The sequence below is a fragment of the Cuculus canorus genome, chromosome 4, assembly GCF_017976375.1.
Source record: "Cuculus canorus isolate bCucCan1 chromosome 4, bCucCan1.pri, whole genome shotgun sequence".
Taxonomy (NCBI): domain Eukaryota; kingdom Metazoa; phylum Chordata; class Aves; order Cuculiformes; family Cuculidae; genus Cuculus; species Cuculus canorus.
Window position 1 is genome coordinate 67,309,436 of NC_071404.1, and position 286,850 is coordinate 67,596,285.

General features: G+C 42.7%; 7 protein-coding genes and 1 long non-coding RNA gene across 14 annotated transcripts; 5 read left to right on the forward strand and 3 right to left on the reverse strand.

The window, feature by feature from the left end:
- Positions 1-734: 734 nt before the first annotated feature.
- LOC104066445 (uncharacterized) lies at positions 735-6,402 on the forward strand. Its single transcript, XM_009569042.2, has 7 exons — positions 735-779; positions 1,708-1,960; positions 2,670-2,729; positions 3,359-3,490; positions 4,719-4,865; positions 5,720-5,780; positions 5,966-6,402. Exons 2-7 carry the CDS (start codon positions 1,796-1,798, stop codon positions 6,067-6,069), a joined length of 669 nt encoding a protein of 222 aa, XP_009567337.2. The 5' UTR covers positions 735-779; positions 1,708-1,795; the 3' UTR covers positions 6,070-6,402.
- A 5,386-nt stretch (positions 6,403-11,788) lies between these two features.
- On the forward strand, positions 11,789-18,019 carry LOC128852115 (uncharacterized). The gene is made up of 3 exons (XR_008449742.1): positions 11,789-11,889; positions 12,016-12,079; positions 17,270-18,019. It is a non-coding gene; the product is annotated as an uncharacterized LOC128852115 (long non-coding RNA).
- A 2,776-nt stretch (positions 18,020-20,795) lies between these two features.
- RAB33B (RAB33B, member RAS oncogene family) lies at positions 20,796-31,181 on the reverse strand. Its single transcript, XM_054065908.1, has 2 exons — positions 30,841-31,181; positions 20,796-22,284 (listed from the first exon to the last, which is right to left on the reverse strand). Exons 1-2 carry the CDS (start codon positions 31,078-31,080, stop codon positions 21,841-21,843), a joined length of 684 nt encoding a protein of 227 aa, XP_053921883.1. The 5' UTR covers positions 31,081-31,181; the 3' UTR covers positions 20,796-21,840.
- Positions 31,182-45,042: 13,861 nt separating this feature from the next.
- NAA15 (N-alpha-acetyltransferase 15, NatA auxiliary subunit) lies at positions 45,043-84,810 on the reverse strand. 2 transcript variants are annotated; one of them, XM_054065191.1, is made up of 21 exons: positions 84,514-84,810; positions 72,312-72,396; positions 71,323-71,427; positions 70,466-70,623; positions 67,796-67,930; positions 67,470-67,623; positions 64,969-65,088; positions 64,225-64,320; positions 63,981-64,087; positions 63,495-63,567; positions 60,884-61,053; positions 60,041-60,193; positions 57,733-57,861; positions 55,229-55,442; positions 53,872-54,065; positions 53,536-53,571; positions 51,667-51,775; positions 50,771-50,869; positions 49,911-50,054; positions 48,730-48,827; positions 45,043-45,356 (listed from the first exon to the last, which is right to left on the reverse strand). In XM_054065191.1, the coding sequence occupies exons 1-21, from the start codon at positions 84,565-84,567 to the stop codon at positions 45,156-45,158; spliced, it is 2,634 nt and encodes an 877-aa protein (XP_053921166.1). In that variant the 5' UTR covers positions 84,568-84,810; the 3' UTR covers positions 45,043-45,155. The 2 variants fall into 2 exon arrangements, with proteins under 2 accessions (XP_053921166.1, XP_009567336.2); XM_009569041.2 differs by lacking the exon at positions 53,536-53,571 and having other exon boundaries at positions 84,514-84,809.
- A 2,089-nt stretch (positions 84,811-86,899) lies between these two features.
- Positions 86,900-90,781, forward strand: NDUFC1 (NADH:ubiquinone oxidoreductase subunit C1). Its single transcript, XM_054066353.1, has 4 exons — positions 86,900-87,044; positions 88,886-88,989; positions 89,836-89,922; positions 90,629-90,781. Exons 1-3 carry the CDS (start codon positions 86,984-86,986, stop codon positions 89,917-89,919), a joined length of 249 nt encoding a protein of 82 aa, XP_053922328.1. The 5' UTR covers positions 86,900-86,983; the 3' UTR covers positions 89,920-89,922; positions 90,629-90,781.
- Positions 90,782-92,317: 1,536 nt separating this feature from the next.
- MGARP (mitochondria localized glutamic acid rich protein) lies at positions 92,318-125,345 on the forward strand. Of its 3 annotated transcripts, none has more exons than XR_008449588.1 (7): positions 92,318-92,508; positions 94,109-94,212; positions 95,241-95,325; positions 99,825-100,058; positions 112,582-112,740; positions 113,444-113,572; positions 116,403-125,345. XR_008449588.1 is itself a non-coding variant. In XM_054064798.1 (7 exons), exons 1-6 carry the CDS (start codon positions 92,424-92,426, stop codon positions 113,488-113,490), a joined length of 714 nt encoding a protein of 237 aa, XP_053920773.1. In that variant the 5' UTR covers positions 92,318-92,423; the 3' UTR covers positions 113,491-113,492; positions 116,403-125,345. The 3 variants fall into 3 exon arrangements, 2 of the variants coding, with proteins under 2 accessions (XP_053920773.1, XP_053920774.1); XM_054064798.1 differs by having other exon boundaries at positions 113,444-113,492; XM_054064799.1 differs by lacking the exon at positions 116,403-125,345 and having other exon boundaries at positions 113,444-116,396.
- Positions 125,346-128,345: 3,000 nt separating this feature from the next.
- ELF2 (E74 like ETS transcription factor 2) lies at positions 128,346-165,739 on the forward strand. 4 transcript variants are annotated; one of them, XM_054064559.1, is made up of 9 exons: positions 128,346-128,466; positions 138,943-139,138; positions 140,131-140,296; positions 157,714-157,827; positions 158,793-158,966; positions 160,879-160,965; positions 162,685-162,877; positions 163,262-163,615; positions 164,033-165,739. In XM_054064559.1, the coding sequence occupies exons 2-9, from the start codon at positions 139,067-139,069 to the stop codon at positions 164,658-164,660; spliced, it is 1,788 nt and encodes a 595-aa protein (XP_053920534.1). In that variant the 5' UTR covers positions 128,346-128,466; positions 138,943-139,066; the 3' UTR covers positions 164,661-165,739. The 4 variants fall into 4 exon arrangements, with proteins under 4 accessions (XP_053920534.1, XP_053920537.1, XP_053920536.1 ...); XM_054064561.1 differs by lacking the exons at positions 128,346-128,466; positions 138,943-139,138 and adding an exon at positions 144,599-144,700 and having other exon boundaries at positions 140,253-140,296; positions 164,033-165,738; XM_054064562.1 differs by lacking the exons at positions 128,346-128,466; positions 140,131-140,296 and having other exon boundaries at positions 139,021-139,138; positions 164,033-165,738.
- A 6,017-nt stretch (positions 165,740-171,756) lies between these two features.
- On the reverse strand, positions 171,757-182,532 carry NOCT (nocturnin). The gene is made up of 3 exons (XM_054064564.1): positions 182,303-182,532; positions 174,931-175,200; positions 171,757-173,903 (listed from the first exon to the last, which is right to left on the reverse strand). Exons 1-3 carry the CDS (start codon positions 182,406-182,408, stop codon positions 173,068-173,070), a joined length of 1,212 nt encoding a protein of 403 aa, XP_053920539.1. The 5' UTR covers positions 182,409-182,532; the 3' UTR covers positions 171,757-173,067.
- Between the last annotated feature and the right edge of the window lie 104,318 nt (positions 182,533-286,850).

Below are 286,850 nucleotides of genomic sequence, written 5' to 3' on the forward strand. Positions count from 1 at the left end.
TGCTTGGGGAGGATGGAGGGGATGTTGTGCTTTCTCCCTCTCTGCAGGGGTGGGGAAGTGTTTGACCCTTGCATCGCCCACTGAGCCTTTCCAGTCCTGAAGCTGAAAGGATGAGTGCTTTTCCCTCTCTGCAAGAGTGGAGAAGGGAGTTGTTTGGCCTCTCTGTTTTCCCCTGAGCCTTCCCAGTCCTGAAGCTGAAAAGATGAGTGCTTGGGGTGGATGGGGGGGTTACCATGCTCTCCCTCCCTTCAAGGGTAGAGAAAGGGTTTGTTTGACCTCCGCGACCCCCACTGACCCTTCCCAGTCGTGAAGCTGAAAGGATGAGTGCTTGGGGTGGATGGGGGGATGCTGCGCTCTCCCCTTCCTGCAAGAGCGGAAGAAGGGAAAAGTTTGACCCTTCCATTGACCACTGAGCCTTTCCAGTGCTGAAGCTGAACGGATGAGTGCCTGGAGTGGATGGGGGGATGCTCTTCCCTCTCTGAACGGGCAGAGAAAGGGTTTGTTTGACCTCTGCATCGCCCAGTGCTCCCCCCAGTCCTGAAGCCGAAAGGATGAGCGCTCGCTCCGTCTTTGCCTCCTCCTCAGGCGCTCGCGTGGGCGCTCGCGGCTCCTTCCCCGAGCATCCTCGCACCTGGCTGCGCGCATCCCGCCTCCTCCAGCTTTCCCCAACCCCTTCGGTTTCTTTTCATTCGGAACTCCTTTTTTTTTTTCCTCCTTCCCTCCCTCCCCGCGGAGGCGGAGCTCTGTCGGTCCCTTCCCGGAGCCGGGGAGCGGCGCCGGTGAGTGCCGGGGGATCGGGGCAGGGAGGTTGGGGACCAGGGTGGGTCACCGCGGGGCTTCCAGCGGCTGTAGCAGCTCCCGGGGGCGCTCTTGGGCTCATTTGTCCCGGTCACTGCCGGGGGAGCAGTTTCCTAGTGAGGTGCGGGGTTTACCTTCTAAAAGAACGAAGGCGAGCGAACCCCAGCGCCTTTCGGGATAGAGAAACCCCAATGGACAAAGGTGAGCAGGGGGGGTCTGGAGCAAAGACCGCACAACGCAACCCAGAAGTATCTGGAATGGTGCCCTGTGCACCTGCTGAGCAGCAGGAGTTTCTCCAAGGACCACTCACCTTTGCTCACCTTCACCGCTGCCGGTCAGAAAGAGATGAACTCTGTACCCCCTCGGGAACGTGTCATCCGGCCCTACCACAGCTCCCTGTGCTCCAACCCTTGCCGTCAGTGCTGGCTGACTGCTGATGCTCCTCTCCCTTCTTTCTCCTGCCTAAGAAAAGGTCTTCTCCCCTTAACTGGAGGGCCATAACATTCCTTCCCAGCCTCCAACCTTTGTCAGGTGGTGATTACTGACTGCTGATGCTCCTATCCCTTCTTTCTCTCTTATTGCTCTCTACAACTACCTGAAAGGAGGTTGTGGAGAGGAGGGAGCTGGCCTCTTCTCCCAAGTGACAGGGGACAGGACTAGAGGGAATGGCCTGAAGCTCCATCAGGGGAGGTTCAGGTTGGATATCAGAAAAAAATTCTTCACAGTAAGAGTCATTGGGCACTGGCAGAGGCTGCCCAGGGAGGTGGTCGAGTCGCCTTCCCTGGAGGTGTTTAAGGAACGGGTGGATGAAGTGCTGAGGGACATGGTTTAGGGAGTGTTAGGAATGGTTGGACTCGATGATCCAGTGGGTCCTTTCCAACCTGGTGATTCTGTGATTCTCCTGCCTAGGAAAAGCTCTTCTCCCTTTCACTGGAGGGCGACAGGACTGCTTTCCAGTCTCCACCCGCGAGGAGATTTATGTGGAAATCAAAGCAGAATGGATCGCTATCGGTATTTCATCTTCAACCAGAGGAATATGGTGGTGCTAGGTCTGCTCCAGATAGCCTTCAGCACGATGTGTGTCGTCAGCGGGTTCATAGATGGCATTTTCAGAATGGAGTCTCATCTCAGCAAAACCAGAGCTCCAGTTTGGTCCGGAATGGTAAAATTACACTCTTTTCTATGCTTTGTTTTGTGGTTTGGTCTTTTTCTTGCTGCTATCTACTAGTACTTAGATTGAGGGTGGGAGGGAGATCAGGACTCCTTGCCAGCCCTTCTCTGGTTTCCTGCTTTGAACCCAGATAGTAAAAATTTCCTTTTTATGGTATAGGCAGGAGAGAGTGAGCAGAATTTTCTCTGCAGGAGCTAAATGAAATACATTTCTACTGGGTAATGGGCGCCTTCACTCCGTGGCGCTCATTGCCCCGATGCTGCTGTTCGTACCTCAGTGAGTTACACCACATGGGAGTTGTGTTGAAGCGTTCTCTTTCATCCCAAGGCTGCCTATCTCCTTCCAGTAATAACTGCCTTCCATCTACGAGATGCGTGAGGACTTAGAAAAGCAGTGCACATGTTCAGCAGTTAAAATAGATGTATTTCATCAGTTTTATTATCTGGCCAGAGCCGTAAAGCCAGTCAGAGGGTTGCTGCCATGGGGGTAGCGAGTAGGCAAGATGCATTTTACGTAGTATCCTGCCCGAGGAGCTGCCGCGAAGGAAAACAGAGGAAATCAGCATTTCTCTTTCCACTTCTGACCCAGCAGTTTCTCTGATCCAAGTCTTGAAAATGAGGGCCTTTCATCTGCTCTGTACTAGTTTATCTGCCAAATCTTATTCTTGTCTTCCAGTTACCAACACTTTTGTGTTCTGCAGGTGATGGGAGTCCCAGGAGTCCTGGCTTTGTTTTCCTCTCAGAGGAAGAATCCAGTTCTTGTAAGCCTGGGGAGAGGGTGATGGTGCACAGGACTGGGGCAAAATGTTGTCAGGGCAATCAAAAATGGTTTTGGTTGGGAATGAGCTAGCTAGTCCTTCTGCAGGACTGAGAGCTTATTTCCTTGCTGCTACATCCCTAAGCAAAAAGAACATGCAGTGTTACCTCTCTTTCTGGTACAGGATAAAGCACTGGCTATAAGAACAAGCGAAAATCTGTAAAAATGCTTGGTTTTGAAAGCATCTCTTCTGGTGTGCCTCCCTGTTTTTAAGGAAAACCGGAAAACATAAATTATCTTGCTTTTCCTAGGCAGGTCTCTCCAGCCAAATAAACTCCAAGGAGGGATATTATTTATAAGTAAGAGATCTCCAAGAACAAAGTCTTACATGTGTAGTTAAGATTTGAGACTCCATTGTATCTCAGAAATTCAGTATCTTGGAAACCTTTACTTCTCTGTGTTTGGATTCCGAGTGGCCGTTGCTACTGGGTACTTTTTAGTCTTATGGGAGGTCAAAGGCTGGTAGCTACAATGCTTTGAGTACATTTGGTCTGTATTAGTGTGTGTTGATTTGTCAGAGGATAGTTTTAATTCCTGCTCCCCTTCTTTTTCTCCTTTGACTTCTCTGTACAGGTGAACATATTGATAGTTGCTTCCATAATCTCTTGTGTTGCCATCCTCATCGTAATAGTTTATAGCTCCCTCACACTGAACTATGGTGAAGAGGAGGAGCTGAGCTCTGCCCCAGTCCACGTTATCCATACAGTAAGTATCAATATTATGCTTATTGCTGGGAAATATGATTGTCTTAATCTGCAAACATTACTAGGCATTACTTGGAAACAGAACCAGACTTACAGTGTGCTGAAATGAGAGTTTGAAGCAATGCCTGCAGCAGGGCACTTGTTTAAAAAGAACCACGTGAGTCTACAGTTAAGTATCAGGTCAAAAATCACAAAACCTACGGAGGGCTCCTGCCGCTGGCGGCTGCTGCTGCAGCATGGTCAGTATCAGGGCGGTGCAAACTAAAGCCCAGCTCACCTGGGTATCCATCTGAGTTGTGGTGAGGTCTGAGAAGCAGCTACAGAAGAGCTAAAGCTTGTCCCTGGAGGTGCACGCGCTGGGTATGTGGCTGAACACCCTACGGTGCCGTTGCTGAGTTCAAAATGGTTTGGTATGTTCCAGAAAAAAAAACAAACAAGGTGCTGGTGATGAAAAGGGGCTCTTACTGGCCCTAAGCCTGGCCTGGTTTGAAACAGCAATTTCTAGGCTCGAATCCAGCCTGCACCTCAGGTGATAAAGTTACTGTGGGTACGGGTCAGCTTTAAAACTGGGTACTTTTTCAAGTATTATTTCCCCTACACTAAAGCTGAAAAGAAGGAATAAGTTACCCCTTTTGTACCCCAAACCTGGTAGAAGTGGTGGCTCCCTGTGAGGGTGAAAGCATTCCCAGTAGATGAAGCTGTTCGTTAGTTTATTGCAGGATGAATCAAAATGTCAGGCTGCTAAGGTGCAGTATAGCGAGAAGACATTTCTCGTCTTCGGTGAGCAGCTTTCTTTGAGTTTCTACCCATTGTGGAGCTATTTCTGAGCCTGATGCTGTTGCATAGAATCATGGAATGGTTTGGGTCAGTAAGGACCTTAAAGATCAGCCAGTTCCAACTGGACACCTCCCACTGGATCAGGCTGCTCAAAGCCTCATCCAAGCTGGTGTTGAACTTAAAATGCAACTGGTGTTTCAGCTTAAAACTATTCCCTGTGTTCTATCACTGAACTCCCTCATAGGTGTCTTTCAGAAGCCTTGAATACTGCTCTTTTCCTTTTTGAGGTTCACACTTGGCTTGCTCTTTAGAGCACGAGAAGAAAAGCTTTAAACAACACTAACTCTGAATCAATCTGCTATCATGCAATCGCAGCATTCATACAGTAATTAGGATATTTTTGTTGGAGAACTTCTTGAATGTGTCTTTAACGTTTCCTTTTCTGCTGGCAGAGGTTCGTACTCAACAAGGTAGTCAAGGGTGCTAACATAGCCATGTTAGCTGCATCTGTCTGCAGTGCTTTTGTTGTGCTGGCGATGGCTTACTTGGGATGCCGGAGTCTTCCACGCTGCTCGTGCTACGACAGCGTAACAGGGATGGTGAGTGTGGAGCGCAGGGCACCCATTTGTTTGTACTGAAGAGTGTGGAGCACAGGGCACCCATTTGCTTGTACTGAATGCGAATGGGAGAGGAAGAAACTGGAGAGAAGACGTCTTTTTCTTCTCTAAACTTTACCTCAGCTCTATCCCAGTCATCCAAGGCTAATTCTAAAAAACTAAGTGGATGATGGAAGGATTTTTTACTTTTTGTATTTTTCCTTTCACTGCCTCAGTTTTATTTACAGCCTTGTGTAAGACCTAGCATAAGTTATCTTCATTTTTCGAAGGTGTTAGTGCTCAAGCTACAGTGTTCCCATTTCCTATGAATTCTGGCTCTCCTTCTCAGAAATTTTCCTTCTTCTCTCACCCTTAGATCAAGAATTGCTCCTGGTACAAAGACCTACTGGTACTTAAGCACCAGGATGCTTTATCCATAGAACCACAAAATCAATAGTAAAAATATTCCCTCTACTGTTCGTGAAGTCCAGGGGAGATGAAACACCACATTTTACTGCTAATTTATGAGGACTTCACATCAAGTTATGGGATACATGCTCTGTGTCTCTGCTAACTGAGCTCAGTAAATACCAGCTACTTCTCTCCTGGAGTAATTCTGATGCTGTATTAAAGCACATAAGTCCGACCATCTACTTTGATAGGGAGCGAGTGGGCAAAGGTTACAAGGCAGCTGTTCTTGACTAGAGATACAAAATCTGTAACGTGAGGCTGCTCTAAAAATGTATGCTAAATCTTATTAGAAGGAGTGGACTACACTGAATTTTAAAATGAGTTCCTGTTTATCTTTTTGATCAAACTCGCAGATGAGTTTTTTGCTGTCATTGTTTCATTCATAGGAATGGCTGCAACCTAGTGAGGACCAAAATCAGGCTGTGGAAATGGTCTGCGCTGTACAAAGTGAGTACCTCTTCCCATCCGTGAATTTGGATATTCACCAGAGATGTGGAAGGAACATCCCAAATAAACTTTACATTCCGGGCCAAAATCCTGACAGCCAAAATACTCAGACCCAAAAGGGACTTAGGATTTTGTGCAAACATCTATATCAGATCTAATGGTTTCTTGTTTCCTTCACCACACAGGTCCTGGAGGGAAAATTTTTGACTTCCCAGATCGGTTTCCAACGCAGGACTTAGACACAGAGGAAGATGCATCCAAACCTCCACCATATATCAGAATGGCTTGAAAATGTGATTGAACGTTTGAAAGCTACTAGTCACAAAATGCAGTGAGACAGATGTAAGAAGTTCTTCATCTCTAAAGATGGTTGTGCACTTTTCCTCGGCCTTTTAAGAAACACACACAGAAAGAAAGAACTATTGGATTCCCAACATTTTGCAAAGATGACAGTGCAAAAGGGAAGATCTGCAGATGGTTTTGGACATTCAGACTTTGCACAGTTAAAATACCTCATTGCCTCTGGAAAGCGTGAGCATATTTTTTTTCCTCCATCTTTTGTACTTAAATCATGTTTTATTCCCTTAGATGTCATCACACGGTTTGTCTAGCAGTGCTAGCTTAAGGCATTCACATATTAAATACAACTAATTTTTAAAAGAAATTTGTTGTGGAGTATTTCCCCCTGCCAACTGCTCTCTGTATTTCTCCCCTTCACCCACCGAATTCTTTGGATGATATGATAGTGAGTGAAGGACAATGAAGGACCCTCTTGAGCTTTGGAGTGCTTTTCCTCTTCCTCTTGGCAGGGATGGGGGCAGGTGAAGTTTACGATACAAAGCCTTGCCAATACCATTCAGGTACCTCTGTCAAAATCTGGATTCCATGGGGGTATGTGTGAAGGTGCAATTAGTTTTAGTCCTAACTTGTAATGCTAGAGAGTGGTGGGAAACCAAGTTGCAGTATCTCCTCTTACAGAGTAATTTACTTACTGTGAAATCAGTTCAGGTTTTCCTGTTTCTACTTTGGAGACTGAAAGTTTAAAAAATGCTTATTTTGGGACACATTCTGCTAAAATTTATTACAGATCTAGACCAAAGTCCTCTGTTGGATGTTTTCTAGAGGACATCTTGGTCCTCTAGACAGAGTAACTACATCTTCCAGCAAACTTCCCTGAACTCCTGAGGTGCATGAAACTCCTGCATGTACTTTATGGTTCACTTTCAGATAGGTGTAGAGGTGCCTGCTGAGCAAATGTCTTGCCTGCAAACCTTGAGTGCAGAGTGGTAGATTACTTATCCCATGGAGTGGATTAACACAGCACGTTCATTTGAAGAGGGCTTGGAAAGTAAGTTCCCATCTTGAGAAAGTGCTGTGAGTGGTAGGAAAAGTCATGCCTGCAATGAAGCATGTCACTGTGGGAATTATCTCAGATAATATTTATCTTCTTGCAGTGTGTAAGATGCCTTTTGCATTTTTTTTTCCTAGAGACTGAAGTCTTTTTCTTCAGTAGTAAAGAGACTCAGACACCTAAATGAAAACCTTCCCCTGATGAAAGGACTGTGCAGCAAAATACGAGACAGTCATAGTCATGGAATGATTTGGGTTGGGAGGGATCTTAAAGATCTTCTACTTCCAAGTCCCCTGCCATGGGCAGGGACATCTCCCACCGGATCAGGCTGCTCAAAGCCCCATCCAGCCTGGCCTTGAACACCTTCAGGGACGGGGCAGCCACCACTTCTCTGGGCAACCTGTGCCAGTGCCTCACCACCCTCACAGTAAAACATTTCTTCTCATCTAAATCACCCCTCTTTCAGCTTAAAACTGTTACCCTTCGTCCTATCACTGTGCTCTGTTCTTGGAGTTCATGACTGTCACGTGTGCATTTAAAATGCCTTTGGTTTCACAATAGCTCGGCAAAGCTACATCATAAATAATAGCAATACAGCATGCAATTAATTTTAGCATATGCAAGTTAGCAAGTCCTGTCTCCCCGGCCCCCTGGGGTTGGCGGAGTGAAGGGACGGACAGTTAGTTTCTATTAAGCTATTTGTGAAACTAACTAAACATCTTCAAATTTTGAAGAGTTTATATTCGCAGATGTTTCACACCTTTAGCTGTAATCTCAAACAGAAAAACACCCTTAATTGCATATGGAAATCGTAGGGGGCTCCAGCATCTGTTTGTACACAAGGTGCCTACCAGGTGCTTCCCCTACTGACCATTAAACCATTAAACCATTAACCATTAAAATTGATAATGACTGGGACTATAAAGGAAGGTACTCAGGTCATAAGAGCAGACCTAACCTCCTCCTCCCTCCAGAGCTCTTGTCTGGTCACATATCACTCCCTGTGTGTCCGGGAAACTGCTCTGATCCCTCAGGGCTGCAGGTCCTTCTCAGGCAACTGGAAGTTTGCCTACATGCCAAGAGCAGCAAAATTCTGTCTGGATTTGGCTCTACACACCTTTTATGTATTTGCCTACACCAACCAAAACACAGGTGGTGTCATTGTGTGTGTCCATTTAGAGGTATCCAACTTCTAAATCACTGAAACTAGCCTGGGAAGTGCTGCTTGTCTTTGTAAAACTGATCCACCATACAGCCTTTACTGCCATACGTTGGATTTAGAGATCTTTGTACCAAAAAAAGCACTGCCCCAGAGAAGACGTGCTCTATTCTTAGAGCTGCTTTATGGCTTTTTGCTAGCTGCTTCCAGTTGAAATGTAGGCAGAAAACCAACAACACTCAATTTTACTTGCACTACTAAAATGCATTCATTTCAAGCCATTTCATCCTGTAGTTTAATCCTGCTTAAGGGGTTGTTATCAGGCTGCGTATACAGAAATCTGTTCGAAGCCAAGAGAAGAGTCATTGTCAGGTGCATCTGCTTGTTCGTTTGCATTAAACTATGGTTCTGGAGCTGCCTGTGACTGAGCTGCCCACGTCACCGCCCAGGAGAGACGTAGCGCAGTCGTTGCGGCTGCCGAGCTGGCCAACACTACGCTGCGGAAGGCCAGAGATGAAGTAGTGGCCGCAAAAGTCTGCTGGCACCTTCATGCTGAGTGCCATCCTCTTTTAGCTACATTAGATCTCTCCTGGGGAAAGAAAGCACAACACTGTAAGCAGCAACTCAGCTTTGTTCGCTCTAGCAAGGCTTAAATAAAATTAAACTTTGTAAGTAGATAGGTTTCACCTGCAATGCAATAATTATAAGAAAAATTGGGATTGAACAGACCTCGGATAAGAAGGGTTTAATCTGAAGTTTTCAGTCTTTATATTCCTGAGGTTTTCCTACTTGCTTTGGTATGAGCTGGAGCAAAAATAGTTAATTAAAAAATTCAAAAATGGTAGCGCCAGAACCACTAACTATAGAATCCACTTTCTACTTAAACCTGACTACATTTGACTGCCTTTTTACATTGTTGGCCTTTAATACAGTAATCTACAACATCGTAATTCAAAAAGAGATGCTGTGCCTTTCCCCCCGCTATAGTACCTGACAGCAAGCATCAAAGCACTAAGCATGACTGGTTTCCTCATCCTTGGATGCTTCTGCCACAACTCCAAACAGTTTGATGAAATGTTGGAGTATTTTTTTCTCCTTGATTAACATAAACTGCTGTTCTTGTACATTAAAAGAAAGTAACGTTCCCTGACAGGTTATTGTCATTGCTAATATCTATGGCAGCGTGGCTTTGATTCTGCTTTAGTCTAAAACGTATTTTGCTTTTGAAGGGAGAAACTTGCTAGAAGTAGTTTGTTGCTGTAAAGCACTGTTCAGCCACTGCGTCGTTTCTGGGTGGAAACTACAGTTCCATCCAGAAATACTATTCTGTAACGAGTCATTACAGTATAGGATGGTTGGATTCAATGACCCAAGAGGTCTTTTCCAACCTGGTGATTCTGTGATTCTATGATATATTGAACTGTTGGCTGAACAGAACAACTTGATTTTCATAGAATCGCAGAATCATTTGGTGGGAAAAGACCTTTGAGATGGAGTCCAACTGTATCTGTCCACTACTAAACCCTATCCCTGAGCACCTTGCCTACCCGTCTTTTAAAACACATCCACGGATGGTGACTCACTCACTTCCCAGGGCAGCCTCACACCCCTTCAGTGAAGAAGTTTTTCCTAATACCTGATCTGAACATCCCTTGGTGCAACTTGAGGCCATTTCCTCTTATCTTTTCACTTGTTACTTGGGAGAAGAGCCCAGCACCCACCTCACTACATCCTCCCTTCAGGCAGTTGTAGACAGTGACAAGGTCTCCCCTCAGCCTCCTTTTCTATAGGCTGAACAACCCCAGTTCCTTCATCAGCTCCTCAGAACCCTCGTGCTCCATCCCTCATTTTATTGCAAGCATGCAGAGAATAAACATCATTAGTCCATGTTCAAATGAAGGACCATTTCCATCAGCTTGGAATGATAACTCCTGAAATGAGGAGTTACTGGCGAGGGTATGAAATCAGCAGCTGTCCCGTGCAGGGCTGGTGCAAACGCAGCTAAAGCAGGTCAGGCTTTCCTGGCTCGGCTCTGGTGCACAAGGTGAGTACTTGGCCTTTTCCTCCCAGCCAGCTTTGAAAGCATCCAGTCAGCGGTGTTTAGGGACCAGCAAACCTCTGCGTGTGTGGCAGATACTATTTGGGCTACAGGAAATACCCTTAACAGCATATATAGAAATACAAGTGTGTAAAAGAGAAACACGCTTTATGATATCGCTAAAGTAAAAATGTATATAATTGATTCAGTCGCAGCTATAAAACCCTTGATAGTCATATTTCTTTGTCCTAATCAGCTTTTTGTGGTCTTTCCCAGCATCACTGTTACAATACCAGTGCCTAAGATTACTTGGAGACACACAATTTCAGCACTTCTTCTCTACAAAAGGAGAGTTTCTAGAAAAGAAACAGCTATAATACGGAAATTGGGGGGAACTGTCTACCAGTTTAATGTCACACCCTCTAATTGGTTAGCATCGCTGAAAATATATTCCTGATCACAGCATCCAGAGCTATATTTAGTAGCCTCTTCCACATGCCACATGCTGGTTACGGTGCCTTCCCAGAGCCTGCCAGTATCTCCAGGAACATTTCATGGTTTGCGTCACCCCCAGCTTTTGCCTGTAGAAGTCAGATGGATTTTTTTTCATTTATTATGCAAAACATATCCATAGCACCTGTGGTAGAAATGGAGACATTCGTTCCTCACGGACTTTTCCTCATTGGCAAGATCCCAGGAACAAAGCCAACATCCCTGGGTCCTTCCCCTTGGCTGCTGGAGCGACGTACAGTTGCACACGTCCTTCTGTGCCGAGGGTTGGGCGTGGCAGTGGGTACACCTCAGCACAGTGTCTGCACAATAGTGCAAATGAAGCCCAGGGGGGGAAACTAAGAATTCCAAGTTCCACCTGGGATTAGATCCTGTTCTGCAGAGAAACATCCTGCAAAACACACAGGTGCTGCAGCTTATTTACAAGCACTTGAGGCTTCTACCGCTAAAGAAATGCAAATCACACAGCATTTTGTAGAGGAATAAGAGATGCAAAGATGCCTCGGAGCTCCTTGAGGCCAAAAACTCCAGTTTTTTTCTGGGGTGTACTAGAAACTTCTTCCTCTGCCTGTCCAACCCGAGCAGCCTGCAAGCAGGGCATAAACACCTTGCTTTTGATGTGGGTTACAGACCCCGGTTATGTGGTCCTGCAGGACTGAACCATACGGACAACAAGCATTTCACACCCATCTTGCCTTACTATTATTTGTATCAAAGACATTTATATCCGAAAATGTTTTTCTGTCTTGAATAAGCTCAGGAAAATGTTGCCTTACTCCCTGATGCCCAGGGCAAGACACACAAAATCCCTGGGCTGTAAAAACCGAAAGCAGGCTCTCTAATTAGCAGGGCACCATCAGTAGCAGGCAGCAGTTAATCAGAGGGCGTAATCAGAAGGTTAATCAGGGAAGCTGGTTCTGCAGGTTAACATTCAACTAAGGGCAAAGTGGTTGCTGCAGCTGTTTCCTCCACAGAAGGGGCTAGAAGGTGCTGGGGGAGGAGAGGAAGAGAAGGGATCTTCATCACCATGAGGATCAGAGAACAGTTTCAGGTACATTTTTGACAACTGGCTTGTTTAGGTTTTTTTTTTTCGTAACTTCACTTCTAGTCTTGTAACCCAGCGCTTCACATCGCACCCTCTGATGGGAATGATTGATAGCTTTTTTTTTTTTTCCAGCCACACTGAGTAATACGAATGCTTTCAAACTGATGTGACACGCGCTGGACACTGTTTGCTGCCAGTACGTGAGTTTAGTCTCACTGCTCCTCACCCCTCAGGCAGTTCGCAAGCTCTAGATCCTACGGCTGGTGCAGTTCCTCCCATGTGCTGCTGGGCTGTTGGTCCTCAGGGTCAGGGCAGTGGAATGCAGTCAGCTTTGCAGGACACAAATCTCTTTCCCCTTTGCTGGCAAAAGGCAGTGAGAAGGCAGAGCATTAAAAAAAAAGTAAAAATGCAGGTTTGTGTGCTCCCTGGAGGTATTCAAGGCCAGGCTGGTTGGGGCTTTGAGCAGCCTGGTCCAGTGGGAGGTGTCCCTGCCCATGGCACAGGGGTTGCAACAGGATGATCTTTAAGGTCCCTTCCAACCCAAACGTTCTACGATTCTTTGATTAACTGGCTCAAAATATTTTGAGTGGGGATTGACTCCAGGAAAAGAGAGTTCTTGATTTTTAAAGAAAATGCATCGGGCATTTACTACACAATGGTACTGGTTGACACCAAAAGAATTATCTGGCTTGCTATATCAAGACTTTCTCCCCAGAGCCTTTGCTCTCACGCAGCAGTTTCTTGCATCAGCCTCCTGGGCTGGCTGCTGGAAACATACTCCTAGCTGCCAGGTAAGGAGGAGAGCCCAGAAAGGTTGGGAGTAGTAGTAATCAATCAAAATACAGAATTAGTCTGAAAACAGAAAGTGCTATCGGTCTGCAGCTGAAACGAGGAAGGTTTTCTTTTCTTTTTTTCCTGATAGTCAGCAGAAAACCCACCTAATGTAACCAGAGCACAGCACACACATTTTGCAGTCAGTCTGCATGATTTCTTGATACTTCCAGGTTCCTTCCAACCCAAGATATTCGATCATTCTCCAGCACTAACAGTGTACAGGCATGGGGAAATGTCCTTGGACTTAACTCTGGCTTGAGAAGGGAGAGTCTGTCAAAGCAAGCAGCATCTCCCAGCCTTCCCTGGAAGCTTTTCTGTAAAGACAGCAACTGCTTTGTCCTGCCCTTCTTTGGGGAGAGCTAATTGAAACACGCTGTAAAGCCGCATAGTTTCACTTACACTTTGTTTAATATGTCTGTTGCAATAACGTAGGGGGTTTTGGTAGTTACAGCTTTGATGCCACCAGAATTATTCTGTGTTCTCTTTAATTGACATGACATTTATACATAGTCTTCAGAAAACAAAATAACCAACAACTTCAGTGTATATTTCATGATGTATGGTCTGGTTTCTGTCCACTATCTGTTTTTAAATACACTCGTCACATTTTTTTTTATTCAATGTTGGTTACTGTATGTATAGTGTTTATACTCAGCCAGCGAATCTCCTTGTCCTGCCTTGCTGGCACCAGCCAGGCTTTGCGTGTTGGGCTGCACCCGGGGTGGTTTAGGAGCCTTTTGGGCAGCTCCTTCTGGTCAGGGGCGTTTAGAAGCTTTTTTTGGAGCTGCCACCTAGCAGAAAAAGTGGCAGGAGTCCTAGAATCATAGAATGTCCTGAGTTGGAAGGGACGGACAAAGATCATTGAGTCCAACTCCTGTCCCTGCAGAGGATTCCAATATTCATGTGTCTGAGGGCATTGGCCAAATGCTTCTGGAATATTGTCAGGCTTGGCACCATGAGTGCTTCCCTGGGAAGGTGTTCCAGTGCTCCACCACCCTGTGGATGAAGAACCTTTTTCTAACGTCCAACCTAACGCTGGCACATCTTCCTGACATTCCCTCAGCTCCTATTATTGCTCAGGAGAGAGATCAGCGCCTTCTCCTCCTCCTCCCCTCACGAGGAAGCTGTAGACAGCAACGAGGTCTCCCCTCAGCCTCCTCTTCTCCAGGCTGAACAGACCAAGTGACTTTAGCTGCTCCTCATTTGGCTTCCCCTCTAACCCCTTCACCAACCCTATGGCCTCCTCTGGACACCTTCCAGTAGCTTTATATCCTTTTTATACTGTGGTGGATTTTGATGCCAAAATACACATGCTTATCATCATACTGCTATTTTTATATATGAATATACATATTTTCTGGGCATCATTTTATACCTATAAAACATATATCATATATTTATTGCCCTACATAGAAATGAAAACCAGCTGTTTAATGAGAGCTGAAACTTTTAAAACTAATTGTTTATCTTCAGTCCCAACTTGAGAAAAGCACAACCCTCGCAAGGCTTGGCAGACAATCCCAAGGTCTGCCAGCACTGTGCTTTTCAACAGCAGCACCAGTGACTCAGCTGTCAGCTCGATATTGAAGTTAGTACTTTGTGGTAGTCATGAGGGTGAGTAATCACATACAGGAACTTGAAAACTCCCTCTGATTAGCGAATGTTACTATTTTATCTGCAGCTGAATCTTTATTTGCTGAAGTCAGGAGCCCTTCGTTGTCTCTGATTTGTGAGTGGGTTAAAAGTATCTTGAAGTAAATGGAAAAGCTGTTGCGTGTATTTTAGAGTCAGTTTAATCTTATTCTTATCATGTATCCTTCTTGGAATAAGCAAAGCGGGGGGGACAGAGGACTACGAAGGACAAGAACACCACGTCCTCACAGCAGTTTGCGTTTTCCTGCAGAGGGGTGGGTGTGCGGAGTGTCAGGGTGACCGGGGTTCTACCTGAGAGCAGCCAAGAACATCAATCCACACCTTCACCTTATTTCAGTGCCCCTAAACAGAGCCTGTTCATCCTGCTGTGGGGAGGGATGTCAGCCTTGGCAGGACGGGCATAGGCAGATGAGGCAGGGCAGAGGGATGTCCTCTGGATGGGCGGGTGCTGGAGAGCATGGTCAAAGCCCCCCAGAATCCCCCCATCCAGAGGCTTAGGAAGAAGGGTAAGTGCAGGGTCAGCACATAACACATGTTCCTCTGCTCTACCACCAACCGCTTGTAGCTTCGAGCTCCTCTCCCACTCATTTAGAAACAGGCAAAACCAAATTCTCTTCCCTTCGCGTGTACAAATTTTTCCTAAACCTTCATAAAATCCTAGTAGTCGCACCATCCCATGGCCAGGGCTTCCAGTGGCGCGTAAAAGACAATGTAATTGTTCTTGAACTTGTCCTCTGCCAGCTTCCTTCAGCAGCACTAAGTTTCAGTTAATTTTTTTCCCCCCTTGATGAAGGCTGCACATTACCTGCAGCCACACAGGGAGGGAGGAAAACAAGAGAGCTGAAGGAAAGCCTCTCTAGCTCCAGGGGTTTGCAGGCTAAGGGACAACCAAAAGTCAGGTGGGGCACTTGGAATAATGGTCTTGAAACACAGCCTCTGCTCTACAATACGTGATTCAGATACACAGTATGATGTTTTTTAAAAGTAGATAACTAAAAATATTCATTAAGAGGGAATTTAACGTATTGCCTCACAAGAGAGCCTTTTTCTGCCTGTGACCTTTTCAAAGAGGCAATGCAAACAGTGAAAAATATCATAAAAAAAGGAAGTACTGAGGTAAGATCACGGTCTCATGACTCTTACTTTTCATATGCTCACACTCGCATCATTTTCTTCTTCCCTTTTCGTTAATATCCCTCTGTGTATGAACACGTGCATGTGTGTGCGTGCATATGTGTGTATATGAGAAATATAGAAAGTAATCACACAAGCTCCATTAGCTCCACATTATTGTGATTTATGATTGTGATTTTGTGTGCTTGTGTCCATATCTGTGCAGCACTTCTCTGTTTTTCAGGGGTTTGGCAGCACCTGAAACAGAAAGTCTATTTAAAAAGGAGCTTTTAAGCTGTTAGAAGGACAATGCTTATGGGTACTCTGTATATGCCTCCAGAAAAATATTAATCATAGGATAATAGAATGGTTTGGATTGGAAAGAAACTTAAAGCTCATCCAGTTCCACCCCCTGCCATGGGCAGGGACACATCCCACTGGAGCAGGTTGCTCAAAGCCCCGTCCAGCCTGGCCTTGAACACCTCCAGGGATGGGGCAGCCACAGCTTCCCTGGGAACCTGTGCCAGGGACTCACCACCCTCATCATGAAGAATTCCCTCCTTATGTCTAGTCTAAATCTAAGTCTTAATATCAGTAAAAAGAAAAAAGCCTCACCGTTATCTTCCAAAATGAAGATCTGACTATCTAATGTACTGCTTTTATTCTCAAACACAGAGGCAGGGCTGCTGCTTTCAGCTCGCAGTGGTATGAAGGCAGTTACTTGTTCTAAACCGGGAGCTGATGTGAACCGACTCTACGGAGAGCTGGATTATGATGGGCAGACAAAAGCAGAGAGAGAGCCCCCTTGAGCTCTTCAGTGTTGTCAAATATAGTTGTTTTTCCTTGATTCTCTGGGAGCAAGTAGCTGCGTGAAGATTCTGGAGGGGGTTTTGTTGTTTTGAAATGTGCAAGCCCAGGCTGTTTTCAAACTCCATCTCTTAATGGAAATACAGACTGTGAGACCCAAGTGCACCCTACAGGTTTCAAAATCAGATGCAAGCAAACAGCTATTTGAAATACGCACCCTCTCACCTTTTCTTTTTTAAGATGGCCCATTTATTTCAAAGCTAGTGTTATTACAATTAATTCTGGTGAAGAGAGAAAAGGCTACTTCTTTTTCAGTGTTTGATACTGGCAATATCAGCTGTCATACATCTGATGGTAAAGTGAGTTGCAAGTTTTGCTACCCCTCAAAAAACCCACAAACCCAAAGGAGGAGAAGGAGGGTGCAGCACAGCTGTTAAACACCATGTGCTCGTCTGCTGGGTCACCTTCTGAGCTGAGGGGAGTACAGCCCAAGCCTGAACCGCGTCTGCTGGTACCAGTACAGTCAAACAGGATGTGCACTACTCAGCCTGCTTCCCTTGAGACTCTGACTGACATTCTTGCTCTTGGTTGCAGCGATACACCACACCTCTGGCACAGGTTCCCCAGGGAATTTGTGGCTGCCCCATCCCTGGAAGTGTTCAAGGCCAGGTTGGATGTGGTATTGGACAGCCTGATCCAGTGGGATGTGTCCCTGCCCATGGCAGGGGAGTTGGAACTGGACGATCTTTAAGGTCCCTTCCAATCCAAACTATTCTATAATGAGCATCCCTATACTGTAGTCCCCACGCCTCACTCACCCCCTATCAATTCCAGGTTGTTTTTCAGGGGTGAGAACCACAGGACAGGGAGAGGATTAGGAGTCTCTTGACATGATCATTGGTATCGCTGGGAAACGTGCTTTTCATTCATTTAAAATGATTAGCTAAGTATTGTATTATTCTGGGTTCTCATTAACCAGAGGTGACTCAGCAAAGGCAGAAAACAATACATGCAGATACTTGCACGGAGCAGGATTATGGGCCTCAGCGAGTGTCCTTGAATGGCCAGCAGCTTTTACATGCCCTCCTTTGGGCTCTGGAAATATCTTTCTGAAGTACAAGGAGGTGCCTTCAGCCAGTGCTTCAATAGGTGTCAGCCTCGGTGATGCTGGTGTTGCAGCTGGGAGGCTGTGCAGAGCCCAGGGAGTCCCAGAAATTCAGTGGAAAGCAGCAGCAATTCTCTCCCTCTCAATGTCACTTCACAGCCCTCACTGATGATGCCATTCAGCTGGATGAAAAAGAGGCCTCCGGTGTCAACAGAGTGGAATAAACACCCCGTCAAAAGCAAACCAGCAATTTTTTATTGTCGAGTCCAAGAATAATGCCAATTTCTAATGTTATTTGCAACTTTAGATTTATGATTATATGTCAGGTTTTGTCGATTTGTCTAGAAAACCAGACTGCCATTTAAAAAGTAACATTACTATTACTTTAAAATAACTCGTGGCTCTATTTTTTCATCTGCATGCGTTTTTTGCATGCATGGGAGACAAAGAAAAACCAGCAGGTTTGCGTCCAAGAGTGACCAAAGCCATAGGCAGGCATTACACTGAGCAGGTTTGTCTTTGTGCAGAGCTGCGCTGCCTAAGGGAGAACAGTTACTAGTGGTTTTTCTGCTGTTCATCTTTACCGACTCCAGGTTGGAAAGCCCCAGAGTCACCAGTAAGGATGGCAAAGGTCAGAGGTAAGGCTGCCTCTCCCTTAATCCTGGTATGAACTCTCATATTACTCCCTTCCCTCAAAGTCGGAGCTTACCTGATTTTTAGATCATTAAGCTATATTTTAGAAATCAAGTAAGATAAAAGTGAAAGACACTACTTTCCTTAGGGCTCTTTATCTATTCTCACCACATCTGGAAAGCTGTCTCGTAAAATCATTGGTTTATGAAGCCACAAAAATTACAAGGGTGAAGCTATTTAATTTTTCAAATTCCTTAATGACTATGTACTTTAGACCTTTTATTGGATCAGTCATTTTTTGCTTTGCAGAGATTACAGCATACACTAAAACGCCATGTATTTTGACGGTTCTTAGCTACAGCGTCACAAAGGATGCATGAGATGAGACATGAAAAATACCCAAGAAAACCCTAAGGCACAGCAAGTATGTATACACATGAATATGAGGACACATCTAGAGTTTGTATGTCGGCCTCTTGCCTTGCTATGTAGAAAGTCACTTCCTTCCTAAGCAGCTTGATGAAATAGCTCGTGTCAATCTAGGACGAGTGCTCACAACCATGTCACGCCATTGGTGATCCCTCCTGGGCAGGCCCAGGCTCCAAAAGCACAAGGTATACACATTTAATAAACACATTCTTAAGAGCCCATGTGAGCTGTGCAATCGCGTTTATAGATGCAAAACATCTCCAAGAGGTGTTTTACCTTTTTCTTTTTAAATACTCTAGGAAGTGTGGACTTGGAAGAGGAACATTACTAGGACAGTAGTGAAATGGTATAGAACACAAATCATTTGAGAATTTATTTGTGGGGAAAAGGGCTATGATAATTACCAAAATCCAGCTTGATTGCAATTGAAGTCTTGCTGCACGTGTGCACATGCATACACACACGGCAACATGCAAGCCTGTCTTTTGACATAACAAAAAAGTCCCACCTGCCTGTAAAGTTGAGAGCTTTTATTTCTGAACGTGAGTCTGACGCTAAGAGAAGAATAGCAGAGAAAACCCCTTTAGGATCCCAAAGTACAAGGCTCAGTCATTCCAAGTTTTATAATTCTTGTATCACTTCCCATTCTTCTGGAATCTGAAATAAATTCTGAACGTGCCTCTGAATCATCAGATTTAGATGTTCCAAAACAACTCGGCACCGTGCAAGGAAGCACTGACTAGTCCAAGTATTGTGACAGTGTTTCACAAAACAGTCACCCACACATAGAGAAACTATAAACTTTTTTTCCTCCCCTATAGCTTTTTAATGTATTTCACCATAAGAAACGAGCTCATCTTAGTATAATTACTGAAAACAAGTGATAACAGTTAGTGGCAAAGCCAGTTTATTAGGTTTCTGGGATTGTGTCTTGCCCTCCCCCAAACACATACAAAATAACCTCAATTTGGTGAAGTGAAAATACATATACAAAGTATTTAGCACTCTTAACATCAATTTTGTGGGCAAAACGTTACCACTGAAAGCCAGGAAGCATACCAAACCCTGCGTTAACGACCACACTACTGTTATGGCAAAACTGTTAAAACATGCTTTGTGCCGAAGACAAAACTACATACTTAGACATCATTGCCACACAATTTTAATGACGTGAGGGCCCTTATTTACAGGTTGTGAATAACTCAAATAAAGCTTAACAGATTTGCAGATGTCTGATATCAAATATAACAGTAACATTGCAGCTATATAATTTCCTTACCTCAACCTCCCAACCTGACTGACTTTGGAATTCTTCATTCTTTTTCATTAAGACAAACACACAAACAAAAACCCCAACATTTGCTGACATACTTATTAGAGAAATAGTTAAGATGGATCCTTTTTGAGAAAAAGTATCGAGGATGTGAGTGAAAAACATATTGTCCAAGAGGACTATAAACCATATTTATTTACAATAGCGTACATGTAAATTTAAGATCAATCCTTTTCTTAAAAAAACATTAAGGACACTAGTGTTAAAAAGCCGATTGTTTCTGAAAGGACTGTAAACGAAATTCTAGTTACGTAAGGTTCAGAGTGAATGCAGAAGTTCCCTTTTACAAATGGTTTCTAAACAAAATCACTGTCACAGTTGTAGCAGCTTTATACAGGAAAAAAAACTACCTTTTGTTAAGGTTCTTTTTAAACATCTTGAACATATTAGACCACATGAATGCTCTTTCTACAACTAGGAGAAAGTCAACGCATTTTTCTTTTGTCAGTAATACCTGCAACAGAATTACATGGTATTAATTGTAATAATTGTAATAGCATTAGTTATCTTGTTTCAACAATTTGTTTCTAAAGCACTCACTAGAGTGGCAGCTATTGAAGTCATTCATCCCTTTAGTTTCCAGTCAGCATCACACGCTACACAATGCAAATCCTTCATTTTAACTTCAATCCCTTTAAATGCTAAATCACAAAACATGGTGTGACACAGAATATGAATGAAGTCATAGATTGCATTCTACAGCTTACATTTCGCTTTATGCAACTATAAGCAGCCTAGCACCATTTTTATTATGAAACTCGACCTTCAGATAGAACTGAAATAGCACGGTTGCAATTATGTGAACACAGAAGAAGGTGATTCTAGAGGAGTAATTTCCCTCCTTTGACCCACCATTAACAGACAAATGCCAAGAAGGATGCCCAACACACAGCCGTGACATAACACAAGCAGGTTTTAGCTCAAAAGTCTGTATCAGGTGATATATTTGGCAGATTTCTACCATGTTTCAAGATAGAACTTATTTTGTATTCTGAAGTGTTTTAATCAAGTCCTGTATTCCCAATATTCTGTCCTAAGCATTTCCATCCCTAAAATACATTAGCAAGTTGGTCATAAAAAGCTTTTTCAAGACATTTGAAAAGTATTAATCATCATGAAAATCCTCTGAAACACCTGTCTTTGAAAACCAGCACACTTTTGCCAGCTTCAGTCAATCTTTTATTTACTTAAGTGTTTTTACTTATCCTAGGACACTCAACTCCAATACAGCATCTACGGAATTAAGTCCTCATTGAAGTGTCAAGAAGGTCAGAGAAGTTTAGGACTGTTGTAGTCGCATATTAACCCCAAATCCTGTTCTACAGTACTTTCCATAAGAAGGAATGCATAGCTTAGTTTTACATGCTAATTATCAAAAATTAATGAAGTTTAAGTATCAAATAACTGTCTAGAGGTAGGGACAAGTTCTTACCATCGCCATGAAGAAACAAAGTTTACAGTGGAATGACAGGCCAAAATCTAGTAGTTTACACCTACACTGATAGCCCAAACTTCATCTGACGGTCCTGGGTTTGGTTGTTAAAATAAAAAGGTATTTGCTTAGCAATTCACTAGCAGTCACCAAGAACTCCTTCATGTACCAAAAATCTCCCCATGTGCTGACCCAAAAAAAAAAAAAAAATCAAGCTATGTGGCTGTCACAAAACACCTTTTCTCCTATATTAACTCCAATGCAAATAGCAACCAAATATGTTAGTAAACCGGCTGACTATTTATAACCTTACCACAAGTGACAAAAACAATCTCAGGCAGCAAGAGCTCAAGTAGAATTGCTTTGTCAAAACTTCACTTGAAAGTTAACTTTCCTGTATATTTATAGTGAAACTTCAGTAATTCAGAGAGTACAATTACAAAGTGCAAGAACATGAGACGGCCACATTTACACCAGGAAAAAAAAAAAAAAAAACAAAAACACATTAAAGTGCCAAAAAGATTCACTATAATTGCTACCAAAACCTGGAACCTTGCCAAGATCATAATTTTGAAGCATTTGCAAACAAGACAAGGTGATAGCTGATAATAGTATGATTTAACACCAGCAGGTCATGGCAGGTTTTGTTTCAGGCTTTATATGTATTTCATACCGATCTGGGGGTTGACTAAGCATTAATGGCTTGTGACTTTTAAGCTTGTGAGCCAGTGTCATGAATATGGCCTCCACGTGGTCATTGTCATTGGGGTTTTTGGCAGAGGTTTCAAACAATGGCATACTGTGAGTATCAGCAAACTTCTGGGCCAAGTCCGTAGGTACCTGTATAGCACTCCTCAGGTCACATTTATTTCCAACAAGAATCCGTGGGATATCGTTGGCAAGAAGGTGTTGTTTGCACTCCTCTATCCATGACGGCAGACTGTGAAAACTGGCAATGTTTGTCATATCATATACGAAGACAACAGCATGTACGTTCCTGTAATAGTGCTGCACCATGCTCTTTCTGAAGCGCTCCTGGCCTGCCGTATCCCATAGCTGGATCTGAAAAGGGAAAGACAATGAGAGAAAACTAATGTTTTCTTGCTCGTATTGGAAAATAATACAAGTCAACTGTTGCTAGGGAAGTCACACGATCACAGAAATCCATTTTTCTGAATTAATCATACTGAAAAGTTCACACTGAGGAAAACTGTTGCTTTTACCAAATTTCAGAAACTTCTGCTTTCAAGACTGGTTGCAGTTGAAGTCAGGAAGAAATTAAGATGCAACTTGATTACTAATGCAGATTTCTGAAAGTTTACTGGAGCACATTTTGTGAGATTTATAATTAAAAAAAAAACCCGAATTCTTGGCAATAGCGCTTTTATTTGAAAAAAAAAAAAACCCAAACCAAAAAACAAACAACATGTATTTCATACCACAGCTCTCGCCTGACATCAATCATTTGGCAATCATTTTTTATTGCCAAAAATCACCTTCCCCAAAGTTTTGTTCTTAGCATGAGCTTAACTGCCTATTGTGGTACTAGATAAAAGTAGGAAGAAATCAATTCATGCATGGATAACATCAATAAAAAAATAGGACAAAGAAATCTCTGCAGTGTATCTATTAGAATCAAACCCTCCTGCGATGAACCCTTAACTTATGCTCAATTAGTGCTTAAACTAGCACCATAGCATAATACTATTGTTTCCAGAAAGGCATCATTCTATCCAAAACAGACAGAATACATTTGGTTGAAGCCTAGACAGTGTAACAGACAAAAAACAACATTCAGAAGAATTGTAATGCTTTTAAATTTCGCAGGTCCAGATAACAACAAAACAAAACACACCTTGAAGCACAAGCAGATATAAACAACTGCTAATAAAAAAATGAAAATGCATCAATCATCATGGTATAATGGAAGCATGGAGTCCACAAACGCACAGAGCACACTATAGAATTGTGCACTTACAGGACACAGTAATGTTTTATCAAATTTGCTCTCCAGGAGGCGTGGGAATGCAGTATCGAGCAATCCGAGCCCGCTCACCCACAAAGCAGTACACTGTTAGTGTGAGGCTCTATTGCACACACCCTAGTGACAGTGTTAACACTGAGAGACAACATTCTGTTTCTTGGGTCAAAGCTGAGTCCCAGTTTCCCCTCTGTCCTGCAGAGCTGCTCCCTGACAGCTGAGGCAGTGTGATACTTCAGCTTTTCACTTTCGAGCAGGAAATGTCAGAAAGAAATGTTTCTTCCTCCCTGGGAATGGAGGGTTTTTTCAGATTCAGAATTCAAGGAATATTAAATGTTCTGTGAATGATGAAAGTAAATGTAAAATTCAATCTGTTGCTGTGAAAGGTACAGCCGATATCTTCCCCCGATGAAAGTTTTCTCCATTAGCATAGTTCTGCATTCCTTTGATACAAATACTTCAGTAAAACTTATTTAGAAATCGCAAGTGTTGCAATGTTTACCATTCTTACCAGCGACTTTGATATTAAAAAGAGGAAACCCAAGGGCCTTGTTTACCGTTCTTACCAGTGACTTTGATATGAAAAACAGGAGACCTGAGTGCCAGGGAAACTTGCTGATAGCCAGAAGCTAAGATGCATCACTGATAGAGAGTAGGATTTTAGTATCACATAAAACTAGTTGTTGGAAGCTGGAACAGTAGAAATAAGGTGAAACCGAACAGAAGCAGATGCAGGGTCTTGATAACAGTGACTAATAATAAAGACATTTCATATAAGTGCAGGATTCATCAGTTTGGAAATTATTAAAAAGGATGACAATCTAGATACACAAGTCAATCACACGACTCACTATGAATCAGTAGGGTGATAGAGTGAAGGAAACAAAAGTGATGTCTCAGGATGGTGTGACTTTCTCTGCAATATTATGTTCAACACTGGTCACCCATTCTCGATAAAAACTCAGACTGGCGCAAGTGGAGCAGTTACTGGTTTGATCAGGGGAACTGAGCATTTACACAAGAACCCCAGAACAGCTTGCCTGCCGTAACCTAGCCCAGTTATTTACAGTTTCTGATCCACAGACTTACAAAGATCCATGTACTGCTTCTAAAAGGGTTCTGGAGATTATGAAGAAAAGCAAGGCAAGTCGCCCCAGCCTCTGATCACAGAAAATGGCGATCAGTTGCAATCCACCTCATTTTAGAGCAAATACCTGCTTTTTGCCTAAGGTATTACACTCCAAACACAGCTGACTACATCTCCGTGGTCTGTTAAGGAAGTCAGACGATCAGATTAAAGAGAGGCGCCAAAGTTTGGGGAAGATTCATTCATGTGCCCAGGTGAGAAATAATTCTAATTCTATGCACTTATAAAACATTTTTATAAAATAAGGAAACTCACAGAAAATTTTCATTAGTTTGGAATTTAAGAAATTAAAGAGAGAACAAAGAATCATAGACTGAGGTAATCCTCGTGCTCAGACAACATAATGTAAAGGAATCACAATGCATCATCTTGGAAAATGCCACATCAAATTAGTTTAAAGAGGAAGCTCATTTTCACAGGCAGCTGGGAGCTTAATGCTTCCATCCCCACCTCATTCAGAAAGCAGAAATCAGTCATGCACAGATCCGCAAGTGCATTGCCAGGCTTGCGTAGAGAAGGGGAAAGGTTTGCATATCATCCAAATTAAGCTTCAGCTCCTCCTAAATTTTATTTACATGCAGCTTTCAAGCTCAAAGGGTATGATCTCAGATTTAAGCATGTTAATGCTCTAGGCATGGAATCATTTGCACTGAAAAGCAGATCCTTCCCCAAGATTGAAAATTTCACACTTCAGAAGTTTCTGTTTTCCTCTTACCAGGTGAGCTTGAGGAGACCATTCCATTTCTGGCCCCCTAAAAATACGTACTCTACTGGAAAACAACACTGAAAGTGTTCATATTAATAGATGTGCACAGATGAATTAACATTCCTGTTTCATTATTAGTTCAATAACATCCATCTTTAAGAAAGCACGTTTTTTATAGCAGCCCTTTAAAACGTGTGATTTGAAAATTTGTTTTAACAGCATAAATCAGGTAATGAAACTGTGGACAGAATCACTTTGTCACAGTCCTGAGGAAAGACAAATGGTACTTAAAGATATCAACTCAGCTATCACCCTCACCTCTCACCATCTGACTTCTTTCAATGGTTCCAGAGAGGCTCTTTTCTAAACAAGGCCTATTTTAGCACGCACGGTTGGTAACACGCTGCTAAAAACATAACTGGCCTTTAATAAAGATAAAATGGTAAACTATGTCTCCTTTAATGGTGGGCGAAAAAAAACTGAAGAGCTCAAAGGTGTAGAACATGTTTGGAATTACTTCATTGAATTTAATTCACATCCCTTACTCTTTTAATGTAGGTCAGTAAAGAGTGACATCACTGCTTTCTTCGATTTTCAATGCTCAGATCAATTTAGAAACAGGAAAATTTATAATGAAAAAAAAATCATTTGTTGAAAATGTTAATTTATTCATTACACTTAGGTATCGGTGTTTCACACGAACCTGTACAAGCTACAAAGGAATATAACGATCCCTATGTCTTGGAATTCTGCACAATTCCTGTGTGGGAGACCCTGAGCGAGAAGAACTGTGCTTGTGTTCCTGTCAATGACACAGCATTTTTCCAGCTGTGAGGGAAATGCTCGGTACTGTAGCTGCACAAGAATGACCATCCAGCTGGCTGGGGGAAGGGAGGAGAGAGGAAGAGAAGACATTCTTTTATAAGCTCCTTGAATGCAAGAGGAAAAACTCCTCTGCTCAGCAAGCCCTTCAGGGCACAGCAAGAACAGTAGTGATTTGGCTCATCTGAGCTTCCCTCTTTCCTGGTTCAACAGGCATTGCTGGAGCTCAATGCTGCAAGCAAGAAAGGTGAAGATGAGCGAGAGGAGGTGGCAAAGCCCAAGAACGGGTGCACACTTGATGATACACGCCCCTAAGAGCTACAGTCCTGGCTATACCAATACAGTGTATTCCTTCTAAAGCTGAAACAGAACCTCCTGAGAAAACATGTGTCCCAAAAGAGCCTCCTTCAGTTCTCCACCTCCCTCAACCAGAACTGGTATATTCAACAGGCAACATTCTCAAGCACACAGCAAACCTAACAGAACATATAGAACAAAATGGCACACGGATTAGGCTATATTGTTCTTCACTTCTCTCCAACAAAAGCTGGGCATAATCCAGATGTGCTAAAATGCCAGTCAATAAGATGGTGCTGACAAGAAGATATCCCTCAGGAGGTTCCTTCCTCCATCATGAACAGCAGCAGCCAGGGAGTACGGAATATCAGCTATCAGCTAAAGAAGTGCTATTTGGTGGATTTATAAAGAAAAAGAGTAACAAACACCCTCAATTGTTTCCCTTTTTCAGTTGAAAAGGAGAATACGAGGTGAAAAAAAAAAAACAAGACAAGGAAAGCAAAAATGACTTATGTGCCCTCCACAATTTCTTTAATCAGTAAGTAAGCAAGGAAAAACAACTGCTTTCAGCTACACGACAATAAGCTGTAGTTACAAAGCCCGGTGATAATAAATGCAAAAGTACAATTCCAAGACTACTTTACTCCCTTTTTCTACATATCATTAAACTTTGCTAATAGAAACAACCTGTAAGACAGAGGAAGGGAATTCTGTTTAAAACCACATTCCTCCTAGTAAACAAACTGCATTTGTGAGCAGCAAGTACTCTAACCTTCAAATACCTGTTAGAATCACCACTATCGTTTACGTACCTACCGGGCAGCGTAGGTATAGTGGCCAAGAAAGCCAACAGCATCCTGGCTTGTATCAGAAACAGCATAGCGAGTACAACCAGGGAAGTGATTCTTCCACCATACTCGGCACTGGTCAGGCCACATCTTGAATACTACGTTCAGTTTTGGGCCCCTCACTATAAAAGAGACATTGAGCATGTCCAGAGAAGGACAATGAAACTGGTAAAGGGTCTGAAGAACAAGTCTTACAAGCAGCGGCTGAGGGAACTGGGGTTGTTTAGCCTAGAGAAGAGGAGACCGAGGGGAGACCTTACTGCTCTCTACAACTAGCTAAAAGGAGGTTGCAGAGAGGTGGCTGTTGGTCTCTTCCCCCAAGCGATAGGTGACGAGACAAGAGGGAATGTCCTTAAGCTGCGTCAGGGGAAGCTTAGGAAAAATGTCTTCACAGAAAGGATTATCAAGCACTGGCAAAGGCTGCCCAGGGAGGTGGTTGAGTCACCATCCCTGGAGGTGTTTAAAAGCCAGGTAGATGAGGTGCTTGGGGATATGATTTAGTAGTGGAGGTACAGTTGGAGTTGATGACCTCAAAGGTCTTTACCAACTTAATGATTCTATGATTCTATATACTTTTAAAATTCGCCTTACGGTGCAATGAAAGCAAAAGAGCATTGTTTCTTTCCATCCATTTAGGTTTGTAAGATTAATCTTTAGCTAAGCCTATAATCAGAGTAAAAAATAATGGTCAAATGTGAGCTAGGTCTAGCCTGTCACTGTTCAACTTCCGTACCACATCTGCCTAAACACAGAATAATCTTACCAGAATCCTAAAAAGGACATAAAAGATATCACTGGTGCAGCAGTTCACTCCAGAACAACGTTCAATTTCTTAATGGGACATTTTTCAAGCAAAATGCTCGCAACAGTGGCATCTGCATGCTTTGGGGACTTGAAGTTTAAGCCAATTAAGGGTGATCCTTGATGAACACAGGAGTAGAAATGGGGGGCAAGAAGCTGCTGATATCAGATAGAGCAAACACTGAAACCCTGGTAAGAGAACTATCTAGTAGTCCATTTTGAAAAGGAAATATTAGCACCTGCCAAAAGCTATACAGAAGTTTGGCCTACAGTAGGAATTCATCATCATCATGGAAACCTACATAATAATCACATTTCCAATAGAAGCAAAGCAAAATAATTTTAAACAAAGCTGCAGAGCAGATACAGCCAAGGCTATCAGCTGTGACACAAATACATTGAGCTTCTGCAGGGTAGCAGGTTGAGAGAAGGTTCTCCTCCTGCTCTACTTCATGCTAGCGAGGCCACATCTGGAGTCCTGTGTTCAGTTCTGGGCTTCTCAGCTCAAGAAGGACAAGCGACTACTTTAGAGAGTCCAGCAGAGGCCACAAAGATGATCACGGAACTGGTGCTCTCCTCTTATAAGGAGAGGCTGAGCGAGATCAGTCAGTTTAGCCTGGAGAAGAGAGAACTGAGAGGGGATTTTATCAATGTTTTTAAAGACCTAAAGGGCTGGTGTCAAGGGGACATGGCCAGACTCCTTTCAGTGGTGCCCAGAGACAGGACAAAGGGCTATGGGCACAAACGGGAACACTGGGAGTTCCGTGTGAAAACAAGGAAGGACTTCTTTATGTGAGGGTGACCGAGAACTGGAAAAGGATGATCAGAGAGGTTGTGGAGTCTCCTCCTCCTGAAGACACTGAAACCCCTGCCTGAACACATTCCTGTGTGCCCTGCTGTACATGAACCTGCTTTAGAAGGGGGATTGGACTGGATAATCTCCAGATATCAACCTTGATCCCTCTGTGATTCTGGGGTGTGGAGTTGCAACATGAAGCCCACCACAGAATCATGGAATCGCTAGGTTGGAAAAGATCTCTAAGATCATCGAGTCCAACTGTACCTGTCCACTACTAAATCATATCCCTAAGCACTTCATCTACCCATCTTTTAAACACCTCCAGGGATGGTGACTCAATCACCTCCCCAGGCAGCCTGTTCTGTGGAACCCGTTCTGTGAAGAAATCTTTCCTAATGTCCAATCTGAACCTCCTCTGGTGCAACTGGAGGCCATTTCCTCTCATCCTATTGCCTGTCACTTGGCTGAAGAGATCAACACTGACCTCACTATAACCTCCTTTCAGGCAGTCACAGACAGTGATAAGGTCTCCCCTTAGCCTCCTTTCCTCTAGGCTATAAAACCTTCAGTTCCCTCAGCCGCTCCTCACAAGACTTGTTCTCCAGTCGCTTCATCGCTCCTCTCTGGACATGCTCCAGGATGTCAATGTCTTTCTTATAGGGAGGGACTGAAAACTGAACACAGCATTTGAGATGTGACCTCACCAGTGCAGAGTACAGAGCAGAATCACTTCCCTGGTCCTGCTGGCCACACTGTTTCTGACACAGGCCATGATGCAACGGCCACACCATGTGGCACCCCACCTGTGAGAGGCATGGTGGCACAGGTACGACATGAGCTCACCATGCACATCCCACCTGAGAGTGGCACGGCAGCAGGGTTGCGACATGAGCTCAGCGTGCAGCATTCCACCTGCAAGCAGCATGGTGGCAGGGAAGGCCGGAGTGTCCAGCCCCTACGCCACCTTGCAGGTGAGCTGTCTGGAGGCATGCAGAGGCCCAGCCTGTCATCTGTTATCCCGGACTCTGTACCACGCATGGGATACTCTCTCCAGGTCACCGCCGAATGGGCGTCCCTCCTGCACAGCATCCTACCTGCGAGCAGCGTGGTGCTCACTGTGCAGCATCCCACTTGCAAGCTGCATGGCAACAGAGGTGCAAGATGAGCACACCGTGCAGCATCCCACCAGGAAGTGGCACGGCAGCAGAGGTGTGACATGAGCACACTGCGCAGCATCCCACCTGCAAGCTGCATGGCAGCAGAGATGCAACACGAGCACACTGCACAGCATCCCACCTGGAAGCTGCATGGCAACAGAGGCGCAACACGAGCACACCGTGCAGCATCCCACCTGGAATCGGTATGGCAGGGGTGTGACGTGAGCTCACCATGCAGTATCCCACCTGCGAGCAGTGTGACAGCAGGGATGCGACATGAACTCACCATGCATCATCCAACATGTGAGAGGCATGGCATCAGGAGTCAACATGAGCTCACCATGCACATCCCACCTGCAATCAGCGTGGCGGCAGGGGTGCAACACGAGGTCACTGTGCACATCCCACCTGCAAGCAGTAGGGGCGGCAGGAGTGCCACACGAGGTCACTATGCACATCCCACCCGTGAGTGGCATGGTGGCAGGGATGCAACATCAGCTCACTGTGCAGTGTCCTACCTGTGAGAGGCATGGCAGCAGGGGTGCAACATAAGGCCACTGTGCACATCCAACCTGTGACTGCCATGGTGTCAGGGGTGTGACATGAGCTCACAGTGCGTATCCCACCTGCGAGCTGCATGGTGGCAGGGGTATGACATGCAGTCACCGTGCGCATTCCACCTGCGAGTGGCAGGGATGGCAGGGGTGAACCATGAGGTCACCGTGCACATCCCATACCCCACTTGCAAGCAGTAAGGGTGGAAGGAGTGTGACATGAGCTCACAGTGCACATCCCACCAGCAAGCAGCGTGGCGGCAGAGCTTTGACATGAGCTCATCGTGCACATCCCAGCTGCGAGCTGCACGGTGGCAGCGATGTGACATGAGCTCACGGTGCACATCCCAGCTGAAAGCTGCACCGGCGCAGGTGCCCAGCCCCGCCAGCTGCCCGGGCCTTTGCAGGCGAGCTGTTTGGCGGCCGGCAGAGGGCCTGAGCCCCGCGCTGCCCCCCGTTATCCCTCCGGGAGCGCCCCGGGGCTGCCGGGCGGGCCCCGCGGGTACCTTGATGCGCTCGCCGTCGATGGTGACGGCTCTCTCGCGGAAGTCGACGCCGATGGTGGCCTCGGTGCGGTGCGGGAAGCGGCCGGCGCAGAAGCGGTAGGTGAGGCAGGTTTTGCCCACGTTGGAGTCGCCGATCACGATGATCTTGAAGATGCGGGAGCGGGCGGGGGGCAGCGCGCCGCTGCCCGTCAGGCTCAGCTCCAGCGACGACTCCAGGTCTCCGGAGGCCGCGGACATCATCGCTGCGGGGCGGGAGGAGGCGCTCGGAGATGCGGACGCGGCCCCCGCCGCCACCCCGGGGAGCAGCGCCTGCCTACGGCGCGCGACGCCGCGGCGCGTCACGGCCCACGCGGCTCTCGCGAGAGGAAGGGCGCGCGCCTCTGCCAATCAAGACGCGCCGCTCGGCCGCTCAGCCAATCAACGCGCGTCACTGAGACTGTCCGCTCTCGCCGCTGAGCCAATCCCCGCCCGCCGCTCAACCAATCCCCGCCCACCTCTCTGCCTCTCAGCCAATCAATGCTCGCCTCTCGGCCAGTCCCCGCCCACCGCTCAATCAATCCCCACCCGCCTCTCGGCCTCTCAGCCAATCAATGCTCGCCTCTCGGCCAGTCCCCGCCCACCGGCCTCTGCTCAGCCAATCCCTGGCCACACCCTGCCGCTCGGCCAATCCCCGCGCGCTCAATGCCCCTCAGGCAATGATAGGCTATGGGACAAGAAGTGTCGTTCCAGAAGTACTTCCTGTTAGAGAAAGAGGGATGGTTTGGGTTGGGGGGAAGCTTAAAGCCCATACAGTTCCAAAACTTCTGCCATGGACAGGGACAGCTGCCACTGGATCAGGCTGCTCAAAGCCCCATCCAACCTGGCCTTGAACACCTCCAGGGATGGGGCAGCCACAGCTTCCCTGCGAACCTGTGCCGGTGCCTCACCACTCTCATCGTGAAGAAATTCTTCCTTATGTCCAGTCTAAATCTGCCCCTCTTTCAGCTTAAAACCATTACCTCTCATCCTCTTGGTACAAGAAGGGGTTCCTATTACAAAAAAAAAAAAAAAAAAATTGAATATTTTTGATTAAAGCTAAAGTAGAGTTAAGTTTCATCTCAGTAATTGTGGGGTTTTTGCAGGTTAGGCAGAACATCCCTCTGGCAGCATGTTTCCTTGCAGACAGTGTTTTTCCAGACAGTGCTCATTCTCTGGAGATGGTCCCGCCTTGTGTGCAGTGTGATCTGTGCTGAACAGGTGTCTCTGCTGCCAGAGGCAAGGGCAGGCTGAGCTGCCTCCAGAGCTCCCATCAGCGAGAGGCTTGACTCTGGGGAAGTTCATAATAACATTAAACCTTGGAAAGTAATAGAATGTGCATAAGATTTCTGGGATATTTTGTCCGTGTTCATGTAAGTGGGAAATCCATGATGCCTCAGCTCTTGTCTCGCTGCACGCAATTGATGGAGATGGCTCCCTCCTGTTGCTCAGGCCTGACGAAGGGTACTCACTTTCTAAAACTCCAAAATTAGTCTCCGAAAATTAATTTGCTGGCATTTTTGGTATCATCAAAGCCTGCGGCGCCGGGTTGGTGGGAAGGTGATGGCTACCCATCCGCCCTGCTTATGGTGGTAACTTGGGCACCAGCAGTATCACCAACACCCCCACGTTCTTTTCTGAGTAGTTTTCTTCTTGTGTGAATGTAAGGTGAAAGGAAGGTGTGGAGGTTGTGCCACCCTTGACTTTGTACTGTCCCTTCTGCAGAACTGAACCTTTTTGCAGCCAGAACGTAAAAAGCATTTGACCGAGGAGAGGGAGCAGACGTATGTCTTTTAAGATTAAAGAAGCAGAGAAATCCTAGTTCTAGTGACGGATGCTCCGTTTTTGGTTCTGGTTAGAGTGCTAAAGGGAGCTTGAACAGCTGCTTGGCAGGGTCAGCCAACAGCTCATTTAACCGAGTTGGATCTGTCTTATGCCAAGAGGGCCAAAGTGAGTTATAATTAGATATGAACTCTTTAACAGCTCTTAACATCTTGTGCTTCAGCGGCTGAGACTCTCTTAAGTGGCAGAGTCGATACACCATCTAGTGGCCATGAGATTTTTTTTATCCTCTGTTTGTTTTACGATACCACAATGCAATGCATTGGTGAATCCACCTCTCAATGCTCTCAACAGCCACCCTAGTTTCTGTTTTGTTAGCATCTGCAGCTTCTCTGGGCAACCTGTGCCAGTGCCTCACCACCCTCTCAGAAAAACATTTCTTCCTAATCTAATCTAATCTAATCTAATCTAATCTAAATATCTCTTTCAGCTTAAAACCGTTCCCCCTCATCCCATCCCTGCACTCCCTGATGAAGAGCTGCTCCCCATCTTTCCTGTAGGCGCTCTTTAAGTCCTGGAACACTATAGATCCTTCTATTTCAACTAGCACAGACTATTTCTGGATGTTCCTTTCTAATATATCTGGAGACTAGCAAATCTAGTTGAATTTATTTATAGTAACAGAATACATTAAAAATATTTCTTGCGATGGAAGCATTTGAAAAAGCTTTTGTTTTTTCTTCTGTTGCAAGGACAAGTACTTTTAATATGCTATTAGGATGTGTTCAGTGAATGAACGTACCACAGGCTAAGTTCACAGTTATTTTTATTTAGCAGATGTAGACGTTTCTAAGGAAGGGAATTCTGAAAATAGTTGCAAGTCTCTGGACTTGCTCAGCATTTCAAGAATAGTTATTTCTGTCTTCCCTTGAAGACATTCTTTAACTTGTCAGTTCCATGAAAATGCAAACTGCTGAATATCTAAAAATTATGTCTATTGGGCTTTAAGATTTTTAGGAGATAGGATTTAAGGACCCCATCTGTCAGGTTCTTAAAGCGGATTGAAAATGCAAGTATTAACTTCCCCTGCTGAAATCACAAAGACAAATGTCTCATCTGTCTTTGCATTGAAATGAAGTTTTGACACAACTGCTTTTACTGCCGGTTACCGGAATGTGACTTTCTCATCCACTTCTGTGCCCTTGTTCTTGTCAAAACTATAAAACTAAAAGCTTTAAGGAAATTAAAAGAAAGAAAAGTTTTCCCATTTCTGGCTTCTGCTTGGATTTTATGCTCATCGCATGCCTGATGAGAGACTGGGGCTGAGTGTTCCCATGAGTGTATGCTTTACGTTGTCTGGATGATAATAATGGGCCACATCTGGGCATCTCTGCACAGTCTTTGTCTGGCAGAAACCTTACCTCCCCTGCTGTGAGAATCCCGTGCAGAGAAAAAGAGGATCTTTAGTGCTGATGGGAGCATCTGCAGATTGAATGATAATTAAATAGGAGCAGCCGTTTGATGCCCCTACCCAGAGGAATTGGAATGGCTGTGGGATTGTGTCTTCCATGCTGGAAACACGGCTTGGCTGTTTAGATCTGTATGGAAGCGTAATATCGTGAAACACTTGGACAGCAGTGACTGAAATAGCGAGCCATTGGGCCCATCTTGGTAGCTGAGGTGACAACTGAATCAGTTCTGCATTAAGCGCTTATCACTGGCACACGGGCTCTCTGCACATCCCACGCCTGTACCAATGGTGGAGAGCTGCACGGAAGAGAAGGACCTGGGGGTGTTGGTTGACAGCCGACTGAACATGAGCCAGCAGTGTGCCCAGGTGGCCAAGAAGGCCAACGGCATCTTGGCTTGTATCAGAAATGGGGTCACCAGCAGGTCCAGGGAGGTTATTCTCCCTCTGTACTCAGCACTGGTGAGACCGCACCTTGAATACTGTGTTCAGTTCTGGGCCCCTCACCACAAGAAGGATGTTGAGGCTCTGGAGCGTGTCCAGAGAAGAGCAACAAAGCTGGTGAGGGGGCTGGAGAACAAGTCTTACAAGGAGCGGCTGAGAGAGCTGGGGTTGTTTAGCCTGGAGAAGAGGAGGCTGAGGGGAGACCTTATTACTCTCTACAGCTACCTAAAAGGAGGTTGTGGAGAGGAGGGAGCTGGCCTCTTCTCCCAAGTGACAGGGGACAGGACAAGAGGGAATGGCCTCAAGCTCCACCAGGGGAGGTTCAGGTTGGATATCAGAAAAAAATTCTTCACAGAAAGAGTCATGGGGCACTGGAACAGCTGCCCAGGGAGGTGGTCGAGTCGCCTTCCCTGGAGGTGTTTAAGGAACGGGTGGATGAAGTGCTTAGGGACATGGTTTAGGGAGCGTTAGGAATGGTTGGACTCGATGATCCAGTGGGTCCTTTCCAACCTGGTGATTCTGTGATTCTGTGATTCTGTAATGGTGCCGACACATCCCTGCTCCGGTGCTGGGCATGCCCTCTGCCTCGTCAGGCTGAATCGCCCAAGGGGGATCACAAAACCTAATGAGCAGCACCTAATGACAGCAGAGGTTCCAACAGCACAAGCAGCCAGCAGAGCTATTCCGAAGCTTTTTGATCCTCTAAATGGGTGTTAAACCAAAAGCCAGCTTCCTCTCTCCCTGCAATCGTACATGCTGTGCTCAGGGGCTTTCTGCATGTCTCCGAGCAGCGCTGCAGAGAGGCTCATCAAATGTCACGATGCTTCTATATTTACCTGTCTACATCATGGCCTCCGATAAATCATTCCTGGGCAGCAAACAAATCTGGTTGTGCTGTCCCCACTTCAGTCCTTTTTGGTAAAATCCCACTGACATCAGCTACATTCATTTTGTTTTCAGCAAGAATTTTTGGGGGGTTCCAGTAAAACCAGCATTACCTTTATAAACAGCAAACCCTTCCTCTGCTCTCATCCTGCCCCCTAAAATTCCCAAGCCTTGCAACCAGCATCAGTTGTTTGTTTCCATGTAGAGGCTGGAACCAACAGGTTGTGATGACCAAACTGGTTCTTTACTGGTACCATGGTTCCACAGCTGGGCTGAAATTGAGGTCCAAGGACATCTCCTCTGAGAAAACAGCAGTCTTAAAGGTGTCAGCCACACCGATCGGCTTTATAAGAGGGCTACGGATGAAGGGATATTAGAAAGCAAAGACTATAATGTATTTGTGCATAGTATTGAAAATACCATGATCTCACCAGGAAGAATAATTTATAATATATATATAGAAAAAGTGAAAAAAAGCCCCAAACTAAAGTGATGGACCTGGTGCATCTGATAATATTGTAAATGTAGGTACAAGGCAAAAGCTGTATTTTCCTAGTGGTTTCATAAAATCGTAGAATCATAGAATGGTTTGGGTTGAAAGGGACCTTAAAGATCATCCAGTTCCAACCCCCTTGCCATGGGCAGGGACACCTCCCACCGGACCAGGCTGCTCAAAGCCCCATCCAACCTGGCCTTGAATACCTCCTGGGATGGGGCATCCACAGCTTCCCTGGGCAACCTGTACCAGTGCCTCACTGCCCTCATCGTGAAGAAATTCCTCCTAATGTCTAGTCTAAATGTGCCCAATTTAAAGCCATTTCCGCTTGTCCTGTCACTTCATGCCCTTGTAAGAAGTGCCCCCCTGGCTTTCTTGTAGCCCCCTTCAGGTACCTACAAGATGTTTGCTAAGACATCCCTTCTTTTGTCAGATTTTTAAGTTTCTTACTGTATTCAGAGTTCCTACTTGTATTTATTCCAGTGGCGTCAGTCTTTCTTTTGCCCTTCCTTCAAATTCAGCAGCAGCTCGTGCCTCCAGACATAGGACTCAGCCCTGTGCTCAGGTTGCTTTGCTTCCCCAGCTTTAACCTGGCTGCAGTGCAAGTCTTTTCCTCCACTCCTTTCTCTTACAGGGGTTTACATCAGGGTAAATTTAGGTCACCATACATTATTCATGTAGCACACATGCAGTTCGTGTACCTGTCAATAATTTATTAAAGGCAGGATGGCTTCACTCTTGGTCACCCTTTTCAAAGCAAACAAGCCAGAAGATTTGGTTCACTCTCAAGTTGTTCATATTTTTGTCTGAAAACCAGTGTCTCACACCCTTTTTTGCTCTCTGCTGCTGGAGGTTTTCCCTTGCCCACACATACAGCCTCGTGTAGCGATTCCAGCTCATCTCTGCCAAGGGCATCCCCCCGAGAGGCAGATCTCCAGCAACCTGAGCCGCAGAGGAAGCCAGAGGAATAAGAGATCAGCTGCCCAGTGGCTCCAGTTGCCCTCAATCTTCTCCAATTCCTGACTCTCTGTCCCTACATGGCTTTGATTGGAGTGGAAAACACAGAATAAAGCTATGGGGAAACACAGTGGGAATCAGAGAGCTGAACAAGACCTGCTCTCCCCTGCCTTCACACTAACCTAACCGGGCAGCGAGAGCTTTTGAAACACCATCACGCATTGGGGCTGGCAAAAAAAAACCAGGATGCACGAGGAGTTTACCCTGTTGGGGTCACTAAGCAAAGCCCGGTGACATGAAAAAGGGAATTTGATTGCCTGAGAATGACAGGAGCTAAAAAATCATGTTTTCTTTATTCCCATCTGCTTTCTGTACTTTAGTTTTGAGCATTGGGGAATTTGGCTGTTGTGGTTTCAGCTAAATTGGAGCCAGTTTTGTGTCTCTAACTCAGTTGCTCTAAGTAATTCCGTTCTCTGAAAGCTAACTGCATGCTTTTGAGACTGTTCTCTAAAAGCGATAACGCAGGGCGTTGGTTTGCAGAAAGGCCAATGCTTGTTGTTATCCCTGTAGCGACCGAGCCCATCCTCGAGCTGTCGGAAAAGATCTGCACTGGCGAGGAGGGGCGAACAGTGCAGGTGACCCCACACTGACCAACAGCGTGTTCCATCCCATGTATGCCATACTCGGTGTAAAACGAGAGATCACGAGGTTCTCTCTCCTGCAATGGCCAACGTCCAGTGAGGACCTCGTCTGTCTGTTGCTCCTGACCTGCATCCGTGCGTTCTTGAATCAGGTTCCTGAGCTTGGACCCATTCCCTTGTGTCTGCTCTGCAATATTTGTAGTGACATAGAGTCATCGAGGGGTGGGGGCACAATCTCATATATTTTATTACTTTTTCATTATTTTCATTATGATTATTTCATTAAAGCTGTAGTTTTAGTTTCCACTCTGCAAGACTTTTTCCTCTCCTTTCCGCTTTCACTGGGGGAAAGAAAGAAGTCTCAGCCCAGTTTTGCCAATCTAAAACTATAATTGAAGGGAGCGACCAAACTTCGTCATCACAGTCCTGCAAAACTAAGCATAAGGTAAATAGAAAGATGCTCATCAGGGGACAAAACAGGAATTCAAAAGCACAAAGTTTACTCTGCAATAAAGCAAAAATTGTTTTCCCAGCTCAGAAAATACTTTCCAGTTTTATTTCATTAAAACATTGATATTGCAAGTGAACTGAGAGGCAGAATGATGAACATTTGGTAATTCCTATGAGATAAGTGCTTGAAAGGCACAATGTAAACAGCCAGAAGCCAACAATTTCCTAAAGCATTATAAAATTGCTTCTAGATGGAAAAGGCAAGAAAAACGAGCAGATAATTAATAAAAGACATTTAGTACATGATGAGGAGTGCCTGGATTTAAAGTTTTATGGGTTTGTGATAATGTCATACAAAGTATATCCAGCGACACAGAGATGTTCCTGCTCTCCGGGGCTGACAGGAATCTCTGTGGGGTTCTTGGTTTTGAGAAGTCCAGGAGAAAATACTGAAAAACTCCTCACAAACTCAGGACTTGCACTTACATGGGAGTGCTGGTCTTGCCCCATGAACCACCCAACAGCCCCACCTTTCTCATCCTTTTTTTTCCCCCAGATAAATGGCTTTTCCACAACATGAAGGCAAGATGTGAAGGAAGTAGGAGCAGAGTCTGGTTTTGGAGTGTTGCGGACTGCTTCATCTATAGTAGAGCTGAGTCGTAAACCAAGCAGGATTTCTCCTTGCCCTGCATCACAACAGCTTAGGCATTGCAGAAGCCAGGCAATGCGAATGAGAAGATTACTTTTATGCGTATTGTTTAAAAAGAAAGATTAACTTAAAGAGAGCGCCCCTCCTGACATGGCTTTGCCAACTGTATGAGCCGAACAGTTGGTTTTGCTTTGGTTTTAGAACATTCATTCACCTCCAGGAGCATCTGGTGAGGTTTGGTGGCTGCAGGAACAGGGCTCGCTAGGCAATTAATGGGCATCCCTGCAGTGTTTTGATGGACAGAACGACCACAGAGAGGTGTCGTCTTTCTGCTGCTGCACGTGGGACCTTCAGAACTGCTTCCAGAAACAGAACGACAAGGTAGGAAGATCATTTGTACCTGATGGGATGGAGATGTACTGGTCAAACGTCAGTCCTGACAGATTTATGCAGATAAAGTAACGTGTGAACTGCCAGACTACCTTATCTCCTCATAAATCTTCAGCTCTTTAACTTCTCTTGTAGACAACCATGAGGTGCTGTTCCCAGGAATGGAAGGGTGAAGTGTGAAAGCGTTAAAAGTTGAAGGCAGGCACTGCCCCTCCCATCTCACAAAAGAAAAATGGAATTACTGAGGACACTAATAAGAAAAGATGCTACTTTTAAAGTACTTTTTTGTAGGGTATGATCTGTGCAAAGCAACCCTTAGTGCCACAAGCTCCCTTTTCACATCCCAAGGGGTAAATACGAGGGTATTGCTGAAATCACACCAGTATCTCACCCCCCTCGGCCACATCCCCCTGGCATTTCTAACCAAACAGACCCTGCAAAGCTGCTGGAGCCCTTTGTGCTCACTGTAGACGGTGTTAAGATTACCTGGAAAAAACTGTTAACTGTCAAGTTCACACCACAGTGTAGGGGATTATAATGTTCCATCCGCTGCCAACTAGTTAATTTTGCTCCAATTTGTCAGCATTAGGATATTTGTCTGCTGACCAATTAAAACGAGGGTCAGGAAAGCTTTGTGGGCTTATTGGTAGGGAAGAGGCTACTGAGATGTGTTGTTTCCACCCCCAAAGCAGATTGGAGGCAACAGCAAATGCTTCTTTGTTCAGCTTCCCTCTCAAGCCCTTGTATTGAATCAGTGTTTCCTAAATACCCATATTGGGTCTTTGTAGCCTGGAAGAGCAAAGGATCTTTTTATATGTACATAAATCAGCTCGTAGGGTAGGAAACATGGCTCCCTGCCAAGGTGGTTCTTCTCCAATCCAACTCGGAAGGAAGCCACAGCCTTTCCCTGATGATTTCTCCCTTTTGCAAGACCCACGCCCCAATTTACAAGCCGTCATGGAAGGAGACAATCAGGAATTAAGGGAACTAGTCCAGGGATCGCTTGTTACAAAGCTGGTAGGCATCCACGGACGACGCTGAACCCTACAAGGAAACACTAGCACTCATTTACAAACAGAACTCAGCATTTTTATTCATTGATTGACTTCCTGCCAGTTTTTGATATTTGCTACCACCAGAGAAGAGCGTAAAAACACAGTACAACATTGTTAACCAGTTAGGAAGGCTGGAAGGGAAAGCAAATCCCGGTACAATTGCAAGTAACTTGGTGGAGTTCATAATTAAGATTTTGTTTTGAATGGATCAGCAATGAAGCAATAAATATACTGCTGCACTGAACCAACAACAGGACTTTCACTAAGTTTGTGGTTTATTGCATTACGGTTTAAACGTTATCCATCATCATACATTTGTTCACCGACCGGGTAAATGACACTTTTTCATATGCTATATGCTAAAATGGCTAAAATGATGCTGTAGCTGAACTAGACTACGACTGGTAGAGGTAGATATTGGATGGGCAGTGCCAGGCAGAAGTATTCTGTAAAAGTACTTTTTTGTCTCTTGTTACGAACAGTTTGCCGATGTAACGTTTTCAATTCAAACAAACACCTTAGGAAAGCCGCCCTAAGATGCTTTTGATTTCCTAGTATATATTTCTCTTCCAAACTCTTTGATATGGTCCCTTGTAAACTGGACAATCTTTGTCCTCCGATTTTTCTGCCATGATTTACTTGAAGACCAACATACAAAGCTAGAATCTTTGTGAACGTACTACTCTTTGCTCATACCACTCTAGAAGTAATACACGTTTACAGTTTCCTTGGCATAGAAGACGGCTCTTATAACATTTACAGCTTCAGTAATCTTTCTAGCAATAAAAAAGCTATTTTACACTTCATCTAAAATGGAATCTCTATTATGCCACCTCCACTTCAGTCTCCTTTGGCTGAGCTGCTCTATCAGTTGCTCCTTGCCACCCGCTCTCAGGGAGCCTCTGCCCGAAACAGTGATTAAAAGTGGTGTTTGTAGACTGCAGCTTTCATTTCCAGGAACTCTAATCATGACAACAAGACCGTGAGTTTTGTAGAAGCGTACACCCTTTGCTCCTTCCCACACCCACAAACAGTTCATGACTGGAACGTTTCTGGAAGCAAGAGCCTTTCCCCAAGTTCGGCAACCATTTCCCTCCATCTGGAACTTTCATTAATGAGCTTACAGACTGCTCAGTTCCTCACTGATCTGTAATCATATTCCATTTGCATTGCTTTACTCCACAGAATCCTAAAGCAGTGTGTTATGAGACAAACGGAACCCTTACTTCCACGTAGTTCGAGCTATTTTACATTACCACTTAGGTACAAACTGCATTTTTAGAGCAAAATTTCTTAGGGTGAGGAGAGGAAAGACAGGGGAAAAGACTTCAAAGCTAGCTATCCACCCAGTACAGAACACTTACAAAAACATTTACAGAGATCATGAAAAAGGAAAAGTAAAATCATTTTAATTCAGGTATCTTGAGCTGGATTATCAAGTGGTTTTGTTAGCATTACTGGCACATGTTGAAAGCGCGCCTGTGGCGGATGGGATGCTAGCACTGCAGGAACGATGGCACCATTGCTCCGACCCTCATGTTAGACAAAGAGCTTAGTTTTTCTTATCAGAACTGGCTCACGTGGTAGTGAAATTGTATTTGCATCGCTGGCTTCTCAGGCCTGATCTCACTCTACTCTCCTGAGTGTTTTCTTTCTACAAAGAATGACAATTCAATAAGAGTTAAGGCGCTTCACCAACTTTCAGGGTCTATTTTACAGCTGGAGCACCTCCAGACCTGGAAAAGCAAATCAAACATTACAGGGAGATTTAATAGTCTTATTATACATACTTCATCTAGCCCTAAAGAGCTCCCTGGGAAACTTGGGATTTTCTCCCTACGCTAGGAGAAAAATTGAGTGACAAACTTCATTCTGTATTCTGGCTGACACCACACATAAGGACATGATTCCTCCCCAAAGAACATGGAAGTATTTAAGACCTCTACTGAAAAAACCCATAACTGTAGAAGAATACAGAGGCTTTTAAGGCATTTAAGATGCAAAGGAATAAAATGAGTTACTGAATAGATCGTTTTGAGACTCTATTACTTTTTTTGTTCACACATGGTCTCCAAATGGAAACAGTGAGTATCTCACCTATCATCTTGGGGCAACCAACCACTCAGAGTTACTTTACAATTCAAGTCCACTTCTGACTCTGGCATTGCTTCATGCAATGTGCATTTGCACCATCTACAGCCGCTATCTAGGAAAAAAATTGTTTGAACTTCCTCCCCTCCCCAGGAAAGTTATCCATGGCATATGTCAACACCAGTGGCTCCACTGATGGTGGGAACATCCTTCTCCAGTGAAAATTATGAAGAACCGAACCAAATAAAGTCATTAGTAAGCCAGTGCTGTAGGTCACTCTGACTGTGACTGCAATCCCTGCTCGCCTGCTTTGGCAGACGAGCACCTGCGATGACTATTTTGGATCTCACCAATGCACGGCGCTCTGTGCTACTACTTCGCGAGACTCAATTCATTTCCAGTTCTTAGAAACTCTTCCTCAAAAGTGAGCATTGCATCTAACAGGAGAGATACGAAGATGAAGGAACAACTCCTTTGCCAATCAAAGAACCTTCTTCTTCAGGTAAACTTGACTCAGTTTAATTTCTTGGGACTGCAGTCTTCTGGAAGGGGATGAGGAACCTCTTTAGTCCAAAAGCATCATCCCTGAAGCACTATGGATGCCTTTCAGCAAGGTTATGAAGAAGCGTCTTTGGGGAAATCACAACAGATGTGTAAATGGAGGCTTCTGGAAGGCCCAGGGAAATCTCTTTTCTCACTTGCATAATGGAAGTAACTTCTTGCTTTTAGTTCATCTACTTAAACACAAAAATGGGCGGTGAAAAAGGAAATAATCCCATTTGTAGGTAGCACCCCCCAAAAAACCAGAATCTGGGGAAAATAAAATGCTTGATGTAATTCACAATCTGTTAAAAAGAGTGAGCGTTCATCTGCCTTCAGGTAAGCATCAGAAACCAAGAAAACGGCAGCAATACTCAGAGGCAAGGCCAAAAGCTCATAGCTTATGTAGGCAAGATTGAACCATCTTCAGTAGTTGCAGAAGACATGCAGTCCAAGTATCTCAGGCTGCAGAAAAGACTGAGACCTAGACATAAATACCAGAGTCAATTAAAGGCTCTATAGGTATTCTAGTCCCTAAAAGCCCAGCAGATTAAATATACAAATATAGCGATACAACTTACATTTCTGACATGAACTACACTGCAAACATACACGACGATAGTCTAACCATGAAAAGAAAGTGGTGCTGAATATACAAGAAATGAAAAACTGTTCTTCTGACAGTTAGAAAACTACAAACCCCGATAAGTCTTCCTGGATTTCTGAACTGTACATGTCAACCACTGAATTCCATGATGTGGAAGAGGAAGGCTGTGTATCCACGTGATGGGTACTCTGTAACTGAACTCCTGCAGCAAAGAAGGCACTCACTTTATAAGCTGTAGTTTATTTTCTGCTCTGTTTTATATGATGAGCCTATAAAAAAAAAAACATTTGAGCACTTATCTATATTAACACAGTAGACTTGTAGACCGAAGCTTGACCTGGAAAATGAAATTCAACATAACACAGGTGGAACTTAAAAGCCAAGTAATAAAGCATTCTGTGTTATAGGACTTCCCAGACATTCAGTATTTACATAGAATGCATTTGCACTTTACACTCAACAACCACCCATCAGCAGTGACATTATTAGTGTAACCGGACAGCACAGTAAGCCAACCCTGAGCTGCACTCTAGTGAACCCATTCATTTGCAAAGTACAACAGAGATTGGTTTAAGTATTCACACAACTGTTTTTCAAAACGTTTTATTGCATTATATTTGGTACCTTATGTTTGACAAAGGAAATTACATCTGTAACTGCAGGAATAAGAAGCTGGTCTGTTATTGAAAAAAAATCTTGGGCCCCTTAAAAGTTACAAAGTCTTGGGCTTGCCTGAAACAACTGAGCAAGAAATATATTCTTAGAAATGTAGGGCTTCAAGTATTACAAACCTGTGACACTGTGGAAAAGTTCCAGAGGTATCTAAACTGCAGCACTTTTTTATTTTCTGCATAACGTGAACAAGGCCTGCTGAGGTTTTAAACTATTAGTCTCTTGATCAGTCAAAATGGTAGTCAGGAGTTCTCCTCTTTGCCACTTCAAGCCATAGTATGTTCTCATTTTCTTTTCACTCTACGTGAAAAATGCATGCTATCTTTCTAATGAGTTGGTGCCACATCACAGTGCATAATTTTATTTGGTTCTTGCATTACAGTTTTAAAAAGTTTGGCCGACCTACGCTGATAGGTTCATCTCAAGAACAGCAACGTTGATCCTCCCCACCCTACCCTCCCAGTTTAATGTGAAGAGAGAGCGAGTTTGAACTGGTTCCTTCAGTTAAAAACTGTGGTGCAAGAACACCAAACTGATCGTGTACAGTGAATTTCAGAGACACAACAAGCTTATTGAACACACTATGTTTCTTAATTCTGCTCGATATCTCCATGTCCCAGCATCCACAACATGTTACGTTGCGGGTTTCTCTGTATATTCTGATTCACATTGCGTACTTCCTATGGACAGAACCATCCCCGTATCATAATCAGTCAGATGCTAAAGCCCCAACAACTCTTTGTGCTCAGTGAAAGAATCCAGTGCTAAAACAGCATTTTTGCTGTCTGAGATAACAGTAATCTCACAAGACAAATTTAAAGTAATATTTCTGCCACACACCTGCTCTGAGGGCTACACACCTCCAGATCTCATATAAATTAGTCTAAAAACATGGGTAGGGAGGTAAGGACAAGGGTTGGGTTTGGGTTTTTTTCCTTCAATTTTAGCAGCTTTTAATTTTTAAGAAACCGAACAATCTATATCCAGTAATATGTTAGATACTTTATATATATACTTTGTCAGCAGGATAAAAAAAAAGTAAAACTATTTGAAGGCAACGTTTTGTTTTTTTTCCTTCTGTTCTCTGTGTAAGTCAGAACAATTCAGCAGGTGCGTGACAAAAATATTATACACCAGATATGGTCCAATGTCATTTTTTTCCAATAAAGTTGTTCATATTTCATTGGCCAGTTCTTCAGGTTCTGCAGAACTATCTCCATTAACTGTGATCTTCATATCCTCTTCATATCCAGGGGGCATGAAAGCCAAAGCATAAGGGAAAAGCTTATGACAATTTGCTCTGTAAGTTTCAGATGCTTCTTTACAGTCTCCAAGGCTACCGTCACATAAAGCTTCTAATACCTCCATACAAGTCTAATTAAAGAGAAAAATAAAGAAGTGTTATAGCTTCTCAGACATTCATCTGAAGTTTCACAAAGCAGAAATTCAATAATACAAAGAGAAACTCCAAGTATTGTTTTCAGGTTTCTATCAATATCAAATGATGGTTTTTGAATTAGAGACAGCAAGAAATACCAGCGTAGTCTGATTTGAAACAATGCAGTTTAAAAAGAGATTTAAACTGCTAGAGCAGTTTAAAAAGAGCTAGAAATTTTGTCTGAAAATTAAAATACTCCTTTGTTACCTGCTTCTTACTTTCCTAAAAAAGAATCGATTTCTACTGGTTGGCAACCAAGAACTAGGCTTACTCGCAACTAAAGGCGTTTTTTGTTGCCTCTGCCCCCCTTGCCCAGATCTGGGATACACTGAACATTTCAGCTGTAGATAACATGCATTTGAAATTTTTGAGTTGACAAATAAAAACAATGAATTCAGAATATATAATTGCCTAATAATGACTTTTGTGAACGTGCTTTCAGATAGAATTGGAAGAATTGTAGAATAGAATTAAAATATAAAAATAGCATCAGCTGAATAACCATAATTAGATGTGAAAACATTTCTGGTAGGGAAGAAAACATGTACTGAAGTCTGTCTAACTTGTGAATCAACCCAAATGACTCAGGTATAGAATCACAGAATAGTTTGGGTTGGAAGGAACCCTACAAATCACCCAGTTCCAACCCCCCTGCCATGGGCAGGGACACCTCCCACTAGAGCAGGCTGCCCAAGGCCCCAACCAAACTGGCCTTGAACACCTCCAGGGATGGGGCATCCACAGCTTCCCTGGGCAACCTGTGCCAGTGCCTCACCACCCTCATCGTGAAGAAATTTCTTATGCCTGGTCTAAATCTGCCCCTCTCCAGTTTATACCCACTGCCAATACTCCTATCACTACAAGCCTTTGTAAACAGCCCCTCCCCAGCGTTCTTGTAGCCCTTTCAGGTACTGGAAGGTCGCTATAAGGTCTCCTCGGAGCCTTCTCTTCTCCAGGCTGAACAAGCCCAACTCCCTCAGCCTGTCCTCATATGGGAGGTGCTCCAGCCCTCTGATCGTCCTTGTAGCCCTCGTTTGGACCTGTTTCAACAGCTACATATCCTTCTTATGTTGAGGATTCCAGAACTGGATAGAATACTCCAGGTGATGCCTCACAAGAGAGGAACAGAGGGGCAGAATCACCTCCCTCGGCCTGCTGGCCATCACTCCCTTCAGGTATATCTGCAATTTCATAGCCATTTTTGTTCATGACTTACAAGAGAAAAAGGAGATTTCCTGCTCTTTTCAACTTGCATTCCAAACATGAGAAACAGACCCCGCTGAGCTTCACTAAAGCCCGTCAGCATTTAGCATCCAACCGTGCCGTGTATACTAGCATTAGCATAGTAAGCTAAGCTTTTTCCACATCTCTGATATTTACTGTAGCTTTTATTTGTTCTGTGTATTGAGATTAACTGTTCTGTCCTCCCGCTAAGGGGTTATGGAGTTCTCTTCAACAATCCCTTTTCCTCTCATTAGCCCTTTGCGACATTGGCATCCACAGAAGATCAAATATATCTAGAATTATGCCTGCAATGTGCCTTGAGACATCTGGTCTTTACTAAAGTTAAATGTAATAAATTCAATCTCTTTGCAATGAGAATGCCTTTCAAAGAATTCTGAGACTCCTTTAGATTCTCATTACTTTGGGGCACCTTCCGTTTCCCATCTAAAAGTTCAGGAGAATTCCAACTCTTACTTTATGTTGGCACCAAGAATGCTTAAATTTAACTTTCTCAGTTTTATCCCAAAGCTGTGTATATCAGCTTTATACGCTCCCGAGTCAGTAAATGCTTCTCTTGTCCCACCAAGATAACGCTTCTAAAACAACCAGGCATCTTTGGTTACTTTTTAATCTTTCCCCAGTCCAATTCCCAGGCATTAAAGACAGCTACCAGGCAAAAAGAGTGCTGTTGAAGGCAATTTGATTTTCTAAATCTATTGCTAAACTATTTTAAGCTTTTGAGAGTGCTCAAACAGTAACAAAAGCCCCAAAACAAAGAAGAAAATAGTTTATGAAAACTGCTAAATATGTACTTCAGATATAAAAGACATGAGTTTGCGTCCCATAATCAGATCAGCTACAGAAAGGATCTGAATCCTCATTATTCTAAGCAAGTTTACAACTCAGGGCAATTTGTCTATTTTTGTCTCTCTTTTCCACTCTCCGCTGTCCAAAAATCCTACTGTGAAATTAAAATCCTTCCCAACTAAAGTTCTGTCAAACCCAGTGTATTTCCAACTGGATGGGTTTGGGAAAATGCTGATTTTTACCCACAAAAGAATAATTTCACTAGAATGCTCAGCAATTTTACTTGCAATAGATATAAAAAATTCTTAGACTCCCCAGACATAAAGAACACACTAAAGTGCCCAGGGAGCAGAGAGAAACAAAATGTCCTGAAGTCTGTACACCCTGCCAAGGAATCTCTCTAATACTTAATTAAATTGGCATCACTGTGAGTGTCCTGCACAAGGAAACCGTTTGACTGGGATACAAAAACAGTTTAGAAAATACTAGAAAAAAGAAAAGACATTTTATTCCTTCTCTGCCCTGGCAGGCAAGGTTCTGCCAGTGTGCGGTCATAGGAAGAAATAGAAGGTGTTTATTAATTCCTTGTAAGAAACATTTAAAGACACTAAAAAAAAATTACCTGCTCTTTTAAATCAATACTTCAAATTTAATTGAATTTCAATTCAATACTTTGAATCGCAAGTCAGAACCAACAGCATTCCCAGACAGAGGTGGGGAAAGGGGCACGGTGTTCGTGGCGCAGGGAGATTATTCTATGACCACCAGAACGGAGCAGAACTGCAAAATTTGGTAAACTTTTTACTTAACTACATACTAAGGCCAAAATGTGCATATGTACTTTTTATTAAAACTAAGGTAATTCACACAGCTTGCAGGGGTGAATAGGACAAAGCTTTCAGGGAGTCTGAGTAATTCCTACGTCAATCTTTTTCTTCTGAACAGTCACCCATAACAGCTGAAGCTCAGACACACTACAATCTTTTGTTGGGGAGCTTTAGCATCTTTGCCATGTCAATTCTCTTGTATTCAATAAGCTTTCCCATTACTTGTGGCAATACCATGGTTCCTGCTGCTGCCTAGCTCTTTTATGACAAAACTAAAATAATTTAAATGTATGAAAAGACATTAAATGTTTCAGTTCAGATAAATCTGATACCCCTTTCTCTCACATAACAAGTCAACCTCCTTACCATAAGGCACAGCAATCATTTTAGCCTCCTCTTACCTTCGTAATTTGCATAAAGAAGTTTTTTACAATTTATAAATATCTGTTACCTGTAGATTTCTGTTAATAAGGGATTCATCCAGGGTCATTGCCAGCTCCACTGCCCTTTTCTGACTGGAAGGATCTAAATAGTACATCATTTTGGCAGCTACAGGAGAAAAAACAAGCTTCATCACCCACTGGATGACCAAAAACCATCTCACATACAAACATAAAATGGAGATAATACAATTTAAGTGGTGATAATGAATCCGACAGTAGCAGTTCAAAATGGAACCACCTGGAGCATTAAAAGCTTGACACCTGAGCAAGCAGAAAGGCAGCTTAAAGTCTACTATTAGGTGCTAGCACCAAACATTAAAACAAATAGGCATGTCTATACTGCAGGATAGGAGCATTTAACAGTGTGCTGGGGAATCCTAGGCAGTGAAGATACATCAAACCTGCTGCAACACACCACAGTTCCCTCCAGCACCGCTGCTCACATCCCCTTTATACAGAACCCAGCGCATGGAAGAGATGTGCACACAGAGCTTGTTATAATATGGTGTCAGGACACAACCAGGACATAGTTCCAAGTCCCACAGCACAGGTATAACTGAAGGGACTCGAAACCAGAAAAGATGCACGAGTGAACTCCCTGCTTTTTGTGGCCAGGCCTCAGCCCAGACTGAGCTGCAACAGTAATGCTGCTCCTCCGAACAAGTTTAAATCCAGTTTCCTACATGGTATCCACTGGACTATGTGGTCACTATTGACAGATAGCCTTTCGTGACAGATAAATAGAACCATCAATGCTCGAAAGCATTCCAATAGCTCTGAGTCGTACCAAGTTTGCTGAACACAGTACATTTTTCGTGGCATATCTTCAAATACACATATCAAAACACCTTTGCAACTTGGAAATACTACTTTGCAAACCTTAGCTCATACAAACTACATCACAGATGCATTAAATGCATTTTCAGTGCTACCATAGATTCAGCATGCATCAGAAATGGAAACAGTGCATAGAAGTAGAAAAATTTGTATTTTAGCAACACAGTGAAATAATTAAAGAAAACCACAGACAAACTGGTGGTCAGGTTGTCACAAAAAACACAAATTGAGGAGAAAGCACTCCTGATGGAAAGAGTGATTTTTGCATCACTAGTGCTGAAACTGAGATGCCACTGCTAGATAAGTACAGAAGACAGAGAAGTGGGGCAGGAAAAGGATAAAGGCAAAATACCTGATAACCTATGTGGTAGTGAGTCATAGTTCTTCTTAAGGAAAGCTTCATTGAAGTTCTTTGGATTAGTTGCTCCAAAAAGTCGATTCATTTCTTGGTTCAACACTGTTCTAACTGCATCGGGGAGATCCTTACTTTCAGATACTGTTGAATTCAAAAAAAGAATTTAAACGAAGTAAGCACAGGTAATCACACTAAAATCTACTTTATGCATTTCTTAAAATATTTGTCATGCTTACATTGTTAACATAACAGAAAAATCTCAAAACAAGATGGATGAAATCTGAAAAGGTAAATAACTCAATCCGGTTGAAAAAAGCTTAACTGTGACAGTTTTCTGATGCTTAGAAAAAGCCAAAGCCTTTTTACTCCTGTACACTCTCCCCTTTACTGATTAAAATTTATCAGGCTCAAAGACTGAGGCTGTACCAGGCTGTTCTTAGATGTATCTAGCCTGTAGCCATCAAAAGGATGGGTGACATTTGGGGCAAGGAGAGAGAATCCAACTTCCTAACAAAAAGGACAGAATTCTAAGCCTTTGCCAGCAGAAAAACAAGATTCCTCAGCTCTGCAGTTTCCATTTCTTCATTCACTCACTCTTTCAGGGTTTCATCGTACTACTCACAGTCTTCAAAAGACTTACTAATACTTGTTGGAATAACTACTAAATCCAGCTGCAGTCGTAATGAACACAATTTTAGCATGAATCAGTTGTTTAAAAAGCTTCCTAAAATGTGTAATAAATATTTTGAATTAATTGTGCTGACAGTCTATAAACTAAAAAGCAATGACTGTGTGCAGGTTAAGCATCACCTGGAAGCACGTGCAGATGAGGGAAGTCATGCCAGACAGACACATACCGCTGCTGAAGAGATGAATCATACACTCATGAAGCCAAGGATGACTAGAATCAATAGCAAAGGCTCTCTTCACAGACTGAAGCATCAGAAGGAACTTCTCTGGAAAAGAAAATGTTGGCAAAACGTTGGTCAAAACCCTGTGCCTGGAACTGACTGCATCACGTTGCAAGATTACTTAGTGTTTGAAATTCGAATGGTCAGAAGAAACTAAAGCTGAGTGTACTGCAACAGCCCCCCCATTTTTTTAGTGTGTTTATTTAACCAGTGAATTAAGTCTGTTAAACTAGTTAAATCAGTTTGAACATAAGTTCTTAAAGTGTAATATTTAACTGATACAAGAATTCAAAAGACCAATGTTTATAAAAAGACCAGTACGCCACTTCCTTGTAGTGTGCAAGGAGGAATTTCTTCACGATGAGAGTGGTGAGACACTGGCACAGGCTGCCCAGGGAAGTTGTGCCTGCCCCATACCTGGAGGTGTTCAAGGCCAGATTGGATGGGGCCTTGGGCAGCCTGATCTAGTGGGAAGTTTCCCTGCCCATGGCAGGGTTAGAACTAGATGATCTCTAAGGTCCCTTCCAACCCAAACCATTCTATGATCCTATGTGTAATTCTGCAAACAATAGATACAAACAAATAACCAGAGCAAATGCAAGCTAGGAGAGCTACCTACAGTCTCATCGCTTAAGAGATTTAAACACAGCAAAGAATGTGGGCAATTGCCAAACGTTCAAACCATGGGTTTTCTCAAAGTTCTCATGGCTGGGGTCAGTCGCATGAAAACTTGCGTCTTTTGATAGTGTCTGACTCCTATCTCGCCAATAACTTTTGCTTACATTCCAATACCCATCTTTAGAAACACAAATTGCTTGCTTGCTTTAAGCTTTCTCACCTACCTTTTCGAAAATAAATCTCAAAGGCAAAAAGATGTGTCTCTATTCTGTTCTTCACTAAATTCTTCAGGGGTGTTAAAAATTTAATGGCTTCTTCCAAAGGCGCTTCGACCTATGGATTCAAGGAAGTGATAGACAAGTAAAGTTTAAACCTAATGACCCTACAGCAACAGAACTAGCTATTTCTGAGTCACATTGGAGTTACTCTTATAAGGCAAAGCATAAGATGCTTAGAACCTCTTCCGTTATGAATTTTGCATCTTTCACTCAATATTAGTGTCTAAACACAGACCGTCAAGTTAAAAAAACTGCTTTGTGATGGTTACAAATCACATTTTGGTACTGAGCTACAAGTCTCTGCTGTGTCTTACATCAGCTGCAGCCAAACCTCCATTGTAATGGGCCGTACGGCTCCTTGTACCGATCTACACACACGGGCCTGATGTGTTGGTAAAGGACCACTCAACACGTATGACAGTCTGTTCATGTGAACTTCAGACAGGTTCCTGAAAACTGCCAGGCCACAGTGACACTCCCAGCCAAGATACTAACAGCACGCTTGAAGTAACTGGATATTGATCCTGGTCTCCTGGTCTTAGCTAGTGTAAACTCGTAAATGGACAGCTCTAACACAAATGAATTCTGTGCAAGGATTCTTTACAGACATATCTCTTGCACCTGGAGGTTTGGCATAATTCAAACATGAACTGTCTGTTATTCATGTTTACACTTTTACGAGCATAAGCTGCTCTCCAGGGGTAAGATAGAAAATTTAATTTTTGTCTGTCAATAACATTTTAGTAACATCGAAGGAATACACTTCATTGCAAATAACCGGATGGGCACCTTATGGAGTTCCTGTGAACCATATGCTACAGCAGTTTTCATTAAAAAACCTGCATTGTTTACACGTGCTGTTAGGACTCTGCACACAGCAGTCACAACCATGCACTTAAACTATTTGGAACCTATAATAAATTGGTTTTCAAAGTTATGCTTTTAATGCTAAAGCTACATATCCAGTCTCGGACCAACTGTTTCAGATAAACTGTTTCCAGGCGACCAACTATGCCTTCTGGCATTAGGAACCAATTAAATTCAGAAGTGTCCATATTATGATTATGGTATAAAATTTAGAATATAAATAGGGATGGTTTGCCAAAGAAATGCCCTATACAGTTGCAACTACCCCCTATAACCTTGATCAAGGACTGCCTTGATTTTCCTGGGATATACCATGAGATCCCTCTGCTCCACATCTCAATTTCAATACATGCCATCGCGACCATTTCAATCTTAACCAGCGCTGCAATTAGAGCTGCTTCTTGTACCCAGCGAGCCAAACAATGGGAATGTTGACAATATCCTTAAATGACCAGTCAAGATTTGTAAGTAATTTACTTCCCAGCTACAGACTAAAGTTCACTAAGGGTTTAAATACCACCCTCAAGAGCCAACAGTATTCATTATACGTGTAATGTGAAAATACCCAATACTGGACCTATTAGTACTTGAATACTGTATTACTATCACTATAAATTAATTTTCCCCATCTCTCTGTATTATTTCATTACCTTTTCCCACATTTTCCAAGCCTTTTCCCGCTCCTTACAGGTACAAGTTGTAGCAGAACAGTCTGCTGGGTTACCTCCCCTTTCTGTATCTCTACTGTTCTCAATCCAGATCTCAAAATCCACAGCCTATTACCATTTCCAAACACCTTCTTTATCCATTTCCCACCCCCCACATCTGAAACAAATGCAAACAAATGCTGTTAAAGCACTCAATGTTTCAGTGTCTCCTCTTTCATGGGTTATCTATGCTTAATAAAGAAAAAAATATTATGGGATGTAAAGAGTGAATGATAATCACCTTACACACAGAATAGAAAGACTTCCATCCGATCAACTAGAAATAGGGTATAATCAACAAGTTAGTGCAATACACACATGAAGATAGTTCCACCTGTAGCAAGTGTCTATGAATTCAATAGCTGCTTTTGAGAACTAGGCACAAAAGCTGTGATTTCATCACATCACTGACAATATATCCAAAAAAACCCTATTCTTAGAATTCTTTTTAAAATGCCATCTGTGAAGAGAAGCCATACAAAAAATAAACAGGTTATTTGCATGGCTTTCAAATCATACATGTGTTCACTAACTCTTCTAGAAGTTTCTGTTACTTTATTATTGCATTAGTAAGCACCTTTGCCAATTTTTCAGGGATAAGTTCTTCTTTCGGTCCTCCGATTTCTTCATCATCATCATCCTTCTTCTTTTTCTGATTCCTCTGTTGCTTCTCTTTCTCAGCATTCTTCTTCTCTTCCTCCAGCTGTGCTTTTTTTTGTGCTCTTCTCTGCTTATTCCGTAGCTTCTTTAGCTCCTTGTCAGACATATTCGCTGCAGACATGCAAAGGGCAAAACCAGATAATGTTGATGTCCCATATTAACAGTCTCAATCAGTTGCCAGATACCATCTTTCTTAAACCATATCTACTAACTAGTAATGTTGTCACTACTATTGATAGATTTTTTTTTTCCACAGTCCATGCTGCTGCTTCATAATTCACAAATTCCTTTGTGAAATCAGAGCGACAGGAATTAAAACAACAGTATAACAAGCTGAAGGCAAGATAAAGCAAGTACTGTACAACTCCACAAACCCAGTGCCAGGAGTAAAACTGCACACCAATACACACCGATCTACTCCTTAGGCATTATTTAACACAAGTTGTGTTTAACGTAGTAATTAAACGGTCTAATAAAAATCAGGTGAAACAGTCGTAGTTCGTAACAGACAGTTCCAGCTTTGCTTTTAACGCCCTACAGAAAACCTACATTTGATTCATATTCAGATCCCCTTCTCCCTCCAATTAAGGCATGGAGAATTAATTTTTAACCCACCAGTAAGCACCTACAAGAAATTCTATTACATTTTTACTTGTCTTAATTTGAACCTGAATGTGAACACAAATGAACTGTGATGAGAAATACTGAATCTTGTTAAATTCCTCTTGAAGGATTTAACAGCCTCTCCTCGTAACATTTGAGATGCCCCAACTCACAACCACTTACGTTGCTCTTCAATGAGAGACAAAAGGAAAAAAGATGCATTGATGGATTTAAATGTTATCACATCAGAAGTAAGAGATAAGATTTACGTTGCTACCTACGTAAATTTTTGCACACTGACAAAATGCTTAGAAAGAGCTACCACCAAGCAACACCTGCTTAAATGTTATTTCGTGTATCAACAACCATGAGAATTCCATGTTTTCTCTGCCATGTTATGACACAAATGTGTTTTTACTTAAGAATTACAATCGTCACTAGAAAATCGTCATTGTTTTGTAACAACCAAAATCAAAACATATATACAAGTTTAACTTTCAGTAGAACATTTACTTTTACACGCACGCCAAGTTATAATTTGCCTACTTTGAGTTGTGACAACACTCTTATTTTTGTCTATTACAGTTTGCATCTGTAAGAACGCTGGCTCTTCATAAGATATCCACTCATCAGTGAAATTGCATATTTAATAAATCCTAAGGGTTAAATACCTGTATCAGCCTCGTGCTCTTTATTTTCATCCGTTAAAGGGTTATCATGAAGCTTCAAATATATCTCTATGGCAATTCGTGCTGCTTTGAAGTAGAACGGGTGTTGCCGAAGTACATCTTCTAGTTTTAACAAGTCCACATAAGACCTAAGGGTAATCTTCCTCATACAGTAAGTGTGAAAGTCAAACTGGTCATCCGTGATTTCTACAAAATGCTAATGCAACATAATACAGCATTATTTAGCAAGTATTAACAAGCACACACTAACCCTGACTTTTTTAACACTCTCCCCCCAAAGGAATAATTTAAGTAAAATGCTGCTGTTTGACAAATACACCCTAACTTTTAGAAACGCGAGTTAAAATCCTCAAAAAATAAAGTCATGGTGAAAAGAGCAGAAAGCATCTTAGATCAGAACGAAAATTCACCCATTTTACAATCCACCTTCGGATAATGTGCAGTTTAAGGGACAAAGATTCAATATTCATTGTATTTAAGTAGAATTCTTCTATGAACTCCTCTATTTTTTTCAGGCAAAAGTATACTTTTGACCTCCATTAAATACAGTGGCAATGAATTCCACAATTAGATCACATGTGGTGTGAGAAAGTACTTCCTCTTGTCCAAGATCTGCTTTCCCCTTGCTTTTGTTTAAGCAGTGACAAGTCATTCCCCTCCTCAACTTCTCCATGTACTTATGATCTCCTACAACTTCATCCTAAACTCAGTTTTTGCTGAGGATAAAACAGTAATCATGACAAGCTAATAACAATTTCTCTGTACCAAAGTGGCTTCACGGTATGTATTTTACTGGCACATTTTTAAGGCGCTATATTATTCAGACATAAGCAGCACGACAGACTTAAAAGAAAAAGCACTACTACTCCAGTCACTTAATTCCCAACGCTGTCCTTCTGCCTGCTGCTCCACACCAACACAGACAATCCTGCAGCACCGCCTATAACAGTTCCAGGAATTCTTTCCCAAGCAGCAATAATTCATGTAAGACCTCGTACTACTCATGCACAGGCAAAGAATTTTTCTTGTCCCTCCTTCACTGACTACATTCTTGAATGCTATGTTTCATCTGCCATGTTGTCATCTAGTTCAGAGAGAGTGCAAGTGTTGTCCTGGCACTATTCATTCACGTTCTGTGATCATTTACTGAATGGAGACTCTAAAGAGACACCTTAGTGAAGTCCACAATAAATTCCTTTTCTTGTAAAAACTGTAAAAGCTTATTTGCTCCTACCCTGTTCTCCCAGCCATAACCAAGTTATTAATTCCACGAGATCAACTTCCCTTTTTTTGAGACAGTTCAGATCTTTTAGGGTGTGCAGGATGACATCACAAGTGTTTCTGAAACCCAGAACACATTTTATCAATTAAACTGCCATAAGCATAACTGCCACCTCTAAAAGATTTAAGAGACACTGCTTTTTCTTAAAGCTTTGTTGATGGTTTCTGAGTCAAAGATCTTTGTCTATCTTATTGCTGATCCTTACTAAACTCTCAATCGATTAATCCCATAAATAAACGGAACATACTGACTTCATTCCTTAGAAATGTTTTTCAGGATGGCCTAAGTCAGCTCTACATTTGCTGACCTCTTCTGGTACTCAAGACAAGTTACAAAACCAGTAGTTTCTTACACAAATTCTTTAAAAAATGTTTCACGCAAACTTATTTAAAGGATTTGTGTGAACAGAATATGGTCCTGGCAAACCACTTTGTTGATTTGTTCCAATCTGAGAATATTCCAGACCAGTCCCCTCTGCACAAAAGCACAGGCATTGAAATGGCCTTAAGTCTCTCTATTTGCAAAGAGGCATCGCTTCCAACTCAGTCCTCCCCTTTGAGCACTTCATTTACACCTTCACCTTTCTGTCTTTCTTCCTAGACCCTAACGTGCCTAAAAAACCCAAAACATACACTTCTTTTTCCAGAAGTTGTGCAGACAAGCTTTTATTTGCCTTACGATGCATCTGCATTTAATGTGCAAGTATCCCTCCTTTTTTGATACAATTTCTACTTTAAGAAGTCTCTGTATTTCTAATAGCTTCTTTTAAACTGTAGCTTATCTATTTTTAAAGGAAGAGACACCTAACGTTTCTGATAGTTTTTTACATTTATTCTCTCCCTGTAAAATACAGAGGCTTAACAATAATCAAGGTGACACCTTTCCTCTACTTTAAACTGTGGGGTTTTTTTGAGGCTTAAAGTACACATACTCTTGGTTTGTACCCAAATACCTATTTTTATGTACCGTGCCAAAAATAAGATGATTTCTGGGATTTCTGTTCTTTCCTGGATCTTTAAATGGATTCATACAATCTCTTTATAATATAGAGTTTACAATGGCAATTTTAGGAGGAAATGTAATTTCAGGAATTTGTCAGTAGCCAATATGAGAGGAAATCTCTTTGCTCAGAAAGGAAACATATTAGCACAGTGAACTTAAGTTTAAGTGTTTTCCAACCTAGGCAGTTGAACTAGATACATACTCTCTCGATCTCATGGCATTTCTTAAGTGCTTCTCCAAATTTGTTCATTGCCTTGTAAGCTTGCGCACATTCTGTCTGAAACCACATGCACTGCATTTCATTCAAGTTCTCTACTGCCGAGGTTCCTTCCTAAAAGCAAAAACAACATTGTAAAAACAAAAACCTCAATTTGTTAACTGCCTTTTCGTTTACCTTTTTCTAATTAAAAGCATAAATAAAGAGACTCTTGAAAGCATGCTCAATTTCAAAACTGAAGTCCTGGAAGTCACAAGCGTCACTATTAGGATGGACATGCTTTGTTTGTGAATTAAAAATTCCTCAATGTTCCACTTATTCGAAAAGTCAGAATATAAAATCAATAGGCAGGTAGCAACCATTTAACTCTGACAGTTCCCCATTGTAAGGATAGGAGAGACACTCATTCAGTGTTTGTAACATTGCATGCACAAATAACACATTGTAGCACGAAGAAAAACGGCAGAAAAGCTCTAATATGAGGCATGAGACTGACATCTACAGGACTTTTTAAAGTTATTTAGCCAAAACTGTGCCATCTGTGTCTTCCAGAGACCTGCTGATCAACCTACGTGTAGGAACTGACAGCAGTCATAGGTTATTTCTTATGTGATTAGTACTAGAGTGCAGTGGTGAAGAGAAAAGAATACTGGTAGTTTTGACACCTTCTAATTAAAAAAAAGGAGATTACAGTTGTCTTTCAAATCTGGTATCTACACATACTTCCATAGATCTGTGGAACTTATCACATGCCTTTCAAGCTTAATGTCAACATAAGCTGCCTGGGGTGGATGCAGCCATTCTGGCTTTACTCTGCTCTTGCAAAAGCCAGGCTGTTAAAAATCAGCCAAGAGCTAAAACTGGGAAAATAACAGACAATATTCAGATGGAAGGGTAAGGAGAACATCCCAAGTAGAGAGAAAGGCAGTCTTCAAACAGTCTGATTTAGGCAGCTAAAAATCAGAAGAAAATGTTAGCTCCATTTTCAATACACTTAATTCACAACTGCTTTAATTATTTTTTTTAATTAAGAAGCCTATATTTGAGCACTAGGTATAAGATCAAAAGAAGATGAAAAAGATTACAGAGAGCAACTTCATGAAAAGATATTTTTAAATTTCAGTTTTGGGCAACTGCTAGGCTCGGTTTTTGGACTTCTTAAAGCTGCTTAAGGCACAGAGAGGTCAGTTAAACTAAATTCATAGCAGTTTCGTATCACAAAATCTATATAAAGCTACTGAGCATGTAATAAAGCAGAACTTCCACTCCCTCTGTGTTTACCTGCATACACAATCTCTACTTTGTGAAAATCTTTCAGCTACTCCCATATAAATTCCTTCCTGTTCAACCTCCCTTACTCCAGGTTCTTCCTGCTCTTCAAGAACAAAGACCAAAATGGGACAACAAACAATAAAGGAAGGTTCCAATACCTTGTTGCCCAAAACTGACAACACATAAATGATATCTCCAGCATTCTAAACCTGTCATTTGCCAAATACTCTGGGAAGAGTACATTGTGCTGTTTTGACTTGAGGTCATGAAAAAATAACAACAACAGAAGTCAATTTAAAAGAGTAACTAACCAGTGAGATCATCAAACCTATCAGAACAGGTTACTGCAGGGACAACAACTGATGCATGATTTTAAGCAATCTGTATAATGCAAACTTTTTATGCCAGCTAATTGGTCCCGGGTAAGCAGCCAGGGGTTGGGGGGGAAGAAAAATAGATACAATATGCAGCTTCCCTTCATCACTGTTAAAAGTAGCCTTAGGGATGAAAGCTTGTTCGCAAAAGGAAGACTTATGAGAGAACCTCTCACCTAGCAGCCACACAAATTTTGTTCCAAGTCTGAATTCTCTAATGTACTCTCAGTAAGAGACAGGGACAACTTGATCAGGTCTTTCAAGGCTCCTATGGAATCAACATCAAACCCAAAGACTACTTTGAAGAAATGATTTTCTGAGGAGTTTTCTCTAAAGTGGGCACAATGTATTTTTCCTAGCTGGCAAAAACGATCAAATACAACTTTTAGAGTTCTCAATGCTTATACAAGATTGGGATTGGAACTAGGTGATCTTTAAGGTCCCTTCCAACCCAAATTATTCTATGATTCTAACTATTCTATGATTAATTCAAACCCTGATACTGACTACTGTTAGCGAAACAAGCAACTGTATTGGTACTAAAACAGAACTGATAGTAAAGGTGAGTGGAAAGTTAACACAAAGTTTGTTCCACAAGGGATTAGGCTCACGTTATTCAAAAAAAGTAATAGTTAAATGCAACAAACCCTTGTAAACTTAGAACACATTTCTTCTGCTTCTTTAATGGAGTTTGCTTTCAACATGTATTTTGCACATTTGGAGTTGATAAATCTGTCTGCTGTGTCCAAAGCCTGAGCCTCATCCATCCACCTTGCAGCTTCCTTAATATTTCCAGCATGCTTGAAGAAATAGAAATTAAAATTAGATGCAGTCATAATAAATCATGCATGTTTTATCTACTTATGTTTAATATGATTAGTTAGTTTAAGACACGTATAATAAATGAAAAGCAACAGATCTTTAAAGATAAGAAGCAGAACAATTACTTTCCCTCATTGTGGAATTACAGCTCTTTTGGCACTAGACATTTTTCCTGAGAGTGCTTGAAGGACACTCTGGATAACCCCATTCTGATACAATCCCATAGTGCAGTTGAGAAACTGCTTTTAAGTAGTTTAAAAAAATGTGGGTAAGTAGAGGTGGAAAACACTTAAAATATCAACTATATTTATTAGTGTGATTTTTTTAATATGAAAAATGTGTCCCAAAATGAGAAATCATACCCAGTGACTTAAAAATTAAATTTTAATTAATTTACTTAAATTAATTATTGACTTAAAAAAAAGAAATCTTCATAGGGACTTATTCGCATGCAGTGAAAACCCCAAGTAGCTTAACAATACCCTTATCCGGAAACTTGCTAAAATTCACAAAGTGATTTTCCACGGGTTCTCCAAGTGCCTTGCTTCAAACAAGCTTAACACCTCAATGTTCACATCAAACACATTACAGGAAAGTATAAGTGTATATTAAAGGCTTCCATCATAACAAACGGATAACTTTGGTCGCTAAGAATAAGCCAAACTTACCTTATAGATTTTTGCCTTCACAAGGAAGAGCTCTATCAAAGTGGGAGTACTTTCTATAGCAGCATTTATATATTCTAGAGCCAGAGATGGCTGTCCAATTTTATCATAATGTTGAGCCAAATAATACTGGACCCAGAGTAAAGTGGTTGGAGGTTCTTCTTTACCGTCATCTGGAGGCAGAAAAATGGAGTTCTTTTGTTCAGTTTATTAAAAAAAAACCCCACACAAGCCAGAAGCAGAGTGTTATAAATTCAGCCACTGAAGTTAATTCTGTCTGTGTCAGGCTGTCGCACAAAACCTGGGAGTGCTTCCAAACACCTGGGTCCATGTTAAGTCCATTGACTTCTAAGCCTATGTTTAGACAAGACCTGAGTGTACACTGTTCCTTTTCCATACTGTGGTTTTACAGAGAGGAAAAATGAGTTAGTGGGTCAGAAGGGAGGTGAATTTTATTCCAACTAGTCCCTTAACCAGGGCAGCCAGATGCGCAAGACTGCAGAGTAAGATCATAGAATCATAGAATGGTTTGGGTTGGAAGGAACCTTAAAGATTGCCTAATTCCAAACCCCCTGCCATGGGCAAGGACACATCCCACCAGACCAAGCTGCCCAAGGCCCCATCCAACCTCGCCTTGAACACCTCCAGGGATGGGGCAGCCACAGCTTCCCTGGGCAACCTATGCCACTGCCTCACCACTCTCGTAGTGAAGAAATTCTTCCTTATGTCTAATCTAAATCTTCCCTCTTCCAATTTAGAATCATAGAATGGTTTAGGTTGGAAGATACCTTAAAGATCATCTAGACCCAATCTACCTGCTGCCGGCAGGGACACCCCCCACTGGATCAGGATGCTCAAAGTCCCATCATAGGATCATAGAATTACTAGGTTGGAAGAGACTCGAGATCATCAAGTCCAACCATACCCGTCTACTATTAAACCATATCCCTAAGCCTCATCCAACCTGACCTTGAATGCCTCCAGGGATGGGGCATCCACAGCCTTCCTGGTCAACCAGTGCCAGTGCCTCACCACCCTCACTGTGAAGAATTTCCTCCTTATGTCTAGTCTACATCTGCCCCCTTCAATTTATATTATTTATTATCTATGATGTAGTGCTCTTATTTAAAGCTGTTTTAGATTAAGTGTATAGTGACCAGTCCCGCTAAACACAAGTACTGCACAGTAACAGTGTAACAGGTGCCAGTACATTCAGCATTTACATGTTTTCAACCAATACAGTTGAGTATTTTTAAACAAAACGGGCTGCCTGTTCCAATCCCTAAATTGAAAAAGATTCTGTCTTCACCTTTGACAAATTTACCATCGCTGTTCACCTAAACATATCCCAGAAAATATTCCTATACACAAGACAGTTTTGAAAGTTAAGAGAGCTCTGCTTGAAATCCAAGTCTTAAAAGTTAAGTTCACTACTCAATTTTGACTATAAAGCATGGCAGCTCGTCATGCTTTATAGTCTCCTTTTTTTGGGGAAGAAAAGGGTGTGGGAGCTCTAGTCCTGCCAAGAGGTTCTGGTTCTTCAGTTTATGAAATAATTTAACCATGCAATTATACGCATTTGTTCATTTTAAGGTAGCAGAAAATTGTGCATTAGAAAGAACGTTACTATCAATGCAAACATTGAGCTGAACTGAAATAAGAGTAAGCCATTGCCTTAAACCAGAAAAGCACAAATGCATTGGAAAGGCCTGGACGAATTTATAACAATTAAGTGGCTATATTGTAACTCATAGTACCAAATTAAGTTCCCTGTTATACTTTTGCCTTGAAGTGAGAATTTCATAATGAACTATTGCATTCATGTTTCCGTAAAGCAGGAAAACAATTGGCTATAACTCCAATAAAAATGCCTTTAATCATTAACAGGATTATCCTGCAAAGTTTTAGCATACACTGTTGCTCGTGCTACCTTGATTATTAGCCCATTATAATCCATCTACTAAAATGTCATAATTGTCCTTTGTTGATATTCCATGCAGAAAATTTTTTTTTTCCCTTTCTGATTTTCTGTCACAAAGTGGTTGGGTAAATGACTAAAAACCATTACAAAGCTGCCAGAGAAACTATGAAGCCTGGGTTCAATACGCGTAGAATCATATCTCACAACACAGGAGCTGTCAGTCAAAGCCTGGAGAACATTTTTTAACTCTCAAACACAACCGCCAAGAACAGAAAACCCAGCCCCCAGCAAAAGCTTCAAACCTCCCTCCCTCTGAAGACTGTGCTATCAGTATCTATTCCGCTTTGTTTGACACTTCTGTAATTAAAGATTTAACACAGCTTTCAAATTTCAGTTTCCCAGACAACGATCAATCCCAGCCTTGAAAATAGAATACTTGAATTCACACTTGCAAAGATATGATCCAATTTGTTGAACTAGGAAAAATGTTCAGAATAAGTGACTAGATTTTGAATACAGACTTTACATTTGACAGCTTAAATCCAAGAACAGCTATGGCTGAGTTTGGTGTTAGGGGGAAAGAAATCCAGCATCTAATTTTCTTCACTCTCCACTGACTCCCCACCTCTGAAAGGTCACATAATCCTTACACCAGACGCTACTTTGATCAAGTACGACAGTCTCAGCACTCACCATTTGGGTTAAATAACCTGCAGCTTCTTAGAGAGGTTTCATAACCTATCACGAGCTCTTCTATGATTGCCACCTACACGTGCAAGACAGGACAAAAAAAAAAAAACAACTCTGTGGGCACGATGGTATTTTATTTTAACTTGAATTACTCGGTGTTACCCAAACTAGTTATTTTTGGTAAGAGAATTCTGCAATATCCTGAGTTATAACTCATGTGGGTATGTACTCAGTCTCATCCATCTTTTTGCAAATTAGGACCAAGCCTTTCTCAGTTAACATATGCAGCTTATAATTAGTAAATCTTAGTTTTCTACATTTACTAACTTGGCACAAAGCTCTGTATGCTTGTACTGATATTTTCTAGATATACCAGACCATAATATACAGAGCTGATGCAGTGAGCACTGAAGGAAAAAAAAGGTTCTTTCCCGTCTTCAATCATTGTTACGAAGTAGAACATGTAAAAAGCTGGGGGGAAAAACCTACCTTCTCCTTGTCTTTATATAATGACCTCAAAGTATTGAAGACTGGTGGACAACCTTTGCTGAAATTCATCCTTAGAAACTTGTCCAGGCATTCCTTAAACTTTTCACCTTGAGAGGAAAAAGACCTGTTGATTTTGTTTTACCACACATTACTCATAAATTGCAGACCATTTATGCTGTTAAAAACGTTAATATCTAAATAACACGTGTGTTGATCACTACCTACTCAGGAAAAATTCACTTACCCGACAAAAAGTTTAATGGTAATCTTCTTGGAACTAGTCCCTTTGGGTATTTAGTCCAGGCCTCTTCATAGATCTTTAGCCTCTCCATCATATTAGCTAGAACAGAATTTTACACTTTAGTTTTTTCTTCCTTTTTGGCAAGGAAGGAAAGGAGAAGCGGGGGGGGGGAGAAGCGATTTATATCTAGTTAAAAAAAAAAAAAAGAATCAGAACATATAGGAACTATACATATATGGCTATATACTTCCTAAAGAACCATAAAATGCTTTCAGGTATTCACTATCTGTAAATTCCTCTTCCAGCAGTGGAAAACTGTTTCTCTCTCATCTTTAAAAGGCTTAAACACCAAGCCTTATCACCTTGCCCAAACCTTCAGCAAAGAAACCCATTCAGGAGAACCATGCCTGGTTTTCCAAAACCTGTCTTACCCACAAGAACAGAGACAATAATAGAAAAATTCTAAATTAAAACTGTCTAAGAAATAATTCTCTTCTTTCAACCATGCACAAAGATACCACATTTGTTTGCTGCTTTGGTTTTAAATAAGATACAACAACACAAGAAATACTTCCAGCCGTCTTAAAAACATTATGATAACATGCACACACAATGACTAAAAGGCAAAACTTTGATGGGCATGTCTTTAAACAGTTTTTATTATTTAAAGCAATATAAGCTTGGATACATATATAAAAGCTAAATGTTCAAACCCAGCCTACTTACTACAACATATCAAACCATTACCTGGTTTAAGTGCCTTTTCCAGCCCTTTGTAATAGGCCCAGTTTTCAGGATTTCTTTCTTGCAGTCCTTTGTAGACTTCAACCGCTTCTTCAAGTCTGCCAAGCTGAAGCAGGAGTTCTCCTGCATGAAATCCAAGACGTTTTAAATAAGGAAACAAGATGTTGAAGCAGTGCAATAGTAGTCACTCTACAGTAAATGATTTGATAATCCTGAACTCCATCAGATTCTCATTTCTTAGAAAGAACTATCAGTGTCCTTGCAAACTAACTGACCAATATGCTTTTACTTTGACAATAAGTGCCACTACAATCAGATTCTAAAACTCAGCCAGGAACTCTCGAAACTTACTTGAAAATTTAATGTTAAAAGCAAGATGCACATGTTTTTTGCTCATTTACTGAAATGACTGGTTACTTAAAGCGCAGCTTTTACTACAGAAAGCAGTTAAAAACAGTACACAGTATGTCATGTACTTATCTTGAAAACCACATTGAAATTGCAGAGCTGCAAATAAAAGAATGGTTCTTCAGTCTCGTATTTCATAAAGCTAACGTCAATATTTTAAATCAAGCCATTGATCTGATTAATGAACTCGGGACTCTGCAAGTAAGTTTCCTTTTAATCATACTTCATTGCAGGATACAATTGTTAAAGGTAAAGCCTACATCTAACAATTATATAGAGCATCTCTGCTGATTCTGGAGTTGTACAAAAGTCAATTTCTCATTTTACCACAGGAAACCTTATTTTACAAAGCTTCGCTATTGCTAAATGTTAAGCACTGAACTCTTAAGTACCAGAGGTGATACAGTGTCATTCTAGAGTAAGGTAAGGTTTTCATCCGGTCAAGTCACTATTACCTCTCTCCTTCTCTATGTCACATATAATTTTGTCAAGAGATGCTGTTTCCCTCAGATAGGATAAGTTGAGGACTACATGCAGTATCTAACGCCAGGGAAAACATCAATATTTCACTTGCTGAGAATGACAGAATCAGGAAAAATAAATCTAAATTCTTTCTCTGAGGTGGAAGTTATAATTTTTATCTAATGGTAGCAAATGCCAATAGTACTTCCAGTGGTTCTCAGCTGTACTTCATTCACAACAGCTTTTTTCATGTGCACTTAAAATTTGTAGACAAGAGTCATTTACTAGCAGGCTTTTCTGTTGGATGTGCAGCATCTAAGCCAGACATAACGCCATAACAGGAGCTGTGCCCAACAAAATTAACCAGTTGCACCCTGTCAAAAGCACACAGACTGCAAAGAGAATTTCCATCCTTTCTTCTGTTTTTTTGATGGGGTGTATGCTGTTTTTTTAAGTCCTGTCCTGGTTTAGCCCCAGCCAGCAACTAAGTATCACTCCTACTAAATCTAAAACACAGCAACTGGGAAGTAAATTAACTCTATCCCAGTCAAAATCAGGACAAGCCCTATTTGAAAATCCTATTTCAGTACCAGCCTCGGACCTTCATCAAAAACTTAAGAACACATACCACATCAAAAGATCTTTCAGATAAAATAAGTCCTAAAAAAACACCACTACCCCCACAACAAAAACTCTTGCTACTATGTCTGAAAAAAGGTCTGTGATAGTGTAATCCCTACATCCATTTCCATTTATATGCAAAGTAGCGTATTCAGCAGGCAGGTGACACTGGAGGGTCACCTGCCTGCAGTCAATTTCCTTGAGGCACCTTTGGTGACACTGGCACTACTCAATTCCTAAGTTCTTTTTGCAAGACAGTGAAGATTTCCGTTAGCAGAAATAGGGAGCTAAATACAGCATCTATGTGAGCAATGTAATAGAATAAAAAGATTTCTTCTCTTTGCTTCAAGCAATCTTATCCAAACAGATTCCAGTGTGGGCCATGAACAAGCAACACCTTTGACAGATTGGAAGTTTCAAAGAAGAGCAGTACAAGCAGCAAGAGGTGGAACAAAGCATGCTCTGAAAAAGTGCACCCGTTAGAGCAGTAAAAATGAACTTTCTATTACTCTGCAACTCCAGCTGTGGGATGTAAAGTGCAGTATTATATTGCTCTGATATAACATTATGCACTATAATTACAGCAACACAATAACAGAGGCCTACCTTGGGTTGCTCAGCTAAAGACAGTATTTCCATACACTGCAAGAGCAACCAAATATAATAAAAAGCTGCTTATTTTGCCAAAGATGATGCTGCCCTTACAGTGAGCAGTCTCTCTGCCAAGATCACTACCAAAGCTACTCCAAGACAATTTCAAGATGTTAATTCAGGATGATCCGTCTGAAGTACTCATCAGCTCAAAAGTTTCAGAACAGGACATCTGTACTCTATTATCAGCTTGGGAGAGGAGTATGATAGACACCAAACAACTACGAGACAAGCTGTCTTTACCACTACAGTATTAAATAAATTAAACTAAAACCAAATCAAAGATAAAGTGGGGAAAAGCTGTCAGTACAGGGATTCCATTGTATAATGTGTGTTTAAATGTACCTTTGAAAAGTAATTACCTTTTGTTTCTTCAACGGCCAGTTTATCACAGATCTGCTTTTCATAGGTACAAAGATGCTCCAAGGCTTCTTTATGCAGTCCTGCCTCCCGGAGCACTTGATTCTGATACAGCAGGAGTTCGCTGTACTCATAGTCCACTTTATCAGGTGATGTCTACACAGGAAAGCAAGACACATGAGAAAGTTCAGCCTTCTGGAACACCTCTGAGATTTAATTCATTTGTCTAAAGAAACAGCGTAAAGGTTTCACACCTTCAAAGGAAGCAGTGTTTTATTTTTGGCTTAAGCAGCAATCCATGCAGGGACTCCATGTTTTCTCCTCTTACCTGCTGTGTCTTCCTAAATTCCTCTAAAATTTTTGCTGCCATTTCATAGTCTTCCAGCAGATGGTAAGCAATAGCATAACCAATCCATGATGCTCGCTGTGCAGGTCGGAGCTGAAGCAACTGGTATCTTGTTTCCTGCAAAAAAGTAGCTACTCATTTTCCTGACTTTATCTTGATGCCATTACAAATCCATTACGCAATCCTCTGTCTTCAATATTCCCATATTTAAGGAATGTCACTAAAAATTCTATATGCAAATATGATTTTTTGAACAAAAAGAAGAATAAACTTTAAACACTACAATGACCTTGACTGAATGAAATACAAACCAAACCCCATACGCAAAACAAGACATCATGTCCAATGACTACTGATGAGTCAGACTAACTTTGTTAACGTATGACACGTGTTTATCCTGTCCTACCACTTATGAACAGAACGCAATTAAGCACACACTGGTTTGAGTTGCAGGTACACTTACTACATACTGGTGTTTCAAAATCACCTTCAAAGTACATATGTAATAAACCATGACAAGCGTTGTTAGGCAAAATAGGTCACACTAGTGCATCCCTATTCTTTGGCAAGAAGATAATTACAGCAGGAAGATGCAACAGATTTGCTTGGTATCGTGCTGCTTTAGTCTGAGGGAAGAGTTACTACCTGCTTTGTTACAGGCTCCTGAAAGGTATCTTCAGGCAATTTAAAATAAAGGAAAAAAGTTACTATCTACTGAAAAAGCCAATCAGAAGTAAGCGTTAACAAAGAACTAAAACTAGTTACAGCAGTTCCATCAGAATGAAGATCACTCAAGATATTATAAAGTAGGAGATGGAGGAAGTTAAAGGAAGAAAAAAGTTTACTTCCAGGTTTTGAGAGAAAATTCACATTCTTCAGAAAACAACATATGCTCACTTATGAATTAATGGCTTCTAAGCACGTAAACATTTAATTCTCAATGCATTCTATAAACGCATGTTACTTACATGTTTAGCCATTAAGTGTTTGTATTTGTATTTGTCCAGAGGTCAAGAGAACATACATTTGCAAATGAATTTTGGCACTCATGTAAGGTTTGCCTATCTTGCCTCAGTAATGAGAGGAGCCCCATTTCTAAATTGCTAGTATGAAAACAGCAGTGATTAAGAAACATCCTAACTTGGGAACAGGTTCACCGAGGACCTATGTTAGCTGATGGTTCCACATGGCTTGTTCTGACATAACAACATTACCCTAATTTGAAAAGGAAATAATCTATGAAAAGATCGACTAATATTTTAACAATCACAATTGATTGTTATAATAATAACAATTATTGTTATTATTAAATTGTTGTTTATTTCAGGATGAAAACCTGACATTAAACATTATCCAAAGTCTCACAGGTAAAAATTTCAAATATGAGGGTTTTTTTTTGCAGAGAAAGGAATACCTTATTACACTAGTCTACACCAGCAGGAAAACAGAGCAGTTTCCAGGCAGAAAAACATAATTTAGGAGGAACTGAGGGTGTTTTCTTTAATTAATTAATGGCTTAATTATAAATACTTAGGGTGACTACTGTCGTTTTTCCCCCAGACAGCACAGTATGAAACAAACAAATCCTCTATAGTCATTGTTCTGTTTAATCCTGAGCAAGCTGTACAATGATCATGGGCAGCAACTATGACTTCGCCTGAAGCACACAAACACCCCTGCAAAACGACTACCAAACAGAAGCTGCTCCTTTTTGAGAAATGAAGGTGTTGGCAAGCTAGACATCAGCTCGCAATTCAAGACGACAGGGGAAAAAAGTCTAACTGCATGAGGAGAAGCATTTGTAGAGAACAGAAAGTTTGCATTCTTCTTTACAGAAGTGTCACAGCCATGACGCTACCACCTCATAATGGTTGGTTAGCATGAAACAACATCTCATGTGGCAAATACAAACTGATGCAGGGCAGCAAATAACTGGGTGCTGCAGTGACAAGCAGAAAGAAGGTTCCAATTTAAGTTACCAAACTGTGTTCAGCTTTGCTACAAAATAACCAGAAGAAAACAACATAGTAATCTAAATATTTGGGGTATTAAATCAAGAAAAAAAGAGGAATACTCAAAGAGTCCTGATCTACAATCTTACAGCTCACAGTAAACATAATACTCAAACCCAAAGGACCCGTCATTAATGCGCAGGTTGGCTGGGAGGCAGACTACAATGTTTCATGCAGCATACTGCTTGCCCTGTGTTATTTCCCACTGCCAACAGAAAACTGCTGACCGCTGGTTTAAGGGAGGAGCGATATATATGGTAAAAACTTATTAAAAAAAACAGAAACTGCCTTGTCTGAGTAACAGCTATCATCTGAGCAGGTTGCTTTTAACCTGCAGGAACCTTTCCAAGAAAATAATAAAAAGACCAGGGAGTGTCTGCAGCTGGATTATGCAGCATTAAAAAAAAAAAAAGAAGAGCAAACAATTCTGCACTGAAAAATAACCGTTTAACATGCATTTAAACCTGTATATAGAAATTGCTCAATAGCACATTTGCTTTTACTTCCATCAAGGAATGTGTAGCACAGTTTTAACACTCTAGATCTAACTCTGTACATTTTGTTCCAGAGTCATAAAACAATTTGCCACCTTTGCTGCAATTCCCTAGAAGCTGGTAATAAGTGCAGCATGCATACTTACCCTGTAACCTTCAAGATCCCTCATTTGAATCTGTAGCAGAGAAAGATCTCTCAAGATTTGAAGATTGTCTTTGTCCCATTTCAGTGCATTTCTGTAACATTTGATAGCTTCGTCATACTTCTTGTCTGACCTCTGGAGAAGGCCGTAGACGTGCCAACCTGGAAAACTGTTAAGGACTCTATCAAATTTGAACAGGGAGAAAACACATTCAACATGGCAGTGGCAGAAGACTTGCTAAAAAGCTCTCAAGCCATTCTATAAATGGATGGTAATGTTATTGCAATCATTACAATGCTTTTCCTCAGCTGTACTCTTTTCCTTAGAGAACTCTTTACCAGTTATGCGTATAGGGTGCACACAATACGCTGTAAACTGTGCTTTTTGTGTAGTAGGGAAGGAAATAAAGTTATAAGACCCCTGAAAAGACCATCAGGCTTACTCGAACACATTTTTGAGTGAGGGCTTATATTCAACAACTGAAATGCTTGCACTTCATACCTTCTAACTATATGACAAGTGTTTGTCAGTGTAATGGCAACTAATATTTTTAAAGCAAATCGCATATTTAAATGCCTAATTCAGCCCACCACAAATTGAGAGTTGCAGTTCAATGACAAAAAAACACCCTCAAAACCAGTGCAAGTCAGAATAATACTTGAGCCAACTGTGACTGCAAGGACAGCTGCAAAGCACCTGCCCTTTGGAAAGCTTAGACAAAATATTCTCCTGTATTGGAAATGAAATTCAGAACTCTGACCTTCCAGTTTGAAGCCTAAGGGTAGTGGCTTTCGTTGCTATTCTACAAATCAAGTAGTTGTAGAAATAAACCTTTTCCATTCATATTTCAATAAGGATACAGACATGACTCTTCAAGTCATTCCTTAGGCCTCTACGCACAAGTTCATAAGCCTCCTCTTTCTTCCCTAGACAGTTTAATGTCAGTCCTTTCATCGCCAAGGTTTCTAAAAAAAGGAGTTAAGCATCAGTTACGCATTTTCATAGGCTTTTACACTTAATACAGAAACTCTAAGCATGGTTTAAGTGCAAATTTAGATTCAGTTACGAGCATTGAGATTTTGCATCCTTTTTTTGACACAGCAAACCATACTGGCAGATTATTCACTTGAGTATATCACACATGACAATAAACCTTATGCATTATTTTCACCAAAAGCTGAAGCAGTGTTTTATTTTAAAACTGAAACCTGTCTGCTCTACAAACATTTTGGAGAGATATATCTTTTCACTGTAAAGAAGCAGCATTATAACTACTTAAGTATTTATTTCACAGCGCCTGAGACTTTCATATATCCACCCAAACCAAAACAGCTAGCAAAGAAAAGCAACATTCCCGGACAGTGGAAAGAAGCTCAGTATTAAGAACCGATTGAAAACGCAATAAGGGACAAACACCTTTTTCTTCTTTTACATTAAGACTATTCCCTCGGAAAAAGCAGCAGAGCTGACACACATACATTGCTGAACAATATTCAACAAGTCTTTCACTTCTACATGAATGAATAACAATTTCCCCTGAAAAGTGATACAGAACCACAAAGCTTGTATTGAGAAACTTGCACCATGCTAGAATGAATATTAGACATGCAGCATAAAGATAAATAATGACAAGCTACAACTGCTGGTAATGCAGTCTTCGAAGTTACAAATCCTTCCAAGAACAAGTGCTTAACATGATGCAGGCTTTCTTAACATGATGCAGGTTTCTGGATGCTGTTACAGCTTTATGGGCAAAAGGTTAACAATAAAGTGCTATAAAACTTCCAAATTATTACTCTATCCTAAAGTAGAAAGAATAAAAAAGAGCACATGCCTTTTAACAACTTACCTCCATGTTCTGCAAACTTTGGGTTAGAAAGGATCTGTTTACAGAACTTCAGCCCATTCCTATACTGCTTATGTTCGTAACACCTCTGTTAAAGAAGAGCAGAGTACATTTATTCAAAAAATGTACAGTAAAAGTATTTCTGCACCATGAAAATTAATCATCAGCGCAGCTAGGGCTTTTAGAAAATGTACTAATATCGTAATGAACCCTGTTTAATGAGTTTCCTGTGATTAAAAGTTTTTTCCATCACCAGAAAAAAAAAATAGCATATGTTAGTAAGAATAGGAATTTATATGCATAACTGAAGACATTATCTTACAGCAATTTCTCAGATCAGATACCACAGAAGTGTAAGTGCCTAGAGAGATTCAACTTCCCTTTAACATAAAGGCAAACCTTATGTCATAGCGAATCTTGGTAAGCATTCAACTCACTTTGGTTAAATTATCTTTCATACAAACACCACGAGACAACCTCCAGCAACCATACAGGTAGGAAAGAAAATTAAATAACTTGAACTTAGTTCCAGCTATCTCTGAAAGCAACACCTTGCAATCAATTTGAATACCACATATATCCAGATTTTCAAAACTGGTGTACAAAAACATCTTGCCATCCTGGGAATTAAAACATTCCTCTAGAGTTTTATTACATCCAACTCTAAAGATGTGCTTGTGTTTGAGTCTCATTTCATCATGCAAGGCAACTGCAATGCAAAACAGTACGGAGCATGAACTTTTAAAACCAGTTTCAGTATTTCACTTCTGTCAATCCATTCCCTCCATTAATCTTTAAGTAGAAGCCAAAGGAAGAAGTAGTAATGTAACAACCAGGAATTGATAGACTTCAAGCCACCAAGAACAAACGCTAGGCATTTCTTAAGTTTCATTTTACTGTAATAATGTCCCGACTTAAATATAGGAGTAGAGAAATACAGGTTGCTTGAGTACAGACCCAAATCCTATGGTAACTAGGAAGTCATTCATAAGGGGAGTGACTCTAGTTGATAAGTTCTGGTGGCAGGATGGCTGACAGGACTGTAAAATGGGGTACAGCTGACCGTTTTCAAGTGTTCCTAAATAAGCCTTGTTCAGGATTCCAAATTAACTATGTAAGAGCATCCATAAGCACGTATGGGCATCATTTGTCATCTAAGCACTCCCATCAAAAAATTCAGGAGAGACACCCAACATCAAGCGGAAAGTTCTAAAGAGAAAACTTCAAAAAGCTGATGACTATTATGTGAATGCTTAAAAAGGAAAACAGTGAATCTACCCCAACTTCTCTGCTTTACATTGCTTTTGCATGAAGAAAGAAAAAAACAAACTCAAACCAAACTTGACTGGTTATTATTTACACCTTTTAGTCACTGCCTGCTTTCAAGTAGCTGAGTCACTTTAATCAGCCACTGGTCGGAGCTGACAGTGAGCTTACAGGTAACACAGCAGGAACAAGCCTTTTTTTTTTTTTTTTTTAAATTGAAATCATCAGTCATAAAAGCCACCGCCCAGGCCTCCTCCTTGAAAGCAGCACCGCCATTTGCTCCCACCTCAGCAAGTGTAAAAGCAGCCAAACCTGTCACAAAGTGGAGCCACCACAGGAACTTAGGAACATGTTCCCAGCGTAACAGAGGCACTGTGACGAGCAAAAGGGGTACTTTGGGTTTTGCAATTTGCCTATAAGTATGGCTGCTCAGATGCTGGCTATGAACATGAAATCTTATCTCTAAACAGTTCCATTTTGCATACTCTAACAATCAGTCTTTCACCTTGAAGCTTAAGGAAAGTCAGCCAAGATGGTATACGTGCTACAGACAGGAAATAATTGCACACAGATTTTACTCAGAGTCATAAAGAGCTTACAACACAAGGTACCTTATAATAAAGTGAACTCACTGAGAATTGTAACAAGTTCTCCATTTGGGCTGTAGAGAAGAAAAATCTATGAGTCTACACCCACTTCCGCCTACAGAAAGTTCCCATCAACTCAAAGACTAGGTAGGACCAATATATTATCAGCAAGTGATTGTGCACTTGTATCACCTAAAGTACCAAATGAAGAAATAGTCACAGCTGTGTATACTGCCCAGTGAAGTATCACAGGTCCCCATTTCTCCACCATGAGAGTTGTGAGGCACTGGCACAGGTTGCCCAGGGAAGCTGTCAATGCTCCATCCCTGGAGGTGTTCAAGGCCAGGCAGGATGAGGCCTTGGGCAGCCTGGTCTGGTGGGAAGTGTCCCTGCCCATGGCAGGGTGGGTGGAGCCGGATGATCTTTAAAGTTCCTTCCAACCAAAATCATTCTATGTTTCTATGATTATCAGGTGTTTCTAGATCAGGACAAGATGAAGTCATTTCCTATATGCAATTTCTCCCAGCTTTCAGATTAATACTTTGAGCCTACTTCATTCTGCTAATGGAAACACTTAAAATTGTCATTTTACGAGTTTCCTTACTCTACATATGTATTCTATTTACATATTGTAATTTTGACAGTAGAAAAAAGGGGAGAAATGAAATTGAGGTCATGTTTCATCCTTCTTCATCAAAGTGGGTCCAACAGCATCACTGAGATTCCAGTACTTGATGCCATGCATATACTTGTCTCCTCCTCCAAAGAGGTTACAGACTAACAAGCTTAAATAAAGGTGTGAATGAGAGAGAAGGAAGTCAGGAATGCAGCATATGCCACCATGCCTGGTACAAACCTTGGGGAATCTGTGGCTCCAAGGAGCAGAAACATGAAAGAAAAATCTTTTAAGAAAAAGGAGACAGTAAATATTGAAAAGGAAAAAAGAAGAACAAAAAGAATAACACAAGGAAAGATAAGTGCGAGTAATACACAGCCTGGGAGAAAAAAAAATCCTCAAGGGAGTTAGTAGTTTCTGAGAAAGAGGAAGAAAAAGAACAGTACATTTAAAAATCACAGAAGGAGGACTGGTGACATCTCAAGTATTCTTGGGACATAGAGATAGACACAGGCTCGCTGGAAGCAGGAATGGTCTTCATCTGAGTAGTCTGTTTCCTCCCAGACGAAGAACTTGTAGTAGTCATTCCCTGGCCTCCAACCCTAACTTTGGGACAGCTGTTCTGCACAAGGAACACATTTGTCTGTTCCAGAGACCACTGAAAGAGCACAGTTGCCTCCCCTAAACTGAACTCCCGCACATATCCACTTCCAAAGCCAGCAGTCGGAGCCTGCTCAGACAGACAGCTGCTCCAGCTACAGCTTGTGACAGCATGCAATGAGAAAACATAAAAGCTAAACTTCTGAAAAGTATGATAAGGCTCATGCTTTAAAAGCAAAGAATCTGACTCTCCATCAGCACTGAATCTCTATTACACATCTGCTGCCCTCTGAAGCTTTCCCTTTAATTAAGGTTACCAGATCTTTTAAGATACCTAAAAAGCTTTTCAATACATGCTGTGGCCAGAGCGACAGACTACTTCAAACACACCAAGATTGTTTTCACACACTTTAACTAATTTTCTATATTTATAGCCAGGAAATAGCTCTTGTTTTAATACAATTCTACAAAGATCAATAAGATGAGGCAGCCAAGAGTACGACTCCTTCAAAATCATGCAAAACTATAGCAAGTGAGAGAGAATCTGCATTTGCACCATTCCCCCCCCCAGTATCTACTCAGTGGATCCAAATGTATGGCAATAGAGATAAAGTGACAGTGAGATTGCAAGTAACAGAGCTAGCCTGTACTCTCTAGAATCCCAAGGCTGAGGCGGAGGGAGGGCTCGCATTCTGGTGTTTGGATCTCTAAACTGTATTAGGGCATCTGTGCCGAATCGGTCTTCGGCCAGCAGATGTCTTACACACACACATATGCTGAGCATGCCAACTGTGAATGAATTCCTCTGCACTTCTTCCCTGATGGCTGCCATAAAGAAAGGTGAAAATACTTCACTATTTACAGCTTACTACATCTCAACAGCTAACAGATAGATGGAGTTTGTTTCCTCCTCATCCCAGTTTTCCATCTTCTCTCTCTAGTGCATCTCCCTTCCCATCCTCACTATCAAGCTCACAAATGGGAGCACTGGGGTGTTATTGACTTCTTTGTTGTTATTCCTACTTGGATCAGCACATCTGGTTAGGAGGAAATTTGGTGAGAGAGTAAAAAAGGATATGGCAGACCCAGGCATGTGGGATGGGATCACATTCCCAATCCTTACACCCTTTAAACTGGAACAGTAACAAAAATATAGCATGCTACTTCTATTTAAAGACCAGAATTTTGCAAAAAAACAGTATGAAGAACTTCTGTTTTCTCTTTGAAGATTATGTATTCTGCCAGGTCACACTTTTAACTCCAACTCTATGCCAGCTTTTTAAACTCCAGTATCTGCAAATTAATTAAGTTCAAGTACTTAACTTAAGTACTTTTAGAAACAAAAGCACCCAAACCACCACCAAAAACCCACAGGAAATCACTTCTTCCTGATGGTAACACTGTTAAAGCAAGCACTCCAGTTCAGTCAATGCTATGATGGACCAGCCACAGAATTATTTTCTTCACTGAATGAGTACCCAAATCAGACTCAGCCCCAAGAGACAGTGGAGATGCAAACTTAATTTCTCATAGCTGGTCCACTGTACTCAGCCTCTCTTCCTCTGCAGGTGACATAGCGTGTCACCATAAGAAGCAATACATTGCAGACTGCTCTGCATCACATACAAGAGTTACCAGACAGGACAACTGATTTACACACGGGCACAGGCAAATTTTTCACTTGCATCTGAAAGTCCCCAGGATAAAGTACAATGAAGAACGGGCTGCCAGTTCAGGGATTCGACAATCCGCTGTCCTCCTCCCTAATGGTTTATAAGGCTTGAGCAGAATTAAGGTGGACAAATCGTTTCAGCTACAAGCAATGTGCTCCTTGGGGGACTCCAGAGTTTCTCCCAGTAGCAACCATGAACACATATATTTGTGGCATCACATAGCAATGTTGGCAACTATAATGCCACTAAGACCTGTGACAGCAGAAAGCATTACCATACTTGGCCTTAGCACCTGCTGAGGTGTGCACTTACAATGCATGATATGCATGTCTGCCACTCAGATGCTATTTCTTCCAGCATAGTTCAGATGCAGCAACTTAAAAGATAGTAAGTCCAAGCGCTGCACAGCTCAAGGCTGTTTTCCAGCACAGTTACTCTCTCTACAGCTAGACTAGATCAGGTCAAGTCACTAAGGTGCACTAATTCAAGCTAAATGTAGTAAAGAAGATTCTGAAAGCTGGAAGCATTAGGAGCAACTGCTCACCATGAATTAGTGGGTCTTCTGAGCGCTAACCATATCAAACAGCTCAACAGCTCTAGGCAAAAGCTTCCACCACACTGATTCAGTTTCATGACAAAGACAAGATGTATAAACCAAATGACTGAAAAAAAACACACAAACCTTATAGATATATTAATGCTCAAAAACTCTGGGGCAAACCTGCATATTTTTTTGCTGTCAAATCAAAACCAATCATCCTCTTCCACTGCTCCGCAGTGTTAATGAACAGAACTGTACTGTGTAAGAAACTGCTTCAACAACGACCCAAATTAAGGGGCCAAGAAATCCTCCTGCACAGCTTGCCTCACTTTTTGGAAGTGACTGATACCTTCATTACCAGCACTGCTTGGTAGAATATAACCAGAGAAACAGAACAAGCTCAAAGTGAAATTAGTTAGGAAGAAAAGAAACATACGCACCTTTACATTTAATACTGAGGTAGAATAAAAAAAAAAAAAAAAAAATCTATTCCGTCCATGGTTTTGAATTGCCCTCATTCCTGTACCTGACAAAATCCATCTGGAAACGGCTGCTGACAAATAGTTACAGCTCTTCTAGAAGTAAAACTAGAAACCCTCACCCACTGAAGCAAGACATTTGCTGAAAAATCCATTCTTCAACACCACTTCTACTGACCACTACTTGCTCACTTTCATCTCCTTCTTGGGGAGAGTTACCATGAATTTCACCATGTCAACTAAGATCAACTGAATTGTTCATTACCCTGGAGCTCCTATATTCCAGCTTCACCTCTGAATTTAGCACGGAACTGACTGTACCTCTCCAAAAAAAACACTATGCATAGGATGTACTTGCTTTTTTAATGAAAAAACTAAGTATGATAAATTTAAATCCCAAGATACTACAGGAAAAGGGCTAAAGAAGCCCACACAATTGGTTGTTCTTGGACTTACATGGACATTTTAACTCTGTCATACCTCAAAAGACAGCCCAAGATACGTGGTGAGGCTACCGACATCTTCTACCCATGTATTCTGTCCAGAGTACTCCTCACCCTAAGCTCTGAGGTACATGAGATGTCGTGTAGCACTAAGCCATTGCAAAATAGTTAAATGTGACTAGTTAGATAAGAAAGATTGTTCTTCTGCATTACAAGGGTTGCTAACCTGATTGTGTGGTATCATGGAAGCAAACAGAAACCCTTGTAACAAGTCTCACTGACCTCAGTTTTAACGGTGGCCATGAATAATTGTTCATTTTCGCTGTCCCCTATGGATGAAGTCAGAGAAGATGCAACTCCTTATCACTACTCTTGTCCACAGCAGCGCTATGTCAATGCAACATGGGATTTAAACACGAGATGCCCAGAAAGTGCAATCAGAAAAAAATATCCATTAAAAAAACCCTTTGAAAAACAGGAACAAACACAACTTGATCAAATTCTAACCAACATAAAGGGTAGTACCATACAAGCTGGATTAGGTCCATTTCCCCAAATGAAGAAGATGAGTTTCAGACCACTATAAGACCCATTTTGGATTCACTTAAGAGTATCTATAGCCATTAACAACAGAAGACTGGCCACAATCTTACAATCATGAAGAAATTAGGATGTGTTCCTATTAATAAATCTTTCATTTTCATAAGTGAAACGGGTAAGGAACAAAATAACACTGCTCCTTAGAAATTTATAACAGGGAATCCTGTTTCTACAATTTCTGACAGTCCCAGTGACAACAAACGGCCTAATTTGGTGAACAGGCTTTAGTAACAGCCTTGCTTCAAGTGATTCCTTAATAGCATCCTCAAGTCTCAAACAGTAATTATTTTTTTAGCAAGTTTGAGCGATATTTCTGAAAGACAAGAACAGCGACTCTGCTGAAAGCAGCAGATCTGTTTTTACTTCCATTGCACTGTTTTGACCAAGACACCTTTTTTCCCCTACCTACTACTCTTGGCAAAAGAAAAACAAGCCATCGACATCTCAACAGGCAAGATATTGGAAAAGCCTTGTTAGCAATCCTATGTTTCAGATGAGACAGCATGTGATGAAACTCCAGTTGAGGCCACCCTATTACTGTACAGACATGCAAATGTCACAACAATTGCATACAAAATGGGCTTATTACTTTGGTCACTGATAGAAGTGAAACTCTGGAAATCAGTCTTTAATCTTGAATCAAAATCACATAAGAGGAGGTTTCCAAATCTGCCACCTCAGCAACCTTGAAGTCAGCACTCGAACTTATATATGAGACAGAGCATTATTTTTAAAGCACTGGTGCTGGCGAAAGCATTAGTGAAGGGGAAGCACAGGTCTGTCTAGTTTGAAAGTGGACGGACAGGGAGCAGATTCTGGAATGAAGAAACAGGAAGATGGCCCAGCAGGAGGGACTTGGCATATTTACAGCAGAGACACTTGAAGAGACGCTGTTCAACAGGCTTCTTTATCATTAGGAAGTTCCGATATCTTTGAGTAAAACACTTGCCAAGGCCAGCATGGAAAGGAAGAAAACCAGCTCAAAAATAAATACCCTCAAGCACAGCAGCGCTACCATCAAAATGACCAACTACAGGTGAAATACAAAACTCCCTCTCTTGCAGCAGACACTTTGGTTATAGTAACGCTCCACTGGGGGATACAGGTTCTGACCATACCTCATCAAGCCTGCATAGCACGTAAGGGAACTATTAGAGGGAAAATATGTATGGCTCTCCAAATGTCAGAAAGAGCATGGACAGTTACCAGTCCCAAACAAACTGAGAAACTCTGATCTGCGCACAATGTAATACACACAAGCTCAGAGCAGCATGGCATCTTGCTTCTTCAGCATGTTACTGCTACAGTATGCAATAGCTATAAATCAGTAAAACTATTCAAACAAGGCCTGGATGCACTTAGTTCCTCACTTGAACCATTTGTTTGCATCATAAAATAAAATGATGTTTCACTTCTTAAACACTCAGACTTATTTCTCCCTGAGCAGACCGTATTCAACTAGAGGCCAGGCTCACAAGCTATGGTGAGAAGTATTTGCACCATCTTCCTTTGCTGGAACATGGTGACTGCAAGAACTGTATTCTCTGCTGCCTAAAAGAACTGAAAAACTCTTCCACATAATATATGGCACCTCTAACAGCTTGGTATTTAATATTTCTTCAATGATTTTTCAATATGTTTAACTTCTACATCAAAACAAAAGTTAACTGAATATAGTCTTTGGAATTTGTGAAATAAACCTGAATGCATTTCATGAATCAGACGAGACCAGATACAGTGGCCGAAAAATCTGGCAAAATGCCAGGAACGTTCATAATCATATTTAATAAAAAAAAAATCTCAGTCAATCTTGCTTCCTACAACTACTAGTTTTATACTTGCTAGTAAGAGGCAGAAAAAAATGAAGTAAACTGCTTTTTCAAATTACTTCATAGTGCATCCAGCCTTCTGAGTACCAATAAGGCAATTTCTCCACTCCTTCCGACTCCTGTGTTTGCCATTTTACCCTTCCCTCTGCCTTCATCTGAATTCCCCTCGAGTAATCTCTAGATCGCCTAGAGATTATGTGTGTCCAAAGGAATGATATGGACTCGGTTAACTTTAAAGCGTTCAAACAGATCAAAAACAAACTAGGAAAAATTTCAAGATCCACTTTTATTCTTCGTTCCACAGAACCTTTGAGCAGAGATCAGGGATATCTCTACCTGCCGGCTTAACAGCATATAGTTAAAACTATAAGAACAATATAAGCTAGAAAATTTCTTTTTAGTGGAAGTGCAAGTTGAAGCAGAAGGGTGATCAATAATCCTGTGGGTGTTTGTTCTATTGAAATTAATCATGCTTTCCCTTTGTACTACCAAATACTAAACTGTAAAATGCCTTTCAAATGGAAAAATGTTTCTATTAGTACTTCCACATACCTGTACAGTGACTGGAAGAGGTTAGTCTAGTCAGTGTGTTGCAACACGCAAAGGCAAAGTGCACACGCTGCTGAACTCAGAATTTGTCAGTTAAGTGGAAATGCTGGCTTGCAAATCCACATGCAAAAGAAATTTACTGGTCAGGTAAGACTACAAAAAAAACCCAAATTCTGAAAGCTAATTATTGCCTTTTGGTATGGAAAGCTGGGCGGCCTGGCATAGACCTTAACACTTCACATTTGTGTTACAGGCATGCTTCTTAGAAATGACAAAGAAACAAGGCCTCAGGAACTCAAAATACACAAAATCAGTTCTTACGCTTAGCTTAAGAAAATACAAGGCTGCAACCTACTTAACTCCTGTGCTAACTACCTCCATGATAATCAGAATGCGAATGATTTTGTACTTCTGTAAGCAGCCTGGGTACCAGTAATCATCTATTTGAAGGGCAGTGCATCCTTTCAACAGTGCTTGGGCTGATTCTCAAAGCAGCTGCTGGAAAAAAAAATCTCACCCAGGCATGCTGAACAGAACAATTTAGTGGTCAGCCCAGGCCAGGAGACGGCACGTGCTGACCCAGGGCCAGCCAGACCCAAGCTCCTCTTGCTGCTGCTCAGCCACCTGCGGCCCAAAGGAAGAGGTGGCAAAGGATATGGTGCAACAAAAGGTTCCAGTCTCCTGAAAAGAAGGCGTAGTAGACCCAGGAGAGGCTGCAGGGAGAGAGAGAGGTGCAGTGGAAGCACAGGAGTAAGGAAGTAATTTTTCCTTGGACTTTCTTTGATAAATGGGACTTCCTAAAAGACGTCTCACTAACCCAACTCAAACGTGTAATCAAAATTTTACAAAGTAGGGTCATTATCCATAACAAGGCAGACAAGTAGTTCATTAGTCAAATTTTCAGAGTGATGAAAACCAGCTTCAAGCTTTTTCTATTCACCAGGCGTTACAAACACATGTAATCAGAGGGCGGTCTTAATCCAAGACTACATGACGTCATGGGCCCACCCCTGCAGGACACAGAAAAACATAAAAATGCCAGAATAACTTCTGGCCTACCCAGCATCTGAAACTCCTCTTCTTTATTAAGGGTTTTCAGTTTTAAAAAAAAAAAAAAAAAGACAACATTAAAACTGCTTCAGTCTACAGAAAACAGCTTGGACTGGAGCACACCTTCCTCTTTTCTGACCTGAAGCAAACTGTGAAGCTTTATTCAACGCCTATGTGCTGAGCCAGCATTTTCTCCAAAGAAACTCTTCTTCCCTTGTTCCTGCCTTCCACACAAACAGTCAGGCAGCCATGCACCAAGGCCAGAAAAAAACCCCTAACAAGCCCCCAAACCAGTCAGTTTTAAACACGGACAGGCTCCGTGATTCAGTTCATCTGGTAACCACGCAAGTTGCCCTCAATGCAAAGGACGACGGGTGAGGGAGCAACAAAGCTACTCATTTCCCAGCTCATAAGACATCAAAAAATTACACATTTAGTACAAGGCTACAGCAACTCCTGAGCGGGACTGAATCTTTCCAAGTAGAAATAAGCTTTGTAGTTCATTGTATCTACTTTTTAATCCTAACTGAAGTGGCACATCTCGTGATGAAGTGCCTGATTTCTAATTTTACAGATTTATTTCATTTTCACAGTCTTTTGAAAACAGAAGCGACAGAATATTACACACATTCCCCCAGTGAAGCAGCAGAGGTTTACAGAGCAGTAAGAGTGCTGCTATTCCAACAGAACTGCAGTACTCGTCCTACTCCTGATCTCTGGAAGGATCCAAAGAAGTAGCATAAGCCTCTTTGAAAGAAGACATAAGATTTTTTTTAGACAAAACTGACTTTTTAGAGAGAAAACAATACAGTGCTTGACCCAGATTAACAGAATCTTCTAAATAAACCAGTTTAAGTTGCCCACTAACATAATTCCATCACTTTCTGTTTACACCAAGCCCTTCGAAATACAAGGTTACTGCAATCCCGCATCAAGGCTCAAACAAGTTCCTTAAGATGTAACTGCACTACACACACTTTGGTGGTGTTTGGGCTGGAGGCCACCTTCACCTTACTCTAAGAAACACATTTATCACCTTGGCATAGTAAGGGTGGTGAGGCACTGGAAAAGGTTGCCCAGAGAAGTCTATGATCCTGAATTCCACTGCAGTTTCTTTCAACCAGTTGAAATCGGCTGTCAAACTTCACCAGGAGTGGGGTGCCGAGTTAAACTTTGGGAAGACACCAAAGCCAGCATCCTTCTCCCCTCCTGCCTTTAAAAACCACCAACTAACAAACCTGGATCTTGTCTGGGGCAGGAATCTGAACTAGGAGAAGGAGAAGGGCAGGTGGGAGGCGCGGTGCAGGGAATGGAGGTTCAGAAAGACAGTGACACTGGCTCGGGCTTGGGGGGAGGATGACAACATTGGGGGCAAAGACAGCGGGAAGCGGGATGGCAGAGGGGACAAGAGTGGCAATGACAGTGAGAAGGGAACTGGAGGGGGACAAGTGGGGGCAACGACAGTGGGGAAGGACCTGAGGGTGGATGAAGAGAGGGCAATAACAGTAGGAATGGACCTAGGCGGAACAAGGGGGGGGAATAACAGTAGGAAAGGGGACGCAGGACGGGGAAAAACAGCGTGAAGAAACCCGAAGGGGGACAGAAGGGGGCAATGACAGCAGGAAGTGGGAAAAACAAGACGGAAGGGACCTGGAGGTGGGAAACGCGGGGACCAGTGACAGCGGAAAGGGACCTGGGGGGACGAGGAGGTGCAATAACAGCAGGAAGGGGGAAAGACAAGAGAGAAGGAACCCGGGGGGAGGAGGGACGAGGGTGGACAATGACAACAGGAAGGGATCTGGGGAGGCAAAGACAGCGGGAAGGGGAACTGGGGGTACGAGTGAAAGACAGAAGAAAAGGCTCTAAGGGGTCGAAGGGGGACAATGACAGCGAGAGGGGACCCGGGGGGGGGTTCAGCGGAGCCAGAGTGGGGTGGCGGAGACGGAGCCTTCGCCTCCCGCGGGGCGCTCACCAGGATGCGCTTGAAGAGCGCGTTCTCCTTGGGCGGCAGGCTGACCGACGGCATCCTCCCCGCCGCTGCCTCCCGGCGAGGGCGGGATGAACGCCGTCCTCGTTGCTCGGGAGCCTCCGCGACGGAGCCTGGCGGCCGCTACCACCCTCCGCCTCCTCCCTCTCTCCTCCTCCTCCCTCCTCGCCCTCTGCCGGTCCGGTCCCGGCCGCCGCCCCCGCGCTGCCCCGCGAGGCCCCGGGCGGCGGCTCACGTGCTCGGCGAGCGCAGGGGCCAGAGCGAGCGCCGCCGCCAAAATGGCCGCCACCGCCGCCGCGCGCTTCCCCAGCCGGGTCACGGAGAGCAGCGCGCATGCGCCTTGACCCCTCCACGGGTCACGCCCCCTTCCGGTGACGTCAGCGCCGGGGCTGAGCGGTGGGTGATTCGGGTGGTGCGGCGGTGGCGAAAATGGCAGCGAATAAAGTGGCTGAAGACTTGCTGTGGAGTTTGAGGAAGAGTTTTAGAAAGATCACACGCATCTCCGCAGTTTTAGAAAGGCAGCGTTCTTGTAATGCAGGCATAGACGACATGAGGGAGTTATCCCTGTCGGCGGGGTAGCAGGACAAGAGCATCCTCTGAAAGCTAACTGTATGTTTTTGAGACAGCATTGTCTCAGATAACAGAGGGCATTGGTTTTGTGAGAATTAATTGATAAGTTTTTGCGCGGCTCCTTTGTATGTTTAATTACCTTGTCATATAAACCTGCCTTGTAAGATGTAGCTGTTTTAAGTCAAGAGATAACCTGAGGCAGCAAGGATTTGTTAATATGCTTAGTTGTCTTGTAAGATGCAGCTGTTGTAGGTCAGGAGATAACCTGAAGGGAGTCTCCAGACGTGGTTGGATAATCTAAAAAATTCCATTCTTTGAGGGTTTACATGGTTCTTTGTCTAAAACTAGTATATATATCCACTGCTTTTGTAAGGTGTTATGCATTTTTTAGAAGGGCACCCAATTCAGTACTGAATTGGAAAATAAAAATATTATTGCCTTTGCTGCCAAGACTTCGTCCTTTTTAGTATTTTACCAGTGGATGAGTGTTTCTCACAAAAGTGAGCATCGTTGTAATGCGGGGCTGGGCAACACGAGGGAGTGGTCCCCATCAACAGTGTGCAGTGAGACAAGAGCTGGGGACAGAACATATTATAGAATGTATTTCCCATTTGCATGCTGCTGTGGTGTGAGCTAAATTGGAGCCAGTTTTGTGTCTCTAGCACTGTTGTTCCATGTAATTCCATTCTCTGAAAGCTAACTGCATGTTTTTGAGACAGTGTTCTTCTCTAAAAGCGATAACACAGGGCATTGGTTTGCAGAAGGGACAGTGCTTGTTGTTATCCCTGTAGCGACCAAGCCCATCCTTGAGCTGTTGGTAAAGATCTGTGCTGGTGAGGAGGGGCGAACAGTGCAGGTGACCCCACACTGACCAACAGTGTGTTCCATCCCATGTATACTATACGCGGTATAAAATGAGAGATCATGAGGGGCTTATCCCTCTCCTGCAATGGCCAATGTCCAGTGAGGACCTCGTCTGTCTGTTGCTCCTGACCCCGGATCTGTGCATTCCTGACTCTAGTTCCTGAGCTCAGCTTCCTCCTGGCCTGGACCCATTCCCTCATGTCTGCTCTGCAGCAGTTGTGGTGACATACAGTCATCCAGGGGTGATCTCATGTATTTGTATATATTTTATTACTTTCCATTTTTTTTCATTATTATTGTCATTTCATTAAAACCGTAGTTTTAGTTTCTGACCTGCAAGCCTTTTTCCTCTCCTTTCCCTCTCCCCTTTCCCTGGGGGTGGAGGGAAGGGATTTGGGAGCTCAGCTGCATGGTTTCAGCTGCTGAAATGTAGCTGGGCTGGGGCTGAACCCTGACACGTGCAGGTGGATAAATTTTCCCAGAATCTTATGCACATTCTGTCACTTCCCAAGGACTAATTTTAACGTTATTACGAACTTCCCCAGAGTCAAACCTCTCGCTGATGGGAGCTCTGGAGCCAGCTCAGCCTGCCCTTGCCTCTGAGAGGGGGAACGGCTGCAAACAGAGGGGATGGCAGCAGAGACACCTGTTCAGCCCAGATCACACTGCACACAGGGCGGAATCATCTCCAGAGAATGAGCAGTGCCTGCAAAAACACCGTCTGAAAGAAACCGTGCTGTCAGAGGGACGTTCTGCCTAACTTTCAAAAACTGCATATACCGAGCGGAAACTTTACTTGAGCTTAGATAAAACACTCCGCTTTCTGTACGAGCATCAGCGGGTCGCGGCCTCCTCACGCAGGCGGGACCTCCCGCGTGTGGGCGTGGCCTCCGCGTGTGTGGGCGGGGCTGGGGCTACAAGATGGCGGCTGCGCCAGTGGCGGGGCCTTCATCCATGTGGGCGTGGCCGTTCCCAAAGTGGGCGTGGTTTCCTTCCACGTGGGCGGGGCTGGCGAGACAACATGGCGGCGGCGCTGAGGGCGGCGAAGGGTTTGCGGCTGGTGGCAGGGTCGCCGAGTCTCGGTGAGGCACGGGCACGGCTTGGTGTGGCGGTCAGGTGGCGTTTCTCTGCTCCCGGAGCGCTGGGTGGTGAGGGGAGGTGTTGGTGGTGTTGTTGTTGTTCTGCCTTGTTACCCTGTGGGAAGAAGAGTGGTGCGGACCTTTAGAGGGGAGTCCCAGAAGGAAAGGAGGGATTTGGTACAAGAAGTAGTTCTTATTATAGAAGGTGGAATATTTTTTTTTTAAGTTAAAGTAGAGTTAATTTTCATCTCAGTAATGGTGTTTTTTGAAAGTTAGACAGAATGTCCCTCTTTTTTATATTGGGCATTAGGAAAAATTTCTTCACCTTCCAGGGTTGTCAAGCACTGGCAGAGGCTGCCCGGGGAGGTGGTTGAGTCCCCATTCCTGGAGGTGTTTAAAAAGTAGGCAGATGAGGTACTTGGGGACATGATTTAGTAGTGGACAGGTATGGTTGGAGTTGAGGAACTCAAAGGTCTTTTCCAACCTAATGATTCTATAGCACAGTTTCTTTCAAGCGGTGTTTTTGCAGACAGCGCTCATTCTCTGGAGATGATCCTGCCTTGTGTGCAGTGTGATCTGGCATGAACAGGTGTCTCTGCTGCCATCCCCTCTGTTTGCAGCCTTTCCCTATCTCAAAGGCAAGGGCAGGCTGAGCTGGCTCCAAAGCTCCAAATTAGCAAGAGGTTTGACTGCTATGAAGTTCATAGAATATGCACAATATTTCAGGGAGAATTTATCCATGTGCATGCAGGTGGGAAATCCATTCTGTCCCCAGCTCATCTCGCTGCACATGACTGATGAAGATCACTCCCTCGTTTTGCCCAGGCCTGATAAAGGGCGCTTGGTTTTTAAAACTCCAAAATGAATTTTTAGTTTATTTGCCAGCATTACACTGCCGTTGGGGGCTGTTTACAGGAAATCGCAGGAGATGCTGCAGGGTGAGGGGATTGTGGTGAGGGGAAAGGCCCTGCTGTGAGATTTCCCATTCCCTCCCTGCTTCCTCTTGGATCAGCTGGTGGATGCTGCAGCATGTCTGCAGTGGGCAAGCTGTAACAGTGCCATGGGGACCACTTTCTGGAGAACTGGGTCTGTGTGAGCCTCACGAGGTTCAACAAAGCCATGTGCAAGGTCCTGCAGCTGGTTTGGGGTGATCCAGGGCCAGCAGGTCGATGAAGGTGATTCTGCCCTTCTGCTCTTGTGTGACCCCACTAGGGTTCTGTGCCCATTTCCAGTTTCCAACATAAGAAGGATATGAGACTGTTGGAATGGGTCCAGAAGAGGGCTACAGAGATGATCAGAGGGCTGGAGCACCTCTGCTATGAGGACAGGCTGAGAGAGTTGGGGTTGTTCAGCCTGGAGAAGAGAAGGCTCCAAGGAGACCTTATAGTGATCTTGAAGGAGCTACAGGAAAGCTGTGGAGGGACTTTTTCCAAAGGCATGCAGTGATAGGATGAGGGGGAATTACTTTAAATTGGAAGGGGGAAGATTTAGATTAGATATTAGGAAGAAACTCTTCACAATGAGAGTGGTGAGGCACTGGCACAGGTTGCGCAGGGAGGCTGTGGCCTGACCCATCCCTGGAGGCATTCAAGGCTAGGTTGGATGGGGCCTTGAGCAGCCTGGTCTGGTGGGAAGTATCCCTGCTCATCACAGGGGGGATTGAACTGGGTGGGCTTTAAGGTCCCTTCCAACCCAAACCATTCTATGACATGGTTATTTGGTTTATTTGATGTTTGTGTTCTAGTTTGTTCATCTATTTTCCCCTTGATAGTATGAGTGTCAGTGATTGACTCTTACCCAAACCTGGGAAATGTTAACACATTTGTCATTTTCTGTTTTTTTAGCTTTTACTCGCTCTGCATTTGTTGCAAAAAGACGTAATTATGACCAACCAAACTGGCTTGGAGTTGGCCTGGCTTTTGGCACCAGTGCGGCTTTGTGGGCTTTTGTAAGTGTCTTCATTTGGTTTTGTTGAACTGAACTGTTCCACACCACAGTGATCCTCAGGCAATGACTACGATCCACGAGTTGATGAGGTTAATGGATGGTCAAAGCAGGTGTCACGACTGAAGCATGATATGTTGAATAGTTACATTTTCCCAAATCTGTGTTGCACTCTTCTTTATATAAATGAACAACTTATGAAGCTCCTCTCTGGTGCAAACTTAAAAAAGCCATAACAGAAGATTTAATTCTTCAAGCCTATTGGTTTAAGGCTTTAACATTATTTTCCACAGTGGATCTTAAAAAAAAAAAAAATAGAAAAAAGACTGAAGGATTTGCCTAAATAATGTTTTTTTTTTACCAGACTACTGATGCATTCTCTTCTCCCTTTTCAGCTGTATTTAATTGATTAAGAACCCCTCTTCCTGAGCAAAACGCAAGTGGAAGATATTCCCTCTTTCAGAGAACTTGGAGGCTCAGTGTTGACAAAGCAAGGAGGGTGTAGTAGCTCCCATAAAGGAATGTGCAGAATAAGCAGAATAAGACAACACTTCTCAGGGTGGAGTGGTTTGCCTTTGGGGTTTTCCCCATTTTTGCAGTGTTGGTGGATTGATTGACAGTTGGAACCTCCACCCTCCCTCCCAATCTGCCAGCAGAAAATGTTTGATAAAGGTCTGGAAAAAACGCCTTGCTGGAGAACTGATGATTCACAGATAATTTACTCTGTATTGCCACAGTTAGGTATTGGTTTGTACTCCATAATAGGCATTTTACATTCTATAGGAATCTATTTGTTCTCTGGTTCCAGCTTGCATCCTATAGCTGTTTAACATATACTGCTCTTTCGTAGCTTATCAAGCAGCATAATGAAGATGTGATGGAATATGAAAGGATAAAACAAGAGAGGCAACATAAGTGTACAGGATGTTCATAGCAAGTATGTATGTACAGATGCTTTGACTTAGCTGAACACAAATCCTGCAGATCTTTGACTTCTGATAGCAATCATGATTTTGGACTGATTTATTTTACTCCCTTATTGCTTTCCTTAATACTTTACATCTTGGCTTTTGCTATTCTTCCAGCTCATTCCCAGTTTTGAAGTGATTTAGATGTTCATTTGTGTGCATATTCACTGCTGACTTTCTCCATTGGACATGAAAACTTTTGGAAAGCAAGACATCTCTTACTGCATCTATAATAAAGTTATGTTGCAAAGAGAGTGCCTTGCAAGTGCTTTCGTGGCAAGGAGACATGGCAAGGTCACTAAAAATAGCTTATTTACCTCTTCTTTTATTTAACAGGTCTGCAGTGGGAAACATTTTTTCTCAGTTTGATGATAGAAAGTCAGTGCCCATAGACTTGCATTATAGTGCAAATTGCATGTGGTCATTGTCCTTTTCAATGTAAACGTAACATAACTGTATTTTTGCCAGATAAAAATTCTATTAGAAATTATGCCTTAGAGCAATTAATATGCCACATAAAAGAACTGCTTAAACTCATAGAAAAACTTGTAGTGTTGTGGTTATTTTCCCCCTAAATATTCCTCCAGCTAAATATGGAGTATATTGTGAGATGTTTCTAATCTCATTCGTTGTATTGATTTTCCTTGTTGCTGAGGCTTTGTTTCCCTTTCTTAGGTTGAGGATATACTCAGAAAGAAGTAACCTGCTCACCGGTTGACCTACAAATAAATGCGCACAGCGGAAGTACAAAGTACTTAAATACCTAAATGTTAATACATTTCATGTGCAGAGTTATGAAATAAATTGTCTGAAGGAAACTTAAAAAGACATTTCTCGCTGTTTGTATTTGATTCTACTGTCTTGAAATTGTTTATGTGGTGTTTCTGTTTCAAGGTGTATCAAGGTTATTTTTAAAACTCCCTTTATTTTGGGAGGCATATTGCAAAATTGGACATCAGTTCAGAGCAAGCTCAAGAAATATTCATGAAGTTGTGTTCTCTTGCCTTGCCAACATTTTCATTGCTAAATTTATAAAATAAAAGATAAACAAGTAGACTAATGAGATTTATGGGAAACTTCATGAAACTAATCTGTACAAATGCTGAAATGTGCATTTGCCACTTCACACATCGAAGAAGCAGCTTTCAACTTGGTCTTGACAGGGTAGGCTTTCACAGCTTGACCCGGTGACTTGGAGATGCTGCAATTAGAGTTGCACATCTGTAAGCTCGTCCTAGTTCCTTGGGTGCTGCTGTTTTTTCAGTCCTTTGTGGTCTGGATGGGGTTTTGGGTTGTTTTTTTTTTTTTTTTTTTTCTTTTCCCCTAGAGCAGAAATTAATCTTTGTTGGAAACAACAAAAATCATAGGTGGCTGAGCTTTAAATTCTGTGTAGGTCTTTATTGTTTCTCCTTGCCAGGAACTTTGCTTTACTGTTGCTACTGTGTAGACCGAGTTCAAATGCGTTCTATATGTTCAGAAAGTGAGGATGAAAGCTCAGTCTGGAATCCTGGTGACCGTTTAGCTGTTCTGCAGCTCGTTAGTCTGCCCCTTCCTATTACATATACATAGATAAGAGCCATACCTGGCTCTTCCCCAAGGATTTGTTCCTTGGAAGCGTGGTAGTTGGCAGCTGAGGGGACAGTGCCAGTTCAGAGCAGTAGAGGGGAAGCGTGTGTGGTGCCTTTGCCAGGGATCACCCGTCTGTGTTGCAGGACAGGCTGGTCTCCAGCGTGAACAATGCCTTCTCAGCACTGCTGCCTTCGTGCACCAAGGTCAGTCAAGGACAAAGGATGGAAGAAAGGGATAATGACAGGCGGGAGAACATGAAGTTAAATAATCACGGAGGGAGCATCAGCGCTATGTCTATAGGAGGGACGAGTAGAGGGGATGAGGAGGAGAAGAGCTGGCAGCCAGTCGCCCACGACATCCGCAGCCCACGTCACCTCGGGCAGTGCCCGACTTCCTCCAGCGTTTCACTCCCTAGGGCGACTTCCCGGTGCTTAACCTCTATGCCCTTCGAAGGGGAGGCAGTCGCGCCCACCACCTCCTTTCCCGGGAAATGGGAGGAAGGACGCTCCCTCCCACCGCCCGCTCCGCCGGGACGCACGGCGGCGGGGCTGGCGAAGACCACGCCCATCAAGGCTGGTGAGCCCCCGCCTACTCCACGAGACCACGCCCCCTTCATGTGAGCCACCGTCCATTCACAGCAAAGCCGCGCCCCTTTTGGCGTAAGCCACGCCCACAAAAATTTTAAGAAGACCACGCCCACTACACCGCTGTGCCGCGCCCCAACTCGCGAACCCGCCCCCTTGGCGCGAGGCCACGCCCACCGCTGGCTCTCCCCTTAGCCACGAGGCCCCACCCCCTCGCCCCAAGGCCCCGCCCCCTCGCCGGTGTCCGCGGCCGCAGCCCCGCGCTGTCAGGCAGCCCGCAGTGCCCGCTCCGCCGCTGCCCGGCTCCCGCCGCCGCCATGTACCTCTGCAGGGCTGCCTCGCAGGCGCTGGCCTGCCGCCTGAGCAGGGCTCCGTCTGCCGCCAGCCGCCTCAAGCAGCGTGGTACGCGGGGGGTGCCGTGACCCGGCGCCGGGTAGAGGTCAAGGGGACAGCGGCGGGGGGGGAAGGTGCTGTGAAGGGGGGTGCGCGTGACAGTGACACGAGAGCGGGGGGCGCGAGGCAGTGGCGGGAGGGGCAGGGCGTAGGGGGGCTGCAGGTGCGGAGGTGGGAGGGGGCGAGGGGCGCGCGAGACAGCGGCGGGGGGGCAGGTGCGGCGGGGGGGAGGGGGATGCGCGGGGGCGGCTGGCGCGCGGGGTGGGGGGTGGGGGCGCGCGAGGCAGCGGCGGGGGAGGCAGGTGCCCCGGGGGTGGGGAGGGGAGGGCGCGCGCGGCGGTGGCGCGAGAGCGAGGGGCGCGCGAGGCAGAGGCGGGGGGGGGGGGGGGGGGGGGGGGCAGGTGCGGCTGCGGAGCGCGAGGCACGGGAGGGAGGGGCGGGAAGGGGGGGGCTGTTGTGCCCCTGTTGTCCCCGTTCCTCCCCGCCCCGCAGCCGCCCGTGTTTGCCCCCATCACAGGCAGGGAGCCGCATCACCCCAGTGCGTTGCGGCTCTTGGCGCATCAGGGGTTGTGTAACTGGTAGCAAAAATATCCTCCGGCTGCACTGGGAGATCACGGGCTGGCTGGGCGCTCTCCTGCCAGCCCCGTGGCCCTGGAGGAGGAGGTATTCCTGAGAAACAGCCGTCTACCGGTGAGAAGATCCATTTGGACGCCCAGCTGTTGAAGAAGAGTCTGAAAAGTGTGCCGCGAGCAGATGATGCTGAGCGTCATCTGGCAATTTTTTGAGATTAAGAAAGGCTATTTTTGTGGCTGCGGATTGCAGCGCTCAGAGCCATTTTATGTTTAATGAGATGCTTCTCCTCCGTACTACTCATCTGGGATAACATCACGAAATTCAGTGGAAAGCTTTATTGACTAACAGAATTACCTGTGGTTTTTTGTGGGTCTCTTTTTGAGATGTACGAAAGCCCCAGTCTACCACAGGCATCAAAACTACAAACGCGGTGCAGAGAAATCAATGACCAACGCTGCCATTTTAGCAAATATGTACTCAATCAGGGATAAAGTTGTGTAATCCTTCCTGTCTGCCCTATTGGCCAGTGTTTGAGGTTACAGGCACGTATCTGAACGTCAGCAATCAATTTGACAGTGGAAGGTGAATTCAAAGAAAAACAGGCGTTTCCTCAAAGTGCTGTTATTAAACTAGAGAGGACTTGGTACCTCTGCTGATCGTGATTTCAGGAAGACTGAATAAAGACCAATTAATTATTGTCTATACTTAAGCAGGAACCTTTTTGCATTCCTTTTTTATTTTTCACATTCCTTAGGTAGTTCTTTGGTCTATGCAGGCTGCATCCAGTACTTGGAAGCTGATGGGCAGGCAGTGTAGATCACAGAAAATCATGTACTATTAGGAAGAGCTCAGCCATGTTCAGTTAGGCACCACGCCCTGCGTTATTCTTGTATTAAACACCGCTAACCTCTACCTATCCATTTGCTTACATCTTTTTAAATCATCCTTTCCCATACAATGTTCAGATTTCATCAATTCATTTCGTGATCGTATTTTAGCAGCACTTTACATCAATGTCAATAACTTTTTTTTATAGCACCTCTTCGCCAGATGTCATCTGGGAGTGTTCCTGGCTCTTCTGGAGAGACCATGATTTACTATGTCCTTGCTGGTGTTGCTGCTTTTGGTGGTTTATTTTATGTAAGTGTTTGAGGATGGAGCTGCTTATGCTTTCTGATTTGGCACGGTGTAATGGATGTTCTGGGTTAAAGAGTATATCAGGACGCAAAGGTCATTAGTAAGTGGATGACATAGCATGTAGTTAAATACAGCATAACTTAAAAATGAGTTCAAGAGAACCCAACCAATGCCAGTTGCTCACCTGTTTCACTGTTTACTTTGCTGTCTAGTGCTGTTGTCATTCTTAGTGGAAAACATTATCAAAACTATGTGAAATGAATATGTCCAAAGTTGGACTAAGGCACCTGCCTCTAACCCCTCGCCTCCTCTTGTCAACCACAAACATTAAGGATATCTCAAAGCTGGCAAGACAGATGTGAAAGAAGCTGACTAAAGCTGCGAGGGGAAGATTATGAACCTCGTTAATTGAGGCACAAAGAAAGATAAGAATATTAGTTACTTAAAAAAAATATATTAAAGTTCTGTAAACATCTACTTTTGTCAGGCTTTTCAGTAATCACTCTCTTCCCTGCATCTAAGTATATGGGAGACTGTGCTTTGCATCCCTAAAGCCTCCATTTCCTAGTTTCTTCCCCCTATCCCTCCAAGATTTGGGATAGTGGCTAGCACATACTGGAGAGGTACGTTTCCCTCTCCCACAGAATAATCCTCTTGAACGGTAAGTAGCTTCTACTTGTTCAAATTATCAAACTTGTGTGATTGCATACCTGGAGGAATAAAAATTATCTTGCCGTCACAGGTTTTCCGTAAAATAATCTGACTTTAATCGTCTTTTAAAATACTGTGTTCAGTTACTGAAACACCGCAGCTCTTGAAAAGTTGTGTGGTCTATTGTATTTGCTTTCTAACAATGTATAAACATGCTAGTATAATAGCAAAATACTTTTTTTTAGCCTTGCTTAGCATGATTTGATATGATTTTTAAGATGAGCAGTGTTAAAAACCCTTCTTTCCCTCTCCTTCTCTCTTTTTTTGTTTGGTAACTTAGTAGGGATGTAGCAATAAGTTTAGGTATAATTTCCTTTCAGGCCTACAGAGTAGTCAGTTCATCTCGCAGCAACTATATTGAACATATGAATATTCTCCATGAGAGAGCTGAGGGGCGGAAAAAGGGTGAGTTGAGCTCTTCTCTCTTTTTCGCTGGGGTACATGAGGATCTGGATTGGATTTCTAGATTGTGTAATCAGGCCTTAACCCTGTTCGGGTCATTGTCTGAGCTCTCCGAGTGGGAGTAAAGACAAGGGTGATTGTGCAGTGTTCTGTTACAAAGCTACTTTTGCACAAAAATTTGGGAAAGGACTTAATGTTTAGGCAGCGCCTCTGGCCTGTGATCAACTCGCAGGAGCCTCTTCAGATGGAAAGAGTTGATGTGCAAACAATTAATTGTGTATCGGGTATTTGCATTTGATTTACTGGAACCTTAATGAAACTTGACTAAGTGCATAATGCTGTCAAAATCAGTTCTGTTCTTTTGTTTTTTGAGAGGGAAGAAGATAATACCTTTTTTTCTCTGTCATCAATGTGACTCCAGGCCACGTGTCATCAGGGAACACATTTCAATAGGAAAAAAAAACCGTTTATTTTTAAAATATAGTCATTCTTGTCCCACAACTTTTATTTTATCCTTTAAAATTTAGAATTAAATGAAAAGGAGACACCACCTAAATAGATGGCAAATCCTTACTTAGCTCTTCATGCTTAAATAATTAGACCATGTTAGTTCAAATACTTGTAATGGAATGTTGTCTCTGTCCACGTTAATTAGCGTTACGACAACGTTAATATAAGAGATAGAACTTTGGCAAGCATGGTCTTGCTAGGAAGAGCCATTAGAAAAAGTGACTTTTTAAGGATCTTTATATTTTTATTTAGTTGCTATTTAAAACATAAATAAATTAATGAAGCCATAGCACTTGAAGCTCTTCCTTATTTCTTCTGATGCTGACACCTAGAGAATTGGTTTAATGATATTTGCATGTACAGAAAGAATAGATTTTAATAAAATATGCTGAGTTTAAGTTTTGTTTTCAGTGTGAGAATGTGCTTTTGAATTGTCTACCTGTAAAATTATTTCTTCTGAAGTTTAGTCTTGAAGTTCCACTACATATCCATTACTTTCAGAACTTTAAAACTGCAGATTTTAAGATTTAAAATGGCAAAACACCCTAATTTCCTTTCTCTTATGGAGCTGGAAGCAATGCTGGTTTTAAATTTAATTCTTTAAATGCTGAGATTTGGGTCACAATTTTAATGCAATCATTCCCTGTCCCTAAAATAAAAAATCTAACCAGGGCCAAAGTAGCTATTTTCTCACAGTGACCTCATCATCTGCTGTTCAGGGAAGAAATGGGGGTTGCATTCATTATGTTCTGTCTGACGTGGTCAGAAGAACATGGTAGATGTGAAAGCATTAAGCAAATCTTTCAGGGCACTCAAAGTGATGTCAGGATATTCCCTCTTTTCTCTTAAGGTTCACTTCTGCAAGGTACTGAGTTCTAACCCTAGTCTACCATAATGTTTGAGTGGAATGCCCGCAGTCAGTGGGGCTGATGACCCACTGAAGGCTATGCCTGAGACTGGGGTAAGAGTACTCAGTGCTCTGTAACTTAATTAATTCTGACTTCAGGTACTCTCCAGACATCCCATAATCTGACACCTTGTGCTGCTTAGTAACTTACGTAAGTGTTGCAGCCAATGGCAGATGATTGCTGCCACCCTGGTTATTCACTGTTTGAAGTCCAAAACACGTCTGGTAGCACAGTTGAAATGTGTTTCCTATATTATGTTCTGTATTGGACTTCAGAATAGTTGCTCATGCCAGAGTTTTTAATTGGATTTCTGAATAGTTAATACCAATTCACAAGGTAAAACTACTGTTGAATCAGCTCTTTTTTAAATCCTTCCTCCTTCCCAACTGTATTCTCCCCAAAGAGGTTTCTGTTCATACTTTTCCTATGGAATCCTCTGTGTGCTTTCTCAAAAGAATTAACGTCTCTTTTCCTCCCCTTTTTTCCTGTTCCCTGCGTAGTCATATATTTGTGTGTATTTTGTAACAAGAGTGTTACCATAGTATTGCTTTTCCCAGAAGTGCCACTACAGGTTCTTTCCCCACTCAGTCTTTAGATTGAGTTAGTCCTTACACTTTTTCAAAGTAAGCATTCTGTTCTCAAAGTAATCTAATATTTTTTTAGGGTCACATAAAATCAAGTTAAAAATAAACTATAAAACAGTGCTGGTAAAAATATGAAGTGGCAGATAGAAGAGCAGCATGCCAAACAGCATATTCATGGCATATTTGCTACCTGTCCTGTGGAAAGAGAAGTTTCTAGGTAGAAGAACTTAATGCTAGGGAGCAGCTGATCAGAAAGAATCTCTCCTGATAGGAACGACTTTTGTTGTTTCTCATTCTGAGGAAGATTCTCCCCTTGTACTCAAACCCTAAACATCTATTATCTATTATAAAGAAGTGCATGTAGCAAACAAAGCTGTCAATACAAGGGGAACAATCAAATGCCGTTCTACAGAGGGTTGAAGTGATATTCAGTTGTATTTTATTTAGTGGTATTGGACATTTTAAAAAAGATCTAAGGGCAAATTTTCTGTAGCTCTTGTTAATTCAGAGCTACTCTCAAATTTATAGAGGGATTTTAAAAAGCCCCTGGCAGAAGCCCAACTCGAAGTAGCAGTAGGAAATCTGGGACATCATTTGAGCTATAAAATGATGTTTGCCTTGCAGAATGTTCTACTTGCTTATTTAGCAAATATTGAGTTTTGTCTTCCATTTGCATGTGTCTCCTTTAAACTTGTTCCTAATTTCCTTCTTTTTTAGCAATGACTTTTCTTTTTAACTTGATGCAAGCTGATTCAATCTTTCTAATTTGTACTCTGCTTTTACACTTTCCAGCCTAAAATACCAGGGAAATCTCTTTCCAAACCCGAGGAAGTTAAATACAAACAAAGGACAGTCGTTCACCATTGCGTACCTTGCAGCCTACCTTGGGATGACTTTATACCTTCTCTTGTAAAACTCCGTACTTGTGAGACTTTAAAAGAACTACCTATGTTTGCAAGGCCAAACCATATTGAGCTCATTACTGAACCTGCTTTGTAGAAGGCAGTTCTGAGTCTGAGAAGCTTGCCGTTGGAATGAATGCACTCTATATTTGACTGTCCAATAAAGTGTTCTGAATGCTGAGCTTGGCTGTTAGTCTGTTCTTTGTGTAATCGATTTAGATTTTTGAAATATGGCATTCTCTTAAAGGGACATCGTCAGGTTGCATAATATGAAGCTTTGATTTTTACTGAGCAATAAATAGCCTTGTGTTTAATCCTGAGCACAGAAAAATAGGCTTGCACTAGCATGAGAAAAACAAGAATTAAAATTGATTTGGTTAGTCTTTAAATAGATATAAAAGAATAAAATAAATTCTGACTATGTCTCTTTGAGGACTTTCCTTTCTATTCTCACTGTATTACAAACTTTATTTCCACTGCTTTTTTTTCACATGGTGAGTTGGTTCTAGTGGTAAACTTGCAATGAACTCCTGGTATATAACTTTTGTTAACTTGGTCTTAGTGCATGTTTGGTGATTGTGCACCTTTGTTGCTTTGTGCTATTAGTTTTCCAATAGTTTGGAGTAATGCATGACTGGGAAGCACTGGATTTTTCAGATTGTAAAGACTCAGACCCACAACAGTGTAGACAAGTCTTTAAAAGACAGCTGGGACTCGTAGAAAGAAAATGGTCAGTCATAAGTGGTCGTATCTCCAGTAAAGTGAACTCTGACCGCTTAAAATTAGCAAGTTATTTTCTTACATATATGTTTTCAGTAAGGGCCCCCTGTTTTATTCTGCCTCACAGATCTTGCCTTTCTTACTTGAGTGCTGTGGCTCTTAGAGTGGTCACAGTACATTCCATGTAGCTTTAAAAAAGGGTGAATAGGGACAGCAAAATACCTGTGCCATCACAGAGCTAAGAGATGGCACAAGACTCACCTGAAAACTAATCACTTGTTGGGCTCGGCATTGTTGTAGCTGTTGCCAGCCGAGATAGCCACCTTGAGAGTAGCTCTGTGCAAACTGAAGGCACATTTTGGCTTGGAGTGTTTCTGAGCTGTGAGCCTGATGGATAATAAACTCCATAAGAGCTTCCAGTTATGGTAGCAAATGTCTTATTCCTGGTGTGGTAACTCCACTGCTGGGTGCAAACTGGATGCAGCTCCTTGTGTTGCCCGTGAGTGCATTATTGTTGGCCCTTTCAGCAGAGTGGGTTTGGAGCAACAGTTGTTGGGATCCATTTTTATCCGTCCCTGCACTCCCACCTCTTGCAGCCACTTGCTTTAAGTCACAGTTTCTTTTCTTATTACACCGAAGCACTTAACGAAGCTCAGTAATTAAGAATATGGTTTCCTCATCTTGTAAACATTGGTTTTGGTGCCACGTTAGACATTATTATTAGACATTTTTTTCTTGGCTTTGTTTGTAGATTCTGATTCCAAAGCTTAGCTTCCCATTTTAAATTTAAATGAGGATGATGGTAAAAAGTAGTTGGTGAATTTGTGTTGCATGCATGCACTTTACTCTCTTTATTGTATTAAATAAATCCTTATAAGGTGATGAAGAAGAGACGGCTGAAGTCACTGAAACAGAGACAGCCATGGAAGAGGCTGGTGCAGTAGCTGCTGCTGGACCTGCAGCACAGGAGGAGAGCACTGAGGTATCCCCAGAAACTGGAGGGGAGAGTGAGTTACCAGCTTCAGACGCATCCCCTGCTGTGGAAGAAGCACAGCAGGAAGCTGCTGCTAATCTGGAAGTTGCTGCTAATTCAGAAGCTGCTGCCCTACAAGGTTAATTTATAAATACGATTTTTATGTGTGTGTGTGGTGTGGGTTCTAAAGCTCTGCCTCTTACTACAGAACATTAAGAACAAATTCAGTATTCTTAATTGAGTTTGTCCTGCAGTGATAACTAATTTGGATGTTACTTTGACATATCATGAGCATAAAGTAATTAAGTTTATTAAATCAGTGTCTCTAAAAGCATTCAGCCTGTGGCGCTGGTCTAAAACCAGCAGAATGACAAGTTCATTTTACTACACCATTCTATGTCTCTTCTTTAAGACCTTATATTAAGGTGAGCGTGTAGTATCATCAGTTAAACAGTTGTTTCAGTGACCTGGTTCAAAGGTTTCTTATGGGATCTAAACCCTTTATTTCACTGACCATTTCTAAGATATCTAAGATATTCACACCGAATAATTACAGCTGTTCTGTCTAACTTCAACAGAATCTTGCATAGCAACGAAAATGTTCTCATGATCTCAGTGTTAAGGATATACCAGGTTAAACATTTTGAAATTCAATAACATCAAATTGCTATTAAATTAGTGTCTACATATTCAGTATTTTTAACTGTCAGGGTGTTTGGAATATCTTGGTTTATTGTACATTTAAAAAAAATCACAATAATACAAACAGAAACCTACCCATAAGTTGCAAAAATTACAGGATTAGAATTTAAATTTATTTGTTTATTTATCTATTTATTTGTTTGTTAACCTGAAGGGATAGCACAATGGCTTATCTGCTTATCACACACATAAAGCAGTTGCAATTTCTCGGTTGATAGGAAAGCATCAAACATTTGCATCTGGTGTTAAGAAACAAAAATCCAACAAAAAACTTGCCAGCCCGTCATGAAAGAGAAACTTCACTCCTTGCTTTGGAAGGGAAGATTTCAGTGGGGCTGTAGCAGATCTGAAAACCACTGAAGTGGTTTTCAGCTTGATTTAAACATGGAATCTTGACTGCACGCCTATGTTTGACTTCATTTGAGAAAACAAACACCTACTTGAGAGGAGATATCTAAAACATAGGTCAAGAGATTAGAGAGGAGAGATCAGAAGTATTTTGACTGAGCAACTTGAAGGGTGTTAGCAGATTCCGGGATTATTTTCGCCTTTTTCCTTGGTGACTCCAGGGAGGTATGGATGCCTCCTAAATGACTTTTTAACAAATGCCCTTGAGAAACGGTGCAGCACTTCAAAGGGCTGACTTCTGTGAAAAGTCTAGGTATGAATTTTTAATTCATGTGTGAATAGCTCCTGTGCTTGCCTGCAAAACAACCCACTGCAAATAACATTTTAAAACAAGATTCGATCTGACCTGCTAAAATATAGCTTAAAAAAAGGTACAGGTAAGTATATTTGTAGTGACTTACTGTTTATATATAAAAATATTTATAAGGTAGTAGTTAAAATACCTAAAGCCTTAAAAATTTCCATTCCTATGGAATACGTAGACCATCTAATATAGAAAGGAAGTGGTCTGGTATGTGTTACAGTTAGTGAATTAGAGCTACTAAGAGATAGAATGTGTTTAAAAATGTCTTGCGGTGTTACCTCTCGCTTTAGGCAGCAACTGCAAAATTTCATTTCAGGGAGTGGCACTTGCTTGTATCTAGGAGGGGCTGAATATTCCTTTCACAGTGCTCATCCAGGAATATTTTTTAATTGTTGGATAGCATCTTCTGTATGGAAGTTGTTCCTGCTGCTCTATTGAAGAGGAAGCAGGTAGAATCTTCCCTGAGAAATGTTGTGCGTAAGTGGGTTAAGTCAGAGAAACTAATTTAAGACGTGATGACTTCATGTAGTCAGTGGCCACTATTTTACAAGAGGAAATAGGTCTTATAACTGTTAGTACTGGTGTTGACTGGAAGGATGTTCAGGCTCTGGAGTGTGTCCAGAGAAGAGCTTCAACGAAGCTGGTGAAGGGGCTGGAGAAGAAGTCTTACGGGGAGCGGCTGAGGGAACTGGGATTGTTTAGCCTTGAGAAGAGGAGGCTGAGGGGAGACCTCATTGCCTCCAGGTTGTAGAGGGGAGGGAGCTGGCCTCTTCTCCCAAGTGACAGGGGACAGGACAAGGGGCAATGGCCTCAAGCTCCGCCAGGGGAGGTTCAGACTGGATATCAGGAAAAAATTTTTCACAGAAAGGGTCATTGGATAATGGCAGAGGCTGCCCAGGGAAGTGGTGGAGTCACCATCCCTCGAGGTGTTTAAAAGACGGGTAGATGAGGGGCTCAGGGACATGGTTTAGTGGCAGATAGGAATGGTTGGACTTGATGATCCAAGAGTCTTTTCCAACCTAGTGATTCTATGGTTCTATGAAGCAGGTGTGCTAACTAGGAATCACTTATTAGATCTCTTATCTGGCAACACGGTCACTGAGGAAAATAGCACTAGAACGCCACTGCTGTTGCTTTGATATCTATAAGGGATCTGAAGGTCATTTCAGGTGTCCTTTGTCAAGTCTCCCTGCACTGGTTGCTCTTTGCTCCCTGGTAAAGCTGGCAGAAACAAACCTGTGGGATATCACATGGTTGAGAAACTTTTGCGTGTTGTGTCAGCTCTCTTCCTTCCAACCCCTAATCAGGATATGGCATATTAGCTTGCTATTTCATATGAAGGAGCAGAAGCCGTACTTCCCCTCAGTAATTACTAGTTTCTAAAGGAAGGGAGTGTTCTCTCTGGTGCAGCATTGGCTGATCTCTTTGGCATTTCTGGGATGTAAAACAGTTCTCTCATGCCACAGGTCACCGGTGAAGACTATTGTAAATAACTGTTGGGAACAGGTGTGCCTGAGGCAGGGGTGAACGCTATAGATCCCGTAAGCAGTTCATGTGAGGTTCTCCCTGGAGCTCCGTCCCACTGTGGCTGTGGTGTAACCGGAGTCCTGCCCTGGGTGGCAGCAGAGGCCCCTGACACCAGGTCACCTTGGCATTTGGCTGCTGCTCTCCTCCAGGCCTTATTCAGAAGTTCTCTGCTGTCTATGTGCCAGTTTCTTCAGCTTTTACCTGCAGTCAACAGCTATTTGTGTTTGATTTTTAGGTTTTTTTTTTTTTTAATAATGTTATAATTAAAATCCTTTTGGAAATACCTTTCAGTTTTATATTTAAGGATCTTCATTATTTGTCTTCTCTCCATTTAGAGGGGAAAAAAGTGTATCTGCATTTTAACTGAGGTACACAATTATTTTTCTTTCAGAAATGCCAAGGGAAACGCAGACTTACTTTGAAAAAGAATACTTTAAATAACTTCTATTAGTATTGTTGGTAGCTCGATGTTACTTCTGCAGTTGAAGGTGCAAGTATTTTTATCGTTACCAGTAAACCTCTACTTATTCAAATGCAATTGTTTCTTTTAATCTATATGACTTTCTGTAATGTGTTTGGAAGTGCAAGGTGCCAACAGAGGTTTCTCCAGCTCCAGTATACACTCATGCATATGTATGCATTTATATGTACGTATACAGGTAAAACAAATGTGTGATTACACATGCATGTGCAAAAAAAACTAAAACAAAACAAAAAAACCCCACCAGCCTTGGAGGTAGGTACTTAATCAGGTATTTTTCAATTTTAGGAAGTTTAATTATAATTATATTTGGCTGGAATTTTCTCCTCGCCTCAATTTAAGCAATTTACAACCCACTACTGGTATCTGAGATTTTTCGAAATACTGTTGCCAAAAAATAGTACTGTGCGTGTAACTCTGTTCCCAAGGTTTTAGATTCCTCTAAATTCGAGTTTTCTGTACGAGTTTATTACTTGAGCTTTTGTGCCATCGCTCCTGCTTACTGCCTAATGTTGCAAAGTTCTCCTGATGACGCTCTTCTCCTTTTAGTGTATTCTGTGTCTGGGGACCATAAATTAAGATCAATTAGTCTTCAGATAGAACAAATGCTATAGAGTGCACAGACTGACAAGCTGCTGCTTGGATTCAGCAGTGTTGCATCTGTGACTTGTAGTTTTTGAATTGCTGTTATAAACTTTTCTCTAACACTAGTATCAAGGCTTGAGGTTTGGCTTTGTCAACTAGAATAGCAAAAGCAATTAGCCCAAACCCCTGCTTTATTGGACTCCTGGCTTCTGTAGCATGGGTTCTCTTCTAATTTTGTAAGTATTGAAGGATGTGATGTCTTCTCTGTTTGTTATTTCAAACACTGTCTGAGCGAATAACTAGGTTTGGGGAGGATTAGCGTGCGAATGTGCCAGTGTTTTCCATGTTAAGCTTTGAATGGCATTACATTGCTGGTTGTCTGCAGCCTAGAGAAACAAATATAGGCTTTACTGGACAGGAGTTACTGCTTTCTGGCCAGGATTTTGCTGACCCAATTGCACAATGGTGCCAAGCAGACAAACCCTCCGACATGAGCAGTGTGCATTGCTTTTGCTTGGTAAGTTACCAGGCTCTGGGTGCATATTGAAATGCTCTGACGCTGGGAGTATTTTGATTATTGCTGAACAGTCATCAAAGTGATTTGCAATTGTTTGTGCTTACCCAGAGGCTTTCAGAGTGAGGTTGCTCAGTGGAACAAATGCATCCTTCTAGGCATTTGTTAGTGTGGAGGAAGGAGAAGCTGTGCAACCTGCAGCTCTTTACAGCTTCAGGTGGTGGGGTAAGATGCAGCACGGTTGGGGCTGGACAGACCTTACCCCTTTGGATTATACCACTTGTTCGCAGCTGGACCTTGTGAAAGTAACTACACAGTTTTTCTTCTCTCAGCCGTGCTTGTATGAACCAGAAGTACCTCGTAACAGGCCCCTTATCTGACCCTTTCATATATTTAACGTTGTGGCATGGAATGGGCCTCCAGGTGCAGACTGGTGTAACACAAGACAGGATCAGGGAAACTATTCATACCATCTGATGGAATCTGTGCTTAATTACCTCTGAAATAAAGGTTTTCTATTCTGAATCTCCTTTTAGAAGATTTTTTTTCTCTTCATTGATTGTGGTAGACTAAGCTAGCTAAATTAGGCTCTAGAAAGGTGAATTGTGTGAATATTATCCTACTGGTGAAGTATCCATTTCTGTGGAACTTCTGTTGGATATTTCTGTTTCGCGTTTATCACTGAGCTTATAAAGGAGTCGTCATAGCTTAACTGGAAAATCTCTGTAGGGAGAATGTGAAAAATGTTTAGAAAATACTTCTGTAGAAGTTATGAACACCTGAAGACACAAGTTGGTAAATGAAGAGAATGTTCAGTTTTGATCAGCTTAGCTGAAAAGAAAATTTTACAGCATGCACTGAATTGGGGAGGAAGATTCCCGTAAAAAGGACCCCCCCCCCAGCAACTTCCCAGTTAAGAGTGCAAACAAATAAGTGGAGGAGAACTAAATAAAATAACTTTCTTCTTATCTGTCTGTTGTAGAACAAGGGGACAAGTACCTTCTCAAATAAAGCTGGTAGAAGGACATAGAGTGAATAATGCCTAAAGGATTGTCACTAGGAAGGAGAAAATGGACTTACTGCTTCTTAATAATGCAGTATTTATAGCTCATCGTCAAGACTTAAAAAGAATCCTAAATAACATTATTTCTTTAAATTGGAAAGCAAGAACTGCCTTCGGTCAACAAAACCTGTTAGCATTTCCCTTACCTAAATTTGTATTACCTGTGTAGTTTGAAACATTTCTGTAAGTATAGCTATATATATATATACACTATATATATATAGTATATAAGTGGGTAAAACTTGGTGCGTGAAGAGCATTAAAGAAAATGTCTAACTTTAATGAAAGGTTTTTTGAGAACTTCTGAAGGATTTCATGCATCAAATTACTGGGGCGCTTTCATATATGTTGTTTGTGCTAACTTGCACTAGTTTTCCTCCTGATCCATTCCAGTCAGTGGATGTTTCAACCAACCAACCAACCACGATGTGGATTGCTTCTCATTGCTACAAATCCTTGTTACAGAATATAAAACTAAGTACTTGAAATTATATGAGATATTATAAAGTATTCTGGATTAATGTGGTATGCACTGTTATGCTTTTATTCTGACCATTACAGGCATCTCTGAATCGTCTTTTAATCATCCATGGTAGAATAAGCTCTCTTGAAATGAGTCTTCTGGTCATTAGTACAAACTAATGAGGCTTTTCTTAGGAACTGGTGACCTACATTAGGCACAAACAGCCTGTGAAATATTTGGTTGATTGAAGTTGTTTCTTTTTTTGCTGTACACTGTGCGGAAGATATTTTTTTTTCCTTAAAAAAATGTACTTTGTAATGCTATGGTTTATGCTTTCAGCTAGACCTCACAGATTTTTATCTGGATTACTTACGGATGGCTTGCAAAAAGTGCTGAATTTGGTGTTGGCTGTGGTGAACTATCCAGTAGATTTTTTTTCCTTTTTAAGCCCAATGTTTGAGTGTGAAATGTTTTTTTCCTTTCTGAAGAGATCAATAACTTACTCTAGCTGGTTATAATCTTAAACAGTCACTGAATAAAATGCTAGTGAGCAGAGAAATAGCATTTCAAGTAGTCCTGAGTGATGTTTCTGGTGTTCGGGATGTTCCTGGTGTCTTCCTGGTCACAGAAACCTGACGCACCTGCTCACTTTACAGGGGCACGTGCACAGTTTTGCCTATTTTGTCATGAACTGACATAGTAATTACTATTTCCCCTTCTTTCTGCTGCTGAGGTGGCTGATGGTGGTTTGAGCCCCTGATAGCAGAGGGAAGAGGTGCTGAAGCCCAGTCAGCAGTACTGGGCATGGGAGGTGGCTTTTGATGTAAAGAAGGGGAGCTTAGCTGTTGCCACCACCTCAGGATTTTGGTCAAAAGCCATCGCTGAATGAACTTCTTTTCCATTTTCCTTAAAGCTGACAATGGTTTGGGTTGGAAAGGACCTTAAAGGTCATCTCATTCCACCCCCCTGCCATGGGCAGGGACACCTCCCACCAGACCAAGCTGCCCAAGGCTCCATCCAAGCTGGCCTTGAACACCTCCAGGGATGGGGCAGCCACAGCTTCCCTGGGCAAACTATGCCACTGCCTCACCACCCTCAGTGAAGAAATTCCTCCTTATGTCTAGTCTAAATCTGCCCCTAGTCCCAAGACCCTCAGTGGACCATACCGAGGAGAAACTTTATGTGTTTCTAGTACATTCTAGTACAAGTGGTTCTCGAAAAGTCTGCAAGTGAAATATTGTTTCTGTTTTCACAATTACGTTATTAAATTCAACTACTTTTCTTCCCCTTTGAAATTAGTGTGTGACATTGGTTATGTTATGGGCAGCTTGAAATATCAAAGCCTTGTTTTGTTCTCCAGCTTTGGTTTGTGTGCTCCAGGCAGATTCCATTCATATTATGCTGGCTAACTTGTATTATTTTAGCTTTGTAAAGCCAAATTCTTCTGCAAAGAATATTTTTTAAAGTAATTGAACCTGACATTCTACAGTACAGATACCAGCCACATCCTGACTGCCTAAAGGTTTGTGATGTGAAGGTGAAATGCTTCCCTCTGCTTTAAGTGAAATGCTTCCCTCTGAAAAACGTATTTTTAAATATCTTTAATAATAACAGGAAACCAGTGCTTGCTCAGAATTTTTGTTGTTGTTTCTAACTGGAAATATCACTTTTAAAATGAATCAAAAGGATTAGTATCACAATGTTATGGTTTTAAATATATTGGTAGGGAAATGCAGCATGGAGGAAAAAATATAGGCTGCACTCTTGAGAAGCTGTGATCATATTGTATGATTTTGTCATGAACCTTCAGTCCTGAAGGGGAGAGAAACCCACCTCTCCCCAAGAAAGGAAAGAATTGAATATAGCTTTCATTTATAATCTGGAACAGCTCTCTTCTCCATATGTATTCTAAATAAGGAGAACATGCTCACAAAGCCACTTAAAAATGCAAGGTAAAAGCTTAAAGTCCAGTAAGATTTAAAAGTATAATATATAAGTTAAATTATGCCTGCAGGCTATTTTTATCAGTCACCTATAAATTGATAGATACTGAAAATATTGAAGTTTAAACCCAAAAGCGCTCTGAACAAGGAGAGCATTTGTAACGGGGCCGGGTTGATTGGCCAAAGGGAGTAAAACTTTTGCTGTAGGACTGTTTTTTGTTAGCGCTTCATTGCTAACTACCTGCCAGCTCAGTGCAAGTAAGACCAAACCCTCGCATTAACATGGATGATTGTTTTGAAGAGCTGCTCTAAGCTTTAAAGCATTTATTTAAATTAGCATTGCAGAAACTTCAGTGTTGTAAGGGAAGGTCCCTCACTCCAGAGCAGTTAAGTTTGCTTAGACAGTGCGGCAGGACACCTCAGTTCCATTTTCCTGCTTACTCCTCTTGGCATGATGACTTGACTGTAGATGCATAGAATAAGTAGTCAACTATTTGTTTCTTCTCTTCCTCCTCCTTAATCTCGTGTATCCTACTGATTTCTTCAGAAACTGTGGTCAGGTAAAGCTGACACATGAAATAATATATAAATATTGGACAATTGGTACTTTCAGTTTTCACACGTGGTACATAGAATCATAGAATCATGAGGTTGGAAAGGACCCACTGGATCATCGAGTCCAACCATAACATGAAACATGGTATGAAACGCAGCTTGGAAAATCCAGCTTTATAAGCACTGAATGTTAAAGCCTGACACTACGTGTCCTGTAGAAATGCTGTCTATCGGGAATAGTATCATCTACAAAAATTCTTGCAAGAACCAAGTTCTTGGCAGATTGCGGATTCCATTTCTCATCATCAGTGCCAGCTTGATTTGCCTCACGCCTCCCTTTCACCTGCCTGCTTCAAGATCACCCTACGGCAGATTGTTTCCTAGAGGGTAGGACATGACTGCCAGCATGAGCTGGTTTAATTTCAGATGAGAGCTTTGCATTCCAGACAAAAATCGAGCTAATTCTCAACAACAACTTCCCCCCAAAAGCCAGAAACCTTGTTTTTAAGTATTTGAAAGCTTTGGTGGAAGAGGCTATGCGAGCAGTAGGATCTGGGTTCTGAAAGTCAATTCATGTGCATGGGGGTTTGTCGTGTTTTTATAATTATGATGATGATAATGATGATGAGAAGGTCAGTATGGGGAGGGGATTTTTTTTTATTATTAGCTGGAACAAAGATGAGTCCGGGCATGTGAGTCCCTGCTTATCGTGCTTCTCTATTCTGCTGGGGGAATACTGAGCTCGCTAATATTCAGATAATTCAGTTGGCCATCACGAGGATGAGAAGTGCCCTGCATTTCAACTGGTTTCTGTTCTACTGTGAATGCACAGAAATGCAAACTCCTGCGTCCTCAGTGCTGCAGCTGTGGCACTTGTAAGATTAAAATTTGTGTCTTTAAAGACTATAGGAATAACTACTTTTATACAGGAAGCAGTATTTCCTTTCCTCCCACTGTGATGATAGGTATAGTTCCCTAAAAATTGTATTTCTAGGTGGAACTACATGTTGGATATTGTGCTCATAAGCTACTGGGGCTTCCTGATGCTGCTGCCTTGTTTAAAAAAAAACCAAAAAAACAAACAAAACCAAACTTAAAACCAAAAACCTAATTTCCTTTCCTCTGTGAAATCAATTTCCTTTTCTGTATTTACTGACCTCAAACCAGATGTGTTTTCATAACATAAATGGTTTGGTATTGTTTGGTGCATATGTAATTTGCTGCTGATGCTTGCCCAGTCATGTGCTGTTCCTGCATCTGCAATTTGGAAGGATGTATTTCTTCTCAAAATGCTTAGAGCGGAGGAGCTCAAAAGCCCTCGAGAGGGCATGTAGCTGTCCCGGGCAGAAGCAGGCGATATCTTTGTTGGGGTTCAGTGTTGCACAGAGGCAATGGATATTACAAAGACCTTGATGGAAACATGTCCAGGGTCTAATGAGCCTGAGGATGTTTGTCCTCAAGATCCTTGGTATCCTAAAATCCCTTTGAATGCTTTCAGAACATTTGCTGATGCAATATGTAAAGCCTAACCACTTGCCTACACGTAGTAAATGTGATCAATTTGGTTTCTCTGAGGCTTCAAGTTCTTTTATATTGTCTTTTTTTGAAATCGCAAGAAAATGAAGCTCCTTATTCACAACTGTAAGTGCAAGAGTATACAAATGCCTCATAAAACTGAAGAAAACTGTAGCTGTGGATACTTGGACTTAGCTCCTTATCTTCCATGATTATGGAAAACAAGTCATCGTTGTACCAGGCATGGATTAAAATATCTTTTAAGAAACAGGATGTTAATGCAGGATTTTACATGGAACAACTGTGAGAGATTAAGCTGGACTGAAAAAATATGGAATTAATCCAGATTTGAAAAAACAGAAGGGGGGAGAGGCAGGGGAATAGCAGTGATATTAAATTGAGCATCCAGGGAAACAAAAATGAGATGTTCCACAACTTCTTATTGCTTTGTGCTGCCAGCTGATCTGTAGGAGAGGATGCGAGGGACTTGGGCAGCTTGTCTGATGTTCCCTGCAGAGAAAGGGTAATGGGGCAGTCTGCATTCTGAAAGGGGCAGGGGACAGGTTCTCCATTTGCCAGGTCATCAATCCTGTGACTACAGCAGTTCCCTAGGATGGAGTAAAACATACTGACCTTGTGAGTGGGACACAGAATGTTTCTTCCAAGGCTGAGCTGTGTACGAACCACCAAAAAATAGGTGAAGATTTGCTTCGGTGTGTCACAGTAATGCTCAAAATGCTCTTCGTGGTTATAGACTTGTTCTTATTTTGATGGTGCTCGGAGCACCAAAAGACATTTCGATAGCTTGCTGTAGTTGCAATAGGCCAAAGAAATGATGTTGAAATGATGCCAACATGATCTTCATGGGCCAGTCTAAATCTTTACTGGAGATAACGCCTTAAGGCATGGATAATGACCTGCTGCAAGACAATCAGCTACTGCCAGCTTTCTCTTCTCAAAAGGAGCTGTGGCACCAGGGAGGTGTCTCCTATGAAACCCTAGCCACGTGTGCTGAAGGAACGGGTGTGAAAGCTGCTTGAATAAAAGCACCAACTGGAGTTTTCTGCACTAACCAAGGACAATTACTCATAGGTACTGACAGGAGTTTTCAAAACTGCAATGCCTATCACAACAAGGCTCTTTCAATTTTAGAGAGTGACAGCTACTCTGGAGAGATCAGGATGGAGACATTAAGAGGAATCCATACCTTGTTCCAGTAAATTGCCTTTCTGATAGCTGTAAAGAATACTGCAGACCAGAGACAAATTGTTCGGCACAAGTCGATATAGATGTTAACACTTGTTTTCAAGGCAGGTATTCCTGTAGGCAGCAAATAAACGCAATCCCCATTCATAGAATCATATAATCGGCAGGTTGGAAAAGACCTCTTGGATCATCGAGTCCAACCATTCCTGCCTGCCACTAAACATTTTCAAAGGAAATCAGTTTCTACTAAAAAGCAGGAAAGTCCATGTTGCTCCTTCTGCTTGCTAACTGACCTACTCTTCTTAGTACAAAAGAAATTAAAACACTGAAACATCACAAAGAATAACAAAAAATTAGCAAGATGAAATACTATAAGCCAGAGAGCAAGTTTTTAGTAGTATAAACTGAATGTTTGATGCTACAAACTGAAACCCAGTAGCCTGTTACCACAGCAAATGCATTGTATTACTCCAAGTCATGCTAGCCACAAAATATCCCATGTTCTGAATTTCAAATGCACTGTTTCCATTGCATAGCTGTTCCCTGTAAAGACGAAGGTGGCGATTCCTGATTTATTTTTCTGTTGTTTCTTCAGTATTCTTCAGTCAGTATTCTCCAAAATAAAGTGGAAGAGTTGAGGTTCAGAATACACTGTATTTAAATCGGTGCAAGTTGGTATTTGGAATACATGGGGTGCTAGCTCTCCAAAACTCCTATTCACTGCATTTATTGAATGTCTAATGAAGCTGTTTAGTTAGCTGCATTTAATATACATGTAGCTTAGCCCAGGACACAATTGCTAACAACAAAGTCCCTGGAGACCTTATCCTGGTGAGCAGTTAAGGTGTGTGAGGGTGGAAGGCATGTGAGGTTAGAAGAACAGGGTCAGAGGGAATTTACTCAAGTGAAATTTAACGAGTAAACTGGTGGTTGATGTGTTCATTCTGCCTCTATCTATATTATTATCTGTATTATCTTATCTTTGCAAGGTTGAGTGTATGTGTAATGCTCAGACTAGGATTATTTCCATGGAAACTTTACCGTTGTTATCTTGCACATCATTAAGAGTTTGACAGAAATCAGAAGATAAAATGAGAGTACCTGCAGGAGAACATACATGTTAGAGGATACTTACCTTTGTCTAAAGACATGAAAGTAGCTTGTGTTTATAGTTTTTTGCCCCATAGTTGGGGACAATCAGACTTTCCCTGGAATTCCGCTTGCCAACTTTTATTTGCATTATAAATTTTAATCATCTGATAAATCCTGTTGCCTCAGTTACTTCAAACACGTATGTTAGGCAGGTACTTGGGGCTTTGTGAGCCTTGACTGCTCGCTCTCATTTATGCCGGTGAATGAAAAGATGAGACAATTATCTCTTTAATTTGATTCATAGAAACTGTGAGTGAAGTCTTGGATGTTGCAGCTTCTTCTGCCCACGAGGAAAAATTAGACAGTGTCGAGGAAAGCGTAGCCTCAACAGCTCAAGAGATTTCTGACACAGCCTCACGGAGCCCGGACGCTGATGCTGAGGAGTCGGGGCAAACCTCAGAAGGTGCAAGAGTACAGCTGGGTCTGAAATGTTTTGTCTCTGTGAAGCACGAATGGCTGTTTGCACTGAACTACCTGTGAGGGCACGCAGAGCTCGATGTGGCTGCTAGCAATGGCTGTGTTTGGCTTTATAGAGTTAGCAGAAAATGTAGTTTTTAAATTAGATGCCATGCATTAGAAATAGATATTGCTAAGCTGGATCGCAAGGGGGTTGAGCTCAGTGCCCTGCTGAGTGGTTGGATGTCAAGTTCACCAAGAACAAGAAATTCTCTCGTGCTGCATGTGTTGTAACACACTTTTTAAGCATCTGACTTAATTTGACAGATAAAATTTTCTTAAGTCACATTGCTGTAAAGAGAAACAGAGTGCATGTGATATCCATAAACCGTACAGCATTTCAGTGAAGCTACGAACAATCTTATATTGTCATTGAAGTTGAACTATATAATTGAATGCAGAAAAACTGTGTGTTAAAATCATCACTGTGGAGAATTTCAAAGGAGTTTAAAAGTTTGGCCTCTAAACTCTTTTACAATTAGAGTTAAAAAACCTAATAGGAAAAATATCTGTATACCTAATATGACTTTGTAAATTGTATCCCTTTAGTCCAAGGATCCTTTGGACTGGAGGAAACAACTTACTCTACTATTTGTCATCGAATGAGTTGTTTTCATTGTTTCTCATTGGTGTTTTGTCTCCATTTTCAGATTCCATGGAGGAGAAGACACCTGACGAAGTTGCTAAGGAGCCCTAAAGGTACACAGTACAATTGCAGCACGTGGTTTCCTGCTCTTCACCTTTCTTTTTAACTCACTTAGTGGCAATTGCAGCATGTGGTAAGTCTGCACGTGCACTCTGATGGTGAGGTTGTATTTCTGCTCCCAACAAGTACACTGCAAAAAAGAACGTATCTGAAGCGTTTCTTATGGGTTGGGAACCATTGCTGGCATCTTTTAGAGGCTAGGGAGCAAACATTTTCTGTATTAGTTGTCATACTGGGTATTTATTTATGGCTTTATCTTAGTCCCATGCAAACTGGATAAAGATGCAAGAGCTGTAGCTTTCTTCTAGGCAAAAATTGTTCTTTAGATATTGGTTTAAATTATAGAGGTACTGAATTTCTGGATTATTGCCCTGTGCGAGTGAACTCTTCTCTTGTTATCCTCAGTGTAAATGTGGTGAAGTTGTAACCTTCTGGACCTTCTTTTTAAGACACTTTATCACAATTAATCTCTCTGCACTTTTAGTTTGTGCTAATGAAAATTACTGAACATAACATTTTTACAATTTTACTAATATCACTCTCAGTTGGCGTCATTACCTTATAGAATAAAAAGCTTTATCCACAGTATTTTTACTATTTTGCTATTCCTGTGACTCTCCTTTTCCAAATGGACTGTAGGGTGGTGATAGAAAGCTGAGGGAATAAAGAGTTTGGATGAAATACAAACATGAATCTTGGTAGAAGAGATATTAACTGGAATAGAAACAACTGAAAGTTAAGCAGCGCAGGAATTCTCGAAATTACTTGCTGCTAGTTAACAATTCATCCACTAATTCCTGGAGCAGCAGTGCAAGAAGAGAAGGAAATGGAGGGAAGAAAGTTATTTTGCATTGTATTCTCAAAACATATGTTCTGAATACACTTAGGCAATCTTAGCATTATGTTCTGAGTCCTTTGCAAATGCATGTTTGCTTAGTCCATCATCCACTGCAATAAAAAAGAAGATAATGCCTCTTGTCTTCTTGTCATAAAAGGTGAATATTGTTCTTAAACTGCACAGTCTTCTTCCACATTGTTTTAGCATGTGTAAATAGGATTCAAAAATCAAAGCAAAGCCAATCCCACAGTTATAAAATAATTTATGAAATGCTAGCATAAGATATATTCCTCTACGAAGTAGACTTTTTGTGTTTTATTGGGAATAATCTGATCTAGCGGGATATCCCTGCCCATGGCAAGGGAGTTGGAACTAGATGATCTTTAAGGTCCCTTCCAACCTATGATTCTACCATAATGGTGTAAAGGGGAACAGATATTTAATGAATGTGAGTGACATATGCAGAGAAGCTGCAAGAGTGTGCCTCTCGAGGCCACTTTTTCCTCAAAGTGAAAGCTAAGGGCACCTGAGGATATCGCATCAGAAAAATATGTTACTGAGAAATTCTTCCTCTCTGGGACACATAAATGCAGTGATACAGAGAAAGCAATACAGTTAGGAATCTCTAGTTTTCCCTGCAAGCACCTTGCAACCCTGACAGTCGTTGCATTGTTATTGCAGATTTTGATTTGGAGAACAAATACCCAATATATCCAATTAAATTAATGAAGGTAGGGATGGTAACTAGAAGGGGTGGCAGGGGGAGGGAAGGCAAGCTGGAGGAAGCACTTTTGATGGAACAAATTGAAAAAAGGTGAAAAACAGATAAATGTGCTATGAAAATACGCATCCACTGAATTCTGCTTAGGCTTTTTTTGACAAAAAAAAAGTCTTTTTGTGAATATAGCATCACAGCGTTACAAAAAGTGTCTGTTACGACAATCTGATTCAGTCTTGTTGGGGGGAAAATGAAAGAGAAATGTTTATAAAACATTTTACTATTTAGTGCTGGAAGGTTGCTGCTGAATTGAAAGGCAAGCAGACTTTTTCCAATTTACAAGTCAAGAGCCATAATGCATTCCCGGTTAGGAAGGAACTTATTTATTTTTTTTTTTAGTGTATTTTTTTTAGGGTACAGACCTTATCTTTCAGTTTGCATTAAAACAAATGACCTCAAGTTGAACCAAGGGATCTTCAGAGTAGATATTAGGAAAAAATTCTTCATTGAAACTGTTGTCAGGCACTGGCAGAGGCTGCCCCGGGAGGGGGTGGAGTCACCATCCTTGGAAGTCTTTAAAAGACAGATGGGTGAGGTGCCCAGGGATAGGATTTAGTAGTGACACAGCTACGGCTGGGCTCAATGATCTCAGAGGTCTTTTCCAACCGAACAATTCTATGGTTCTGCGATATTTGGGGAAATTAAAACAAAAAAAAAATCAGAAGAATGTTGATGTGAGGATCAAATTATTTGTGAGAATCAAATTAATATCCAGTTCACTTTTTTAAAAAAGATACTAATTATTCAGTGAATGGATAGAAGTGGTAGTAATGGATGAAATCCCAAGGTGAAGCCTTGGATAAATGCTGAGAACATGCCTCAGTATTACTCGTATTCCCCTTTCTTTTCAGAGCACAGCAGTTCTATGTGTTTGTGGCTGTTGGCCCCGGATTCACATTGCTACGAAGCTCCTTATGTCTGTAATCTCGGCAAGCAGAGTTAGTTTACCTCATGCCTAAAGTTAAGCAAGTAACTGTTTGTAGGAATAAGGCTTAGTGGAATGTGTCCAGCACACAGGGAAATTCATTGGTGCCTGAGCAACGAGGGATTCCTTGGAATTGAGCTTTGTTGATAGCAGAGCAAGTTTTCACAAGCCATCAGATAAGCACGATTTACATACAGCCATGTTTATATGCTGTAATTCACTTAGCTGATAACCTGCAGTCAAACCTACAGTGTGCGTTGAAAGTTTGCGAAGAAGAAGACCTGACGAATCAGGTCTGTTGATAAATGTCATGTGTTGTTGCGTCCTCTAAACCAGATTCTTTCTTTCTTTCTTTTTCCCAGTAAGCAGTGCTGAAGCCTTTGAAAAGTTTAATGGAAATATTTGTGGCAATCAACCAGCTGATTCCTGTGTGAAACCTCATACTCTTCCTTGGAGACAAGAAATTGTGCAGTTTGTCATTCCATGCACTGCTCATTAGGACCAGATTTCGTTGCTGCAACACAGAACCTAAAACAATTTAAGTGGGTTAGAGAGACGCTTCTGTGATTAACATCTCTGCTTTAGGAAGTAGCATCCAGTAATAACTGTCAGAGCACCACCCAGCATGTAATAAATACACGTGCTAAGAGAAGCAGTAGACCTATCTAAAACCAGGTCAGGTGAACTCGTTTTAGGACTTTGTTGTATCGTTATGTAGATTGTTTCCTTACTTTTGGTCCAAACTGTGGTGCAGAATTATACCATTGTAACATTCCATGCTAAAATGTAAGTGAAAGGTTTTAACTAAGTTAAAATCTTACAAAAAAAAAATACCTGTTAGTATTATTTCTAGATTGGGTCACGTGGAAAATAACAACCTTGTTTGCTCCCAGGTTTGGATTTGCATTTGTAAGCATAGGATATGTGCCTGTACAGGATATAATTTCCCCTTGCATAAACATTTTAGACGCTACCCTTCCTTGCACAATAACACCCAGGAGTGAACACTTTTAAAGCTCCTCCTTCAAGAACAAAACCTGTTTGCAAATAGTAACAATAGGTACTTTATAGCATGAAAATCGAAATAACACTGGTTGAAGTTATTGAATGAGGCAGTGGCTCCTACCTTGGGGGTGCTGGGCCCTGTTCCTTCCGAACCTTATCCAGGTTGTAGCCTTTCTGTGTTGTTCTGTCTTAGCAGTGACATGCAGTGGTGGCGTAACAACACAGAGGTCTGAGAGAACACTCTTGTTCAAATCACCAGCGATTTAGGCTGTGGTAAAGCAGCTCCTCTCCGAGCACTCACAGATGGCCTGCAAAATCCCTGTGGAAGGCGATGCTGCAGGTATTCAAATGGACGAGGATTCTTAGGGACTAAAAAAGAACAGAACAGCTAAATAATCTTGTCATCTTAGGACCATCTTACTAATGAACAATTCTAGAATGAATAATGGGTTTGTGTGCCTCTCTTCTCGCCCTCTGCCGTGCTCTGTGCATGAGTGTGTATCTACTACAGAATCCTTACCAAGATCCCCACCAGCCAAAAAGCATCACAGCCATCACAGAAAGGCGATAGTTCTAAACCAGGGCCAAATTAAGTTGTATTATACACAATTCACATGGGAAATGTGAACCCTAAGGTGTATCTGACTGCTTTCTCTTCAAGCAGAACTTCGGAAGAACGTTGAAAGGGAAATTACAGCGTTATGACATTCCTACCCATGGCACAAAGCAACACATGCTCCTTTCCCCCATCATAAAGCAAATTATGATAGCATTCCAACAAAAATACAGCCTTTGCTTCTGTACCTGCTTGGGAATAACTGGAATAACGCAGAGGCAAAATGAGGCTCTTGAGCTTCAAGAAGCCATACTACAGCCTTCTGCCTAAAGGAGAAAGCCACTGTGATTAAAAGCAACTTTTGTGGACAAAGCTACCGGAATAAAAAGTCTTTACTGATATGTTGTTGGATGAGAATCTATCTTTATTTATCCAGTCAATTAAACACCATACTCTTAACAATTCTATTTCCTCATCTTCACCAATTACTAGTGAAACAAACTATTTCTCATCTCTGCTGCTGGCAGGAGGGTTTCTGAGATTGTAGGCTTTGCTGAATCATACAGTCATAGAAAAATTTGGGTTGGAAGGGACCTTAAAGATCATCTAGATCTACCGCCACGGGGCACGTCCTGCTAGAGGAATGTCCCCTTGTCTCTGGAACTGCTCTGGTACGTGGCAAAATATGGGAACAGATGCCTGAAGAACTTAAGCCCAGCATGTGGGGTGCTTTCTAAAGCTTTTAATCTTCCTGGTTTCAAAAAACAGGAGCATTGCAGGATCGCTCGTGCATGTGCTTCACGGCACAGATCTTTTTTTTTTTTCCCTTTCAAAATCCCCACTACTCTTGAAAGACAAAGGAGCCAGGAATATACTACAAACTCTAGGTGTGATGACACATAGCACAGCATGGTCTGCTTCAGCACTTGCTTGTATCCTAGATGAACAACAGAGATACTTTGCAACTTGCGGAGGGCTGTTCTTCAAAATAAACAGCCAATAACTGCATGCAGAACGTGTTGTTGCTCAATCAGAAATTCTCCATCTTACTGGTTTTGTTGGTCCCTAAGCATCATTGATCACTTTATCAGTCGTAGAATCATAGAATGGTTTGGGTTGGAAGGGACCTTAAAGATCACCCAGTTCCACCCCCCCTGCCATGGGCAGGGATATCCCACTGGATCAGCTGACCAAGGCCCCATCCAACCTGGCCTTGAACACCTCCAGGGATGGGGCAGCCACAGCTTTCCTGGGAACCTGTGCCAGTGCCTCAGCACCCTCATAGTGGAGAAATTCTTCCTTATTTCTACTCTAAATCTGCCCTTCTCCAGTTTACACCCATTACACCTCGTCTCATCACTACAAGCCTTTGTAAACAGCCCCTCCCCAGATTTCCTGTAGCCTCTTCAGGTACTGGAAAGTCGCTATAAGATCTCCTCAGAGCCTTCTCTTCTCCAGGCTGAACAAGCCCAACTCTCTCAGCCTGTCCTCGTATGGGAGGTGCTCCAGCCCTCCGATCACCTTTGTAGCCCTCGTTTGGACCTGTTCCAACAGCTCCATATCCTTCTTATGTTGAGGATTCCAGAACTGGACACAATACTCCAGGTGAGGTCTCACAAGAGAGGAATAGAGGGGCAAAATCATTTCCCTTGACCTGCTGGCCACACTTCTTTTGATGCAGCCCAGGATATCGTTGGCCTTCTGGGCTGCGAGCGCACATTGCCAGCTCATGTCGAGCTTCTCATCAACCAGCACTCCCAAGTCCTTCTCTGCAGGGTGGAGAAAGAGGAAAGGGGAAAAGGCTTGTTCTTGACAGTACCCTTAAAGCTCTGAGTAAAACTTGAGATTCCCGAATATGTCCAAACTGCTCCTCTGCAGTCAACTAGTATCTGTGAAATCAGCTGGCAAAGCGTTTCACCTCCTCTAGCACCAGTTCACATGAAGGATGACAGCCGGTGGCTGCTGGCAGCAATTTGCTTAGCTGAAACACTAAAAAAGGTGATGTCCATCTGACTGTTTCGGTTTTACTCTTTGCCTGCGTTGATGTCAATATAGAATTTCTGTTTTATTCTCATTTGCTGCTTAAAAACATGAGACAATTACCTAAACAGATCATTCAAGCTGCAAATTGGTTCAAATCTGGCAAGTGCGAGAGTGAAATACTTTAACCAAGATTTCTTGTGCCTGTGTGGCAAGCTTTGATGATGTAATAAAATAATATTTTTAGTCTGTTTTTCTGGAAGAAAACCAACCAAACCCAAACCAAGCCAAGAACTGAAGCCATGCCTTTTTTTTCCCCGTCAATCTCTCTCCTTTTCACTCCCTCATAAATTTTGAACTTCTGTTTCACCAGAGAGGTGGGAAGGACACAGAGCTCCTACCAGCTGAGTGATGACTGAGATCATCAGTAGCTTATTTTGTTGTGTTTGCCAGCAGATGAGCAACTGCAGACAGATGACGTAGCAGAGTGGCACTTTGGTGGTTGTAACTGGCTACGGCAGATGCTGTTTCCTCTCTGCAGGTGGTTATGGGATGAGAGACTGAGCCGGCTGTAGGAGGAGAGCTTAGAGGGCACAGGCTGGATGGGATGGGGGGAAGCCTGCCAGATGGGGAATGGCTGAGAGAACTGGGTTTGTTCCGTCTTCAGAAAAGAAGGTTTAGGGGACACCTTATCAACATGTTCCAGAACTCAAAGGGTGGCTACAAAGAAGATGGAGACTCTCTTTTTACAAAGAGTCACGTGGAAAAGACAAGGAGTAATGGTAACAAGTTACTCCTGGGGAGATTCCAATTGGACACAAGAGGAAAATTTTTCAAAGTGCTAAAATAATCTTGGAATATTCTTCCCAGAGAAGTGATGGATTCCCCAACATTGGACACTTTTAAGATTTATGTGGACAGAGGGCCGGGCCAGCTTGTTTAGGCTGTCCTTCTGCCAAGAGAGGCTGGACCAGGCGATCCTTAAGGTCTCTTCCAACCTGGTATTCTATGGTTCTATGCAGAGACAGAAGGCATTTTGTGTGAAAGGACATGGGAGCTAGCATAAGTTGGTCTGCGGCCCACGGATTAGCTCTCTCCCATTGCTACACAGACAGTTCTGTTCTTAGGAAAGACATTTCTTGGCTGCACGCTTTGCTCTTGCCCTGCTCACCTGCTGCAGAAGATGGAAGATGTGCAGGACAATGCAAATAAAGTCCATCTCAGAGTGGCAGGCATCCAATGCCATCATGGGAAACCAGACTCTCCTGCATTCTGGTCTTCTGTCCCTTGTTAGGGATGCTGCGGGAGATGTTGCCTCCTCCAACTTTATTGGGACAGGAAGAAGGGCTAAAACGGAAAGATTCTGTGCTGGAATTGTTGCTGCCATTCATTTGAACTACAGGTAATTAAACAGGTTGTTGAAACAGAATGATTTGTTTAGTGGTTTAGCTATCTGCAAATGTTCTCCACTTCCTCTTGACATTTTATCAAACACAAATGATGGCTTTAGCAAGCTCTGAAAGGCTGTTTGCAATTAATATTCAACAGCTCTTGTATAACAAACAAGTGGGAAGCTTCTATGGGATATGAGACTCTTCATCTGTTAATTGTGGTCTGTTAATTATTTGTATTACCATCACGTGCAGATTCAGTGTCTCCTAATTACCTAAAACTCTTGCTTGTTTAGTGATGAATGATTTTCCTTATTGTAAACCTTTGTGACAATGATCTTTCAAAAGATACATGTGTGAGCTCTGCTTGTGCCCTAAGAAAAGGACCATACGTTGCTGTATTTACTGTGCTTCATCTCAGGAAGTTCAGCTGCCTGTACTTTGTCTTCTCAGTTCAGCACTGACTGCAGCATGCAAGCTGATTCAAATAAAGGGGAAAACATAGAGAATAAATGGAAGAAGAGAGACAGCAATATGTATCAAGAATGTATTTCATCTTTCTCTTTCCCTCTCTGCAATTCAATTAAATTACTGAGGTCTCTGGGATTCTTTGATCACCTTCCCATAATGTGATTTTTTTTTTCTGGTTTCTTTCTTCCTGCATAAAGCTATTTTCTTTCTCAGTAGTTACCGAGAAATCCTGTTCTCCAGTGAGGGCTAATTGAGAATAATTAACCATTGGGCAACATGCACTCACATTATCAAACAGAAGAGGGCACTACATCAAAAGCAGTACGATTACAAAAAGCTAGAACAGGGAAAGAATCCCCTATACCCCAAAACCTGAACAATACGGGAAGAAATGAATAATGTATACTTATTTTTTTTCACTGGAGAAAATTGGCTTGAATTTTCTGAACTTTAATTGTAGTTTGGAGAAAATCCAAATCATACAGACCCTTTTCATTCTTCTGTTGTAGTAAGTGACTAATTTCCAATGCAAAGTGTTTGGTGCCAAGGCTGTTATAATACAAGAGGAGCCAAACCTGCAGCAACCGTTGAAGGCTTGACAGTTCTTGTCAGTGGGAACACAATGAGGCTGGATTTGAATGTCTTTGTTTCCATTTAAATGATTAATGAAGTTCTGTAAAATCAAAATTGCTGCAGTCTTTCATTTATTACAAGTATCAGCAGCAGAAGGAGGTTACACAAAGTGTTTGGTCCTGGTTAGAAACAAAGAAAGAAGGACTTGGAAGTGTTTGAAGTCGTTACTTTAGGAGAAAAACCTTAAAGGCTTAGTTTCCACTCCCTGCCATTTGCTTTCAGCATTTCTCTTCTCAGAATTTTGTCTTCTATACCAAGATATATACTTCACTTGGGCACCGTCCACGTGAAGACATTTGCTAATTGCAGAGCTTGGATGTTCCTAAATGAAAAGTAGTTTCCAATGTTGAAATAATATGCTATGACAGATAATTTAGTCTTTGATGACAAGTCTTTTTTTTATTTTCTTGAAAGCCAACAGTTGAAACTAGATAGTCTCTGTAAGAAATTTCTTCTTGCAGTTTCCGAAGGGTCTTCCTGTATCAGAAGGGTCCCTTGTGAGCATTTTGGTTTCTGTTACGTTGAAATTAAGAAAAACAACATCACCTACATACCATATACTTTCGGAGGGAAAATGAGGCAAAGTCCTCTTTCACACTTATTCTAACTTAAGATTCTTTTTTTCTAAAATATTACAATTGCTATGTTTAAAAATATACATAACATAGAGCAACGAACCGCTACAGACTTTCTTCCTTTATACCCCTGCAACTCCTTCTTTCTTAAAAAGCAACAGAAATTCATTCAAGGGTAAAATCCTGCCCCTGAGAGGCTTATTTCGGCATTGCATTGCTCTGATCACACAACTCCCGCATCACTAGTGGCATTACAACCCTTACAACGCTGAGGATCAGAGGCTTCTTGTGCTTATGTGCTTCACAAGCAAAGTAGCATTGTAGCTGCAAGGAAACCGTAGAATCACCAGGTGGGAAAAGACCTCGTAGATCATCGGGTCCAACTGTTCCTATCTGCCACTAAACTGTGTCCCTGAGCACCTCGTCTACCCATCTTTTAAATACCTCCAGGGATGGTGTGTGTATTTGCTTCTTTGGTTTGAGGTTTTATTTTATTTTATTCTAACGTCTATGCCATTAAGGGGAAGTTAGAAATGAGGCAGAATTCAAGAAAGATTAGGATTAGACATGCAATTTAAGGGACTTTACAGTAAAATATAAGCTGCTTTAGTAGCCTGCAGCATTAATAAAATCAAGGATAGGAAGTTTAAGGAAGTTCGAGTTAAGCTGACACTAGCCATGTGTCTTCATAGTACAGAAACCTTGTATTTGGGGTAATAAGAAGTCTGAAACTTTGTGTTTAAGCTGTCAGATCTGGAATTCTTCACAGATGGAACCTTTATCTGGTATTTGGGCTTGGCAATAGAAATACGCAGATCATCAGATCTATAGATCTCAAATTAGGTTCCATATCCCTGCGAAAATAACTCCAAAAGCTGGTGAGCCTTGCTTGTGCGTGCCAAGCTAACCTGATCCCCAGCCTGGGCTCAGGAAGGTGTGTTCCCCTCTGCCCTGCAGGCAGGAGTGGCTGCAAGAGATGGGATGCCTGCCCCTGGGAAGAGTGAATACCAGTTTGCTTCACGGGAGTGACTGGTGGTTGGAAGAGCACCTTGCAGTGGCAGGGACTGAAAGCACTGGTGCCATCCTCCACTACTTCTCCGTCATATGTCTGTACCTTTTGTATGTATTATTATTATAGGACTTGGAGAAAAACATATGACACTTTGCCATACGTGAAACAGATATCCTGTTGTTTTTTCTGGTGTTTGCGGTGTTGTTACCTGCAGTTGCCTGGGACTGGTGCTAAAGATCTGCTCCAGCTATCAGCAGAGTGTCAAAATAGCCTTCTCCATTTTGGATCCATCCAACTCAGTCCGCTTCATAAAAATCCATTGGCAGGATACACAAGGAACTGGTCTCCTGACTTTCATGCCTGCTCTGCACTGTGATAAAGAGACTCAAAGACAGGACGCTGTTTGGATTACTCCTGCTTCTCACCATACTGAGTACTAAGAAGGATATGGAACTGTTGGAATGAGTCCAGAGGAGGGCTACGAAGATGATCAGAGGGCTGGAGCACCTCCCATACGAGGACAGGCTGAGAGAGTTGGGGGTGTTCAGCGTAGAGAAGAGAACGTTCCAGGGAGACCTTAGAGCAGCTGCCTTTCAGTACCTGAAGGCGCTACAGGAAAGAGGGACTTTTTCCAAGGGCATGGAGTGATAGCACAAGGGGGAATGGCTTTAAATTGGACAGGGAAGATTTAGATTAGACATTAGGAAGAAATTCTTCATGATGAGAGCGGTGAGGCACTGGCAAAGGTTGCCCGGACAGATTGTGGATGCCCCATCCCCGGACGTGTTCAAGGTCAGTCTGAATGGGGTCTTGGGCAGCCTGGTGTGGTGGGAAGTATCCCTGCCCATGGCAGGGGGGTTGGAACAGGATGGGCTTTAAGGTGCCTTCCCACCCAAATCATTCTATGATTCTGTGATTCTATTATTCTATATTTTTCTACCAGCAATAATCAATGAGCTCTCAGATCACAATGTAATACTTTTTTTTTCCCAGGAGGGCTTGGTAGGGTCTTAGATGTCATCTTATATAAAAGCAAGACCATTCAAATGTTGTGCTAGTGAAGTGATTGCTTTTGGGGCAAACACATACAACAAAATAGCCATCCCAAACAGCCCTTTAGGAATTTCCTTCTAGCTGGCAGAGACAGCTTCAGTAATGTGCCAAGCACCAGCCAGTAACTTCCCTTGTAGCAGTCTGACAATGAATATCCTGGACCACAACTATTCACTTTAACAGGCACAGGAACTGGATCTGGGGCTTTATTTCTACAGACGATCTTTATTTTGGACATTTTTATGCTTAGAGTTGCCTTGAAAATGCTGAGTTTATAGTTTTACAGTTGAATGGTGACATAGTATGTATGGGAGAAAAGGAGTGCTTCCATTAGGATGCCTTTTAAGCACTATTAACTTGTGTCCCAGAGCTCCACATTCCCCATAGCTATATACAAAGCAAGCTCTACATAATGCTTGGTTTACCATGGATTTATGGTCTATATGGAAGTTCCATTGCTGCCTTTACCTCTGCAATCCCAGCTGTATCTTCTGTGGTCCGTGTGATCCTTTTGTTTGTTTGACAACTGAAATTTCATATTGTTTAATGTAAACTAGTAGCAAATTCTGTAACTAACAGCATCCAAGTGTATGCTTTATTAAACATCTGACAGGCTGCTTGGCGTATGATAAGACCATAATTTTGCTGCAACGTGTGCTTTATTACAAAGTGACTGCTATGTCTGAGTTTACACCTCAGCGGTGGCCACTTACACAAGAGGCTGCTGGTGGCACCATCTATTATTAATATCGCCTGACACGTCTTTGGAAGGAAAGAATCTCCAATGTTTCCATGCTTCACAGCACAGGCCTGATATTTTTAGGGCTCCTTTTATTGCAGGGAGATGTTTGTGCCATCCCCGGGGGAAAAATAACTGTCCATGTTGTGTATCATGGAAAAACTGCAATTTGTATGTAACCTGTAAAAGCCACTCAGATTCCAGGGCATCAAGACACCTGAAAGATCTTGTTTCCTTAGGAAAGGAAGCTGATGTCCTGGAGATGCAGAGGGAAGAAATATCCAGTTCAAGTGCATAAGCAACAGGAGCCAGACCTGTAGAGCAGTGGGTGGTAGCATGCCTGAGGAATCGAAATAAGATGTTGTGGAGGAGGACACAAAAAGAAGCACCAAGTAGAGGTGGGTGGTGGGATGGAAACTGAGGTGTAGCAGAGGAGTGCTTTTGGACACTGATGAAGGCGAGGAGCCTGTGCGCACGATTGTGCACTGTCCATGTACCGCTGCTCAGAGCTACAAAGGAATATCTCAGTTTTGCAATGTATGGGCACAAGGGGGCTCAAATCAGTTTGAACAGAAACCTTCAGTAAAGAGTTCCTTTTCAGCAATGAAACTATAATGCTTCCTAGTCAGCTAAAGCTCTTCTGTTTATTACTGTGAAACACGAAGAAGGGTATGTATAACGGTTAAAGCCCAATATTTGTAAAGGAGAAAGCAAATTTTGTCCTAAACCACTCAGACCAGGCTAGATCAAGATAGTCTCGATATGTACTTGGTTTGTTAGCAGACTCTGATGACGATGTATCTCATATTGACAAGGGAATAACAAATGCCGCATTATGAATTTGTCTTATTTAAAATCCTATGTGCTCTGAAGGAGATGGCTGGGATCGAAGAAAATGGGAAATGGACATTTCAGAATTGCCCCTACAAGTCACTCTCTGCAATCAGTTCTGTATGCTTGAGGGTCCACAGTTGCTCAGACTCACGGACAGCTCATTCTCTTGTGTACCAACATCAGCTGTAGAAAACAATTGCACTTCTGGGGCTGCATGCAAACGTTGCATGGTATTCACAGAATAATAGGATGTGCTCAGTTGGGAGGGACCCACAAGGATCATCAAGTCCAATTCCTGTCCCTGTACAGGACAACCCCAACACTCACACCATGTATCTGAGGGCATTGTCCAAATCCTTCTGGAATGTTGTTGAGCTTGGAGCCATGGCTGCTTCCCTAGGGAGCTGTTCCAGTGTTCCACCACCCTCTGCGGGAAGAACCTTTTCCTAATATCCAACCCAAACCTCCTCTGCCACATCTTCCTGCCGTTCCCTTGGGTCCTATCACTGATCAGCACAGAGAAGAGATCGGCGCCTACTCCTCCTCCTCCCCTCATGAGGAAGCTGTAGACAGCAATGAGGTCTCCCCTCAGCCTCCTCTTCCCCAGGCTGAACAGACCAATTGACTGTAGCTGCTCCTCATACGGCTTCCCCTCTAAACCATTCAACAACTTTGTGGCCTCCTCTGGACACTGCAGTGGCCTGATATACTTTTTATGCTGTGGTGCCCCAACCTGCATGCAGTACCCAAGGTGGGGGACGCATCAGTCATCGCCCATGAAGGCAGCCTGCAAGTAATTTATCCTCAGAGCGAAAGACAAGGAGCAAAGTTAAGATCCTCTTTAAAATCTGGCTTCTGCTCAGTGGTGAAGCCCAGGCTGAACAGACCAAGCGACTTTTAGCCACTCCTCATTTGGCTTCCCCTCTAAACCCTTCACCAATGCCATGGCCCTCCTCGGCACAAGGAGGATTTCTGAAAGCAAAGAGCTGTTCACTCCTTTCCAAGGTGGGGCTGTGGCTGAGGGTCACCCAGACCCCGTCTGCTGCAGGTTCTACTCTCAGCCTCGCTTTCTGCGCCCTGTACGTTGACCCCCTTCAGCTCTGAACATTAAGATGCAAGCTCTTATAGAATCATAGAAACAAACAAACAGCAAGATGAAGGAATCATAGAATCGTAGAATAGTTTGTGTTGAAAGGAGCCTTAAATATTATCTAGATCCAATCCACCTTCTATGGGCAGGGACACATCCCACCAGGCCAGGCTGCTCAAGTCCCCATCCAAGCTGGCCTTGAACACCTCCAGGGATGGGGCAGCCACAGCTTCCCTGGGCAACCTGTGCCACTGCCTCAGAGCCCTCATAGTGAAGAAATTCTTCCTTATGTCTAATCTAAATCTTCCCTCTTCCAATTTAGAATCATAGAATGGCTTAGGTTGGAAGATACCTTAAAGATCATCTAGACCCAATCTACCTGCTGCAGACACCCCCCACTGGATCAGGGTGCTCAAAGTCCCATCATAGGATCATAGAATTACTAGGTTGGAAGAGACTCGAGATCATCAAGCCCAACCATACCCGTCTACTATTAAATCATATCCCTAAGCCTCATCCAACCCGACCTTGAACGCCTCCAGGGATGGGGCATCCACAGCCTTCCTGGTCAACCAGTGCCAGTGCCTCACCACTCTCATCGCGAAGAATTTCTTGCTAATGTCTCATCTAAATCTTCCCCTCTCGGATTTAAAGCCATTCCCCTCATCTTATCTCTCCCTGCCCTCGTACAGGGGCTCTGAGGCCGCTATGAGTTGCAGGGAGGGTGTTTGTGTCCCCCCAGAGCGCAGGGACTCGTCTATACGCGAGCGCTCCCCCATCTGCACCCTCGCTTCCAGCCGGTACCCGCGCGCGCTGCACCCCCACCCCAGCCCCGCGCGCCGCTTCTCGCGCGCCCCCGCGCAGGCGCGCGCCGGCCGCGCATGCCCGCAGCGCCCCCGCGCGTGCATCGGCGGCCGCGGCGCGCGCGGCGGGGCAGGGCAGGCTGCGCCGCTCTTTGCGCCTGCCCCCCCCCGCCCCCCGCCCTTCCCCGCCGCTCCGCGGCTCCTTCGCTCCGGGTCCGGCGCTGCCCGGGCGGTGCCCACCGCCTCCCGCGGACACGGAGGAACCGCGGGCTCCGCGCTGCACGGTAAGGGGGGCGGCGGCGCGTGCTGACAGCGGCGCGGGGGGCTGCCCCACCGAGGGGTGCGTGGGAGTGTATGGGGTACAAGAAGCTGCCCCCCCGAGGGGTGCGGGGAGCTGCCCCCCCGAGGGGTGCGTGGGGCTGCTCCGGGGACCCGAGAAGCTGCCCCCTTCAGGGGTACGTGGAGCTACCCAGGGGGTGCATGGGGCTGCTCAAGGGGTTCGGGGAGCTGCCTCCCCGGAGGGGTGCGTGGGGCGCGGGGGAGTGGTGCGAGGAGCTGCCTATAGGGGTGCATGGGGCTGCGCCGGGGGTGCAAGAAACTGCCCCACCGAGGGGTGCAAGGGGCTGCCCCTCGGGCGGTGCGTGGGGCAGGTGGTGGGGTGCATGGGACTGGCCCCCCGAGGAGTGCGGGGAGCTGCCTGTGGGGCTGCCCCGGGGGTGCGAGAAGCTGCCCCACCGAGGAATGCATGGAGCTGCCCCTCCTGGGGGAGGCGTGGGGCTGAGCAGGGGAGTGCGAGGAGCTGCCCCCGCGGGGCGTGCGTGGGGATGCACAAGGGGGTGCGTGGTTGGGGGTGTGGGGGTGCAAGGAGCTGCCCCACCGAGGGGTGCGTGGAGCTGCCCCGGGGAGTGCATGGGGCTGCCCGAGGGGTGCGGGGAGCTGCCCCCCCCCAACCCCCCCCCGAGGGGTGCGTGGGGATGCACAGGGGGGGCCGTGGGGGCGCGTGGTGCGGGGGAGGATGGTGCGAGGAGCTGCCCAGGGGGATGCGTGAGGCTGGCGCGGGGCTGCCCGGGGGGGGCGTGGGACTACCCCCCCCGAGAGCTGCCCAGCGGGTGCGTGGGGCTGCTGGGGCGGCACCTCCTGCTCGGCACCTCCGTCCCCCACTTGCGCTTTCGGTTTCGCGCGGCGCTGGGTGCGGCGGGGCCGCCCCCCCGGTCCCCCCCGTTCCATCTCGCCCGGGCGGCTCCCGGCGGCTCTCGGTGTAAACACGGCCCCCGCAGCCCCTCCCGGGCGGTGTCGGGGGAGCGGGGAGCGCCTTGTTTACACCGGGAGAACATGGCAGCCAGAACCGGCGGCGGGGAAGCCCCGGCCCGGCGCCCCGAGCCCCGGCACAGCGCCCTGACACAGCACCCCGCATCCCAACACGGTGCCTCTTATCCTAACACAGTGGCTGACACAGCACCTCGACAGCACCCTGTGCCCTGACGCAGCGTCCTGCATCCCAGCACAGCGCCCCGACCCAGCATCCCATATCCCGACCCAGTGCCCCGACGCAACACCCTGACAGCACCCTGTGCCCTAACACAGAGCCCCACATCCCAACACAGTGCCCCGGCAGAGCGCTCTGACAACACCCTGTGTCCTGACGTAGCTCCCCATTCGACACAGCTCCATGACAGCGCCCCATGCCTTGACACAGCACCCCACACCCCAACACAATGCCTCGTATCCTAACACAGTGCCCCGGCACAGCCTCTTGCACCCTCACACCTGCCAACCCTTTCCCTCATCGCAGCAACCTGACGCACTGCCCTGAGCCCCAACATTCCCCTGTCCTGACGCTGTGCCCTGACTACAGCACTCCAATGCAGCGCCCTGTGCCTTTCCACAGAGCCCTAACACAGCGCCCTGTGCCCTGACGTAGCACAGGAACACCCTGCCTTGGATACAGCACCCTGCACTACAGCACAGCATCCTGTGTCCTGAGACAGTGCCCCAACTTCCCCCTCATCTGTGCCCAGACGCAGCGCCCCGACACACTGCGCTGACTTCAATACCCTGTGTGCCCTGACGCAGCGCCTTGTGCCTTCACACATGGCCCTGACACAGCACCCTGTGCCCAAGCACAGCATCCTGACACAGCACCCCGTGCCCCAGCTACGGCATCCTGTGCCCTGACGGTGTCCCCACTACAGCACCCTGCATCCCAATGCACTGCTCCGCATCCTGACACTGAACCCCGACGCGCAGCCCTGACGCAGTGCCCTGCATCCCAACACAGCGCCCTGACTACAGCACCCCTCGTCCCGACGCACTGCCCTGCATCCTGACGCAGCGCCCCGACCCACAGTCCTGACACAGTGCCCCAGCTCAGCACCCTGACGTGCTGCCCCAAGACAGTGCCTTGCGCCTCTACACATGGCCCCAGCGCAGCGCCCTGCACCCCAACATCATCCTGTGCTGCCCATGCCCTCATGGCTGGAGCCGCGCGTGTTTGTGATTGTACCTGACTGTGCCTTTAAAATACTGTGCTGGGGCAGCTTTAGTGGTCGTCTTTATTGTAATACAGTTTGTCATCTGCGTGGCCCCTCCCTGTCATGTTCCCTGTGACTTTTTTTTTCACCATTTAACTTCTTTAGTGAAGATTGCTCAAGCTTACCAGCTGTGAGCTTAAAACCAGTCGCTTTGTGAGGAGGGTTCTCCATCCGCTGAGTTCATCTCTTCTTATGCCTTGAGTTGTCTGCTGAGTTCCTCTCTTGTTATGCTTTGAGTTGTCTGCCTTCTGTCTGCTGATGATTACTCAGCTTTGTTGCAATTTAAAGATTTTTAGTGCTTTCTGATTATTGTTTGCATACATAAAACTTTGAGAGCGTCGTAGTCAGGAAATAAAACTTTGAGAGCTTCCTTGTCAATACCGTGAAATGAGTCATAGGAGCGTGGAATGATTTGGGTTGGAAGGGACCTTAAAGATCATCCAGTTCCATCCCCCTGCCGTGGACAGGAACACCTCCCACTGGATCAGGCTGCTCAAAGCCTCATCCAACCTGGCCTTGAACACCTCCAGGGATGGGGCAGCCGTAACATCCCTGGGCAACGTGTGCCAGTGCCTCACCACCCTCATCGTGAAGAATTTCTTCCTAATGTCTACTATATATCTCTCCTCTTTCCGTTTAAAACTATTACCCCTCATCCTTTCACTGCACTCCTTGATAAAGTGCCCCTCCCCAGCTTTCCTGTAGGCCCCCCCTAAGTACTGGATGGCTGCATGAAGGTCTCCCTGGAGCCTTCTCCAGACTGAACAACCCCAGCTCTCTCGGCCTGTCCTCGTATGGGAGGTGTTTTAGCCCTGCTGATCATCTTTGTGGCCCTCCTCTGGACTAGTTCCAACATATCTGTGTTGAGCCCAGTATCAGAGAGTTCTCGAGGCTCATAAAACTAATGCTCTAACAATAACATTTCAAAGCAATTCAGGTATTTCAGTAGACTAAAAACTGAAGAAATAGCATGTCTGCGTGTTTCGTGCTATGCCTTTGAGAGGAGGCAAAAGCGTAAACACTGGTGATATGGGGAAAGCTTGGAGAATGTAAGAATTTTGGATCATTTTATGGAACTGTCTGTTATTAGGGTATGTTGAAAACCTCATATCATCGTTAAAGAGAGGGTGACACAGAGCCATCCATTGCATTCAGTACTCTAGGAGAGATCTGGGCAGTGACTGTTACCGCAAAACCTAACTGATTTTCAAGAATTTTAAATTAAATATGTGTCCACAAAACTGGATGTGATGAGTCGGATACACGATCCTCTTTCTCCCTCTTCCCTCGCTCCATCTCTGAGAGTGGACAGGATCAGTTGCTTTAAGAAAGGTTTTGGGAACAGGATGGTTGGTTTGTATAGTACGTTCAGTGACCTGCTCTTTCCATCTCTTGGGTTTCAGTAATACCTGATTCAGAAGATCCCTAAACTTTTAGGCTCTGTGTGCATCTTTCTGTTTAATAGTCATGTAAACCATTCAGGGGCTTTGCCTCCATAAAGCTATCTAACTTAAATCTTACAACATGTTCTTTTGACCTCTAGAATATCCTATGAAAATTAATTGCGTACTTTGTGTGCCCTACTTCCTTTTGTGTACGTTGGGTTTTTTGTTCGTTTTTTTTTTTTTTCACCCGCATCCTCACCATTTAATTTCTTCTGTCTCTGCTCTTTTGATATGTAAAATGATGAATAATTGCTCCCCGCTCTGGCTTGTGGGCGAGTGGAAATGGATGTGAACCACCACCAGCTGACATACTGGAAAGAGAAGTGCTGGTACAAAGCAGGGGTGCGGGTATGAGACCTCCTATCAGAGAGAAGAGAAAGTTTAGGGGGTCTTTGAATAGAGAAGCAGTGGGAAGAGAGCCTGCTAGTAGGATGAAATAGGGGAAGGTTCAGAAGAAGCCTACTGAAGCCACAAAGCTTTTTGCAGGACGTTAGTAGTTTTTAAAATGATTATAAACTTACAAGTTTTGGGGCTTGTCTGCTTTAGCTTTTGAGGTTTCAGAGCAAACTTTGGATGGTCAGATTATCAAATTAACTGTGTGAAAGGGGTTTCTTATTGGTTTTGGTATATCATTTGTTTGATCCAATATAGTAATTTCTGTGCACTCAGCAATGAAATTATTGCCTTGTTGTATGGGAATTTCTCAAGTGTGACGTGGCCAGGACTACTCGCTTTGACAATTCCTCATTTTTATTTCATTTTCTGTAACTTCTAGTGATTGGTGTAATTTATAAGATGCTATAAATTGCATGGATTGATGGCTTTGTTCCTCTGACATTGTGGATGCAGAGGTTTACTGTGTGTCCTCTTTTTGAGCATTGCCCCTGATTCTTAAGCTATTTACAAGTTAGGTGTTTTGGGTTTGGTTTTTTTTTTTTTTTTTGCTGTCAGCTTTTGCAGTAACTTAATTTTTCACTTGTTAGACTTGTACTGTGTTTCAAAAAAATAAAAAGTTAATTCGCCATTTCATCTACAAATGTCAGTATGGATCAGTAAAAATTCCCGGGGGAAATGTCTTAAAAAAGAACTTTAAGTCAAAAAACTTTTAACAGAGTATGCTGTGGCTTTTAAGTACTGGAGGGATAGTGACGTTTACTGGTATATTTGAGGAGTTGCCTGTGAAAGACCACCTCTGTGGCTTTGGAAGCATTCATGGGATTCTGCAGTGATCTTGGCTGATGTATTTCTGTACATATAACTGATTCCATGTTCGAGCTGACTCCCTTAACTTTGTTTTTTTGATTAAACCAAAGGGAGGCCTTTTTGAAAAAAAGTTGTGTGTGATGCTACTCTGGCTGCAGTCTCGCTTTTGCAGTTGCGTCTGTTGTAGGTATTGGTATAAATCTCTCCCTGGGATTTGCGATGCCAGCTGAATAAAAGAGGGACATTGTTCCCAGTACTCTGACATTTCTTCTGAGTGCTGGGGGAACAGCTGCCTCTGGTCACTGCTGTCCAGTCTGTGGCATTTGTCTTTTCATGTGTGGATAGGGGTGCATGCATATTTTTTTTGAAGTGTTGATTTTATTTGTTTGTTTTAGAACTTAAATGAAACTATACTAAAACTATTTGCAGATTTATATCTAGAGTTTTGTTTTGAAGCCAGTAGTAAATAACTTCACTCTGAGTCTGGCCTGGCAGAGGTTACACTCTGCCATCCTTTCCCCTCTGTTTTTTCGATTGTTGTTTTTAATTGTGTTGAACTGTGTGTTTGCTTCTCTATTAACTTGATAGGTGCTTATGCACAGGGGGATCGACTTAAGATTCAGGGGGTTGTGGCACTACTGCGCGTTCATCGCAGTTGTGATCTAAAGGGTTTTTAGGCTTCTATGGTAGCTGCTGAAAACATAAGAAGATGGTTTGGATTTCTTGGAGGCAGACGCTTGGGTACATAATGTAGGCCATATAAATGTACTATTAAGCATGTGAATAAACTGTTAGGTATTTTGCAGCCTTTATGGCGAGTGCCCTATCACCTCTACATGCTGTGATATATCTTCTTAACCAGTGAAACCTGTCAAAAAGCTGAGTCTTGCGTCTTTTGAAGTGGTGAACAGAAACTTCTTGCTCTTAGGGCAGAGACGGTGGCTTCACGATCCAGATTTTTGGTTTCGTTTTTTTTTTTTCAGAGTGGGAACACCTGGGCTTATTTTTGTTTTCCCATGAGATGTGTATAAAAATAACGGATGATGCAGTAGAGCCATTTTCCGTGTTGTGAGGGATATTCCAAATGTCTCAGAACTAGTTTCTCTCTCCATTTTCCCTGACCGTGAGGAACAAGAGTGGATGTCAGGTCTGTAACTAAATGGTTTGGTAATCTCTTTTGGAATGGTTAGGTGTTTTGTTTGTTTTTTTTAACTCTGATGTCGTTCTGGTTTTGGCTTTGTTAAATTTGAAGTGTGTGCTTTTCTGTTGTGATTTCTTTTTTTTTTTTAATCCTTCTGCACATTGCCCTGTAATTCAAAAAAAGTCATAGTTTGAACCAGCTTCTATGCTGGCCTATGGTATCACTGGGGGCAATCTGGCTTCTTGTAAAACTGAATCGTCTCTTTAAGAATCTAATTGGCTTTTGGTCATTTTGTCTCAGTCAGTCTTGGGAAATGTGAATATTTGAACTCACTTCTGAAAGTGGCTTGGCAGTTTTTACAGAAGTCAGATTAGTTGTGACTTGCTAGGGAGAGGATGGGAAAGAGATGCAATATTCTACTGAAATTTGAGGGAGAAGCGAGGAGAATTCCACAAGGACATAATGTTTAGGAAGGGGGGAGGTACTTGACTCATTCATTGTCACAGCCCCAGGGAGACAGAGTAGGACCCAGAACTGTATTTAAACATCTAGTTTATCACCTGTAATGTTACAATTTTAAGTCAAGAATATAAGCTGAAGTCTAGACAAATATTAGCATCCTATAAGGATATTTGAGGGACTATACGACCTGTACGGAGTTCGGTGATAGTCTTTAGATGCTTTCCTGGAAGAAGTTGCTGCTAGTGAAGCTTCGGTGTTTGTAGATTGTTGCTGTTGGTGGGGGATGTCAGACCAGCTGAGAGGGAGCTCCCAATAAGGCTTGCTCCTCTCATTCTCTTATAGTTCATTCTGGAGTGATAACATCTGGGATACCAGTTGGCCCATCTCCTTTACTTTGGTCAGTGATGCCCGATGGTCACAGACACAGTGGATTGCTTCCTGTCATCGCAATCCCCACCAACATGTAGGAATCCAGAAAATCCAGGGTTATAGATCAGGATGTTTCCATCACAGAAAACTCATAGTCTGAATCATCCAAGTGCAACATATGTAGATTTCTATTCACAAATCTTATTAATACTTTTGTTTTGAGGATCCCCTCTTGAGTCTTTGTTCTGAAATCTGATAAGGGAGGGGATGACCAGGTGTCAGTTTAGTCATCCTGAGAGGTAAACGAGTGGCAGAGACATAAAGGCTCATTCTCCCCGACTCATCCTTGCTGCACAAGTGGGCTTTGATAGGGATGCTGATCTGGAGTGGCCACCAGAGCTCCATCTGGCCCCTCTCCAACCCACATCCCTCTGCAGCAGCTTCAAGAGAGGGGGGGATATGTCAGTTCATTGGGAAAAGGGTGCATCTGCAGGGATCTAACATACGCTTGGGTGTGTGGGCTGTGTTTCTGTGTATGTCTTAACTTTGGACTTCTAAACCAGACTGATCTGAAACTCTTTCAGCTTCCCACTTGCTGGCCAGTGTCCTTCCCTTTTTCCCCACCCTGGCAAGTTTTAGAAAAGGTTGCTGAACAGCAAGACTCTTAATATGAGCTTCAAATCCTGTTATATAAAGACTCTGGGTCTGTCATTTATTCTTTGCTTGGGCTGTTCTGTGCCGTCAGTCTGCAGATAACATCCTTTTAATGAATGTTGAGATGTAGCATCTCGCTTATTGTTCTGTTTATTTTCCCCTGTAAGGTTCTCGCTATGAATTTCTGCTGGAACTGGAAAATGAGCGTTATGATTCATGTTTTTGTATTGCCCTACCTTCACTTCTGTAGGTAATTGGTAATTCATGCAGAGATAAATCAGTGCAGAAGCCATCTAAACTCCTTGTAACCTAGGAGACAGAGAAATAGCAGCTTTTTGACATGATCTGATCTAGTACACAGTATTAAGTGTTTTCAGTTGCTACAGTTTGGCAGCTGTTTGGCCACCTGTGTGGGATTATAGCACATAAAATATGGATATACAGTACATTTGGTCTAGTATGTGATCGTTTTATTTGCGTTGATGTACTACATGAGAACCAAATTAGCTTTGTGACATGCTTAAGCTATGCTGAGATGCTACATGAAGCGCTATGTGTTCTTTCATAGATCCATGTTTGAGTTACAGGAATAATGGTGATAAAGTAGTTGGAGGCTGGGCTTCCAAATTAAAGTATAATTTCCATTCTTTGGACTTCTCTTCCAGGTTGTGATTGCTTGGCAATGTTTCTAATGTAGATAAAAACTGGTAGAAGTGGAAGAAGTCTGTTTCGAGTGAAAGTTATTTTTCTTTTTCCCTTTTTCTTTCTGATTGATTATTTTGGTGCATTCAGCTGTTTTTCTGGTTTATGTATTTCTTTTGCAATAACATGGTAATTGATAAGCAGGAAAGGAGAAGCTTCTTGTGCTAAAGGCTTGGGGGGTGACAAGCGTATTTGGCTCCGAGGAGACTTGGTGGGAGACATTCCAGCTTGAATCTTATTTGGGGACTAGAGAAGGTCTGTTTCCTCCTTCATCAAGGCAAATATTGATAATAGAAGAAGTGGTGCTAGCTTTACAAATGAAACAGTGGAAAATAAAGTTTTACTGCATTTTTTTTTGGTGCTATTACAAGTGAAATATTTTTCGGTATGAATCATGCTTTCTCATGTCAAGTTGACTGCCTATATAAGCAAAAAATGCCTTTTTTTTTTTTTTGTAAATCACATATATTTTTTCCTTTGTTTTGGAATATATCTTGTGCCTATTGTGACTGATTTAAGACAACCTCATGTTCTTCAGCTTTCTTTCACGAAGATTAGTCATCTAAAAGCCTGCTATCAGAATTCTCTTTTTTGTATGTAAAGGTCAAAAATGGGAATAATTTTTTCTGTCAGTATTTTGGTTGGTTGGTTGGTGTGGTTTTGTTGTTTGGGTTTTTTTTTGGTTTTTTTTTTTTGTTTTTTTTGTTGTTTTTTTTTTTTTGTGTTGTGTGTTTTTATAGTAACCTGCTGTCCACTGAGTGGCTGCTGACTTTCCGAGCTAAGTTAGTACGGTGACATAATTGATGCCCTTCTGGGCATATTTTTATAGCATGCTGAAAGATCCATAATACCATGCTAAATTAAACATTTTTAACAATTTTTACATGAGTTTTTCAGTCGATTTCCCATTAGAGAGGACAGTAATAGTAATTTTTGCTAGTATACCAAAACTATTGTGCTTAGGAAGATTTCCATGCCTGTTGGAAGCCCAGTTGCTCTGCATGAATCTGAGCTAATTTTTCCCTAACTGTGCAAGGTTAATTTAGTTTAAGCTGGCTGCTTGCTACTGAAAAACAAGCTCATTGACTTTACCTGCTGGAGTATTAATGATAAAGTTTTTTCTTCAGTATGTGTTGGAAGATGTGTTGGAAGATCTTATTTTCTTGCAGACCTTGGTGATTGTGCTGGCTTTCTAAATAGATGGATTTTATTAAGAGTGTTGGGCTAAATTCTGTCTTCTGTTACCAAGCATTGATCTCAGTGCAGTGACTTGCAAGGGTAATTGATATCAGATTGGGTTCTTACGTCTCACGTGGAATATGTGCTTTCTGTTGTGAGACTAAGAAGCCAAACTTCTTGGTTTGCATCTTGAAATAGTAAACTGCTCCTCACAGCCCAAGGTTTATGAACGCAGATTGTTTGTATCTTCCAAAGACAGGATATGAGTAATAATATTTATTCAGAATAAATAAATAGCAGTTGTTTAGAAACAAAGCTCTGCTGTTAATCTAGTTTTAAAGAAATTCAGAAAGATGGAGGTTGTATGTCTTTTGGGTCCACGGTATACCCAAATCAAAGCATTATGTTGAGGAACATCATCTTTTTTTGGACTCATAGGAATTGGTTCTCTAGGAAAAAAAAAAAAGATGAAGTGCTACAGTGCTTTTTATTTCAAAGAAAACTGTGTATTAGAAATTAGATGTGTGTTTGTCAGATTTGTATTATGTTTGCTTTGATTTTAATGGGCAATATGTTTGAAAGCTTTATGAAACTAGTTGTGAAATGTTATGAAACTATAGCTTTGTGAAATTACTGTGAAACCAGTAGAACAAAGAAGAAAATGTAATTAAAAAAAACCAAACCTCCTAATTTAATAGGAAAACAGTAACTTTAGAAAAGCCATGCTAACTCAAACCTGTGTCTCAAAAAATTAGTTGATATTTGACATCAGTGAGACGTTAGCTGATGGGAAATACTGGAGGAAACTATTTGTTTTTAAAATTGTGTGAAATTTAACAAATTGCAATGAGCCAAACTGAAACCTTATTATTTTAGCATTAAAAGTTAGTGCGAAACTTGTGTTATACGGCAGTATTCAGTGTTAACTTTTCGAAGGTCAACACATTGTGACATCTGTTGTGTTCACCCAGTGATGCCCTCTTTTGATGTAGGGATGTTGCACACAGTTTCTAAATGTAGGAAACCTTTGGGATATAAACTATGCAAATAACTTAAAATTATTTTGTGTTTCAGCCACCACTGCATAGCTGTTCAACAGAAGTGGATCGTGGATTTGAGTCTTTGATAACCTGAGGCTATCAGCGTTACTGTCTTTGGGATAGACAACAACTCTCAAAGCGTCTTCAGGGAATGCACCATGACATCAGCAGTGATTGACACTGGAGGTCCTGGCCGGGAGTTGGACAGCAATGGCATAAAAAATGAGGAGGTTAGAGAAATAAATAGCATTTATTTACTAACAAATGTTACACCTTTTACCTTAATTCAAAAGAAATATTTACTGCAAACTTACTGTGAAAGCAAGTGAAATGGACTAGAGATTGTTGTGTGAAGAGGGAGAGAGCAGTCCAAATTTTCAAATACCTTTTATTAGAAGATGCTATTTTCACAGAGAAGTGGAAGCAGTAAGTTTTGAAGTCTGCAATACGACTGTAGGCTGGGTTTACAAAATGAAATTCTATACTAAGCACCTCTTTAAAGACCTCAGATGTATCTTGTGGTGTAGAATGTGATCAGGAGAACAATACTAGGACTGCTTTCAAAGTTAGCCAACACAATGTATTTGTTTATATTTTGCATCCTTATCAGCAAATAATAAATACGTCTCACTGTGCTGTAGCTTGTAATAAATTGAATCTGGCAGGGTTCCACTTCTGCAAGACTTCTAACAGGTTACATACGCTGTTACAGTTATTTTCATCCTTAAATAAGTAGCGGTGGCCGTATGGGCTTTGAAGTAGCCAGTTCTTTTGTGATAGCTTATCTACTTAATTCTGAACCTGAGAGTTCATAAGGTACAGGTCAGATGTAGGTATATTGCAATACACATCCAAGGCAATGATTATGTTTCATGGAGCGGAGGGAGAAGAAATACTTTCCACAGCTGAATATCTTAATTAGAAAGCTTGCTCTTTTTCAATATCTTGAAATATGTTGTCATCTATCTGATGGTTTAAATTGTAAGTCTTAAAGCCAGGAAAATGTCTTTGAGATTCAGGAAGGTCCTTTTGATAAGCTATCTGTTATTGTTTTCTATCTCTTGCTTTAGAAGAAAATTTCCTTTAAGGCTCTTTAAAATTATTATCACTATTCCATAAAATATGTGAGAGCAGAAGAGGAAAATATTGATGTAGAGTTCAATAGTGCAGTACTTTAGTGTTTTCTTGGTTTATTTTGTGTTTTTTTTTTTTCTTTCTGTAGGAAAATGAGCCAATCTCTGAATTCCCAGCAGTGATTGTGGAGCCAGTTCCTAGTGCCAGACTAGAACAGGGTTATGCTGCTCAGGTCCTGGTTTATGATGACGAGACTTACCTGATGCAAGATGTAGCAGAGGAGCAAGAAATTGAAACTGAAACTGTGGAAACAGGTAGACTTAATTTTAGTCTTATTTTCCATGCAGTTATCTTGCCTTTAGAAGTCCATAAGGAATATAACTTTGTATTTACCCACGGAATGGAGATCCTGACCTGGGTTTGCATCCCTTCGCTTTTAGTCTCAGTCTTGCTTAGCTTCAGTGGTGGTAGGGTTGAGGCTTAACAGGTAATAATGTCACCTTAGGTTTAGGGTGTAACACCCTGTAACCTTCATGAGCAGGCAGATCTTCATTTATATCTTCGTTACCTGTTTCTGCAGGGGGTTAGCTAGGCACTAAACTGTGAGGTTTTAAAAATCAGCTGAGCCAGGAAGCCGGTTAGAATTAGTTTTATGGTGTGTCTGAGCCAAAGAACTGCAGAGCAGCTGGCAATATGAACCACACAGCTCTATTAACCCTTATAAACTTACCCTTGTAGCTTGCTATCCTGCTTTTTTGGTCCTGGAGTGGTTTTATTGCTGTTTTAATGGCAGGAGTGTGTGGCAGAGACAGGGGAATGGAGCTGGGCTGTCCTTTTATGGGCAGAAAGCCTGGGAGATTGAAATGAACTCAGCTGTGTGGTAAAATAGCAAGTTAAGGACAAAGAAAGGAGTAGAGCTTTGGTGTTAAAGCCACTGACCTGTTTAGAGATGAGCGTGTATCTTCCTGTATACCCCTCTCCAATGAACACGATTAGGAGCTTTGAACTTCCCAAGGGAGAACAAAGTCTGTTTAAACTGTTGGAACAAACAAAAGTTGTGCTTCTATGGGAGGCTAATGACATCTGACTGCCAGGCTGCTGCGGTGCTGCCATTCCTTTTGTCCTTCCCACTTGCTTTCTTGTGCTGCTTCTCATACTTGTTGAATACTCTTTAGCCATTTCAGTGCGCTAATTTTGCAAGGAAAACTAGCAGAGAAGCTCTCAACTGTTCTGTGTTTTTGTTGGGTTAACTTTCTGCTGGGTTAGCACGCTGCCTGGGCTCAGCCGAGGGCTAATGGGTGGGGAGTACATAGAACCGGAACCAAACGGAGGATGGGTCCTCTGGTTCTCGATACTGAACTGGTGAGACCACTTGACTAGAACATGGATAGCATATGTTCCTGTCCTTGGGCTGCCTAATTTAGAGTTGGAATTCGCATTCATGACGTCAGGCCAGCAAAGCAAAGCTGATGGACTCTTCTCTTAGTTGCTTAATTTTTTAGCCCAGTAATTATATGCGTTCGCATCAGATTGGGTAGGTTTACGTTCAGGTTTCTCCCTAAGCAGTGGATGCAATCGCTCATATGTTTTTCTGAATCTGGGTGTTAATCTCCTGCAGCACTGCACCAAAATTCACGTGTGTCAGCTTCATGAGATGTACACGATCTAATGGTTCAGGTTTTGCGAGAAGACTTGCAGTTTCTATTTACTCAAATATGCTTTGGATTAAAGACACTAGCAGAAGTTCAACAAATTAATATAAAGAAAATACACAAAATGCGTACGTGTGTGTGTATATATCTATCTATCTACTTTTAACTATGATAATAAAACTTTCAAATTTATGATAAGTGAGAAGTGGGATTTTTTTTTTCCAAGAAGCTGGGTTTTATGAATTAAATTTCTGTTTGAAAACTTCTAGTAGCTTGTACTTCGAATCCTTTTGCATTCCTATGTATTGTTTTTCTAAACATTAAATATGCTACTTCTTGTAAGATTTTAGTAGATTGATGGATAACACAACTTTTTTTTTTTTAGGATAAAGAACTATTGCAAATGAACTTGGTGTTTTTAAGTATCATTTTATGGCCACAACTAACTGGTGGCAGTGACATAAAAAACTTCTAGGTCTTCTGTATGAATTTTATTGTAATCTACTGTTCAAAGAAAGAAACATGGCTGCTTCCAAGTCTTGATCTGTGAAAGTAGAGTCTTAAAATGTGTAGGATAGTTTATGTGATAATTTGGTGAGTTTATGGCAGGAGATGGTAGGAGAGGTTGTCTTGACTGCACGTAGTTTGGTGGGATTTTGTCTGTGTGTGTTAATTTCACAATAACTTCCAGTTGAATATGTCCTTAAAAATTTATTATAATAATAAAATATTAAGATCCGTTAAGATGTTTAAAATTCTGTTTTAATAGTTTTTATATAAAAATGAATGTGCACTAAAAAGCCATTTTTCAATAGTGTACAGCAGAAATTCAAATTGATGAAGATGTTAAAAGCTATTAATGAATATTATAATTTGTGAGTGCAGAAGGTCTTTGGAGAGAGAGAGGTAATCTTCCCTTGCACAGCATACTTGCAACTTTTAATTAGTGTTTGTATAGTGTATACACTATTAATCCACTGCTGTTTACATGGTGTAATTACGCATGACAGCAAGTAATGATTCTGCACAGCACTTTCTACTGTTGGTGAGAGAAGTGCTCGGCTTAGACTGTTCCGAGGGAGTTTATCAGGTGGGGCATGGGTTCTCACTGACACATTTTGGTACTACCAAGAGCCTTTCTGAATTCATTGCTCATACAGAGAAGTAAAAAAGGATGGAGGGAGCGTATGAAGGCCCTGAGGAATATTCATTTCAGTAATGCGCCGTTATTAGCAACGAGTTGCAGGAGTGTGTTTTCTACTTTTTAATTTTTATAGGGGAAGGGAAGAGATCTTCTGCTGTGGGTAGGAAGCAATTTGATGTTGGAGAGGTGGTAGAATGTGCCATAGTAAATGTTAACGAGAAAGCAGGCTAAAGCAGAAACAAGTAAACAAGGTGTAGATAGATGTAATGTTAGATTTTTGTGCATCTTGGGAGAAAAATCCATTGTTGTTAAACTAGTCTCAATTCTACTCCATTTGTGGTTTGCTGTTCTGTGATTGGATTTGAGACTGTGTAGGCAGGAAGGACTGTCAGCACTGGTCCAAGGACAGAACCAGGAGCTGTGATGTTGTTTTGTGTTAAAGAACATCTTGCATTTATGAAACCACAGTTCAAATAAAATGTCCTATATAATCAGTATGAATAGCTGTATCTATAAATACTGATGAATTTTTTAGTCAATTCTAGTAGAATATGGGGGAATTTGTGTAGCAGACTCCTGGCAGCACTTTTCCCACTAATCTGTCTAGTTTCATTAATCAATAAGGATCATTAATTATAATTAATCTTTTAATTGTAAAATTAATCCATTAACTGTAAAAGTAAAACTGAGGAGTCTTTTAGCAAACGAGAAAGACTTCATGGTTCAAGTTATGTTTTTTGTCATATTCCAGAAATAGATGCCTGTCTGCTTGGAATAGAAAGAAATCTTGACAAAGGATTTTTCTAGGACAAACGGAAAGTAGGAATTTTAATCTTTTCGTGTGACCTTATGACACTGTCAGTGGAAGTAGTGAGTGCCTTTTGTAGTGTTTGAAAGGGAGAGTATAAGCTTCAAATTGTCACGGTGTTTAAATATCTTTTTCCATGTGTATGGTATCATTCTTAGGAGTGGAACCTTTATAGACTACTGGGGACTGAGTTACAGTCTTAACATTTTGTTTACTGCAACAGTGGCATAAACAATACATCCTAGTTTATCTAACAACAGAAGCTGCTGATTTTAAAGCAGCAGTCACTCTGAAATTAATGGTTGCTATAGTTTTGTTTGTCTGTCACGACAAAGAACCCAGAGCGTGGATGAGTAGGTGGGTTGTCTCATCTTTGGATTTAATGTATGTGCAGTGCTGAGGGTTCCGCAGTCGTGGTCTGCAGCTCTCATACCTGGATGATGCCTAGTCTCTTAGTCAAATAAGGCATTAGGTGAGTATTTGAGTAGGATAATGCTGGTTTAAAAGTGCCGAGTTATTTGAAATTAGTTAGTAGTTTCTGAGCTCCCTTCGCACTGATCTCATGCCAGCACCGGTCCTACTTTTCTTCTGTGTTACCTCACTTATGATGAATTTGCAAAGCTGGTGTTGTTTGTTGCTTACAAATCTTGTTGAGCAGCAGGCAGCTGTTAAGCAGACCTCACTGTTAGTGTAATAAACCTTGATGCCTAAGAGAGGGATACCAACTTCGTATTTCCAATATAGACCCTGATGTAATTGATTCAGTGAATCTAACTTCTTGTATCACTATTATTTTTTCCCTTATTTTTTTATTAATCATCAAATTGGCAAGTACAGGTTTGGAATTTCCTTCTCACAACTTTAAAGAGGAAACAGTAGTGCTTTTGAGAAGCTGAGGTATCATTTGACTTGTGAACTGTCATCACATTTTTAAACTCGATGTTCCATCAGAAATCCTCCCTGTGATGCAAGTTGAAAATTTGTTTTAATTCTAAAAATGTTATTGCCACAGGGAGGGTAGAAGATCTGCATGAAAAAATGGGGATCTGAAAATTAGCCCCTCCAGGATTATGATCTGATGGAAAAATATTGAGCTACAAAGACAACAGCGATGGTATGTTTGTCTATAATCTCTTAATTTTATTTTTTTTTGCACCAGAAGTTCAGTTGAAACTGTCATGTAAATTGATAGTCGTCCTTAAGGAGGGAGGAGGTTGAATAAAGTGATTTAGGCTTAGCTCCTCCCCTAATTTAAACAAATGCATGACTTTAAGACAAATCTTCTTTTACAGAGGAAATTACAGGTTACTGCTTATACTGTTCTCACTATGGGAACCACCTTTGTATATCTATGTAAAGTCTGTAGTTATTACTTGTTCTTCTTTCTGCCTCTGTGTGTCTTCTTTGTGATGATTAAAGCTGCTTCCTTTTTGACTTCTTTTATGTGAATTTGAGAATATGACCTCTTTTGTTTATCTCAGATAAATTTTCATCAGTTGTTAAATATCATATACTAAGGACTCAATATTAGATCTGGTTCAAACCTTACCTTTGATCAGAGCATGTGTGTGTGGGGGATAAACAAAACAATGTTATCATCCAGTCTGTCCAGACATCATTTGATTAAACTGCCTCTTATGAAAAATGAGTTAACACTAACATCTGGTGTACGTTTGGTTAGTGCTGACGTATCGTGTTGATTGCACTTCATTTCCTTACACTGATAGCTTGATTAGAATTCTAAAAGTGGAGAGCAGTTTGCTTTCGAAGACTGTGCTGGCTACAAAAAATAATTTGGACATTCTAAAGCTTGGTTAAACTCAGCTTAAGTTGGTACTGCTTTTGTCGAAGAGCTAAGATGAAGCCCGTTAGCTAGATAAAAGCAAGATAAAACTTTGTGTGCAGTACTTGCTCTGCTGCAAGAGTTGGATGTCTTGAACACATTCATGGGTTAAGAATTTATCCTTTGACTGTGAGTTAATTTTATTTTCAATGCCATGTTACTACTACACTGGTGTGAGTTCTCACTCTGGCAAGAAATCCATCACGTTTTTGCTGGTGGAATATTGATGACTGTGAAAGAAAATGATCCCCCTGCCATTGTACGTGCAATTGTATAGCACTTGGAGCAGTTATGCCAGGGGCATATCCATCTGTTCTCAGTAACGTTCTTAATATTTTTATATCTGCATATTAAAAGGGAGACTGTAGTTGACAAAACATTCTAGGAGCACGGTAAAGCCATGTGTGTTTATAAGGACTAAAAGTCCTGCTCAAAGATTCTGCTCAGTGGGCTTCCAGAGCAGACTTTTATTGTTATCAGAGAAGCCTTAAGGAATTGTAAATGCTACGTTTTGAACACTCTGCTGCTAAACAATGGCACAGTTCATTTGCCAACCTGTTACCAATCTCAAATGCTGTCAGTTCTGTAAAATCATGTAATGTGTTATGCCTGATTTTTAATCATCTGCCCTGAAATGAAAGAATTTCATTATAAGGCAGGAAATTGCATATGTCAGTATTTTCTTTTGAGATAGCCAAGTTTTTCTCATTCCACATTGACAAATAATAATGCTGAAATTTAGGCACTTGCTGTTTTGAGTAATTCCTTTTCTGTGTGTCAAAGATAGTATCACATCCTAAAATACATTTGCTTTTCTGTATGGAGTCGCTGCTTGCCATAGGAATGGTGGCACCAGGATCCTGGGTACACCTAAAGGTGTAGATTGTGGCAGAGTTGTGGCTTTGGCGTTAGTAGACTTCGTATGGTGTGGTCAAGCAGATAGGTTTGGTGTGGTCAGTTGGCATTTCAGTATTCTTCCTCTTCTGTTATCCTTTGCAGTTTCTCGTGTGGGCTGCAAATACTGCCCTCAGATAGATGGCCATCCACCCTGAACTACTTAAATGAAGTCAAATTGTCTCTGTGAGAAGAGGTAGCTGCTTTATGATTATTACCTTTTCCCAGGGTAGCTTTGTCATGCTGGAATACAACTGGTATCCTCTGTGCCTCAAAGTAATTAAATACGTGGGTTTTTCCTTTCTGGTTCATCATTCGCTGTCAGTGAAGGAAAAAAGTGCCATTGGAAGGTTGTACTTCTGGCATTTCAGAAAGTTCGGAAGAGTGTTTTCCAAGAGAAACTACAGTCTATCACTGGAGAATGTTTTCAGTGTGTTTGTCAAGATGGTGGGAAAGGCAACTCTGTGTAGGAGGATATGGAAGGGGAGGCTGACAATTCCTGTGAATTGCCACTGAATGCTGTGTTAGTTCTGAGGACTGTACAGGGAAGTGCGTAAGATACCATGCACTTTTGCAAATAGGAAACCTTCCAGGAATTTAATATTTTTGAGTTTCTGAATTCACTGTCTTGCATACAATTAATCACATCCAACTTCTTCTCTGTTGTTTTCAGTCTGACAAACAATGATGCTGTTGAGGGGATCTGTTCCTATATGTTTTTTCTACCTTTTTGGTGCCAGAGAAAGATAAGTTAATCTGAAATTTCATGTGGTCCTTCTACATTACAGTAAATATTTCTTGCCAACCACCACTCTTTAAATAGATTTTGTAGCCTTCTTTGTTACCCTTCTGCCTAGAAAGGAGTCTTTAAAAGAGATTAAGAAGTTAAATGCATGTTTACACCTTTCCCTATTGACTGTATTTTTTCCCCCTGAAATAGAAAGATTTTATTAGCATGACAAAGCATTGGGTGTGAAGTACTGGAAGTCACATAGTTCAGACACGTTGAACTGCAGGGGGAAATCCCATTCGTCCCTAAAGACAGTGTTGTGCTTTAATACTAGTGCAAATAAGTTGGGTACAGGTCAAAATGATCACTTCATAGATTTATTGTAGTTGTTCACATTATAATCTTGAAAGGCTTAGCCTTTCTGCAACTGACTGGAATCCGTCCGGCAGCCAGGGATAGCCTCCCTCTGTGCGATCAGAGAGAATGAAGTATCAGAATAATGTGAGCAGCTGTTGGAGGCCGTTTCATGTGAATTGGCAGCCACTGCGCTACGTCTGTTCTCAGAGTAGTAAATAAATGCCACTTAGAAAACTGGTATTAAGCGAAGACGTTGATAATTTATACTCTTCATTCATTTTGGACTCGTCATGTTTGTCAAAAATTACACATGCAGATTCCTTGAATGCACTTATTCAGGGAGTCCACATATCTTAGGCAAAACGTCCTTCTGCCCGTAGGGGGTAAAGAGAAAAACTCAGATATGAATCAAACACTTCAGTTTGTGACTGGCAGTAAACAATCCTCACTTAATTACGTACTGACCAGTAAGGCAGCAAACTGTGAATGCGTCTTTTCCAAAGTTTGTCAGTGTGAACTCCTGTTGGCACACAGGTCTGGATTTTCAAAGGGATTTAATATCCTGGTGCACCTTTTGATCTGCATCTGAACTGAAAAAAATATTTTAAACTGTGTTTTATTGCTGTGGACATAACTGCTTGAAGGGAGAAGTGTGGGTAAATTAGGATTTTGAACAACAGTAGGCACACAGGACAAAGCGATGTGAGCACTCAGTGATTTCAGCATGTAAGCTGTACCTACAGCACTGTTCTCCCTGGACTGCGATGTGTGAGGATTGTACTTCAATTTGAGCATGTTTTAAGGAAGGGCTATGAAGTTTTATTGCGCATTTAAGTGTTTACCTACTTAAAATGCCTTTACTTGTCCTTGGGCTTGTCTCCACTAGAAAAACGTCTGCTAGAGAATACAGCAGAGTCCTCTAGTGGAAATATGCTGACAGAAGGAATTCTTGTTAACACTGCTGTTCCACCTCTCTGAATAACAGAAGCTGACAGGAGCACTCTGCTGTTGGCAAAGCTGTATCTGCATGAGAGCTTTTTGCCGTCACGGTTGGCTGGAGAGTGCCTTTTTTGTCCATGCTTCTGGCTGGAAAGAGCTCGGCTGGCAAAACTTTAGCACACACCTACCCTTAGATACTGTGGCTTGAACGTGAGAATGAACGATCTCACTTGCAGGTCCTGTTGTTATCTAATTTTATGATGAACTAATTCAGTCCTTACAGCCAAGGATAGATGAGTGAAGTCTACAAACTGTGCCTGCGTTTTCATTTGTGTATATATAGGTATTAAATTTTACTCCTAGAAAGCCTTTAGAGTTGCGGTAGCAGTACGAGGAACCTGTTAAAGGTGGTTTGTGCTGGATGCTAGTTTGTCATTTCTGTGCTGGGGAAAAGCGCTTCTGAATTCTCGCTTGTGGTCTAGATTCTAGGACTACTAAAACACTGGAGGGGGGAGAGAGAGATTCCTTGTTGTTAGATTTATGCAGCTGGTGCCCTTGACCTTTTTCTAGTGGAGCTGTGAAGCTGATGTGCATGAGGAAGTATCTTTGAACAACAAGTGGTTGCTTGATCCTAACAGTGGCTTTGCAGTATGGATCTGGTCAGGTGCGTGTGGTGTTAGTGATGGAGTTCCTGTGCCTAATCTCCATGTGGGACATGGTTGGCTTTTTTTGGCATAGCTACTCTTTGTATACAGCTTGGAAGTTTTAATTGGAGAATAAGCTTGGAGAATATGTTCTTGTGGTTGTTGCCTCTGTCTGGCTGCAGGGACCTGGCAGGGAAAGCTGTGGCATCATTAAAGCCAGTTGTTCTTCAGATGGGAGAGAGCACAACCCTAAAAGGTCGGGTTTTATTGTTGTTGGTTTTTAATTAAGAGAACAATGCAACTTCTTTCCCACAAATCTGCTTGGAGGCTGGATTTGGTAGAATCACTAGGTTGGAAAAGACCTTTGAGATCACTGAGCTCAACCATACCTGTCCGTTACTAAATCATATCCCTAAGCACTTCATCTACTTGTCTTTTAAATACTTCCAGGGATGGTACCACCTCCCTGGGCAGCCTCTACCAGTGCTTGATAACCCTTTCTATGAAGAGATTTTTCCCAGTGCCCAGCGCTTGATAACCCTTTTGGTGAAGAGATTTTTCCTGATGTCCAGTGCTTGATAACCATAGAATCATAGAATCGTTTGAGTTGGAAAGGACTTTAAAGATCATCTAGTTCCAAGACCCCTGCCATGGGCAGGGGCACCTCCCATTGGATGAGGCTGCTCAAAGCCTCATCCAACCTGGTGCTGAACACCTCCAGGGATGGGGCATCCACAGCTTCCCTGGGCAACCTGTGCCAGTGTCTCACCACTCTCATAGTGAAGAAATTCCTCCTTATGCTTAGTCTAAATCTGTCTCTCTCCAGTTTATACCCACTGCCCCTTGTCCTATCACTACAAGCCTTTGTGAACAGTCCCTCAACCCTTTCGGTGCAGAGATTTTTCCTGATGCCCAGGGCTTGACAACCCTTTTGCTGTAGAGATTTTTCCTGTTGTCCAGTGCTTGACAACCTTTCTGGTGAAGACATCTTTCCCAATGTCCAATCAGAACCCCCCCTGGTGCAACTTGTGGCTATTCCCTTTCGTCCTGTCGCCTGTCACTTGGGTGAAAAGCCACAACCTCCTTTCGGGCAGTCGTAGGGAAGGCTGTGGGTGAAGGATGTCGCCTCTGGCTGCCCGCACACGGCACCTCAGGCGTCCTTGGAGCCGGCTGGCACTGCACCCTGCCGGCAGCGCGTTGCCCGGGGTGGGGGGGGTTTCCCCACGAGGAGGAGGCGCTGTGTGCCGGCAGCGGGAGGAGCGGGAGGAGCGGGAGCTCGGGGGGGGGGGGTGGGGGGTGCAGTGGCTGCGGGCGGTGCCGAGGCTCTGCCCCTCCGCCCCCCTCCGCGCGCGGCTGCCGGCGCGGCACTTCCTGTCTGAGCCCGGCGGCGGAAGGATCGTGCGCGCGCGCCGCCCATCAGGAAGCGCCGCCGCTGTTGGTGCCGCCGCGCGCGCGCCGCTCCATGGTCCGAACCTTTTCTCCGGTAGCGCTAAAACATGGCGGCGTCCTTACACGAGGGACCCACCAACCAACTCGACCTCCTCATCCGAGCCGGTAAAGCGGCACCGCGCGGGGGTGTGGGAGGGTGGGGAAGAGAAAAGGGATGGGAGGGCGCTCGGTCTCCTTGGAAGCGCCGTGTCCCTCCGCCGCCACCAGCAGCCCCGCGGCGGAAGTTGTGGCGGGAGTTTTGCGGGGTTTTGCGCGGCGCGGGAGAGAACCAGGAAGTGTGAGAGTGTGTGTGTCGTTCCCCCTCCTCCTTTCTCCGTCCCCGTCCCCCCCCGTGCCCTTTTAAACTCGGCGGGGCCCCACGTGTGCGAGGTTGGGGGGGGCGCCCCTTCTTCCTCTTCCCCCCCTTCACCCCCCTCCCTCCCCGCGCGCTGCGTAGCGGAAGCGGCGCCTTTCGCGCGCGCGCCCCCCCTTTGCTGCTTCTCCTCTCCCCTCCAATGGGGGGCGGGGGCGTGGCGAGGCGGCAGCCAATGGGCGCGCGGCGAGCGTCTTGCGTGCTCGCCGCGCGCCCATTGGCTGCCGCCTCGCCCTGCGCGCGCGGTCGCGCGCAGAGTTGGAGGGAAGCGGAGTGTAAACACGGAAGTGGAAGGTCGCGCGGCCGCTGCCGCCGCACGTGGCCGCCCGAGGCCGCCCCGCGAGGCGGAAGCTGCTTCTGCCAGGTCTTCAGGTACTGGAAGGTCGCTCAGAGGTCTTCTGGGAGCTTTCTCCAGGCTGAACAAGCCCCACTGTCTCAAGCTCCCCCTGTCTTCCTATGGGAGGTGCTCCAGCTCTCTGCTCATCTCTCTATCCTTCCTCTGGACCTGTTCCAACAGCTCCGTATCCTTCTTATGTAGAGGATTCTAGAACTGAACACAATATTCCAGGTGGTCCTGCAACACCATGATAGTGAAAGGAGAAAATCAGGCTAAACAACAGGAGTAGGATTAGTCTGATTAAATGCAGGTGTCTACACTGTAGGCATCTTCAGCTGAAGAAGTAAATATCAGCGAAGGTTAGGGTGAGATTCATTTTGTTCTAAATAGATGACAAATTCAGCTTCGCTGAACACAGAGACTGGATATCATCACAGCAGCCAAGACTACTAGGTCAGACGAACTAGTGAGAAGAACTTGTTGTGAACCTGCTTGGAACCAGGCATGTTTTGACCTCCTTTGGTTTTGTTAAATCTGCCACTTTAGACAGCAGGGTGCTGCAGTGATCCTGGGATCTGTTTTTAAGTGTGGTGCAGCCCTGGAGAAAACATGAGTAGAGTTACACTCCTCACAAACAGGAATTCAGACCTTCAGTTCTCCACAGAACTCATACCAACTGTGATTTTCTTTTTGTTTTTGCCATGTAGAGCTCAGCTTGTTAAAGTATTCCTTGGAAATTGTACACAGCAGTGCAGTGTAGTAACGAGTTGTGCAGGTTGTGCCTGCGCATGAATTAAGTAAGAGTGCACCTCAGTATTGATTTTGCATTGACATGGCACTAGGTTTGTGCGAGCATGAGTGTGTACAGTGAATGCTTTGTCATTTACCAATGTATTAAGATACTCTTTCAAAAAAGCAAGGTAACTCGCTTAGTCTTCATAATGGCTTATTTTAATTAATGTGAGAAAACACCCAGAATTGTTTTGAGTCGGGGGAACAAACCCCAGACACGTACGAAGAACCTCACCAAAAGCAGTGAGGAACTGTTCTGTTGCAGAGCAGAAAAAGTGAAGCGGATCCAAAGGCTTTAGACATGGAGAAGACAGCTTTACTTTGGTGGTAGGACACACCTCTGATTGCTGTCAGGGCTTGCTTCTGCAGGAGATTTCAGTCAGTTGGTTTTTTACCTTTGATTGTCCATTAATGGAGAACGTTTAATTATTCGATTATTGTGTCAGCGGCTTCTTAAGTCACTAACTAGATTGCTTGTGAGCCAACTCTTAGGTAAGTAACAAATGACCTTTGTATTGCTCATTCTGATGTCCTGAGCCCAGCCAGCTTAATTCTTTTTGATATTTGCATTGCAGTCAGGGATACAGATACCTACATGCGTCTAGTATTCCCATCCTTAGCTATCAAGATACCATATCTGTTTACTTATTTATGTATGTAGATGGTATCACGTGGATTTAGGAGAGGAATCCTTTATTCTAAGGGGTTATATTAATTATGCCTTGCCTTTTCCTGTGGCTGCCAGCCTCAGTGTTGACAAAACTTTGGAGTGTTTGATAACTGTGGGAAGAAAGCTGGACCGAAATTGTTACTGTGTAAAGTTGTCTTAATTGCTGATTGTAAGAGCAAATCCCAAATGACTTTTCCAAGATGTTTAGGCTTTGTAGCTAATGTTTTTCTCAATAATGGGCTGATAACTTATGCTTCAGTGGGAAACACTCTCAAAAAGTGTTTTGAGATGATTGCTTCCATCTTCATTAGTGATGTCCGGTATGCAGTGCGTTATATATCATCCTTAACCTGTGTGCAGCTGGAAGTCTCTTGAACTGGCAAAGCCAGGCTTAGGAAATACTCAAAACGTCGAGGAATTATTCTTCAGTTTTTTAACAAATGTGCACCATAAAACAAGCAGTAAATGGAAAGTTTCCAGTCAAGTGTTGCATACTAGAAGATTTCTGGGTTATTACCTGCGTGGACAACTCAACTGTTTTTAATTAAAGTGTAGCTTAAGCACTGTGACTACCTTCCGCTGCTGTTTACTGTGGTCTTTAAATGCTGAGATAAAACAAGCATGTGAATGCCAATAAACTTTAATGAGGGCTGTTTGTGTGTAGTTACTCTTGACTGAGTTCCATGCTTGGAATTGTGAATTCTTCATTAAAGTATTGCTTTGGTTGCCGGGTAGTATTAAAGGATAAGCTATTGTAAATCAGGTGCTACAGTTAAGCGTTGACCTTGTAAGTGCAGACATTGATAGGTCTTCAGATAAAGAGCAGGGGAGCTGTATCGCAGTTTCAAAAAGTACTGTTTTTAAAATTTCAGTCCCCTTTTTTCCCTCTCATCGCTTCCTTTAATTCATTTTGCTGCTCTTTTTGTTTTACGTTAAAACTCAGCACAGTTACAAAATTGATAGGTTGCCAGTATTCTCTTCTGTAAAGCTAAGTACAACCCTGTCAGACTTAATTCCCAAGTTTGGTATTTTGAAACAGCTGTTGAGAGCCTTGGATAATCTACTGTACGTGGTATTTGTTTAGAAAATGGAGCTAGAAGACACTAGGTCGATAGTGAAGATAGACATCAAACTACCCTCGTTAACTGTTTACATTTTAAAAACTGAAATTATTCACTTTCCCAAGAGGATTTCTTCTTTTCTGAAAACAGACCAGAAGCTTTTTTTAATTAACTGTGTTAAAATAAAGTGCCATGGCATCAGATTTATTTGTAAGATGAGATTTGATTTAAAAGAATGAAAGATAAGTGATATCACTAGCTTTGATGCGTTCTAGATCGACAAACTGCATTTCTCGTGTTTCTCAGTTAATGAAGAATGAAAAATCTACTTTCATTTTTTTCTACTTTGCTTCATTTCTGTAAGTGATTTTTTTCCTGAAATGAATAGCTACATCTACAGCTACATCTGAAGTTGCTTACTCAGGCAATACAGTTTATTTTACTTTTGTGAGTCTTTTATGTAGAATCGTAGAATGGTTTGGATTGGAAGAGACCTTAAAGATCATCCAGTTCCCACCCCTTGCCATGGCCAGGGACACCTCCCACTGGATCAGGTTGCTCAAAACCTCATCCAACCTGGTCTTGAACACCTCCAGGGATGGGGCAGCCACAACTTCTCTGGGCACAGTGGCATTGCAGTTCACAGTATAAATACAATAGAAAATTTGTGAATTAGGCGTTTTTAAAGAAATAGGTCATACACAAGATTCTTTAGTTAGAATTTTTTCTGCTTGCTGTGATGTGGTACTTGTGTGTCACGAACTTGGATTTACTGAGAGAAGATTAAGGTTCCTGTGATGATGTGTGTATGGCACAAGCTGTGTGAGCCTGAAAGGTACTGTGTGGTAATAACTGCCAGAGATTTTTCTGTCGTGATGGTTTTTGACTGAAGTTGGCTTTCTTAAACTGCAGAATCCTACGCCTTTGGTTTGCTTTTCCCCCAGTCTTTATTGTGAGAAGAGCTAGAGTGTTGGTAGTTGGTATCACAACATTCAAGTGTTGTGATACCAGTATCGTTTAGTTGATGACACTTGATTTAGTCCTCCAGCAGTCTCCAGGTTTTCCCCTGTTCCATCCACTGTGAGGGAGCCGGTTCCCCCACTTCATCTTTAGGATCCCTTTTCTAGCTGTATTTTTCATCAGTATCACACCTCCAGGCTTTGTGCTCTGACTTGCTGTCTTCTATTTATTAGACATTTTCTAGCATGGCAAAAAGACAATTAATGTAAAATGCATTGAGATACAAATTTGCAGTTTTCTTTTTCCAAAGGCTTTAATGCAGTAAGGCTTCCTGAGCACAACTGAAAAATCCTGATGCTCACTGGGTGAGCCTTGGAGGCTAAAACCATGGGTTGGCTAAAGGAGAATGTAGCTAGCTGAAGCGGCTTCAAACTTGGTGATAGCACTCATTTTAGTAATTATTTTACTAGCTGTGTTTTTGGCAATGTTAGGTTAGTTTGTTAACTGCCGTGATAGACAGCCAGCATGTGTGGTGTTCCAGCCAAAGCCAGAAGTGTTACTATTTTTTGCTTGATGTTTTTTAGGTGGCAATTTTAGTGGAGTCCTAAGTAACTTACGTTGGAAAAAACATTTGTGAAGTTTGTATTATCAAATGTCAGGGGCTTTTGAGGAGCAGATCGTGCTGGTTTTATTGGAAATGGAAGGGTTATGTTGAGCAAAGGTCGTGTGGCTCCTGTGTTCCTTGGCCCTGCTGTTAGGGCATTGCAGCCTTAGTCCCCAGTGCAGAGCGGGATTGCATTTCCTTTCCCTCCACTCTGACCCCTCAGCAGGATGTCATTATACTGGAATAATACAAGGGTGGCTTTTGGCTATCTTTTTTGCCTCTTTGCTGCTCTCTACAAAGTACCTCTTATTGTAGGGTAGCATCTGAAGTGTTCCCTGTAGGAAATACTTTGGATAAAAAAATGTAGGAAAATTTTATATGCTTTTGAGTATTTAGGAGTAGGTGACTTCATTGAGCTAATTAAATACTCTCTTGCAATTGAAATTTGGGAACCGTATTTGAGTTTCTTTATGGAAATCCTTTATATACTGAACCTGATCTGCAGAAGAGCAAGCTAGCTAGTTGTCTCAAAAATGGTAACCAGAAACAGAACTGAGACTCATATGGCGCTCTGCTGTGAGGGAGGCAGAGGGGCTGGTGGAAAGGCTTTGCTGATGTGCTTTCAGTGTCCTTCGTACTTTAGAATAATAGTACGTAAAATTCTGATTTGTTCTCTCTAATTTTGATATTGGTGTAGAATTGATACATTCGTAGTGACTAGCTGAATACTGTTCCTGTCTTCCAATGATCAGTCGAAAGTTTCATCTAGTAGATGAGGGGAGACTTAGCGATCAATTCCTGTGCAACTGAAGCTCTTCTTTAGAAAGAAAAATGTTTGAGTAGAGGGTGTCCGGCAGGGCCACTCAGTTTCAGTGCGGATGTTCAGCCTTAGGACAGCCTGGACTGCTGCTTGGGAACAAAACAACAACTTGCCCTGGTGTTGCGGCTGGGACAAGGGCTCACGGTGTGAAACTCTTGCTGATTGCCACCAATTATCCAAGGGACAGAGTGTGCAATAGAGACTCTTTCCTTTAGACTGTTTTTTCCCTGCTCTTAGGTAGGCTTTTGTTGTTCCCAGCCTGCGGTAGAGTGGTGGTGGAATGTCTGCCTTATCAGACACCTACTATTCCAGAAGATAAAGCCCCCTAAATAGCATCCCAGGAGAGGGATATGGTGGGAATCCAGCAGCCACCCAGTGGGCAGGCAGGTTCGGCATGATGTTTCATTCACCCAGAATTTGACATTTGTGTGTCTTCCAGATTTTGTTCGCGCTCAGCTCCTGGTCAGTAGTTCTTGCAAGTTGTTAATCTTTGAGTTTAATATGCTGGAAGGTTTTTTGCCCCATGTGTGCTGTGTGAATCTGCTTGAATCCAGTGTTTTCTTAAGTCAGAAGCAATGTCAGCATTATTTTTCCTGCTTTTCACTAAACAAACCTCAAGTTGTTTCTTAGGGGATTTCAGTAAGTTGATAGGTGCCTTGAAGTTCTCCTAGAGAATTATTGCCGAATCCTCTTTAGTATCTCTGGTGCTGGAGATAGGTGATCCTGCTGACGCTAAAGATAGATTTCCTGGGCTGCTGGCTGCCTCACTGGAGCGGTTCAGCTTTGAGCAGATGGCCATAAATGGAAAGAGCAACTGGAGAGAGCTGGCGTACCTTAGGGAGAAGTGTGGATGATGTGCAACAGGTGTTTCTGCAGTCATCGCACTTAAGAACCTTTGCAAGGGTGAGGAATATTGAGTTGTCCCTGAATAGCGTTGTATTTGGGGTTTTTTTTTAGCATTGCTGCTGAATTCAAGTTGCTGTGATCTGCACTGTATCAAACTTACATTTGCTCTCTTGAAGTTACTTTAAATTGTTTTTGATTAATTACTTAGTTTTCATTAACTTTCAGAACTTGGCAAAAAAAGTTTTTTGGCCTCTTCCATAGTTATGGCTTAACCCCCCCTCTAGCCCTGCAAACTGTTTGTTACGCTTTGTTCTGTTAAGATTTTAACAGCCAAGCCTGCTAGATATTTTTAATGTCAGAAAAGGAAACTGGATATCTCTGTTCTGCAAACTTATCTTGTATTTTATATATATATATATATATATATATGCATATTTATTTACCCAAATAGACTGAAAATCTGAGGAGAGGTGACCTTTAGATTTTAATGGGACAATAGTTGGAGATGGTACAGCTTCCCTGCTCTGCTATGTTGGTTTGTAACTGTCCTCATTACAAGCTGGTTTGTTCTGGTTAACTTGAAGGCAGTAGACAAATCCCAGAAGCTCTTGAACACCTCATAGAAATGAACCAGCAGTCTAATTTAAGAAATGACAGTGTTGATGCTGCTTGTCTCGTGTCTTCCCTATTCATTTGTGCTGACAGTGAGCAGTGTGAAGACACCTGACAATTTTTGGATTTTCGTATTTAAGATTGAGTAGTGCAGTTGCAGAGCAATACACATGGACTTTTATCAGTAATCTGTTCTACCTGATTTTCTCTTCTACAGTGGAAGCATCGGTTCATGGAAGTAATGTGCACTGCACAGATAAGACAATCGAGGCTGCAGAGGCCTTGCTTCACATGGAGTCTCCTACCTGCCTGAGAGATGCCAGGAGTCCTGGTATGTCAGCCGCAGTTTCTGCTCTGTGAGCCATTTCTCCTTCCTCTAATTAGTGAAACAGACAAGCTGGGAAACTTGCTTCTGTGGAGAACTCTGTACTGTTTAAAACACTTTGCTTGCTTATTTCAAAACTATTGATTTCGTAAGAGTTTTTACGTGATTTCTGCACCCCATAAGAAGCATGCTTACAGATAAATCGAGAGATTGTTGTATACAGATCCTTGAGTAGCTGCACATTTAAACTTTTCAATCTGAACATCAGGAAAGACTTTTTAGTTTTGTGGGTGACCAAGCACTGGCACAGGTTGCCCAGAGAGGCTGCAGAGTCTCCTTCTTTGGAGATACTCAAAGGCCATCTGGACATGGTCGTGGGCAGTCGCTACTAGCTGGCCCTGCTTCAGGGGATTGGACCAGCTCCCTTCCAAAGGTTGCTTCTAACCTTGATCATTCTGTGATTCTGCGAATTTGACATTTTAATCTGATAAAATAGAGAGTTATATTAAGGGAAAGTAATTTCATTGGGTTTTCTATTTTAGAAAGAATATCTGAATAGACTTGTGTTGAAAAGTGGTACCATTTTAAAAAACCCAAAACTTACTGTCCATGATTACTTGAACTTGATGTTCCTTCTCAAGTTACTTAGTATAAATCAGATGAAGTAATGGTCAAACTGGAACCCAATAGCCACAAAATAAGAAATGGAGATCAGTTTAAGGATCAAAGATAAGGCTCTGATTTGTTTCACTTGAAGGTGAGTTTAGTTCTGAAGAATATTGGTGTGATACTTGTCTTATGGCTGACAGTGCTGGCAAGTGTCCGTGTTTTGGGGAATTGGATTAATTTCTAGGTGACAGGTTGTTGGACCAGAGTCTTGCTATATTATTGCATATGCTTTGTTAAAAAATAGGCATTAAAATAGATAGAAACTTCATCAGATACTCTTTTTGTTCTTTCTTCCCACCTAGTGGAAGTTTTTGTCCCTCCTTGTGTGTCAACCCCAGAATTTATCCATGCGGCCATGAGACCTGACGTGATCACAGAAACTGTGGTGGAGGTATCAACGGAGGAATCTGAACCAATGGATGTGTCTCCTGTCCCAACGTCCCCTGATATCCATGAGCCAATGAAAAAGAAAAAAGGTATGTATGGCTCTTTGTAGGAGCAATCTCAGAATTTATTTCTGATGTGCGCTGCTGCAGATGGTGTGGTTGGTACTGGTGGAGATAGGTTAGATGATCTGATGTCTCTGCTCATATAATCAGGTTGATTTGAGTCTGAAATACAAGGTCTTGGAAAATGCAGCAAGAAAAAAAAGTAGCAAGCGAACAGGCTTCTCCAGGCAGTGGAGGAAAACAATGTTTTTGTTGCTGTGTTTTTTCAGCACAGTTTCCAAACTGGAGGAAGGGTAGAGAAGGATTCGAAGAGGACTTGTGTGGGTAACCTTTGGTGTCTGGAATAAGGATATATTTGAGAGCAAGTAGACTCAGGGTTCTTCCAGTGAAATGGCAGGCTAAATACTAATGTAAAAACCCATAAAACAGTTTACAAATCAATACAAGATCTGCCTTGTCAGACAAGTATCTAATTTGTCTGATTCTCACGTCTTGGAGGAGAAACTATTCACAACAGTGTGTGAATTATAAATGTTAAGCTACCAAATGAGAAGTTGGCACCTGCTGGGGTTTCTCTTTGGTCTAGCACTTTGCTTACAGGCATCAACAGAATTCACATAACTGTAGGAACATTGATTTTATTAGAACTTCCAGGCATGCTAAGATAAAATATTTGTCATTTAGATTAAAGAAATGCAGTATAGTGATTAAGTAATATAAATTAAGATCTGTGAGTTTTAGATTTAATGAAAACACATAACAGATAACTGTAACTCTAGTGTAAATTACACAAGGAAGAAAATTATGGCTTTTCTGTAGCCATAGTCGTACACTGGATTGAAACTATTTTTTATATTCTTCTGTCTGTTTGAATGGTCGTTACTGGTCAGATTGTGTTACAGGGCTGCACTCCGGAAGTTCTGAAGTTTTAGGAAGATTATCTTCTAAATATTTTTTCCTATTAGAGTCCAAATCCCCACTCTTGCATACGTAAGGTTATTCAGCCGTAGTTACAGAGCTATAACTTTAGTCTTCGTTATTAATGCTTTCTGAAATTCGGAGTTTAATGACGACATTGTTCATGAGCAACAAATACTATTCCTGTGCCTGAGGTAGGCGAGTTAATTGTTGCTGCTTGGCTTTATCTGAAGGTACAGGCATGGACTGTTCACAGCCTTCTGCCGTGGGGTCTGGTCCTCTTCCCTACTTGGGCCTGTTTACCTGAGTCACTGAAGTGTGAAAGGATGAAGAAGCTGAGAGAGGATTTCCCTGTGGTAGGAACGTGGGCAGCTGCCCACCTGCTTCCTTCTCCTGAGGAGTCCCTTTCTAAGCCTCCTTGCTGGGGCAGGAGGAGCCCTGGCAGCCTGCAGCAAACTGGGCCAGCAGGCTCCCAGCACAGCCCAGAGTGATGCTCCATCCCTGAGGTTGTAGGCACTGTTTGTAGCGCCATGAATCCCATGCAGCACCACCTGCACGCTCAGTGGAAGCTTTTATCTGTAGCTTTTAATGTACAGGTGCAAGGTGGAAATGAACGCTTACGGCTTCAGTAATAAAATTTTTTATGGAAACTGATTCCCATACTAGAATGCCAAAACCAAAGCTGAACTGGAAATAATACATTTCAGGGTAAAAACAGATACTGGGCTGAAAGAGTGCAAATAAATTGAAGTTTTACTTCATACATTTGATGCTTACCTTACTTGCTATTAACTTGTCTGAAATTGAGTTAAATCTACCTATGAAATAAGCAACCAAATGTTGAATTAAACTGGATGTGCAATAGTAGTAGTCTAAGAATTTAAGTTTATCCATACGTGGTGCAAGGAAATGGCAAAGAGGGGAAAAAAGCAGGGACTGCGTCTTTCGGCAAAGACAAAACTATAAAGTACTTTTATTCTGCATATGATTAATACTTTTTGCCCCCATGTTTTCTGCACAGCTGGCCGTAAACCGAAGACCCAACAATCGGGTATATCTGATGGGTGTCCAGATCTAGGCATAAAGAAGAAACCTAGGGAAGGCAAAGGTATATTTTTTCATTTATCAGGTCTTTAAAATTATGCACTGTTTATGTATTGTATCTGTCACAGGAAATACAAAGAACTTTAATAGTTTGGTGGATGAATTTGGACTGACTTTGTTAGAGTTTTATTTTTATTCAATGTCTGCACATTTGTTTGTACAACATCTAGCACAAGGATGTGTGGAACTGCTCTAGAAGTGCCCTGTAATGCACTCTGCAGTCTGATCTTTCATAAGCTTTGCTTTGTGTTTATTGACTTGTGCTGTCTTTTGTGTTATGTGTTAACTTACTACTAGACACAGAATTTGTTAAGCCCCTGCTGAAGGATGGCTTCTCAAGTAGAAGCGGCTTATGGGTGTTCGTAATGGTGATGGCTGAAAATAGTGTTCTCTTTGTTGATTTACAAACTTAAGTGGGAATATGTTGCCTGATTAATAGGATCAGTTTGGCATAAGGGGAAGAACAAATGATAGTATGTTTCTTTACTGGTTGAGTGAGGGGTTTTGTGCAGGAGAGTCATACTTTCCTAATGTTTTTCTTGATCTTGATAAATAATGGGTTCTTTCTTGCACTCCAAGGCCCTGCTATTCACCCAGCACAGAGACACTGGGGCATTTGCTCACAGGTTACCTTTGAGATGGCATAGAGTGTATCAGCTTTTCCCCTGGTTATAGGTGCAAAACTGGGATCTCTTCCCCAGTCACTGCACTGAAAGTTGTTTGGAGATGTTGCCATGGCTACGAGAAACAAAGTTGAGTGACTTCCAGTGGCAGGGTACTACCTGGGAGGAGTGTGCAGTGTCAGCTCCACTATGATTTTGGGATTTGTTTGAAAGCAAGCTCTCCGCTGTTTATGTAATTCCTTTTACAGCTCCTGAGTCGTCACATTTGTCAGTAGGGCAAAAAAGAAGGAGACTGATGTCATGCAGATGTTAGCTTATGAAGCAAGCATGCAAAAACTAATTAAACTTCCCTGCAGTGGTCACTTGCTGTGTTCGATTGGGTGTAACAGAGTGGGCCTTAATGAAGTTCTGAGCTTTTGCATCTCCTGTACTTAAAAGCCAACCCAGAAATTCTGTTTCTGAGGAACTGAGGGGGAAACAAAAGGTTATGAATACTTGTAGCAAGAAGTTGTACTGGCTTTGCCCCTAGAAAGATGCAACATACATTTGGGAGGAGTCAGAACAAGAGGTTGTCACCTGTTGGTGTGAGAGCCCTAGATCTTGGACAGGAGGTTATGCTAGAAATTCAGCACAGTTGAGATGGTTTCTTACTGAAGGTTGTGTGCCTTTTAAAAATTAATTATTTATATCCTCCTGTCCTTCAGTGTCATAAAACGCAGTGGCGTTTCCATTCCCTGTTTAAGCAAATATGAGAAGAAGATTCTGAGCTCTCCTCCTGCCTCTGCTGAACAGACGTAGGTTGTAGTGACTTGGAGTGCCCTCCCACACTTCTTTTCAAGAACTGAGAATGGGCGCTGGATTGAAGAGGCTCCTGTGCTATAAAGCAGATCACTTGGATTAGCTCCTTTCAGAATGTAAATATTTATGGAAGCTTTACTAAACTTACCTGAATGAATGAATGAATATGTGCAGGTTGTGTTATATATCATCCTCTGTGTAGCATTTGAATGTAACGCAGGACATTTGGAGTTACCTATGTGTGAAGAACTTTGTTACCTTTAAAAGTAGGTTTCTAAGGCTTAAATGCTTTTCCCTTACAGGAAATACAACATATTTATGGGAGTTTCTTCTGGACCTTCTCCAGGACAAGAATACTTGTCCTCGATATATTAAATGGACTCAGCGAGAAAAGGGAATCTTTAAACTTGTGGACTCGAAAGCTGTCTCCAAACTATGGGGAAAACACAAAAACAAACCTGACATGAACTATGAGACTATGGGAAGAGCTCTGAGGTAAAAACTCCTATATCCTTAAGTTATCTATTATAACTTTAAATCTGATAATTAATTTTGCCTATAGAAAAGTAACAGTTTTGAAATTATAGATCTGCTGTCTTGCTGACTTAGCTGTTTAAAAAGCATCAGTCTTGCAGATCCTTTTGCTTTTTACGTTACTACCTAATTTTTATTGTAATTCCTGAAGTATGTATTTGAAGGGTCAGGTTTTTTTCAGCTAGATCCTTCAGATACTTTGTCAGTGTGCTCTGCCAGCTTCTTTCCATACCTTCCCATGTAGGTGGTTTTACTGTGATTACATCTGATTTTTTTAGCTTAGAATAAGATTTTCTTTAAAATCCATTAATGTGTTCATTACTACTTCATTGCACTTTCTTGCAGATATTACTATCAAAGAGGAATCCTGGCAAAAGTTGAAGGACAGAGGCTTGTATATCAATTTAAGGAGATGCCAAAAAATATTGTTGTCATAGATGATGATAAAAGCGAGCCCTGCAATGAGGATTTGTCAACGCCTACAGATGAAAAGTCGTTGGAAAGAGTATCTTTATCTGCAGAAAACCTTTTAAAAACAGCAACCTCTGCGCGCGGAGGAAAAAATTCCTCTCAGTTAAGCTGTACCAGAACAGAAAAAGCAATCACTAGAGTTGTGAATATTGCCTCACCAGCACATGATACATCGTCACCTCGTCCCTCAACTACCACTACTACTGTCCCAGCAACGGCAGCACCCAGGTTTGTATTCAGGTGTCTTGGGTTCATCATTTACTAATGATAAGCAGTATTTTGGTCAGGAAACTGTCTTTTAGTTCTTGCTTTACGTTTTAAATGTTGGAAATGGTTTCTGATTTCCAAGCAGCAGTGTAGCATGATAAAATACTATGAAAGTCTAGCTTATGATATCAGAACCAAGCGCCAAGTTGCTTGCCCTCCTGCAGATTTTAAAATGCTGTAGAGAGAAGGAAGGGGAAAAAGATACGAATGCTGCTGAATTTTTAAATCCTGTTGCTAGGTGTGACCAAGTTTTGGGGGTTTTAGGGGTTGGGTTTTTTTTTAATGAACCAGTTAAAAATCTGTAAATCCTGAATTTGTTTATGCCTGTTGTCATCTCTAATGTATTTTGGCTTAAACACACACATCTTTATTTTGCAGGACTGTACGTGTGGCAATGCAAGTGCCTGTTGTTATGACCTCTCTGGGACAGAAAATCTCAACCGTGGCGGTGCAGTCAGTGAATGCGGGGTCACCGTTAATAACCAACACCAGTCCTACAACAGCAACAACTCCAAAGGTAGTAATCCAGACAATCCCTACTGTGATGCCAACCTCTGCTGAAAACGGAGACAAAATCACAATGCAGCCTGCCAAAATCATTACCATCCCTGCCACGCAACTCACGCAGTGTCAGTTACAAACAAAAACAAGCCTGTCTGGGTCAGGGAGTATTAACATCGTGGGAACCCCGTTGGCTGTTAGAGCACTAACCCCGGTGTCTATAGCTCATGGGACACCAGTAATGAGACTATCGGTGCCTGCTCAGCAGGCATCTGGCCAGACTCCTCCCAGGGTGATTAGTGCAGTTATAAAAAGTCCAGAAGTTAAATCAGACACAGTGGCTTCAAAACAGGAGCATGAAGTGAAAACACTGCAACTCGTAAAAGAAGAGAAGCCGGCAGATGGAAGCAAGACTGTGACCCATGTAGTAGTAGTTAGCACACCATCAGCTATTGCGCTTCCTGTGACAGTGAAAACAGAAGGAATCATAACGTGCGAGAAATGAACAATAGGTTGCTTCCAGCATGGACTTCGAGACTGTTACGGTTTTGAATATACTGACATAATTGGGGGAGGGAAGTGGATGCGATCGCCAAGTCGAAAAGGAGAGTTATGAAATGTTAATAAATGTGCGTATATTGAAGACTTACTGGAAAAAAATTATTTTCCCGTGTTTGAGTGGGAATTGAAAACCACATTGATATGCTGACAAAAACTGCCTCTTCCCGTTGGGAAACAGCTGAACCTACGGAGAAGGAAAGATAGAGGGACTGAAAAGGGACCAAACAGTTAACTACGTTACCTGTTACCAAGTCACACTAAGACCTGGAACACTAAAAGAGAGTTGTGTGAGAGGTTTGCCTTGGTTTTTAGTTTTCAGGGGGAAAAGAAAGTCTCATTGTTACAAATGGCAAATTTGATGCATTTTATATGCATACCAGCAATTAATACTGTGTGCCCACAGTACTCCACTGGTGCTATGTGAAAAACTCTGCAACTAGGTATTGTAGAATGTGACATAAAGGAGAAGATTAATGAGCTTCTAAAAGAAGACAGAGCCCTAGAGGGATTTTTTGTATCATACAGCTTAAGCAGATTCAAAATGAAAGCCTTAGACTGATTATCAGTTATCTTTCTTGAAATAAGCTAATGGCTTGTTTGTGTAAAGCTTTTTTATTAAAACAAATTTTTTAAAAATCTTGTACCTAGCACAGTATTGTTATAGAATTACATGTAACATATTTTGTATGGTAGTTAAAGGTCTGTCGAAATTTCTTAATTGTGGACAAAATAGCAGCAGGCTTTCCGCCTTCTGCTGTAACATGCCTGTGTCTCTCACTTAGCCTCGACATCCGTCATACATTTCAGTTTCAGCTCTACTCTGTCACTTGGAAGGTCACGCCCAGCATGAGCTTTTGTCAGGTAGTTCTAAACCTGTACATTTTTTTTTTTAGTTAAGAGGGAAATACCAGTGTTCAGAATGAACTATAATAGTTTGTATATTCAACATTTGAAGTATATTCTATTTTGTTGTACTCTTGTTTCAAAGTGTATTCAAGTAGGTTTTACTGAAATATAGAAACGAAATTTAATGGTGTTTGGTCTCCTTTTTATTTTTTCCTTTCTGCCTATTAACTTTCTTTTCTGCTTATTTGAAATTTTTCAGGCATTCAGCCTAAGATAGCTGATAATAGTGTGGAAGTTTGGAACTCCTCACTACTCTGGTACACCGAACGGCTGACCAGCTCTCTCACACAGTGTGCTGAAATATCTTTCATTGAAGTATCTGAGAAGCTTGTGGTAGTTGCTAAGGTAACTTGTGACAGGGGTCTAGATCTCTTACACAATTTCACACGAATTCTTGAATGCTTCTGGAATAACGGGAGTAGCTTAAGAAGTTACTGCCTTCCAGCTGACGGGTGATAACTTTGTGTGTTATCCCAGTTGTTCTAATGCAAAGAAGACAGGGTTTGCATAAATGACTTTTGAAAGTCAACTTCTAGAGCTCTGGGAACTACCTGACTAATCCTGCAGCTACACCTTAATTTCGTAAGGCTGCATTGCAAAGGAAAGGTAGAAATGAGCAGACTTGGCTACTGCAGTGTACTGTTCTTTCTGACGATCTCATAGAGGCAAGCTGAAAGTACTGGTGGGTAGAAACTGTAAAAAACTGCTCCTTTTGATGTTGTAGCCATTGATGTTTCCGACTGTTAATATTTTGGCTTCAGCACAAATACATGACTTCAGGTAGATGGTATTTTCTGCATGAAGTAAGTATCTTAAATATGTTTTCCGCTGCAGTTATGGGTATCACAATGTATTATCCAGGGTGAAGTTCAGGTGAGAACACCCAGTACACAAATTGCTCCATAGTTGCAGTCCCTGCGCAAGAATTTGGCCTCAAATAGGCACGGAGCAGCTTACCCTGTTTTCATGGAAAGCACACTGGCACTACAACAGTTAATAGAGAAGCAGCCCATCACCTCATGGGGAGCCAGGTGTCCAGTGGCACTCCCAGTTCCTAGTGAGATGCCCTGGAAAGTCTTCAGAGTGGGAACCTGAGTAATCTTGAAGTGATTTAAGTTTAAATGACCAGCCAAGTAATTCATACTCGGAGGAGCAATTTTAACAGGAATCTGGAACTGAGGTCTTCAGTAATGGTAAAGGAGACCAGAATTAAATAGCTCTGTTCGAGTTCATTTTTTTCCCTTTAATTTTTAATACTGGAGAACGAGTTACCTCTATAGTTCTAGCAGTAAGTGCCATTCTTCCCTTTGACTGGTAAGAAATGTGAGAATAGCTCTGTACAGGCAGGCCGGCTTGTGGGGAGCTTCAGAAGTGTTCTGAAAAGTGGGTTACTTTTTGTACTCCGAGCAGGGAAGCAGAGTTTAAGAACGAATGCTGAAGCAGGTGAAGTGAGGTGTAGAAGGCAGCAATACCTTCTACCAGCAGCTAACCCAAAGAAGCAAAGGTTGTTACAAATGAGCTGTGTTTCTGGCCTGGGGTAGAGGACAAAGGCTCCTTCATGGGAGATGTAGAAGGAAGAGGGTTTGTCTTGCCAAGAAAGAGGTGGGACAGAAAGGGCAGCAGGGGGAAGTTGGGCAGAAAGTTGACTAATGTGGTTATCTGAGAGGCACTACTGTTCTGGTTTAAGGGAAACTGAGCAGTGTAAAGAGAGACAGGTAGAATTCATTTGAGCTAGAAGACAAGAGAGAAAAGTAGTAGCATTTTTAAACTAGATTTGTAAGTCTTTTCTGTAAGAAATCCTTTTCTAAATGGCTGTTATTTGATTGTATGTCAAAGAGAGATGCTATATCTCAGAGTGTCTTCTCTCTGGAGTATTTGTAGTTAAGACCTTTCCAACACCCAATTTAGACACACTGGAAGTCAAATGGGGACAAACTCTTCCTGGAAATAGATAAGGATCTCCAGCTGATGACCTCATCCTCTTCAAGTTAAAGCCAAGAGTTCATCATGTAATGGCAAAAATTAAAGGAATGAAGGCGCACATCTCTGCTACTGGTGAGATACACAGTTCGCAGCTGCTGTTGCTCTTGGGGCTGCATGTTGCCCCAGACCCGGTGACAGTCCTTGGGCTCTCTCCCCTGGCCACCCGGCAAGCAGCACAGCACCCTAAAGGCTGCCAGAGGAGATTTATCAGAAGCTTGTTAAGTTCTGTGAGAGTCTCAGTCTGTATGAGGATGCTCTGTAACTGTAATGGAAAGGGTATTTAACCCATCTTTGAACAGCGAAGCCCCTCTTTGTTAACCTCTCCTTGAATGTCTTTGCACTTTTCACCTATTTTTTCTAATTTAGCTGCTAGCTAGAAGTACAGCCAGGCTTTTTGTCACAGTCAGGTGGTGATTTGAGAGTATCTGCTTAAGCACAGCTCTTCAGCATCACTTGAGGTGTGTGTGGTTCCTTTGAGCTGTTCTGAGATCTGGTGGCTCTTCAGCACTGGTGTGCCGTCTAGGTAAGGAGCCATGCTTCCTGCAAGAGGCAGTTTCTTCCTGGGAATTTCTACAGCCAAATGTCAGAGGGGCAAGATTCCCACCTCTAATTTAAAGTCTGATCCTTCACTAGGTCTGTGCAAGCTTGCTCTTCAACGTGCTGCTTTGTGCAGGCATAATTAATTACTGTGGGAGCAAGAAATGTTTTTACTGGTGGTGTTGGAGGACAGTGATCTCAGGATGATGGAGCTTTGTTCAGGTTTGTAATCTCTGAAACAGATAAAGGGATGCTTAAACATCGAAGATGTTAGCATCTAGCTATACTGCTAGGTTTTTACAATCCTGTTGAAAAACCTGTTATTGTGTCCATGTGTGAAAGCAGGACTAGCTCTTGCATCTGAACCTGGTGGCTTGTGTAGAAAGAGTCCAGGCTTAAGTCATCCTTGGCAGGTAGTAACGAGATGTGCGAGTGGAATGAAATCCTAGGCTTAAGTAAGCACCTACACAGAGGGCATTGAGACACAGACGTGGTAGTACTGATTTTACGGATATAAATACAAACAGTTCTACTTCTCAGATAACTGGAGTTAAAGGAAGGATGGAGTCATGCTGTGTAATCCACAGGAAAGAAAATTCTCTGTGAGTTGCAACTCAGAATGAATATCTGAATATCAAATTTTCTGGGTTGTGGCAAGAAGGAGCTGCTTAGGGAACTGGGGTTGTTTAGTCTGGAGAAGTGGAGGCTGAGGTGAGACCGTATCACCCTCTACAGCTACCTGAAAAGAGATTGTAGCAAGGTGGGTGTTGGTGTTGCAAGTAAGAAGTGATAGGATGAGAGGAAACGGACTTAAGTTGTGCAAGGGGAGGCTTAGATTGGATATTAGGAAAAATTTCTTTACTGAAAGAGTGGTGAAGCATTGGAACAGGCTGCCCAGGGAAGTGGTGGAATCTCCTTCCCTGGAAGTGTTCAAATAATGTGTAGGCGTGGCATTTCAGAACATGGTTCTAGTAGGCACAGTGGTGTTGGCCTGGCAGTTGGACTTGATCTTAGAAGTCTTTCCCAAAGTTTATGATTCTAAGAAATGTGTGACCCCTGTTTTTGTTACTTTCTCTTGGACAAAGTCCATCTTGCTTAGCACTGAAATGCTTTGACGCAACTCAGGCGATCCGGGTAAAAGCGTGCTGCAGGGAAGGCAGCTCTTGGGATCCTCTGCTTATTGATTTCATCAGCTCCAGGACTTTAGAGAATTACATCTGAGCTAATCAAGGATCAGTGACCCAGAGGCAGTCAAGAGTTGATGAGGAAGTGCAGAGGTGGCTGAAGCCTCTGTTCTTGCTTACTGTGATACATGCAGCAGGGATCTCAGTTACGTCTGAAGATAGTCATAGCCAGAAGAAGCTAAATTCAATTTCTGCCTCATAAGAGGCAGTTCAAATAGCAGGTATTAAGCTTATTAAGTGGAGAAGATCTAAGTGACACTATCTACTTCTGATCTAATTCTTCTCCAGGAGAGAAAATGTTTTAATAAGTTTGCAACAGCTTCTGCCGTTCAGCAAATTAAATAAGTAGGTCATTTCCAAATGAATCTGTCTGTAAAGTACGTTTTATTTCACGTACTGGAATAAAAAGAGTGAAGCTGCCTGGGAAGTTAGCCGTTAATTTCTGCATCTTGTCTACCTTTTATTAAAATACAACGGGAAGGGTTCACTGTCGTGTTATAGCAGGAATGTGTGCTTTCCTATAATAATACTAAGCATTGCATTGTGATGGGGAGAGTCCCCAGTCTTTTCACAGTTATTCCACCCTCCTCTTGCCTTTAGAATTGCCCTTTAAGGGCATGAAGCAGTGAACATCCACTGTCACGTGTCCGGGGTGAAATAAGAATCTCAGCCCTTTCTGCTTCAGAAGAGCTCTGTGGTGATGGTAATATCATCACAAATCATCCTGTGTCCCTGCAGTATGCTTTCTTTTGTAGGAGAGATAGTGTTTAAAGCAAAGGTCTGAGTAAAATGACATAAGAATTGTCCAGCTATTAAATATCATCACCTTGTGAGAGCTGTAGCTGCGATATTTTAGCTCCTAGTGGTAAACAAAGCCTACCATAATCGGTGCTGTGGCTCTGTGCCCTGGCAGTGGTGAAACAGGACCATACTGGTGGACACCCTCGGCTGTCCTTAGGAAAACGGAGCTGCTTCTGCAAGAGTAAAACGGAAATTAAGGTTTGCTTTTTTTTTGTAGGCGCTGGGGTTTTTTGATTGTTTTTGCTTGTTTGTTTAGGCTTTTTGATTTTGTGCGTTTGTTTAATATAGCTCTGAGTACGGTATTATCCTTGCTCTCAAGTCACAGCTTTCTACCACAAGTGAAGTTTCTTTTAGAAACTGCCAAAAGGGCCTGAAGGGAAACTCCAGCTTCCGATGTGACTGTTTGTGGTAGATGAGCAAGAGGCATTGACTTATTAAAGGTCCCATCTGCATTGTGGCGTTGCTTTTAGAAGTGTTTACCTACAGCTGGCTGGACCCCTCCATTAATGTTGTATTATTTCTCCCCCTTGCAAAGACTGTTTGAGGGAAGATCTTAGAGAAGACAACCCTAAAGGAGAAGTGCTGCATCTCAGCCCCTCGGAGACCAACTGAGGGCTGCCAGCACCTTGAAAAGGAAGCTGTCTCAGTCTAGCTGGTATGAAATGCTTGCGGTGGGGATGCTCAAAGGTCTGTCTTTCTGTGGGGCAGTAGGAGCATCGTAACTCTGGCCCAGAATTTCCTGCAGAGGAGCCACTCCTTCTGGCTTCAGGGACACAAGAAAGGTTAGCTCTTTCTGAAATCTCAGCTGAAGGAGGCCCTGGCTGGTAGCAGTTGACACGTGACATCTGCTTGGTAAGGGTATTCACCAAAACACCAGGCTTCTTGGTAGTAAACCCCTTTCTGTCTGGGGAATTTCAAATCCACACTTACTAGAGGGGTCCTGCATCCCAGGCTGGTGAGAAGGGCCTCAGCTTGGAAGCAGATAATTGCGTTCATCCAGTAACGTGCAGGGCACGTTCTGGCTGTGCAACACAGCGCTTCGAAAGGGAGCGTGTTTGTGTGGGAACTGGGGGGACTTCCAGTTGCCAGACTGCATGTGTCACTTACCAGCGACGCAAGCACAATGATTTATGGGCTGTGTAAAGCACATAGGTGTAGCATTTCTTGCTCTCCAAATGACGTTTTAAAAGAACGTGACAAATACAGCTGCCTGTTCTGAGGAGCCAGCTCTGCTAAGCACGCTCAGCAGTCCTCAGGGAGGAATACTTGTTCCCTGCTTTACAGCACTGGCCTGGTTTGTAGCTCCACAAAAATGCTGGAAAAAGGGCAATACTTACAGTAATACAGAGTCCAGGCTTCATCTTTAGTGAGGGGAGAGAGCAGCTTAACGTTGCTAAAGGTAAATGCCTTTCCTATAGACTTACTGTGGCATTTGGGTATCTCAAACTTGAGGAAAAGTACTCGCCCTGAAAGCAAGTAAAGCTTGTAAAATTATGACTGCAGGGTTGGAGGAAAGAGGTCTGGAATGGGTAGCATCACCAGTAACTTGAAGCTCAAACAGTCACTCCTTGAGACAGATCATATACTTATCACAGAGAGAGGAAGAAGATGGCAGCAGAGACATGTTTTTTTCCAAAGACTTTTATTAATAAACACCTGGAACATTTAAGAGTCACTATGGGCCTTACTTTATACAGAAATACTCCTTTATTTGCTCTGTCTCATCCTTCCCAACTATCTCAATGTCAGCCAACTCCAGCTGCTGTCTCTCTTCCCGTTTCTCTCCCTACCTCATTTTCCAGCTTAGCGGCATGTTTACAACCCACGTATGCAATACCTACGTCATACCACTCCACGCACAGGCGTTACTATACTAACACAGCTCTGTTGTAGCCTAGGTGCTTAGCCAGAGTGCCTCTGGGAAATGGAAAGAGGCTCCTGAACATCGCTGCTGGAGGATTTCAAGTCAGATGCAGGATCACCAACTTCTGTCAATAAATAAATTATCATTATCTTCTAACAGGTTCCAGTGTAACTTTAAATTCTGAAGATAAATAAAACAAAGTCTTTCAACATGAAGATTGGCCCTTTACTGAAACAGCAAGATTGACAAGACTACAAATTTAACGCATTTAGAAAAGTAGTACTTGAAGGAGAGGAGGAAGGAATCCCTGGTTAGGTGTGTGTCCTCTGGAGGGAAGCACAGAAGAGATAAAGGTTAACGGTCGCTGTGTGTACGTAACTACAGGCCATATGTGTGAAACAGACACATGAGCATTCATCTAAAAAATGAGGATATTACTATACCCATAGAGTTGTTAGCCTCTATTTCTTCTCCTGCTCTTACTGGAAGAGGCCTTTCTCACACTGTGAGAAAGTCCATTCACTTTTAATGAAGTTGTCATCTCGAGTAATGTAAAAATGTAATATGAGCTTAGATCTGTTCATATCTAAACTGCATTAAACTTCCTTCGTATTGCAACAGAGAAAGATTTAAGAGGATCTCACTGAGTAGTCGAGCCTCGTTCCCTTTGGTACTCGCAGAAGCTTAACATGAAATAAATAAAATTGGCATGCTGTCAGGGCAAGTTGTTTTACAAACACAAGTGTTTTGATTTAAATACTAAGCCCTCCACATTCATTAGAGGATTAAATCCTTAAACGTGAGGGTTAGTGAAGGATAAAGCTCATTTGCCTTCCTGTTTTCAAACTGACACAGCAAGAACACCACAACAAGAACACCGAGTCCTTTCTTCCTCCCTTGGAGGCCCCAGATGAACACGTGCTGAATGGCAAGTGTAACTCCAAACAAGTGCCCGAGATAACATTGAGTCAACGGCATTTCCTCATCCTTCAATAGCTTCCAGCTTCAAAAGTTTTCTCTAAAAGAAAATTAGTGGTGAGTTAAGACACTGCGATACCTGGTGGCATCCCAACACATTAGAGCAGTCTGTCAGGGTCTTGGTTGAAACTAAAGTCACACACCAGAGAGAGGTGATCGGAAGGGTAATTAAAGGATGGCAGCCTGTTGGGCCCAATCTGCTCTTCAGTCAGCAAGCCCAGGGCTGAGTTCACATTCAAAGCATGCTGGGAATACCAGATATAATCCAGTGTGTGCCGGCACTCTCCTGAGGTCCGGATCTTCCAGGTGGTGTAGGGGGGCTCCGACTGCCCATCAGGGCTCAGCAGCTTGTAGGCGCTGTTTAAGTTGAGGCTGGAGTTGGAAAATTCTTTGTAGACCTCCTCAGTTGGCTCAGCGTTGAAGTCTCCACAGATGATCAGAGGGATATTTGCACCTTGGGTAATACTCTTCAGGTTCTGGAGAAGATCGCAGCCTTGTGCAGACCGAAACCTCTCCCAGCCCGTACGGGCTTTCAGGTGAGTGACAGCAATGCAGAGTAGTCTTCCAGTTTCATTGCATTTCAGTGTCTGAGCTATGGCCACTTGGTTGGTCTTCAGCTTCATGGCGGTTAGCCGGATGTTAGCACTGTTGATGAGCTCAAAGCGGTCTTTGAGAAAAAACAAGGCACAGCCATCCGGCCCATTGTTCTGCTCCACGTCTAGGCACGGGGACCACGGCTTCGGGAAGAAAGTACACTGGTAGCCAAGTCGGCTGAGGAGGGGCTCAAAGGTGTCAAAGTAGTGGTCGACTTCTTGCAGGCACAACACGTCAGGCTTGTACTCAAGGATTTCCTCCAGGATGAGGCACTTCCTCTCTTCCCATTTTAGAGCTTCCATGGGGCACTGAACAAAGTTGTCTTTTCCTTCTCCAAGAGCTGAAATTAGCAGGAAGGGAGAGAGGGGAAAAAGAAAAAGGTTACCGATAGCTAAAACGGGCTCTTTTCCTCCAAGTTTGGCAGAGGCCAGAGGCAAGGCTCTGCTTTTGTGAGCCAGGTGCTACCTCGCAGCAGCCAGTGGCTGCTCGCAGCCACGCGTGAGAGCGGTCACAGTACAAGAGGCTACAATGGGAAGCAACACCAGGCTTTTGCAACACTCTATTTTCTCTCCAAAATGGGTGTACATCAGTTTACATGCAGATGATAGGTTTTTCAGGAGTAGCTGCTGACTTTAGGGGGACCAGGCTTGTCCATGGTGCCAGAACCCCTTCTCAAAAGACTCAAGTCTCTCCAAAAAAATTAAGTTCCCTTTACAGATAGAAGTTAGGCAAAGACTTTTTTCCACTCTACCCAAAAGTCACTACACACTGGCAACTGCTTCCACATGAAGTTGCCACGACTTAACTGCACAATGTTAAGGAAATGCCTGTGTGGGGGATTTCGCACCCCAAGATTTTAAGATGAGGCTGTTGCAGAAGTGAGTTTACAGACATGACTTTAGAGGTCTGGGAAAAAAATCAGTTAGAATTATTTTGAAGAATTAAGAATTAGCACAGTAGAGCCGAATCCCTGAATAGTTCACCACTAAACTGATCAGAAAACTGTAGGGAAGCATTATAAAGAAAAAATACAGGAGAGTGAGTCTTTTCTGTGGATTAACAACTATCTAAAAGTGATGGTCACAGCTGTATTCAGTTAAGACAGGCATTCAGAGCTACCTTTGGCATCACAGTTGCAAGGATATATTTTGTCCTTTCCTATAGAATGGAAGGGAAGCCACTATTTCAAGTGCCGAAAATCCTCCCCTCCCTATCCCTCAGTCAGTTGTGCCTGATGTAATCCATCTGTCTCCCTTTGCTCTGCCAATCCCAGGCACAACCTAATTGCGTAGACAACCTGCACTTTAAGGTTTCCATTGCTGTGTTTGATCTCAGTGTCACACCTTGAGCTTAGAGGCAGCTCCTACCTTGGGCAAGGATGTTCCACTGCATGACCCGAATGGGGCGGTGGTTACCGGCAGCGTTTTTCCTCAGGTCCACAAAGTTCCTGTGAAACCGAGGTGGCCGTTTCTGCAAAACCATCTGACATTCCTCCAACAAATCCTTGGGGTCTATGGGATCCAGCTGTGCCGAGTCTGCCTGCTCCAGGCAGTCCTGGTGCTGGGAGACGGCACCGCTGCTCAGCGTCTTGGCAAGTGCGCTGTAAAGCCGGCTGGTGCTGTTTCCCATGGAACACACTGGAAAGGAAGAAAATGGTGTCAGAGATGTCCACCACGTCTCTTTGCGGAACACAGGTGCCTTACAGATAACCCTATTACAACACCGGCAATTTCGTGTTTGTCAGGGACCCATTCCTGAATCCAAGATAAAAGAAGAAGGATGCAGATAGGGTTGGTTCTATCCACAGTCTCATTGTGTTTTGCTTATTATCAGGGGCTGCAAACTCTGCAGCATGTGAACAGTCTTGTTCAAGCCATCGTGCCGGTATCTTCTAAGGGAAGAAAGGAGTCTTTCATTCAGAACGGCAGGGATAACATTAACCTCTGCAAGTGTTATAGGAAACAAAAAGAGAGTGTCCTTTTTCCCTCCTCACAACAGAGAGAGCTCAGCAGGCAGACAAATTTTGCCTGCTCCATATTTCACGTGCAGCACTTGTCTCTAATGGGGACAGCACTCTGCACAGTCGGGAACCCTGTGCCTGTTTGGGACGGTGCTGAGCTGCGGGCTTCCTGCCCTCAGAGCACCAAGTAGGGCGACTCTTTATCTCAGGTTAATATTTGATAGGAATCACTAATCAGCATTTCATTTGCCCTCAAAGCAGCAACGTTTTCATGAGTGTGCAGCAGCCAGACACTTCTGCTGGCTTAAACCTCAGGATCGTGAGCAAAGAAGGGGGTTTCTCCCTTTCAGGCCCCTATGCTCATTCCCCTCACCCTGCTTTCTCACTTTGGCTCCTTCACTCCTTCGCGCTGTGCCCCAGCTTCCCAGCAGCTTCCCAGCAGATCCTGCAGTCCTCCCCAGGTCCCAGTGGCCTCTTGCTCCTTTGGCCATCTTGAGCACACATCCTGCAAATAAGCAGCTTTCCCCTATCTCTCCCTGTTAATACCTGCTAGCAGTTAGTCCCCTCTCTGCCCCATGACTCCTGCAGGGAGGTTCCTCCATCCCACACAGGGCCACAACAGGGGCATAAACGTGTCCTCCAACTCCATTTTACCCTTTGGCCCACACACAGGAGGTGGCTGCAGCGCTTTCCTTAGCAGAAGTCGAGCAGCAGAGCTGTCAGACAGCAGCCCTCATGACTATTGTGCCACAAAACATCTCCTTTTCCCACTTTCAGGAGACCACAATCAGCACCATAGCGTAGCAGCTGACACCCCGAGGCTCGCTTTCTGCAAGCGCCCAGGAGATGCTTAGTGTTAAGGGCCAGGCTTCAGAGCAGCCATGGAGGAGTTTGCACAGAGTTCATCGTACTCCTACGCATCTCCACAACAAGTCCTTGGCGCAGCTATGCACGCCCCAAGACCTCTTCCAACGCTTCCTCGGGGGAGGGTTTTGCCCTGAGGTGCCACCCTTGCCACAATGTGTGGGCAGTGCTTGAAAGGAGGCTGTGTTTATGCTTTTCCACACTCAGCGCTTCGCCTGGACGCTTGGTTTCCCTTCAAACACAGGCAGTAAGGGCAGCGCTCGCACCGCAGCGACTCGCACAAGAGGCAATGCTAACCGAGTTCCAGCGTTGTCTCAACTTACTGACTCCAAAAGCATTTTGCAAAAGTAATCTTGAGCAAAAGAACGAGTTTATTTGTACCTTTGAGTGACTTAAAAATGGAAGAGAAGTGTCACCTCGCACTCACATCATGTGGCAGGTCTCAAGTGCTTCCCAACACATGGGTACGTTCAGTCTTTGCCAGCCTGAACTACAGCATTACCAGTCGTAAAGGCTGGTGACAGACAGACCCGGCTAGAGGGGAAGGTGGAAGCTCTAACAGTTAAATAAATGTACTTAGAAGGAGCAAAAGAGAAAAGACAGACCCTGCAGCAGAAGCCTCACGTCCTTGTCTTTAGGTAAACGGGTAATTTTAAAGACACTAAAAAAACCACTTGCTTTAACGTGCATTTTATATGTGTAAGCCACTGGAATATTCTTTTTGAGTAGTTCCAAGAAAGCTGAAAATTGGGAATTTAAATTGCATGTAGGATGGGTGTCCCCATCTCCACCCTTCTAGCTGAAGTACCACGACTTCCTCACACTGAGATGGGAGCTTGGGCTCACAAGCATCAATGTCCTTCTAGTAGAACTGTGTTTAAATTATTGCGTTTTCCGCAGTCTGTCTTACAATTCTTGTCAAGAAGCCATGGACAGCTGAGGTAGACAAAATGCCATTTAATAGCGAGGGAAGTGGGCCCAAAGATGAAATCCCCAAACAGGACTCTGACGTGGCTGCGAGGGTACAGAGAGCAGGAGCAAAAGCACGCTCTATACTTGTTACAGATGCGTCCAGCTTACGCGCTACCAGACAGCCTTGCAGGAACCCAAAGAAATCAATAGAGCTTTTAATTAAAGCTCCATAGGGAGCTCCCCACCTATTTTGGGTGTTGGTACAACCCGTAGTTAAGTGCTGCAACTGTAGGGAAGCACACAGTGCTTTCTCCTACCCGAAGGATGTGGTCCGCAGCTGAAGTACAGTCATGAGCCCTATGCCCTGCACACCCATGCTTTCACTTGGGCTTCCCACCACCAGGCTAGTGCTGTGCCACGAGGGAAGCCTAGGTTCTTGCTAATGGCTTCTCGAATAACTCCCCACTGTTCCTTCTGAGAGCCACGCAGGATCTATGTTCATTGCTGGATCTGAATCAGAGGGAGGACATCAAAAAGGACAAACTGGGTGCAATGCACCTGGAGCCAAAAGTCTACCCTCTGAGCAGCTCACATCTGTTACAGCAAGCTGACGTCTAAGCTCAGCCATGCACCTGCCAAGCAGCAAACAAAGCCAAAGTATTGCTTAAAACTCATCGTTCCTGCGGTCACGGGGTATCCAGCTCTTTAAACACGTCAGGCATAGCCTAACCTGCGCAGGATGTGCTACGGCCCAGCTGCAGCACAGATCTGCCAACTTTCAAAGTCAGTAACATCTCAGAAAGGAAAAAGAGCTTCTGTCTTCTTTTGAAAGCCCAAAGCAGGCTGGGTGAGGGAGAGTCTAAGCAGTAAATCAGACACTTCCAGGCCTGTTGTAGATGGCCTGGGTTTCCTTGGCTGAAGGGAGACTCTTGCACGAAGACTCCAGCTTAAGATGACTGACATCACAAGTTCTGTGTTCATAAAGTGCTGAAACTATCAGAGCACAGTCTAAACCATTCTGCAGAACAGGGGCCAGACCAGCAACCTGACCACTGAAACTCCAAGCACAAAATCCATTTGCTCTTTTTGCAATGCTTAATAGGTCTGTCCCATTGTGGCGAGTGCAGGACCACGAGATCCTTACAGTCCAAGTTAAATAACCTGTAACTTGCTGAGATAACATCTACTGCTGGTGATGTGGCACTATAGTGCTGGTGTACGCAGAGGCACAAGGAGACTTCTGAGCTTGCACTTTAGCAGAGGGTGGTGATCATGGACACAGTTCTCTTGGTGTGATGTCGAAATACAGAATGCCACCTCAGCAATTAAAATTCGAGGTACTCGGGGAAAAAAAAAAAGCCATTGAGCCATTCTCTCAGCAAGGGCGAGTCCTTAGCACAGGAAGGGCAGGGGAAGAATTTAAACTGTTCATCAATCTTCAGAAGAAAAGGATGCAAAGTCTGAGGCTTCTTGTATCATCCATCAAAAGCAGAGAAAATATTAACTTCTAGGATCTCATGCAATGAGTAGTCACAGACTTAAAGGATTTTGCCTCAAAGCTGAGGGTTGCAGCATGCAGTCAGATGCAGAGGGGTATGAGGGCCATGACCCTTACCTTTTGGGTACGGTAAAGACCATACTAGTTTCCTCTCCTACCTCCTAGCACTGCTTTTGGCTGAGAGCCCCGACCTTGTTCACTGCAGGGATTCTGCTGCCAGGTAAATGGCTCAACCACAACTGCAGCCTGGTCTGTAGCTGTATCAGCCTCTGCAGACGAAGATGCCCTCCCTGCAACCTCAGTTCTAGAAGAAACTTGGTGAAGGCCATACTCGCATGACAAATCCTATGCTACAGGGCATCAGACTACACGTATAGCCTTGTCTGGGCCAGCAACAGGATTGCAGCTGGGTCACTTGCATTCAAAGCGGCGGTCGCTGCTGCTCATTGGAGTTTATGAGTCCTGATTTTGGCACCTAGGCCAGTGTTATGCAGAGTGTTACCCTCATATGGGAATTTGGAGAGCTTGTCACAGCAAGGGAGGTGTTGCCTAGTCAACAGGCATCATCAGGTAGAGAAGGGAGCCTCAAATCCTGCCCCGAGTAACACTAATCAGTATTTGGCACAAGCTCTGGAAATCCTTTTCCTCAGGAGTACTCTAACCATGAGCTCATTGGTGCCAGCTGCCAGCACGCAGGCACATATGCTCCTTTTCCCTGTAGCTCCATGAGGCTTCAATCCTGCCATTTGGCATCCTGGCCTGTCTTCAACAGGAGAAGTAGAATCATAAAATCATTCGGTTGTAAGAGACCTTTGAGATCATCAACTCCAACTGTACCTGCCCATAACCTAAATCAGGTCCCCAAGCACCTCGCCTATCCGCCTTTTAAACACATCTCCAGAGATGGTGACTCAGACACCTCCCTGGGCAGCCTCTGCCAGTGCTTGATAACCCTTTCTGTGAAGAATTTTTTCCTAATGTCCAATGTAAACTTCCCATGACGCAGCTTGACATCACTCCCTCTTGTCCTGTCACCTATCACTTGGGAGGGAAGACCAACACCCACCTCTCTTCAACCTCCATTCAGGTAGTTGCAGGGAGCAATAAGGTCTCCCCTCAGCCTCCTCTTCTACAGGCTAAACAACCCCAGTTCTCTCAGCAGCTCCTCGTAAGACTTGTTCTTCAGACCCTTCACCATCTTCCAGTAGAAGCACCCTGCCCCAGCCTGGCTTGTAGAGCCCTCCTGTAAGAAGTACCAACAAGGAATGAACACACTTTACCCCAACCCCAGCTAAGGGCAGCAGAGAAAAGTTCATCTCCTCCATGTCACCTAAGTAATAAAGCCTCAGATCTTGCATAAAAGGTGTCAGACTTCTCACCTCTCCCACCACCAGCAGCCTGGAGCAAAGGTGGCCGCTGCCCCAGCTTTCACCAGGAGCTTTGCCTCTGGATGTGCCTTTTTAGCCACAGTCAAAGGCAAGCTGTTTGTTGAAGACGTGGCTTAAGGCTGTATCTGAAATGCAGAGGCACGGCAGGTGTGTCACTGCTCTGCTCCGAGCCTCCCTGCACGTCAGAGGGCAGAGGGTGGGGAGCACGGTGCATGCCAAGGTGTCACCCTTACATGGACTCCAGGCAGAGCACGCATCCAAGGACGTGTGGGACCTTCAATGCTTTCCAAGTCTCATTTTGAGAGCAAAGAGCAGGGCATAATCATTTACATCTACCAGGCAAGTAGGAACCTGATGTCTTAGTATTTCTGCTTTTCCATGCCTGAAGGTAAGCTGGGCTTCTCCCATACACTGCCTCTAGAAGAAAAAACCCACTGTGACTCAAGTGCTTCCTACACAAAGCGCAACACGGGAAGAGACAAGATCAGTTCAGCCAGGACAGTATGTGTCTGGCGGTGGGGTGAAGATACTGACCCACCTGAGCAGCCAGCCCGCATCTGGGATGTCATTCGGCAAAACTCACAGCTACTGCTCATTTCCAGGGAGACCTTATAGCAGCCTTCTAAAACTAAAAAGGGGCCTACAGGAAAGCTGGGGAGGGGCTTTAATGGCTTTAAATTGGAAGAAGGTAGATTTAGATTAGATATTAGGAAGAAATTCTTCACGATGAGGGTGTTGTGACACTGGAACAGATTGCAGATGCCCCCCTCCTTGAAGTGTTCAAGGCCAGGTTGGATATGGCTTTGAGCAACCTGATCCAGTGGGAGGTGTCCCTACCCATGGCAGGAGAGGCTGGAAGTGGATGGGCTTTAGGGTCCCTTCCAACCCAAACCATTCTATGAATTCTCAGGGTACCATCCACCATGGAAAGGCAGCTTGCAGAGGAACCAGTACTGACACCCAAAATGCCAGCAAATAAACTCTGTAAGATTTCTTTTGGAGCTTTAGAAAGCGAGCACCCGTTATCAGGCCAGGGCAATGTGTGGGAGTGATCTCCATCAATCATGTGCAGCGAGACAAGAGCTGGGGACAGAATGTCCCTTTCCACTTACATGCAGATGTATTAACTTTCCCAGAAATCTTATGCACACTCTATTACTTCCCAAGGAATAATCTTAATGTTGTTACGAACTTCCCCAGAGTCAAGCCTCTCGCTGATGGGAGCTCTGGAGGCAGCTCAGCCTGCCCTTGCCTCTGAGAGGGGGAACGGCTGCAAACAGAGGGGATGGCAGCAGAGACACCTGTTCAGCACAGATCACACTGCACACAAGGCGGGACCATCTCCAGAGAATGAGCGCTGTCTGCAAAAACACTGTCTGCAAGGAACCAGAGGAACATTCTGTCTAACCGTCAAAAAAATACAGTTAGCGAGACGAAACTTTACCTCAGCTTAAATAAAAAAATATTCTGCTTTTTGTAATAGCATTGATATAAGAAGTGGTTCCTATTTGGAAAAGAAACAACCTATGGTGTAAAAAAAACATGCTGTCAGGGGGATGTTTTGTCTAACTTCGGAAAAAATATAATTACTTAGATGAAAGTTTAGCTTAAATCGAAACTACTCTGCTTTTTGAGACAGGAACCAGCTCATTTATCAACAGGATTTGAAAGAAAACCAAACCCATGCCACAAACACCCAAAGCATCAGAGGCACATCCTGTTTAGCTTTCAAATAAACAGTTACCGAGATAAAAATTTAACTGTCCTTTAGCTTAAATAAAAAATATTGGGCTTTTTTTACATAGCAACCGCTCGCTGTAGCGACGCTATTTGAAAGAAAAGAAACCCACGCTACAAAAAAAAACAAACAACAAGAGGAACATTGTGTCTAACTTTCCAAAGTATAATTATTTAGATTAAACTTGGCGCTACTGTAGCTTAAATAGGGGTCATCGCACTTCTTTTTTTTTTTCCCGCCCAGGAAAAAAAAAAAGGAGATCCCGTGGAAACGGAGAACAGTATCCCAAGAAAAGATTATTTTTTCTTGCAGCCAGTGCTCCGCGGAGCGGCGGATCCCGGTGCCCCATTCCCATTCCCATTCCCGTTCCCGTTCCCACCTGCTCGGTGCGGGCGCCGCGGTGCCCCGGGGCTGCGGGGCAGCAGGAGGGACCCGGAGAGCGATCGTAGCGCCGGGCAGAGGCAGCGCGCGGGGCTTTGGAACATGCTCCCAGCAGGGCTGCGGCCGGAGGAGAGAGCGGCACCGGGAGGAGCGGACACCCCTCCCGGCGGCCACGCTTATAGCGGAGGAGGAGGAGGACACCGCCACATCCGGCACCCACCACCGCCTCCTCCGGGGAGGGGCGGGCGCCGCGGGGAGAGCAGCCGGCCAGCGGCGCCATCGGCGGGCAACGGGGTGGAGGAGGGGGGCGGCAGCTCATCGCGCCCCGCGGAGGGACCGCAGCCTCGCATCGACCCAGCGCCGCGTGCCCCATCCCGCACCCCCTCCCCCCCCCCGGCTGTGCAATGGGCTCGCCCGCCGGAGGTGTTCCGCCCGTGACGTCAGAAAGGGGAGCGTTATGTTCCCACGGACGTCACAGCGCGGGGAGCGGGAGGGGCGCCTTGCGGTTTCCTTCTCCTTCCACGCGGTTTCCTTCTCCTTCCACGTGTTCTCCTTCTCCCTTCCACACCATCTCGTTCTCCTTCCGCGCATTCTGCTTCCACATGTTCTGCTTCTTCTTCTACACCATCTCCTCCTTCCACGCGTTCTCCTTCTTCTCCCACGGGATCTTCTCCTTCCACGGGATTCCCTCCTTTCACGGGATCTCATTCTCCTTCCACAGAATCTCCTTCCATGCATTCTCCTTCCCCTTCCACACGTTCTCCTTGTTAGTTTCATGTGATTTGCTTCACCTCCCCTATCATCTTTTTCTTCCTCCATGTGTTCTTCTCCTTCCACACAATTTCCTTCTTCCACACATTCTCCTCCTTCCACATCTTCTTCTTCTCCCCCACAATCTCCTCCTTCCATACATTCTCCTTCCACGGGATTTCATTCTCCTTCTACAGGTTCTCCTTCTTCTCCCCCACAATCTCCTTCTCCTTCCACGGGATCTCATTCTCCTTCCACAGGATTTCCTTCTCCTTCCACGCAGTCTTCTCTTTCCATGTGTTCTTCCACACATTCTCCTTCTCCTCCCCTGCAACCTCATTCTGCTTACACGTTATCCTTCTCCCTTCATGGGGTCTCATTCCCCTCCTTCCACGCGATCTCTTTCCACAGGATCTCCTTCTCCTTCCGTGTGTTCCCCTTCCCCACCACAGTCTCTCGGGATGCTCCAGCTGCAGCGCAGGGAGGGGGTCCCCCCAGGCGTAGGGCAGCGTGGGGAGTGAGGTCCCACCGTGTGTGGGGCAGCGCCGATAGGATAAATTACTTTCAGGCTGCCTTTATGGGCGATAACTGATGTGCCCCCCACCTTGGGTACTGCGTGCGGGTTGGGGCACTACAGCATAAAAAGCTACTGGATATAAGGACATAAAGCTCCTGGCCAATGAGGAGCTGCGAAAGTCACTTGGTCTGTTCAGCCTGGAGAAGAGGAGGCTGAGGGGAGACCTCATTGCTGTCTACAGCTTCCTCGTGAGGGGAGGAGGAGGAGTAGGCGCTGATCTTTCGGATGACCAATGATAGAACCCAAGGGAACAGCAGGAGGATGTGGCAGAGGAGGTTTAGGTTGGATATTAGGAAAAGGTTCTTCCCCCGGAGGGTGGTGGAGCACTGGAACAGCTCCCTAGGGAAGCAGCCATGGCTCCAAGCCTGACAATGTTCAAAAAGCATTTGGATAATGCACTGAGGCACTTGGTGTGAATGTTGGGGTTGTCCTGTGCAGGGACAGAAGTTGGACTTGATGATCCTTCCAGCTCAGTACATCCTATGACTCTATGTGCAGCCTCTTTCTAAGCTGCTAACGATGGAGATCCCAGAACTCTGCAGCTGCTTTTGTTGGGTAGGCATGCAGCCATGCCTCAGGGTACGCGGGGAGTTCTCACATGTCTGGGGATTAAACTGTCCTGGGGCCAGTTATACCCCTAGAAAAAAGAAACTTACTACCTTCATATCCCATCTTCTAAATCTTTTTCTTATTGCATTCTCCTCGTGCCTGTCCTTGCCTGCCCCAGCCCAGCAGCGAGATGCCCGTGGCAGCCACAGAACTGGCAGGGCCTGGAGCAGTGCAGCGCTTCCTCGCTGCATCCTGTGCGCAGCCCTCCTGGTGCTCAGCCCACCATGAATTTGCCCTTATTTCTTCTGTGGCCATGCTGTGTTACTCTCCATTCCAGCCACAGACGGTTGTGTTTGCCAGGTCCAACCCTATGGCATCATTGGGGCGTTGTCGGCATCATTGCTGCAGGGGCAGCTTGGCATAGCACAAGAGGCCCAGCAGTAATTCTTTCCTCCCCTTTTGAAGGCATCCTTTGTCTTTCTTCCATCACCTGGAACCACTCTTCTTGCCTGGATTTTGGAAGGTGCGTGCTAGGGGTTCAGAGATGGCTTAGGAGAATTTCTAGAGCTTCCTTGGATGATGGAGGTATCAGTTAGCTTTCTTTCTGCCCACCCTCTACCTGCTTTGCTTCCCCGCTTCAGACTTTTCTGTGTCTCCCTCTCATTTCTACAGCTCTTTTTGATGCCTTGTACCATTTTTATGCTTTTGAACCCTCTTGGCTCTGACTGATTTCAGTTATGAGCTGCCCTGATTTCATCCCTGAAGGCTTGTGCTAACCTATTATTCTCATCTGTAATTTTATCTCCCTCTCTCTCTTTGTTCCTCATTTCCTTTTGGATTATTGAAGCACAGATGGTGGTAGTCTCACAAGGCCTCTACTGACAGTGTTTTTCTCCCTACACGGCTTTTCTATCAAGAAAAGAGAGTAAGTTGGAACCTGTATAGAGCTGCTGCGGTTTCCAAGATGAGACCTAGAGCTAGGAGCTCAAACTTACAACTCCACGTGGGTAGGCTCATCTACCCCTCCCAAAGTGAAATGTTTTATACTCTAATGATTAAATGAATGTAAAGGAAGACAACTAAAGGATGAGAAAGATAATTATGCAGTGGTTTAGGGTAGGTAACTGGTACCCTGCTAATGTCTTCAGTTTGGTTTTCTGTGAAATGAAGCAGTTGTGCTGCCTGCCCTCAACAATGATCTGCCAGTGCTGGAAGCAGCTGGAGAGCTGTAGAGGGAGGAGCTGGAGCTTGGCTTTCTTTTCTTTCAGACACACTGACCACTCCTTGCAGATCTCTCAGCTCTGATTCATGTCCTCTCTGCATGGTAGAGGCTTGATTGCCATGCAAAACGGTGAGCCCTGGCTAGACAGACTGGGCACCTGATGGGGCTTGTCTACTCTCCAGTCCGGGCAACCTTAGTGAAGGGCAAACTCATGACTAAGAGTTTATTCCCATGCCTGTTGTGTGCGCTGATCTGTAACCAGCTTTCCCCAAAGAGTGGTTGGTCATCCAAGTAATCTGTGAGCTAGCCTAACAGCCCGCTGTTTCTGGCGGGATTTGGCAAAGAAAATGTGTAAAAGCAGTGGCCTTAGGGGTAGGTAATCCGGGTTTTGTTGCATCATCTGCCACACCTCCTCTGACAGTCGATAGACTTGGTGGCGGGGAAGCTGCTGGCTGACTTTGTGGTCCAGCTCAGCAAGCGAGCTCTGTGTCCTCAGCTCCTGTCAGACAGTTGCTGACATTCAGGTGCATCTCAGCCTAGTGGCTCTTCATTCTGCTTCTCCTGCCCCATGGGAAAACCCTTTGCCCCCAGAGCTGCTGCTCCCCAGCTCCTGCTCCAGCAGGTTTCATGGAGCTGCTCACTGCCCAGAGAGATCAGCAGGTGTTAAGTAACTGGTGACTGGGAGGTATGATACATTTATTACTCATTTTATAACTCTGATGACTCGAGTAGCTGGGTTTTGGCCAAACCACCTCGCGTAATCTGTGAGGAGGAGAAGGGAGAGAACATTTCCTGCTCCCTGCTGTACTGAATGTGCTTTTCTCTGCTGTTTTGGGTGTTGCCTTTCCGTGGTCACATGTGATCAAGCCAGTGTGACAATAACAAAGGTGATTTTGAGAGAAACAAAAGTTACTGATGATGCACAAAGCTGTTTTCCACACCTACCACTTTGTCCCTGGGATTTGGGAAGAATGGTAATTTAGCTCCAAAATAATGAATCAGTGTTTACTTGGCGTCCCTCGGGGTGATTCAAAAGTCCTAATAGCCTGGCCATGGGACGTAAAATCCTTCTGATAATACACAAAAGATGCAATTAATTTTAGGTTCATGTGGCTAAGTAAAAAAAAGAGAAGTTTCTTTGGAAAGCAGTCTCAGCTATCCTGTGCACATCTGGCTGATGTTTCCACCAGCTGGGAACAGAGCAAGGGGGGAGAAAGGGTTGGGCCAGAGTCTGCCTAGACTGCAAAAAATGCTTTTTTCTTAACTTTTTGACCTGTTCTTACCCTGGAGATGCTGATGTTTCAAACATCCCGGTTAGTGGACAGACTGTTAATCCTTTCCCAATGCTGTGGAAACCCCAGGCCTGTAGAAGTATGTTACTTATTTAAAAAATACGTGTGTGACTAATGTTTTTCCAGCACGTAGTAAACCCAGTGCTTTCTACAAACTCCACTTCCTTGGGATTTAGTAATGAGCTGAGAATAATGATCCTTCCACCTCCTTGGTCAGGCAGCTCTTCCCAATCCTTCACCCCCCATGTCAGGAAAGTGCTTGTGCTGCGTTTGGTACTGCTGCCCTAACACTGCCAGCATTTTCAGCTTGAAAAAGCATTATCAGAAAGAAAAATAGGATCCTGGGGTTGGGGGGATGGACAGGGATCACTGAAATGCCACAGTGGATTAGTAGGAGAAAGCTGTGGCTGTTTGCGCAGCACGGGGGGCTGTGAGCGTGGTGGTTTCTAACTTCATGGTCCGCACACATCCCAGCACCTTCTTACTTCTCTGACAAGCAAAGCCATCACTTGAGGTGGTGGCTGGATTCCCATAGGATGCCTTGCACCTCCAGGATTCCCCATTACCCTGCTACATCCCCAGGAGCCCTTCACCTCCCCACCGTCACCCTACTGTGGGGCATCCTCCCTCCCCATGCAGTAGGGTTGGAAGTGCTTGCCTGTTCTCTCCTCCTCAGTTTTGGGCACCTTGGAAGAAGCAAGGAGCCAGGACTTTTGGTGGCAGACATGGGCATCTCCACAGGTTTGAGAGAGGTTGCCCAGAAACAGGTTCACCTGAGGTAACAGCAAGGCAGAGGATGGATGTTTAAAACAGGCAGCATCACCATAGATAGCCGAGAAACCTTTCCAAAGCGCTCAGCTCTGATTTCTCAAGCATTTCAGTGACTAAAGCATCTCAGAAAGTGGAGCTTTGCCACTTTAACCCAATATCTGTCTCACTGAGAAATGAGTAGCAATAAGTCTAGGCAGCAGATGGAAAAGTCTTCCATGCAGCTGAGGAGGACAGAGGGAATGATAGTGACACGTCTGACATCTCGTTAAATAAACACACATGTCGCTTCGTCTCAGATATGAACACACACTGCAGTGGGGAGGATTAAATAGAGTACTGCATATTTAGAAGTAGGTGTCCGCATAAGAGATGTCTGCCTGTTGAATCAAAGACTTCTACATGCAGCAACCAGCCTTTGGCTTGACTTGCTCAGTAACTCTGAATCTACTTTCTGACACTAAATAGGGTTTTTTTAATAGTTAGTTATGCTCCAAAGACCTGCCGCCTAGCTTCTTGGGGCAAAGCCATTTTCATTTCCTTTTATAATGCTAGTGACATTGGAGAGAATTGGTGTGTGGATAGCTCTCCTTAGAACCATTGCACCCACCTGTGCTGCCAGGCTCACCTGCAACTGAGGAAAGGGAGGATAAATGGTTTCCACTTAGCATATTTCCATTTAACCCTTAGCTTGCCTTCTGAGAGACAGAAAAGGTCAAATTGTCTGTTTAGGATGTCAATGTGACCCTCAGCATTTTGGTGGTGGCTTCTGAACAGCTATCAGATGGTGACATGATTTTCAGAGGACTCTGGAAAGGTCAGGCTCTGCAAAAACTGGCAGGGCTGCCATGTCCCCCCCGGCTCCTGACTCACTAGCAGTTACTGCAGCCCTTACCCAGTGTTCTGTGTCGATTATTGGTGATGCAGTGATGCAGGAGTTGTTCGCCTGTCTGTGCTGGGAGGATGAGGGAAATGGGAGGCAGGTAGAGCAAGAACCGTGAAAAGCCTGGGATTCACACAGTGCTGATTTTGATTGATGCATTTCCAGAACCCAACTCAGTGAAGGTGCTGACCCTGAGGAACTCTGGGCAGAGGCACACAGGCATTTAGAGGCAGGAGGAGTGGGGCTGGTCCTGCCCTTTAGCACCATTCCTCGCACCTGGTGCTGGGGCCATCCTTGTCCCCGTTCAGATGTAGTCTATAAATGCTGCTCTTTACCATGTGCTCCAAGGGACAGAAGATGCAGCTTTCTTCTCAGTGACTGCTTCAAAGTGAGTGTGTTTTAGGTCAAGAAGCTGGTGAAGGGTCTGGAGCACAAGTCTTTTGAGGAGCAGCTGAGGAAACTGGGATTGTTTAGCCTGGAGAAGACGAGACTGAAGGGAGACCTTATCACACTCTAAAACTACCTGGCAGGAGGCTGTAGCGAGGTGGGTGCTGGTTTCTTCTCCCAGGTAGCAAGTGACAGGATGAGAGGAAGTGGCCTCAAATTGCACCAGGAGAGGTTTAGATTGGATATTAGGAAGAAGTTCTTTACCAAAAGAAAGGTGAAGCATTGGAACAGGCTGTCTGGGGAAGTGATACAATCACCAGCCCTGGAGGTGTTAAACAAACATGTAGATGTGGCACTTCAGGCCATGATTTAATAGGCACAGTGGTGTTGGGCTCATGGTTGTATCTAAAGATCTTAGAGGTAATTTCTAACCTTAATTATTCTATGATTATATTTCCTTTGTTTCTTTTCTCCTCTCTCACAGGAGAGATAAATCTCTCTTGGGAGGAGTGTGAACTCCTCTATTGTATTGGATGAAGCACAGTTTTTGGCAACAGGCCGTGTAGAGGACTTTCTTTCCTACGCTCTCTTCATGCTTCCCATTTCAGGAAGGTCTGGCTGGGATCTGCTCTTCCTTCTCCTTTCTGCAGACTGCAAAAGGATGTACTTGATTCCTGCACCAAGAAAACAACCTCCAAACAGGGCCTGAAATTCCAGCTTACCAGGACAATGAGTCTTGGCTGGAGAAGGGAGGAAAGGAGCTTTAACTCTAGCTTTGTACAGTTTTGAATTATTTGGTTATAAAACCTCACCCTGGTGTTGCTGAGGAACAGCAAAGGAACTTCCCATACTGCTGCCCTTATGCGCTGTGCGCCTGTGGTCTGGAGTGGAGAACATCTGCGTGGCTTTGAAGGAGAGCATCTCAGCCTGCTGACTGTGGCCTGCAGCAAAGCCAGGTGCTGGGTATCTCAGCATGTGTGTTGCTTGTGCAGATTGCTTGTTAGCAGGCTGGGAGGTGAATTTTAGCAGGGACCACCTGGGAACCTGACCATTTCACCACCTTACCATCGAAGCCCTTAAGATCATCCGGTATCCTGTTTTCAGTCCCATTTGAGCAGGCTCAGCAGTTTTTCCATGGGTAGGGGTGCAGTACATATACCTTGCCTGATCTAAACAGTTATAAATTGGAGTCCTAGAGTTTTTCTACTGGAATTGTAGTTTGGAAGCTGCTCTGCAACTCACACAGGGGATATTTATATGTTAAGCTATATTGCTGCTATTTGGGCTCTTTTTGACAAGCAAAGTGATGAGTACTGATGGAGGGCTGTTGTCTTTGTGTTGATGCTGAGGACCCTTGGCTGGGCACTGTGCTCCTCGGGTAAAATGGTGTTAATGTTCATCTTGGGAAACAAATGCAACTTGTCTTTTTCACGCTTTACTACCCTGGTTTCACGGTACCTTGTTGTCTTGTTACATAAACTTGCCAGTCATCAGTTTCTAGGCAGTAAACTTGTAATTGAAGAGGTGGGGCCAGAAGCCAAGCCCAAGGCTGGACTTTCTCCCTGGGGGTGTGTATGGCCACGGCACAGTGGTTGGACTACCTTGAAGGCAGGGCTGCAGGTATCTCCCATCGCTTGGCTGTCATCCAGCCCAGGCTGCCATCCAACCCTGCCCCACGTCACTGGCCCTGCTGGTTATGTAAGTGCCCCAGTACCCGCGTGCCCCTGCGATGGGTTTCATAACCCAGCTGGTGGGGTTATTGGAGTTCTTTGCCTGCTACCCTGCGTCCCCAAAGCCCAGAGGCTTTGCTTATCTCTGACTGGCCTTGGCAGGAGTTGAGGAACACTAAATTCAGGCTGGGAAGCTCTTGGTGCTGCGGGACACATGGAAGCAAAGGCTCCAAGGTGGACATCTGATGGGGTTTTGGGCTTTGTGCTTTTTCTGCAGCCACCCTGGGCGCTGTGTTGCACGCAGCTGAGTAGCTCCTGGCCCCACTGTGAGCTGGCAAAGCCTGAGGTCTTGCTAATCCCCAGCCATAAAAGCAAGGGTTGGTAGCTGGCAGCTTCCCAGATGGCCGGCTGGGCTGTCTCCTCTCTCCAGCTCTGTGCCAGAGGGGTTGCTCTGCCGAGGTAATGCAAACAAGTCATGGCAAATACCACCTGGCTTGAGCCTAGAAGAAATTTTGCACCTGGCAAAAATGTTCTGTGTAGTCGATAGCAAATTCCTCTGTGAATTGCCTACTTGTAATACATCAAACATAGGTTTAATTATGAATAGATTTTTGTCCTTCCAGGGCAGCTTTACAGCCATAGAAAGGTATTCTTCCCCCTGCAGGTATACACTGGAGTTTGGGTGAAACTGCTGCTATTTTTCCTCGGAGAGCATCTGGCTTTCTGAATTAATTATATTCAAATTTCTTTATTTGAAAGAAATTCTAATTTGACCTCTGTATCCCAGTGATCTTAGGGGACTGATGGAGGCTCTCTGTAACAGACTTTCAGTAGCTCTAAGTCCAGAAGACAATTTTCACAGAAAGGCACAGTCGGATGCTGATCCCTGCAGTGTGAAAGCGTCACTCTGCCTGACACGGCTGATTTCCGGGGAAATACTGAATCACTCTGTTGCTGTGTGCTAATCTCCCCCAGCTTCTCTTCAGCCTATTTCTTTCAGTGCTTTACTGCTGTGGGGTTTGGTGATACCGCCTCCACTGCCTGCTCCTGGGTGGAAAGCATGGAGTGGGCAGAGTGTGACTTACAGAGCAGTCTGAAACCCCAGAGGTGTTCTGAGGTGGCAAATAGTGTGACATGATGCTGGTTTTATTATCTCTTGACTACTTGGTAGAAGTGTTAGTGAGTTGTTTGGAACTCTCCTGAGCTCCTGCTGAAGGTGTTTGTTGGTGTGATGTTTCAGCCTTGGCTTCTTGATGTGAACAGCTGACAAAGCAAGAGCAGGGAAAGAGTCATGTAATGCATCCAAGAGTATGTTATTTAAAAAAATATAAAGGACTAGACTTTTGCAGTAGTTTTAGGATTTCTCTATGTGGACAAAGGGGCAGTTTTTGAACAACTCGTCCTTTGCATGAGAACAGAGACTGCCCTGTGAAAACTCTTTAATCTTGAGAAAACAGGACCTTGTTCAAGGCAAAATCCATTTCCCCTCTACTGAACCGGGTCCAGGACAGCAACAAAATCCCCCTAAGGTAGGCAACAAGCCCTGGGCACAGATGCTCATGGAGAGAGGACCGGAAGGCGATGCAGACACGGCCCAGTGACCTGGAGCTGCAGCGGGACGGCACAGAACAAATCTTTGGACTCAAAACCACTCTTGCAAGAGCAACGAAGCTGAGGTGGTTGATTATTAGTGACTCCAGCGAGGCTTGAACTCGTATCCTGGAGGGGAAAGACTGTCTGTTTCGCCTTCTGTGACCGAATGGAGCATCCCTCCTGCAGTGCCATTCATGATTCAAAGTTTAGTGAAGTAAAGGTCTGATTTTTCTTCCAGCTCAGGGGTTCTAGGGCACTTTCAAAGGGCAGCATTCTGGCCTGAGATTAGGAGTTAGGACTCCTGGCAGCATATATTCCTCATTTAATACAGGGCAGACATATATAGGAAGAAAAACCCACCCACTACCACTGACTGAAACCCTGTCCAGCTGCCAGTAGCAGGCATAGCTGACTTGACCTCATCACCAAACATTCTGTAGCTGCAATACTGATTTTTCTGGTAAATGTAGGAAACTATCATTTGATTATGCTCGTGAAACATCATGGTTGTACCACTTTAAGTGGCAATGGCCTCATTCCTCTTGAAGGAAACCTTATCACCTGTGCTATCATATTAGTTTAAATGGCCTAGAGCGACATGAAGGCCAGCTCTGTTTCTAGTTTTGGAAACAGGCAGGATAAATGAAATGCTGCTGCACCTCCAGGTGAGGTGTTAGGCAAAAGGCAGAGCTGGACCGACTTGCAAAAACTTAAGCAGGCTCTGCACGTTTTTCCTCCCCTGGAAAACAGTGGGGTTTGCCTGAAAAATAAACACAGCCCGAGGCTGTTTTAAAGGGGGAAAATACACAAGCTCGTGTGTCTCATGGCTTCAGATCATGGGATGAGTTTTGTATGTGTTATTTTTGTAGCTTTCAGCATGTGAGCACAAGCCCTGTGTTGCTTTGATTGTGTGGTATGGGGGCCTGAGTTGGCTTGGGGAGCTCAGCACAGCTGGGCCAATTCCACAGCTGCACATCTAGGCATATGGCAAAGCAGGGTCTCTTCCAACACACCTTGGCTTAATAAGCCCTGTGCCTTTTCCAGCAAATTGTGTCCAAGTCCTTCGGTGCCTTCCACTGAGACAGATGGTGAACTCAGCAGCAGCTTATTGTTAATTAAAAAAAAAAACCTATATATTTATTATATAATAATCAACTATGAGATGATGATTTTGTGTGATGGCACTTTTTATTTGCCATGTCACTTATTCAGCGCCTGCAGCATCATTGCTGTGTGCCACACGTCTTCCCTCTGATGAGGTGGCGATGCCCTGCTGAGGCTGCTCCCAGGGAGAAGTGGTGTTGCCTTAGGGGTAGGTGTGGCAGTGCTGGCACCCTGGGGGTCTGTGTGATGGGTTGGGAGGTGCTGGGACTCCAGACCTATTTGTTTTTCAAATAGTATTTGTGGCCGTTTCTATTTCATGCATTTTCCAACTGATGTCCAGTTGCTAGGTTGCTTTGAGACAGGTGCAGTGCTGCTCCCAGGTCAGGTCCTCCCGAGTGTTCTTGGGGCTGTATTCACCTAGTTCAGGGGTCCTGGGCTCATCCTGAAAAGTGGATGGGCTTCTCCTTGAGTCAGAGAGAGATGTGCCAGCAGCACCTCACAACCTGTGACCCCAGTAGTGCTTACTGGGCTGTTTGCACAGACGTCAGAGATAGCGAGGTACATGTTATCGATTCTCCTCATGATTCCAGTGCTCTATTTTGCACTGCCACAAAAGCAGCCCATGCTCAGAAGTGGTGCAATTCCTGTCCCTTAGCTTGATTCTTTCTCTTTTGACTCATCTCCCTCTTCTTTTTAGAGTTTGCCTCCTTGCAGTAAACACCCTTGTTTCTGGTGTCTTTCTTCTATGTCTGCAAATTTATTCCTTTTAATTGCCCCAAATGCTAAGAGGTTATAGTATGTGGAAGAGCACCTCATCGTGTTGGTGACAAACCCGGCATCCACTGCAGGTGGATTTGCCAACTATTTCTTTTTCTTTCGGTTTCCACCACTGTGGCTGTCGTTTGAAGGCTCCAGTCAGTGTGCTTTCTGCACCCTGTCCCTCTCTCCAGAGTTGGGAGCCTACTCTTTCCTCTCCTGAACTTTTACTGCTGCTTGAGGGGACCCTCCGACAGAGATGAGATCAATTTTTTGTTTCCATCACTAACTCATTGGTCTCGAGGGCTGCAAATCCTTGTGGAAGACGTAGGACAGAGCTGTTATCGAATCAGGCTAATTGTGATACCGAGCACTTGAACTGCTCCTCTGAGCCTCTCCGAGCGCTGGTGCCTGTTACCCAGATACATTTGAACTGCCCTGCTTAGTCCCAAATGCACACGCCTTTGCTCTCAGAGAAATACTTGTTGTAATGTGAAAAAAAATACCTGGGGCTCATTAAGAGCTGTTTGCACACCAGGGTTCAAGGCAGGTCTTCAGGGAGACTCGTGTGGCTGCGGGGTACTGAGGAACGTGGCTTTTTTTATGGCAGTAATGAGAAACATTCGGGTTCTTGTTGCTCTACAACAACCAATCAAGCTATTCCAGACCTCTTTCCCTACAAAATTAGCTCTGATAATTGCAGCCATGGGGATGGAGGTTTTCCTACATTGTTCAGGGTGCAAAAGCTGGGCTTGCCACAAAGCCTGTTGGCACCGCAGCAGCTGCAGATGCACCTGCCACAGGTATAATTATAAAGGTGGGATCTACCACCGCCTCCTTCCACGCATTGGTGGGCTTCAGCTGGTGTTTGCCAGCCCCTCCAGCAATAAGAAGTGTCCTGTGAACTCAGTCTTCCTTTGAATTTCTCTTGATATATTTTTTTTTTTTGCAGGCAGCTGAAACGCAGTGCCTTGCAAGCACTCAATTTTTGTTGCTAGGTGAATAAATGAGTTTCTGCTGGGTTGTAATTCAGCCTCGTTTGCAAGTGACCCTTGTCGATCTCCATTCCAGCATTTCCAAATCCCCATCTCAGCTCTTGCAGGTGCAGCCTTGTGTCTGCACAAGTTCAGTTTTCCTTCACTAGATGTCACTCTCTATACAGAGAATTTCAGAAGCTGGCAGAAAGGATGATTAAATTAGTGGGGAAAAAGTGCAAGCTCTTTGGAGAGGGTGTGTAAGAGACTGAAAACCATATTTTCAATTACATCCGAAATAAGAAGATTTCCCTTTTCTTTATCTCTTTGCGAGAGATGTTCAGTGCTGTTTGGGAAAATAAAGTCTCTGAGAGTCTTTCCTAAGCAAGGCATAGGAGGCTGGTGGCCATCTCACCTTCCTCTGTTCTAGCATTTGCCAAGTGCAGGTGGTGGGATTGAGTGTGCTTTAATCTTCTTTCTCTCGGGACACTAACCGAAAATAATAGTCAATAAGAACAAGTCCACTGACTGCAATGAAAGAATAACTTTCATCTAGTTTGTAGATGACACTTCTTCCTGCGTTGTGGAGAATTTTAATTAACCCTTCAATTAAGCTGGCAGGATGAATAGACTACGAAGAAATGAGAGCGTGTGATGGGTAATTTTTTCTGCATACGTGAGGCTCTATGTTTGTATTGTCTTAGTTGGAAAAAATAAATATTTCTTGTATGGCGTAATGCCATTCTTCTTCCTCCTTTCCTCCAGGTTTTTAGTCAGTTCTAAGGATGCTTCAGCCAGCTAGTTATGACACTAATAAATAGTGCCTTAGGCAGAGCTGTTAACAAGGCAAATCTGGATTTTACTACTTTTTATTTACATTCTGGTGCGGGTTTAGCATCCCAGATGTCCTTGAGATTACAGAATCTGCATCCTTAAAGATTTTAACTTGAGAGCTGGGCTTTGCTACGCTGGGAATATTGCTTCTTTTTTTGGTTTGGCAGGCAATGGAGCATATAAACACACTGCCATTCCAGATCTGCCTTTATTTTACCGTGTGGCCTTCCCTCACTCCCCCAAGGGATGACACCTACGCATGCTTGTGCATTACGCTGACATCCTCATGCAAAGGTAAGGTGCAAACCCAGGTGTCTTCACTGAGGGTGACTCAACTTGCCCAGAGGGTGAGGATGCCGCAGTGGTGACCTCCTGGGATGCAGGGCAGCCTGCAATAGAAAGGAAGGTGAGTGGGCTTCTTGGACCCTCTTCTCAGGTGCCACCTGGGTGCTGCGTCTCTCCTTGCCTGACCGTGGGCTGTTTCTGCCACCTTTCCGCTGTGCCATACATCAGTCCTGGGTCCTGAGCAGACAGTATTTGCTGTGTGTTTCTTGCTATTTTCTTGTGACTAGGTTAATACGCTACAGTGATTTAACCCTGGCTGGCGGCTAATTATCGCAGCAGCCACTTATTTGCTCCCCTTCTGCTGGTAGGTTGGGGAGGAGACTTGAGAAGTAGAGTAAAACTCCTGGGTGGAGATTAAGAGTTTTAATAGAACAATGAAATAAAAGATAGTAATGATGATGATAATAATAAACATTACAATAAAATACCACCTCTCATTGCCTTGTGATTAGCCTATCCTGAGAAACAATAGCAATGACAGTTGCAACAACAGCTAGCACGGAACACTGAATGTGGAACTCTGATTGCCTACTTGCCCCTCTGCCAAATTCCCTTTTTTATACTGAGTATGATGTTACAGTATGAGATATTCTCTTGGCTGGTTTGGATTAGCTGTCCTGGCTCTGTACTTGTGCACTAGCAAAACATGGGAAAATGAAAAATCCTTGATTTCTTAGCAACAGTTACCCCCCCTCCCCCATCAGTCTATTTTCCATGTCCTTGTCGTACTAAATACAAAAAACAGTGGCTGCTGGGAAGAAAATTGTGATGAAAATTATGGTGAAGAAAAAGTGGTGGTGAGACACTGGCACAGGTTGCTTAGAGAAGCTGTGGGTGCCCCATCCCTGGAGTTGTTCAAGGCCAGATTGGATGAGGCTTTGGGCAACCTGATCCATGGAGGTATCCCTGCCCATAGCAGGTAGATTGGATCTAGATGATCTTTAAAGTCCCTTCCAACCCAAACCATTCTATGATTCTATGAGTCGATTAATTACATTCCCTTCTATATCTGAAGTAACTGATTTCTTCAGCAGCTTTGCTCCCCAGTTTGTGGAGGGGGACAGGTATCGAATCCCTCAGTGTGATGCTTGTGGTTATATTGAAGTGCGGTGACTCTTTTTTTATTATTATTACTAGGATACAAGCAAAATCCTTCATCTAATGCAAACTTTCTGACTGTTTTTGAGGTGCACATAGGGACACAGAGCAGTTGTATTGTGTTTTACAGCTATTTGTCTCTGCTCTCTCATAGTAACTGTTTAACAAAATTTTCCTCTTCTGCTTTCGTTAGCGTAAAAGAGCTGCAGGGGGACTTTTCACAGTAGTGCAATGATACGTACAACCTATGAACTTGCCTCCTCTCTCTTCTTTAACCTTGATAAGGGCACAGTGGAGCCTCAGAATACTGTCTGCGGGCTGGAAAGATGTGCCCCATGAGATGGGGGACCTGAAATATCACTGCCATTGCTGGTTTTCATGTCTCGTCTTTCCATATTGGAGTCCTCTCGCAAAGAAAAAAGAGGCTGAGGGTATACAAAACAGTGTGAGGGCTTGAAATCATCCTCACCGTGGTCTGTAGGGTTCTGTTAAACTGAAAGAGAAATGGAAAGAGCAGCTCCGTGTCGGATGAGTATCAGTTAATGCTTTTATGAAACACGCCTGGAGAGGCTTGGAGTGAAAATAATGCGTAGGAAGGAAGCCAGCAGACAGAACTGAAAAATAGCAATTGCTTTTTGTAAAACATTCAAAGCAAACAGGACAATATTCATTTTATTTGGAATTCATAATCAAAAGGAAAGTTGCCATTTAGATTGGAGATGGAAAATTGCCTGATTATCTTCACTTTTTCTGTGCCTGCGTAGGGAAGTGTTTCTCTGCTGGTAAAGTGAAGGAAAATATAAAAAGGGGAGGATGAGCGGGGAGAATAATACTGCTTTTGTTTCTGCTTAATATTCTGGTACCAACATTAGCAAACAATACTGTTGCTTTTCAAAGCTGTTCTCCCGCATATGTGAGGCCTCCCTGGGGAATGACAGCAAGGCACAGCCTTCGGCAGCTGCAAATCTGGATAATTTCCTTGCTTTTCCGCAACTTCTTCAGTTCTATCAGGCTCCAACCTGCTGGCTGTTTTTTCAGCCTCCTTATCTACGAAATGGGACAATTCTTATTTGTTTTGTAGAGGTTGTGGGAAGGTTGAGGATTTTTCTCTTTTTGACATATCTAAAATCAAAAACATCACAAAGTTTTTCAATTGTTTGGTTTAGAGAAGGAAGGATAAAAGCTATGAGCATCAGGGGCAGTGCAAAATGCCAGATCTGGGTGAGAATCTTTTCTGAGCTGGCTGCTGTAGATCTGTCTCGCAGTCTAGTCAATGAAAGAAAAATGAGAGAAACCCCCCAACCTCACAGCTTGGCAATATATTGCAAAGTTTGAGGCAAATATATTTTATTTATTTATTGGAGGTTTTTAATGGCGCTATTCCCCCACCTCTGGGGCCAACATCCTTTTGGAAGGAGCTCGTACATGTCATGCGACCGGCTATGAATAAGAGGAGAAAGGAGAGGGGTAGAGAGACAAATGGCGTCAGTTGTTGAGCACTGGTGTACCCTTGCTGTGTGGCCACGTAGGACCGCCTGCTGTTGTCTCTGCTGAGCAGGGGACTGAGACCCCACCCGCACCAGGATCCTGCTACAGCACTCTCGTAGCCTTTCATCCATTCTTTTGTACTCTTAAAGCCTGCCAACTGTCTCAGGTGGACTTTGGTAGACAAAATATGAGCAAACACGGAGCTTCCTAGTCCCTCAAAGACAGAATAAATGCCTGTGAATTGAGAAGCTTTACTTTTTTTTTTTTTTTCTAGAGAAGTCTTCCCCTTGCCCACCAAACTCCCTGGCCCAGGAGGAGTGCAATCATCATATTTGCATTCAGCACTTCCAGTCTTTCGGATGACCCTGCTAATTGTGGAAGTGACATTTCCCCCCAGCCTACATCTGTGTGTAGCATGTCCCAGCATGGGTGTCACCTCTTCCCTGATGTGTGGGAGACTGGAAAAAGCCGTTATTATTTTTTTTCCCCCCTTGTGACTTAACTTTCAGGGGCTGCTGTGATCCATGTGAGGCTGCCTGAGCGTTGCACGAGTAACCCTCATCCCCACAAACCACTAGAGGCTGACTGAGTAGCATGGAGGAGGACAGAAAGTGTTTATTTTTGCAGCCAAAGTACATGAGCAGAGAGATGCTGAAGGCCTGGGGCTGCAGAAGTAGCCTTGCATTCACCCAAGCGCAGGCGCTGAGAGCAGAGCTGATGGCGGTGCTTTTGCTGTTGGCTTAAACTAGTGTCCCCTGGGTGGAGAGCGCTTAAACGCCCTAGGGTAAATAAGAGAAATGGTCAATAAATGATGCATATTTGGCACAGCCTTCCTTTAACCAGCTCTTCTTGTGCTTGCCAAGCCGTGGCACGATATTTGAGCATCTGTGCCTTGTCTAGGCAGTAGCTTAGGGGAACAGGGGGTGCCTGGGCTGTGCTGGGCAGGGAGCGCTCTGGCAGCATCCAGAGATGACAGCTCAGCAGGCAGAGGGGGGAAAGGAGATAAAAAGCAAGATAGATTTCTCTGAGGCTGTTCACTTTTCAGTATGCAGCCTTTTAAATGATCCTTGTTTTCTTTTTACAAATGCTGTGGCGTACCTGATTAGAACTGGTTAATGCAAATTGCTGGATTTGGTTTGCTTTTGTCTCAGTGATGTCTGAAGGACTTAGGAAGATTTTTAGGGCTTGCTCCCTTTCAGGAGCAAGGATAAGCCTTCCGCGGCTGGCCCCCTCCCTCGACTCCCCTCTAACAGTGAGTCACTGAATTTTTAGTATGTCCTTCATGGAAATAGCTCCTTAATATCAGTTGAGCTTTTTGCAGATCTCTCCGTCTCTTGGTGTTTCGCTGTTCCCTTATCTTGTTTACGAAACTGTATTATGTGAGACAAAACTCATTTGTTGGCGAGGAAGGGACATTGTACTCAATGGGATATTTACTGTGTACCTGAGGTATAATCTATCCTCTGCAGTAATACAGACTCCAAAATGAATGGGTATTTATTTATAATAATATAGCAGACAGTCCATAGGGAGGTGTCATCTTGTTTGTAATCAATCCCAGCACGATGCTCTTGGTTGCAGCACAATAACGCTTTGCATTAAGTGATGAATTGGTTTAGTCTTCTTATTCTGACTGTCATTTTTCTTCACTGAAGATGCATTGCCTCCATTATGCGACCCTTGTAGCTGAGCATCAAATATCTACGGGTGCTTAAAAGGGAGAGGGTGAGATCATGCGTTTTGCCGTGTAGAAAGGCAAGAGAGCAGCCCCCTGAACAGCCATGCTGGTGATTATAGGGAGTAATGGATTCCAAATAGGTGACTGGGTGCAGCGCGAGCTGCGCTTGCGGTGAGGTAAGCGATGATTTATTCTGCTGAAGTGGGTCATTATTGAACTAACATTGTATTTCTGGATTGATTTCAACTCTGAACCTGATGACAGAGTGGATATTTTACTGCCAGAGAAATAGACCATCCATGATGCCGAACAAGCTAGATATATTTTAAAAGAGACATTCTTGGTATGCTGGGAAAAACAACAACAACGAAGCCTTTACTGAAAGAACTGAATTTGGGTACAACGGAGATCACTATGCCCATGTTGTAAATGTACGGCTGTTATCTTCAAAGAGGAAAACCTGCCCCTTGCTCAGCAGCTCATGAGCGAGTTGCTAGAAAGATAATAAGCCGCATTATGAAAGATACTGTAGAAAATGTAGTCATATAGCCATATTTGAAGGATGTCTTGGGTGGTGTCTGGGTGTTACACTAAGTGATGCTGCCCAGAGAGGGAAGGCTGGGGTCGGTATGCCAGCACGGCTGTGGGACTGGGAGAGAATGTAGGGCCAGGCTGGCTTATTTTGGTCCTGTGTCCTTCCCTAGCATGCTTATCCAAAGACGAGGATGCCCCCTGTGCTGTCACTGTCAGGTCATTTACTTGGATCACCTGTCCAATGGGCCTGTACCTCCAAGTTTTCCTTTAAAGCATGGTAGGTGGGACTGCCTGCTTGCATCTTGGCTTGTCCTGCACATAAAAAGGTTTGAGAACTGAGAGAGCCTTAAAAGGAACAGGAGAAGAAAATGGGTCTATGTTTTTAGCCCTTTCTGTTCACTTGTGGTACATGAGAAAATCTTGTATGTGTCCATCTGTCTTTGTAAAATCGGAAATACCAGGGGTATGAAGTCTGCTGTTCACTGTATTTCCCTGGAGGCAACATAAATGTCTCCCCTCTTGGAGGAACAGCTGGGCTGCTCAGAGACAGCTCTTCTCCTTGTCTCTGGGAGCTAGGGAAGGGGTGAGGAAAATGCACAAAACACCTGATACACGCTACATGTTCTCGGTAACAACCACTCAGTTGTCAGCAGGAGTAGCTAAAATAATAACCCTTTCCCTCTGCCACTTTTCCATAAAGCCTTCTAAGAAAAATGGGGTATGTAAAAATACATTGAAACACTGGGGAGAAATTGGCAGGTTTGAAAGAGCCTAGAGACCATCCTTGGCACCCTTCTATGCAGTACAAAGAAACGCAACTGGAAAATTGCTTTTCCTTCCTAGGCTGCCTTCATGGAGCATTAAAGTCAGAAAAGCCACTTAACTCTCTCAGGCTGCACTGTTTTTACTGCTGCCCTCCCTCCTGCCACCACTTGTGTGATGTCTTGTCCCAGCCACGGGCTCCTGGATCCACCGTGGTGGTATCCCTGCGCTGGTGGAGGAGGCGGGTGCGGGAGCAGCCTGCTTTTCCCACTGTCCCCTCCCTGCCTGCAGGAACCAGTCTCTGAGTTAACATGAGAAAAGGCCTCAAAATCAGTTATTCTTCTGAAGTGGGAGCTCCCACTGGGACCTGAGCTTGCAGCCAGCAGGGACGGGGATCTGTGGGCTGACAGTGCCAGTCAGCTGTGGAACTGCCTGCCAGACCTCAGACTCAGTTGCTGCTTCCCTGAGTTTGGGATGAAATACAGGTGGGTGGATATCTGATGTGAGCAGGTACAGTGCCTGCAGCAGACTTCCTCTTGGTCCTCAGGTGGCCTCTAGACAGAGATGTCCATCACTTCAGTCTGCAAGGAGGCTTTTGTGGCCCCTCCAAGCTTAGCAGGTCAGGCACTGGGCAGTGCTGATGTGGTGGTGCTGAGCTTGGAGATGATTTGACCCCTTGAGGGCTTGCGGCTCCTTGGGCACTCCACAGCAACTGCTCTGCCTGCTTGTTGCCTGCTGTCTTTGCCTGTGGCTGATTTAACTGATGGCTTCCTGAGGGTGAAGAGGGATGGCGATAGCAAATATCCAGGCAGAGGTCTCTCCACTGTCCCATGGTCTTGACAAAGGCATATTTTCCTCCTGTTCTTGATGAGACCTGGAGAGAAGACGCAGTCCTTTGCAAGGGCTTTAGACAAGTGGAAAAACACCATAAAATCAATATGTAAGGAAATTGCAGATGCTCTGGGGCCAAGTGCTCAATGTAACTTCAAACTACCCGTCATGAGTGTCACCTTCCACTTCTATCGACACCATTAAAGTCACTTTCCAAACTGTCAGTTCAGAGCATCCTTTAGGTATGGACTGTAACTCATTTGATCATTTCCAGAGCGCGGTCAGCTTTTGCTGTAATGCCCTGTTTTATACACCCACCTCAGATACAGGCTGTTAAATCTTCGCTCCCAACCGCAGCATATTAGGCTCGATTGCGTGCAGCCTTAACATAAAGATCTTGCTATGACATGCTAAATTCTTCTCCCTCAAATTCAGCCTTTTGACGAGAGGGAGCTTTCAATTGTATGACCATCTTGAGTCTTCCTCTTTTTGGAAAGGGAAAACTAAAGCTCAACGTGGATTTGTGAGGTTAATCATCTACAGCAGAGCGTTTTCCTTAGCACCTGGGAGTCAGTGTGGCTCCTAGCTGACACGGGCTGCTGACTGAGATTGTTTGCATCCGATTTCAGCTTGGTTACTGACCTGGGAAGTGGCATAGGACAAATCACTCCTTGCCTCAAATTTCCCATTTATAAATTTGAATAAATATTGTTACTTCTGTCGTTTGGTACTGTGACAGTGCCATCATGACAAAAGACTGTACAAGACTAGTAATATTTATTAATTTTCTTTATAAATACATTCGGTTTTGAACTGAACTGTTGCCTTTATAATGGTTTTTAATTTAGATCTGTCATCATGTGTGAGCTCTTCTCTGGAGCTGTCTTTACTGAGTTAGATGTCTGATGTAAACTAGCTGCAAGCCCAGCACTTCCATTACAGTCAGTGTACGAAACACCCCTTACAAAGATAGGTGATACATTTCAAATCAGCTGTAATGAATCCTGTCCTAACCTTCCCATGTGTGTTAAAAGATCCAAGTTGTCTTGCATAGCTCTGTTCTCTTGTGAATCCTGTGCACTTGCATGTGATGATGGCATTTCCAAATGAAGCCTCTTTCCATGTGTAGCTCTGATGCTTTGAAGGTGTCTACTGTGTTTTGTTTGGAAAATGCAAGATGTGTAGAGTTACCATTTCCTGCAGTTTACAAAAATCACCTTTTTAAGGGAAAACCCCAGCTGCAAGGTGAGTAATAATGTGGAGGACTTGAAAATTATTCCTGTCTCTTGGTCACCGATTGGTGTAGCAGTTCTGGTTTTCGCAAGATGAACTTTGCTTTGATGAGTCTTGATGGTACCGTACTGCATATACAACAAGCTCAGTCTTGGGCTTATCCTTGCAACATCTCGTGCCTTGATCCATAAAATACTTTTCTCCACGCAGTTGGCGTTTTGCTTCCATCTCTCTCTGAGCCCTGCCCTGAATCCTGAATGAGTGACTGGAGACCTTCTCCCCTAGGTGAGATAACTTGAGTCTCTTAGCTCCCTTCTGTCTCTTCTTTGCTCCCCTTTGATCTTGAAGGAGGTTTTAGTTCTGATGCCTGATCTTCCTTTGTGTGTTGTTCTCTCAGTCTATTAAAACTTGTTAATATGATCACAATCTTGTTTCTTTTCTTTACTGGCCTCTTTGCTCAATACAGCTGCTTGTAAGCTTAACGTCACTGTAATGTATTTCCCAGCTCTGTCAGTCAGCTGCCCTGCCTTCTCTGCTAGCAATTTCATGAAGTCAGCAAAATCACCCTAATTCACAACTTTTAATCAGTCATTCCTGTCTAAATCCAATCTGTGGCTACAGAAAGAGTAGCTAGTCACTATTCTTGCTACTTCTGTTTTGAGAAAAGAAAAAGATGTGGAAGAGAAGGAGAGAGGAGATGCCACCTGTGTGCAGAACCAGAAGCTAAGGTCCTATCTTTTTCCTCTATGACATAAATTCCTATAAAAGTAAATAGGACTTATGTTCTGTGGTGAAGAAAAAGACTTCAGGAGCTTTTGCTTGTCCCAATTACTGTAGCATTAAGGAGGTCATTAAAGCCTCTATTTCACTTATAACCAAGCACCTTCAACCTCTGAGAGGTGCCAAGGACTTTTACCACCTGCTGACCTTACTAGGAACTAGATGTATGCAGCAGCTTGTGAATATCTGAGTGTTTGTGTCTGTGACTCACTCTCTATTAGCTCATTCATCTCCAAAACTGAGATAGCAGTAATTGCTTGCTGCCCAGGGATGTTGTAAGAATTAATGGCCACGCTACAAAGTGCTTTGATGATCATGAGCACTGTAAGACTACCTGTTTTGTAGGTCTTCAAATAAGACTGAACTCATCATCCTCTTTAAAACTTCCTTGTCTTGGGCTGAGCTCTGGCTGTGCTTCCACGCTGGGCTGGGGGATCCAGGTTTAGGTGCAAGGAAGGGGGTTATATGTGCCCTTTTTGTGGGACTTTTGGCATGCGTTGAGTTCATAGCGGTAGGACACAACCCTGTGGAGTCAGAGAGACACTCTGCCTCCTTATCAAGAAGAATGCTGCGTGTATCCATAAAGATAGGTACACAAGGCAGTTTTCCTTAGCATAACTCTTGCCCTTTGTGGGGAATAGATGAGGTCTCCTTCTCTTCCCGAGCATCTGCAAATGGCCACTGTGCACATACAATTTGACTGTATAGCCCATACGTTGTGTTAGTTTTGCACTGAGCAAGCTTACGTAGCACAAAACCACGCACATAGCCTTTTTGTTTAGGAAACCTGAAACAGAGACATGGGAGTCATTCCATAAGCTGTACACGTGCCCACCAAGGAGCAAACCCCTCCACCCTTATTGAACCACCCTCCCATCAGAAGTTTGTGGTGTGGTTACAATAATTTCTTTTGTCCCTCTGTGACTAGACTGTCAGTTCAGGGTCAAGAAATGTGTACTTAGCAGTGGCAAAAGACCTCCTTTCCACGTGTCATAGTGGCACAGGATGGCTAGTAGGCATCTTTGAAGGCTGAGAGATAAGATGCTTGTGACCTCTCTTTAAGACCAAAAGTTTGGGCTAATGTAAGTGATCAAGGGCAGGTTTTAAAAAGGATTTAGGCGCTCGAGAGCTATGGCAATTCAATATCATGAGTGCGGTGACCTTGCAGAGTTTTATTTGCAGGCACCGGATCTCCAGAACAGCTGAATATCAACCAGATTGAAAGTAACCTGACCTGAAAGTGAACAAGCAGAATATGTGAGAGACAAGCATGTCAGTAATGGAGGCCAACACTAGAGAAGCAGGGATGTGATTATGTTTAAAGTGGAAGCTAAACACTCAGCATTAGGGCCAAATGTAAGAGCAGAGGAAGGCAAGGGAGAGATGGAATAAACAATCTCTAAGGATGCTGTGTCCAGGCGTCGGTCGCAGGAATCATCCGTTTTTATTTATAGCTATTGCTGCTGGACTCACAGGACTGGCTTTTGCTGCTGGTATTTTCCCTTCTGAATTGGTCCCTTCTTCTTATGGTCTAGAGGCATCCTTACCTGCAGAACAGGCGAGTTATTCACTGTGACACTTTGTTGGGCCGTTCTGGGAATTGCTAATGGCCAAGCTGTATTTTGAACAGAGATTTATGATCACCTTCCCAGTCAATTAAAATTCTAGATATTGCGAAGGCAGAATTCAATTAAGGTTAATTGGAGCTTCTGAAAACTGCTTTTCCGAAGGGAAACAGTGGTGGGATTGCAGATCCTAGAGGGTTTCTATCACTTTTAAATAACTTTCAGCTCTGTTCTTGCCTGACGCTGCTCTAATCTTCCCTCAAGCCCCACGCTCCCGCTATTATCAAGCAATTCAAATGTTGATTTTTTTTTCTGTCATAATTTATCATTTTGACTTATTTGTTCTTTTTATGTCTTCTTCTAAAGGCGAGGAAAATAAAAAAAAAAAAACCACAAACCCTGCAGAAGCCTGGAAATGTTTTTGTATCAGTCCCAGTGGCCTGACATGAAAGATGTATAGCCACTTCGAAGAATTTGACAACACTTCAGTAACAATTATCCAGACAGGTACAATAACAACTCCCTTTTCTTTTGCTGTTGAGAAGGATGATAAGGCTTTAATGAATTGTCAATAAAGATTAAAAAGAAATAAAATAAACAAAGACTAGAGAAAGCAGGTGCAAAGGAAATGGCATTAAAATGCAACTCAGGTTTCTCATTCTACCCTAAATTTTATTTTTGTGGCATCAAGGACTATTGTGACAGTTCTTTGCACACTTGATTGAACTGGGAAAACACATGGGACTGTATCTTAGTCACAGAATGCAGAATATGTAGCTCTCAGCTCACAGAGCAATCTCGCAGAGGGATGAATAATCCTTTCAGCGGTTCATTTTGTCAGAATTTGCAACCTGTTGTTTACTGTGTGGGGACTAATAACGAAATGCCAACAAGGAATTAAAATAAGCGAGAGAAGGAGCAGCTTGGAGAGACAGAAGAGCGACGGCTTGAGGGTCCTGCTCCTTCTCACCCCTGTAGCATGTGGTTGTCACCTGCAGACTGGAAGATTTTTCAGTTGAGTTTTACTTTCCATGGTTTCAGGAGTGGATTAACGTTTCTCTCTGCACATACCCTGTGTTTTTCTGTTTAAAGGAAACCAGAGCAACCCTTGACACAAGTATTTTTTTAGCATTTCCTTCTCTTCAATGAAGATAAAGGGAAGAAAAGCCATGGGTGATTATTGTGTAGAAGTTAAAGGGAAAAGTTTCTTTGATAAGAGATGATTGTGTAATTATACAGTTGCCAAAGGAGAGGAACGTGTAGGTGGATGCACTCTCTCATGTGTGATTACTAATGAATTCTCTCTATTCCTTGTGGAAAAGAGCCATGACTGTAAAATTAAGTAGTCAATGCCTCTTTGATGAAAGGGTTTGCAGCCACTGATGTCCTTTATCAAAATACAGTGAGCTTTGAAGGAACAGCAAGAATAGCAAGCCTCAGCTTCAAGTAAAGCAATTGGAGTGGAGAAATTTTACAGAAGGCTTTTTCTCTAGAAAATTTGTTTATAGTGTTTTCTAGTAATAGAATCCTTTTGCCTGGGAAAATGATGGGTAGGCTATTACCAGGAGGCACACAGCTGCTGAAGTTACAGCCAGTACCATACAGCAGATGAGCAGAAAATACTAGATTCAGTGTCACGTTTGGGTGCGTGAGCTGGCGAGGACTGACAGATAGAGAAGCTTTAAAAGCATCCTTGCTCAGAAAGGTGAAAAGTGCCTTATGGCTACTTAGTGAAGCATGCATCCTACTTGACAGTCCAGTCAGTGCTGGTGTGCGTCCCTCTATTCTTTCTGTTCCTTCCCTTCCTTCGGCTCTCCGCATAAGCTAATACATTAACTTTTGAAAGAAAGCTTTTCACGAAGCTTCCTTTTCTTTTTTTCTTTTTCAGTCTTGCAATTCACACTGTATTCCTAGGATAAGAATTTACTTGTTCAAGTATAGCACTCACCAGGAAAAGGACCATTTGTCTTTGGGATAACATATGACAAAGTCAGCTTTGACCTGGTATTTTGGATAATGAACGTGTGGCAATGAGATGCTCTCTGCTGCAACTAAGGGAAAGAGATACTTGTAAAGCACCAAGTTATTTCCTGGAAAACAGAAAGAAGAAAATAGTATGAAGGCAGTGGTATCAATCCCTGGGCTGCCTGGTGGCAGAGGATGTTTTGGGTTGTAGCCAGAATGAGGGTGGACCGGAATCTGTGTGGTTCAGTGGACTCTGTCAGTCAGTCTCACTGACAATATTAGCACCAGCACAGCACTAATACATCACATAAAGTAACAAAACATAGCGCAACAGCAGAGTTATGTAAATGTTCATTTATAACATGCCTTGCACCTTCCTTGGCTGGAACCAGTGTAGAGGACTCTGAGATTCCATGGAGGAGAAAAGTGGTGAGTAGCTGAATGTTTTTATTTGCTAAAAAATAGCTGAGAAGACCTCTTAATACAGTACTCCAGCCATAAAATCAGAAATTATTCTCTCTGCTCTTATCTTCTCAGGGAATAAATTCAGCTACAAAGCTTTTCCTAGGCCTTTTTAAAGTAGTATTGTTAAATACATTAAAGGCTGCTTATTTTGAATTCACATACACCAAGAGACGTGTTATGACTTTATAACTAAAAGGAAGGCCTAGTAAAAAAAACACGTTTTTTTGCTCAGATTGAATACTGCTATTGCTGCCTAGGTAAAATATTCTAAAGAAAGGATCCACAACCCGAAAATACTCCAGTGATGTCCATTTGGACGTTGTGAAGAAGATTTAAGACGATCTAGGTGATCCCCAGAAAAATAATGACAGCAAGATTATCTGGCTGAGGCTGTCTATAGCAATCTTCTCAAACATTAAGAGAGTGCAAAAGGCTGTACAACAACCCTTGCAGCTGATGTTGTGAAATGGAAGGGAAAGGAACACTTGAATAAACAAGTGGGTTAGATGTATGACGAAGTGGATGTATTTCCCTATAGATACAATACAGGGAATACACAGAGCTGAAGGAAAATGCTATACTGCAGTCTTTGAGTGTTATAGTGCAGTCTTTGAAGAGGAAAGAGCACAGGCTGGAGCCTGAGATTAGCTACGGCAAGAACGGGGATGAGGAATCTTAAACTCTTCCTCTTTCTTTGCCTTTTGTTTTTTCAGACTGGAAATGCTTTTTCATGGGGGCTTGTACTAGAGAGGCTGAGCAACGCTTCTGTCATTACAGCGCATTTGTCTTGGATCACTCAGGATGTGTTCCCGTGTAGCTCCAATTCCTGCTAGGTACTGAAAATGCAGAGAGATTATTTTATTATCCCTTTACTGCATGGCATATTAAAGGTTTCAAGAAAATCCAACCAATTGATCACAGAGCATGCTGTCCTTGAAAGGTATGCTAGTCTTTCCAGTACATTTATCAACCAAGCAACTCAAGGCAATTAGACCTTGGCATCAGATTTCACATCCACAGGTTCATAGCCAGTGTTTATATCCACACTTATTTATGTTTATCTCGGCTCCTGTGTTGAGAATTCAGGATGTGTGTGTGTGCATGCATGCGTGTCTGTGTGTATACATTTACATCCCAAAATGACTGAATCACTGTAGGTGGTTGAAGTAACACGCTTCGTGTTTGTTAGGCTGACCTACTCTCTCCAAAAAGCAGGGCAACTCTTTCTTGAAAGTGGAGATGGTAACATCAACACTGACAGATTTGCTCAGCTTTTTTTTATACTACATGGCATATCATAAAGGTTTCATAGTCTTCCTCATCTGAAGCCTTTATTTTTGTTTCCTTGCTCTGATTTTGTTTCTTTAAATAAGATGTAATATATTTTTTTCTGTAGCTGCCTATCGCCATCAGTAAGGGAAGCACCCAGAAGAACCTGGGCAAACACGTATGTGTAAGTTTGAACTTTAAACAAATTAACTTTTATTTGTGTAACGCACTCTGCCTTTTCTAATAATTTTGCCTGAAGAATATGACTATTTTGGGGCTTTATTGGTAGTTATCTCTATAATGTCACAAGATACCCTATCAAGAGCTGCTGCACCTTTCCTCTGATAGGCCTTAAGAATTCATTTGGTTATCGAACACAAATTGCCTTGAAAATATATAAATTGGGAGACAAAATGTATTCCAGTGATAAGCACCAAGTGACATTACCATGAAAATTTGTTCAAACACAGCTTCTCTTGCAGAACTCTTTGTAAAGGCTGAGTTGTCGGGGAGGTGTAAATACATAAAAGAGAAATTATCTTAATTTACCAGCATATTCAATGATAATGCATGTCGCCGATGACTTCTGCACTGAGAAAATGACCATAAAATCTTCCAGTGCGAATGGAAATTTGAGTTCTCTGCTGTGCTATGTCAAGGTGCCTGCTGCCCAAGAGTAGCAGGTCTGGAAAATGCTTTGAGATCCTTAGGAGATGCCATAGATGTGCACATTACAGAAACATCTTAATTACATACTAATGAACACCACAGTAGCAGACAGACAAGGGAAGGATGAAGTGTTGTACTCATAAACCAGATACAAGCTGGGACCTGATTTTCAAGTACCTTCCTTCCATTAATGATTTTTATTTTCAAAGTGAAATAGTTTTAGCTTATGACGATAATCAGAGAACTGGAACACCTCCTACATGAGGACAGGCTGAGACAGTTGGGATTGTTTAGCCTAGAGAAGAGACGGCTCCAGAGGGACCTTGTAGCATTCTCCTAATACTTATAGGAAGCCTACAGGAAAGCCAGGGAGGGGCTGTTTGTCAGGGATTGCAGGGATTGGACGAGGGGTGACAGTTTTAAGCTGAAAGAAGGGATTTTAAGGAAGAAATTAGGAAGAAACTTTTCCCTGTGCAGGTGGTGAGCCACTGGAATAGGTTGTTCAGAGAAGTTGTGGATGCTCCATCCCTGGAGGTGTTCAAGACCAGGCTGGATGAGGCTTTGAGCAGCCTGATCCAGTGGGATGTCCCTGCCCACGGCAGGGGGTGGGAACTGGATGATCTTTAAGGCCCTTTTCCAACCCAAACCATTCTATGATTTATGAATCCGTTTCTTCCTATTTATGTTGATATGTTTATATGATTATATCATTCTAGGCTACATCCTTGTCTCTCTTGTATCTGTGAATCTTCAGAAAGATGGGATTTTACCTGAGAAAAGAATTTAATGCTACCTGGACATTTCAAGATGATACTAATGAGGCAGTGATGGCATTTTTGTTCTGGGTTTGGTGAGGTCATTCATTTCAGATCTTTAAAATGGAAAGAAAATAGTTGTGAATGTTTTCTTCTTTTGAGCTTTTACTTGCTCATTCAGGGCCATTGTGTTCAATTATCTTCCCACAACCTTGCCAGCATCACAGATCTTTCCCGGCTAATGGATGGCTTGTGGTAAGCATTCTTCTCTATAGCTGTTTGCATTTTGAGCTTTTGTAGAGCTTTCTGGAGAAGATTCCTCTTACAGTTTTGTATTTTTTTTTCATGGAAACCTGTATTTAGAAGTTAGTTGCTTCAAGACCTTCTGTTATATATAGTTTTCCAGTACGAATACCCTGAAATTGCTTTTAATCCAGGAAAAGTTAAACAAAAAGCGAAGAAGAGTGATTATCTAGAAAATTCCAAACCAAAAGGCTGTTATAGAGTTGTGGGGACAGCCAAGCAGGAATGAAGGGACGTTGCTGCCTAGAGCTTGGTTTTGCATCCCTGGGTGGATGGCCTACCAAGCTAGCACAGGATGAGCAGCATCCCTCATTGCAGCCTGCTTCTCACCCAACTCTGTGCCTCGTTGGAGATGGTCCTGACCTGTGTTCCTTCAGAGGATCGTAGAATAGGTTGGGTTGGAAGGGACCTAAAAGATCATCGTGTTCTAATCTCATCCAGGGGGAAGGGTTGGACCCAGGGAGAAGGGATGGACCCAGGGAGAAGGAACTGAATGAGAGGAAAGAGGTGGATCCAGATGGAAGGGATGAACACAAAGGGAAAGGATGTCTCCAGAGTGAAGGGATGGATCCAGAGGGAAGGAATCATAGTTTGGTCCATCTTCACAGTCACTTTTTTTTTCTCCATCATTTGCTAGATGTTTAATCAGAGCTAGCCCCTTGCTTCTTGTCACTGTAGGGGTGGGTGGCCCATCCTGCTTTGGGAATGGTCCCGTGCTGCCCGGTGCTCCGGTGGGCAGTCGGTGCCTCCTGTGAGTTTAGCAAGCGGCACAGCTATCTACTGCTTCTGGGGGTTTATTCTCAGGACAAAACCCTTTCAGGTGTAAATCTACGATTTCTGCTTTTTTATTTTTGAACCTTTGCAAAGCCGGGATTAATGCCGGGAGCGTATTAAAGAGCAAGCATGGAGGTAGCTAATCACCTTGCAGCAGCTGTGGTTTGAGTGGTGTCCCCAGCTCTGCTTCTGAAGGACACTGGGGCAGTGTGTGAGAAAGGTGCTGTGAATGCCTGATGAGGATGTGGCACTTCCCAAAGCTCTGCTCAGAACCAGAGCTGTGCTGGCTTTCCCAAAAAGTGACATTAGATGGCAGCAACGGCTTTTGCAAAGAGCATCGCTAGAGGATTTCTTTAACTCGAATTGTTTGTCGCTTTGGGATCATTGTAGGAGACCTTGATCATAAATCCCGCATGCAGTAAGGGATTCATAATGCATCCTACAGAGAACATGTTGTATTGTTCCCCGAGATATAAAGTTTCATTTTCGGTAGAGGAGGCCTTTTTCTTTCCCCTTTTCTATTTCTTTTCTTTTCACATCGAGCATATTCCCACTGTTTAATTTTCTTTGAAGGAAACGGGCAAGCTAAGCCTTTAATGTGCACTGACCAAGACATCTATGTGATGGTTGCAGGGAAGTGCAGGGTTGCTAGTATGATGGAGTGAAAATGGATAACCCAGAGTTTTGGCAGACTGGTTAGAGAGGGTTATTCCTTGCTTAAAAATGAGCATTACCCTTGTGAAGAATGTATTCATGTTGATCCACTGAGACAGGGTAGCCAGACGCAGAAAAGCTTTTTGCAGAGATCCGCTTCGTTATGGGGAAATAGTTAAGGAGGAAATTGAAACTTGATTTTGCCTTGTTTTGTCATCATCGCTTGCTATCAGGTAGGGATTTGGATGTAAAAAATGGGTGGGAAGAGAAACAGAAATTCTCTTCTGCCACATGGATGCATTATATACTCCCTTGATAATAACGTGATGTGGGAAGAATTACTGATGTTCATGAAGGTGAAGAAAAGCAGACTTACACCTGCCACACGCCCACACTTCAGCCTGTTCTTATCACTGGTATTACTTTTAGCACATTCTTCTCAGCAGCAGTAATGAAAAATAGGTGAAAAACCATTAGCAAGATTTCCTCCTTTCATCTTGCCGGGGAATGGTGCTAAAGACAACATGATTTGCTTGAAAACAGCCTTTCTAAAAGTGTACGTTATAATTTGGGTTTTGGGGGCTGCAGCACAGCAGGCAATTTTGGATTCTTTAAGCTGGTTTTGTGTGATGCTGTTGATTAAGTTGGTGAGGGAATATATGCAAAGGCAGCCACTGTTTGAATCATACTAATGGACCACCGGGATGACAGAAAGCTAGAAAAGCCTTGGCTTGCACAGCCACGGAGGGGCGTTCCTTATTATCAGCCTGTGCTGCCTTAGATCTGAAACACAAAGTTAAGGATCTCATCAGAAGAGGCTGTTTTATGGCATTCCTTGCACCTCCTGCTTCTAATCAGCCCAAAAATGCTAAGTGATTGGCTTTGTGGGGTCTGTGGGTGGCTATGCTCTAGTCCAACACCAGCCAGCAATGCTTTTCTTGTAGAGTTTGGGTAAGGAGAGAACACAGTGAGTTATTGTGGAAGATGGATTTGGGATGCAGAAGTGTTCTCCCCTACCCTGGAAGCTTGGGAGACACTCTGGGACTTACTGGCCTGCTGTCTTGTAGCACTGAGTGAAAGCCGAGTGTCTACAGAAGGACCCGGGAGTGATTATTGCTCCTCTTGTGACTCTTCAGGTTCTGCCCGAGATGAGCTTCTGAGAAGCTTCTTATTTGTCTCTGACCTTTGTGGGCATGGTCAGGTCCACCGTGGCATGGGGCCACAAGTGGTGCAGCTCCAACACAACTACTTGACCATGGGCCAAGGCCAAAATTATCTTCCTGACGGCACTGACTTGGTAGAAGATTTGCCTTTGACTGGAGTAAGGCTATTGCCTTTCTCACTGGAAATCAGATGGCAACTTAACAGTATTAAGATTTTACCCCATCTGGTATCGTCAGTTGCATTTTTTTTTTGGTCAGCTATAATAAGAAACTTGCTACCTAGAGGTGGTTTTTTTTTTTGTTTTTATTTTTCTGGGAAGGCCTTTTTATTGTCTCCTCGCTGAGACAGCTTTAAATTAATGCAAACCTCTTGATTTTTCACTAGGTTGAAAGTATACCTGCATTGCCAGGATTTTGGAGTGTTTTGAAGGCTGGAATGTATCGTTAGGAATGTTGAGACTGGGATAATTTTAATTTAATTTCCTTTTCTCCACTTTGTGGGAGTACTTGATTTTCCCCATATTTTCCCACGGCAAGCCAAGTGTTTGGGTAAGAGCAGGGCTGGCAGCTGGGGTGCATGGAGATGGTGGTGCTTCTGGAGGTGTTTTCACACTGTAACCTGGGCATAGGGCTCCCAACTATCCAGGAGCTCAGAGCTGGCTCAGCCCTTCCTGCAGCCTCGTGTAAGTAATGTGTCAACCTCAGAGAGTCCGTCAAATTTCACCTTCTATTTCTAGCATGTCTTCTACCCCTTTCTATAATTGGAGATACTGTACTCTGTGGATAACACCTACCCACTCTGCTTGGAGGCTGAGAGGTATTGTATAACATTACTTTCCTGCTACCTGACTTTATGATTGACAAGAGCTTTCACAAGATTTTTTTTTTTTTCTTTTTTTTGAGCTTGAAATGCGATTTGTCCCCAAACCATTTGTGATGTTCTGGAAATTAGTTTCCCTTCTCTTTGTAGGCACTTTGAAAATGTTTCAATGTGCTGGAATTAAGAGAGAAGTAAGGAGTGTGGGGAATGCTCCTTTTCAGGAGCGCATAGTCAGGTTCTTGACCTTGTAGCGGAAAATGTTTGGGAAGGGATTCATCATGAAAAATTCAATTGGTAATATTTCAAGGTGCTTGTCACACAAGCAAAAGTGAGATGGACAGAGCTTCTGTGAATAGCTGGTGCTTTCTAAAGTGTATGCCATAGAACATTATTGGTTGCCCAAGACTGGCAGCATTCTTGCATGTTGGTGTCTTTCTTGATCCCCATTTTGCTGATTTCATGCTTAGGTACGCAATTCCAATGTTGTTATTCAGTAAACTGTACATACAGAGAACACAAAGTACTTCACTTTGACTGGCAAGGAAAAAAACTTCATGGTTCCATTTGACTCTGATACATTTTAGTTTTCACAATACTTTATACCTTGTTGTTTTTGGGTTTTGGTGTATGTTATGTATCCAGGGAGACTGAGTAGTATAGAAAATATGATTTTCATGGAATGGTGAGTTTCACCATACATACAGGCATCCTAATTTTTGTTAGAAGTCAAATATCTGAGATAGATTAGAAGTGTATTTTGCAATTGGAAATTTAATTGGATTTGTGCTCAGAGGAGGAATCCAAGTGAATGAAAGGGATCTCAGAATGTTCTTTTTCAAGCTCAAAAAATAATTGTTTTGATGGAATGCAAATCCTTGAATATTAGCTTTCTTATTTTTTTTTTTTTGCTTGGTGAGTATTTGCCATATCCCTGCTCAGAACTGAGGCAAATCCCCCCAACCCTTTCAGTCCTTTCAGCATTTACAGTTACCTTTAAACCCACTTAGGGATCTCAACCTAGTTAATGCTTAGTGAAATTTAATGAATTTGACTGTATTTGCTAAATGTGTTTGCAGCTGCCGAGGAATGGCAATGTTACCATCGGTATTTCTATCTACCTATAGTTGTGCATGGATGGATTTTCTCAGTGGCTCTAGGTGGAACTGACCTGTCACAATGGGGATGGAGGAATACCTTATTGCACCTGCACTGATAAATGTCATCTAGTTCCCACTTTTGATGGCTGTTTCGTCTTTGGTTATGCAAAACAGAAGGACAATACTGAAATTATCTTAAAATGAGGCTTGTGGGGTTTTTTTCCTGCTCATCCCTGGGAACCTGAGTCCTGCAAATTCACACTGAGGCTGCTTGGACCGTAATTTGAGGGCAGCATCAGCAGAGGAAATCTCTGCTTCTGCTTTGCCCTTTCTGTTGTGTGGCAAAGCTGCTTTTTCTGCTACACAGCGAACTAGACTCAGGAAACTGAAAAACTGATTTCCACTCCTCCCTGGCTTTTTTAGCTGAAGCTGTACCCAGCTCCGGTTTGCCATGGAGTTACACCAAATACAAGGGCCACGCTTGAGTGTGTCATTTAGAGAGGAAGGGCAGAGAGGGACTGGAAGATTTCAGCTGGTTTAGAGACTGCAGCTTCTGGGTGTGTAAGGCCAGACAGATGCAGACTAGTTTTCTGGTTCCTACCCACTGGAGGCTCTCCCTTGCAAGCTGTCCAAGTTTCTGTCTTCTGTTCTGCAAAGTTTGCAGGCATTTGCTTGACATCTTAGTAATCCCAATGATGACAACTCCCCGAACTGTGCAGAATCAAGCCTTGCACCTCTGGGTACAGGCTTCTAGTGTTTCCTCAGGCAAAGGTAAAGCATACAGCTGCGGCACAGAGATATGCACAAGAAACAACATAATTATTTACACTGTAAATGCTTGCTTCCCTTTGTGTTATTTCCAATATTCCCAACAAACTTTGCTGGTTGCCTTTGTAATACAGGAAATAACACGACAGTTATAACAAACTCCTTCCATGAATGGCTCATAGTTTCACTGAAGTATTTCTTTTTCTTGCCTTCATCTAAAACCTAAAACCAAGCAAGCAATGTTTCCGTGACACAATAAGAGAGCTAGCATGAGAGAATTTGTCTCCAGAGACCGCAGTGCATTCTCAACTATCAACCCGAGGCATTTCATGCTCTGTGAAAGCTGTTTTTGCAATTCATCTCCTGTCCATTCCTTGGCTTTTATGTTATCGTAGGGCCTGACAAACAGTGATGTGGGAGGTGGATTAGCTCATGAACAGGCTCATGATTGAGCCTTGGAGTGGAAATTATACACCTAATCAGACATGCATCTATAGCTGCTGTATCAGGCCTCTGCCCCTTCTCCCCCACCCCGGATAAAATATTCAGTCTTCATGAATTCACACAGTGAGGTAAACCTCCTGACTTGCACATTTGTAACACAAACCTGTAACAAACCCTGTGTTTTTTCTCCTAAGGGTCTGCGTTGACTAGGATGGAACCCCCCCACACGCAGCTGAAGCGATCTATTTTTTAAACATTTTCCCTTCATATGCCTCCCAGTTAAAATGCCATCTGAAGTGCAGCTGGAAAATCTCTTATACGAAGAATAATTCCTTTTTCTTTCTATTTTCTGGCTATTTCTGTATGTTTTACCTCAGATCTACCTGTCCTCAGGCTTAGAAAACGCTCCAGTAATTTATAGATGCCCTTTGCCTGTATCAGCTGCAGTGGAGTCTGCAGAGGTTCTCCTGCCTCCAGAAATGCTCAGAAATGTTTGATGGTATCCTTATACATGGACGGCACTGTGATTCCTGCCTGCAGAGGTAAAGGGCTGGGAACAGTGGTGGGGATACACAGACAGGGTGATTAAGCGCAGGCTGGGATGGGAAGAGAGGGGATTGACAGGGAGATAATGAGAAACAAGCTTGCAATCTTAGAGTTCTTCATTTTACACTTGATTTCTTCTCTTAATGTCTATGTCATGTCTTATTTTTGCCATAGCTGTTTCACACACGTGAAAAACCGCAGCATAAAAAAAAATGGCCAAGAAACTTCTCTGTGCTAGGGCTGAACACGAGGAGCCCCAAGACCTGTCTCCCGTCCTTCCCTCAAAATCTGTGGCCCCAGAAGTGGAAGAGAACAGCAGCTGAAAGTCAGAGTTAACGTCACTCAGTCGTATGGCCCTCTGTCTTCAGGGCTGTTTGCCACGCTGCTATAATCACTCCAGGACCAGCAGCTCACCTCGGGCTCGCAGGCTGTGTTCCTATTTAATTACTAAAGGACTGACAGGGGCAGGCAGGCTTTGCCTGGGGCTCAGCTTCTGTCCAACCCCACGGTTTCCTTGTGTGCGTTATGATCACAGCTGTATCACCCAGCAAAATCTCACATCAGGCGAGTGTGTGTTGATGACAGGCTGGCTGCAGACTAGCCAGAGAGCTATTTTTCATGCAGAAAGGTCAGGATGTGATCTAAAGAGAAGAAGGAGGTGTGATGGGACTCATGAATTTTCCTTCTCCCAGGAGCACATAAAACTACGGTTGATCTTAGCAGGCACTACAGGGGAATGAAGTAATCAAAAGTATGACTGGCAAGGTAGTTTAGACAGACTCTGGGCTGTCTGTACACTGAATACTAGCCTGGGTGCTGCTAGCTATAAGGCCATGGCAGTGTAGAACTTAGCTTGCAGGGCTGGAGTGTTTTTCCAGCTTGCCAGGAGTGTTTTTGCAGCTGTGCTAAGCTTGGTGGTGTGGCAGCACTGTTGGAGGGTATTCAGTTTGGCGTATATGTCCCCTCAATGCTCTTCCATCCCCAGGCATCGCTGTGGCACACACTGTGGGTAAGGTGCGGGATGCAATGCCCTGTTGATATTACCGGTGTATCTTACAGGCTGAGAGAGTTGGGGTTTTTCAGACTAGAGAGGAGAAGGCTCCAGAGACACCTTAGAACTGCCTCCTTGTACTTAAAGGGGGGCTACAGGAAAGCTGGGGAGGGACCCTTTATCAATGAGTGCAGCGATAGGACAAGGGGTAATGGTTTTAAGCTGAAAGAGGGGAGATTTAGATATTAAGAAGAATTTTTTTTCCTTTGAGAGTGTTGGAACACTGGCACACGTTGCCCAGAGAAGCTGTGGATGCCCCATCCCTGAAGGTGTTCAGTGCCAGGTTGGATGAGGCTATGAGCAACCTGACCTAGAGGTAGGCGTCCCTGCCCATGGCAGAGGGTTGGAACTGGGTGATCTTTAAGGTCCCTTCCAACCCAAACCATTCTATGATTCTCTGATCTTTGGCATCTCTAAAATGAAATTTAAAATTCAAACATTTTTATTGCTGCTTCATCAGTAAATTGCCTAGCAGATAGCTAACACAGAGGCTGGGCAGAGACTGGCACAGACCAGCTCTACCAGCTCTCAGAAGAGTTTTGCTGTGTGCTAGCAGAGCAGTAGCTTGGGAGCCTGAGCGGTAAGGAGGGTCCACTTTCAGTACAATAGGAAGATAATCAATCATGCTACAAGCTTTTGTCTTGGCAAAGGTATTTATCTATCAGCCAGCTGGTTAGCTGCCTCAAGGCCACCTGCTTGACTGAAAAATAGAGAATCAGTTTCTTTCCCTTGCAAAGGGAAGTAGGGAATATTGACTTGTGTGATAATTTTAGGTGGATGATTAAATTTGGCCTCTTAGGCCCCAGTTGAAAATTCAATTCAGATGACTGGTTTTCTTTTCATACACTGCAGAGCAATCTTGTGCTCTGCCACCACTAATGTTCCTGATGTTGATTGTCCTTTCACTTTAACAAAGCGCAGAAATGCCCAGCCTGCTCTCTGTTTCCTGTGGCTTTGGGCTATCAAAACATAATGAGAAGACTGCTTTTGGCTTAACTTAAGGATACGGAATCTACCCTGAGATAGACTGACTTTCTACTCCTATAAAGTCACGTATTGACGTTGTAGTGGGTGCAAGAAGTTGTCGGACCAGAAGGATCATAACTTTTCTACTGACTTAGCTTGTTTCTTAGTATTCCAGTTAGAACTTCCCAGGCCTGGGGAAAAAAAAACCAAAACAAACCAAACTGGAATGAGCTTAGTGCTGGAAGAACCTACGTGAATGGTAGGATTGTAGTATAAACCCTGTAAACAGGTGTGAGTGAGGTAAGAAAGACAGGGGTGAAGAAGGGGAAAAAGGAGAAGAGTATTCTATTCTATTATGCTCCCATGGATATACATATGCTGAGGAGTCTGAATATGAACGTGAGAGTAACACTCCTGAAAAACAGTGAAACTGACTGATGATGGAGGCAGCTGATTGCCTTAAAGCTAGTTTTGCCATGTGACACATGCTTTCCTTACTGCTTGACGCTACTGTGTAGATTAATAGTACGTTTGATACCCAGAGGAAAATTAAATAGCAACTTTAATGGGCAGTGCTGTTATGCATGTTATTTACGGTGTGACTCTGTTTTCACTAGGATCACCAGACTGCTGCCTTAACTAATATTACATAAATCATTAGTGGAGAGTGGATAGTTTAGCTGCACCAGATCTTATCTTTTTAAGAAGTCTGTTCTTTCAGAAAAACATAGGGATTCACTTAAGAAGGCTCCGCTGTTGCAAGCACAACTTATTTCCCTCAGTTAATGAATGCAGGTGCTCAAAAAGTGCTTTCAGGTGACAGATTCAAAGAAGAGTGCTCACATTGTAAAGCGATTCTGAACAGTAGCAAAAGCTTCTGAAGAAAAGAGTACATAAAGGGCAGTTTGGAGTGTGTTACCCAAAAAGTAGCATTAGGAAGTGAGCTTCTGATAGCTGGAGATACACTGCTGGATGGTTTTAATGGAGGTAGAATACAGCTGAGTTTGGGTTTAACAGATAAAGTGGATATAGATAATAGGATTAGGAAATAAGAGAAAGATAAATTCGTTCGCTGTAGAGCAAAGGCCTTTGCCCTTAGCAGTGCTTTCTTATTCTGAAAGCAAGAAGTGGATGACATTTCAAATATTGTCTCAAAAGAAGGGAAGGTCTGCACAATATCTTTAAGCTGAGCAAGGGTGGGGAGGAGGCAATCTGCATTGCCTTGCAGAAGTCATATTTATTGCTTTTAAACAGGTGCATTTGAAAGGTATATTTATGCAGCAAGCAAATGTGGTGATTACAGTACAGGTAGGTATTGTGTAGATTTAATTCTGCCAGCTATAACCTGTCTAATGGAATTGTGCAGAGCAGGCTTTAGTATGCAGTGTGCAACTGAAGGATAAACCCTGCAGCAACCTTGTACACATGCTCCAGTTGCTAGGTGGTGCCACTGCATCTTCGTTAGCATTCTTATCTAATGACGGCCAGTACTTGTAGCAATCACTTTGCTTGTATCAAACCAGTATTTTGCACTGCCATAACTTATATAAAGAATGGGAAGGTATAGACTGCATTGCCGTATCTCTAATGAAAGATGAAAACATTTAATTTCCCTCTTCCAGCCTTTGAACTTAGCTGAAAATAAATCTATGTCTGGAAGAAAGAAATGCACAAGTGAATAAAATTAATTGTGGGTTATAGTGAACGGGACAGATTATTATAACAGATAACACTAGATGCTTTTTATGTTACTGGTGGTGCCAGAAAGTTACATTTAGTATTTTGCCTGCCTGATGCGTCATACGATATATCACAATCATCTGACATGCAATATAAGTCTTTAGTCATTAGGAGTGAAAACTAATGGATAACAACATACAGGAGGAGACAGCTGAGTTGTTACCAATTTGTGTAGAAGATTTTGCAGCTCCAATAAATACTCCGATAGAAGTATTTATGTCTACTTGTTAGAGAATGTGAGCTTCCTGTAAATGTAAGAGCAGTTTGTAGATTTGTAGGTGGTCAGCCAGCCCTCTTCCGTATAATGCTGGAGAGCAATCCTCAGGGTGAGGCTGTGATTATTATGTTTTTGTAGTGCACAAGCACCTCATGGAAATGAGCAGAAATCTGGTCACAAAGTCTGACAGATCAGTCTTATTTCCCAGGGAAATAACTAAGGACTGTTACAAATCAAATAATAAAACATAAACAGCCGAAGCAGTACAATGATATGGCTTTAGAGTACAGCTGAAAATGCAAGGCTGGCCTGTGCAGTGCTGTCACACAAACTTTAACCGCTTCCAGTCTAATTCCAATCTACATTATCAACCATTAGGATCATGACTGTACGTGGGATTATCTCTATAAATTGAGGAACACCTTTCCGACAGCCTTGGTCTGCATCTCACCTTTGGTGCTGTTACTGTGCTTTCTCCTCTCTCAGTGTAGGGAGCTGAGGATCAGCCCTGTGCCACTGCCTGATACTGGAGAATGACGGCAGCTTCTCACATCCCTTCAGAAAGGCACCATATATTTTGGTAATTATTTCATGGGATTACATGAATTACATGTAGGATTTTCAGCTCTGCTTGTAAGATCAAGCTATCCTAATGAAAATGATGAGATCATAGGGATGGGCATGATGCTTTTGATTTGGGAGATTACCTGGTTAGTTGAATTAAGCAGAGAGGCTGTGCCAGGAAATGCTGTGACAGGAGAGCCTGCTTCTCTAAGCTAAAGACACAAGAATGTATTTGCAATTGCTAAAATTGTCAGATTAATTTCTACATGTAGATTTTTCCTGACTGACATTTTATCATTTCTTTCTTCACTTTTTTTTTTTCAGTTTTTATATAAGAGCCAGTAGATTTATGCTCCTTTCCCCCCTCCTTTTCTTTTTTAGGTGCATAAATAAGCAATAAACATTTTCATCTTTTAATTATAGTGAGCGTTTCCCCTCAGCTCAAATAGTAACCAAGCCTGGCACTGGGGCTTACCAGACTGCAAGAGAAAGTGAAGTCAAAGAATGTTGAATCTTTTCATCAGGGCTGGTCACAACCAGTAACCCTGAGCAGGGGTAGTCCCTGTAGGGGCGTACTCTCCGGCAGTAGGCATGGGAGAAGGCAAGGCAGAGCCCTTTCTGCCACGGCTGAGACAGTAGCACATTGGATACAGCTATGGAGATGGGTGACAACCATTGCTGAAGACACAACAGAGCTTAGAAACTGAAGATCAGGGAAACCAACATCTATTTAGAGATAATTAATATTTCCTGATTGAAGTTTTTCTAAAAGAAACTCAAGTAGAGGAACAAGCCAAGAACCCACAAGCTAAGAAAAATATACTCATGCGTACTCACTTCACACATCACTAACCGCTAGAAAGAAAACCTACTTAGTTTCCTTACAGCAAAAGAGCGTATGTCTGGGTCCTGGTGAACTGAACCCACGGGGATTGGACAGTAACAAATTTTGGTTAGTAGGGCATCCTTTCTTTCTGAGATAGTTTTTCAAGCGAATGGTTTTGCTTAGTATTTTAGGTAAGAAAGTAATATTTTGGGATTTGTAACCAGCAGCCAGTTGTATTTTATTTTCACTGTCATATGTGTTGGGAGCGCAGCAGAAGCATTTTCTCTCTGCAGCCTGGTAGGTGTTGCTGGGGTGAGAATGATGGATGCTGCAGTGCCCAAGTCTGAGGAAGACTGTGCAATTCCAATCTCAAGATTGTCGTGACGAGACAGGATTAATTCCCAGCCCTCTTCTCGTTACAATTTGTGGCACTGGAATGAATTTTTTTTCATACCACAAAGCACTCTTGTTGCAGTCTTCATCGCAGGCTCCAGAACAAGCAAGGAGATGAAAAAGGAGCCAAAATAGTGACAAATGTTGCAAAAAGTCAGCCAGTGCTTATGAATGACATGTTAATGTGAGGAAAAAAGGTCCTGCTTCCATGTGGGAAGTTCATGTAAAGCAAGCGACACATGAACCTAATTAGTATGATAAGAGGCATATCTAATAAGTGGGAGATTGTAAATGTAAAGACCCTGACTAGGCTGATTGCTGGGGGCATCCTCTGGGAATATCAGGTATTTTAGTTTCTCCAAGGGAAATGCAAAATAATGCCATTGGTTTAACAAAGAACAGAATGAAGACCAGGATCTTGGTGTGCCGAATAAGAACTTTTGAGTACAGTACAGAAATACATATTCTCTGCCCTCTGAATATTTTCAGCAGGTCTCCTGTCTCAGCCCAGTTCAGTCACCTGGTGTGGAAGCAATGAGGAAAGTTTAATTTTATCCAGACAGGGACTCAGGGTGAAACTCTGAGGGTAGAAGAGGAGGGAGATGAGATCCATGTGGATAGAAATTGAAGGAAAATCTTCGCATGGCGTCTTCTGAAGCAACAGTGCTCTGGTGGAAACTTCACTGAATTACTTAGATCCCACGTTCAGGAAGCAGCTTGTGCCAATCCTCGGTACAGACTGAGACAATGAAACAAGGTAAGACAGCTCAGTCTAGGTGAAGGATACTGCTTTTTCTTTTTCTATTTATGCTGACCTGCAGCTGAGTAATTGTCCATCAATATATAGTTTGATTGGCTTGGCATTTTGAACCCCCTTTGTATGCTTTTTTGCTTCAAGAAATACTGAAGGCTAGATAAAATTGGAATCGCTGCCTGGTAATGAGATCATTATATATAAATACTGAATTGCTCGCAGGGGGTGTAATGATTCCTCAGCCCGGATATGCCACATATAACTGTTAACTACTAAGCACAACCTGCCTTAGAGTTATATTTTCAGTGGTAACACACATAAACCCCTTCAGCCTAAAGTTCAAGTCACAGAATAGGAATGACTGGGAATATGTTATTTACAGCTTGTGTTACGAGGTAAAATGAGCTGGAGCTTGTTATTCACTTTTCATGCAGAGTTTTAAAGAATTCTAATTGACGGAAAAGACAAAGAAACAAGAGAGGGACATGTTAAAGGATGAAAACCATATCAACTCACTGTATGAAGTCAGCTTCCTTTCAACAGCCGTTCCCTTTGCACAGCATCAGGTATGCTTAGGGAATTAAGAGTGCCATCCAAGATGGATCTGTGGTGAAATATGCTGTGAAGCCTGAGGTCCTCCTGCCTCTGAGCAGCAGAAACGCTTGGTGCTCGGTGCGTGTACCTGGCCATGGGTTGGGGCAGAATCTGCCCCTCCTGTATTGGGGTTTGCCTGTGGAACCAGGATGCTGTGCTAGGCTGGGAAGTGGGCTTGATTCCCTCATCTGCTACAGGTTTCTGAAGTGATTTTGTGTTTACCTTACAAATGGGGAACTTGAGGTAGGCAGAGAGAGAAAGAGAGAGAGAAAGACCAAGCCTGTGTGCACCCCTCTCCTCAAGTTCTCACCTCTGAGATAAAAAACATCAAAACTGCCTTAGAGAGCATGAGGGCAAGTGCATGAAAGATTATGAGGTGTTGAGGTATAAGGATGAGGAGGAATGAGTAAATACTGATGACAGATTCATTGCTTCTTATGTCTATACAAAGAGCATAGGGCCGATAAAAGTAACAGGCATCTCCGGACTTGTTACCGTGGCTTACGTGTTCGATCTCCATTGAAATTACTTGAGTTACAGCTGCTGCACAAGAACAGATAGTTGTGGTGCTGTTCATAATAATGAGAGAGAACATGCCCCATCAAAAAAACATATGTCAGCTGCACGCGGAAAAGGTGCAGGAGAGGCATTTTCTGTTGAGCTGCTTGCTTTCATGACCTTATGTAGGTCCATACATTGAAGCTGAAATCCAAATATGCCTTTGAGCTTCAGAGTTTCTAGTTATTATTTTGCTGCACCAGAAGACAAATTTGGGATGTAGTGTTTGCTCTCTGCCACAGCAGCCCTGTAGGATGTCCTGTGTGTATTTTCCCTGACATCTAGGATTTTTTTTTTTTTCCTGATTTGATAAAATAAACCGTCTTTATATGTGTTAGAACAAAACCAGTCCCGGAGAAAATGGATGAAGCATGCATCTAAGTTACTTGACTTACACAAGCCTTGTCATACCAGTAAAATAGACAGCTGCCTAGAATAACAAGCTAGCAGAGGTACTTGGATGACTGAAGGCGAGGAAGGGGAAGACATCTGTCTGACTATGTTGAGCTGCCAAACTCCTACACCCAGCCCTAGGGACTAAGATCCTGCTGTCACTGTCAATATAAAACTCTTTAGCCTGGCATTTAATATGCCTTAACCTGGAAAGCTATATTTAAGCTAATAATCCCAATTTTTTTTGTATGGGTGAAATAAGTGGATTTTAGGATCACTTGCAGCTGCCTGGCATTATGGATGCAGAATGAATTTGTGTCAGCAAACTCAAAGCGTTCATAGGACTCTACTCCTCCAAAGGATCTGCTGCCAGCCCACGGAAAGAAATACTAAAAAAAAGAAGAATTGTAGTGGCCTGTTTCAGGCGATGTGTCTTGTTACAGCGGTGACACAGGTACAGCCACTCTGAGCTGCAGGAAGGCAGGGACTGAAGAACATTAAGGGATGCTTTGTAACTTCAGAGAAATCAAAAAGGACGTGGCTTTTTCTTAACAGACTCTTGAAGGATTTTCGTCTCTTCTTAATTTCTTTTTAATTCCTTTTTATGCTATCTCAGACCTTCTCAATGGACCCACTTCAAAGTCTGAAAAATGAGCTTGACCCCTTCTGGCAAAGGCTGGGCTGGGCCAACAACAAAGCCGCTTCTTCTCTGCTTCAGACTACGTGCCTAAAGCTCCCTTAAAATATAAACCCACATCAGTGGGTTAATGGATCATTAAAGCATTCTGCTTTTCCTCTTCTGTCTGTTCTGGAAAGCTTGGCAGAGTTTATTAGGCTGCTATAAGGATTAGGACATGACATTTTGTAGCATTCCCCTGGAAAAATAGCGTCTGAGTCCAGTGCGGAACATCTTATAACCTCTCTGCCAAGGCACTATGCCTTTTCCTCAGCTGTATCCTCATTCTGTTCACCCATCTTGGAGTAGGGGAGACCTGCCCTGCCTCTGAGGAGCTGACCCACCCCGTCTGGCTTGTGAACCGGTGCTCAAGTCTTCATTTTACAACACCAGAAACTCTGCATTGTGCACACTGTTGTCAGATTCTCCTTTCCTTCTTGTGGCTTTATGTAAGCTTCATAGGCAATTTACTATAATAAAAAATTAGAGTATCTTACTTTATTCATCCCTTAATAGCCCTTTCCTTTTGTTCTCCTTTATCTTCAAGAGAGGTTTGCATTACTACAGAACAGCTGCAGTGATGCCTGCTTTGTTTCTGTTTGTACGTCTATTTGCCTGACATTGTCCCAAAATTAATTGTAAGGGAGGTGAATGGTGTGAGGGGAGTTCACCGGAATTAAATTGAAGAGATTTCGGAGTGGTGTATTTAGCTTTCCTCGCCTGCTGGAGGAACCAAGGTCTTCACATGCAAACAACTGCGCTCCAAGTAAATTAAAAGCCACTTTCTGACCTATGCTCATTATAGAGTTAAAAGGTAGCTTATCATCACCACAGCACTTTCTGGTTTTCTCTGCAGCCACAATGTTTTAATGTGTCTATTTGGCTATATAATTTATTATCCTCAGGGTTTCTCAAAACCGATCCATTTGGCTGAGACAGGGTCATGAGACCTAAAACAGTTTTGTACTATTGCTCTCCTAGCTGGTCAATAACTTTTGAACGCTTGACCATCTAGCAATTGGCAAAGAAAGGTCTCCTGACCCTGTGAACTAAAAATAGATCAAGCTCTCCAGAAGGTAAATCTAAAGCTTGAAGGACATTTAGAGAAAAGCTGCTTTTTAAATGGAGATTTTTAGATATTATTCCACAATTTTTAGCTTCTAGGGCTTGCTTCTTTGCTCTCTGCTTGCTTTATGGCACTGCCAGACAGATCACATAAAGGAGAAATTGTCAAAAAAAGTAGAAAAATCAAGCCAAACTGGAAATAAGAATAAATAAAAATACTTGCAGACTTCCAGGGAAGTTAGGCAGCATTTTCAAGGCTGTTCTGACTAAAATGAGATTTTAAAGTTGATATGACTGACAGTAGCTATATAAAAAATAGTTGAGGAGAAATGTCACTTGTATTAATCCAAGATGGAGGCAGAGGTGCTTCCACTGGTGCTGCAGTTGTACATGACAATGAGAGAGAAAAAATACTGACATGCCATATGAAAGTCTTTTTTTTTTTTTTTTTTTAAGTGGCAGATGAAAATGTCTACAGCCTGGACTTTAAATTTGCCAGGAAAATGTTGTCTGCTTTATCACAGTGGGGATTCTAGATGCCAGTGCTGATCCCTGCCATTAAAATTGCTCTCCCTTTTCTGCTTTCACAGTCTTCTGCTCTCTTTTTGTCCGGAAGTGAGGCAAAGTTCTACCCCAGATGTTCTTGTGCAATTTGTGCTGGGGTACAGAAATCACAGCTGCCGTTTCCCTTTTTTCCCTCATTTGTTTTTTTCGTTAAGAGGGATGAGACCCAGCCAGCAAAAGAAAAGTTTTGCCTTATTGCTGAATAAATCTGTCTAAACCAGCATCACGTCACCTTCTGAAGGGAAGGGAGCTTGTGCTGTGTGTGCTAGTCCTGTAGGAAGAGAAGGGGTTGTTTGGGGCTCATTTCTGCTTTCCATTTGGGTAATAGTCCTACTTCACCAAATTCTGCGTGTGACTCGCTTCAGCTTAAGAACATGTGTTTTTTCTTATTGACAGAGCTGCTAGTGAGAGACTGGGATTCTGCTACAAAAAAATACATGCTTGGAGAGTAAGAGATCCCCATGCTATTTCCAGCAAGATCTTTCTTCTATTTAAGTCTTTCAGAAATGTATTGTTTAGCTGGAATAGGGCTTGGACTGTCAGGACCTTTATTAGCAGAAAACCCAATGAAACCTCTATCACTGGCTGCCTAAAATGCATGTATTTTTTTCTCTCTGGTCAGCCTGGCTGCCCATTTGCAAAAGCAGCCCCCTGAATACTGACCTGTTGCATCAGTGTTGCACTCCTTGGGATGAGATGAATCTCTCTTTTCCCTAATTCCTGAACAAAAAACCTTGCTGCCTTCATGAGGGGGAAGAATTCAGAGCAGGATTTGACACCCCCCGCCCCCCTGCAGCTGTGCTGGCAGCAGCGGCTGAGGCTGTCTTTGAACAGAATGGGACCCTGGTGCCCATTTCAATTTGCAGCTCTTTGTTTCCCCGTGGACTGCCATTGGATGAATGCTGTATCTTGGGCACGCAAGGATTTCTCTGAATTAATTTTGGTTTCATTTCCTGCCTTTGAAATGCCTTCTGCTTGAGATGAACTAGGTAGCAGTGCTCCTGTACCTGCTACAGGGATGAGTGGAGGTGGCTCATCTGTGTGCTCAATACGATTCCCTTCTCCTTCTCCCCTCCAGCCCTGCTTTGTCTGCTTTCTGTTAGAATCTGGATGTCCTTGTTTTCTCCTAAAACATCCCACTAGAGTCTCGGGATGTGTTTTGGCAAATGCAAAAGCCAATAGTCATTGAGCCCCTGATAATCTCCTCTGCTCTGCAGAAGTCTGCTTTCACTCATCTGCTTCTCCATGAGGTAAGGAATGAGGCTATTACTTTCTAGGCATTAATTAGCATTAGTAACAACGCACTACAAAAGCTGTAATGTAAGTAGCACCCATTACTATGTTCATATGGCACCCAAGAACCCCCAAACCATTGCTAATGGGTAATGAGCTGGACAAACCATTTATTTTAGTGGTTCAGGCACCACTTCCATCTTTGATTTCGAAATGTACACGGTGATTGCTTGTTAACAGTACACCAAGGATGTTTCCAGGTGCTTTTCTGTTGAAAGGAATTGCAGACAATAAGCTGTCACTAAAATACTTTGAGCTGCAGCCATTCTTGAGCAGGCTGCAGTGGGAGCTGGGGCGTTTGGCTGGTGGAAGGCAGCAGGACTTGGCTCGGTGTTGCAGAGACACACGTCACACTTGGCTTGTCTTGGAAATGGGGCAGGAAAGGCCGTGTCTCCACAAAGGGCTAAGAAGGTCTTACTTATAAACATTCAAATACTAGATCTGAACAGCATGAGTTGCTCCCTGAAATTGAAATGCCGGCTTAGATGTTCATTTGACCAATTTCAAAGAAAAACATCCTAGAAGTTGTTGATGTTGAAAATCATGAAGTTATTCATACTGATTTTCTTTTTTAAATATTTTGCTGCAAAATCGATTCCCCAGTATCGCAGTGGGTTTGTGTCTTATGTTCCTGATGGTTTCAAAGGTTGCACTTGTTGTTGCAGATTGCCAGGGGTCAGTAATCACGGCAGGTGAGCCTTGCTGAAGGCAGACACCTGTGAGCTTGCTAAGACATGGACAAACCAGTCTTATTCCACTGCGCAGAGCAATGGCTTTCAAATACATCCTGGTGAATGTGTGGAAGACTGTGCAGTCCCTCCCTGCTTGAAGAAGTAATAATACCCTGCACTTCAGGCATTTTATGGAGGAAAGTATCTACTAATATTTTTACGTAGTATTAGAGCAAAGGAATACTGGACAAAGAGGTGTAACAACTTCAGCAATTTTGAAACCACGAGTATTTACAAAGCAACGGGGAGAAATACATATGAAATATAACTTACAGCTATTGTTCTGTCCATGTTGCTCTGTGCAGACCAGAACTCACCCCTGCCATTACTGAGCTGGAAGCAGATGTGCGACAGCAGTGGGTAAATCCAGTCTGCAGGAACCTCCGGTCTTGAGACACTCCACGAGGGCCTGGGTTTCTTCAGGCATCATCTGTGATATCCAGGTACATGTCTTCAAAACGCAGGTAGGTTGTATGATTAATACCTGCCATAAATGTCCTGGGCATAAATGTGTGTAAGGTAGTCTCTATACTCTGGGTAATGCTCAAAAGTTTAATACACGAAAGTAGAGCTAAATGGAGGCACAGCCTGTAGGTCCCTACAATAATCCACAGTATAGGTTTCTTTTCACAACTACCCATCGCAATAAAAGGACTATTCATTATTCCAAAGTGTGCATTTTCTGTCTCAAAAAGGCAAGAAACAGAGAAACACAGTGTTCCCTCACACCCCCATGTAGTCAGCGCCTTATTTTAAGAATGGAGATATGTAAGTATGTGAATGAAGATGATCAAAAATACCTATGTACTCAAACGGCTTAATTGGCCAAACACCTACTTTTTGTATCTGGAGTAGGAGGAAGATCTCTGCACAGAGCAATTTAACTAATGATGAACTTTATATGTTAAACTGAGTGTCATAAACAAAGAAATGAGGTACTTTAATAATTACTGCATATCATATGTTGACAGATTTTCTCTAGCATAGATACCTACTTGAGCTGTAGGTACACACGTAATATTGAAACCATCGACACCGGACTGTGTGTGGCATTCCTTGATGTGACACATTAAATGCTATGACTTTTGGGTGGAAGGGAGTCTCCCTATTAAATAAAGAGAGATATTACAATGTACAGTAAACTGTATATGCACCATTTGCATTAAGCGTAACTGACAGCAGCCGGTGTAAGCAGCTCAAAACGTGGCGTTACAGTTTTACAGTAGTGAGAGGAGGTTGGCTATTCACATAGCTCTTCAATCAAAGCAGTGAGGACTTGACTCCTCAGCATTAATGGTGCAGCTAGTATGTTTTTCTGCAATGAAAGGTCATTTTCCCTCTCAGGAGAAAAACATTAAGAGTGTGGGTTTTTTTTCTTAAATAAAGTGAATGGGATGGACATAACCTTTAAGGATGACATTATGCCTTGGACCACATACCTACCGTAGGAAACAGTCGCTATGGGGGATTGGTTCAAATATGCCGGGTGCCTTTCTTCTCCTGAGCGGATGGGTGAGAAATGTGAGAGGACACTGGAGTAAAGAGGAGAGTAAAAACTCCTTTCCTTACTGGCCACAGAAGGTAGTGTGAGGCAGCAATAAAATACTATCCCTTACTACAAAGTTGAAGTCAAAGACAAACTGTGCACGAGGGCACATCTGAGGGCAAGGTTAGTCCTTCATGCGGTATAAACACATCACACTTGGGAAGCTTAGATGCTGGAAACAGTCTAGCTGCAGCAATATGGAGCTCTGAGCTGACTAATTTACTCACAGAGTTCTGTGCTGCTGTAACTGGGGGCGCTTTCAGTTGGATCATTTTTGGCAAGATAAATGCTTGCATCTGCTTATTCAGCTTGCTAACAGGGCTTCCAAATCCTGGTGTTAGGTTGTGGCAGGTACGGTTGTATTTTCCTTGTGTGTTGGCAAGACAGTAATGGCTGGTTAAAAGGTCAGATTAATTGTTACTTATGGTGAGAGTTATGAGCATTTTCCTTTCTCTTTTTTTGTAGATATAAAAGTACTTTTTCCTTTTTTCTTATACTTGACATTCCAGGGTCTTGGAAACACGTATGACTCAGTCCTCAAAACCTTGGGAAACAATTGAGGATGTTCACACAGCTTTACATATTCTTTGGGATGTAACATGTACTTCTCGTCACATGAACACTTAAGTGAATACAATCCTAATGAAAATAAACTCTACAGCCTATTGAACTGGATGAAGAATTAGAGCTTGCACACACATGTGAGTCCAAGGATGAGACCGTCAGTTTGTGTAAACCATTGTGGCTGCACTGAATTCAGTCTGCGTTCACCAGCTGACAGTAGCTGAGGTACTAGCCCTAGTTTTTTGCAGTGGTGGGGGTATGAAACTTTTGGCACATAAATCTAGGATATGTGACTTTAAAGCAGTTGAAGTCTTTGAAATGTGTGATCCTGAAGTTCATCACTGATCTGTAGGTTTGAAAGATCAGCCCTTTTGTCTCTTCAGTTCCTCTTAATTAAAGCTCCTTTTGTGATTGCCACATATTCTAAAACAAAACGATTTTCTGCTCTAGAGTCTTTTGAATAGTTTTTAGTCTTTGTTCTGACTCTTAATTTCCTAAAAACCACAACAGCACCAACAAGAACAACTTACATGGATTCAAAGAAAGATGCTAAATCAGAAGCAAGAGACTTGTGGTACAGTACATCAAACACCATGCGAGAGGTTTCCCACAGTGTGTGATCCTGCAGCTGCTCTGTGTAGGCAGAGCTTGTTTTCAATAACAAGCGTGCACAGAGCTGTGTGTTTTAAAAAATAAAACCAGCAAACAAACAATGAATCAATAATTAAAATCACATATACATCAGTTTCTAGTTGGAATGGAAATGAAATGACTTTGTTACATCATTTAATATATTCTGGAAGGCAAGAGATACTTACAGTGATGAAGGCATTATTAAAAATGAGGAAAGAACGGAGTATTGATTCTGAGGTTTCCAGTGATGGTAGGATGGGGCTTATCCTTTTAAGTGAGATGCAGGCTGGTATAGAGCAGACGTAACTGTTATGTTTGTCTGTAAAAGACTTAACTAAGGAAAGTAGCAATTAAGGCCAATACAACATTGCTTTTAATAGAGGTCCTGAAGTGTACCTCTTGAGGACAAACAATGGAAAATAATGGTGCTAGTGCACAAGTTTACTGCTCTTATCTACTTTGTTCACTCATCCCAGGTGGGTGAGGTACAGGGCAAAGAGAAGAGCCTTTGGTGCCTTCTGCTCTTGCGGAGCTGTGTTCCTTTTCCAAAGCAGAAGGCAGCAACGCAGGCTTTGCATGCCTGGAGTTAGTTTTTCTGTGACCAACGGACATTATTTACACTGAAATGAGAACAAATCATGGCAGGGTGTGTGTCTATGTGTGTGTGCATGCAGCTGCATTAGATCCCATGCTTATGTCTTTATCTTTAACATCCAGGGAGGTGGTGTAGCGCATGGACCCTGCTGGCTGTTGGAAAGCTTCTGCTTCTCCTTAACCTGTGTGTGTTCTCAGCCTTTGAATTTTGTTTGACACAAGTCTCTTGCAGAATTGATAGAGTGCATTAAGCTGTTTCCAGGATGTCAGAAGGGTCTTTGATGGAGCTGATCTTCCTAATTCTCTAGTGACAGCACGAATGACAGATGATACCCAGAGGAGCCCCTTCTTCATCTCCAGCCACAGTGACCTCTAGTGCAGTCACTCTGTGCAGAGCCACAAGGCATGACGGGGGCAGCTGTGCTCCTAGCGCAGCCTCAGGCAGCTGGCGGTCCTGTGCAGGCAGGCATGAGGTGAACTGGGATGGGACGAGGGGCAGAGAGAGAGCCGCCCTGCTTCCCCAGTCGCTTTGCAGATCTGTTAAGCTGTCACAGAAAAACAGCAGTGTGCAACCTCAAGGCTGCAGCAGCAATCTAGGAGCTGTGCAGTGGGGCTGAGTTTAATAAACAACACTCCACAAATACACTGTGTCTCATGCTTGACGTCTATTTTGTATTGGTTAAAATAATACATAGATTTACCAACTGTTGTTTGCAAGTTTCATATACCTTTTTTTTTTTCCTTAAAAAGCTTCTGTGCTTGGACAGTGACTTTTCAGACTTTGTAGGCTGAGCCACTCCTCTTTCAAATGTTGTGCTAGAAGCAGAACAGGTTGGTTGACACATAAGTTAAAAGACATTAGAGAAGAAAAAGGCAGTGAGGCCAAAAGAGCAATTGGCTGCAGAGCTGTCATTTGTAGTGCTTCTATTTCTAAAACCCCACTTAGACTCACTGTGTCCCAAGACACTGTCTTCTTGGAGGCTACTGCTTCTTCTGGGTGCTGGTCTTTCTGGTTGCAGCTCCCCCAGCCTATGCTGGCACTGCAGTTTTCCAGGCAGGCAGAGAGGACAGCTCTGCAGTTATGCACCACCTCTGCAATTAATGGCTGGATAAAGTATAGTAATGAGGTGCCACGAAATACAAATGAACGACATTTAATGAAATGCAAACTGATGAAAATGAACATCAGCAGAAGGATCCTTTCAGGTTTAATTTCTTGCATATCCTCTTAGGCACGTGCGTATGAGTGTGCTAGTGACAGTGATGTGAACCCCAACGCTAGCAGCTCAGCAGAACTGCTCAGATGCTGGAGAAACTATAGTTACTCCACTCCATTCTGAATGCATGTTGCTGGTCCATGTTGCAAATGTCTGGGTGAGGCAGCTTGCTCCCCTCCTGTTCCTGTATTGCCAAGGTGGTTGTTTCTGCTTGCCTAATTGATAGTCCACTTGATATGGGTGGCACAGAACCAGAACTAGGGTGCAGCCAGTGCGGTGGGGTACCTATAATTGCATCTCTTCCTCATCCCGGCATATTCCAGAGTCCTGTCCTTGACCTGGCACCAACTCTCAGATTCTCAGCCAGGACCCCTCTTTGCAAAGCCCTAACCCCAGACTTACAAATATTTTGCAGTCATTTAGTACTGGCCAACACAACATAAGAGAGCAATAATGAATTATGCCTAAAGCTACTGGCACATCTTGTGCTGATGGTATTGCTGAGCAGATGATGTCAGGAGCACCAGGTTGATGTTGACATATCAGACCAAATCCCGTTTTGTTAATTCAGTGGTTGCAGTCTGGAGGGTCACCTCCCACTGAGCCAAGGAAAGTCTGCGGTTCCTCAGGCTGTAACGCCTCAACCCTTGACAATCTGAACATATTTCCCCCGACAAAAATATTATGAAGCAAACAAGTGTTACGTCTCCCATTTTACAAGTCCAGACTGAAGCAGAAAAGTGCTGAAAGTCCTGGCCTTATGAAAATGGTTGGAATCTTAGCTTTTGTTCTAATTCTCAGCCCATCATGAGACAAGATAAAATACATTCTAATCTAATCTATAGCTTTGTAGATTTTTAAAACAAATTTCTTTGTTGTTGTTGTTGTTCTGCAGTTACAATTTTATTTGGACTTAAACTTCAAATTAACACTTTAATATCTGACCAGTCCGTCTTTACTCCCTCTACTGGCTCAGAAGCTCCTTGCATTGCCAGCTGTCCTGCCTCAATTTTGAAGAGGATAAAAATGGAAGTGTTGTGGCATGTCCAACACTGAAAATCAAAATTGAAATCGTTAGATAATCCCACTGTGTTCAATGGTTTGTTGAATATGGGCAGTAATGGCAAAGCTATAATTTTCACTCTTAGGGTTTAATTAATATTTTCTACCTTAATGAAAAACACAGGATACTTTTAGTAATACAACATGATGGCAAGGAAACAGTGTCTGGGCAGTGTTACTTCCTCCAACCCCCCACTACCCACCATATCCCACATTTTTTCTGTCCAAGTTGAGAGGTCTGTTTTCTCCCAACATACTTTGAAGATGCTGAGGTTGGACATCTGACAGTGGCTGAAATGTTAGGTTCTAATTTCTGGTCTTTTCAATTGTTGGGTTTTCCTCCCTAAAGATGGGCGGTTAATTTCTGTCGCTGCAGCCCTTTGAGACTCAGCCTGTTCTCATAGACTTTGACCATTCCTTCCACTAGACCTTTAAAAACCGAGGGATTTTTCTAGCACCTGCTTCCTGATTTTATACACTTTATTCTTTTTCTCCTCTCAATCACCTCATCAGTTCTTTGTTTTATGTAAATAATCTCTAGCCTTTAATTTGTGGTGTTGTCATGTTTGGGGTTTTTTTGTGTGTGTGTGCATATACATGTAAGACGGAAAATATCAGTTTTTCATGCTGTTACTTTACTTCCCCAGCTTGACTATTTGGATGGTGGATATTACTTGAGAGATGCTGTGCACTGTCAGATCCTACGAGCCCAGCTGCAACTGAACCCCATTCATGACAGTCGGAGCTGCCGTGAACAGCATTTCCCTGGAGACACAGGGTGCCCTAAGTAAGAGCTGCTCAGTTTTTAATGCTTTAGCATGTTTAGACCATGTTTTCTTAGTAAACCTTCTTTCCCTTCCCCCTCCCCTGCCCCGCTTTGCCTTTTAGCAATGACTGCTTCATTCTGCTTCAGTATTTTCCCCTACTGGATTTTAATGTGAGAATAATAGCACTACAAGCAAGGAGCAACAGGAGAAATGCCTTTCTCAGCCAGGGCCTGCTCATCTGCTTTGGCAGTGCCGTCTGCCTTCAAATTCCTGATTATCTCCCTTCATTAGTCAACACATGGACAAAATTGCCTCACCTCTACCTGTTCTTTCTACTCAAAGATGAGATAGTGTTCTCAGTCTGACCCAAAATGCATTTGATTTCTGTCTTGCTGGAAATATTAGAATATTCCAGGAAATATTAGAAAACAGAATTAATCCACAGTCTTAAGCATAGTGGTCTGTTACCTTTATTTGGCATCACAGGGTTATACGCTAGTGCTTTGGTCATGGTTTGGTAGTTATATGCCTCCACGGTGCAGCTGTGCTCTCCGAAGCCTTCCCTGCAGAGGGGAAGGTCTGACGCAGAAAGTGTGGAGGAGGTGGATTAAAACTGAAGCCGAATGCAATAGTAGGAATATCATGAAGTTGCATGTATTTCAAGGACAACCAGCTTCAGGTTTCTCCATTAGGAATTTCCATTTATTATCAGATGTCAATTTTCAACCGTTAGCATTGATGGTACGTTAGCAAAAAAGAATAATGGAAGTGCCTTCCCCAAGTGGCTGAATAAGCTTTACTCAATAGTAAAAACCAGAAATAGCATACTCAGGCACAGGACAGTCCCAGAAAAATCCATAATCTGGAACTTAAGGAGTGCTGAACGCAGAAGCATGAATGTGGACATGAAAGCAGGTACATAAAGGGGAAAAGTGCTTACCTTTAAATGGCCATCTCGGATTTATTGCTAAGATTATCTCACTCCCTCAAAATTTCTTTACCCATTTGGTGTAACTAACCGGTGTATAAAAATATGGCAAGAATAGTCTATAAACAAGTCATCCTTTCAGTAAAATGGAGCTTTAAAAACTTGATTTATGATTAATACAGCTTGTTAAATAAAACTCCATCTGAGACAGACTATTGGTGAAAAATATTTACTAGTAAGTTACTCCTCCAAAGAACAGATATCTAAGAAGCTAGGACCTCAACAAAGGAGTAAAAGATTTAACAAATTAATTTTTGTCTTTAAGATTTGTGTATATTTTTCCATGAAATCTTTAGGACTTGGGTCATTGAGAAGACACAGCTGGAAACCTGCAGGAAAACTGTCAGTGTCATTGTAAAGCACTTGATATTTTTTTGAACTACATTTTCAGAAATAAAAATAAGGCTTTTTTTCCTTTTTTTGTCTGGGATTAATTAATTTCCTTAATTAATCAGAAAACCTCACTTTGCAGGTTAACTGCTATTAGGCTTTTTGTGTCTAGATCATGGAAGAGTAAAACTTAAGGTGAAATTTCCCTTAAGATTCTGCCAATAGCCTTTTTTTCTGGACCTTCCTCTGGTAGCATGCTGCCTCTTCCTCAGTATTCCCCTTCTCTCTAATCCTCTTCTGCCTTTGATTTTTGTGTGAGTTACCTGAAAGTGCTTATTTCCTGAAAGCCTGTGTTCAAATGCCCTTTTAAAGGGATATTGCTGAGCTCTGGGTTAGGCTGCAAAATACCATAGTTGAAATAGCCAAATAGTTCTGTGTTTTGGAATGGAAAGCATATTTTTCTCCCCACTAATTATATTACATGAAAACGATATTTTTTTTCCCCATTAGCTTAACTACTTAGGGATTTATTTTAAGCTTCATTGTTTGTGATGTGCAGGTAAAACGGTTTTAGGAGAATCAGAGTCACACAAGAGGAAATGTGAAGATGGAATGGAAATGCTATGAAATGGATGAAGAAAATACTGAAAAAAAAAATGGAACAGATGTCTGTAAGACTTTTTAAATGCCTGAGCAAATAAGCATAGCTGTTAAATATCAGCTTTGAAATCTAGAACTATAATGTTGACCAGGGTTGAGGGATGTAAAAGCGAAATAAGTGGAAAGGATAAAAATCATTAATAGTAACAAAAGAAAAAGAAAATTGCATGCTTTAAAAATGGCATCGAATCAATAAATTAAATATCCTGGGAAAAAGGTAGTGGATTTTCAAAATGTCCAAGTTGTTTACTGAATGTCAGTGGCTAGAGTACATTTTTGCTTGTTGGAATTGCTATAATGAAATCTCATAACAGGAAAATGTTTTGTCTTTCCTTCCTATACTTTGAATATATTTAGCGGTTTATGTATAGTTTCAGCATTTGCTGAGTACAGATTGGTAGAGTCATGTTCAGTCGGCATTATGTTTTTTGCTAGAGGACAGGATTATTTAGCTGGTGAGTTCTTACTCTGGGCTGAATCTCCAGACAGTGACTTTGTTCAGGCAGAGGGACCTCTGTGTGCCAAATAACTGCAACAGAGACAGGACTGTACAATCTGGTTTTCTGTTGGCTTCCGTACGGATTTCTTCTGTAATTTTAGTCAAGCTGCTTCCATTAAGGTTGGGTGTCTAATATGAATGGTGATACTTAACTCAGAAGTCTGAAAATTTTATGTAGGGCTCCATCTAGGACGCTAGAAAGAGTTTCATTCACAAATGCAGACAGAATAAAATTAGACAGAAACAGAGATTACCTTTTATAGCCCAGTGCCCCTGATCCCTGCAGCAATTACAATTCAGCTGATTGAGGGGCAGCAGCTAAGGTACCCTGTGGAAAACGGACATCGCTGCTGGTTTCCTTAATATATGTTAGCGTGCAGTATAATATCCTGATCCTTGCTGGCGGTGGGGCTGAGGACCCGTGAGCTGGGGAGCAGCAAACGTGGGTCCCTGGGCAAATCCCAGGGCAGGCTGTATTGCTCATGGGTCTGAGTTCTGCTATTCAGGCACTGCCTTTGGAAAAAAATTGGTCTGCCTGTCCTGTACCTTAGAGCACTCACCCATGAAAAAAGGAGAATAATCTCTGTAATGTGTGAAGTGCTTTGAAGTCTTTTCTGAGCTAGAGGGTCAGAGTGTTTAGTACCTTTTCCTGTGATGGGTCTCTGGTACTTAAACATGCAGCAGTGAGTCAGAAGAATCAATTTGTTGCTTCTATGAGGGCCATAATTCATCCTCCCTGATTGAAATGATCAAGGATGCAGAGGCGGCTCTCTGCTTCTGAGTAAACACTCCTTTTATGTTCCCTTAGCACAAATACCTGACACTAAGCAGGGTTGGATAAAAGGAAGCCAGGCTGCAGGCTTTTTCCTGAAGTAGGTGTTTTGTGATGGATAAATGGCAAATCATGATACATTATTTATCAGATAATAAGTGTGATAATTGTTCTTATTTATCATGAGTCTAGCTCAGCTCATTCTCCTGTCATTCTTTCAGTCGAGCTGCCCCTGGGGATTCACCAGATAAAAAAACAGTCCAAAGGTCATTCCAACAATTTTTACTCATAATGACATGCTGATTGCCTCCTAATTGAAAAGTGTAAACTACAGACACTGTAAGTAATGCAAGTGACCCATGTCCTCATAGTATAATGTGGAGAGTTCCCTGTGTGTTTCTCAGCCAGCCACAGAGAACAGCATCCCCGTCCTGTAATACTCAAATCTCCAGAATGAATTAGGAAGAAAATTCTATCACAGGGGAAAAAGCAATCACTTTTGGCATAGCGAGAACATGATGTCAATGCGTAGAAATAAAATTACAGAAGCAACGCAGTTGTGATTTGGGCTCAATTCTGAGTTGCGTAGTAAGTAGCACAGCCTTTTGGATATTGGTCAAAAATCTGTCTGTCCATGTTGAGAAGGTGTGAAGATTGTGCTTCCATTTTTGCTACCTCTATATTTATAATTTTGGTTGTAAGGTATTGCAAAAAGAGCTCACATGCAGAATATGCTCATGGCTGTAGGACTGGAAGAAAAACATGGGATCTATGTAAAATATCTTCAGAATTAATTTATCAACCCCCTCCAGACATTACAGTGCAGGAAAATCTGGTTTTATTCTGTTATATCTCTAAGTTACTCTGGCAGTATCATGTTGATACAAAACTCTAAAATACTGCAGACGAACAAATGCAGTTATGAATATCACTTGGCTCCACAATTTCTCTTTAAATAGTAACCATGCAGCATTATCGTCTACTAAATCATGTTTTTCCCCCACATCCTTATCATGCATTCTACTTATCACGCTCCCCTCCTGTGGTCAGTCCCACAGTTCTTTTATTTAGATTCTTCTGACTGGAGTGTGAAAACATCAAGTTTTTATGTTGCAGGTGCATAATTTTTGGCACATAGCTCACATTATTTCCTCTCCCAACCTCCCAAATAAAATTGGTATGAAAAGGAGTATAAAATACTTGTCTCGGTCAATTGTTTCTATCGGAAAAAAAGGAGTGCCAAACTGAGGAAATCTTTTCTGAGCAGCAGACAGGGCAGTACATCTGTGATTCACCTTCTGCGGTGTTCCCTTTGGAAATATTGTCCAGCTGCTGGCCAGTGCTGGCCTCACTAAGCTCACATCCTCACACCAAAATTATTTCCTCTAGACTTATGCTCAGAAGCTTGGGAAATGTTCTGAGAACACCAAGACTTGCAAGTACCAAGAACTCACCCAGTATCAGAGCACGATGGTCCACAGGATACCCCCAACACGCTATTTTTCTTGAAACAGAGTGCCTGATATTAGCTATTAGGACACAGTACGACCGTTATCTTCTCCTTGGGTTAGTCACCTCGGCTTCTGCCCTCCTCTAAAGCAAAAGAAGGGCTTCAAGTTACTCAGAGTAGGGAGAGCAGATCATTTGATGCATTAAGCCACGACTCCCATTTCTATTTAGAACAGGCCTGGATACTTCTTGTGGGTAAACAGCACAGAACAGCTGTTCCACACTGTGGGCTTCTTTATTATAGTTCATAAGCAATGCTTTGTACACTACAGATCATGTGGAATTAATTTTATTAGCTTTATGCATGTATGAGGCAGTTGTGTACGTTTGAATTAGTCGGCTTGCCTTTCCCAAGAGAAATAGGTGTTCTTCACCCAACTTTCTACAGCTGCCTGCTTTAGCATGGGATTAATTGTGCCCTAGAAGTGCCATGTTAATTTTCATTGATTATTTAAGATGCCTTGAAAACTAAGTCAGATACAGTTGTTTGATCAGATGTATCCTAATTTCTAGTCCACAGCAAGAACATCCCATAAAGAAATGAGAACGTCATTTAGTCCACTAGAAAATTCATAATTTCCTATTTTTTTAATTATTTGAATACAAACAACTAATTTTCAAACACGTAGGTTGTTCAAGGTAAGCTACACTTCTGCATTAGTAATGTAGTTTAGTCCTTTTAGACCAATTGTTTTATTTTTTTTTCCCAAAGATTTAAATGGATGACAGGTTAAAAAAGGAAAGACTTATTTGGGGGAGCGAGGGGGAAATTGTTACCCAATCTGGGTAACAGCTTTCAGGTGTGGTCACAACCATAAATGATCAGGTCAAGCTTGCAGCTTTCTACTCCTGAGAAGCAGTATCTGACTGAGCAAAGAAAACAGGTAAGGCTAAAGGGAGAGATTCTCAGCGTGATTAAATAAAATAACCTTGGGGTTTATTGTAACGTGAGTCTCTGTATACGATTGTGTTGGAAACATTCCTGTTATAAGTTTTTGCCTTTTAGCTGAGACTTGTGCCTTCCAGGGAAAGCCGAAGGGTGGATGGCATAATCTGAATCTAAAGATTTGGGTTTTCTTTTTGTTATGAAGAAGCAAGTTACAGAGGATTTTAGGAAGAGTTAGGCTGTTAAATAAAAAGGAGACTTTTAACAAAATAAGTACAGATTCCTGTCTCTTCTAAGCATCTTTCCAGCTTGACAAACAAAGAAAAGAGATCCTGCAGCTATTTCAGCTAATGTTCTATTTGTTTTAGCAATGAAGCTCATATTTACAACTAAATCCTTCTGTGGATATGTGGAGATCTCTGTTGACTCTTTAGGGAGTTCAGATTAAGATTAGTGAGCACAACTCTTGTTAACCCTAATGTGCTTTTTCCTATTCAGTGGCAAAGAAATTACTAAAGAATCTTGCAGGCTTATTTCAGAAGAAATCCAATTGCAAGATCAATCCTTCTTACTTTAGAAAAGCAAAGCGTCTATTTACGTTGTTTATTTTGCAATGCATAGATAAAGCAGATAGCTAGAAACTTCATATTTGGGGAAGCTCTGAGGAACTGCAGCTGCTGGTGTGTCTTAAAACTTAATGTATTTCACATTTCAGTGTTCAAGTATTTCTTAAGTATGATGTTCGGTATATAAAAAACTGCTGTACGTGGCTGTATAATTCAAATCATCATTTGTTATTTGCGTGAGCTTTAATGCTTTTATATTAATATGACTAATTTACACTTCATTATTAAGGAGTGAAGGAACTTTAAAAAAAAAAAAAAAGAGGAAAAAAGGTCTGGGTCATAACCCTGCAAGAAGCCCCAGGCCTGTGGGCAGAGCTCTGTAAATTGTTCTGGCTCCATTGCCTCCAATGAGTGGATGTTAATGCCTCCCACAGCTGAAGGCTATCTGCCTGCTGGGAGATACACCGAAAGCTTTTTTTGCAGTGGCTCGTCCTCTGCAACAAATGTAATAGCAGCCTTAAGGACCACATCCAGCTGACCTAAATTGTCAAGTGCTTGTTCAGTCATTGCCTGCCTGAGCTTGGGTGACCCATCAGCCCCTTATGGTGAAGGTGTGTTGCTGATTTGTGTCAGAAAGCAGGGAATTATATCCCCTTGTTGCTGGGTTCAGTGGCAGCAGCCAGTAGCATGAATCCAGGGCAAGGTCTGGAACTGTGCTTCGGGAGCTCTTGTAAGGTGCCTTTGCTGGTCTTCCTGTGTTTTCCTTGATAGATGCTACTTTAGTGGTATTGGTTGGTGTAGTCAAAATTTGTTTGTAATTGGAAAGCTGCAGTTTTTAAAGAGAACGTGAGTTGGTAGAGAACTATGTGGAATGTGGAAAATGCACATTGTGATTTCTTATGGTGTAAATGTTGCCTTATATTCTCTGCTAAGCAGTTGCATGTAATAGCAGTTATTAGAGCTGTTGAGGTTTCAGAAAAACCTGGATTATTACTGGATAATGTCTTATATCGCTGAACTGATCCAAGTTAAAAGATATGCCTTTCCATTTTGTGCGTCTTGAAAAGCTAATGTTATCTCTCTCTCTCTGAAAGAACTATGTGACCTGAGCAAGAGATGTATTAACGCAAGCTGGAAGTATAAGAAACTATGCCCTCTCAAAGGCAGATCTGTTGCTAATGCATATATTACTCTGTTTCACTTCCATATGGCTCATCCCCATTCTCTCAGAGAGTGAGCTAGCACAAATGTTACATGGACAGCTGTAGGCACCTTGGCACCTCTGAAATATTTCCTGTTTTGTCTTGCAAGAATTGGAGGTAATGTGAAGGTAACCTTTTAATGTGGGGCTAACACTGAAATAATTCGGAAGCGGTTTGGTTTTAAAACTGTCTCTTGGACTAAATTTGCCCTTTCCATTGTTTATAATGTCTTTGGAGGAATGGGGTGGAGGAACTGAGTGGCTGTGCAGGAAAGCTTCCAGGTCATGTGTCCAGTGAAGAGGGTTGGCTTCTGCTGTATGTAGATGGCCTTGAAGGAGAAGGCAAGAGTGAGCTGGAAAAAGGGATTTGGACCGAGCTAACAAAGATCTGGGCACAGCTGTATGGAAAGTGTAAGGGGATGTGTGGTAATGCTCCTGAGAATTGACTATGCTTGGACATTTGCTTGCAGAGGCACGCTTTTCTCTAATCTTGCTTAAGGCGCAACTGAACTCTCAATTACTTGGATTTGTCTGTTTTTTCAGAAAAGTAATCTCAGAGCACAAGTTTAGTGTATTTACAGTAGGCTTCTCAAACTACAGTAGCATAAATGCATGGTGTGAGTGCAAGTTACAGCGCTGTGTATCTTTATGCCTGCAACTTTTAGAAGACTCAGACTGGTGAGCATCAAGCAGATCATTTGGCATTGTGAGCTCTTGTTTTGGATGGCTGAGAGATTTTTGAAGATCAGGAGGAATTTCTAAACAAAGTTTGGTTTTGATCACATACAGTTCTGGGTTTTCAGAGTGTCCTTTTAAGCTTTTCTTGCTCTCATCTCCAAACCCTGCTTGAAGTCCTCAGAGGCCCCCACCAAGGGTTGTTGGGATTTTTGAGCCAGCCTGTTTCATCCTGATGCTAATCAGGCTCGCCTCCTCCCAATGAGTTAAGCAGAGACACATCTTTGTGAAAAAATCAGTGATTATAAACAAACTTGCAAACAAAAAAAGGTTTATCTAAGGTTCAATTTTAATGTAGCATATAAGTATCAATGGTCAAGCTATCTTTTGGTGTCTCTGTGCATAATACTGTGAGGGCTGGATTGTTTTTCTTTAGCTGTTCTGCTGGGTAGGTTCACTGCGCGACACATCAGACTTGGATGGCTTCCTATACAGGAGTGGTTGTTTCTTTGCAGCCGTTAGATGGAGGGAGTTGTCTCTTCCCTACTGCAGCTTTATTTTTCTTTTCCTGTTTGCTGAGAGAGCGGGTGATGCGCGCTGGCTCTTCTCCACACGCTGGTAGGCAGCGCTGCTGACCTGTGCAGGGATGTGCTGGAGCAGCAGCATGGCAAACATGTTCCTTTAACCTTCTTCAGTCTGCCCAAGATGGGGCAAAAAGCCTTACAGATGTCATGTGCCAGAAGATGGTGATATAGTCAGTCAGGTGAATGAAGGCTTTGCTGTGAGAGAGATGTTAATTTGATTGCTGCAAGCTCTACTTTTTGCCACGAGTACCTTTTAATGTGCTTCAAAGGTACAGTATGGTACCTCACAGGGATAACTGTATTTACAAGCAGCATCCTTGTATTGGAGAGGAATTCAGGTAAATCCCGCTGACTTGTTTACTGCATCACGGGGTGCTCTCTGTGTGCTGTACTATGGGCTCCTGCTGTCCTGGATGGATACCATTGCCTATGCTGCTCACAGAACCCAGTTTTCATTCTGGAAAGAGGCCAATTCCGTTGAAGTTTGGTGTCAATGGATTTGACTAGACTGGTTCTACTAACTTCCGCTACTGAATTCAGGAACGATAGGACAACGTTTGTGATTGGCGCTTGCTTAAGGTGGTATTACATCATGTTTGACACTGTTGCAGCCATATAAAACAAATTGCTAAGAACAGGAAGTTTCTCATATTGGCTTTAATAGTACAATAAGACGGAGAATGTAACCTTGCTGTATTTGATGAGAAGCCTGGCAGTAAGAGATTCTTCTGAGATTTCTTGTGCTGTATAATCTGCTGGTATGTTGGGACTATAGTTGTTAGACGTAGGCTGATGGAGACATTGATAACAAACAACAGGGGAAAGATGTCCCGATTTTGTCAGCAGAGAGATACTGCTAAATAAAGAGAAGCTAAACCAATCTTCCTATCAACACTTTTCTGTGAGTCTTGGTGAGGAAATTCTCTTTCTTATTAAATACAACACTGCATGCACACATCCCTCCAAATGAAGGAGACTACAAGCAGCTCTCTGCTGTACTGTGGAAAAATTATCTTGTGATGAATTATATGCAAATGGATTTGTGCTTCTTACTGGTAAACTTGCTAACCTAACTATTAAAGTAGTAAAACCTAAATCCAGGCAAAGTTCATATCCCTACAGCCATCCTCATGGAAGCTAGAACTTCTTGCTTTGTCATAAGGATCAATTGCTGTACTTGCGTTTTTTGTTAGAATGGTTGTTTGGCTGTAAGTTTACTGATTTCTTAGTGGGATCTGCAGAACTCGGTATGCATCTCTGCATTGTGTGTAACCTGTTTGTAGAACTGGTTTCACAGAATGACACAACTTCAGCCTATGCTCTTTTGCAATGTGTTTTGGGCAAATCAGATAGTGGAGTAGGCAAGCAGGGTGTAAACTTAATTGATTCTTTTTGGATGAGCTTACTAATGACGAGCAGTGCAACTGGTGGATCAAATTGCCTTCATGTGCCAGACAGCTTTAAGTTTTGATAATGCTGTAAGGTTGTTTTCTAGATTCTACGTTGTTTGATTTGAGATGCTTGCTTGTTATCTCAGGAAACTGGTGTGTGGCAGAAGAGCCTCCAAATTGCTGAAAGCCAGTGTTACAGGTTACTGTGTCTTTTGATATAGACCTCAAACAATCACAAGCATAAAGAGAAAAGAACTAGGATAAAGAAGTGTACCTACCTTTTATGAACAGTACACTGATCTGCAGCAAGGAAATGTAAGAGGTGCCAAATTCTTTGTCCTTCTGTGTGAAATGTACACCAAAAAGACAATCGTTAAAGTCCTGGAGGTATATATTAAATATCCAAATTCAGACTTATTATTGCTTTCATACCTAATGGTGCATTTTTCTCTGCTTTCCTGTACTCTTTGAAATTTTTAAAAACTTCTAAAAGTTTGGAACTTGTTCTTAAGGCCATAACTGTTAGAGGAATGTTTCTTAATCTTTTCTTGCAAAACCAAAAGGAACTATCTTACCAAAGATAACACTGAAGACTAATACTTATGTAGTGTGTCCATTCTTCCAAAGGATGCTTCTCACTTGGGTTGGATTATGGCTATCTGTTGGCCGTAATGGGAACCAATGGCGCGTAGCAGCCAGTCAGCCACACTCCCTGGCAGGTGTTGCTAGTCAGAACTTGGTTCTTCTACTAGTTCAGAATGAAAAAAGTTCCTACAAAACCCAAAACAGGATGAAGCCTGGGAAGAAAAACACCTGTACTGAGATTGTGGATGGAATATATAGGTAAGTAGCGTGCAGTTGCTCAGTTGATGTTGTGCTGTCTTGGCTCTGTAACTACCAGCATTCTATTGATGGTATTGGCTTCTGTTGTGAGGTGTTTTGGGGTATATGCTCCCCACGTAAGCCAAGTCTCTCTTGTGCTGTAGTCTTCTCCTACCAACCCCATCTTCCCATATGTAAACTGCCTTTGGCTTTAACAGTAACACAAGCTAATCAAATTCCAAAGTTTCCCCTTCTGTGTGATACTTTACTTCAGAGCAAGATCTAGGGTATGAGAGACTTGTATGGCACGTGGACAATTTCAGGAAAAGGAAGGGGGAAAATTGGGACAGACTGATGAGTGACCCAGCTAACCTCTCTCCCTGTACACAACACTTGCTTTTTTCTTCAATAAAGTCTTTTTCAAAGCAATCTCAATCTTTCATCAAAGAGCTTTTCAGTGCACTCCCAACGGGTTTACACAAATCTCACTGTTCTTGCTCTTTTTCTTTTGCTACCCCCCCTCAAGTCCTTGTGTTTCCATTTCTTTAAATCTCTTATCCTCAGGTTGGTACCAATGGCAATATGGATTACCTCTCAGCACCTCCAAATATTCCATGAAGTCCTTGCCTGTTCTCACCCTGCCGTGCTTACAGTCACAGATGTGATGAAAGAAATTTTGAAAGGCACAGCTAGGCAACCCTGAACCAGGCTTGGCGCGTTCCACTTTTAACAGCTTATTGCTTTCTGGATGTTTCTTTTGACTGATCATCAATCATTGTGGTGGTAACTCTGAAGTGAGTCCTGAAATATCAGTTCCTCTGATAAAAGTTAACAATAGCACATATAGTATGAGGAGGAGAAAAAAAAAGGCTTTTTGGGCTTCTAGTTAAACAAGTGCTTTGTTCTGACTCTGGTTTTCTTGGGTTTTTTTTCTTTTTTTTTTTAAAGTAAGAGATTTTCCTCAGCAGGACCCCACTAGTTAGCCTGAGAGAGAGCTCTGTGTGCAGGAGTGGCAATCAGAAATGGCAGAGAAACAGGATTGAAGACAAATGGAGACACAGAGTCTCAGACAGAAGAGCTCCAGGGAATGGGAGAGAAAAGCGGGGCACCAGCTTAGAGTTTCCTTTCAGTCTCCAAATCTTACCTTTCTGAGAAGTTTTTTAAAGAAGGTTGGCTTTGAAAGCCTAGTGAGCTCAACAACAAAGGCAAATCATTGCTAGGCTGATGAAACGGGCTCTCAAACCTTGTGTGTAATCTTTAAAAAGTCTAATAAGTGTAAGAGCTCCAGGCAGCCAGGCTGTACTTTCTCGGGGTTCAGCTGTGTGGCGCAAGAAGGTGTTTGTGCTTCTGTGTTGTTGTCTGCCCGCACGTCAAGGGTTGGTGGCATGGCTGGTACTGCAGGACACTGCAGTAATTTGAGTTACCTTATGTGTCTATCGGGGTGTGCTACAAGCCTAGGTCTTCATTTAAACACTTCTCCCTCAGTTTTTATGGGATGGGAGTTAGAAGTGAGTAAAAATAACTCTTGTCTTTACCCTGCTTCTGCACTGGAAGGGCTCTTCCAAGAGCTTTGATTTGTGTCTTTCCTTTGCTTGGGTTATTTCCATTTTAAGGCCTTGTACCTTTAGAAGTGAATCACCTTTGTAATTGAGCAGCAAGCTGTGAATCTTTCCCCGTTCTTTGATTAATCTGGTCCATTGATCATAATCATTTTTGGGAAGCTCTGGAAGCTTCTGAGTCAGACTCTTGGAGTTTAAGATGTTACCATGCTTTTGATTAACTCGAATAAAAGAATCCTAGCAGGATTGATGGATTCTTTAACCCCAGTAGTGGCGCTGACAGTTCATTCTTGTTCATCAGCTCTGCGCTTTACAGAAAACTTACAAATGAAGAAGTTTATTTGTCACTAGTGGATAGAAAGGTAATGGAAATGGCTCTGGATTAGTCAGACTTCAGTGACTGTTTTCAGCAAAAGGCAGAAAGCTCAAGAACTGGCTCTGAGCTGTGAAGTGAGAAATCTGATTTTTTTTGGATGCTGAAAGAACCATCAATCCATCCTTAACTTCTAGAGTAAAATGAATCTCTAATGTAAATCCATGACTTGTACCAGGGAATCACTTAGCCATAAGTTTAGGAGAGAAAGCTCTTGGTGGATTGGAATTCTACAGAAACTTCTTGTAGAGTCCCAAATAACTTATATAGGAAGAAGCTGCCAGTTTTTACAGCTCTTTTAAGAGTGCAGACTATCTCGGCTTTGTTGGAAACTGCTTATTTGGCATATTCCATTTTGCTTGTCAGAATGGTCCTTCGGGCCCTGTGAATTCTGTTGTGGCAGTATAAAAATATTTGGGTAGAAAAATCTTACTCGGCCAGTATTACAGTGGAGAAGAGCTTAAGATTAGAACAGATCTGCCATCAAAATGAGCAGAAGATCAGGTTTGATTCTGGTTTTCGTTCAATATCGAAAGTCACATCAACGTTATGGTGGTTCCCTAGACTGTTACTGTGCCTTCAGAAATGGGTCAACCAAATAAAGCAAGAGGGGAGCCTGGACCCTCCATGGTGCAGGAGAACAGGCTGAGGCTGGGCTCACTTTGTCTAGAGAAGAGGAAGCTGAGGGCATACACCGTAGTACTTTCCAAATAGGCAGAGAAAAAAATTTTTTGCTTGTCAGAACCAGGGATAGGACAAAAATGAGCTTAAATTCAATGGGGGAAATTTGGATAAAATATTAGGAGACCTTTCCTAAGGCAATGATGGTAAACCACAATATTGCGTGGGTGTCATGGGCTCCTCCTTACTAGAGGTATCTAGGAAGTGGCTTGAGAAACATCTGTGAGGAGTAACACAGGTACAGCAGAACCCTCCTCAGGATAGGAGGAAGGAATTAATGAGGCTCTGTAGTCCATTTCAGCCTTATGACTGACTAACAAACCCCTGTAGCATGAAAGCAATGAGCCTGGTGCAGGCTTCCTTTGCTGAAGTGGGATAAGGGAGAAAAGGTGCTGACAGTGTGTGTTTCTTGCATTAAGTAGGATGAAAAGGAAAGAACAGATACAAGAGTTCTAATTCTGAGTTCTTCATCTTCGTTACCTGTGAGAAAGGTCATTTGAGCTTAATACACGTGCACTACACCACAGGCTACACTTGAGTAGCTTTAGCTAAATGCAGTGCTCTAGGCTATGTTATGAAAAGATCATTTAGGATAATATTTAGGTGGTGTTTATTTCTGTTTATTTGCACAATCTTGGGCACCAACAATTAGACAAGTGTTTTCTTGCTCAAAAATGATGCGCTGTGGAAGATAACTGCAGGCATTTTTTGCAACTCTGGAATGGCAGTGTCATATGCTGTGCTTATATTGGAATAGAAAATAGATACCTTTCCTTGCCATATTTTGCAGATTATTTTGAGTGATAAGCCGCGGGAGATCAGTACGTGACTGTCACTGGCTAACTCTTTAGTACTGGCATGACGCTCGCTGCCCTGGGGAAGGAGTGCACTGGATGACCTGCATCACTCTGTTCCCTTTCCAGTCTTGTTTTCTATGATTATCTAACAGTAATAGGTTGCGGTGTAGGTCCAGACTTGCCACTATATCCGTTTATTGGAGATGGGTTTTCAGAGGAGGGCCAGGCAGGCCTATAGGCAGGGTAAAAGCTTTAATATCTTCCTCTACTCTCTGTGCCACCAGTCTGTGAGGCATGTAATTTTGTGTCTCCTGATGCAATTGCAGCTCTCTCCCCATCTGTACATCCATCAGCATCTGCTAAATGATAGATTTTTGTTTAGAAATTGGGCAGAAGAGATTGCAATGTGTGCGTTTGGCTCCATAGGGAGACCTCCAAAGAACCATTCCTCACTTTCAGGATGTCCAGTGTCAGGACTGGGTATAATTTTTGAGGTTGCTAGCATCTGACATGTATTTATAGTTCTGGCATTTTAAACCCCCTGTATTAGTCAGTTAATTCTCCTGTTTTCCTGCATTTCTGCCCTCTGTTTATTGCTGGCCAGGCAAGTTTAGTAACTGCTTGCAGCATGCTTCCTTCAGTAGCTAAAGATTTAGGTGTTTTAAAGATGATTCTTTTACTATGTTCTTTTTCTGCAGTAATGCATCCAGCTAATAGGGAAATAAATATTAATTGATTGATTGCATCTTTAAGGTTGAGAGAACAAAATGATGCTGGATTAATTTGGCTCTCTAAATTATTCTGTGGACCTTGTACAGTATCTCATCAGCAGGCAAAGCCATTTCTCCCGTCTTCCAACTTGAGATAAGGGTCAGGCTTTCTACTGTTTACGCTCTTTTTGCTTGTATTTTGAACATCAAATTTACCACTGCCATCAACAGGGTAGTAGCTCACTCTGTGTCCTTAGTGGAGCAGTGCCTACCAGAGGTTAATCCAGTGGCAAACATCCTCTGTACTACGTTCTCAGCAGCACAGATCTTGTGGAGTTCTGCTTCCTTTCATGTTCCGTGCTTCAAATAAGAGAGGGTTTTAAATCTGTGTAGGAAATTGAGTTGTTGCTGTGGGCACGGGAGTGGATCGTGCAATCTGTCCCAGGTCTGTACAGCTTGGGAGGTGCCTGCTCGAAATACCTTCCTTATAGGGGTTGCAACAGTTCTGTCAGCATGGAAGAGCTGAATCCATACATCCCTAGGATTTACAAAAGCTTGTTTTGGTCCGTCCTCCCCCAAATATTTAAACACTGATCTATTTGATTACAAGTTAAATTTTGTATTGGATTAGTTTTTATCAAGGTCATTAGGTTTTACTGAGTGGTTTGTGGAAGCTCGACATAGAGAAGTATTGAGATATATATGAGAAACCACTAATTTATAGGCTGAACTTTGTGAATTAGTTTTCACCTTGATATGATTAGAGCCAAAGTATATGTTGGCTTATTAAATAAGCAAAATAATTAAGAGAAATGAAATTAAAACTACAACTCCATGGATTATCTTGCTGCTGGGTGTTTTGCCTCTGCAAAAGCCTCTTGTTAACTGCACTTTCTGTATTTGTGTTTCTTCCACTACATTTTCCCGAAGGGCTGTCCTGTAACAACAGGAAAAGCGGTGTGATTGCTTTCTATGCAAGAAGTGTTCTGATTTTGAATAGAATTTTCAAGACCTGCAGTGTCTTTTGTAAATGAAGGCACAGTTCCTTCCTGAAATAAAGGGTTGCTTTTCTTAGTCAGCTCTAGTTTTAGTGTGACAACAAAGTCAAGGTCTCTGCTGTGTATTACTCATTATTTTGACATCTCACCATTAACCAAACTTAGGTGTCTAGTCTACAATATATATTGTTGCTCCTTCAATAATGAATGACTAGAGATTCACCTGAAGGGATCAGTCTATCTAAAGACATGTTTCTAAGATAAAATGTTTTTTAAGATGCAGTTTGCTTTTGGAGATGTTTCTTTCCAGTGACCATAGACAGAGCTGAGGTAGCTGATTAAAAGTAAATGCCTACCTTTAAATGGTTAGTGTCAGTTGGAGAAATCCAAATTAATGAAAGTTCTCTTTTCTGGCAAAATGAACAAAACCATTTCATTTCAACTTCCTATGAGAATTGAGCTTTGGGTAAAATCAAAGTGTGAACGTTTGATTGAAATGATCTCTGTTCTGGAATTATTTTGTAAAGCCTCCTCTTCCAGTGTGATATAGGCGTTCTGTGGTATAATATGTGAGAGAACTTTGGAAATCTGAGTCACAACGAGGACAGCAAACAACTAGGTTCATCCTCTTTAAAAAATGTTGAAATGCCATATGAAAGAGACAAATCTGTATTTTTGGATTTTATAATTAAATTAAAAGATGTCATGGGAAAAGACTTGTGGTTTAAAAGCAAGAAATGCCTAACTTTCTCTCATAGTGGTTTAGCCAGCAATGTTTCAGTGTACCTTATGGATGACACTCTTGCATCTCTGGAATATGAGTGCTGTGTGCTTTGTTTTAAGATGGGAATTCAGGCATGTCTGACTAACTTTTTTAAACTTGAGGAGTATGCAAGGAAGGATTGAGGATAGGCAGCATCTATCTGGGTGGAAGACGACAAGCTCTGTGTGTTGTAGGCTTGGATGTTTTGTCTGTCTCTTGGTCTGTAGCTTCAGAAGAGTGCAAGGGCTCTAGAAGGCAATATACATTGCCTTACCAGCCTCTGTTAATTAAGAAACTTGTTTGTGAGCCCATATGGGTCAGTCCTGATGACATAAGGCAACAAGCAGGGCTCAGGGTGGTTCAGACAATGTACTGGAGGCAAAATAAGAGAGAGTACCTGGAGGAGTAGTTCATGTGCAGGAACCTTTGCTCCCATATTATAGTTCTGGAGAAAACAAGGCTGCTTGGTAATCTGCCATAATTGCAACAAACAGGCTAGCAGTTCTTCCCAGCTTTCATCCTTTTGTGAGATACAATTAATACTTTGGTTAGCAGAGACACCATCTCTGTGATGCGTGAAAACAGAAGTGTCATCAGGCTGCTCTGGGGCCATTGTGCATGTGGCAAACCCATCAGAATGCACGTCTGCAAAAAATGTAAACTGCAGACAATTTAAAAAAAGAAAAAGAAATGCCAGCTTTTGGGCAGTTTGATGCTCGACCTTAGTGGATGGAGCTGAGGGATGTTGTATCTCCTGCTCCACATAATTTTATAAAAAGACTTCTTCATCTCCTCCTCAACCAGGTCCTCTGAAAGTAGTGTAGATGAGTGAAACATTGAAGGGTGGCAAATATACCTTTCTATCTATCTCTCTTTTTTCTATTTTGTAATGAATAGGGGTGTTGTCAGCTGCCTGCATTGTGTTCATCACTGTCAGGGCTGGCAGTGTAACAGATAACTGGATGGATTCAAGGCCACCCAGGGAATGGAGCCTGACAGGACCTCATTCATCACTTCCATTTCAGAGGTCTCTATGGAGGAGCTGGCATCAAAGAAGTAATCAAGGCTCACAGGGCCATGTGGGGTTCTGGGAGGAGTGCTCTGCATTGCAAACAAACCAAGCTGTCAAATCTGTTTTGTAAATGAAGTGTTTTTCTGGAGACAGTGTGTTTATAACTGTCACCCTAAGTGCACTCCCTATAATATACATCTACTGTGGCAGCCCAGGGCCGCAACCTGTTCTTTTCTGAGCTTCCAAATAAAAAATTGCAATTGCAGTGAGAAGTTAAAAAGGTTGCATGTGTGGGGCATTTTAAAATGTGGTTCATCCTTAATGGTTTGTTTAATCAGATACCCTCTCCATCTTCAGTTCTGGTCTGGGCATTCAAGCTCCATTCATCTCGTGTAATTGGCCCAGCAAGTATGATGCCTCATCTTTTGTAGTCTAGACACATGGTGCAATTTGCCACTGGCTGTGTGGACTTCATGACAGTAAATGAGTCTGCCCTCAAGATAAAAATATCCCGTTAATATGGGACCAAAGGTACAAAGGAGAAGGCATTTGTCAGCACTGAGAACCTAGTATTGATAGCCCTTGTATATGAGATCATGCCAAGAGTTACAGGTTTTTAGAATAAGAATAGGTAAGCAGTCTGCTCAGAAGGGTGTCTGCTTTCCTGTCGGTCTCCTCTGTCAGGGTAGATATCTAGCTATCCATGAATAAAGAATTAAAGAAAGGAGGAGTTCATGCAAGGAAGTCAGTCGGTGCTAAACTCTTAGGGTAACGCTTACCTTGGTTGTGCTTCCTTGATGTTTTCTTTTTCAGTCTTTGTTCTTAAAGCCTCGCGTGCAATGCCGAGCCAGGTATGCTCCGTCCTCTGGCAGCTGAAGCTGTGAAGGGGCACCATCATTTGAAGTGCTTAGGGACATGGTTTAGGGAGTGTTAGGAATGGTTGGACTCGATGATCCAATGGGTCCTTTCCAACCTTGTGATTCTGTGATCATTCCCTCATCAACCTGTTTGTCCTGCCACTTCACCTACATGGGCTGCTCCTCGGGGATGAGGCTATTGTGCTGCTCAACCTCTGATAACCACTTTGTCCAAGAGGAAAAGAAATGTACTTACGCATGAAAACTGAGCATATCTTTGTCGTGGGATTTTTTTTTTTTTTTCCCCCACAAGATCTGGACTTGTCCTTGATTCCTCAGGACATCAGATTCCTGTTAAGAATGTGCACAATTTACCTGCTTTAGATTGGCAGGGTAGAAACTTCCTATTGGATTACTGCTTTTCTTATTAAGTTCTTTAAAACACTTACTGTGATTTACACTTCTTAGAAATCACGTGTGTGCTAAGAATAACTTGTCATAATATGCTGAATATTTTCTTCTAAGTTGGCGTGTTTTCTTCTGAGTCTTAAGCTCTCTTGAGGCAGCAAAAGCTTAGTAAATCCTGGGAATAATACTGATTAAATGTGGCTTTATGTGACTGAATAAAACAGCCAGAGGTTGTGCAAGGCCTTTCCCTACTTTGGTAGCCTGGGTTACAATCGGTGTTGACTGCCCAAACAGTTTCGATAAAGCCTATCCTGTAGCAAAATTTTTGCCAGAGCCTGAGAAGAGTTTCCAAAGATGACAATAATCTTTACACGTGTAGCACCCTGCCACAGGAAAAAAAAAAAAAAACCCACAGGAAAACAATCCCTTCCAAGGTGAACCACAAGCTGCTTAACAGCAGCACTGCTGCATGAATAAAACAGTAAAGCTATTTGGTGAGGAGTTAACGGCTGCCACTGAGTGGGTCTTTGATCGACGGGCAGTCAGATTTTCCTGAAGGTGCTGAGAGTCCTGAACCTCTCTGTTTCCAGTAGAGTGCAGGGAGCACTGGAGGGAGCAGCAAGGTCTCCTTTGGCAGTGGGTCTGGGAGCAAGGGTGCCTTAAAAGCTGAGGAGATGGGTTGATGGTCAGGTTAAAGAAAGGGAAAAGAGAGCCAGGTGAAAAGTCAGCTAATGTGGGTGGGTGGGTGGTCCTGCCCCTGCTGGTTTCCTTTTCTGTGTGCCTGTGCAGCCTGGGGGTGAAACGTGGTGGAGAGCTGGTAGGTCCAGGAGGGAGGTCTCACTCTCAGATGAGAACCTGATTGGGCCAACTTGAAAACCAGGGCGATAACACAGTGTTTTCTAGCACCAGGGAGGTTATAAAACCTCACCATAATATATGCTAGATGAGACATTTCTCTAGGAACTGTTGCAAATTCAGAACGGGGTGGGGCAAAGGAACTGGACCTCTAGCTGTGTCTGCATACCCTAGTCTCATCCACCTAGGAAACAACCAGGCAGGTCTTGCAGCGTGAGCTGGGTTCTCAGGCCAAAGGGTTAACTAATTTAGAGATGTAACGCGGTGAAAAGACGGTTGGAGCCGCAGAGTAGGAACAGACTAAATTAATGTGAAAAGTGTTCTGAGGTTGTACCTGTCATAGCTACCTGAAAATTTTCCTTCGTGTTCCTTTTTGGAGTAGTACCTCTAGGTTGTCACCCATTCCTGAATGACGGAAGGGTGCTTTGGTGTAGGGAAGGCTGTATTGCTCACTAGACTTCTGCCAGAAACTGCCTCCTTTCCTAGAGATAAAATCATACTCAGTTGTTTTAACTTTACTAACCCTGTGCGTAAACATCAGTAGTTGGCTGGTGAGAAGGTAAGAAGATTCATCTACATGTAGAATGGGAATTCTGATCAGCTGAAGAATCACTTGCAAAATTTGTGTATGTTTGGGCTTGGCTCTGGAAGCAGAGAGAGTGCAGACCAAATGTTATAATTTAGGACTGTCTTTTGATTACAGGTGTATTTATTACTGGCGTAGTAACTTCTTGAGGAATTTTCTGTGGTACGGTGGAGGTCTATCAATAAGAATGACTGTGTAAAAGAAATGAGCTCAAGTGAGAAAAAACGGTCATCAAAGAAATCTGGGGACTGGGGGGGGGAATCATGAGTAGTTTGAGAAAGAATGTTGGAGAACAATATTGGGTCTCACAGTGAAGTATTTAGTTTCTTAGTTAGTAGCTTCAGTGATCAGTTTGTTAAATGAACAGTTCTGTCAGGACCGGCTGCTATGCAGTGATGGAGCTTTAGACAAGGACACTGAAGCTGTTAAGACAAATGATAGTGTCATAGCAGACTGCTATAATAGATAGATATCCCATTCAATTAACTGATCAGAAGCACAGGAAAAGGTACTAATTTGCAGTTATGATGCTATAAAAGTCTTGTAATCAATCTGTGGGTGCAACAGTCTAACTGCGATACATATCCTCAGTTTCATTTGCCACATGAATGTGTCCCTTGTACGAATAATTGCTACAGAACTGTGAAGAAATACATGTATTTCAATTTTGACATGCTTGGCCCTGGAGATGTTCACAGAATGTGTCAAGCCAGAATGAATACAGTAAAATCAGATGTCAGAATCTGACCATTTTAAAAAAAAATCTGGAGCTCTTTTTTAGAGAGTTGAAAACCAATATAATGCTACAAGTCAGCTAGTATGCTTGTCTCTCAAGTTATGCACCTGAGAAAATAAAAATTTCAGTTGTTTCCCAAGCAGTTGGAAATTTTACTCTATAAAGAGCCTGCACTGCATTTTAGGATCCTTATTTCCTCAAATGTGCTCTCTAATGCTGAGATCAGCTAGGCTTAGATAGAATTTAAATCAAGAGAAAGGTGAGGGAAAAGAATTGTGAATTAGGGATGAAATATTCTGAGCTTACAGGGGAGAGAGGAAATCAGGATCTTACCTCTGCTTTATTAAAATAGAGCCTAGAGCTAGAAAGAGAGGCGCAAAACAGAAGCAGCAAGCTGTCAGTTGCCAGCGACTTGTTACTGATCTGGGTGTGATGCTTATGTTGTATGGACTGGAAGGGGGGGAAAAAAGCAGTCTGTTTCTTGCTCTACAGTAGAGCTGGTGGTGCTGAAGGTCATGCAACTTCATGGTTACTATATGAAGTAAGTAATAAGCAAGCAAGTTAAAAATACCCTCTATCTCATTAAGAAAATAGTGCAATTTAATTGGCATGCACTGTTTTAATTATTATGCAAGAGTGTCTATGGTGATGAAAGGGAAGCAAAAGGCTGGGTAAGAGTTTACAAGGGTTCAACTATGTAAAAATACTTATGCTAGAACAGCCCTTAAAACATAAGTAACTAGGAGCAACCCATTTTGTTAAGCAGTATACTAAAGATCTACAAAATGGTGATAAATGGTATCATAGAATCGTGTCATCAAAGCAGTGATAGAATTGTATACATTTTCTGGGATCTGTAGCTTCCGTCTGTCTGAAGCTGATGAAATGTATACTGGAAATGCTAGCGGCAAAAATGGTAATGCTGCTATAATTAATTTTTCTGATTATGTGACTGAAATTCAGTGCTCCTCAGAAGTATGTCTGATAAAACCAGGCTGAAGAAGGCAGCTCTGGTAGGCGTTGACCGTCTTTGTGGCCTTCACAAGAAGTCTAACCCCTTTTACCTTGGTGGTGTGCTTGTGCTTCCTGTAGGTACTGTTGTGCAGCAAGAGAACAGTCGTTTCTGCTATTAGGGCTTTAAAGACAGCTGTGAAAAGGGTCAGAGGCACTGATGCTAAACCCCTGCTGCTCTTATTGTCAGTGGAGAGTTGGGTTTTATGACAAGAAGTTGTAAGAGTGCTGAGAAGGAGTCTGCGAAAACAAGACTTTTAATGTCTGTAACTAGATGTAACATCAATGTGCAAAGGGTCTCAGTCAGGAGAAAATGTGCCTTTGGCCTTTAGGGCTTGGTAAAGCTCCACTGGTAACGACCCTGCCCTGCTAGACTGTGCAAGCTCTGTGCTGGCTTGCACATGCTTTGTCAAGACACATGTGCCAGCAAAACCTTTTTGGTACAGAGTAGCTGTGCTACTGTGTCAGACCCTTTCCTTGTTGCTTTTCGGTCCTCTTCCTTTTTAATATTGTAGTATGCATTGATCTTCCTTCCTAACGTTACCTTTCGCCAGAGACATGAATCTGTATTTGTATGATGATTAAGTAAAGGGAAAATCTGGACTTTATATGTGGCCGTGGCAGCTAAATAGTGGAAGGTCGTGGCTTGAGTATCTGTGATTGAAGGCTAAACACAAAACCAATATGCAAGCCTGCAGCTGAATTTACACCTGCTGTCTATTCTGCTGCAAGCCAGGGCTTTTGGATCCTCCATGAAGCAGTTTGGTGTAGTATCTCTGGTTATCTTAGTTGGTTTTTTTTAAGAGTTCAATAAGAGAAAGCAAAGTATTGCTTATAGAGAGAATGAGGAAGGAGAGAGGATAAAGTTATATAAATAATGACTATTTAAAAGAAAATTAAAAAAAATTGCCCTCGTGGTGGTGGCAGCGGTGGCACATTCAGTAGATGAGGAGAGATGGGAAAACGCCGAGACAAAGCATGTTTAAATACAATGGTCTTAGAGTGCTCGATGTCTGCAAGCTGATAGCTGTATCCTCCCTTGCTAAGCACCATGGACCTTAATTTTTGTCTCTAAAATTTATTATTGCATTACAAAGAGGGAGTCCCCCTTAATTATTGCCTAAATAAAGTCAGTGCACCTCTCTTGTTCCACAATGTTCTGTTTCAAAGTTCCCATAGTGATCTGGGATGACGCAAACATGAAGTAAACTGGGCTCAGTGGCCTGGAACATAGAGACTAACAACAATTGCAGAAAAAAGGCAAAACAAAGTCTGGGGAAAAGAGGCAAACAAGGTTAAGGAGATGTTGTTGTGTTGCGGCAAACTGTAAAGACATTTGACTATGAGGTACGGATAGATCCAGCCCTCTGCAAAGTTCAGAGGGAAATTTAGGATGGAAAAGAATAAATAAGGGCAGTCTCAGTCATGTTTGCCTAGGCATCTTGTCACTTAGGTACTCCAGGGCTAACTGTTGAGGGCTTCGCATGCTGTCAGCAAGACCTTGTATTAATATGCCTTGTATTGGTGTATTGCCATTCCTTTCTGTATAAGGTGGAAGTTGAGATACACAATTTGTAAGTGCCAGGAGGGAGAGAATTTGACTTCCAAGTCATACTTCTCTACTAAATAAAACTGTTTTTCTATTGAAATTTGTGGTTGCAACCATGTATTATAGAAACATAAATATGGGAACGCAGTGGACTGGACTGTCAATACAATTCATGGCAACGGTGATACATATCCCAGATAAATTTTGCTCTTGTGGTTTATTATGATATTCTTGGAGCCTTGGAAAATACATATGGTCTTCACAATTCAGTGATTATACTTATAATCGCTTGGAAGAGTCATTTGTATTTGGTAAGAAGATGCCAGTTTTTAGATTTATTATTTTTATTTCTCCATGCTGTGCTTAGAGTTTAAAGCTGAAGTTCAGCATTTACTTTATAACTTTTTTCCGTCATGACCTCAAATAGGATTCAGCTTCCTTTGCAGCGAGCCATTTGTTAGTATACTGAACAGGTCTTGAATGTCCTTCCAGTGGCTGCACTGGATGGAGGAGTGTTGGTTGGTTTGATGCAATCAACAGTGCATCAAAGAAATACTGCGTACTCAAGGTCACGCTTGTATTTCTACATTATATAGCATGTGCAGTGTCATTGGAAATACTACGTGAGAATAGAAGTTGCCAGATCTCAAATGAGAAAAGGTTTCAGAACAGCATTGGTTCCATTTGTTCCTCACTTGTGAAATGCTTCTGTATTTATAAAGCCTTTTGGGCCTCTCCTTCCATGGTTGGTTCTGTGTTGGTCCCCTAGCAGGCACGTTGGGCTTTTCATAAGCTGCCTATCTTGGGAGTGCTCACTGAGGCATCTTTCAGTTGTTATGCCTTCAAATAATTAGGCAAGTGCTCTTTTTCACCTTGCAGCCATTTAGAGCTGGAGCCCAGGGCCAAATGAGGTCTGTGTGATGCTTTTCATTAACTTTGGTGGGTTTTGCATGAAGCTGTCACCTGCATAGGTCCACTTTTCTTTGTTTTAATTACTTTCTTTAGTCAGAGTACATTCAATTAATTTGGACTTTGTCTTTATATGGAGTCACTGTCAAGTCTGGCCAATACTCAACTAAATATTATAATTTGTTGCTATGGTACAAAATATAGGAAGAAGTGTAGTAAGTGAGGGGAAACGTGTTTGTTATTGGACAGGAGTCTTCTCACCTCGTCCTAGAGTAACCATTGCTCTGCTTACATTCAGTGTAACTTTTAGGAAAGAAATGAAAGCCCTTTAGGGAGATTTCTTCCATGAAGTCACCAATAAGGAGTTTCTATCCTTGAAGAACAGGTTATAGGAAAGGGGAAAAAAATAGAGCGTAAATGGGATGTGGGCTCAGCCCCTTAGTGTGAAACCCAGATTAGCAACTGATCCTCATCATAGGGGAGATTCCTGGCAATTAATGGGTTGAATCTCTGTTTAAAAAAAAAAGAATGTCTAGAAAAGGAGACAAAATGTTTCTTCTTTCTTTTTGTATGTATATGTTTGCCACGTCCTGTTTTCTGAATGTCCCAGTGCTCACTGTGGCTGAGGACAGCTTTTTCAGTTCAGCAGGTGTCCAGTGAGAGGGGTCATGCCTTGTTTCTTCTTATACAGGCTTTGTTCTCTCTTTCTCATGCTTTGAGCTTCATGACTGAGTTAGTTGCCCTTTTGATTAAATATATATATATATGTGTATTTGTGTAGGTATGGAAGGTCTTGGCATTGACGAGGTGTGTGAGAAGAAAAGTGTCAAGTGTTTTTTCCAGCTTCTCAAACCGATCTATTCCTTTGAGCTGGCAGGTAAGAAGAAAGGCTGCTCTTCAGAAGTCTGCTCTTCCCAAGTAATAATTAAAAATGGTTTTACTGCATTATATTTGACCAATAATTTTGCCTTTCTTAATTCTAAGAGCAAACTCTCTGCTGGCGTTTGTGATCCTGAACATAAGAAGGATTTATACCAAAATCCCACTTATTAATCTTGTGCAGTCTGAAGTGTTTAACACTTGATGAGTTTGTTTTCTGAAGTTTGATGTCTGTGCCCTGGGAGTTTAAACAGTGGTGTAGTCCATTCAGAATCAGGAATTCAGAAAACTGGGTCAAAATGCAGTCAGCAAGTTTTGCACAAGTCCCTTCTTCACCTTGTGCCGTCCTATTTAAATCCTTGTAAAGTAGCCATGAAGAGACTTGTCTTCACTGCTAAAGGAAGGATTGGGGGTTTTGACTCATAATATTTAACGTGTGTGAAGAATCCCAAAGTGATAAGAAGCATGATAAGGCTTGTTTTATCACAGACTAAGCAAAGAAAATTGACCTTTGGCTGGATGAATGGTGCTGATTTCCTATATTTTTAATGATTTCAATGTATTTCTGAGATAAAACCAATTTACTTCTGTTTTGTTTTTCTATATGTTTAGTTATCCAGAAATACCACTTCTATAATAGAGAGAGTCTTGCATATGGATGTGACCTCAGTTCCCAAAAGACAAAGTTTTCAGCCGAAGTTTTTGTAATGGGTGGCTGATGAATTAATAAATCTTTCTGGCACTGAGGGCCTGAGCTATTGCTGACAAAAGGTGCTGGGACTTGGTCTCCAAATGGTCGTGTAGCAGATGGTTTAATACTCCACTGAAGGGATTCAATCGACCATTTTATTTTTTTTTTTTGCAATACTCTGAAAAGGAGGACCAGTGAAATCTAAGCCAGCAAACTGCCTTGTAATGAGTGCATGGTTCTGATTAGCCACTGTTAAAGTAGCATTACAGATGCAACCTTTGCAGAAAACCTTTTTCGAAGCTTGGATCTGCATCTCCTTTGCTCCTTTCATTCTGCATAATAATCCGAGGATATTTGTTACAAAGACTGCTGGTGTTACGCTCATCATTGTTCTGCATGTGTCCCAGGAGAGCAGAGTATAGGCTCCTTTATTTCATTTCGCTTGTTCAGGTGTCTCACTCGGCAATTAGCCAAGCATTTCCCTACGTTTTTCCACTTGCACTCTCAGTGATTCTTCTGCAGCCCTCCAACCTGAGCCTAGACATTTCTCACATCATAGCATAATGCTGTTCCTTGGAGCTTAGGCTGACTGCTGTTCCTGGGATATTTGATGTGTGTGCTTGGAGTTGCTTAGAAGGTGTTGCATTTTGGATCAGGAAGTCCCAGAGGGGGCATAATTAAACTTTAAGCTACATGCCCCTCAATACAAGGAAGACGTTGAGTTCATATACAATGGGTATAAACTGGAGAGGGGCAGATTTAGGCTAGACATAGGGAAGAATTTCCTCACCGTGAGGGTGCTGAGGCACTGGCACAGGTTACCCAGAGATGTTGTGGCTGCCCCATTCCTGGAGGTGTTCAAGGCCAGGTTGGATGGGGCCTTGGGCAGCCTGATCTAATGGGATATCCCTGCCCCTGGAAGGGGAGTTGGAACTAGATGGTCTTTAAGGTCCCTTTCAACCCAAACTATTCTATAATTCCTGGAGCGTGTCCAGAGAAGGGCAAGGAAGCTGGTGAACGGACTGGAGAACAAGTCTTACTAGGAGTGGCTGAGGGAACTGGGATTGTTTGGCCTAGAGAAAAGGAGACTGAGAGGAGACCTTATCACTGTCTACAACTGCCTGAAAGGAGGTTGTAGTGAGGAGGTGGTTGTTGGTCTCTTTCCCAACTGATAGGCGAGAGGATGGTAACAAATGGTCTCAAACTGCTCTAATCTGAGGTTCAGATTAGACATCATGAAAAATCTCTTCACCAAAAGGCTTATTGGGTGCTGGCAGAGGCTGCTGAGGGGGGTGGTTGAGTCACTATCCTTGGAGGTATTTAAAAGATGGGTAGATGAAGCGCTAAAGGATATGACTTAGTAGTGGATGGGTATGGTTGGACTTGATGAACTCAAAGGTCTTTTCCAACCTAGTGATTCTATAATTCTATGGAGTGAATTACTTCCCTTCTAGATATGGAAGAAAGTTTTTGTCAGAGTTTTTTCAGCTGTAACAAACAGATTGGTATAAACCCTCAATGAAACTGAGACCAAGATGTTACTTTAAGGATATGTGACTATATAGCTGATGATGTGAGAGGAGGCCTCTGCTTATATTTTTTTCAGAGTAACTACAACTTCAGTTTATCCAGATTGGTGATATCTGGCTCTGACTGAGGCTTTTGGTTTAGCAGATACTGTCTGGTTAAGAGTCTGATAATTTATTTTGTGCAAGTCTCTTTGAGGGCTGCATAATTGTGGCTGCTCTGCTTTGAGCCATGATTTCGACTGTGTTAGTGTGTCTATACACAGTGTTTGCTCCTCAAGCTTCTGGTCTTTAGGTGATGTAATCTTTGCAATAATGTTTGGGTCCTGAGGTACCTCTGCAAAGAGGTGTTTAAAATGTATCAAATACTATATTTAAAAAAAAATAAAAATTGCCTCGTCTAGCGAAACACCAGAAAATAAAAGCTAAATCTTTTTTCTATGATGCCTGAGAGACAAGATAGCAGATGTTTACGTGTCTTGCTGCATCTTGGGGAGCAAAAAAAAGAAAGCATTACTATGTAAGTGAAAACTATAAACCTAACCCAGTAACGGTTAATGTGTGGACTTCATAGGTGGCACTTAAGAGTATGGATTTGCAGTCAAAGGGGTCAAAATATTCCTGTAACTGATTGTCAACTTTTTTCCATTACCTTCCTTAACTGAACTATTTCTAAATGGATAAAATAATTTTGAGAATAAAGGCATTGTGTCGCATATGTTGTTAACTCAGCACATAAAACGGACTGATCACACCCAAGCTGTATGAAGTCAGAGTTGGTTACTCCACAGAAGTTGCTCCATTCTAAGACTAGTTTTAAGACTAGCCAATGAACTAATAATAAGCAGCTTAAGTTTTCTTTAAACTTGTCTATTTTGTGCATTTTTTCTTATTTCCAGGAATACATAGTATAAGCTTTACGGTATTAAGCAGAAGCTGTTATTATCTTAAACTGCAAGGGTGATGGTTTAATATCTGACTAAATGTAATTTATTTCATAATGAGTATAATTACTTGCCTCTGCTTAAGCTAACTTCATTTTGTTGGCGATGATGAAAGAACCGTGCTGAATTCAAAAGTGGCTGCTTGTCAGCTCAGATTTGTGGCTCTTTGTTCTCTCATGGAGTGTGGTAATTAGTGGTTGGTTTGCAGAAAGACCAGAAAACGTGGTGATAAGGTGAGGGAAGTGCAAGGAGTCCACTTGCTTGCTCAGTCTAGAAAAATTTTGTGTTTTTTTTTTCCTTCTGGATACTTAAAGAAGAAGAAAGCCGTACCTTTGCTAGGTTTAACAGCATTCAAAATGTGCTCCTCTGATTTTTCCTTCCCTGACTGTCTTTGTGTGTTTGCCTTGTTAGCTGTCTCTTCTCATGAATAGTTGATCTGTGAGTAGGTGTGCAACAAAATTCACCTTAATTACAGTGACTTTATCCTATGACAGGATGCTATCAGAATAGCTCTAACAGAAGAATTTAACTTCTTTTTTTATTCTGTGTTATCTTGTGAGCTTCAAACAGATTTTAAAAGATGATCGCGTATTTCAAATGTTTCGTATCCTTATAGAAAAGATTTTAAGTATAAATTGGATAAAATAACTTTTGAAAGTTTTAATAGTAACCAAATAATGTCGACCCTTTCTAAAGTAACTTGAACAGGTATCTTGTACTCTGTGATTAGTGAAGTGCCTGGCTGAGTGTTTTCAGGTAACCATTTTCATGGCTTCATTCTTGTATTAGGTACCCCTTACAATGAAGTAGTCATATTGGTGATTACAGGAATTTATCTAGTTTTGATATAATAAAGCTTCAATATATAATTTTTTCTTTACATGAAATATCTGCAAATTGGTCTTCAAGAAGCTAAACCACCTTTAAATGTCTAAGGAGCAAATGAAAATTTTCATGCTTAAACAGAAAGAAACAATAAGAGATAATAAAGAAATTACTTGTAGAAGTTCTTTATGTAAATTATGTTCTTTCATATCGGAAGAAGGAAACAATTTAGAATGATTAGAAAAGATATTATTTTTGTGTGGATCTTCTGGGAAATTTGACTTTCCTGTGAAAAGCAGAGTCAATTTGACTTGAATATCAACTCTGGTGAAGTATGGATTTCAACCCAAACACCTCCTTGAAGCGCTCAGAGCACAATGCAATTATTTTGAAAACACAAAAGGGCTTTTCTAAAATGTCTTACCAAATTTGTTTTTCAGAAATAAAATTCTATTCATACCAAACTTATTTCAAAATGATCTCTCATCATGCTTTTCGTAGGCATTTTGTTATTCCTTTGTGTTTTGTCTAAAAATTCTCGCAGAATTTATTTGTCGCTTGCGGTAGAAGACTTAGGTGAAATAGGCTTGATAAAATAACTGTTAACACCATCTTTTAGAATACACTGGAACAATGGGTAATGTAAAATTCTAACATAAAACAGAAGTTATCATCTGTCTTAAGAGTCTGTCTCTCAACTCTGTTATGGCTGCCAAATATCATTCTCTGATGTGTATGGTGATCTTCAAGAGATAAAGGAGAAATCTCCAGGAGTGCCCTAATTTGCCTGAACATTCTGTTAAACAAAATATATAACCACAAGCATCAGCAGAAGATTGCACCATCTCTCACCATCTGTGTATAATTGTAGATATCCTATTAAGAATGTGGTAGTGGGTGATTACAGGTGGGACTGGATGCTTCACTTTTTACGAGGATTGCCTGACATTTCCCATTATAAGACTATTTTCTGTTCCGTTTGATAACTTTCCAGGATTTGAGCTCATTTTCCATGCTGGGTCACTGCCTCCAGCTCTTGTGGCGTTCATTTATTTAGAGGAACTTTTAGTGTTGTGTTTTTTTTTTTTTTCGTTTGTTGTTTTTTGGGGGGGAAAAAAAACAGAGAAAATCTTTTTTCTTAAGGAAATAATTCTAGTGACCTTTTTTTCTTTAGAGGCCTGGCCTTTCCTTTTTGCCCCAGCCCTTCAGAGTAGATTTGATTATAGCTTTTACAGGCAGTCTGCCCTCATATATGTGAGTGAGGGTGTTGGGTTTTTTTTTGTTTTGTTTTCACCCCAGTGGAAATCCCGCTTTCTTTGGGCCCTTCTGCAAGCCTTTAAAACCTGAGCAGTTCACTATGACTTTACAGCATGAACCTCTGAAGGTCTGCGTGCTTGTGGGCTTGCAATGGCCGGCAGACGCCGAGGGAGCTCTGTGCTGCATAGGAGTGACAGAGCTGCCTCTTCTTTGGGTGGGTACTTGGAGATGCTCCCTGTGTCCATGGCTGCAGGGATGGGGTTCCACTGTCACCATCTGCATGTCCAGGCTGTGAGCTACAGCTGTCCATGAGAATCTCTTTTCTTAGGTACTTTGCACAGTCTCCGGGAGACAAGCTGTGGAAAGGGTTATCGAGTTGCTCACCTCTTCCTTGGCTTCTGCAGTGCGTGGAATTCTCACCGCTATTGGGAGGCATTGTGTGCCCTGTAGGTGCTGGGAAGAGGGGACAAACCATCAGGTTGGAAGCGAAGGGCATGGTGGCAGTAGCACAGGAGTAGCTGTGAACTGCCAGGATGAAGGTTCCAGTTCACATTTCTCATGACAAGGAAACAATATTTTCTTCCTGAAACCTCTCTGTCATTTGTCACATGCTTGCCACTTCCTCAACAAATGCAGCAGGTATTTGACAGATGACAATCTTTGATTCTCCTGTCTGGCTTTCCTGAAGTGACTGACTGTCCCATGCAAGGGATGCACAGTGCACGTGGTGGCTGAACTATTTTTACCACTGTTGTTCAGTTTGTGTTTCTAAATTTGCCACAAACTTTTTTATTTCCCAGCCCATTACAGAGTAATATTTGGGTTACATCGGTTGCTAGCCTTGCCCCTGATAAAGAAGGGACTCTCCGCTGCAAAGATGAGAAAAGAAAATGGGGACAACCATGAGTGTCCTCACTGTCTCACTGCAATAGCCTTCCAGTGAAGAAAGGAGTGTACTTAAATTGTTTTCTTTGCTTTTCATACATGCTAACTGCCTGCAATGTGGTGAAAAGTCTAGCGTCTAGCTTGTTGTGAACTCTTCACCTATCAGTTTAATTCAGTAGTGTTGCCAGTAATTGTTAACCTTTATGCCTGAAATTACAGTACCTAGAAAATGCAGGCATAGTTGATGCTCTTACTGTACTCATGACTCTACAGTCCTTCATGTGAAACAAAATATGCACTTACTAAACCCTACAATTTTATGTTCCTTATTTCCATTGGTAATGGGGAAAACAAATAGTTTAAGTGCAATTACAGAATTGACTATGCAGCATATATTATTCATGCCTCACCAGCACTCTCCTTTCCTTCCTTGCTGCTTTAATGTGGCCAGTCCATAAGGTGTGTTATTTGGCAAACAATCTATATGTAGTCTGCTTGGAGCTTTATCATCCGTATTATGTGCTGTTCAGTATTTGTAATGCAGCCAGAAAAAACCCTAAACCCCAACAGCTTATCCATAATGTAAAGGAGAGCTATAGAAACAACTTGTTTCTTGTGGTGTTGGCTGTGTCCTAGAAGCATATCCAACTCGATGTGTAAGGAGGAAGCCTTGTGCTGCTCTGCCTGTTACACTGTGTAACTGGAGAGATCTCTGGTGGATCTCTCTTTCCTTGAGTGTCTTCAGTGAGAGTTGCAGCATCTCAGCAACCCGCAAGATCAGTTCCAGGAAGAATGGTACTGCCCTGAGTTACATTTACTCCCTGAAGTTCATAGTTTTTCAAAGGATGAGAGAAGATGATAGAGAAAGGAACTTGAAAGGGGAGTCAACAGCCAAGACAAGGACTCACAGGCCTTATGTATCAGTGTGCGCAATTTACTTACCTTGCATCCCAAACATTTAACTTGGTTCTTGTTAAAATTGATTTGGCTGTTAGCTCTTCAAGAGATTAAAGCGTAGTTAACACCTTAAATGAATTGTTTGCCAAGAGTCAGCGCCATAAGATTAGACCCAAACAGCGAGGTCTTCTATAATGCCCATCTAAGGAAAATACAGGGAAGCTTATTCCTTATTAGCATACCCTAATGCAAGGTTTTCATGCTGCTGGAGCAAAAGGCAGATGAAGTTTTGAAGTAAAGAAAATGAGTGACAACTGGCGGTGGTGATTACTAGCTTTTTATTATTTACTGATTTTTCTTATCTAAGGTTAGTCTGTGATGCTTTGATAAAAGACCGAGAAATGTGTACATACTTTTTCCTAATATTGTCCTGATACCTAGACAGAGCTAGATCCAGCAAAAGGAGAGGATTTCTTCATCTGTTCTAGGCTATGCTATAACATAGCGTTGTAACATGAGACTGTGGGGCAACATGCTTTTTCTGATTTCTTCTTGGTGCCGTGAACTATGAGGAAAGCCCTTTACCCCCGTTTCTTGTACACTTCAGACACCGTTAGGCTGTGTAAGCAATACGTCTGGGGGTTATTCTGAATGAGAACAGACTGATAGCTAGCTCTGAGGTGTAGTATTTAGATTTCTGGCTATTTAAATATATATGTATTTAGATATGCTGCTGTTTAGCAGTTTTTTTCGTACCTACCAAAGGCAAGAAGCGAAAAGCTGGTGCACTGTAGCTGGATGGCGTGGCATCTTTCCTGACTAGCGCTGACTTTTGTTAAGCGGGTAAGAGAGACTATTGGAGATGACACCTTGTTGTGCAGCAGGAGTGTGGGGTAGCCCTGCTTCTGCCTGTCCTTCCCCCACCAGGGCTCCTTCGCCAGCGAACCCTCATGTTCGCTGCTCTGTGGAGAGCTGCCTCTGCTTGTGCTAGAAACTGCATTTCTAGCTATGCTTTTTCAAACCGCAGCCTCCGTGGACTGGATTTCAACCCTTGACGACTTGTCTTTAATTAACACGAAAATGCCATGGTTTCTGCTTTGCCACTTTATTTGCTCGTAAGTGAAAGAAACCGCACTTTGTTGGCAGGCAGTTTGTATGTATACCCTGTGCTTAATTCTTCTATAGATCTCTTACACTGGTGAAATTTCTTGATGATTATTTTGTTAAAGTGTGCTGCATCACAGCTGCTCATTTCCAGCCTGTGTAGCAACCAGATGCAACAGTTACAGATAAAGTCATTGCAAATACTTGGAGGCAGGGGCATTCGCAGCCCTGCATGCCATTTTGGTTCCTTGCAGCACTGCATTTCTTCCTCTCTCCTTGGCTTTTTTTCCCTAACAGTAGAAAAGAGTAATGGCTATCTCTATTAACTGCGCTAACAGCGATCCTCACTACATATTAAATTTGCATTGCCCAATTCCTTTAAAGTGCTGTTAAGGTAATAACAGTGAATATGTAAATAGACTCTTTGCTCAGTACAGCTGCTCCCTCACAGAATACTGACTGGGTCATAGCTGCTTATGTAAGGAATAAAAAACCAAGTTTCTCTTAAAAAAAATATATATACATTTGAGGCTCTGTGAAGCCAGCACAACTAAGAGCATACTAGACTCTCTATTCTGATTTCCTGAAATGTCAGCCAAATTGCTAACATGGTTCCATAAAGACAATTCTTATTCCTGCTACAGTAAGGAACAGAAAGAAGCAAATTTGCCTAGTGATGCCAGTTTTTTATCAAAAATAACTTCAGATTTGTAACCTGTTCCCTTTTTATCTGCCCCTTCCATTTGTTTTAACTCTGTAGTTGTGACTTCTCCTGTATATAACACATGTTTTGGGGAATGCTTTTTGCACGTGGAGTTCAGAATATACTGAAATATAGGTGAGAGTGCTAAAGAAGCAACAATGAGTTTGACCCTACTTAGTGACTTCAGAACTGGCATTTTCTGTTTTAAAATCTCCTTCTACCATTATGAACTTCAATCTCCTCACATGTTTGCTTCTAGCAAAATTTCTACTCATCCACAATGTGTTCCTGAAAGTATTTCGGGAGTCATTGAATGTAAATGAAGGAAGGGTTAATTTGTCAGATTTTTTGAAATAATTTTTTGGATGATGGACATCTAAAAATCAAAATGGATTCATCATTATATATATTACAGCCGTTGCTTTCCTGAAATAAAAATGCTGAAGTTGCCAAAAATTAATAATTGCTAGACTGACTTGCCTGATAATTTAACTAAAGAACAGTCGTGGAGGTACGGGTTAAGTGAGTGGGTTTCCAGAATAAGATTTTTTATTATGTCTTTGTCAGTCAGGGCAATTTATTGTGGAATTGTTGTCTGAGGAGAGAGCATGAATAGGGTCACCCTAGAGTGTGAAGCAGTCATATTCTTATCTATCAATCACAGATCTAAGCACATCTAAACTTACTCAAGAAGTTCATTCCCAAGTTCAGCATTTGTCTGATTCTTAATGCAGAAGCACTTTAAATACCAAATCGTATATAGACCTCCATCCTGTACCTGATTAATCTTTTATGCTCTCCCGTAGCTGCTGTGCAGCTATTTCTAAGAGATTGCTCCGCAGATGGCTTGGGCTGTGTGAAAGAGCCCAGGAAGTGGGGTCTGTGCCTCCCTCAAAGGAGATAGGAGTAGTTAGCTGTTACTGCTGTTTGATTAAAAAAATAGAGGAGGGGGACTTTGGGTGCATGGAGAAAAGAAGAGGAAACGTATCAAAGAAAAAGGCGCTTTTATAATGCATTTCAAAACCTCAACGAGAAGACTTGGAGAATTATGGCATAGGAGATGAGTTGTTGCTGCTCTCCCTTGCACCTGACTTGACATTGTCCAGCCTCCTTTGCTTCAGTTTATGAGGCTGCTGGTGCTGAATGATAGTTTTATTAATGCTGTCTGGGATGTCACCTTGGGTTTCAGCAGCAGTCCGCTATGCACTGTAGGCATAGCCGGCACTCGTGATGGTAACAGCAGTCTCCCTACAGGTATACAAGGGGCTTTAAGTCCCATTAGGATCTTCTGCACTGGATGAAGATAATTGTGTTGCTATTTTCTTAACGGTTGTGGCCATGTCCTGCAGTAATTCCTATCCCCAGAGACTGAATGAGAGTATTTTATGCTACTAATGGTTTCTTCACTTCTGCTCCTCTGCTTAGCATCATTTAGGCTGTTGGCTGCCCTATTGTGGGGTTGGTTGAAGAGGGGACATGTCACCCTTGCACAGGGCGTGTGCTGATTTCTGACAACTGGAGATTGAGTCATCTTTATCTCTCTGAAATATTTGTGGCCCATTCCTTGCATAAAACCTGTCCTTCATGGTTTCCTCCCCCTAATAACCTCCTGTTGCTGCTTCAGGAAGGTGTCAGAGATGTATCAACAATGTGTCATGATGTGTGATGCTTGTTAATGCCGTTGCGAGCTATAGATTGTCACACAGAAGTGTTTTGAATTGTGATGGCCCTTATGCCAAGATAGAGTGTGAAATTTTCCATTTGTGAGACAGCGCTCCCTTCTGAAGCGACTGCTGTCTCAAGCTACACACAAAGTGTAATAATTTTCTTTGTAACTACATGTAACTATGGTCAGCTGCACAGTTACTAGTACTTTAACTATATAGTGCGTGGAGACGAAGCAAGCAGGGGAGTAAATGAAATAACAGCTGGCTTTTGACATATTTGGACTGTTTGAGTATCCTGGTGCAATTAACATTTTTATAATTTATTAGGTAGTTTATTTCAAAAGGAATTTGTCTCTCTCTTGTCCCACTGCCCCCAGCAGTGTGTGATCCCTGTTTCCAAGGTGAGGTAGGTCAGCAGCTCTTCTGAGTGATGTGGTAATAAATGAGAGAGAAGATGATGAACTGCCCAGCCCTACCCACTCACCTCCATCCTTTAGATGCAGTTTGACTCTAGGACATGCAAGGGCTGCCAAGTAGTTAACCTGCTGAAAAAAAAGAGTGCAGCTGCAACGAATGAACTGTCCTTTACTGAAAACATCTTAATGCTTCCTTAATTACAGCCCTGTAGGGTATGCACATCTTAATAGCCAGCAGTGTCCACACAGAGATAGCAATTTAAGATTAACTCTTGCAAAGTTGCAGAGAGAACAGATAAATAACTCTTTTACTGTAGTTCTTGAAAAGTCCTCAGGGAGAAGAAACTGGATTGGAATAGTGGGGTCTAAAACATCTGACGTTATTCTATTACTTTGCTCTTCTTCCTCCATTAAAAATGTTATATGCACTATAGAATTATTTATTTACTGAACGCTTTCTTGCAGATTGTTTATTTGAATGGGAAAGTTTTTACAAGCTATTCCTGCATAGTGGTACTAGAAAACCGCTTTTTTGTGAACAGTCTGGTTCAAGCATAAGCACAGCTGCATGAAGAGGCAAATACTACTAGATTTATTAAAAATGCTGATTTTTTTACTATGCCAATATCTATTCCTCCTCCAGGAAAGACTTGAATGTAGCAGACCAGATTTTCAGCTGCAATGGACATTGTAAGGAGAGAGTGATCATTGAAGATAGGTGTACTGATTTTTTTTTTTCCCCCTTTTGTATCTTGTAATTCATCATTGTATGACCTTCTGTAGAGTATTCAAGTATGGGAAAACTGAATAATTTTTATCTGCTTTTAAGCCCTGAAACTATGTTGTCTGAAAGTGTTTCAGGTTGTAAAATATTTTTTAAAAAATTCCATTGCATAAATCTGTCAATGTTTTTGCCTTCAAGTCAGTGGGATGCACAAATCCGAGGCATTGACATATTGCCTTCTGACAGCTGGCTAAGTGGCTTTTGAACAGAGAACCGCCTGTTTTCTTGAATCTCTGGCAGTTGCGTGATAGGACTAATATTTAAGGGTATCTGAGTCCATAATTATGTGATGTTAAAGATTTCTGCTTTTGTGATGCTTATGTGAAAGTAGGGGCGATTTAACCTGGAAGAAAGAGGACATGAAGTTACTGGAACCTAACAACAAAGCCATTTTTCTACTTAGAAACTCAGCAGGCTGTTTGTTTGGGTCCTGTGCTTTGGGACCCATTCTCTTGCTTGATGTGCTGCACTGCCGGCTAACTCTTTATTTGGTCTTTTGCACTTTGCCTTCAATGAAATGGGACCCAGCTGTCTAGATGCCTCAGGGAACAGGGGGTTGTTCCTATCTCCCCTCTCTCATTTTTCCTAGTTCTCCCTCAGATTCCCAGGTGGACTGGTGAAAAACTGACTTCTTGCAGAAGAAAATGAAAAGCCAAAGGTGGTGGTGGTGGGGGAAGGTGTTTTTGGATCGAATGTTGGCTTTGGGAACTCTTTCAGTTTCAGAAATCTTTTTAAGCATTTATACTTCAGTGCGTTTTGAAATGAAATGTTTCCAAGCATTTGGATGATGTCAAAATGAAAAGTTTTAAACAAAAAACATGTTTTCAGCCAAAATGACTTGCCAAATTTGATGTTAAAATAATCAATAGTCTTAGGCACCTTATACCTGCAGTTTACAGGAGCACATTACATGTGGCTGAAACGTCGCCTAGCAATGTGCTTCACTGCCTTCTGCACAGCCTTCTTCAAGGGTCCAGCCTGGGAGAGGGACCTCGATGGAGAAGTAAACCTGCAGTCTGACTACCTTCAGGCAAGATCCTTTTGCTCTGAGCAACGGCTAGGTATCATAAATTGAACCATCTTTTTAACCAAATAATTAGTTCCCCTCCTTTCTTAAAAATGATACAAGCATGCTTCCTGCCCAAGTCAGCATCGTGTTGACCTCAAAAGACAGAGAAGCCAGGAACTACATGAACTAGGGACTTTGCTGGAAGATACAAGCTTACTAGAAGGGAATATAAGATCTGAACAAGTAGCATGTATGATGCGGTTGGCAGCATATCTGCTAATATCTTCTGAGAATGAAGAAAAAAGTTCTTCATGGAGAAGTATGGCTATAAACTGGAGAGGGGGCAGATTTAGACTAGCTATAAGGAGGAACTTCTTTATGATGAGGGTGCTGAAGCACTGGCACAGGCTGCCCAGGGATGTTGTGGCTGCCCCATCCCTGGAGGTGTTCAAGGCCAGGTTGGATGGGACTTTGAGCATCCTGATCCAGTGGGAGGTGTCCCTGCGCATGGCAGGGGGGTTGGAACTGGATGATCTTTAAGATCCCTACCAACCCAAACCATTATATGGTTCCAAGTACTGAATATCAGTTGAGACCAGAAAAACGAAATGTACAGTCCAGATTCTCCTGCATTTTGGGGGATTAGAATGCAGGTTGTGAATTGGCTTATTTCTGTTAAAAGACAATGAGAATAGGTAGAAATGAAGCTTGCATCAGGCTGCAAGTGGCATGCCGGGCTACCTGCTTTGTGATATCTCTCAAAGCATTTCCTGGATGAAAGACGTTGGTGTCAAAAGTTTAATTTTTTTTTTCTGATCTTCAAAAGAAAATCAGTCAGCAAATGATAATCACTGCTGAACTGCAAATTAGATTGGAGTACCTCTGAGTTGGCTTTGTAAATTATATAGCCTAAGACTGAGAGCTGCAGTAAACCCTTTGACTTTAATCTGAATGTTGGCAGTCATCGGTGGATGAAAGATTTCAGGACATTGAGGCTTTAATTCTTTTAGTGTGGCTTTTTTTTTTTTTTTTATTTCAGGGAAAACAGAGCTGGAAGGAGAGGCTGCTAGCACAGCAATGTAAAACATTGGCCTTTGATAGGCTATTCAGAAGAGTTGATGCATTAAAATGGATGTAATATCAATGTTATAATCAACGCACATAAGCCTCAGAACAGTGCAAACTCACCTTTTTCTTTTTGACTCATTATTTATACAAACCTGCGCTGCCATTCTGTGGAGCTTGCTACAGAAATGTTGGTCTCCCCTGTAGAGCTGGCTTGCATCCTTTCGCATGCTAATGCAATATTCTGTTTCTAAGTTGACGGTAACAGATTAGCAAATACATGAGGCTATCATTCCTCTGCTAATGTGATTCCAGCCATGCAGAAAACTCGAGGTTTGTCTTTAACAGGCCAGCGTCTGAGCATTCTTCATATAAAATTAAATTTAAATAATTTTTAATTTGTCTACTTTGTTTTCTGCCTTTCAGCTTTAATGCACTTTTTTCCTTTTTCAGAAAAACTTGATTCCTGTTACTGAGGGAGGTTGGAAGTCAGTGCTGTTTGCCTTCATCAGCTAATTGTTTCAACCTTTGTAATTCTCTCCTTGAATCAGAGTTGTATTTTAATCGTATGAAAGATTTGCCGTGTGATTAGAATAGGAAAGCTTCTGTGCCTTTTCTGGAGAGCAAATGGAGACTTATAGATTTGTTTTTGGCTCCTGTTCTTTCTGGCATGTCTGCACAGATGGTGGTGCAGCCCAAAAACCTGATAAAGATATATGTGAACCACACCCCAATTACACTGTAACTCCCTTTGTTTCCGAACATCGAGTTGTGGGTGGCATTGTGGAAGTGTTCATGTACAGTCTGCTGGGCTCATTGAGAGTATAATAGGGAGACTGAGGTCATTTTAGTCTTGCTTTCAAAGTGAAAGAAGAGGGAAGAAGACTATTGTAAGGTCTCCTAAGAGATAAAGTAGGCTGTTTTAATGGTTTAATCAAATCCTGCCTACACAACAGCTCTAACAGCCAAAGGTGGGATGTGCATAAATAGTAATAGTGCCTTCCTCTGGTCCTTAAGCTCTGGGTGTGAAAACTGTATCTGACTTTCCTTACCTGGTCACCAGGTACCACTGTATTCTGGTGAGCGTGTGCTACCTGGAGCTTACCACAGGGGGAAAACCTGGTAAAAAGGGAGGTTTTGGAGATGCTTAAGGGCAGGAGATGGCCAAAGCACAGCGTGTGCCCTACGGATAGATGGGGATGCACTGGGCTGGGTGTGCAGGATGTCCCTAGCACTAGGTTATGCTGGCCCAAGCGACAGTGCTGTTCTGCTTCCTCCCATGGATGGGGGATTTGGATGGTCTATCTGTCCTGTGACAGTGCAGTGCTGCCAGCACTCAGCAGGGTAGTACTAACACAGGAGCCATGCCCGGCATGGTTATTAATTGCTTCTGCACTGCCTCATCCAGAGATGCTGTGTCACAAGCTTTAATATCTTGGGACTGTTTTGGCAAAGTAGGATGGAGATACATTTGGTGCTGTTGAAATCTAGGATAGGCTGGGAGACAATATATCAGGAGAGAGTAGCTTTTTCAAAAACTCTGAATTTTCCAGACAGAAATTGGGCATTGCGGTTGTAAGCAAGTCATTTGGGGTCCACCCCTCTCACCAATTTACTCTTTAATTTTCAGAGTCTGTTTTTATAGTTAATTTTTTTTCTTCAAGGATTGCTTGTGTGTTGAAGAAAAAAAAAAATTATCTGTTTGCTTTGGGCTAATCTTAGGATGAGATACAATAGCTTAGGGATCTGAAAATAAGACATTAGTCAATGCTATCTTTCAGTTCCTCTATATATTATAAGCAGATTCACTTCACTTATAAAATATCCCCATACACTTGTATTTTAAAGATGATTCTCGCTTTGTCTGTTTCTATTATTCACAGTGCTTTGATATCAGCGTGTCAAAGAATTCCAGAGGAAAAAAAAAAATCACCTTGTAGCTGAGAGCGAGTGTGGAACACTTTAGCTCAAAAAGAATTTTTCATTAAGATATAAATAAATAAGAGTATGGATTATGTTTGAAGGTAGTTCTTATTTATTCAGCATCTACAGCTGTGGCTGTGTTTTACAGAATAAAGTAAAACTCATCCTTTTGTTTTATAGAACACTTTCTCTTTTGCCTTTGTAGACATCAGTGATTGGCATGAATAACGTTAATTTAATCCTGTCCCATTTCACATTTGTGGGATTGATTCCAGTCCCGATGTTGAAGCTAGAATCTGTCTAACACATTTTAACTGGGGTGTCAGGCAGCGTTTAAATCTGAGTAAAGCTCTTTCCTGCTACTCCTGTATCATTATTTTTACTTGTGTGGTTCTCTGGAGTACAGTGGGCGATTTCTCTAGACTTCCAGGTGCCAGCAGGAGTGCTACAGAAACAAGAGCTGTTTGATCTTACCCTTCCCCTCTTACGACGCCTTCTGCCCTATACTAAACACAGTGAGAAAGTTTTCCTTCCTTATGTCAAACTCTTGTCCTGGTGAGACTCCATAAAACCACTCCAAGAAATGGCCCACTGAGCGTCTGCTTCTCAGCCACCAACCTTGGACTCCTGGGGAGCGCAGCCCACAACTTCCCCCATCCTCTCTAAGCTGATGAGATCTGGCTCAAGCTCATGACCTGAGACCCTTGACCAGTTGGAATAATAGAAAATAAAGTACAGAAATCTGTTTCTGTACATAGCCAAAAGAGGCAGGATTCTGTAGCGAGGCTGTGCAACTCAGTAGGTGCTCAACTGTGGCACTTGTGGAGCTAGAGAGAGGAAAAGGGCAGTGCTACTGGTGGTGAATTGATTTCCAAGTCAAACTGGCATTTTGGACACTATGGTAGGAGGGCACTTTTGTTCTCGCCAGAGAACATTTTTAATGCACGTTTTTAACGGATAAGCAGAAATCAAATCATACAGTTAAGATCCAGCTAGATGACTTATTACTGTACATTTTTTTTCTTTTAAATGAGCTAAGGTAGAATGGTACTGGAAGGCTAAGAACTACATTAAACAACATTTTATTTTCTCATATCTATTAGTTTCTCTACTAGGTTATGACCTCAATTTGTACCAGAGGAGGTTTAGTTTGGATAGTGGGAGAAATTTCTTTACTGAAAGAGTGGTGAAGCTTTGGAACAGGCTGCCCAGGGAAGTGTTCGAGTCACCATCCCTGGAGGTGAACGTGTAGACGCGGCACTTTGGGTGGAGGTGGGCTGACTGTTGGACTTGATGATCTTAAAGGTCTTTTCCAGCCTTAACAATTCTATGATTCTAAGTTTGTGTGGATTTTTAACATTAGATTTTTAACCTAGGGATTTAATTTCCTATATGGTCAAACTGGGACTGTAAAATGGAATTTGAATGCAGAATGCTGTAGTTTTAAAGTGCTGTAATAATAGGATTACTTATTATAATTTGAATGTCATTACTAGAATTTTTCTGAATGAGTTTGTGTTTCCTTTTCCAGGTTACTCGTAGCATTGTAATAACCTGTCCAGTGGTAATTGCTACTTTTCTTTTTTTAACATCTTCTAAAAACTCTCTCTGCGTATGGCTGTGTTATCCTTCTGGTCCAAAGAACACTATAGAGAACTACAGCAAAACAACTAATGAGCCGTGTGGCTCTGTCAACTATTTGAGTTGTCACTCTTTCACATGGCTTAAAATAGAAGCTCACTTTTTTTTCTTGGTCTGAATGATACTGTATCAAAGTCCAATTTTCTTCAGAATTTTCAATTTGAGGTTTTTATTTTCAGTGTTAGTTCTATCACTTTGCCCCTAAACAATTGAAAATTTGGAAAACTGGAAGTGTAACTAGTAGAAAAGAAAGGGGAGAGAAACTAAAAATTGTTCTTTATCTATGGAAAATAAAGCAAATGTCAAAGGTTCTTAGCTTTTGTTTCTCACATTTCTAACCACTTTTAACTTTTTATAACTCCTTCAATTTTGTAGAGATTACGCAGTGGAAAAGTTAATTTGATTTTTCTTCTGGATAGCTGAATATGTCTTTCAATATTGAAAGGATTTTGAAAAGCCAGAGAGAGAGATGAACAAGCAAAAGAGGTATCTGTGTGTTTGTGGAAATTGGATGCAACTGAACGATGCCTTCTATATGCTGATAAAATGGTAGTAGTATAAAGTTAGTATATCTATTTCTAGAACACTCTGGTCTTTGGGAACCAGTTGGAGATGAAAATTTCCTCTTGAAGTAACATAAATGAAACTTTAAAACCAGCATGTCAAAAAATAGATTTGAATGACCCATGGAAAAATAGTCTAAGAACTGTCTTTTTTTCCCCCGCTTTGTTCTGTGGCAACTCTCTGACCCACTCAAGTGAGCAACATCTTACTTGCAGCTGCTGCTGTTGGCTAGAAGGGTTACCAGGACACGTGGCTTTGCATCTAATACTGACCCAAAAACCTACCTTTTTTTTTTTTTTGTTTCTTTTCTCTTCAACTGCTGCCACAGATTGCTGCATTCCCGGAAAAAGAGGTAAAAGGAAGCTACTAGTACTGAAGTTTGTATCCATAGGCTTGATGCATAGCCAGTCAACATGCAGTCTAATCTTTCTATGGAGGAATGTGTTTGCTGTGTGAGTTGCTGAGTACGGAGGTAGCCTTAACTGTGATGTGGACAAAAGAGATTTTTGGTCACGTTTGGTACAGTACCATGTGCCATCTGAATGCACTTGTACGCTTGTTAAGGATGCTTCCAAATACTTTCAGCATCCTACCAAAAAGAGAAAAAATTTTGTTGATTAGAAATCTCAACGATGTATTTCCGTGTTCTAGGAGAGGAATTTAAACCTGAGGTATCTTGGTGAGTAAGAGTCCTTCAGTCTCTCAAACACTAGAGGTGTTGAGAATCAAACTTCCTTTGAGCACTTACCAACCTGAGGTCTTATATCATGTTCTCAGATGGAGCAGTGTATTGAGGGTTGGTTTGAAATGTTAATATCATGACTGAGAAACCTGCTATGTCATCCAGCCTGAGTCCAGAGAAAAAAGGCCAATCACTTTAGAGTTAAGATGCATGAATGAGAAAGTGCGTGTGGGCCAAGAGTGACTGACATTGAGAGAGACTTTTTTTTGCTCTGTTGGATGATACCTGAGAAGCTCCCTTGGCTTAGAATAAATAAGGGTCACTGAAGAACAATTCTCAAAGCTGCTTCTGCTATGTAATCTATGGGTATAATCACAATCTCCATACTCTGGAGAATGGGATGTTGTATTTGAACTGTTTCAACCATGAACTGGTTTATATTACAGCAGCTTCCTTTTAGCTTGTGGCAGTGTAGAATGTTTTTCATGAGAGTCTCTGGAAAGAGCAGGGTAAACATTTAGCAGTTCTTAAAAAAAAAAAAAAAATAAGACCAGCAGTTCTCTAATCTCCACAAGTTGCCACCACATAATTTAGGCAATTGAATATGTCATTCCAGATCCTAATCTGATAGCGCAGTGGGAATCCTGCACCGATACAGTCACTCGTTCAAGGTATGGTCTTGAGAGCCTGGATTTATTATTGGGTTATGTTCAATAAAATATGTCATAATGGATTTCTTTTCAGGAGATGATATATCAAGCACTCAGTCTGGGTTTTGTAGCTATTCCATGAAATACAGTTGTTCAGAAGTATCTTAAAAAGTTAATGCAGTTAATATTTTGCTCAGCCAGTTTATGGCATCTCCAAAAATAAATGTAGTTTCAATAGAGAATGATATCTCTCATAAAAGCTGAATCTGTCTTTCTTGAAATTCAGTTTCTGAAATGAGAGTTGGCAATTGCTCGGACTGTCAAAAGTATCTTTGCCGGTTTAGTATGAGGACAGTTGCTGTGTGACTTTTACTTTTAAGGCTGCAGAAGGCAAAAGGTCAGAGGGAGGAGAATGTTTCTCTCCTGTATCAGAGCTTGTATTGGCTCTCATTAGGAAATTATTTTTGTATTCACATCTTGGCTTTGCCAATGCCTGTTGTAGGTTGTGTAATGAATCTGCACAGGGGCTACAAGGGAAGGGGAGTACTGTGGAGGGGAAATGAAAGATTTTGAAGCCCAGAAGTGTTACCCAGTGCATGAGCATTATCTGTCTGAATGAAATTTCTTTTATCTGGCAATTCGATATCTGAATGGTATTTTGGACTTCAGTTGTATCGTCAACATAGCAAGTTGCTATTCACACATCAAAAAACCCTGGAACTTTTACTTAGCTTTGTTTGGTTAATTTGAGTATCTCTTGGCAAAGCTGTAAGCATTCATTTACCATGTTTCCTCTAAGAATTTCTCTACTTATCCATGTAAGTTTTTTTTTAAACTGAGAATAGTCCTATTTACAGGTGTTAGTCATCTCATAAGACATTCAATTCAGCTCCTGTACTAAAGCTATTTTTTGAAAAATCTGTGCTCCTGAAGTCTAACTTTTCCAATGCGTTATTACAGTAATTTGAAACTCTGAGGCAACTTCTAGTTTGTTAGACAAAGACAGTATCGAAGTTAAAGTTGAATCTATGCTTGTTTAAGTTCTTCAGTGATAGTTGCAGAAGAATTCTCCATGATTTTTTATAAAGAGAGGTTTTGGAAGGTTTTAATGTTAAGGTTTACAAACTATACAACTTACAGAATACTGTATTCAGTTTCTATCATAATTCTACGTTGGCATTTAAGAATTTAATTTCAGAATTGTATGTCTATAAAGGATTGAATAAAAAGGCCAAAGCAGTAAAAGATCTTGTTTCCCACATGTATTTTAGCACATAAGAAAGCATGAATTAAGGGATTCCTTTAAGATTCATGATGTTTGCTTCTTCACCACCAATGCATAGGTATCAAAATACATAGATTCTCTTTCATGCCTGGATTTCCACTCCTGCTGAGAATCTATTGTACTGCTTGTCCGTTGGAGACAAACACGTGCATGTGCATCTCAGCAGACCAGGGGGGTAGGGTTTGTTGTTTTTCTTAGCACTCCTAATACTGTTAAACCCCTTTGCAGCATCATCCTATAGATATCAGTAGAGGAGATGACCACCTTTTTAGCAGCTGTTGATGGGAGGACTTAATAGCTTGAAATAACTTCACATTGCATTTGAATTATTTGAAATAATATTTCAAAATGTTTTTATGGATACTGAACTCTTTAGAGTCTCACTAAGCAAGCATATAAAAGCATTTCTGAAATGTATGCTGTTGGCCCTCATCTTACTAGGGTTATAGTGCAGCACTTTGAGTTATAGAAGGCACCTGAAGTGCTACCGCAATGTTGTGTAAACATTAGTGTTGTTTATAAATTTGATTTTTGCTGCGTTTCTGAAGAGCAGTTGTTTGAGAGGATAAGATATAATCCCATGCCCCAAATCTATAGTAAGTTTCTGTATTTTTTTATTAGCATGTTAGTGATTTTTATGTATATCATACAAAGGATGACTATTTTTTTTTCTTCCCTTCCCCCAGCTGCTGGGGTTGGAGGTAATCCTCAACAGTTGGAAATCAAGCATGAACAGTATGTGCAGTTAGATCCAGCTCTGCAACCAGAGTGTGGGCAGGCTAGGGATAGCAGTATTAAGACCAATTGCTTTTGTGTAACATCCTTTGTTTGTTGAGCATTGCTTTACAGTGATGTATTCAATATGCTTTTTGCCTGGTATTTGAAGCATGGAAGTAGGCACTCCTTGGAAATGGATTTTCTTTTTTGAGATGACAGCCAATTTACTGTAATTAATGTGATAAGGACAGCAGCTGTAGCAGTCTCTAATTCCTTAATCTTAAAGTAAGAGCTAGAAATGGGTTAGAGATAAATATAGCTTATGGTGTTGTCTCCTGAGAAAAAGCCCTTAAAAAATATTACATTCTTGTAGCAGGACTGGCCAACACAGTGGTGAAACCAATTTTCCTTTGCTGGAGGGAATTATCCATGCTGGACTGAGTGGAAAGAATAAAATGTTGGTTTATTTTAAAGATGATGAACAAAATTTAGACCCTAGGCAGTGAAAACAGTTTTGTGGGCTACTCTGAGAGTGCCTTGGCCCCAAGAAGGATGTCTATAGGTTCTGTCTGGTGTGGATGAGCTTCCTACAAATGTCAACCAAAGATTAGGGAAATAAGGAATGTGTTTGGTAAATGCTGCTGTTATTAACACTTCTGTTGTAGAGGCTTTATTATCTTTCCAGTTGAGTTATGATACTGGAACAGGAAGCATCACAAGTATGTGATGAAATATGTTCTTAACTAAATGAATTACTTCGGAATATACATGCTATGGTTATTTAAAAGTTTCCAAAGTTGGCAAAAATTGTTTTTTCTGTTAAACAAATCATCATTGAATTAATAACTGAAATTAATGTCTGGACTCTCTTTAATTTAAGAGAATGTAGTGTGAAAGAAAAGTTCTAAACCGACTGCAGCCGAGATACTTTGTTAGATTCATTTGACTTAATCATTTGCAACCCAATTCTATCTATATACATAATCTGGATGACGAGCCAATGGTGCTTTTACCGTTTTATGGCCTTTGAGACAACCACGAAGGCTGGTGGAAAGTGGTCTGACTGTTTCAATGGTGTGGATATTGTCCCCTAGAGACTAGCCCGGGTTTTTGTTATCTCTGACATGAAATTTGCAAGTTAATTTTGCATTGCTGGATGAAGGACTAAAGCAGATCCAAGCCAAAGAGTCAGCAATTTTTGATGGTTTAAAGAAGCCATGATTTTACTAATTGAAAAGAGATTACATCCTGAAGTTCTGTGCAGCCAATCTGTTTTATTATCCTTCCCACAAATACAACATTTACTGTCACAAGTAAACACTTGTGACATTGCTTATAATTTAGTGTGTGTAGACGTGAGGATAGTCAAGCTTCGTATTATTCTGGGTTGACCTTCCTGCCTGATTTAAAGACCATTGTGAAAGAGCTCTGAGGAGAATCCCAACATCTTTCACTGCAAAGGTGAAAGCTTTGGTATGAGCACTGAAGTTAAAGGCTGCTGCAAGGAGGGAATTGGACAGCTAATTTTATGTGAATTTGGCTTGGAATAAAATAAAGACTATATAGAGCATGACTCTGTCAAGTCTTTATGGATGCTAAATATCCTTTTTTTAAAAAAAAAAAAGATAAAATTTTATCTGTACAAACCGTGACAGAGCCTCTGAGGAAAATCCAGAACGCGTGCATGCAGCACGGGAGCTTCCTGCATATTTGAACTCTATTTCCTGTTAACTGTGTGTGGAGCTTTACTGTGTCCCACCAGAGATGCGCTAAATCTTTGAGGAAGTCTTAACATTCTGAACAAAACTGCCAGTACATCCATTTGCAAGATTGATGTGCTAGAGTTTAGCAAGTTCTGTATCCCCTGTATACAGCCTGTTTTCAGGCAGATGGGCTTTTTTGTTGTGGAGCCAGAGAGGAGAACTCTGGGCAGCTTTTCGTTACTGAGAAATTGAGGGGCTGCTGTCCTGTGCACTCGCTGATGTGCTTGCACCTGCCTGGCCACTCTGAGAGGAGAGGTGGATGGTGGTGCTCCAAAAGAATAGCTCCTTGCCACTTGAATTTTGGGTGATCATAATATCGGTTTTGTAACAAGCACTTGTGAATTCCATCCTTCCTAGGCAAGATCTGTACCTTGTATGTGCAGGTACATTCATTTACATTTCCTTGCTGTCTTGACCATTTTCTCAGTGAGATTTGACCAGTATTTTGGAATGAGATATATTGGCATTTTATAATTTCTCAATACAGGAAACGCATAGACCTGTTGGAGTGAGTCCAGAGGAGCACCTCAAAGATGATCAGAGGGTTAGAACACCTCCTATGTAAGGACAAGCTGAGAGAGTTGGGCTCTTTAGCCTGCAGAACAGAAGGCTCTGGGGAGACCTTGTAGGAGCTTTCCAGTGTTTAAATGGGGCTACAACAAAGCTGGGGAAGGGCTCTTTATCAGGGAGTGCAGGGATAGGATGAGGGGTAATGGCTTTAAGCTGATAAAGGGGAGATTTAGATTAGCTATTAGGAAGAAATTTTCTCCTGTGAGAGTGGCGAGACACTAGAACAGGTTGTCCAGAGAAGCCATGAATGCCATGTCCCTGGAGGTGTTCAAGATCAGGCTGGATGAGACTTTGAGCAGCCTGATCCAGTGGGAGGTGTCCCTGCCCATGACAAGAGGTTTGGAACTGGGTGATCTTTCAGGTCCCTCCCAACTCCAGCCATTCTATGATTCTGTGATCTTGGAAGATAATAGATATTTTTTCTCCCTAACTCCTACCCAATAACAGTTTAACAAAACACTGGGGAAGGAGTAATGCATCTTTCTTATTGTTCTGGGGTGCAAGGAGCCCAGCTATTTTTAGCCTGATGGTGTTTATGTGAAAAGTTATGGAACTGCTGTTCTCACTCATGTGGAGTGATGGTTTTGCAGAAATCAGCCAGACTATTATTGAAGCAAAATACCACTCAGCATGAGGAAGGCTGGTAGGATAAGGCGATGTGCAGCTCAAAGGTTTCATTAGGTCTTTTAATAACCGGATTGTTTCTTCTCTACTGCCTGAGTGGAGGCGTCTGTGCTGTGGCAGAACACAGGACCATCCATGATTGAAAAATGATGGCATGCAGTGATGTGCATGCAGGGGAGCTCTGAGGACACATTTCACATGGTGTGCCTATTCTGAGAAGCAGCAATGAAGCAGTTAAGATAGATGGGAATCGTGCTGCTAAAAATCCTGCATGTACTTTGAAAACTCATCCAAGGTACTTACAGACCATTTTTATTGCTGTCCCTCAGGATTTGTGCACAGTTTCTGGAAAACACAGTGTATGCTGCTGATAGAGATATGTCTCCTTTTCCTGCCATCCAAATGCCAAACAACGAGGAATGAAAACCAAATGGGAGCAGAGTGGTTTTGTTCACAAACTGAAAAATTTATGGCTATTTGTAAAAATGCAGAAGAAGTTGGTCTGCTGCTGAGAAGCAAAGATAAGAAGTAAAACCTGTCACTGGCAGGGTATTTTGGGGTTGCTTCAGTCAGGGTGCGTCATCCCCTGGATGCCTATGCGGTGAGTAGATTGCCACCTAAACAACAGGCCTGGGTTGCTCCTTTTTAACAAGAG

Coding starts and splice junctions, on each gene's coding strand:
- LOC104066445 (XM_009569042.2), top strand. CDS start 1,796: ATGGATCGCTATCGGTATTTCATCTTCAACCAGAGGAATATGGTGGTG. Junction 2,730..3,358: donor AGAGGAAGAATCCAGTTCTT/GTAAGCCTGGGG, acceptor TTCTCTGTACAG/GTGAACATATTGATAGTTGC. Junction 3,491..4,718: donor CAGTCCACGTTATCCATACA/GTAAGTATCAAT, acceptor TTCTGCTGGCAG/AGGTTCGTACTCAACAAGGT.
- RAB33B (XM_054065908.1), bottom strand. CDS start 31,080: ATGATGTCCGCGGCCTCCGGAGACCTGGAGTCGTCGCTGGAGCTGAGC. Junction 22,285..30,840: donor TCGACGGCGAGCGCATCAAG/GTACCCGCGGGG, acceptor TTCCCTTTTCAG/ATCCAGCTATGGGATACGGC.
- NAA15 (XM_054065191.1), bottom strand. CDS start 84,567: ATGCCGTCGGTCAGCCTGCCGCCCAAGGAGAACGCGCTCTTCAAGCGC. Junction 72,397..84,513: donor CGCTCTTCAAGCGCATCCTG/GTGAGCGCCCCG, acceptor CTTCTTTAACAG/AGGTGTTACGAACATAAGCA. Junction 57,862..60,040: donor TGTGTTCTAAGTTTACAAGG/GTTTGTTGCATT, acceptor TTTTGCTTTTAG/GAAGGAACCTCGGCAGTAGA.
- NDUFC1 (XM_054066353.1), top strand. CDS start 86,984: ATGGCGGCGGCGCTGAGGGCGGCGAAGGGTTTGCGGCTGGTGGCAGGG. Junction 87,045..88,885: donor GGCAGGGTCGCCGAGTCTCG/GTGAGGCACGGG, acceptor CTGTTTTTTTAG/CTTTTACTCGCTCTGCATTT. Junction 88,990..89,835: donor GTGCGGCTTTGTGGGCTTTT/GTAAGTGTCTTC, acceptor GCTCTTTCGTAG/CTTATCAAGCAGCATAATGA.
- MGARP (XM_054064798.1), top strand. CDS start 92,424: ATGTACCTCTGCAGGGCTGCCTCGCAGGCGCTGGCCTGCCGCCTGAGC. Junction 95,326..99,824: donor AGCTGAGGGGCGGAAAAAGG/GTGAGTTGAGCT, acceptor AATCCTTATAAG/GTGATGAAGAAGAGACGGCT. Junction 100,059..112,581: donor AGAAGCTGCTGCCCTACAAG/GTTAATTTATAA, acceptor TTTGATTCATAG/AAACTGTGAGTGAAGTCTTG.
- ELF2 (XM_054064559.1), top strand. CDS start 139,067: ATGACATCAGCAGTGATTGACACTGGAGGTCCTGGCCGGGAGTTGGAC. Junction 158,967..160,878: donor GCCAATGAAAAAGAAAAAAG/GTATGTATGGCT, acceptor TTTTCTGCACAG/CTGGCCGTAAACCGAAGACC. Junction 162,878..163,261: donor ACTATGGGAAGAGCTCTGAG/GTAAAAACTCCT, acceptor ACTTTCTTGCAG/ATATTACTATCAAAGAGGAA.
- NOCT (XM_054064564.1), bottom strand. CDS start 182,408: ATGTTCCAAAGCCCCGCGCGCTGCCTCTGCCCGGCGCTACGATCGCTC. Junction 175,201..182,302: donor GCGGCGCCCGCACCGAGCAG/GTGGGAACGGGA, acceptor CTTCCTTTCCAG/TGTGTTCCATGGGAAACAGC. Junction 173,904..174,930: donor GTGGAACATCCTTGCCCAAG/GTAGGAGCTGCC, acceptor TGCTAATTTCAG/CTCTTGGAGAAGGAAAAGAC.